At 41.0% G+C, this 243793-nt stretch overlaps 24 protein-coding genes and 1 non-coding gene across 36 annotated transcripts; 16 read left to right on the top strand and 9 right to left on the bottom strand.

Moving 5' to 3' along the window:
• Nucleotides 1–3050: 3050 nt before the first annotated feature.
• On the top strand, nt 3051–4567 carry LOC114443056 (signal-regulatory protein beta-2-like). Its single transcript, XM_028416962.1, has 5 exons — nt 3051–3105; nt 3230–3556; nt 3641–3997; nt 4073–4152; nt 4448–4567. Exons 1-5 carry the CDS (start codon nt 3057–3059, stop codon nt 4565–4567), a joined length of 933 nt encoding a protein of 310 aa, XP_028272763.1. The 5' UTR covers nt 3051–3056.
• Nucleotides 4568–7709: 3142 nt separating this feature from the next.
• On the top strand, nt 7710–9602 carry LOC114443023 (uncharacterized). 3 transcript variants are annotated; one of them, XM_028416933.1, is made up of 6 exons: nt 7710–7918; nt 8028–8336; nt 8418–8729; nt 8844–8981; nt 9082–9140; nt 9216–9602. In XM_028416933.1, exons 1-6 carry the CDS (start codon nt 7876–7878, stop codon nt 9348–9350), a joined length of 996 nt encoding a protein of 331 aa, XP_028272734.1. In that variant the 5' UTR covers nt 7710–7875; the 3' UTR covers nt 9351–9602. The 3 variants fall into 3 exon arrangements, with proteins under 3 accessions (XP_028272734.1, XP_028272732.1, XP_028272731.1); XM_028416931.1 differs by having other exon boundaries at nt 8028–8729; nt 8847–8981; XM_028416930.1 differs by having other exon boundaries at nt 8028–8729.
• A 2645-nt stretch (nt 9603–12247) lies between these two features.
• Nucleotides 12248–15836, top strand: LOC114443025 (uncharacterized). The gene is made up of 6 exons (XM_028416935.1): nt 12248–12316; nt 12408–12737; nt 12981–13319; nt 13405–13518; nt 13821–13870; nt 13954–15836. The coding sequence occupies exons 1-6, from the start codon at nt 12274–12276 to the stop codon at nt 14080–14082; spliced, it is 1005 nt and encodes a 334-aa protein (XP_028272736.1). The 5' UTR covers nt 12248–12273; the 3' UTR covers nt 14083–15836.
• A 3961-nt stretch (nt 15837–19797) lies between these two features.
• On the bottom strand, nt 19798–22637 carry LOC114443024 (uncharacterized). Its single transcript, XM_028416934.1, has 6 exons — nt 22556–22637; nt 22118–22456; nt 21477–21821; nt 20926–21039; nt 20459–20523; nt 19798–20123 (listed from the first exon to the last, which is right to left on the bottom strand). The coding sequence occupies exons 1-6, from the start codon at nt 22596–22598 to the stop codon at nt 19989–19991; spliced, it is 1041 nt and encodes a 346-aa protein (XP_028272735.1). The 5' UTR covers nt 22599–22637; the 3' UTR covers nt 19798–19988.
• Nucleotides 22638–26025: 3388 nt separating this feature from the next.
• Nucleotides 26026–33837, top strand: LOC114442502 (integrin alpha-6-like). The gene is made up of 25 exons (XM_028416094.1): nt 26026–26290; nt 26365–26486; nt 26580–26659; nt 26737–27001; nt 27096–27215; nt 27325–27538; nt 28081–28277; nt 28361–28449; nt 28537–28658; nt 28757–28846; nt 28926–28990; nt 29855–29994; nt 30072–30218; nt 30751–30872; nt 30947–31103; nt 31216–31299; nt 31370–31449; nt 31533–31607; nt 31677–31779; nt 31854–32030; nt 32119–32220; nt 32326–32436; nt 32880–32981; nt 33077–33202; nt 33539–33837. Exons 1-25 carry the CDS (start codon nt 26115–26117, stop codon nt 33623–33625), a joined length of 3153 nt encoding a protein of 1050 aa, XP_028271895.1. The 5' UTR covers nt 26026–26114; the 3' UTR covers nt 33626–33837.
• A 2057-nt stretch (nt 33838–35894) lies between these two features.
• stag3 (STAG3 cohesin complex component) lies at nt 35895–58044 on the top strand. Its single transcript, XM_028416096.1, has 35 exons — nt 35895–36000; nt 37668–37816; nt 38498–38588; nt 39203–39373; nt 45493–45601; nt 45795–45891; nt 46149–46370; nt 47097–47193; nt 47523–47599; nt 47923–48127; nt 48381–48532; nt 48755–48952; nt 49327–49425; nt 49943–50022; nt 50295–50399; nt 50639–50735; nt 50975–51080; nt 51243–51346; nt 51504–51596; nt 51685–51777; nt 51852–52052; nt 52251–52321; nt 52401–52488; nt 52646–52726; nt 53653–53745; nt 54119–54278; nt 54676–54809; nt 55214–55315; nt 55435–55568; nt 55757–55879; nt 56163–56341; nt 56504–56690; nt 57075–57161; nt 57280–57358; nt 57785–58044. Exons 5-35 carry the CDS (start codon nt 45573–45575, stop codon nt 57833–57835), a joined length of 3624 nt encoding a protein of 1207 aa, XP_028271897.1. The 5' UTR covers nt 35895–36000; nt 37668–37816; nt 38498–38588; nt 39203–39373; nt 45493–45572; the 3' UTR covers nt 57836–58044.
• On the bottom strand, nt 35937–43912 carry gpc2 (glypican 2). Its single transcript, XM_028416095.1, has 11 exons — nt 43735–43912; nt 41991–42149; nt 40814–40948; nt 39831–40006; nt 39658–39738; nt 39182–39347; nt 38436–38566; nt 37665–37811; nt 36991–37127; nt 36381–36553; nt 35937–36214 (listed from the first exon to the last, which is right to left on the bottom strand). The coding sequence occupies exons 1-11, from the start codon at nt 43910–43912 to the stop codon at nt 35937–35939; spliced, it is 1761 nt and encodes a 586-aa protein (XP_028271896.1).
• A 608-nt stretch (nt 58045–58652) lies between the features above and the next one.
• mcm7 (minichromosome maintenance complex component 7) lies at nt 58653–66181 on the top strand. Of its 2 annotated transcripts, none has more exons than XM_028416038.1 (15): nt 58653–58683; nt 60806–60885; nt 61184–61348; nt 61492–61616; nt 61701–61881; nt 61963–62100; nt 62181–62330; nt 62454–62571; nt 62669–62800; nt 62983–63066; nt 63348–63559; nt 63641–63906; nt 64035–64203; nt 65079–65188; nt 65564–66181. In XM_028416038.1, exons 1-15 carry the CDS (start codon nt 58653–58655, stop codon nt 65787–65789), a joined length of 2187 nt encoding a protein of 728 aa, XP_028271839.1. In that variant the 3' UTR covers nt 65790–66181. The 2 variants fall into 2 exon arrangements, with proteins under 2 accessions (XP_028271839.1, XP_028271840.1); XM_028416039.1 differs by lacking the exon at nt 58653–58683 and adding an exon at nt 60103–60208 and having other exon boundaries at nt 65564–65789.
• A 1424-nt stretch (nt 66182–67605) lies between these two features.
• Nucleotides 67606–69766, top strand: and4 (actinodin4). The gene is made up of 6 exons (XM_028416961.1): nt 67606–67707; nt 67856–67913; nt 67993–68037; nt 68138–68298; nt 68999–69537; nt 69685–69766. The coding sequence occupies exons 2-6, from the start codon at nt 67865–67867 to the stop codon at nt 69764–69766; spliced, it is 876 nt and encodes a 291-aa protein (XP_028272762.1). The 5' UTR covers nt 67606–67707; nt 67856–67864.
• Nucleotides 69767–70340: 574 nt separating this feature from the next.
• On the bottom strand, nt 70341–73708 carry cops6 (COP9 signalosome subunit 6). The gene is made up of 10 exons (XM_028416300.1): nt 73633–73708; nt 72854–72979; nt 72631–72762; nt 72210–72298; nt 71893–71955; nt 71764–71811; nt 71547–71661; nt 71173–71265; nt 70882–70982; nt 70341–70793 (listed from the first exon to the last, which is right to left on the bottom strand). Exons 1-10 carry the CDS (start codon nt 73673–73675, stop codon nt 70653–70655), a joined length of 951 nt encoding a protein of 316 aa, XP_028272101.1. The 5' UTR covers nt 73676–73708; the 3' UTR covers nt 70341–70652.
• A 169-nt stretch (nt 73709–73877) lies between these two features.
• On the top strand, nt 73878–76419 carry LOC114442656 (F-box/LRR-repeat protein 12). The gene is made up of 3 exons (XM_028416413.1): nt 73878–74094; nt 74233–74308; nt 74926–76419. The coding sequence occupies exons 1-3, from the start codon at nt 73994–73996 to the stop codon at nt 75955–75957; spliced, it is 1209 nt and encodes a 402-aa protein (XP_028272214.1). The 5' UTR covers nt 73878–73993; the 3' UTR covers nt 75958–76419.
• Nucleotides 76420–85415: 8996 nt separating this feature from the next.
• Nucleotides 85416–93262, top strand: tmem255a (transmembrane protein 255A). 4 transcript variants are annotated; one of them, XM_028416366.1, is made up of 10 exons: nt 85416–85800; nt 87256–87398; nt 87898–87960; nt 88683–88772; nt 90263–90322; nt 90460–90548; nt 90723–90794; nt 91087–91249; nt 91338–91484; nt 91961–93262. In XM_028416366.1, the coding sequence occupies exons 1-10, from the start codon at nt 85737–85739 to the stop codon at nt 92102–92104; spliced, it is 1035 nt and encodes a 344-aa protein (XP_028272167.1). In that variant the 5' UTR covers nt 85416–85736; the 3' UTR covers nt 92105–93262. The 4 variants fall into 4 exon arrangements, with proteins under 4 accessions (XP_028272167.1, XP_028272166.1, XP_028272169.1 ...); XM_028416365.1 differs by having other exon boundaries at nt 91081–91249; XM_028416368.1 differs by lacking the exon at nt 90723–90794.
• Nucleotides 93263–94121: 859 nt separating this feature from the next.
• zbtb33 (zinc finger and BTB domain containing 33) lies at nt 94122–98398 on the bottom strand. Of its 2 annotated transcripts, none has more exons than XM_028416364.1 (2): nt 98095–98226; nt 94122–97304 (listed from the first exon to the last, which is right to left on the bottom strand). In XM_028416364.1, the coding sequence occupies exon 2, from the start codon at nt 97300–97302 to the stop codon at nt 95443–95445; it is 1860 nt and encodes a 619-aa protein (XP_028272165.1). In that variant the 5' UTR covers nt 97303–97304; nt 98095–98226; the 3' UTR covers nt 94122–95442. The 2 variants fall into 2 exon arrangements, with proteins under 2 accessions (XP_028272165.1, XP_028272164.1); XM_028416363.1 differs by having other exon boundaries at nt 94175–97304; nt 98211–98398.
• Nucleotides 98399–98781: 383 nt separating this feature from the next.
• On the top strand, nt 98782–101901 carry nkap (NFKB activating protein). The gene is made up of 8 exons (XM_028416242.1): nt 98782–99365; nt 99662–99742; nt 100155–100219; nt 100295–100393; nt 100482–100524; nt 100610–100804; nt 100992–101141; nt 101360–101901. The coding sequence occupies exons 1-8, from the start codon at nt 98914–98916 to the stop codon at nt 101532–101534; spliced, it is 1260 nt and encodes a 419-aa protein (XP_028272043.1). The 5' UTR covers nt 98782–98913; the 3' UTR covers nt 101535–101901.
• A 148-nt stretch (nt 101902–102049) lies between these two features.
• On the bottom strand, nt 102050–103250 carry ndufa1 (NADH:ubiquinone oxidoreductase subunit A1). Its single transcript, XM_028416535.1, has 3 exons — nt 103022–103250; nt 102841–102930; nt 102050–102205 (listed from the first exon to the last, which is right to left on the bottom strand). The coding sequence occupies exons 1-3, from the start codon at nt 103121–103123 to the stop codon at nt 102185–102187; spliced, it is 213 nt and encodes a 70-aa protein (XP_028272336.1). The 5' UTR covers nt 103124–103250; the 3' UTR covers nt 102050–102184.
• A 403-nt stretch (nt 103251–103653) lies between these two features.
• On the top strand, nt 103654–106914 carry upf3b (UPF3B regulator of nonsense mediated mRNA decay). Its single transcript, XM_028417028.1, has 10 exons — nt 103654–103905; nt 104124–104230; nt 104325–104431; nt 104528–104626; nt 104827–104937; nt 105031–105074; nt 105156–105344; nt 105416–105567; nt 105647–105941; nt 106023–106914. The coding sequence occupies exons 1-10, from the start codon at nt 103801–103803 to the stop codon at nt 106158–106160; spliced, it is 1347 nt and encodes a 448-aa protein (XP_028272829.1). The 5' UTR covers nt 103654–103800; the 3' UTR covers nt 106161–106914.
• A 256-nt stretch (nt 106915–107170) lies between these two features.
• rpl39 (ribosomal protein L39) lies at nt 107171–109639 on the top strand. The gene is made up of 3 exons (XM_028416807.1): nt 107171–107271; nt 107583–107686; nt 109415–109639. Exons 1-3 carry the CDS (start codon nt 107269–107271, stop codon nt 109461–109463), a joined length of 156 nt encoding a protein of 51 aa, XP_028272608.1. The 5' UTR covers nt 107171–107268; the 3' UTR covers nt 109464–109639.
• Nucleotides 109640–109809: 170 nt separating this feature from the next.
• On the bottom strand, nt 109810–111565 carry sowahd (sosondowah ankyrin repeat domain family d). The gene is made up of 2 exons (XM_028416806.1): nt 111414–111565; nt 109810–111242 (listed from the first exon to the last, which is right to left on the bottom strand). The coding sequence occupies exon 2, from the start codon at nt 111119–111121 to the stop codon at nt 110165–110167; it is 957 nt and encodes a 318-aa protein (XP_028272607.1). The 5' UTR covers nt 111122–111242; nt 111414–111565; the 3' UTR covers nt 109810–110164.
• Nucleotides 111566–111723: 158 nt separating this feature from the next.
• pttg1 (PTTG1 regulator of sister chromatid separation, securin) lies at nt 111724–113822 on the bottom strand. Its single transcript, XM_028416603.1, has 6 exons — nt 113659–113822; nt 113205–113292; nt 112977–113119; nt 112795–112876; nt 112440–112601; nt 111724–111852 (listed from the first exon to the last, which is right to left on the bottom strand). The coding sequence occupies exons 2-6, from the start codon at nt 113284–113286 to the stop codon at nt 111770–111772; spliced, it is 552 nt and encodes a 183-aa protein (XP_028272404.1). The 5' UTR covers nt 113287–113292; nt 113659–113822; the 3' UTR covers nt 111724–111769.
• A 606-nt stretch (nt 113823–114428) lies between these two features.
• septin6 (septin 6) lies at nt 114429–128741 on the top strand. 4 transcript variants are annotated; one of them, XM_028415639.1, is made up of 11 exons: nt 114429–114519; nt 116222–116336; nt 117309–117504; nt 118309–118495; nt 119784–119945; nt 120529–120625; nt 121697–121865; nt 122076–122208; nt 122317–122507; nt 123611–123657; nt 125106–126577. In XM_028415639.1, the coding sequence occupies exons 1-10, from the start codon at nt 114490–114492 to the stop codon at nt 123612–123614; spliced, it is 1284 nt and encodes a 427-aa protein (XP_028271440.1). In that variant the 5' UTR covers nt 114429–114489; the 3' UTR covers nt 123615–123657; nt 125106–126577. The 4 variants fall into 4 exon arrangements, with proteins under 4 accessions (XP_028271440.1, XP_028271439.1, XP_028271438.1 ...); XM_028415638.1 differs by lacking the exons at nt 123611–123657; nt 125106–126577 and adding an exon at nt 127606–128741; XM_028415637.1 differs by lacking the exons at nt 123611–123657; nt 125106–126577 and adding an exon at nt 126843–127599.
• A 389-nt stretch (nt 128742–129130) lies between these two features.
• nkrf (NFKB repressing factor) lies at nt 129131–132791 on the top strand. Its single transcript, XM_028416918.1, has 3 exons — nt 129131–129489; nt 129816–129943; nt 130392–132791. Exons 2-3 carry the CDS (start codon nt 129838–129840, stop codon nt 132638–132640), a joined length of 2355 nt encoding a protein of 784 aa, XP_028272719.1. The 5' UTR covers nt 129131–129489; nt 129816–129837; the 3' UTR covers nt 132641–132791.
• A 530-nt stretch (nt 132792–133321) lies between these two features.
• On the bottom strand, nt 133322–136376 carry LOC114442164 (ubiquitin-conjugating enzyme E2 A). The gene is made up of 6 exons (XM_028415493.1): nt 136191–136376; nt 135185–135265; nt 135042–135067; nt 134682–134771; nt 134509–134597; nt 133322–134367 (listed from the first exon to the last, which is right to left on the bottom strand). Exons 1-6 carry the CDS (start codon nt 136232–136234, stop codon nt 134239–134241), a joined length of 459 nt encoding a protein of 152 aa, XP_028271294.1. The 5' UTR covers nt 136235–136376; the 3' UTR covers nt 133322–134238.
• A 658-nt stretch (nt 136377–137034) lies between these two features.
• On the top strand, nt 137035–137106 carry trnae-uuc (transfer RNA glutamic acid (anticodon UUC)). The gene has a single exon. It is a non-coding gene; the product is annotated as a tRNA-Glu (tRNA).
• A 172-nt stretch (nt 137107–137278) lies between these two features.
• elf1 (E74-like ETS transcription factor 1) lies at nt 137279–173000 on the top strand. 2 transcript variants are annotated; one of them, XM_028415492.1, is made up of 9 exons: nt 137279–138004; nt 162474–162799; nt 166299–166473; nt 166946–167044; nt 167158–167319; nt 167460–167543; nt 168231–168423; nt 168599–168937; nt 170121–173000. In XM_028415492.1, exons 2-9 carry the CDS (start codon nt 162728–162730, stop codon nt 170920–170922), a joined length of 1926 nt encoding a protein of 641 aa, XP_028271293.1. In that variant the 5' UTR covers nt 137279–138004; nt 162474–162727; the 3' UTR covers nt 170923–173000. The 2 variants fall into 2 exon arrangements, with proteins under 2 accessions (XP_028271293.1, XP_028271292.1); XM_028415491.1 differs by lacking the exon at nt 137279–138004 and adding an exon at nt 148154–148381.
• A 3693-nt stretch (nt 173001–176693) lies between these two features.
• On the bottom strand, nt 176694–227165 carry tnmd (tenomodulin). The gene is made up of 7 exons (XM_028416441.1): nt 227073–227165; nt 223941–224075; nt 197530–197670; nt 190196–190303; nt 185184–185343; nt 183342–183436; nt 176694–179284 (listed from the first exon to the last, which is right to left on the bottom strand). Exons 1-7 carry the CDS (start codon nt 227118–227120, stop codon nt 179075–179077), a joined length of 897 nt encoding a protein of 298 aa, XP_028272242.1. The 5' UTR covers nt 227121–227165; the 3' UTR covers nt 176694–179074.
• Nucleotides 227166–243793: the final 16628 nt, after the last annotated feature.

Here is a 243793-nt window from a genome sequence, read left to right as displayed (position 1 = left end):
CTCTTCACTGGCTCCCAGTGGACTCAAGAATACACTTCAAGATCCTTCTTCTAACCTACAAGGCTCTTCATGGACTTGCTCCATTGTATCTGCAGGACCTGATTGTACCATATGTTCCTATCAGATCTCTGAGTGCAGGTTTACTAGTAGTTCCTAGGATTCATAGAAGTAGAATGGGAGGACGAGCTTTCAGCTATCAGGCACCGCTATTATGGAACCAGTTACCAATCTGGGTCCGAGAGGCAGACACTGCCTCCACCTTTAAGACTAGACTTAAAACTTTTCTGTTTAGTAAGGCGTACAGTTAGCCTTAGACCTAGTGTGTAGCACAGCTATGCTGCTCTAGGCCTACGTTGTCGGGGGGCACAAACATGATCCACTGAGCAGTTTCCCTCTCACCCTCTAACCTCTCCTTTTCTCTCCTTAGTCTGGCTCACACTGGTCTCAAGACCTGGATGATGACCTGCAGTCCGGCCCGTGAAGTCTCTCTTGCTCTACGTTGTCGGGGGGCACAAACACGATCCTCTGAACACCCTCTGACCTCTCCTCCACTCTCCTTAGTCTGGATCAGACTGGGTAATATCGTCTCATAATCTGTGTTTACTGTCTTCCTTGTAGTTCTGTGCCTCGCTCTCGCTCTCTCTCTTTGCAGGTCTCAAGACCTGCATACTGACCTGCAGTCTCTCCTGTGCTCATCGACTTCACTAGCCCCTGCTGCTCATCTTTACTATCAAATTACTATTCCTACTTATGGACCGACGATATATATATAGATATCTATTGCAATATAATCACTGTTTCATCTTGCTGTCATGTTTGCTCTGTACTGTATCATGTTTGTATCATGTTTGCTCCTCTCTCTCTCTCTCTCTCTTTCTCCTTCATCCTCTCTCTCCCTCTCTCTCTCTCTCTCTCCCTCATCCTCTCTGACTAGCAGCAGGACTGGTTCCCCCTTAAGTTGACGGGTCCTGCTCAAGGTTTCTTCCTCTTAAAGGGAGTTTTTCCTTGCCACAGTGCTCTTAGGGGGGTTCCTGTGAAGCGCTTTGAGACAATGTCTGATTGTAATATGCGCTATATAAATAAAACTGAATTGAAACTGAATTGGAATATGTTGAGAACAAATGATCAATGTAAATCATGGAGGTCTGGATTTCGAACCATAATTAAAAATTAAAAGTGGAAAATCACATTACAGGCTGCTCTAGTGGATGGAACGAGACATGATGTGCCAGATGTGCTCAATTGGATTCAGATCTGGGGAACAGGCAGGCCAGTCCATAGCATCAATGCCTTCATTATGCAGGAACTGCTGATACACTTCAGCCACATGAGGCCTAGCATTGTCATGTATCAGAAGGAACCCAGGGCCCACTGCACCAGCATATGGTCTCACAATGGGTCTGAGGATCTCATACTGACCCACCACCAAACCGGTCATGCTGGAGGATGTTGCAGGCAGCAGAACATTCTCCACGGCATCTCCAGACTCTGTCATGTCTGTCACATGTGCTCAGTGTGAACCTGCTCTTACTCATGAAGAGCACAGGGCTCCAATGTGGAATCTGCCAGTCTTGGTGTTCTCTGGCAAATGCAAATCACCCTGCATGGTGTTGGGCCGCAAGCACAAGCCCCACTTGTGGACATTGGGCCCTTATACCACCCTCATGGGGTCTGTTTCTGACAGTTTGAGCAGAAACATGCATATTAGTGGTCATGTTGCAGGGCTCTGGCAGTGCTCCACCTGTTCCTCCTTGCACAAAGGAGGAGGTAGCGGTCCTGCTGCTGGGTTGTTGCCCTCCTATGGCCCCCTCCACGTCTCCTGGTGTACTGGCCTGTCTCCTGGTATCTCCTCCATGCTCTGGACACGGTGCTGACAGACACAGCAAACCTTCTTGCCACAGCTCTCATTGATGTGCCATCCTGGATGAGCTGCACTACCTGAGCAACTTGTGTGGGTTGTAGACCCCACCGCATGCTACCTCTAGGGCTGAGAGCACTGACAAAATGCAAAAGTGAGAAAAACATCAGCCAGAAAGAATGAGAACAGAGAAATGGTCTGTGGTAAGCACCTGCAGAACCTCTGCTTTATAGGGGCTGTCTCAGCAGACAGGGAGTCAGGCACCTCTCCTGTGGAACCAGTTTCCAAATCGGGTTTGCGAGGCAGACATCATCCCTGCATTTAGTCTAACCCATAGTCAACATTGGTCAACATTAGTCTAACTCATAGTCTCTTAAGGATTTCAGTTATACTTACAGACATTTTGTAAGTTTGGCTCAAGCCATAGCTAGAACACGCTCGACTAAACCTTAGCCATTGTCTAAGTATGCTGTTGTAGGCTTACACTGCTGGGAGACCACACACCCTAACTACTACTTGCTAACATGCTAACTGCTACTTGGTAGCTTATCCAAGATACTCAGCTGCTTGGATTCAGCAACTTGTTAGTCATGACAGCTGCCGTTCTTTAACAAAAACAATTACCTGATGTTCCTGGTTACTACCGGGTATTTATCCAAATAACAAGAGTATAATTCCTTCTGGGGCTGTTGAGTTGCAGCTTCAGGTGATGAGAATGAAGTCAATGAAGGCTGCACACAGTTAACGATTTAAAGCCACTTTCAATGACTAAAATGTGTAGTTGTTGGCTTCTATTTCTCCAATTGCAGTCCCTTCTTTCTCTTCTTCTGTGCATGATTTACTGAAGGTAAAACAACATTTCCTTGCTTCACCATAGTTACTCCATAGTTTCCTTTATTGACTGTAAAAGAAATGTTGTGTTTGTTATAAAAGTGGTTCATTTCTGTCTTCTCTGTGTAACTTACACAATTCACCGCAAAACATGAAACAACATCTTGCTGCTGTTAGTGTTGTCTCATGTCTTCAGGTTGGAAAGATGGTTGATATTATTTCCACTGTGGTAGTGCAGTGAAACTCTAACATGACGGTCGACCAATCAGGTTGCTCTAAAATTGTTCCCTCCCATTTGAGGTGAGTATATTAAGACAAATCATCCTTTGCTTTAATTTGAGTCAGTCGCTTGTGGATCAATCAGAAAATGCTGATCATATTGTGTTTAGTGCTGATGCTCAGAGCTGTATGTACATGTAAGTATCACAGAAACTTACTGCAGAAATATTATCTTGTTCCTACAGTAGTTTAACATGGATTTATTTCTCTGGATTTCTTGTAGATGTGATTTGTTAATGAGTGTTTGCTCTGTCTGCATAGATGGTCTTCATTTTGAGGCAAAGACAGTTGACATTGGACAAAATGTGACTCTAGCATGTTCCCGTCCTCCATCTAAGCAAGGAACATCTTTGTACTGGATCAGACTCATTTCTGGAAGCTGGCCCGAAGTCTTAGGAGAAACATATGACTTTGATTATGATGGTGTAAATGAGACTCCTCACATGACAACAAAACAAGAACCTGGAACTTTTATTCTGAAAATTAAAAAAGCTGAGCTAACTGACACCGGTGTGTACTACTGTATGAAAGTGAATAGTGTACAGCTTAACATGGAATTTGTAACTGGATCATTTCTGAGAGTTAAAGGTGAGTAAAGATGTTTATTTATTATCAGTCAATATTTAATTCACTCTTTTAAAAAAGTGACTAAAACATGTTTTGTTTCCTCAGAACCTGAACCTGACATCACTGAAGTCATTCAGGTTCCTCTGTCTGATCCGGTCCATCCAGGAGACTCTGTGGCTCTGCAGTGTTCAGTCCTCTTTGACTCTCAGAATAAAACATGTCCTGCAGATCACAGAGTGTTCTGGTTCAGAGCTGGATCAGGTGAATCTCATCCCAGTTTACTTTATTCTGATAGAAACAGTGCTGATAAATGTGAGAGTAGTCCTGCAGCACGCTCCACACACAGATGTTTCTACAGCTTCTCCAAGAACGTCAGCTCCTCAGATGCTGGGACTTACTACTGTGCTGTGGCAGCATGTGGAGAGATCACTTTTGGAAATGGGACAAGACTGGACATTGAAGGTCACTGTTGAATGTTGAAACGTAATTTTAACATACAGTTCAGGCTATAATTAATTTGGGTCTTGTATTTTTCAGATCTCAGCATGTGGGATCTGCAGAAGGCCAACACAGCTCTCTTTGTGTCTTGTGCTGCTTTGGCTGCAAGTCTGATTGTTGTAACTTTCCTCATTTACATCATCAGGGGGAAAAGTTGTGACTGCTGCAAAGGTGATGCAAGTTTTATTTTTTAATTCTCTCATACAATATTTTTTAAAAATGACCAGATTTTACTATTTTAATTTGTGAATGAAATGAAGCAGCCGCATATATAATGATGAATGTCACTGTGAACAGATGCTGCAACAGCCTGTGCTGATCAGCAGAGTCAGCAGGTACACTATCAATTCTCAATTTAATGAAAGTCTCACATTTTTCTTAATGTTCATCCACAAATGTAATGTTCTTCCTCAGAGAACTGAGGAGTCGTTGGTTTATTCTGTGGCGACCTTCACCAAGAAGAAAGGAAAAAGAAAGGAGAACACACGACCAGCAGGGGAAGAGACCGTCTACAGCAGAGCCAGGCAGCTATAGAATTACTCAAATCTATTCTTTTTACTTTTAAATGCTTTTTAATAATTTTTGGCAGTGCTGTAGTATCTAAGGGGGGGGGCGGAATATTTCATTTTCAGTATCTTTTTTTGTTTTATTTTGTACTTGTGGGTGTAGTTATTGTGTAGCTTTTATCTCAGCTATAGGTGGTGGTCACCGTTTATTTTTTGGTTTTATTTTTTTCTATCTTATTTTTGTCTTAATAGACAGTTTTAGGAATATTAAATTCTATTTTAACAAATAGAAGTTGATGTCGCACTATGAAATACAACAACAACAGTGGCACAGTGGTATAGCAGGGTTGTCTAGTAACCGGAAGGTTAGTGGTTCGATCCCAACTTCCTAGTCACTGTTGTGTGTTCTTGGGCAACACTTCACCCTAGTCTGTGGCGCGCCTTGCTAGTCATTGTATGACACTGCTTGGCAGCAGCCATAAAGAGTTTCCCTCTGGGATTAATACAGTATCTAAAATAAAAAAAAAAAAACATTTTTAATCAAATTTCACATAAAACCGAGCATCTAGTGGTGTACAGCTTTTAGTTTAATTTTTTTAAACTGCAACTTTTGAAGAACACAATTCTGTTTAAAAATGCTTATAAGCTACAAGCCATCAATTTGCACTAAACTAACATTGTATTAATTAGAATTTATTTTCATTTTTCAATCTTAAAGTTTTTCTTTGAAAACAAAAGCAAACCAACCTGTTACTTTGCAAACTGAATTGGTGTTCAGGCCCTGACTATTTGTAGAATTGGTCGGCAGTGTAGATTTGTGCTGAGCATTTAAGGGTCAGTTGTAAAAGTGTGAGAAACATTAGAACTACAACAACATGTAACCATTTCTATAGCTAGAGAATAAAGTCTGTTTTGTTTTTTTTTGTTTGTTTGTTTTTTTGTGCAAATAGAGAATATACGCTGCCTAAAGCTTAAGGGCCTTAACTTGCTTTACTCCTTGAGCACACTTGTCTTTTTATTGTCTCTTTATTTTGACACTTTGATTTGCCTTAGCACCAGAATCACATCTGGAAACTCTGAAAAAAGGCCGTGTTACCTTTTACAGCGGGCAGAAACAACAACAGGTGGCTTCAGGCCTCCAGCTTTACAGGAAATAAACATGTTCACAGCCTGGTTCAATCAACAGGTGGGAGCCATCACAGACGTAGCTGTCTGTTGAGGCTCCACCTCTTTCACCATTCTCTCTTCTTTCTTCTTTCTTCTTCTCTTGTTAGTGAGACAGTCAGGCGGTGCCAGGGCGGTGATTAGCCACCACACAAACCACTCTTCAGGAAACCTGCTGGTGGCCTCATACAGTCTGACTGGTTTTACATGCCTGAATCACACTCAAATACTTTTTTCACATGCTCACAAAGTCAGAGACACAGAAACTAGCACAAAGACAGAGAGTAGCTTTAAAGACACACTACAGCTGTGGTGGGACATTTCTCCACCCTTTGACCAACTTCACTGGAGCTGTAACTCAGAAATGAAATGACTGAGATCTTCAACCAGAGAGAAGTGAAAGCTAATTTTAGTTTAACACAATGGACTTACTCATTAATAATAATACTCATTAATGCAAATATCTATTATTTAATCTATGTAAAAACATAGATAGATAGATACCCTAACTCTAAACGTACTAATTATAATATTTTGGAGATTAATTCACTAGTATTTACTGATTGTCCTTTATTGTGCAAGGCTGTCAGATCTTCAGAACTTAGTCTTTGTCTATCAACATCTACCACAAAACCCACTGAAGTCCCGTGTTTGTGTGTGTGTGTGTGTGTACCTCCTATCTGTAACAGGGTAAGTTGTTATGATGGTAATATTGAACTTTTAGCCTTACTGGCATCATAAAATCCAAAAAACTGCCACGTGAGAGCAGCTTCCTGAGTTTAAGTAGAGACTGACACAGGAAGAAAAGCCCCTTTGTGTTCACACCTTCTTTGAACGCTCGACCACAGCCAAGTTTCCATGCATCATTTGTTTGTCAGCCTTAAGAATGTATGTATACGTTACACATACAAAAAAAGGCAGAGAGGACAAAGAAGGACACAAAGTTCCAACCAGTAATATATTCATTCATAATCTTAAATTACATGTCCCAGTTGTTCTGAATACTTGAGTGTGTGTGCAGCTACAGGACACATAGCGCTGTTAACTGTATGATTTCCTGAGGGTGAAGAAGGTTCCTGGTTGGAAAAGAATTGTGGTTTTATGCAATCAGGTTGTTTTGCATTAAGATCACCTTTAAGTTTTGGTTTGTGGCCAACAATATGTTGACCCACATGAAGGCCACAAACCAAGATCTCCCACTCTGACAAAGGTTGCTGCAGCTTAAAGATGTCTGCTTCCAGTGACGTTGTGTGCAGTCTTACAGTAGCCTTTTGAGGGCAGGTTCATTAGAAATGTCCAGCCTCTCTGTGAGTATAATGCAGCATAGTCTGCTGTTCTTATCCTCAGTTTAATCTAAAACTCACTGAAAATACACTTGTTGAGTTTCTCTTTGATTTTATGTGGTAAAGAACTTAGCAGGTGTAACATCTAGCACAAATCAGGAATAATCAGACACTGAAGGATCTGATTACTGATGCTTCCCCTTTTTGCTGACGGTGTGGTCATATTCAGATCACCCCAGGCATGTACCAGAACAGCATACAGCCAGTAGTGAGCCTGACCATGTCTGAGGCCAGGGTGCTCTGCGCAAAGAGGGTTTATCACCCTTCCTGGTTGGGGGTGAGTTGCTACCAAGAGTTATCTTGTGACATTGTGGAGAAGCTTATCCTGAGTATTGTGCCATGGCTAGGAAACATTTCATGTCTAAAATAGGCTGTTTAATCTGAAGCCCACTCAAGGTAACAAAAGATGATCAAAGTCTCATAAATGCATAAGTTGCATTTGGTCACATCTCCTTTAACTTCTCATAAATTGAGTTCTAACTTATATCTTTGAAGTATTTTAACACTCAGACACAGCCTTTAAATTGGCTAACATTGGTCTGTTTCGTTGCCTGGCGAAAGTGATGTTGTGTTTAGTCTAAGTTTCACTTACAGAAACCCACAGTGAGACTAAAATATGACATGACAAAGGCTTACAGCTGGTGTTGTTTCGTGTGTTCTGGTTGGAAAGATGGTTGATTCTTTCCACTGTGGTAGTACAGCGAAACACAGCAACAAGCCAATCAGGTTGCTCTAAACACGTTTCCACCCACTAGATGTGATTACATTTAGATGAATCATTTTTTTATACACTTCATATCACAGCTGTCACAACAGGAATCACCAGAAAATGCTGCTGATAATTTGTTCGCTGTTGATGTTCAGAGCAGGAGGTGAATACATTTAAAAAGATCTGATTTATTTAACATTTAATCATGTTTAGAGATTGATTACAAGAAGGCTGACATGATTTTGTCATTGATCTTTGATTTTTTTTTACAGATTGCACAGAAAATCAGATCTTTAAGACACAAACTGTTCGTGTTGGAGACGATGTGAAACTGACTTGTCCCCTCAGTGGTTTGGGAACCTTCTATTGGTTAAGAGTTGTTTCTGAAAATGTTCCTGAAATCTTAGGGAAAACATCTAGCTTAAATCACTTTAATAACCGCATCAGCACTGAAAAAGAGACTGGAGTATTTGTTCTGTACATTGAAAGAGCAGAACAAAGTGACGCAGGAGTCTACTTCTGCATGAAAACATCCACACAAGACTTAACATTTATAAATAGAACACACCTTAAAATTGAAGGTAAAAAAACTGCATGTGCCTCATTTTCCATTAGGTGGGACATATTTTATATAAACAATGGATTGTTTTTCCATTGCTCAGGATCAGGACCTGCACTCACTGCAGCCCCTCCATCAGATCCAGTCCGTCCTGAAGACACAGTGACTCTGCAGTGTTCAGTCCTCCACGACTCTGAGAACAAAACATGTCCAGCAGATAACGGCGTGTTCTGTTTCAGCGCTGACTCACATTTAAATTACACTGAAGGTGGAGATGAACATGAAAACAACTCGACAACAAAGAAATGTTTCTACAGCTACTTCAGAAACTTCAGCTCCTCAGACGCTCGGACGTATAACTGCACCGTGACCACATGTAAAGAGACTGTGTCTGGCAACAAACCCAGTGCTGAAGGTAACTGAACCATGTTTAATTACGGTCATGTATTTATCTTAGTATTCTGTAAAGCAGATCCAACAACACATGATTCTTTTAATAACTTTCATTATTTGTTCCTTTTTATGTCAGCAGGAAGCCCGTGTGATTCAAAAGACAGAACTATTCTCTGCCTGTTAAGTGCAGCTTTGGCTTTCAGTTTGATTCTTATCGCCATTCTCCTTTATTCAATCAAGAAACTCAAGGAAAAATCATACATGTATTGTGGTGGTAAGCAAAATCAGTCCTTCACTGACTTTTCACACATGACAGCAACATTTAGAATGACTGTAATGATGTGTTTTTTTTGGGGGGGGGGTTTATAAAACAGCTGTTGCTCTGCAAACTAATACACCAGAAGCCACTAGAGGTGATCAGGAGAATCAGCAGGTAATTATAAAGATGTTATGTCTGGATGTTTAACTACTGACATATGAAGCTTCAACATTATGTCGGTGTCCACAGACAGATGAGGACTTGCTGGTTTATTCTACAGCGATCTTCAGCAGTAGAAACACCAGCAAATCAGGGACAAAGGAAGCAAGACCTGCAGAAGAAGAGAGCATCTACACTGATGTCAAAACCCTTGGGCTGGATTAATGTTGGACTTTGGATTTCTTTTGGATAAGCTACAAAATATTAATCCTTGACAGGTTGTTTATATTTTATTCATGCTTAGTTTAAGATAATAGATCTAGAGGTGTAGACATCTGTGCATGGTTAGTGTTGTTAGCTGTGAGATTTTCTCTCATTCTATACTGATACACACTTTTATCTGTTCTGCTCATCCTCTGTATAATTTGAGCTTCATTAGCCAGATGTAGTGCTCATACTTTTATCTAAATGTAATATCTTTATTTATTTTTAATTGTGGATGTTAGAAATGTAGTTGCTATTTGAGAGGACTCCAGATTTATACTGGAATTGTGTCACCTGACAAAAAGCAGCAACGAAATGTCTACTTTTGTCATGAGCCTGGGTTTTGGCTCCTTGTCATGTGATCATATTGTTTATTTTGTTATTTAGTTTTCAGTGTATTTCCTCTTTCTCTGCTCCTCCTCAGTCCTTCCCTCCCTCATTCTGTTCCTCCTCCCTCCTGTTCTCTGCTCCTCAGTCCTTCCCTCTCTCCTTCTGTTCCTCCTTCCTGATTAGTACCTGCTCCTCCCTAATTGTGTTTACCTGTGTCGTCTCTCCTCTTTTTAAGCCCTGTGCTTTCCCTTTGTCTTTGTCAGTTCTTCCCTTGTGAACCCCATGTGAACCCCTTGTGAATTCTGCCTTCCACTGTCTCGTCGTCCTCCTTCTTCCTCCGTGTTTCCTTGTCCTCCCATCTTCCTCAGGTTTGGTTTTGTTTCTTTTGTGTTTATTTGTACTTTAGTTTTTTGCATTTTGACTGGCACTGTTTTGCAGTAGCCCTCCTTTTGTTCTCCCGCTTCTCTGGTCTTTGTTGTAGTTAGCTTGGAATGAAGCTCCTTTTGTTGAACATTATTTTTGTCTGCGTCTGGGTCCTGTTAAAATCTACACCTCACATAACAACTTTTCAGTGTCATTTCTTTATAAATGTGTCAGTTATATTAGTGTTTGTGTCATTGTGTAATTTACTCTTTTATCTGTATCTTATCCTCATTGTCAGGCCAAGGTAAAGAACCGAAAGGATACTGCAATATTTTCAAATAATAGTATGGAAAATATTTAATAATAATGAAAATATTAAAACAATATTTACACCATTTTTATCAGTTATTTGATTTTTTTTACATAGGTTTCTCATCAATATAATATCCCGTATTTCTTAAAAGTCTTCCTTTATAATATAAATATAATGGACAATTCACGACGTAATCATGAATTCACTTTTATGTAAAATGTTGCATTTTTAAGACAACCCTGACATTTTATCCTTGTTGATGCATGACAGATAGATGCAACATAAAAAGAGCAGCAACTGAAAGTAGGCTGAGGTTTGGATGCTGTCCGTAACAATGGTGAAGTCTGACTGAATGTCAGAGAGCGAAGACTTCGTTGTGTGATGGTGACACTTGTACGAGAAAGGAAGGACTTGTGGTTAAAGATAAAAAAGCACAAGCAGAACACGAATGCAAGCCGACCCCTTTTTAAGAAAACAACAGTAGCCTTTATCAGACGTTCTGTCACAAAGGTCAGAGCACAAAAACACAACAAATCTGATCACTGAGAACGGAGGGTTTCCTGGAATACAAATAGCTGTTGATCACTGGATGATACTTTGTAGTTTTTGTTTAGACTGAGTGACCCTGTAGCATTTGATTTGCACTTACAGTGAGAACTGATATGTTCCACACATCCAGTATAACAGCTTTTTGCCTTCTGAATATGTCACTGCTAAAGTGAAAGAATAAGTTCAGACTTGAGAAAAAAAACATCAAAGAGATCAAAAGGTTCCAAACAGTTCACAACCAGACCAGCCGACGTAAGATGAGAAAACCTCTGTAAAGAAACTAGCACTGACATTTCAGAGAAGACAGTCACTAGAGTCCTGCACATGGATGAACTCCCAGGAAGCAGATCAAGAAAAAGACACATCCAAGCCAGACAGAGTGTGTGTGCTAGAGACAACCTGAAGAAAGGTGAAGCCTGGTGAAACAAAACTAGAGCTCTTTGTTTGAAGGAGCAGCAAATAACCCAAAAAACATGGTTCCCATAGTCAAACACGGTGGTGGCGCTATAATGCTATGGGGTATCTTGTCAGGGTGGAAGGACTCATGAAAAAAGCTGAATATCCTGAAAAGAAAACCTAAAGCCTAGCATCTTGGCTCGCCCCTGGCAACCCCACTTTCCATTTACCTTCAGAGACGCTTAGCTTCTGAGGAAATTACGAGTTTCTGCATTTATCCAATGAACATGTGGTCTCACTGCATTGAAAAAAGAGCATCAGACAATCAGCATCCAGCTATGCTGTGCACTCAGAATTATCAGAGAATACAAAAAATGTGTTGTTGTTGTTGTTGCATAAACAGAGTGATAAAAACTCTTGAAGGTAAACACATTCTAGGATGCTTTTAGTTTTAACATGATGTCAACCCCAACTGAATGTGAATTCAACAGTGCATATTTGACCATTTATTGTGTGAAATGTTAGAGGAAGCTCAGCTTCCCTCGTTGTCTCAGCGTAATCCCCACTGGAATATACTGGAACCTGTGCTGTAATTACAAATTAGCTGTTTTTTTGTTTTGTTTACTTACTCAAAGTGTGATCAAAACATTGTAGAAGCTGCATTTTTGTTTCAGTACACAAAAACATTAGAATTAAAAACCAAGGAGCAAAGGACAGCTAAGGCTGGTTTGAGCAACATACAACCTACATGAACTCTTAGAAGGTGTTGTAATATTCTCCACCTCAAAGACTTGGACGTGTACACCGTAAAAGGAAGTGCACTTTTAAATCTTTGTAACCAATCAGATGCTTTTGCTAATGTGATATAGAGACCACCAGCTCCTCCTCTCAGTAAAAACACCACTGAATCCTCCGACAAGAGTCAATGTCAAGATGGTTGTCTTCTGGATCATACTGCTTGTTCTTCATGGAGGGCGTGAGTGCTGTCTAACTCTCTCTGTGTCTGTCTTTACATGATTTCCTGCATCAAAGTGACCTTTTCTTCTGTATGTTTTCTTTTCATTCAGATTCTTTGATTTCAGTGATCCAAGTTCAGCCTGGTGAACCTGTGACTTTAACATGTGCTCTACCAAAGTCTGAGATCACACGTGAAGAAGTTTACTGGTACAAGCAGACTGTTGGGGAGACACTGAGAGTAATTGTGAGTCTGAAGAAACCTTTACCTCTAAAGTTTGCACCAGAGTTTTCTAACTTAAGATGGAAAGCTGAAAAGGATCAGGAATTTTTCAACCTGACCATTATGGAAATGAAGCCGGAGGATGAAGGAATGTATCACTGTGCAATAACAGTGTGGCTGGAGAGTGTTAAGTGGACCGGGACATATTTGTTAATGAAAGGTAATACTGAGATCTTTTCAAATGTTGCAAAATGCCTCAGTTACTGATTTGAAATTCAACATATATGTTAAAGTATTAAGTATTAAGAAACATGTTGTCATTGCATGAGGAGGCACATATACTGTAATATATTTTAATTTATTTTTGTTCAATTTCTTTCTTTTGATTTTTATATTCTCACTTTATCTTACTTAACCACATAAATGAAGTTTGCTTAGTTGATTATTGTCTTTTATTTTACAGGACACAGTCGGACATCAAACTACACTGTTGTTCAGCGTCCAGCAGCATCTGGTCCAGGACTCTCAGACACTCTGCAGTGTTCCATCCTCTCTGACTCTCAGAACAAATCCTGTTCAGGAGATCTCAGCATGTTCTGGTTCCGATCTCATAAATCTCATCCAGACATCATCTTCACTGATGGACACAGACAAGATGAATGTGAGGAGAGATCTGACTCTCAGAAGAGATGTGTTTACCACTTCTCTAAGAACATCAGCTCCTCTGATTCTGGGACCTACTACTGTGCTTTGGCTACATGTGGGGAGATTTTGTTTGGACGTGGAACTAAACCAGACCTGGGTATGATTTTGTGTTCAGTACTGGAAGTTAAAATACTGACGGCACACCAGAACCAACTCTGATGTGTTTTTCTCTTCATTTGTAGAACAAACAGGACCTAATGCGCTGCTGATAATAATCTGCCTGGTCATCTCTGTAACTGTAAATATTGTTTTCATCTGTAACCAATTGATGAGAGCAGCTTGTACAAAGAATAAAGGTAGGTGCTGTTTATTGAATTTGCTGATTTGATTTGAGTGCCACTTTGTGTATACAAACCAGGACACAGTTCATAAAAATTACGTTTTTACAGACATATTTTCAATTAAAGGTGTGTTTTGTTTTTTCTGATGCATTACAAAAATATATATGTGCATTTCCTATTATTTTCAACAAAATGTATGTTATGCTTCAGTGAACTGAAGTCATTTTGTCACCATGCAGAGCTAAACAATATGATATTTACTTTACCTGCCAGTAAACATGCCAGATTGATACATAATATTACTTTTTTTCATCTAGGGAGAGAAAGCACCACTTCACAAGAAAAACCTGACAACATGAGTCAATTTGTGTGTGATCATCATAAATTATAATTTACTTTACTTTCATAGAAGAGAAAGAAAGAGTAATGACTATTTTGTTCACCACACAGACTAAAGATGAAAGTGATCTGAACTACGCTGCGCTGCAATTCTCTGGAGATAAAACTTCAAGTGGACGGAAAAAGAAAGAGCTGAAGACCAAAGAACGTGTGTATTCTGATGTCAGAGGATCACTGTGACACTTTCCACAGTACAGCCTGTCATGACCCTGTGTTTTGTTTTCCTGGTTTTAGTTTCTGTTTTACCTTGTGCTCACTTATTGTTATTATCCTGGTAGTTGTAGGCTTGTGTTTTGTCTCGCTGGGTTTTTGTTTAGCTCTTGAGTCTTTGTCCTTGTGGTGTTCGCCTTGTCTTGTGCTTCCTGTTTTACTTTGACAGTCCTGTCCTCCTTGTGTCTTGTCTTGTGCTTCTCTTCCTGTGGTTTCCCTTCTTGTGTGATTACCTGCCCTAATGTGTGCCACCTGTGTCTAGTTGTCTTCCCTGGTCCCATGTATTTAGTCTGGGTCTTCCCCGCACCGGGTGCTAGTTCGTCTTGTCTCTGTGGAGGGTTTGTTCTGGTCCTCGGCTCTTCTGAGGGTTTGCCCCTGCCTCGACTCCAGGTTTCTTGCCATGCCATGTTATGATCTCGTTTGGCCCTATGCCCTGTCTTTTGGTTTTGTCTTACCTTATGTCTTGTTTGATTTCTAGTCAGGTTTAGTTTCCTTTTGTTTTACTCGCCACGTTTGCCTCCATGCTAAGTTAGACCTTTTGTTATGGACCCTTTGTCTTGCTACCTTTAGTTTCCACGTTGAGTGTGATTTTTAGTTAACTTTTGCCTTTGCCCTTCTAGCCTTGAATTAAAGACTGTTTTACACACGTACCCTGACACGGCCTTTATTATGAAAGTATATTTTTAATCCTGAGGACCAGCACATGTATGACCCTTTTATAGCCTGTGCTATGGGGCTGTACCTTTTGTAGACCACTCAGTCTGTTTAAACGGCAGGTTGTGTTTTTTACTGCCCGAGCACTAAGTGGTGCAAAGACCCTATTGTAATCGTTATATTTATTATTTGCACCGAAAACGAGCCTTTTTTCACCCCTTTGCCACAAAAACTCACAACACTTTGCACACTCGTCAGGTCTGGCAAAAAATAAAAGTTGATATTGTATAGTCGTTGCAAATGGGCAGGACAAAATGGCTCTACAGCGCCCCCCTGAAATTTTCAACACCCCCCTCACTTTTGGCTTAGTTTGACGTAGGTGCATGAGTATTAGTACACGTTTATCATACCGAGAGGCACCAAAAAGTCTCTCGACACCCGGACTTCAACCCAACAGGACGCCTGCCATCTTGGTTAGAGTTGGCGATTTACACCATTGGAGTGTGGATGAACTCCTGGTTTCATCTTTTCTCCAACAGTCGATAAGTATCAGAAGAAATGTGACGCATACCTGTGAGTGTTGCCCGATTGCCCTGATCTGTCAAGTCTCATTGTTGACCTTTGACCTTTTATATATCACTTCTATGGTAATTTTGATAACGTATGATTTCTTGAGTTATGGGTGAAAATGTGGCTACAAATTAGAATCATTTATTGTAAATAAAATACAAATGTTTGTAGAAATTTGAGTCATGGACTCCATAAAAATGTTGCATTTAGCCTCGAATGCCTAACCTAAAACACACAGCTGTTAAGATCAAATATTTATATATAATATATGTTATTGTTAAATAAACAGTGAAAATGTTAGGATTTGGTTATTTATGGTTTGGGTTATTCTCTTTTTTTGTAATTTAATTCTTAGTTTTCTGGTTGTTTTCGGGTTTTCTAGTGTTCCTTGTGTTGTTACTTTGGTTCTGTCCTGTTTCCTGCTTTATTTTGAAAGTCCTTTCTCCCTTGTGTTTGTCTGTGTGTTTTACTTCCCCTGTGTTCCCGCCTCTGTGATTGTTTGCCCTGCCCTAATGCGTTTCACCTGTGTCTTGTTCCTTTGTCTATTTAACCCTCATGCATTGTTCGCAAACACTACCCTAATGTGTTGTTCGGGGACAAAAACGTCCCCTAACTTTAACGGTTTTAAAAATATATTAGATAAATATTTTTTTGAAATTTTTTTGCATAGACCTTTTAATTAACTTCAGTTCTAATCAACAGTAGTGAAAAAATCATTTTCCCCCAGGATTTTAACCCTTTAATCACCAATTTTATAAGGGGTGGTGCTGAAAATTGAAAAAAAAAAACACAAAATGGCTCATTTTTAATAGAAAAGGTGAATGTGGACTGGATTCTTTTGAACCTTTATTACAGTCTTGGTCATGTCAAACATCAGTAAAAAAATTGACTTGATTGCATTATTAGTTTTTGCACAGCACTGGATTTTCTTTTTTTCTCCCTAATGTGTTGTTCGGGGACAAAAACGTCCCCTAACTTTAACGGTTTTAAAAATATATTAGATAAATATATTTTTGAATTTTTTTTGCATAGACCTTTTCATTAACTTCAGTTCTAATCAACAGTAGTGAAAAAATCATTTTCCCCCAGGATTTTAACCCTTTAATCACCAATTTTATAAGGGGTGGTGCTGAAAATTGAAAAAAAAACACACAAAATGGCTCATTTTTAATAGAAAAGGTGAATGTGGACTGGATTCTTTTGAACCTTTATTACAGTCTTGGTCATGTCAAACATCAGTAAAAAATTGACTTTATTGCATTATTAGTTTTTGCACAGCACTGGATTTTCTTTTTTTCTCCCATTTTGTCCCATAGACTTACATTATAAACACACTTTTTTTGACTGCACAGCCATGGCACTACATAATCATGCATTCTTGATTGTTGGTGGTTTACCCTGTTGGTAGGAGGTAAAATTTGTGATTTTTACAGTTAACAACTTAATTACCATATTAACCCTTTACCTGCAGGCCTGTGCTCATGTAGTGTAGTTTCTGGCTTGTATATGGAGTTATAGGGAGTATTTTAGCACATAATTGTGTGTCTACACACTGTGTGTGTATGTTAGAGAGGAAGAGAGCCATTTGCACACTGATCTTGTTGTCTGTGAGTACACACAACCACAGAGTCTTCATAGTAAACAAAAACAAAGAAAGTGTTGCTATGCACGTGTGGCCCTTTGATGTCTACAGGTGCAGACTAAACAAAACAAAAAGGCAAGTGGTCTTACATGTGACCTTGTGGTCATTTGATGGTGAGAAGAGCAGAAAGCAACATGAAGAGAGGATTCACTTGTGCACAATCTCTGGAAATGATTGTGCAGCCTGGCTCTATGAAGGGCCAGGCTGTGAAGCTGTGAAGGCTGCACCGTCACCGTCAAGTAGATCCGTCACTTGTTCACAAGCGAATCCTTCATTCGTTCACAAGTGAATCCTTCACTCATGCACAGGTGAATCCTCTCTTCATGCTGCTTGCTGCTCTTGTCACCATTAAATGACCAGGAGGATGCATGCAAGTCCACTAGTGTTTTTGTTTTGTTTAGTCTGAACCTCTCAGCATCAAAGGGCCCGGCACTTACTTTTAGGGCTGCAACAAATTTACTTTACTTTACTTTACTAAACTACTTTTAATACTAATTTTAGTAGGGGACTAAACTGTAGATTAGATTTGGTTAGTCAATGATTATTTATTATGTTATCAAGTTATCTATCTATGGTGTCTATTTAGTAACATGCACATGTACGTATGGTCGTGTGGAGCGCAACACACCATGGAAAAGGGGCACTTAGACCTCACTTAGACTAATTCAGTGATCTCAACTGAGACACTAACCTAAAAGTAAAGTCACTCTACTGGAGGACGTGTTTTCCGAAAGCTAAAAAAAAAAAAACAAAACAGCTATTTTACCCATCCACAACTTCAGACGCCAGAACTCCTGGATGTTTTCATTTTACATGCTTATGCATTGCCGTTGTACGTCTGAATTAGGTACACTTCACTTACTTAGTAACTTTATTTTCCTGACTTTCCTTCCCTGACAGTGTGCAAATGGCTCTCTTCCTCTCTAACATACACACACAGTGTGTAGACACACAATTATGTGCTAAAATACTCCCTATAACTCCATATACAAGCCAGAAACTACAGTACATGAGCACAGGCCTGCAGGTAAAGGGTTAATATGGTAATTAAGTTGTTAACTGTAAAAATCACAAATGTTACCTCCTACCAACAGGGTAAACCACCAACAATCAAGAATGCATGATTATTTAGTGCCATGGCTGTGCAGTCAAAAAAAGTGTGTTTATAATGTAAGTCTATGGGACAAAATGGGAGAAAAAAAGAAAATCCAGTGCTGTGCAAAAACTAATAATGCAATAAAGTCAATTTTTTTACTGATGTTTGACATGACCAAGACTGTAATAAAGGTTCAAAAGAATCCAGTCCACATTCACCTTTTCTATTAAAAATGAGCCATTTTGTGTGTTTTTTTTTTCAATTTTCAGCACCACCCCTTATAAAATTGGTGATTAAAGGGTTAAAATCCTGGGGGAAAATGATTTTTTCACTACTGTTGATTAGAACTGAAGTTAATGAAAAGGTCTATGCAAAAAAAATTCAAAAATATATTTATCTAATATATTTTTAAAACCGTTAAAGTTAGGGGACGTTTTTGTCCCCGAACAACACATTAGGGAGAAAAAAAGAAAATCCAGTGCTGTGCAAAAACTAATAATGCAATCAAGTCAATTTTTTTACTGATGTTTGACATGACCAAGACTGTAATAAAGGTTCAAAAGAATCCAGTCCACATTCACCTTTTCTATTAAAAATGAGCCATTTTGTGTTTTTTTTTTCAATTTTCAGCACCACCCCTTATAAAATTGGTGATTAAAGGGTTAAAATCCTGGGGGAAAATGATTTTTTCACTACTGTTGATTAGAACTGAAGTTAATTAAAAGGTCTATGCAAAAAAATTTCAAAAAAATATTTATCTAATATATTTTTAAAACCGTTAAAGTTAGGGGACGTTTTTGTCCCCGAACAACACATTAGGGGGTAAAATTTGCCCACAGTGTACCGTTGACCTATGAAAAATTTTAAAATCATATTAACAAAATTTATGTAAAATTAAGCTTATTGAGGAAAAATGATTCAATTTGTCCACATATTGACAAAGTTATGGCCAAAATAAACAGAAAAATTTCTCTCAGAGGACAAAAATGTCCCGAACAACGCATGAGGGTTAAGTCCTGTGTTCCTCTTTGTGCCAGATTGTCTTGTCACCTTCAGTTTCTCCTGAGTTGCCTTATGTTTTTTGGAATATTTCTAAGTTGGGTTTTTCTTAGGTTAGTTTGGTATTTTTGGGGAGTTTTGTTTTGTTTTTTGCGATGTCATGTGCTATGCTGAATCCTGCCTGCGCCTGAGTCCTACTTCAACCCTTCCTGACAGATAAAGACTTATTCATGAAGGTAAACACATTCTAGGATCCTTTTAATTTTAAGATAATGTCAATTCGAATTGAATGTAATTTCAACAATGACCATTTATTGTGTGAAATGCTGTCTCAGCGTAATCCCCACAGGAATATACTGGAACCTGTGCTGTAATTAAAAATAAGCTGGTTTTTTGTTTTGCTGACTCAAAGAAAGAGAGAGTTTGGTGAGGACAGTGTCTACTCTCAGGTTATATATTCACAGAGGAAGTGATGATGCTGAGTATCTCCTGAAATATTAAAAGAAAACGGCAGCATGTTTGTGATTTGTTTTTCTTTAGCTCAGTATCGGCTTTTTAATTGATTGCGTTGTTGGTGACAACGTTCTTTTGCCTCATTTTAAGCATTTCATTGCTCAGATGATCCCGCTGCCAATACTGTGCATATGACAAATAAACCTCTTTGAATCTTTGAATCCTTTGAACATTTATTCTGTCTACCAGAACAGGCAAGTTCATGGTCCCGTACAAAGGTGATATTTCCCAAAAATATGTTAAAAAAAAATATTCTCAGAATACACTGTTTAAATTCTTCTTGTTTATATAAATTTTAAAAATGTATTACAATAAAGATAACAAATACAAATAAAAACAAAGCAGTGATTAGTCACCAGATTTACATGAGATGAGATGTTCCTTGGTCATGGGTGCAGCTCTTTACTGGCAGTCTTTCATGTCAGAATACAAACACTCAGAGTTGCAACCATGTGTCTCCCTCCTATCCTTCCATTTATTAGCTTTTCTTGATTGGAAATCCAGCGCCACATAGTTAATTCCTGCCGCTTCACCTTCCTGTAAAAAAGCAATAATGGAGATTGATTATTTATTGATTTACCTCTGACACTGTTGTTCTTCACTTTACAAGAGGTCTTCTGCTTATTGTTGTCACTTAATCCACTCATTTCAACAAAGAAACTGGGTAGGGATTAATTTAAGCTCCTCTCAAGCATAACTATACGTAGCTGTGTGAAATCATAACTGCACCAAATGCCTGAAATGAACCTATAATCTTCTGATAGTTTAATTTCAAAGGCTTGTTATATAATAGCAATATGAAGCTAACTCATCATATCTTCACTTTCAATCGGCTCTTTATTACTTGTCAGTTATTTAGAGATGATATTTACCCGATCACTTTGTTGAAGCTCAGCTGCTCGGTCTTGCTCAACAAAGTTAGAAGTGGTTACTTCTCCTGCCCAGAAAAGCAACACAATATTAGACGTAAACCTGTTGTGTATTTAATGTCTGTAAGCTCAGAGTAGTCTGGGCAGGGATGGTTTCAGTTCCTGGCTTCAGTTGTAGTCGAGCTTCATTCTGCATTCTGAGATGCACGGTTGTGAAATGGTGGTGATCAGAGTTATGTTTCTATCAGCTGTAACATCTCACTGTTCACTTCTGATCACTGTTTTCAGCAGGGCTATAAACTCTAAAATCTCACGGCCAATGGACATAACTTAGCTCTAACTTTTGTTTCTCAAGTCAAAGCAGCAGTACATCAAACCTGCATTCTTTCCAATACACATAAATTAACCCTGCTCCTCACACGAATTGGATCATAACTTGTAGGTGTGCAGGTGTTTATGAGTCGACCTACCTGTGCAACAGGGACAAACTGGCTTTTTTTGCATGATGGTGAGAAGAAGACAGAAATTCACAAGCACAGACACGGCCAGCAGTGTCAGCACAATAACAATGGGGCAGAAAGTTTCTGAAAAAGAAAAGAAAACAACACAAAGAGACAGGTCAGAGCCATTGTTTGCATGACTGCTCATTTGCTGAGAGTAAAATCAGCTTGGACAACAACAGCATTATGAGCAGTTCATTTTAAATGGTGATGTTCAAATAACAATTTCACACAAACAAAAAAAATCTATGCTATACTGGTAACAATAGAACATGTAGTGGCCTCAATGTGACAGAGGAAATTGTGAGAAAACAAACGAACAAAAAGAACAAAAAGAGGAAGAAAAAAGACGAGTTCCACGGCAGCTTGACTTCCACTGAGAAAGGATCAGTTCATGTAAGCCTGTGAAAAGCATTAATTATAGTTCATAAAGCCAGAAGATTAGATAAATTGTAGATCATCTCATCATTTAAAGTAATGCAACAAATAGCATAGAAGCTGATAATAGAAGATTTACGTACTTGTGGCCACTGTGGTTCCTTCACCAAGCAGGATCTGTCCACATGTGACCACAGCACAGTAGTATGTCCCAGTATCAGCAGAGCCTCTTATAGTTTTGGGTAGACGGTAGTCACATCTCCTGTCCTCTTGTTCTTCACCACTGCTCCTGTCAGTGTAAATGATGCCTGGATAAGATCCAGATCCCGCTCTGAACCAGTACACGCTGTGATTACCCGGACACTGATCTGTGTTTTCTTTGTTCCCAGAGAAAAGTGAACACTGCAGGTTCACCGTGTCGCCCAACGGCACAGACTTCATGTTTGGACTTTGTTTCACGTAGACAGATTTCTGCTTAGTTTTAGGATCTGTGTGGGTCACAAATGGTAAGACAGAGGCCCACAAAGTAAGGAATAAAAGTCATGTCAGGCATACAGAAGGGAGAACTTACATAATCTTTGAGCTGGCAATGATGTTCAAAAAATTTCAACTTTACTCATCCTTACTCTCAAAATGTAAATAAATAAATCATATCATGATAATATTGTAGTACTGATTAATTAATATGTTTTTACCTGGCACCAATATTTAACATTGACATAATTTAAACATAATCGTAAAAACACATATACATATCAAGTACAAAGAAACAGATCTACTTTACCATTTACAGCCAAAACTGTGACGTTCCTGATCATTATTTCGTAAGACGATCCTGTTTGACAAAAGTACACAGCTTCATCTTCTTTGCTTACATTTGTTATGGTGAGGGAATACACATTACCCACTTTTTCCACCATAAATTTTCGTTTGTCAAAAGATTTTTCAAGTGTTACTCTGTCAAAACTTCCTCTAACAATACTTCCAGCCATGTATCCAAAATCCATCTTAAACCAGTAAAACATTCCGTACTCAATTCCCAAACATGTCAGAGTCAAATTATCTCCATGTTCAGCCACAGTCAGAGAGGTCTGGTGATCGAACTCAGAGGTCTGAACCAGAGCTAAAAAAAAAAAGAGAAGAAGAGTTAAAAACATAAAACAGTCTGACACATTATGTAAAACGTTGCTTATAGTGGTTTTTACCAAAGCGACAAACTCACACAGTGTACTCAGAAGAATCAAAGCAACCAGAGTTCCAGCCATCGTAGCAGCTACTGTACATCACCCAACCCCTGCACAACTGCACTCAAATGGAAGATTTAGTCACAAGGTGACTAAATGCTACAAAGTGGAAATCACAGTGATTGGCTGAAACCTGGAAAACACACTTCCTGTGCAGTTTAGCAAGCGGTGACCCATTTTCATTGAATATTCAGTAGGTTACTTACACTGATCTGAATAAATACAGTATTTGAAAGAATGTTTTCAAAAACAATGCAACAACACAAATATATATAATATTTATAACAAATGGCTATAAATATATACATTTTTTAAGTGTAGTTGGCTATGACAAAAGAATTATTGTAGAATTTACAATACAGCAATGAGATCCAGAGGCACGGTGGAACTGTTGCATTAAGCTCAGATAAGCAAACATTCATGGCTTTTACTCACTCAGTTAAGTCAGACTGGTGGATTTGCTTTGAGCACATAGAAGATGGACTGACATGTGATCTTACAAAACACGAAAGAAGTTAAAATGTTTCATGACTTATGCTGCAAAATTCATCCTCTGGAAAAACAAATATAAATTGACCTTTGGATCACTTTTCCATCGATCCATGTTTTTTAATTTGTACTCAGTATGGACTAACACCTGCAAACAAAGCTTTAGCACTGTCAGTGTGAAGTTACAAAGAACTCTTAGCATTGATGTATGTCGTTCAGCATTCATGGCCTACAAAGCAGAATGTTTATTTTTTGTACGTTTTGTTCTCGAAAAATGACGTGAAAACACTTCTGCTAACCAGCCTTGCACCTTGATGATAAAAGCTCACCATGGGCGTGTGTGTTGGTGGCCCGTAACACTTTAGTGCGAGCGCTTTGTCTGATCTCAGGAAATAGTACAGATGAGACACAGCCTGCATGTTAGAGCTGACATGCAGATACATGTCCGGCTGTTTTTCAACTGGAAGTCAGGAGTATTTCACTGATTTGACATGTAAAAAGTATATTTTCGAAAACATATACAAAGAAAAAGTAATGTCCTCTAAAGTCAACAAGAGCAGCTGGGTGAGGATCTGTATGTTTATAATGCCCACAGTGGAATGTACATATGAAATAAGTGTTGGACTTGTGCATGAGCGATGAAAATAAGCAGGCCGTGGATGGAAATTTTAACCTCAGACTGACGTGACCAAAATAGACTGAATTACGAAAGATTTTTTTTTTGTTCATTTCACTTTGGTACGTGTATGTAACTGCCTGTGAAAGCCACATGTGGCATCTGAGCTGTGAGATGCAGCTTGCGGCTGGCCATTTCTCTGTTTCTAACAGACCACCATGCATGTTTACTCGGAAGGTGCATGACTTTGGTATAAACAGGATGTGTAGGTAATGCTCATAAGCCTCTGCAGGCTAAATTTAGCAGAATCAACTGATACATTTCTGCCCTTCCTTCCTGTAAATGGACATGTTTAGAACAAATAAATGCACAAGAATACCTATTATTTAACATTCAGTTCATATTTTAACCCTGTTTACATCTAAAACTAAAACGTTCAGTTTAAAGCTGATGCTGAGTTGCAGACCACCAGACGTTTTGATGTGTGTGTGATTGAACTGATAATGAACATCACCCGGCTGGTTTCTACTGATGAGATAAAAGCTGAATGAGAGCAAAAACCAAGGTGGACGATCAGTCTGTGACACACACATAAGGTGTGGGAGGCTCCAACGCCTCAGCCTACTTATTGCAATTAAGTAACAATAGAGTGCAGGTGTAAGTGGGTGGACTGCACCTAAATGGATATCTCATGGTCTGAGATGGAATTCATAAAGCTGTCATGCCATTAAATATACACAACTTTAGGCTCAAAACGACTCATGTGAATCTGGCTATAGGTGGCATGGCAGTGCAGTGGTAAGACTGGTTTTTGTTGGGCCATTGTGTGTGTGGAGTTTGCACGTTCTCCCCTTGCCTGCATGTTTTTTTTTTCTGGCTTCTTCCGACATACCAAAGACATGCATGTTAGGTTTACTGAGGCCTGTTGTTTGTCTCTCCATATTGGCCCTGCCATAGTCTGGTGGTCCTGTCCAAGGGGAACCCCACCTCTCAGCTCCAGCCCCATAGGACAAAGCAGGCTCGGATAATGGATGGATGGGTAAATCTGGCCTCCGGTGGCTACTCAAGGAACTGCAGTTTTTGTCATTTTCCGTTTGACTTCATCTATGCATCCATCTTCTGAACCCGTTCTGTCCTGTAGTACAGAGTCACATGTGGCTGGAGCCTATCACATCTATCGAGAGGTGGGGTACACCCAGGACGGGTGACCAGTCCAGGGTGTACGGGCAATTTAGGATCACCTATTAATCCAACAGGATAATTCAAAATCTTAAGACTTGAAATGCTCAGTGAAGTTGACCTGCAGGTGGAAATACATGAGTGTGAATAAGCTGCTCTAGTTCTCAAAAGAAAAGGGTTTACAACACACATTTACAGAAAAAACCACCACCTGTGGATTCACACCTCGGACCAGGCAACCACACTGCTGCTGAAGTTTCCATGCCTCAGTGTATGCTTCTCACTGCTTGTGTGAAACATCAATCGAAGGATGTTATGTAAGTCACACATTTTAAAAATGGAACAGAAGGACTCGAATCCTGTTTGTTTCTAGCTTCCATTACAGAAGGTGAACACACAGTGAATGCAGCACAGTGGGAAATATGAGCTCAAACTAAAACTGACATCTATCAAAGAACTTTAAAGCAGCCCCTGCAGTTTGAAGTCTGCCACAAATACAACTGCAAGCAACATATAATGGCAGTTGCTATTATTGGCTGATTACCTAAGCGGCATGACTTTGTTTAGCTCCTGTTACAATGATTCAGCAGTATACGTCTGTAGACCATTGGTGACAAATGAAGTGGTGCCATCTGGTGGTGGCAGTTCCTGTGACTCTAATGTGAGGTGTGTGTGTGTGTGCTAAATGAGCAGCAGGCGATATGTAATTGTTTCAGCTGTGATTAAAAATATGTATAAAATATAAAAATTATTTATATGTATTTTATTTCTGTCTTTTAAAATGTTACACATTATTAGATAAATAGAATGAAAGTGCATAAGGATCTGCACATTAGACTGCCTCTCATCCAATGACTGCTGGGATTCGATCCCGCCCACCACCAACATGGCTTTCAGTTGTGAATAAGTAGCACTGTGTGGGTGAACATGAGTTCATAAGGCCCCAGTGAATCACTCAGAAGGGTAAACATCTCAGGTGTATTTATTACTTTCTGCAGAGCCAGTGAAAAGCAGAAAATGACCTCATTCAATCAGTCAACATGCTCTTTCCAGGTGTGTCTCACAGGTGGCTTTCATGAAAAAGAATACTTGGTACACATTAACTAATGTTATCAACCATAAAAGTTCAACTGTGCAGACTTCTTCCTGTGGAGACACCTTTTTTTGCCACCACACCCTGTCTATGTGTCTGTAGTGAGACGCTGAGCACACGGCTTCAGAAAGTACTCTTTACTTTTTAAAAATACAAAATCATGGCAAAAGCTTGGTGTGTGATATTTGTAGGGTTTGTATGGAATTTTCAGAGCTTTCATGTTGCAGCTTTCAACCTGGACACCCAAAATGTTCTGCAGAGAAAAGGAGATCCAGGCAGCCTGTTTGGATTTTCTGTTGCCTTCCACCAGCAGCTGAACCCCGCCAGAAGGAACCTGTGAGTAAGAGAAGCTGATTAGTGACGCATTTTTAATTATATCCAGTCTGAAAGTCTTGATTTTTTTTCTTTAGATTGCTGGTAGGAGCTCCACGTGGGAAACATCAGAATCAAGTAAACGTTACGGGCGTTGTTTACCAGTGTGATCTGACTACTGCATCTGAGCGCTGTCAGCCCATTCAGTTTGATAATGGAGGTTGGTTGACATCAGTCTACATGGATACATGAATAACATGCAGACAACATTAATATATTTTTGATAATGTATCCCTTTGCTTTATTTAAACAGAGTTCTCTGACAGTAAAGGCATAAACAACCAGTGGATGGGTGTTAGAGTCGCAAGCCAAGGCCCTGGAAAAAATATAATGGCGAGTAACTGAGTCCAACTTTTAAATAAACAAAAATAAATCAACAGTTTCTTTTAAATCATCATTCCCTTTTTCAGGCTTGTGCTCATCGATACCTGCAGTTCAGCTCAGTCCCTTATGTCCCTCGCCTGCTGACGGGTCAGTGTTACCTGTTAGGAGACAACCTGCAGGTCGGGAAGGACACCAGTAGGTGGCGCCGGGTAGTCTGTGATAGCCAACACCTGACTACACGGCCAAACAACCAAGACTGGTTTGCATATTGCCAACAGGGTCATGGAGCATCTTTTGCCAAGGATAACTCATCCTTGATATTTGGAGCACCGGGAGCTTATACTTGGAAAGGTACAAAACTCACCTGCTCTTAAAACAATATTAAAGTGTTGCATGGCTTAAAAATAGAATATTTCGTATAATTTTCATATAATGCTGCTCACAGGAATCGTACGAATGGAGCCCTTAGACGACTTGGACTTCTCCAGTGAAAATCCTCGTGAGACTGGAGATTTAGACCAATTTGACTCCAAGCTCATTCCTCTGGCTACAAACAGCTACCTGGGTGAGTTTCTTGACTATTTTGTTGTTGAACCCTGAATTTAATTCTAAAATGAAGAGTCCCTGACATAGTGTAACCTTCCTGTCAACATCCTTATACTCTCATTATCAAGGTTTCTCCACTGACTCAGGGATGGCCCTCATCAGAAAGGGTGAGCTGACAATCGTATCAGGAGCGCCTCGAGGAGGTTACAGCGGTCAGGTGGCCTTTATGAAGGCAGACCCAGCTTCGCTGAGGAATTTGTCTGTGGAGCTGGTCCTCTCTGGGCCTGGCCTGGCCTCTTCCTATGGCTACGATGTGGCAGTGGTTGATCTGAACGGTGATGGGTCAGTTTACCTGAAACTCTGTAATACTTCTTGAAGATATTCCTGAGGTCTGACTTGATCTCAGAAATAATGTTTACATATTTAACCCTCAGGCATCACTCTAAATTACTACCCTTTTGTGTCATTCGTGGACAAAAATGTCCACTTCCAAAAAACTGCTATAAAAAACAGATTCATATTTTTTTCTTACTTTTTTCTGCATAAATATGTTAAACAACTTCAGCCCTGTTCAAAACTACCAAATATTAAATGATTTTGAAGAATTTAAAACCCTTTAAATGCCAGTTTGATTACTTGATGTCACAGTAATTTTTTATGAAGAAAACACAAAAAATGAGTTATTTTCCACAAAACAAAAGTTAGGTGGCTGAGGCATTATTTTTAAATCGGTCATGGATATGTCAAAGATTAGCCCAAATATTGAGTTTGATGCATTATTAGTTTTTGTGTAGCAGCAGTTTTAAAATTTACTACCCTTTTGTATCATTCATGGACATCAAGAAGTGAAGGTTTTAAGAACTGTGTATTTTGTGTATGTTTAGATGGGACGACCTTGCTGTAGGAGCCCCACAGTTCTTTAGCAAAGATGGCGTTGTTGGAGGAGCAGTTTATGTCTACATTAACAACAAGGGAAACAACTGGGAGAAGATTGTTCCCGTCCAGCTTTTGGGAAAGAAAGACTCCATGTTTGGTCATGCAGTGGAAAATATAGGAGATGTCAATCAAGATGGTTATGGAGGTGACTTTTTTTATAATATAAATTTTGCAAAAATGTCAGTTAGAGAGTAATAAGAAAGATTTCGTGTTCATCTTTGCTGACAGATATTGCCGTTGGGGCACCGTATGATGGCTCTGGTCAGGTGTACCTTTACTATGGCTCACCAAAGGGAATCAACAAGAAACCAGCACAGGTGAGTTTGTCATGCTGGTTTTTAACAGTTCAAATTTAAAATATTTTTAAAGCTGCAAAACCAGATCCTGAAATCTTCTATTGTCAGGTACTTTCATCCAAGGGAGCGAAGCTGTTTGGATATTCTCTGACTGGAAACCTGGATGTGGATGACAATCAGTACCCTGATTTGGCTGTCGGATCTCTCTCAGACTCGGTTTTTGTTTTTAGGTGGTGTGACAGTTTGATCACTGAAAGACAAAGAATGATACGAATACTGACCAGCAGTTACAAATGTGAAATCTGTGAATGTATGCCCTCTGTTGCAGAGCCAGGCCGGTGGTCACTGTCAGAACCTCTTTTCAAATGACACCAAACAAAATAGACATCACAAAGGAAGGATGTGACAAACGGACCTGGTATGTTAACTGTGAATTATAACTATAACAGCAGGATGGCTGTGTTTTTAATCCAGTTTGTCATTGCACAAATTTGAAGTTATTTTACAGGTGAGGCATGTTTTACCTACACAGCACATCCATCATCATTCAACTCCAAACTGAGTAAGTTTTGTTATATAACTTATAAGTTATGTTAAAGTTTCAGTACGTTAAACTGGGGATGGACTACACAATTTATATCCCGGTTTTAACCACAAGTAGGCACCAGTCTGCAATAGTTGGGGTCAGTCGTCATGTGTAGTCGGACCAGACCTCAGTGACCGTCATTTAAACATGTTTGAAATTTCCGGGCCGAGTCTGGTCGTTTGAACTAAGCACCGACCTGACCTGACTGCAAACACGTGTTGTCAACAGCCAATGAAAAAAGAGGGTAGGAGCCTGCGTCACAAGGTGACAGGAAGTAGCGGGAATGTCAAAACAACGATCGACGTCTTTGTGCTTTTTGCGGATAGCTGCAAAGACAACAGCAGCAGTGAGCTGACTGCCGTCAGTTTGTTTACAGTTTGTCTTCTTCTTCTTCTTCTTCTTCTTCTTCTTCTTCTTTTGTTTCTTCCTTCTTCTTCGTCATTGAGTTTGTTGGCGGTTAGCAAACAACAAATTGGACAATTGTTTTATGGAAACAGTAGAGGGCAGCAATACGCTGTAGAAGCGTCTATTCTGCCATAAACCAAAGAAGAAGAACAACAAATTTTCCGCATTACCGCCACCAGCTGGTGTGTTTGTGTGTAAACTGCCGCCACCACGAGAGTTTGCTGCGCTCAGCTGGCTTTAGTTGGTTTGATAAATCCTGTAGTCTGTCATCCCTCATCAGGAGCAGTTGTTAAACGTGTGACCCCAAAAATCTGCTGAAAGTAGTCTGTTAATGTGAACTTCTAGTCCTTTGAAAATCTGTTGAGACGGGAAAAGTCGTGTAGTGGGTCCCCAGTCTAACACGCACGTTGTTGACTAAGCTGTGTTTCCTTACAGTGCTCATCTACACATTTGAGGCTGATGCTGAGAGGAACAACTCAAGATCCAGAGTCGACTTTCTGGGTTCATCCTCTGATAAAGTGGAGCTGCGTGGACAAGGAAAACAAACCTGTACCAACATTAGGCTCCGACTTCTGGTACTGTGTCTGCCTCCTGCTTAATGCTGCACAAACAATTTTACATGTAAAATACACTAATTCAATACTTCTTCCAGCGGGACATCCAGGACAAACTGCACAGCATCCCCATCTCTGTCACCGTGTCTCTGTTGAGCTCTAAACAGACAACCAGCCTGAGTACAGATGTGCAGAACAGCCCACCTGTTCTAAACCTCTACCACCAGACGACCACAGTCTCAGAGGTATGCACTGTGTGAATGGGTGGATGATCAGCTTGACAGTGGATAAACACCATCTGTCTGTTGTGTGTGAAACAATAAATTGGATGTTGTGATTTGAGCGTGTTAGTTTGGTTGACAAAGATCTCAGGCTTTACCAAAGCTTGACTCATGTATCTTTTTCTTTTTTGAATTTAAAGAAGGCAGTGAGAGCAGGGAAGACCATATTTTATATCTTTGTAGGTGTCAGAAGTCTTTGAGCTTTCCTGTCGGTTGTTGTTGTCTTTGATTGTAGGTCAGATTGTAGGTAGCTACACTGCTCCTCCTGTTTTTATAAATTTGTCTCTCTCTTTTCTCAACCTGAATGACAACCTGAAGATGTGATAGTAGCTATGAGTTTACAAATACTACTTGGGCTTTCGGAGCTCCTGTAGCAGGCTTCTACCTGCTAGAGCGCCAGAAATATTTAGTAGAATTATTAGAAATAATATTTCAGAGATAGGTTTGTGTGACCGGCAAAACCTACTTGTCCAGTTTCTGCTTCTGTTTACCACAGATCACCTTGATCCAAAGAGACTGCGGCAGTGACAACATTTGCCAGAGTAACCTGCAGTTACAGTACAAGTTTTGTTCTAAAACAACACAACATGGTCAACATGTTTTCACATCACTGGCCAGGTAAATATTCAAACACTTTTAATAACTAACCTCCTCAACCCAGACCAGATTCTCATCTTTGGTGCCATCTGTAGAGAGGACGGTGTTCCAGTTATCACTCCCTCTGATGAAGAAATAGCTTTGGAGATCACTGTGACGAACAGAGGCGGCGATGAGGCACACCAGAGCCACTCGGTCATTATGCTCCCTGAAACGCTGCACTACTCATCTATTGTCTCTGCTACATCAGGAGTGAGTAACAAAAAAAAAACAGTTTGGTATATATAAAAATAAAAAATGGATTTTCTGTCATTTCTGCATCTTTAAATAACATTTGGATGTGTGTGTTTGTGTGTATCTAAAGGAAACACAGTTGAGTTGTACAGCCAATGACAAAGGGAGTCTAATAGACTGTGAACTGGGAAACCCTCTCCACAGGAATGCTGAGGTGAGTAGATTCCTCTGTGTGTGTTTGCGTCACAGTTTGCGTTGAATGATGGCGATCTTGTTCCTTTCAGGTGACATTTTATGTCTTACTCACAACATCCAGCATCTCACTGAGTTCAAAACACGTCAACGTCAGCCTGCTGCTTAAAACGTGAGTGAAAACTGGCACCACTTATTGATCAGTGGGCTGTAAATGATAATAAATAAACATTTTGTGTTGTGGCTGTGATGCAGGACGAGTGTGCAGGACATACAGCCAGTTGAGGCGTTTGCCAAAGTGGTGTTTGAGCTGGAGATGCAAGTATATGGGTATGTTCTGCTTGTACGGACAACAATAAAAATGATCATTTAAGGTAACTACATGTGTTTCTTCATCAGGCAAACCAAGCCTTCACAAGTGTCGCTTGATGGAAACATGGTGGGTGAAAGTGCCATAAAAACTTGGGATGAAATAGGAACCTCAGTTCAATATGAATTCAGGGTGAGGCGACTTTAACAGTGAGACACACTTATTTATTTGTATCTACATATTTAATCCACTTTTTGTTCTGACAGATATTAAACTTGGGTAAACCACTGAAATCTTTTGCAAATGCATCCCTAATCATTCATTGGCCGAAGGAGAACTCTGATGGAAAGTGGCTCCTCTATTTGACTCACATCAGCAGCAGAGGTGTGCAGTCTGTCCCCTGCTCACCTGTGAGAGAGATCGATCCGCTTAAAGATCAAAAGGTGATTGACAACTGTTTTTTTGACATTGTATGAAGTTTAAGCCATGCTTCTAATAAATAGCTCTAACCTGATGATATCTGATGTCAAGGGTTGGCACGCTCCATCAAGGAAAAGACGTGAAGCTAACCTTGAAGCTCTGTCTACGGATGGATTCCAGTTTCTACCAACAAGAAGAAAATACAAAACATTGGTAAAAACCTTTTCATCATTTTTAGGCTAAGAGGGAGACACTTTTATATCTGTGATCATTCTGCTAGATGCCACATCACATGTGGCCCGTTGTCCTCTCTTCCAGACCTGCTCAGACGGACTGAAGTGTGTGGAGATACACTGCCCCCTGCTGGGTCTGGACAGCAGTGCACTTGTGGTTTTGCATTCTCGACTATGGAACTCTACATTGGCAGAGGTACTTTTTTCTTTTTCTTTTAATAAGCTACATTGTTATAATATAACAGGAGATGAATCACTGAATGTTTTGTCAGATTTATGGCAGTACGTTTGAACTTCTCAGGTGGATCATTGAGCAGCTATAAAGCCAGCAAATAAAATAAAGTGCAGGCAAGTGATGTAGAAATATCTGATAATAGTGTCACTCAGCTCTTCAGGCCATGTAAGGAGAATTATACACACATTCATGGAAGGTGGTTAGTGCTAAATGAGGAAGTAAATAGAAATCAGTAGAATCTTTATTGTCATTGTACTCCATAGTATAACAAAATTGGGTAAATACATTTAAACTGTGTGTTAGAGTGACTAACACCAAACAAGAATCCACCATTATTGCAGGTTTATGATTTATTTCCTGGAGATATTTACACAGAAGTTTAACTTCACTTTTTTCTTATTCAGGATTACAGCCCTTTGAACTACCTTGACATTGTTGTGGATGCAACGCTAAGTCTAACAAACTCACTGGAGAATATTGGACTTAAAGAAAAGCCTGGGACAAAGGTGAGGATGTGGTTGAATTAGATGTGGTTGCTATTTTAAACACTTACTCTTTGGGCTCCCCGTCAGATGGTTGTGTGTCTGTGCATAAACTGCAGGTGAGGCTGACAGTGTTCTTTGAGAGAAAAGCTGAATTGCTGACCAAAGTGGCGTGGTGGATCATCTTTCTGACAGTCATTGCATTGCTGCTGTTGTTGGCACTTCTTGGATACTTGTTGTGGAAGGTAACAATGTGCTGGGCACATTAATACACTTACTCCATGTAAACATGTGTTAAACATTTTTCTTTGACTCCAACATGGTGCTGTCAGTTTAAATTTGTTGCTTGTTCAATTATGATGTCAAAAAATAAAAATAAATAAAGCCTTAGGACATACTTTAAACTTCGAAACTGGTTTGAGCACAAAATCTACAAAATAATAAAGTATGCATAATATAAAATCTAAAGATTTTTGAATATAAACTGTACTATGAGCCATTTATTGATTTTTTTATTTTAATGTGTTAGTAAACGCATTCCTTTATTGTCGTATTGATCTCTTGTGTTTTGTGTGTGACAGCGTGGGTGCCTCCACTGCCTCACTCACAACAAGAAGCTCCCACATGATGAAGATCCAAACACAGAGAGGGCTCCCCTTAAAGACTGAAAGGTGAACTCACTGGCGCCCCCTGGTGTCACAGAGGTTTGAACTATCCTGAACTGTTGATGATGTGACTTCTTGTGTTGTTATTAGCCACTAATACATGTCATTAGTGTTTTTATGTGGAACTTTCTATTACTCTGACATACACTGTAAATACAGATACAAGGAGACAGTTACTGTGTCTTTAAAAAAAAATAAAAGAAGCATCAACTTTTCTTCAGTTTTTTTTTAATGAAGCAGAAAATATCACTTGTTACCAAAAACCTGTTACAACAACATGAAAAAAAGTTGTGCTATACTTTCACCATGAAGGAATGTGTGAGTATTGGATGAGAGGTCGGACTAAAATTTAGTGAAGATATTTCATCCGACTAATCTGACTGCTGATCGTCGAAAGCACACATCGTTACAACACTGTTGCTTTGAAAATACTGTGAAACACTTTCTTTTTTTCCATTGGTGTTTGGTGCTATATAACACTGTGTGTGGTGAAGTCTTATGCATGGTCTTTCATTCTAAACTGACATATCCACCTCTGGTCTGCTGGCCTGAATCTGTCTTTCACTGAGTGTCATTGAAAACAGGCAAAAAGTGGATATGTTCCTCAGAATGAAACCCTTGACTAACATTTCTTTATATTTGTTTGTAAAATTGTCCATTTTACTTTAATTCTGTAACAACCAAGCAATTCCTCATTTACTTTCATCATCTGTCAGTTCAGCGTTTTGGAAATTGTGCTCTTTTGCTTTGTAGAAGGAGGAACATACGGCTGTTTAATTTAGCTTAGCATAAAAAAAAAATAAAAATCCAGGCCATTTATCAGCAATGACTGGTTTCCATAGGTAACAGCTCTCTCCAGGAAATAGCCTGGTACATTCACTAAGACTACAGCACTGTACAGCACTTACAGAGTATTTTTCTGTAGCTCATGACATATTTTAGGTAGTTGAAAAATGCAAATGTTCCCTGTCAGGAAATAATCTGCCACAAAATCTATGTAAAACAACACAGTTGTTGGTTTTACATGGATTTCTTTTTTTTTTTTTTTAAAGTGCTAGTATAAAACGTTTGTTGCCTTCAGGAAAAGCCAAGTTATTCCTCTCATTTATGTTGTGCTAAGCAAAGCTAATCAGCTGCTGCAGCAAGCAAAGCACATTTTACAAAATGTTGAACTGAGCATTTTCTTTCTGTCTGTGCATCATGACAACTCAGAATGAGTTGAGTTCTCTTGAGAACTCTTGAGTTCACTCACATTCAGAAAATTAACATTTGTCCTCCTGTATCCAGTCAATCTGACATCACTCATTGTTTTCATCATTCTTTTGTTGGTTTTAAGAAAGAATAAGTACAAAACCGCCCCGTTAAAATGTCCCCACATCCTCTCAATATGACCTCAGATCTTCAAACCAGAACACATAACAAACATAAAACCATCACAGAAACACACATTCACACTTCACAATCTCTGGTTAAGTCTAGAACTACAGCTGATGAGAGTTTTTTGTGTGATATTCGAAAATGATTGTTTTTACAAAAGTATTCATAAATACAAAGTTGATTTTTTTTTCCTTTTTTGTTTAACCAGAGAATGTAAAAACAGACTTCTTTCAGAAGATAAAACCTTTAACACTAAAAGGAAAATCAAATAAATTACAAATATTAATAATATATTACATTAAATAAAAGCAACTCAAATTAGTTTGAGCTTTTACATTCAAAATCAGCTCCTTGTTTGGTTTCAAGACTTTCTTTCTTCTTTTTTTACATTTCTGAGCCAAATTAAATCTCAAAATATGAAACAAAGGACAAAATAAACTACAGTCAGACTGAAGCCAAATTAATTAACAGAATTTTAAGAGAAAAGCAGCCAACAAATCGAATCAGCTGCTCACTGCAGTCACACACAGTCATTACTGGTATGACTAATCTCAACCTCACAGACCACTGAGCCATCAGCTCCAGCACCCCAAAAAAACTGCTAACTTAAAAAAACCCATTTGCTTCCATCCAAGACTTACAGCACAGCTCACCACTCCGCATCAGTCCAATCCGTCAAACGCCTCACCATTTGTGAGACGTTTGACCGACTGGTGTCAGATATTTATGTAGTTTTGTTTCTTTGTCTCTTTTGTTGCCTGGGGAGTAGGAAAAATATTCACCTATTTATTTAGTGCTGTAAACAGGTTTTTGATTATTGCTAAATTAGCCTGTTTTGTCTTTTTCTGCTGGTGTAACCAAATGGAATGATTTGTTTTTCTTCACAATGTGCTTCAAGACTCCAACATGACAGAAAATTCCTGACTGCAGTAACCAGCTATCTCCACATGGGGGCAACAGTAACCATGACTGGCATAGACAACAAAGGAACCAGGGAGAAGGTGAGCAGACCGGCTGCAGATGGGACCCGTCCATGGCCATTTTTTCTGTTCCACTTGGACCCGTTTCTGTCTCGGCCTCGGGGAGGTTTTGCGGGGTTAGACGCTGGGTTGCGTGGGGGTTTGCTGTAAGGCGGGGAGTACGGCCCATAACCTGGCCAATCATCATTGTACCTTTCAACATGATCTCCGCCCCCTGAGCTGCTGCCCTCCTCACCTGAAATACGGAAATGGTTTACAACAACCTTCTTCCCACGATGCACCCTTCTCTTCTGAGCTTATCAGCACACCTTCTTTCTAAATGCTAAGTCTAATTTCCCCCACCCAAGGTAATAGATAATCAAAATTATTCTGACTGGTGTGCGTATTTCGTGAGCACTTACTGTCCATGAAGTCCATGTCCTGTCCACTCTGAGCATGCCTCAGCTTGTTGGTCGCCACCCTCAGCTCCATGATCAGCTGCCGGGTCCTGACATCTGGACGGGCGATGTCCACCTCCACCTCTGGGTTGTTGATTTGGCTGACCAGACCATCACCAGTCACATCTGGGAGGTATCTAAGCATGAAGGCATTAATGTATATGATCACTTGTGAGTTCATTCTAGCAGTATACAGTTTAATAACACATGTCCATCTGCAGTGATTTAATCTGTTAAAGTGGGTGTACTTTTACATAATCCATTGCCTGCTGCAGCTGAAAGCAGACACCAAATCACCATTACGTCTCTTTGTCTCTCACACACATACAGACACACAGGACTCCAAGCCAGCCCTGACACTGTGACACTGTGTTTGTCTGTGTCTGTGTGTAAAAGAGCAACCAGACCCACACAGTGCTGGTAGCAAGAATTAAATAAACTCTCAGTTCCATCTGTTGCATCTTTCCACCTCTGCACCATCACTCACTCCCTTCTTCTTCCACCTATTCTGAACACACACAACTCTCCTCCCCCTCCTCCTCCTCCTCCTCCCCTTTGCTCTGATCTCTCTCACCTCCCCCGGGTCTGCCCGTTCCAGCAGCGGTCCTCATTAGTGACGTCGGCAGCCATCTTCTCATCGTTGCAGATGGTGTGTGGGAGGGACACCCAGAAGCCCCGCATGGGCCGCAGTCGCTCCTTCAGCTCAGTAACCTGCATGTAGGTGGAAGGAAATTGGCTATGAGTCAGACCTGCTTTTAAAGTATCCTTATTGGACATGGTTGGCTGGGGGAGGCAGCTGAGCTGATATTGAGCAAAATGAAAAACCTGACATGACATTGATTGTGGGTCAGGTCTGAAACAGAAAGTCTTTTGTGTTTTATAAATAGATATAAAAACCTCTTCTCCCTCTCCTCGCCTCTTGATTTCATATATTTTTTGACCACTTCAATATCACAGGACCCCTCTGGTCAAAGGGTTTCTGTCTGCTGCACTCTTATTTATTAGTAGCTTGTTCAAAACTTGGACTATATGTTTGTTTGTCTTTCTGCTATGCTGCCATGTCTAAACCCAGAAAACGGCAAAAATTCCAGCAAATTTCCTTAGTCTTTAATATCAGGACAACTTTTTCAGCTGTTGGGTTTTCTGCTTCTCTATTTGGTTCAGCTTGTGTTGTGTTTCACTCTTGCTGCTCTGCTTAAACATGAGCATAAAGAAGAACTGAGGAGTTTTTGGTTGTGTCTTTCTCACCAGTCGGTCCAGGTTGGTGCCAGCAGCAGTGGTGGGTTTCTCTTCCGGAGCGTAGGTGCGGAACGGCCTCCAGCTGCCCCCTCCCCCCGACTCTTTAGGCGAGCGTTTGGACCTTGCTGGCCTTGGGTTCCCACAACCTTGGAACACCTGAGGTAAAACAAAACAACACATGTGTAAACAGCTATGTCAGAAGGATGTAAAGTACCTGTTTTTGGCAGATATTCTTGCACAACCTTTGCTTAAAGCAGGAATACTTGGTTTGTAGGTGGAGCACTAAGGCAAATTCAATCTATTTTTAACAGCATTGTCAGACATTTGCTGTCCTTCCTCATCTTTGCAGGAAGACAATTCTGGATGCAGCAGCACTACACAGTTCGGGAGTGTCTTCAAGAATTGAATGATGATAACACCTCAAAAATAGATGTGAGAATAAAAGGATAAAAAGAGTGAAAGGGTTTTAAACTACCTAGCAAACATAAACCTAAAATGTTGCGACTACGTAAATAGACTCCATAAAGTAGCTGGGCTGTAAAAGGAAAAAGCCAAACCAGGAGGTTTTCTGCTTCTAACACGACGTGGGCGTCTCTCTGATGGATTCGCTCCTGGAATGTCTGCCATGTTTTAATCATAAAGTGAGGCTGTTATGCTATCCATGTATAATTCCTGTCATTTTTACTGTATTCTATGCCAAGAAGAATGAAGCTGAACAATAATCAAAATTATTGATGACAGTAGATGATTGTTATGCATCAGTTTTTCATGTGCTCTTACCTTACTAGAGATGCTGACACTGTTTTCCTGCATGTGCATGATGGCCTCTGACACCTTCACAGAGATAGAATCAGCTGCAAGCTCCATGTTGAATGGTCCCTCCAGCTTCTCAGAAACCTGGTACAGAGCATCTGAAGAAGGACGGAGCAGATGGTAGGGTGATAAAGTTTTCCATGACTCCAATCGCACAGTTCTCATTGTCCGGTTATACATGCTCTCTGTAGGTGGCCTATTGTAGACCCTGATCAATGTCAAAACAATGGCTCGCTGTGCCTGGAATCTCACTGGCTAACCAGCTGAAAGGGCTTGATTTACATCTGTTTAGGAGGAAGCTGTCATCATATAAAGAGAAGTGTGAAAAGAGAGAAGACTAGTGGTTGGAGCAAAGGGTACATAAGTGGGTTTGAGACATGGATGGAGTGATGAAAGGTGAGAGGAAGCAGTGCACATGAAAAGAAAAAAAATGGGGGAATGTATGGGTTTGATGAAAGGGGAAAGGAAACATGGGAAGACAGATCAATTGTGAAGGGGCAGAGAGGCATGAATGATTAATGGAGGAGGAATTCATTAGGGGAGAAGGAAGTGAAAGTAAATGAGTGACAGAGGCAGCAAAAAGGACTCCAGAATTATTATGATAATAAAAATATGCTAATGTTTATGGGAAAAACTAAAACATGCTGAACCTGACTTGTTTTTATTAACAACATGTTGGAATGTATTGTTCCAATGTCTCCTTCCTCACCCACCAATTAAATTGTTCCATTCAGTGTCCAGGTCAGCCTGATTGGCTAAACAGCCCTTCATCACGTTAAGGCACAGGGAGTGGCAGGGACGGAGGGAGGGCACGCCTCGACACAGCGGGCAGTACCACTGACGCATCAGACCGCGCACACACTCTGAATCTGCAGTCAGCTGATGGTACAGATAAGAAAAAAGAGGTCAGCATCACAACACTTCAGACCTTCACATTCTCTCTGTACTATTGAGCCTTTCATTCCTCATGTGATATGCTGACAAATTACTCTGATATTAGAATGAATAAATGTACCTTTTTGTAATTGTAAGGAATGATTGATAAGTTTATGACATAAAGCAGAAGGAGTTAATTTATTTCACAGCTATATGTCTAGCTCTCCTCCTTCTGGTCCACAAACCCACCTATCAACCCCTCAATATAATGATGAGTAGTGAGTAGAAGTGATGCTGAATAGGAACCACTTACCTTTGTTGCTTTGTTCACAATATCCCGACCAGCAGCCAAGCCCTGAGAAAGAGCTCTGGCTGCAATGAAAGCCCTTGACACCTGAATATACACCCAAGGAGAGCAGAATATGGCTTACTTGTTAGAACCCACTCATTCTAAGTAAGTAAAGCAAATAAATACTATATACACACTTGTACACGAAGTTTGCGAGGAACATCCCCAAATGGCTGCAGCTGTTCGGCATGTTTGCTGACACACTCCAGGTAGTCCTCACTGAACTGATACTGGGGGTTGACCAGTGAGAAGACCCGCTCCACCAGTCTGGACCAGAAGTCTGAGAGAACCTCTGTCAGGCTTACACTGCCGCCTGTGGACAAAAGAGTAAACCTCAGTACAGTTTAGCCAAATGGGAAAAAAAAGAACGGCAAGCCTCAGTTATGTTCTTCTGATGTCACACAGACGGCAACAGCTCAATCTAAAATTATTTTTTGCTTCCTATTTTGGCAAAATATGTCTGCAGTGCACTTTTTTCCCCCCTCATTTCTTCCTATACTTGGGTGCTTGTCAGTGTCTGGACAGAATGAGTACGGGACTTTCCAATCTGTAGTCTACTATACAGCCTCAAATTAGCCATACATGCTGTTTGGCAGACAAAGACAGGTTGACTAAGCAGCAACAGCCTGCAGATGGACTCGGCAGCGAGCACCTGTCATGCCAGAACGGAGCGATCCGGAACAGAAATAGAAACCGTCTGGCATCCGTGGGAATCCAATTCTCTTTCTATTTTTTTTTTTGTCCAATTCATCTTGGCATTTCAGTGCTTTTCAAAAGACAATGCTGCCTCTTTACTGCTGTCCAGGGCTGCTATGGATTTACCACAAGGGAGGTGGACTGATACAGTTAACTGTCAGTCCTGCAGCTCCTCACCAGGCTACTTGACTATATTTAGCCAGATTGTGACCAAACAGTTTCTTTTAGACTTTTCTCTGCAGATATTCCCACCTCATGGTGGTGCTAGAGGCTAATGTGGAGTTTTCTTCATGTTTTCATTGTGTTTGGATGGAGGGGCCATTGCTATTTCATGGTATGTGTCATGGACCACTAAAAGCAGCAGGACATCCACAATCTTAATCAGACGTATATAGGACAAATTATAACAGGAAGACAAACCAACCAGAATAATATCTGCGAAGCTCCACAAATAGCTCCTGGAAGACGTGTGAATTCTGAGTGAAGAGCCGGCCATAGGTCTTGGTAAACATCTGGTTCATGGACTTCTCTGAAAGGTCTATAAGCTCTCTGAAGAACTCTGGATAAAGACAGAGAAAGCAGACATTGCATATGAATCGATCAGCCACCTTTTACTATTAATATCTTAGCCAGGTTTGTGCGTAGGCACTCCTTCACCCCCTTCCCCTCCCGTTAGGACCAACAGCTCACATGGACACTTATATCAGATCCTGGTAAATGAGTGAAACTATTTAAAATCCATCTTTAAGACTCATAGGCAGTCTCCCACTCCTTTAAGCGTCTTTAGGTGACTCACATACATTTTATAAGAGCATGAGGAGGAAGAAAAACCTGACAGCAGTTCATGGCAGGTAGGAGGAGGAAGGCTACTGCAAACCTGCAGCCTCACACTACATGCAGAAATCCTCTCAGAGATTTCAGCTGCAGTAAAGGTGCAGTCCATAGATTTTACATTTGAAAGTTTGTCCTACCCAGCCTGTGAAATGCTGACGTCACATAGAGGTCATCGTGGTTAATCTAGCTTGAGCCAAAAGGTTACCAATCTCTAGTAATGTGGGAGAGGATGTTTACCTGGATGAAGGTCCAGCTGTGCTATGGCAACTGGGAATTTCTAGCTACAAGAAGTCAGATTCCTCTTCTGATGAGGAGGGATGTTGGACATGGATTTATAGACTTCCGTTTCTTTGGAGCACACGTTATATCAGAGACCAAAAGTTAGTATATTTGGGCCTTTGCTGCTTCAGCTGTGCCGTCTTTATTTCTAGACTCTTATGAGTTCCCCAATTTTATTACATTCTGATAAGAAAAGTGCTGAAACCTCATTATACAAAACAACCGGGCTGTCTGCAAAATATTTTCTGTGCTCTTTCAATTTTGTAGCTCAGATATTTGAACAGTGCTGTCGGAGGTTCTAAGCAAGTTTCTAATCAGCTGTCACTTATTGCTTTTTACTCGGGGTGAGACGAGGCGAAGCCCTGTGTAGTCTGTGTTCTCTTTTCTTTCACTATGACTTCAATTAGAATAATTAGACTACTTAATCATTTGAAACCAGATAATGTCCTCCTTTTAATACATGACTAACAAATGAGTCAGCTTCTCACCATCAAACCTGCGGTGTCTCTGGGTAAAGGTGGTCAGAAGGAACTGGCTGTTCTCTTCAACAGCTTTCAGGAAGTCCCTCTCGCTCTGCAGGGCCAGCGTCTCCTCCATCTGACTGGAGCAGCAGGTGTAGTCCTGAGGACAGAGCCGCAGGTGCTCACCTGGAGCAACGTGAACAGGAATTACAGAATCAGAATTACTTTATTAATCCCAGGAGGCCATTGCTTTTTAAAAAAAGTAGGAGAATAACACAGGTGTGGGGTGCATTTGTGGTCAAAATGTTATTATTAATACCTCAACAAAAATTAGGGCTTAATCTCAATCACATTAATTTGGACCATTATCAGGCAGGAGCAGATATTTTGAGTTAGAAAGTCAATTCCTTCACTCATGATTGTCTGTTGGAGGGTTGGGGGGGGGGGTGTCTTATCAAAGATGAAGGTGTGATTGAAAATTGTAATTTCCCTGCATTAATTATTTAGCTTCAATCTGTCTTTCTTTGTCAGCTCAGGTTGTGTCTTTGATATGTCTGAGGCAATGATATATGCAAACGACAACCAGAAGGAGGAGGAGGAGGAGGAAGAGGAGGGGGAGTTAACACACAGCACCCAAAATGTGGAAAAGCTTTGTTTCAGAAATGTTTTCAGCCAGCATGAATACTGCTGCTGTTAATACAGTCTATACAGTCCCATCACTTACTCCACCCTGGCTGATGTTCCTCTCTGCCTCTTTTGTTCTCTCTGTGTGTCTCACTATTAGCCCTCTCTCATCCCTCTATTTCCATTTCTAAACTGCCTCCCTTCATCCTCTTCCCTCTCCTGGCCATCTGCTCCCCTGGCCCACGGGACAGTGAGCCAAGACTTAGGCAGTGATAGCCCAACACACACACATACACACTCACAAAATCAATCAATCCTGCAGTTGTCTCACACACCACATGAAATAAATCCTCTGCAAACACACACATTTTATTTGCAATTACTTTTAATATTAGTCTGTCCGGGAGGAGTGCAGCATCTCTATCAGACACTTTGGTCCAACACATGGTCAGATATTTTAAGGATCTAAACGGCAAATTCTCCAACAGTTTGTACACATGATATCTTTTCATTCCAAAGATAAGATTATCACCACTGAACAGGGCCTGTGGGGTATATGCAGGGTATTAACAGTGGGCTAGTAGGCAAAGACTAATTAGGGGCGAGGTTCTTTGTTGCACCGGTGTATGCAATTTGCTCATCCCCTTAATCATCCTATTTAAAACCGCGCAGAGGGGAGGAGGGGGGGCGGTGTAATTTGTTTTAAACCACACTGCATTGTTTATCCTGAGGAAACGCTCAAGCCTGTGGTGGTCCAACACTGTCTCCCTGGGGCTTTTTAGTGAGTTTAGAGTCACCTTGTACTTTATGGTATTGATCACTTCTGATTGTGTGTGTGTGTGTGTCTGTTTATATTGTGGAACAAAACGTCCCTGTAATGTTCATAGAGGTGTCTGTGGTGCTGGGCAGTGAGTTTGCACTGACCTTAATGTGCATCATTTTTATTTTTATCCCTGCTGAGACTAACTAGAGCATGCTGACGCGTCTGCATTTACCTAACTGCACCGCAACCTCATTTTTTTTTTATTATTGTAAAATAATCCCCGTTTTCAGAGCAGATTAGTTTGCGGCTGCTCTGCATGAGTGAATTAAACTGTCTAAAGGTTTAATTCATCCCCACCGCGGGCTGTGGTGTGCAGAGACTTACCGGAGATTTGAGTCAGAGGAGCGGTGCCTGTGCTGTACCCCTTCTCCGCGTACACCTGCCGGGTGTCAGAGCAGCTCCTCCCCGCAGCAGCCACATGGCTCCGGGTCCCCGACAGGGCAGCGACCGTGCAGAGTAGCACCAGCAGCCGGTACCTGGATAAAGACAGCCGGGTTTCCATCCTTTACTCAGCGCAGGGCTCAACAGCAGAGGGTGGGATAGATGAAACCAGACTATGGGTGCAGCAGCGTATGAATGAATGAATGAATGAGGACTGGCCGGTTTAGATGCACGCAAAAGTCAAAAGAGTGTTTCCAGTCATAGTTTTCCCAGAGAAGTACAAAGAACATCCGGGCCGGGCTCTCGCATCACACATATGTTTCCATCGGCAGTGTCCAGTTAATTTGTCCCGCTGCTCATCTGGAGGGAGAGTGAATGAGGCACTCCCGGCCCGCAGCATCATCTGACACATAAAGTGCGTCAAATTCACAGGACGTAACGAAAGGGATGCCGGATTTCAAAATAAAAGTCCGATTGTAGCGACAAAAAAAAAATACATTACACGCAAATGAAACGGGATATTTCAGTTTCTGTTGGGGTATACTCCAGCCATGTTATCCAGATGTCTCTGGTCCTGGACAAGACATAGTAACCGGACCTGTCAAACTCATTAGGACTACATTCAGACCTCCAGGTTGAAACAACTCCAGTTAGATTGTGTTTCAATTCTGTTCAAATTTCAAATTTCTGTTTCATTTCAAATCTGATTCTGACAATCCTGATTTTTTGAATCAGACTTCATCATGTGGCCCAAAGTTTTTTTTTTTGCATGGTTTGCAACTTAAATTCTTGACTTGATTTTATTTTCCATGTGACAACAAAATACAGAAAATAGTTTTTATATATATCAAGTTATTCATTCTTGAAGTAAGGGAGCGTGGGTATTTTAATTTGAAGGTGTGGACCAGAAGCTGTTTTTGTAACTGGCTGGTTGACAGTGGTCAGAGCGTTTCAAGCACAGAACAATGGGGCGTGCAGGGGAGGACCAACAGGGGAGAGAAGGGTGAGGAGCCTGCGGTGGAGGGGCGGAGAACAGCTGAGCCAACCACCTCAGGGTGCTGAACTGGTTGAATACAGAGAGGTTACAGATATAACACTATGAACAGAAAAATAAACATATACATAATTAATTTTGTTAACTTCAATCTGATATAATTCAATAAGGTAATATTTCTATCAGAATTGACCTGGTAACCGTGTTTTAAGACTGACCAATGACTACCGAGTGACTTTCTGGATGAGCCTATCAGCTTCTGGTTCGGGAAGGCACTGACCAATTGGCTTCCAGAATGACGTCGTATAGTTATCGCGCCTTAGATTGTCCAACTATCAAACCAGGGAAAATTAGAGAAGTAAGGTAAGCTAAATCTCTATATGAACTGATAAACTGATTAATATTGGTTTTATAGGCTGGGAAAAGTGCCATTATTTTGCCAATGGTGGTTATTACTTAGTTTGAAGCTTTAGCTATGCAAAGGATTGACCTAGCTATTCCTCCTACGTCTGTTAGCAGCCCTTTCTTAGCTAGCATAGTGTCCCACACTCTTAAATTGCGTTAAATGTTTTATTGATTGAATACAAAAGTTAAAAATTATAATACTCTCAAAGGAACCGTCCATTTAGCTAGCTAGGTAATGCTAGGGTTAGCTAAGTTTAAGAAGTTGTGTAGCTAGCTTAAACTTGGTCTCCTCTTTCACACAGTTGCTGGACTGGTAAACGTGTCATCATCCATCGACTAACCAGCAATCCAAAAGTACCTTTGGAGCCTTCTTCCAGATAAAATGGAAAGTGGAAGTTCAATTTCAGACAGGTAAAGCCCATTATAACATTTACATGGTATCCTGACTGTTGTAAGCTAACTCTAAATGCTCAAAGAAGTTATACAATACTAGACATGTTTGTAGATTTAGGAGGGTCTAAATGTTGGCATGATACAAAATCTGACACCGCATTCTCATTAGCATAAAAATTGTCTCGATTTAATTGTTTTCCTTCTCTATTAGCATTGACAAGTTGGATTATACATCAGACTCTGGCAGTGACTATGAGGCTACAATGATAGCCAAGAAACGGAGAAAACAGACAGTACCTGTGGCTCAGGTAAATCTCTTCTTCCATGGAAATAGTTCCTTTCAATTAAACCTGTCAATGATCTTTTCAAGCAGTGGTAATTAAGAATAAATTGCATCATTGACACATGACACCATTTAGCTGTAGGAGATGAAAACAATAGTGTAATATCTGCAACACTGTTATAGATCTCTGGTGCCTTCAATTTATCTTGTCATGGTTACCACTAGCTCACTTGCCTACATCATTTCACTCTAAATCCCTAAATAAATCTCTTTCATCTCCAGCCACCCAAGAGACCCAGGCATAATGCAGCATTGAGGGGGATGTCCAGCCTTAGTAACAGCCCCATCCCCACTACTCCAGATCCATCCTTGCAGCAGCAGCAGCAGCAATCCTCCCAGGGGACATTCAGGCAGGTCTCTCCTAGACCTGTGAATGCTGGGATCCAGGGTATCAGTGCAAAGGATATCTATGATGCAGTCTTCTCTGGAAAAAGCGCCATGGTGGTGAGCAAGCCCCCAGCTGAAGAACGTGAGGGGAAGGGGGGAGGTAACACAGATAAACACATGAAGTAAGGGCGTCACTGAGGGAGGCATGTGTAATGAGAAGAGAGTAAAGCCTACAAAGAGAGGTTATTATGTGCTGTCAGTGGCTGACTGATGTGATCCTACAGAATTGCCTTTGATACGCAAAGGAGAGTTTTCATTGGATGAAGTAGGCAATGATCAACAGTACTCATCCATCCCAAGTGTTGTTGTGCTTTGGCCAGTTCCTTTTGAGTTAAGACTGCAAAAGACAGACCACACAGCAAACATAAGACTAAAATGTGGGGTGATCAGTAACAGAGTCTGCTCTTGCAGTTTGCATAACACAGTGCTGATGGGGGTTGTAGGAGAAAGTACACACATACAGATCATTCAGCAAAAATGTGTAGTTCAGTTTGCAGAGTTTGACCTTCACATTGCAGTTACACTATTTACAACAAATCTGCGGCTCAGAAGAAGTGTATTTTAATATATAATGTTGAGACGGTTGACAAAAATACTGATGCACAGAGTAGCAGGAGTGACCAACCAAGCCCATATATGATACCAAGAATAACACAAAGGGTCAGTGGTAAGGTTAAAGCTGAAATCCATAATGTTGTTGAAACGGTATGTTATTATATCCATCTGCTCTTGGAGCTGTGTGCAGCATTGTCATTGGCTGCTCTTTCCCCTCTCAATCCTAAGACGGTGGTGGATGAGTGGCTGTGCAGCTACAAACAGGGCCGAGAGGCGGGGCTGTTGGTGCTCATCAACTTCATTGTTCAGTCCTGTGGATGCAAAGGTCAGAGGTTAAGATGGAGACCAGGCGATGGGTCATAGAGAGTGGGAAGGGTCAATTTTTTGAGAGATTATCTTGCCAATTTCAGCTCAGACAATGATCAGTATTATTGATCTGCCAGTATGCTAACAATGCAGTATGTCTGTGCTGTGATAATCCTGCACTTATTGACATCGCAATATCAATGTTTTGTGAGATTGAAGAGAAAGTCAAAATCATACCATGTAAGTTATTTTTAGGTCAACTAAAAGAGCCAGTATCATTGTAATATCAGGTGGATATTCTGTTTTAATCCCTAGTGTGGAACTTAACGTTATGCTTTATTTATGCAGGTGTGGTGAGCCGAGAGATGTTTGACAGCATGCACAATGCAGACATTATCAGCACATTAACCAAGGAGTTCAATGAGGTGAGTGGAGCAAATATATTTATTTGCTTGAATTGTGTCCTTGGTATACACATTTCATGAATACAAAATGTAGTTCATACTGTAGCTTTTGTCTACTCCCCTGAGCCAATCCTGCTAAAACTCAAATAACCTCCAAGTCCTAAGAGATTATTATCCTTAGTATGATGGAACACGTTAATTACAATCTAATGCTGATAAATGAACACATTAATGAGTTAATCACTTTGGTTTTCTACTGATGTAATTCTCATTAGCCAAATAAACCATAGGCTTCTGCCTCTCCTTGTAGAATGTTGAAACTGTGTTGTATGGTCTTCCTCCAGGATTCCGTGAACTACCCTCTAAGCACTCCAGGCCCCCAGCTGAAGCGTGTTAAGGCTGGCCTGTGTGAGTTTGCGCGGGTTCTGGTCCGCTCCTGTCGGAATAGCTTCATATATGATGAATACCTCTTCCCCACCCTGCTGGCTCTGCTCACTGGCCTGTCTGACTCCCAGGTCCGAGCTTTTAGACACACCAGTACCCTGTTTGGTAAGTACATAGGTACAGTACAGGTGGATAAAACATAGATGTACACATCACACCTTAATTGTTCGATCAATGAAACTACTCTTTAGTTAGATAGGGATAGAGATACTGTTATCTAAAGAGTAGGGAAGTATGACATATCCTCTTGGTATGTGCTCTAAGTATTAATTCAGTAATTCTTCCTTCAATGTTGACAAATCAAATGATTCTGTCAGTATGACCTTGACTCTTCTGTTTGCATGTTTTGCTGTATTAGCCTTGAAGTTGTTGACGGGGTTGGTGGAAGTAGGTGTGATAGTGTATGTTCAGCTGCAGACCACCCAGCGGCAATGTGACATGGAGAAAAGCAAGAGGGAGCATGACAGAGCATCTGACAGACTGGAGGAGCTGCAGGCCACCATCAGTGAGGTGACACATGCAAACACGGAGCCACAAATACATACACTCATATTTTCAGTATTTTATGAACAACATTGGAATGCTGTTTGTGTTATTATTGTGTGCTGCATGTCTGTGGATACACAATAATATACCTAAATGGTAAAAGTACAGAAAATGTGATTTGAAGCACAGGGACTGTTTTGTTTGTGTGTGTTTGGATACATTATGATTTATATATGTATGTCATAGTTGCGAGAGAACAGAGAGGAGCTGTCCTCTCTGATGAACTCCACTTTCCGTGGTGTTTTCGTGCACCGCTACCGGGACCGACTGCCTGAGATCCGTGCAGTGTGTATTGAGGAGTTGGGTATTTGGATGAAATCCGACCCTGAGGGCTTTCTTAATGATGGATGTCTTAAATACATTGGGTGGACACTGCATGACAAGGTAAGTCACATGCACAGAACAAAATGATTGGCAACACATCACACAGTGTTAGTAGACTGTCATTCCTGTATTCACAGTGGGCAACATGATGTATCACAGAGGTAACAGTTCTCTGTCTGCAGCAATCCTCAGGGCAGCAATGGACTGCACTGACAAGCACAGGACTGTGCTTTCCAAATTGAGAAGCTTTTTATTTTGATATTCATGGTCTATGTGCTTTGACAGTTTCCCACATGGGACACTACAGTCAGTAAGACAGTGGAAGAATTACACAGTACACACACTTGCATGAAGAGAAAAAATTCCACTAGCATTAGTGTGTATGCATGTAACAGAAAGTGTGTTATTGTACTTTTTTTTTATTTCTCCCTCAGCAAAGTCCAGTGCGTCTGCAGTGTGTGCGTGCCCTGCAGGGTCTGTACCAAGAGAAGGAGTTCATTGGCCGCCTGGAGCTTTTCACCAACAGATTTAAAGTGAGGCATCCCCCTGGATTGGCCTCATTTTCTTTATCTTTTTCTCCCCCTTTCTGTCTGTCTGTCTGTCTCGGCATTTGTTTTAAATCTATTGTTTCAGCTTTTCATATTGTTTCCATTTTGTTGCTTGTCTTGTTTCTCCACCCAGTGTTTTGTGCCCCTTTTCAGTATTTCCTTGCCTCATATATTTTTTTTCCTCATTCCCTTTTGTTGTTATGGTCCCTTCCTTTGTCTGGGCATGTGTCTGGAGGAATTAATTGCTGCCAGTTACTGATGGTTAATAAGCTCTTCTCAAACACATGAAAACCCCTCCTAAGCCACATGTGCAGCAGCAGATAAATGGTATTTATGCCATGGCTTAGTGCCTAATCAGTAGGCTCATGTGTGCGCATGTATGTTTGTAGATACATCTATGAATGTCTGTGCATATTATTTTTGGCTCAGTATGTCTGTTGACATGATTGAATCCTATGTGTGTGCTGCTATCTGAATGTGTGTGTTGTGTGTCTGTGTTTAGAAAAGGATTCTCAGCATGGTGCTGGACAAGGACCCAGACGTGGCAGTGGAAGTGGTCAATCTGTTGCTGCTTCTCCAACAGTGAGGGTTTTTTCTGTCTCTGGTGGTTTCTATGTGGTACTCTCTGAAACATGCAGTGCCAGAATTTAATGTAGGAGACCTTTAAGACACAGTTTAAGTTTTGCTTGAATTAAGCTATGCATTTGGAGCTGTGTCCTTTTTCAGATCACAAAATAAGAAAGACTTACTAAATCCATGAAAAATGCAGCTCATTTAGAAAATCACTAAAGAGTTTTTGCTTTATTTAATACACATAATTGACCAGCATGTGCTTTTTGTGTGGACACTTGCAGGACAGAGGAAGGCCTCCAAGAGGAGGAGTGCAGTCACATCTATCCCCTGGTTTATGCTGAACACCGAGGCCTGGCATCTGCAGCTGGTACCTTTCTCTACAACAAGTACGCTTTCATCCCATTCTGTCAAACAAATGTTCAGAACTGAAACTGATGTCTCACTGATGCAGCTTTGTTTGTGTGACCCTGTGACAAACTCTGTGTCGTTGTTGTGTTGTTTGTTGTGCGATTACCTCATTGATGACATTCCTCACAGAATTGATGTAGCATATTTTCGTGGTTAATTTCTGTCATTGTTTTTGGTTCATGTAATAAATTGAAGTTATTTTTATCCATACTATCAGGCTGAAAAGCGTGATTGCCACTGCCAAGAAGGAGACGGATAAAAGTGACAATGCAGCCTTTCTTAAGATCCTCATCTCTTTCTACATCCAGAGTGAGGTACTGTAATATACTTTACTTCCCTCTCCCTATCTTACTAACATTTCTTTATGTCACATATGTAAAAATGATTCAAGTAATTTTTATGCTACCCTCCTAGTGACAGTCAAGGCAGATTTTAGGTGTTTTGAGTTATTCATACCTGCATATCTGTGCCAACGTGGCCATTGGCCAATCATTACCCATAAATTGTCAAACACACTGGTACTCGAGCATTTAAATCATTCACTCTTTAACAGTTCCATGAGCATGCAGCATACCTGGTGGACAGTCTGTGGGGTGCAGCAGGATCTGAGCTCAGAGACTGGGAAACTATGACAGGTTTCCTGCTGCAGGAGGCAGGAGGTAAATCTGTAAAAACAGTAGTGTTGGGGACAATACACCAAGAGTCTAAATCATAATGTATACAACTCATGTTTTTGCTTGGTTGTATTTGCTCCTCTGTCTTCTGTTCATTTATTTTGTTGTCTCAGTGACCTGCTCCTTCCTCTGCCTTTATGTTGGCAGGTCTGGTGTATGAGGAGGAGGGGGCTCTCATAGACCTGATGATGTGTGCCATGAGACAGGCAGCACAGACCACTCCCCCACATGGGAGAACTCAGGGCAAAAAGGTGGCTACACACAGACAAATGCATGAATATGATTTTTTTTGTTGTATTTTCCCTGGAGCAGTGCTGGCCTTTGCTTAAGTATGAAGTAATGAATAGATGAATGTATGTTTCTCTAATTCTAGACGGTAATTCTTTCCCTGCATTAATTTGGGATTAGATGCTGAGTGTGAAGGATAAAAACATCCAGAAACAAGACAAGAGACTCATCACCACACATTTCATCCCCTTACTGCCACTGCTGCTTGCCAAGGTAGAAAGCCTAGACTCACCAACCTACACATAGGCAGTATTTTTTAATTGTATTTCACATGATTTAATGCTGTTTTACTGGCCTGCAGTATTCAGCAGATGCAGAGAAGGTGTGCCTCCTCCTCAAAGCTCCCATGTACTTTGAGCTGGAAATGTATAGCAATGCTCAATGGCTGGAAAAGGTAGGAGGGCTAATAAAATTACTAGTTCTGAATGGACACATTATTCCCTCTTCATTGTTTCCTCTGTCTTCCAGCATCTGGACCTGTTGCTGTCCCAGGTATGTGGCATAGTGGAGAAGCACACAGAGGTCACCGTATTGGAGGCTTGTGCCCTCCTGGTTGGCTCCGTGTGCTCTGATCGCTACACCTTTTCCTCCCGTGCACGCCTGGCGGTCAGCCAGCTGCTGGACAGCCTTGCTGAATATTTCAGCACCTACCAAAGTGACCTGCTGCAGGTTAGAGAGTCAGTAAAGCAAATGTGTAATTGTATAAAATGCTTGCAAACAGTACATTCACAATAACAATGTTGAAAAATTATATTTTTTATAAAAGCAGGTCATTTAAATTACATTTTTGGTGTTATGTTTTTTTTTATAAAAATGCGGCTGTATCAGCCATTTGAAAGGTGTGTCCATGTGTGACTGTACACACAGGGTACTGCAGATGATGATGATGATTCATATAGTGCAATCTCTGCTTTGAAAAGGATTGCTGTCTTGAGCAGGTAACTCATAATATACATGAGATTAGTACTGACAACACAGAGGCATGTGACACTGTTTATGTATGTTCACGTTCTTCAGTGCTATGGACCCAACGGGGTGGAAGCTGTTTAACTCCTGTCTGGAAATGCTGAAAAGCAAGATAAACTCAGGATTGCTTGACAAGGAGGTTTGTGACAGTTTCATATGTTAGTTAGAGTATATTTGATGGATTCATGCCATCCGAGTGTCTCAAGAATACATTGTTTTGTAGGTATTGATCTATTGAATCTCAAATCTTTTTAAATAAGGTATATAGAAGTAAACATCTTTCTCTGTAATTCCAGCTCATGGTGCCAGCTCTGAAGTGTGCAGCCTTTCACCTGATGTGGGCTAAAGTGAATGCGACCAACTCCAAGCCAGCCGAGGTGCTCTTTTCTCTTTATAAAACTTTTTCTCCATCTGCTTTTTAATTAAACATTGTGAAGTAGTCTGACCTTGTTTCCGTCCTCAGCCTTACCTGCATGTGATAAGCCAGTCCACATGATTAATACTTTCATAAAGGCATTCACATCACAGCAGAGCCCACGGTGACCATGCTGGTAGCTTTCCTGTGTGTTTGGGGAGCTCTTCTTCTGTGTGATGTTCAACAATTCACCAGCTGCGAAGACAGCAGGCAATTACCGCAACAGTCTGTTAGAGTGCATCTGATCCCACAGTGACACTCGAATATTTATTTCCCAGGGTTCACACTTTTTCTTACTGTTTGTTTTTTTACGTATTTGTTGTCTCATTCTGTTTAATCTTTCTTCACTTTTTCGCTCCGTTCCCATGAGCCCGATTTTCTCTCAGTTTTATTTTCACACACCGAGCACGTCAATATTACTCATCCAGCCATTTGTGTGCTTTCCTTAACAGGCTTCCAGAAACGACACATACAAATCCCTTTTTAGTGTTCAGCTATTTTGATTCCTTGTCTGTTTTACGATTTGCTTCATCACTCTAATATTTATCCTCCTGTGAAATGCACTCAGAAGATACATTCATATCTAATTAAAGACATAACTGCAAACAAATACCAGTGTATTTTATACGTTAAGTAATCTTGTTGTGCATGTCACCAACTGCTTTGAAAACAGGGTGGCTCAGTTAACAGGAACAGACACATTTATTACTCAAACTCTTGTTTGAGTAATAAACATAAAATAGGTGTTGCCCTGTGACTATTTTAATAATGTTTTGTATTTTCTTGTAGATTGAGCATATGTTATTTGGTTAAAATACTAGAATACTTAAGAAACTCTCATTAGATGATGGTCTGTCTGTCTCTGTTTTTGTCCTCGCTTTCTCCCAGGCGGAGCTGATTCGCCTGAAGAAGGATGTGCGTTCCTTCTGCAGAATCAGTCAGACATGTCTGTCTTTGGACCAGGCTGAGATCAGGGATCAGGTAAGAGATACACTGATCATCACACCTTTTGAACATTGAGCCAAAATGTTCACAGATATGAAAGTTTTTTTAATTGTTAGTTCAAAACAAAGGGCCCAGATTAGATTGTGTGACATTAGAGAGTGCAGAAAAATTCAGAATCTGTGAGAATTTTCAGCCTAAATGTAACACCACAGCTGCTTATTCCTATATCTGCAGACAAACTCATTAGAATATGATTTTAAGTGACAGAATCTTCTGTCCAATGTGGCATACAATTCTGCTTTTTTTACTCAAATGTACAAAATACAAAATTTTCGTGGCTTATTTTATGTCGACAGCTGATTGATCATTCATCAGTCTTGACATATTTCTTTTTTTCTTCCATACACAGGCATTTGAGATGTTGTGTGACTTGCTGCTGTTGTACAGTGTGAATTCAGTGCGCTCTGAACCTGCTCTCCAAACACTGGTCCACCTGCCCTCTGATTCCTTGCGGTCTGAGATGGCTGCTTTCCTTCTGGACTACATCTTCTCTGACACTGAGGAGGCTGGTAAAAAACATTAAGCCTACTTTTAATAAGTATTGGCAGTTTTTTGTAGAAGCAGTGAGCATTGACGCAGGTGACTCAGCACTGTTAACAGACGTCATCCTGTTTTAGAAATATAAAGATTTTGTTTTTCTTGTCAATGTGTAATCGTTTGGAAACTGCTGTGCTGAAACCATGCCATAGCTCTCTCGGAGGGCTCCACCTTCGTCTGTGCCTGCAGATATAGTTTTTGATGTCTTGGATTTGAGAGTCTTCTTCTGTAAATAATCTTCTTTTCCATATTTTATGATGCTCTGCCAATCCCCATGAAAAAATAACAGTTTACCCAGAAGTTGTGTTGTGCCTTATTAACACCTGAATGCTTCCTCTAACTGTTGGTTTGTTTTTCTCGCCTCTCTAGAAGAGGATGAGGAAGAGGGGAAGATAACTCTTCTACAGAAGAAACGCAACCAACTAGCAGGCTACTGTAAGCTAGTCATCTACGGGGTGATAGACCTCACAGCTGCCACTGATGTCTTCAAGCATTATGACAAGGTGAAGGGGTCGTTACAATCCTACATTATAAGCACACAGTTATGATGTCTGCTGACTCACCATTGTGCGCACATGTAACGGAAAGGTGTTATGAGTTTAAATGATTCATATTTAAATTAAAAGTTTAACAGCTGGACTGACTCTTTGGAGGAATTAATTGTGTTTGGAATATGAGAAACAAGTTGATTGAAAAATGTAATGATGGAGTATGTGTAAGAGCGTGGAGGAGGGTGTGAATCTGTTTAAGAAGCAGCAAGGTGTTGAGAATGAGTCAGAGCGAACACCAGCTAAATGAAGCACAGAAGACTAGAACAGGATGGTTATTTTTACATTTAGCCAGAAAATTTAGCCAGTGCTGGTAATTAAATTAATGTGATTTTTTTTTCTGGTCTGGCCTTCTCCAGTGCTTTAAAGACTTCGGAGACATTATTAAAGAGACTGTGAGCAAGACCAAACTTATCAACCCCATACTGAGTGCCAAAACCATCTGTCTGAGTCTGCAGCAGGTGTGTCACTTTACCAGCTTGTTATTGTTATTCTGATGATTATAGAAGATTGTATTGACACTGTCCATATCTGTAGAAAACGTAGATGCATGTTAAAAGTGGCATCTTTATGTGTTCAGTTATACTCAGAGATGCTCACGGAGGACCGCAGCAAGCGGAATCTCACTGAGATCAGAGACTTGGCCAAGAGACTCGCCATGAGCTTTGGCGTTGATCTCCATCGTGCCCGCAAACCGGTGGTGGCCCTGCACATGTCAGTAACACATATTTATCCTGACAAACATACACAGATCACTCCTGTCATGACCAGTGTTAATTTTGAAATGATAACCATTATAATAGCATTTTAGAGGCAGTAATGGCTTTTTGGATTTGATAAAAATATTATGATCAATGCAGATTCTGTGTGAAAGCTTTTTTGATTGTTGTGTTTGTCGTCAGGGATGGTATACGTTTTGCATTTCGAGATGTACAGGATGGAGAGGAGCCGTATCCAAATATCCCCTTCTTGCAGGTCCTTAGTGAATTCAGTTTCAAGTTGTTGCCAAAGGACCGCGCCCAGTTGTAAGAAGTAAAAACACACAAACTCACATAGACATGTTTACTATCATCCTGGAACCTGCAACAATTATTAAGAATGGCAGTTTAATTGTCAAAAAGCACCGAACATGTAAAGTACTGAAGCAGCGATTTTGCCGAAAATACAGTTTTTATGGTTGTCAATAATTGGTTCATTATTCATGGTATTAATTTAACTTTGATTCCTCATTATTAATTTGAAGCCGATAAAACTGAACCTAAAACATTAACAAAGGTTTGTTTGGTCTTTGTCTTCATCCCCTCCTAGAGCTGAGTTGCTGAAATCAGAGTGTCCCAGTGCTGCCCTCTCCTGGCCAGCAGTCAGAATGTATCAGCGGTCATTAGAGACTCGCTCCACAGCCAAGTCCAGAGAGCAGGAGGAGAGAGATGATACAGTCTCCTTACAAGCAACTCCTGTAGCCAAACGCAGGAGGACTACTGCTAAAGGTGATAGACATAGTAATACACCAAACAGTAAATCCTGGGCTTAGAGCAATCAAACTGCTACTGAAGGTTAAATTAATTAGGTTTTCACTGGCAAGAGTGAAAAGGTTTTCCATTTCCAGTAATAGAAAACAAAGAAAAACTGGTGACTTCTGCCTCTTCCAGGTTCAGTGCTGAGCAGTGTCAAAGGATTAGAGCTGGAAAGCAGCAGTCTCCACAGCCTACACACACCGGTCCTCACCTCCACTGTCCAGAAACAGCCAGACAAGGCTCCAGGAAAATCCACAACTACAGAGTCTGATATTGGCAGTGGCATAACTGAGCTGGGGTCAGAGGATGAGTTTTCCTCAGGGTACGTCTTATCTTCAGCACCTTTGCAGTATCTAATATCACTATTTCAGAGATTTGGAATTTACCTGCAGGCACCTGCCAAATGCTGGAAATGGCCACAGGTCAACTCATTTCTGTCAGTGTGCAGACGGTCTCTGTTGAATATGATGTGCTGTGCATGTAGTCAAATGTGTATTAGCTTTAGAATAAACCTGCCAATAGGACTGGTAAAAGGAAAACAATTGAGACTAAAGCTTCTTTAGTCAGGCTTTGTGTTATTAAATAAAGTTTCAACAATGAATCCTACATGAGGTTCACTGGCTGCTTTGAACAATTGAGCAGCTTCTTAGAATATATGTCCTGTGAGACATAAAGACAGATGACTGCTCCTCCTGTCACTCTTCAGGTTACAGATGAGAAAAGTGAAGGCCACCAAACGACGCCAGGTGCTCCCAACTACAGAGCAGCAAGACCTGACCTCCCACCTCAGTTTGTAAGAGCGATCTTAAAAAAGCATATTTTTGATTATTTGTTTTTATATTGTGAAACATAATGTTATCCCAGAATAATAACAGAATTTATCTCTGTGTGTGTTTACGTATGGTACCTAGGCTTTCTCTGATCGAGGATGTGTCAGAAAGAGAGGAGCCGCACATTGAAGATTATGAAAGTGACTCTTCATATAGTCTGGTAAAAACAATAAAAGTTGAAATGTTGGTCATACCGGTTTCAAACAAATTACATATGAATTTACATCAGATGTGCTGTTATTACAATTAACATGTCTACTTTAAATGTCTTTAATATTTTAAACGTTTGCAGTAGTAAACATATTTATTAAATATAATGAGTTTATTTAGCACACGCTCTTCTGTATGAGTACATTATACTTGTGATTTGTGGAGCTGCTGCAGTCTCATTAAAGGATATGGCAGCAATTAGAGTGCTGCTACCGTATGATGAATACAGTATCAATGTTTGTTAATGTTGTGTCTCCTCCTGATTAGATTAAGTTATCTGAAGTACTGGTGTGAATTTTAAACAGTGTTTCTAGTGGTAAATTAAAAATTAAGTAACATGTAAGATCCTAACCGGCTCCCACTTTTTGATTTGCAGCCTTCAACACGACACACCTCTCTCAGCATCATGGATGAGCTGTTTGACTGAGGAGAGGTCTGGATTCTCACAGCAGTCCATGAAAAAACACATTTTGCTGTTTCTGTGCATCTGTTTCAGTCTTCAGAGGCAATAATTAGAGCCATCTGTTTATCTGAATGCTCCTTTTGTTGAGTTCACCTTTCAGATCTGTTTAGGTCATGAATTCAGGGGACAAAAGCTGTTCTAATTACAGATTAGGAATGTTAGTGTTAGGAAAATATGGCAATGTTAAAAAATACATTTGTTTGAAAGATACATTTGTCAGAAAGATAAAAACCTCCTACGTTCTGTTTTTTGAATTTGGTTTCTTACAGTTGTTGACAACAAATTTTGTCTGTTTGTTATATTGATGTTTATTAAATATGTTTAAGTCAGCAAGTTAACACTTGATGTTTTGTGATTAATGATGCTGCAGAGTTATTTGTCCTTATTGAATGTATCCCAGCCTGATTTCTATGTGCACCATGTTTACTCTGTTTACACTTACATGTGTGTAAGATCCAATGGTAACATTTCGCGCCATTCCTAACAAACAAGCCGGAAGTTGGTGCGGTCAGGTGACATCAAGTCGGCAACAACTTTCGCGCCACCACGAAACACCGCCTCTCGGCGCGTAAAGAAGCGACGTGATTGGTTACGCTAGACGTCAGACTCGCGCCACTTCTTGCAACGCGACCGGGAGAAGCACGGGCTGTAAGTGAATGAACTCCAGTCTCCAGTGATAGTAAGGAGATCAAACCGCGTATTTAAACCTTTTCCCTGGCTCGTCGGCGCCGTAAAAACCTTGGAGACAAGTTATTTGACCTGAAGTCGGACGTCTGCAGCCATGGCTCGTAAAGATTATGCAGCGGAGAAAGGTAATGGTTCACAACAACGGCATGGCAGCAACAGGTCGTCTGGAGAAGCTGCAGGGGTTTTAGTCAGTGTGTTCTCTGTGATATTATGTGAAAACGTAATGAGTGGAGTGTGTTTTGTTAAAATGCGGATTTTGTGTATATAACAGTGATGCATCGTGTTCAGTCAGTCAGGAGATCAGTTCATATTCGCATTAACTCAGACAACAGTGCTGGAAACTAATACTGCAAGTGTGTGCGCTATAATATTTCTGCCTAATGGAGGACTGCTGTTCATAAAGTTACATTACTTTTTATGGGATCTGTCGGTAACTAGTGGAGCACGGTCTGTGAGTCTGTGACTGCTCGGTGACCCGGATGGATCCTTTAAACAAAGGAGCAGGCGCCACTCTGAGCGCATGTCCCAACAAAAGTTACTGAAGAACTCTTGGCAAAGTTTCTACAAGAAACATCACGATATTATCAACCGAAACAGAAAGCTGACATCACATGCTAGTTTCCGACATTTTAATTGTAGAAACATGAGTTCGTATTAAACTAAAAGTTTGAACATCCTGTTGGCAAAAGTTAGTGAAGCTGAAACATGACGGATAAGAGGATGGCCCCTGTTGTGTGAATGTAGCATTAATTGTGTGAAGTGTCGCAGCTTTTTACTAAAGTCTATCGCAGTGTGTATTATCGGACATATCACTGATACTTAATTCCACAGATTAACATCTCTATTGCACATGTGGAGCAGTTAATTTGGGCGTTTTAACTGTCTTTAACCCGGGATACTGTTCCGCTCTACATCCACTAGCTGCGCTGCGTTAGCATGCTAGCCAAAGAGCTAGCTCTCTTTTTAGTTAACAAGTCAACGCGCCATTTAACGTCTTTAATCGCCTGAATGTGTGAATAAAACCACAGCTAGCACATCGGTTGCGAACTTGGTGGCTTGTTATAACACAATTAGAAATGCAGACGTGCTTTAGTGTGGTTAAAATACGTTTTGTACACAAACTTTATGGCGTAAATTTCACTGAACGAGCAGCGCGTTGAAAGATGTGCAGTAGGGAAAACTAAATCATAGCATGGGGAGTGTGGTGGTTATTTGCAACTGTGATCATTCTTATGCATAAATATGTGCATGCAACTGTTTATTTTTGTGTTTGGACTTAACTTTATTATAGTAAACATAAAATTAGTATGTAACTCCACATTTAAGTTTTAAAATTGAGTGCACCAGGCTGCAGAAAACCTTACGTTATTACCGTCTTTTCACCGCTTTGAGATAAATGTTAAAACATTAGCTGGTGGTTTGTGTGTCGCTGTCTATTCAGCACAACACTGCTAACCTAGGCTAACGTTAGAAGATGGCTGGCCGTGGGTTTTCGATAACAACAGCCCGGACTATTCCTCACAGCGGAGGCATCGCGGAGGGATACCGGAGTGACGGGGCACAAAAGCCATGTGCTGCTTTGTTTACAATAACATCCTCGAACAGAGAAATAATAAAGCGGAGCTGCGCGTTTTCTGCTGCTGCGTCAAAGTAAGTGGAGTCTTTTAGTTACCATGCTAACACTAGTTTCCGTCCCCGTGGCGTGGAATTAAATATTGTTAGTAGTTGTGGCTCTTCCGAGAAGTGGGGGGGATATTTCCCAAAAAAAAAATGGACACTGAACTGAGCGCGCCTGTTGTTGTTGTATTTACATTCGTACCTTGGTGCTATCCGCTGCGTAGCTCCAGTTTTCTCACTGCAAAACTACAATAACGGGTGTATCCGTGCAGGAACTGGCTTCCTGTGGTAGACCAGTCGCAGTTTGGGCTTTACTGTAGGCAATAGTGACTCATCGAGATTACAGGATGCCATGTTACTCAACAAAGGGGGTCGTCGCAGGACAACAAATTAGCTCTCAGTGTGTCGGCCCCACTGCTGGTAGTGCTATCAACACTTTCATCATCTGCTTAACTTTAAAAGAATAAAATCATTAATAAAGAAAAAGGTGATTCTTAGTAAACAATGATTTCTTTGTGTGTATGTGTGTGTGTTGCTAACAAACAATCTCCACCTAGTGTCTGCTGGATGTGGCCTGGTGTTTTGCTGCTGCAATATAGTGCTGAAAGTGTTTTTGTTGATGTTTTGCAGACAAATGCAAAAGATTCCTGCAGGAGTTTTACACAGAGGATGACAATGGGAAGAAGGCGTTTAAATATGGAGCCCAACTTGTAAGTATAGTAAACACTTGATTAAAAAAGAGCTTGGGTTTTAGAGTTAATTCTAATTTTTATTATATTGTTTTGAGATAACACATACTGAAGGAGGAAATGAAGAGCCGGTAATGAACCAAAAATTATAAAGCAATGCCAGTCTGTCTGTTCTGATTTTTAGAAGTCGCTTGAATCCCTTTAGATGATTGTTTGCCCGCAGCCTGTCTTGAGAAACTGTTATTAAGAAGTGGTATCTGCAGACAAGGTCGTTGAATTGTTTTGGGGGGCTCGTCTAATTAGCTGTCTGTGTGTCCAGGTGGCGCTGGCCCACAGGGAGCAGGTGCCTCTCTTTGTGGAGCTGGATGATGTGGCTGAAGAAGACCCTGAGCTGGTGGAGAGCATCTGTGAGAACGCCAAACGCTACACGGGCCTGTTCGCTGACGCCGTCCATGAGCTGCTGCCTGAGTACAAAGAAAGAGATGTAAGTAGATCTGAATGGTGTGAAGTGTTTTTTGTTTTTTTTTGTAAGTGTATTTAAATGCTGTAGTTAACAATATCTATTTGTATATCTGAATGTTAATAATTAGGTTATTAAATAACTCTAATTGAATGTTTTCTCTTTAGACTGTGGCCAAAGATTCTCTGGATGTGTACATTGAGCACAGACTGATGATGGAACAAAGAGGAAGAGACCCTGCAGATACCAGAGACCCTCGCAACCAGTACCCACCTGAACTCATGAGGAGATTGTAAGCCAGACTCATGGTTCTTTTTTTATTACTTAATGTCATTTTTATGCATGTATGCTTATCTAACTTGCCCTCTGTCCATAGTGAGCTGTACTTCAAACATCCCAGCACCTCTAAGCCCAAAGTGGTGCGTGATATTCGAGCCGACAGCATTGGTCATCTGGTTACAGTTCGTGGCATTGTCACTCGTGCAACTGAGGTCAAACCAATGATGGCTGTGGCGACGTACACCTGTGACCAGTGTGGTGCAGAGACCTATCAACCAGTAAGAATGGATTTAATCTTCTCGTTGTTTCGATCCTGCAGCATGATGTCTGTCTTCATGTGTCTTTTCCTTGTCTTCTAGATCCAGTCTCCCTCCTTCATGCCCCTCATCATGTGCCCCAGTCAAGAGTGTGTTACCAACAAATCTGGAGGTCGACTCTACCTGCAGACCAGAGGCTCCAAATTTGTCAAATTCCAGGAGTTGCGTATTCAGGAACACGTAAGGAACCACACACAAAACGCTAACAACAAAAAAACATTGTTTCTTTTTGCTCATAAGTTTTGTCTTGTGTTGCACAGAGTGACCAAGTCCCTGTTGGAAATATTCCAAGAAGCATGACGGTGTACGCACGTGGTGAAAATACACGTCTTGCCCAGCCTGGAGACCACGTAGCCATCACAGGAGTCTTCCTCCCGCTGCTGCGCACAGGCTTCAGCCAGGCTGTTCAGGTAAAGTCAAAACTGCTCACCAGATATTTAAAACACTGAGCTTCAGCCTCTAAATAAAGACATTAATGTATATTTTAGGCTTCTAGTTTTTTCTGTCACATCCTAAATTGACTTGTTTTTCAGGGACTTCTGTCAGAAACTTACCTGGAGGCTCACAGCATCATTCTCATGAACAAGACGGAGGATGATGAGCTGGGGAATGCAGAGCTGAATGAGGAGGAGCTGCGCAGCATCACAGGAGGTCAGGATCTGTTGAGCCGGATATTAATTACCGGGGGTGTCAATGCAGACACTGCTGTCGCTTTTACAGAAACTGATGAGATGATGTTCTGTTACAGATGAAGGATTTTATGAGAAACTAGCAGGCTCCATAGCACCAGAGATTTATGGCCATGAAGATGTTAAGAAGGCTCTCCTGCTCCTGCTGGTTGGAGGAGTAGAGCAGGCTCCCAAAGGCATGAAAATTAGAGGTGAGCACAAATGCAGTGCCTTTCATCTGTAATGCATTCTTATTTTTTGTAAACAAAACTTTCAGGAGAGAACATTTTATAATGAATTTTGCATCTATCGCCCGGCCTAATTAGAACGTGTGGCTGTTTCTGTTGTAATAACTGCAGCACTCTTCTCTCTGTTTTGTTTCCTCTCCCTCAAGGCAACATAAATATCTGCCTGATGGGAGACCCAGGAGTCGCCAAGTCCCAGCTGCTGTCCTACATTGACCGTCTGGCTCCTCGAAGTGAGTCCCGTTTATTGAAGTTCTGTAGCTAGTTTAATATTTTATCTAGTAAGGCATTGTCTTCCATTAGCCTTTAAACTGTCAAATATTAACTTTTTAATGTGGTGCCTAACCAGAGGACTTTGCTGTTATGCTGGGTTTTGACCATTTAACATTACTGAGAATGTGCCTTTTTTGTAAACAACACTGACATACTGTTTGAACTTAATTTCTTGCTTCTACTTAAAGTAAAATAACAAAATAAATGCTGCCAAAATTGATGTTCCCTCTCCCGTTTTCAGGCCAGTACACGACAGGCCGCGGGTCGTCCGGTGTTGGTCTGACTGCAGCTGTGATGCGTGACCCCCTCACTGGGGAAATGACCCTAGAAGGTGGAGCCTTGGTGCTAGCCGACCTGGGTATCTGCTGCATCGATGAGTTTGATAAGATGGCTGATGCTGACAGAACAGCCATCCATGAGGTGATGGAGCAGCAGACCATCTCCATTGCTAAGGTAATAATACGGTAATAATTCGACATAAAATCTAATGGCTGTACCGCTACCCACTAACCTTTAATCTCTCCTCACCTCCAGGCTGGTATCATGACCTCCCTGAACGCCCGTTGTTCTATTCTGGCAGCAGCTAACCCTGCCTATGGCCGCTACAACCCCCGGAAGAGCATTGAGCAGAATATTCAGCTGCCGGCTGCTCTGCTCTCCCGTTTCGACCTCCTCTGGCTCATCCAGGATAAACCAGATGCTGATGCTGACCTCCGTTTGGCTCAGCATATCACTTATGTCCACCAGCACTGCCGCCAGCCACCCACTCACTTCAGCCCTATAGACATGAAGCTGATGAGGTGATCATTTTATGGCAAAATGAAAAATGATTACTTTATCAGAATATCTCATATAATGAATTAAAAAAAAGGGAAAATTGAAATTTGAAACCTACGCCTAACTAAATTATAATATGCATTTCCTTCAGGCGTTACATTGCCATGTGTAAGAAGCGGCAGCCTGTGGTGCCCGAGTCGCTGGCTGATTACATCACTGCTGCTTATGTGGAAATGAGGAAAGAGGCTCGAGTGGGCAAAGACACCACCTTCACCTCAGCTCGAACCCTCCTGTCCATCCTCCGTCTGTCCACTGCCCTGGTGAGATATACATATCCACTCATGGCATTTTGTCTGTCATTTTGTAAGGTATAAATGACATTCATGTTTGAATTAGTTTTAAGCTGTGTGTTTGTCATTGGTCTACTGTGTGATAAAGTGCTTACAGTGCAGGTAGTTATGATAACCTGGCCTACTGCAGTGTGAGCACTTCTTTCCCACGCTGGACAGATAACTGCAGTCTGTATCCAGTCCTCATTCCCCGTTGCTGAACATGGACCCTGCCTCTGGTTGTCAAAAGTGCTGTTTGTGCAGGTAGCAATCATCCACCTACTGCAAAACCAGCACTTCAGGTGAACAGGTGGGCAATGTGCTGCACGCAGACATCCACAAGAGGGCACAGTACTGCTGCAATCAGGCTTGTGTGGAGAAGAGTGTTGACAGCACATTTAAATTGCATTTTTTTTCCTGTTCACTCATTTGAAACACACACAACTTACACATTAATAACTGCAAAGCAGCTGCTTTAATGTTTCTCCCTGATCCTGGCCAGCTTTGCAGGGTGGGCATTCAGCCTGTGTGCGTTCAGTGCAGCTGTGCAAACCCATGCAAAACTGACCATGGGCAGGACAGTCATCTGTATGTTCTCATACCAACTCATCTTTGATATATCGGAGTCCTTTTAAGTCATCTTCCATATGTGGTGTTTGGATTTGGACCTCTAGAGAGACTAGCTGGTGTTGAGAGGCGGAGACTTGGGCAATTGCCGGCAATCCCAGAGGGCATTGCACTTGTCTCGGTCTGACAGTGCCGGCACAGCGCAGCCACCGTTGAGATGGAATTTGTGGGGCATTTGATTTACTGATTAACTTGATCTATCATAACATCGTCTCCCCCTTTTCATTGCTCATCTTCAGGCTCGACTTCACATGATGGACACTGTGGAGAAGGAGGATGTCAATGAAGCCATGAGGCTGATGGAAATGTCAAAGGACTCACTGCAAACGGACAAGTCCAGCAACACAAGGTTAGCGATGAACTATGACCTATAACGTCTTAATTAGAGCAGTCGGGTCAGACTTCGGGTAACATGAGTGACCGGATGTCGTCCGACCCCCTTTATGAGTTTCTCATATATCTGTAAGAGTAGCCGTGTCCTGGAGGAAGCTGTAAAACTCTGCTGGTTTTTTTTATGGACCTCTGTTCACACGGCAGGCACTAAGAGTAGTGACGTGTGCACGCTCCTTACATGTCGGTGCTTTAACACTTCCCTAAGGCTTTTAAAAAGAAGAAGGTGGAGATCAAACACTCTTATGCGGTATACATTTCAGCCCCTGGAATGTTGACTTCTTTTGCAGTATCCATCCTTTGTCTTAAAGTCTTTCTACCTCCTTCACTGTAGGACCCAGCGCCCAGCTGATGTCATCTTCTCCCTGGTGCGTGAGCTCGCCACAGAGGGCGTGGCAGGCCGCGGCGGATCAGGTGGGGTGGTTCGCATGGCTGAAGCAGAGCAGCGCTGCGTCTCCCGTGGCTTCACACCTGCCCAGTTTGAGGAGGCCTTGGAGGAGTATGAGGAGCTCAATGTGTGGCAGGTCAACCAGGCACGCACCCGCATCACCTTCGTCTGAACGACCCGGGACACTTTTTTCATGCTTGCTTTATTTCAGTCACCTGAGGGGGAAAAAACAGTTTCTACAGACTTAAGCTTATGTTTTTTTGCTCCTGAAGTGTTTTTGACACAAGTCAAATGAGGACAACCTTTTAAGGGTGGCTGTTTGACCAATGTTCCTGTTGGAGACCCATGGCTTTTTTTTAATGTTAAGATTCCTATTAACCAGTAAATTGCTTGTAAATATGTATGTCAGAGTTCTGTAGTATTTTCTGCAGTTTAGTGCTTAAAGCAGTTCATGTCAAACTTTCCTGTACATTTTAAGATGTGTAATGCAAATCACATGATATAAAATAATGTTGAGCCTTACCCTGTGACATAGTTCTAATAAATTGATGGTTCAATACAAAACCTGTGTGTTTGACTCCTGTGTCTGAACATCTGGTTTGAAAGCCTCTCGCAAAACAGCCCAACACACAGGCTGCAACTAACAATTATTTTCATGTACCGTAGTCTAGTCTGTAAGAAGTTGCCCATAACTTGAGTTGTCTGACTTTTTCAAACCCTAAAATAATACATGAACAACCAAAGTACTCGGTGTGTGAAAATATTTAGGAAGTAGGAACTTTAATGTGCAAGAAAAATAACCAAACAACAGGTGACTGATGAGGGGAAAGAACAAGCATACTGCATATGTCTGGATACTCTCATTCAGATCATGTTATGTTCCAAGTGTTTAAATCCAGATAACTGGACTCGTGGATTTTTGGGGAGATGTTTCACCACCAAGTGGCATCCTCAGCTCTGAGCTCTGGTCGCCTCCATTTAAACTCTTGAAACTTTTGAACCACACCCATTGCTTTGTCTCTCTCACTGTTATCCCTAAAACAGAATGTTTTAAAATAAATCATGGGAATTTACTTTTTTTTCCTGTTGGTTGTGTGTGTTTTATAAGGCACTGTGGCTTCCAAAGAAGGAAGTGAAACCTGTGATATCAACCATAATTGCATGATGGTCCACAGCTGTGTTAGAGGTGTGTCAGCAGTTCATCCATTCAAGCTACCAAAGCCTGCAGTATCTGGACTCCTTCATATTTGTTGGGTTAGCAGTAAATGTAAAAGATGGTCCAAACAAACATGTGTGCCATGAGCTGCCAACTGTGCAGAAAGGGGTGAGTGTGTGTAATTTATTTATATCTTTAACAAAATAAATGTGTTTGTTTCCGTGCTCTCAGGTCATTAACAACACTGTCTGTGTGACCACCATCTATCACCACATCTACCACTGTTTTAGATTGGTGGGGGGAAACAACAGCTTTCATGTTGGATAGAAACTCAATGCACCAACTGACAAACATGCATTAAGTTAAAGGCCGGCTCTGTGTCTTTAGTATGACAGCATTCTATAGGCATGCGGTCTGATTTAAACTTTAAATAGAGGACGTGCCAGGACACAAAGAAGGCAGCTTCTCTGTTGATAACTGTCCTCCCAGGCACAGAAAGCAGGTGTTTCATGAGCAGAAATAAGCACCTTTAGGAGCTGAAAACTCATTATACATGCACATAGGTTGTCATCAATGATTTTTTTACTGCTTTCTTTGGCAGAGAGATTGTGTTAGTAGGCAGCATTTTTCTTCACAGTTGCAGTTGTCCCAGCAGGTGATGCTTTTCCTCCCAGACTTAACGGGGAGTTTCCATTTGAAGTCTGCTCTCTTTATGACTTTGCCCGCTCAAGTCTGGGGGGCTTTTTATTCTTAATTGGCGCCAAAGGCCTCACATTAGACCATATTAAAAGGGGAGGTGGAGACAGGATTGTGGCGTCTGAGTGTTGGTGGAGTCTCATTGGACAGGAGGAAACGTCACAGGATGACTGACGTGGAGATTTGTATTTATCCCCCTCGTCCCTGTTAGACCAGAGAAGACGGCCTCCTGAGCCAGGTGAGAGGAACAGGGTGGGACATTTTGTCTGGTGTTAAGATGTTGATTTCTTTTTCATGTTTTGTGTAAATAAATTTAACAATTTCTTATTTGTGAAAATTGTCATTCTGTATCCCTAAATGATGACACATCTGCTCTTCTCTTGCAGGATTTCAAAATGATTTCTTCTCTGGCAGCAGCACTCTGCTGCCTCGTGCTCCTCCCAGGTCAGTTGTCTGTTTTTAACCTTTTAATAGGAAAATTACACAAATCAGCACCCAACACAAATCTTGTCCTGTTTTCCAGGCCTGCTGGAGGCCAAGTCTTTGTTGAATGCCATCAAGCAGGAGGGTAAATGCACATTTTAAATGACTTTTTAATATAATTGTTCACCTTTTTGCAGCTTTTCATCCTCTGGATTATTTTAAAAATATATATATATATTTTACAGAGATGGTCCCTGTCAGTGAAGTCAGTATCGACTCTGCGAAAGCAAATGGTTTCCTGGCTCAGTCCAGACCAAAGCGCAGTGCAGACCCCAGGTGGTACAGAGGAAACCCAGACTTCCAGTCCTACTACAGATACTACAGCAGCATTGGACACACTGAGGGGGTAAGACACAGACTTCACATCTTTTGTCACACATGATGTTCATATTTCCTGAAGCATCGCGTGGAGTATAAAAACTAAATGCTGACATCAGCTTTCTTTATTTGTGCAAACACGAGCAGTCGTCCTAATTGGCTGCAGCTGTCCCAGGGATTCTGAGGACATGTAGGCTACAGTAAGCCTAGTCCAGTGTTTTCTTTTTTTAAAGTGATACCAGGCTGTTTTTGTAATTATCTTGATGTGGCTGTTAAAATTTAAGTCTAATTCAATGATGACTTTTATCATAATTAAGGCTACCAAGTGTTGAGTGTTGATTCTGGTTTGTAAAACATTTTTTTGTTTGAAGAACTTATATCAGACTAAAACTGATGTAGTCATGTAGATATGCATGTCCCCTGTATAATGATCTTTTTATGGGTCTAATCTGTGCTAGTACGACCAAAATGGAGCCTCGGGGAACTCCACATTGATGTGTAACACTTAGTAATATGTGTCCGTTAACCAGGCTGAAACAAGTTAAACACTGTACCAGAAAATCTTGTCTCTTTTTCCAGATGTCAAACGTGTTGTACGTGTGTCAAATGTTGCAGTGAGATCTGACTGTAGCAGGACTGAGAGTTTGCTGTTTGTGTGAGCACACTGTTTCTTTTCTGTCTTTATCCTTCTTTTTCTGACTCAAGCTTTTCTGTTTTCTACTTCTCAGCTCTATGAGATCGACAAACTACGGATGCTCTATCAGCAGATGAGGTACCTGGAGCACACCTATGGTCCCAACGCCTCCTATTTCCAGAGCAAACTGGGAGTGCCCATGATCATGTGTGACCCAGCCACAGATAAGAAGTGCAAACTCGCCCCTCCTCCTCCACCTATGAAAGGGGTTCCAAAATCCACAGCGGCGCCTCCTCCTCTTGCTCCAGCCATTTCCCAGGCTGATGTGCTGTACCTGTGTAACAGGAAGGACCCCCTCTGCAAGCCTCACATCGTCTACATGCCCACTGGTGCTGTGCCTGTGCTCTGTGACCCTCGTTACCACCCCCACTGCACCCCTCAGAAGGCCCCACCAGCGCCCGTGGCAGTGCCCCAACCTCCTCCTCCTCCTCCTGCACCAAAGAAGTCTGCCCCACCTCCACCTCCACCAGCCATCCGCACCTTTAAGGGCATGGAGTATGACTGCGATCCCTACTGGGACCCTGATTGCTTGATCGACCACCCACCCAGGCCTGTGAAGGGGAAGATTGTGCTGCCACCACCACCACCACCACCCCCTCCTGTGGAGGAGGAGAAGGAGGAACCTGTGGAGGAGCCAGCCCCTCCTGCACCCATTGAGAAGAAACACACCATCTACCCGTATCCTTACCCTTACTACTACGCCATGCCCTACGACCCCAGAGATGATCTGTATGACCAGGCCCGCTTCCAGTACCCACAGCCTGCAGATGCTGCTGATGAGCCTGCAGAGGACGGTCAGTGAAACACTGGAGCAAAGGTGTCTCTCAGACTTTGATTGAAAACATCTGTTGCACAGTTTGGTGGAAAAGATTGAAAGATTGATGGCTTTGATAATTTGTATTTATCATCAGCAAGTAACAAAGTTTTCAACACATTTGACGCAAATAATTTTGTATGAATAATAAAATGTGAAAAAAAAATCAGATTTCTATGAGTTTGACTCTGATTGTGCTTTAAATGGTGCAGTATGAGAAATGAAAGGGTTTGCTCCTCCCAGTGCCACATGGCAGGTAAAAAAAAAAAAAAACAGGCTTGTAAAGCACCAACCTGTGGGGCAGGGGTCATTATGTCTGGTTCCGCTGTACATTTAATACACAAATAAATGCTGACTCCTGTTATACACCTCAAACCCTGCAGCAGTGAGTCCTATGTCTGTCCAAAACCTCCAAAGGTAATCAAACAGCAGGAACACTACTTCAAAAGACCAGCTAAGCGCTAACACTCCTCCCAATAAAACTAGAGCTACACCGCTGCACACAAGCTGTGCATTAACTATGATAAGTGCCCTGTTATAAGCTCACAAAGAAGAAGAGTGAAAGAGTGAAGAGTGAAAAAAAATCAGCAGATCATTTATTACATACAGAAACATTAAACAATGAAACAAACCAGGGAAATTAAAACATACAGTGGATTCATTTCTGTGCATACCCAAGAAAAGATGTTTGTACATATCTCCTGCAGACTGATGTGGTTGAGTGCTTTTGGATACACACTTGTGTTTGAAACTGTTGCACTGGTTTGAAAAGCTACTGTTGGTATAAGAATTGTTTTTAGCTAATCCAAATACAAACCAATCAAAAACGAAAATACAGAACAAGAGGAAAAATAAACTGCAGTGTTTTGCCAGCTCAAAAGAAGAGTCCTCTCATCCTCCGGCCGATGCCCTGTCTGTCGTACAGGACGTTGAACTTGTTGATGAACTGGTTCATTGTGTTGCAAGTCTTGGTGATGGTGCCTAAGTAAGCCATGAGGCCGACGTCATTACATTGCTGGAGAAAAAAAATCATAATGATGAGTTCGTAATGAAAACATCAACATGTATTGTTGGTATGTGGAGGCGCAATGAAGTTTGCTTACATCATAGAAATCAGTTTTGAATTTTAAAGTGCTGAGGACTGGCAGTCTGTGGCACAAAGCGTTCGCTTCTCGAAGGATCTCGTGGTTAAATGGCACCTCTCCTGTGACACATGCCAGAGAGAAAACAATGCTGTCAAGAAACTACTAGCTGTCATTTATGGAGGCGTGTTTAGAGCAGCCGTTCTTAATGGTGGACAGGATACATTTTAGTCAAGAACAGCTGCTTTCCTGATGTATTTCTACATTCTTTGGGTTCACTGCCTCATAAAATCACCCGTCTTATCCTCTCACCTGCTTCCACGGCTTTGACGTACTCTAGAATGATCTTCACTCTGCTGTGGAGCATCTTTATCGCACTGTGCTGGGCTATGAGGTGTTCAGCAACTGAAATGAGACAAAATAACAGAGTTTAATACTGTTGGGTAATTGTTAATGACAAAGTCTGCTATCTAACAGCTCACAGGATTCTTAACCATCTTCTTGTGAGCATACACTTTTGTTTAGTTTATAACTTAACTGATTTGTTTTACTTGAATTTGGGGTGTGTGTATATTCACTGTATGCTGCTGTTTATTTTCCAGTTTTATTACTATGTAAAGATAAGTAGTTAGAACACTGTGTGCTTATTTAGGACACTGGCAATCATGTGCCAGAGTCTCTCTTACCTGTTGAGTTTTCTCCTGTGCCAGTGGCTGTCATTCGAGCTACATGGTCAACACCAATTCTCTCTGCTTCCTCTGTAGCCAGAGTGTATGTCAGCTCAGCAAACAACATAGTAGCCTGGGGGAAAAACATATCAGATAGAACTTAAATAAGCATCTGTGGGAAACCAGGTTACTGCTGCAGGTAATATTTTGTAGTAGAATTAGAAATAAATGCTACCTCTCCGCTGATGATGTCAATGACGGATTCATAAACGCTAATGGGAAGCTGATGGAGAAAGGGAAACTTGTTTTAGAGCATGGTTGTTATACTTTCACATTCTGAAAGTGAAACGACAAATGAACTCACATCTGTGTGTTTGGTCATTGGGTTGAGCTTGAGGAAGAGCGGGCTCTCAATGATCTCACACACCTGGCAAGGAACAAAGTTAGCAATATAAATGATTCTCCTAAAATATAGCTAACCAGAGAGCATGGCGTGAAATTTTAAAAGTCTAAAATGAGTAAACCAAATCTATCTAGCCATAAATAATTACTAAATTAGGTCACATTACAAGAAGCTTTCGTTGTTTTTACAGTAAATGTAAAGTACCTTGTGCGTTCACAGGGATTACTGGTGGCTTTGCACCGCCACTTACCACTAGGTGAGCTGCAGTGTTTACCTACCTGCTTGTGAATGTGGATATCAGACTGGTCTGGGGGACCACCTGTGGTGTACCAGCCCAAAAACTCCATGTCTTTAAAGACCTGTTTGACTGAGAGACACAAGAATATTTAGTACCTGACATTATTTACGAGTGTAAATAAACAGATCTTTTTGCACTCTAAATTCTACAGGTGACCAATCTGTGATCATAACTGTTTACAGTTTACATATATAGCTGCACATCTGCAATCCAATCTTCTCTGTTTTACTGTTTGGATAATGGAAACAGACTGCCACCTGTTGGTACAGAGAACTATTTCCTCTATCAATATCGTCATCTTTCTGAAACTGTATATTCTACAGGATGCCTGCCATGTCACAGGCTGGACAATATTTTATGAAAGAAATACTGGTGTATTCTTGTCTTTTGACACTGCTTACATTGTTCCTCCTTGGTGTAGTAGTACTCCTTGTCAATGTGCACTTTGTCATCTATGGTGTGAGACATCAGTTCAAAGGAGTTCATCACCTCTATGTTTCTACCCTCCTGTTTCCCAATCAGAGCTCCAATCACTGAGAAAGAACACAATTAACAGTTTGTCTAAATGACTGAGATAAAGCGTCAGTACAGCGTCAGCTCTGTGTCATGTGTGTTTATACTCACCCTGCATTGGCCGGCCCTCCTGCGAGCGGATGCGTATCCAGTGGTCAGATATGTTGAGAATAACCAGAGGGTGTAAGGCCACAGAAACGCTCCCAGTGACCCCTGAGGCCATAACACTGGGGCTGGCTGTAGTCAAGCAGACACACACAAACATTAGAATTAACAGAAGAAGAGCAACTACAATGTACAATTTGGCAAAATCAAATAAACCAAAAATGTAATCCAGACATCTGAGAAATTAGACCAGTTAGTGTTGTGTGGATAGATAACAACCAAATTTAAATTATAAACTTAATCTGAATTCTCTTCCTGTATTTGACAGTTGTTCAAAGGCTTGCTATTTACAAAAAAAAACACAATTGCTGCATACAGATATGTTTTTTTATTGTAAACATCGAGACAGGCCGACGTGTCGGTTCATTTCATGATCTAAAGCCAGCCCAAATTCAGGATTGTTGTTGTTGTTGTAGACGACATGATTTTCCTCAAACCTGTACGCGCTGATAGATTTAGTTTACATTACAAATACAAACTTCATAAAGGCACCAGAGGAGAAAACTCACTCAAACATCCACAGTATTGAATGTATTGACAGCTTTACAGCAGAGCCGTGTACGTTAACCCGCTTATGTCAGCAAGCTACATAACTACTGTCTTTAACATCATAAAGTCATCACGTATGGCTTCCCATAGTACAAATATACAAAACATGTCGCATTCTGCACACAGTTAAACGCTGCTATCAGCTCGATATAAAGAGATAAGTGATAAATACTCGCCTGCCCCATCCACTTCCATTCCTCCACCATTGCTGGTCGCCATCTTGTCCTGTAAACCGCGCAGGCGCCGTGGACTGTTCACCTAACGAACGTTAGGGGGCAATAGCGCTTCATCACGTTGTTAAACAAATTAGCTTCACTGCATATTTATTACCATTTATTCTCGATCGCGTGTACAAAGAGACATGTTCTGACAGACACACTATGTTCAGCGTTTAAAAGGATATTTGGTTTTATTCGCCTTTTTTCCCGCTAGGTCCTACAGTCAGTGGGCAGCTGTTTCCTGGGGATCCTGATTTAGACGCAACCCGTGTGCACCGAGATATTCGTCCGTGTCCGGGGTTTGAGTTTTGTTTACAAAATGGATGAATTTAAAGCCTGTAACCTGGATTACTTTCCCGAAAACATTTTAATTGATGTGTTGTCGTACTTAAGCGTACGAGAGCTTGTCAGAGCTGGGAGGTAAGGGAGCTGTAACTTTACTGTTAGCATTTTAGTAGTTATTCGTGCTGTAAAACAAAACTCTGTGCCAGATTTTCCTTTGTTAGCATTCCTGTCACATGATTGTGTTATTTGTTGTTTTTTCCACGGTGATTTTAGAGTGTGTAAGAGATGGAAACGCCTTGTTAAAGACCAAAGACTTTGGAGAGTTGTCGATCTGACTGCTTGGAAAGGGGTAAGAATGTTAATGGCAATGTGACTTTACCCCTTCCTTCTTTTCAGTTGTCTTTTTACACAGAGAATAGTGGATATCTATATGATTAATTTAATTTAATAATCTACCAAGTATGACAAATATCTCATCTTAATCAAAACGATGCGTACCATTAAAAAACACAGCGCGAAATCTTACGTAATTATCAACATATGGTTTGACTTTTCACACACATAGTCTTTCACCGTATTAAAAAAAATCCCTGACATACAATACATACATCTTTTATTCAGTTTCTTCCTCTACTATTAGCTGTTGCCATTGTTTAGGTTGAACTTATGTTTAACTAAAGCATTAAAAACTCATCATAATCACTTTGCACTAGATTTACCTGTTAAAAGTATATTGATCTGTTTTTGATCTGTTTGTCTACAATGGTTATATTGTGTTGTGTTTCATTTTAATGCATCGTGTAAAACGCCTGTGTGTATGAAACGTGCTCTACGAATAAACAGTGAGCATCTTGTTATTACATAATGCTTGTGTGTCTGCTCAGTTATTGACAGAAACTGTTTCTCTTTTGCCTCCCATCTCCTACTCCCAACGCACATACTCATGGACCGTCCACTGTGTGTTAGGTGACATCCCGCATCCTTTGGGTCCTGCTTCGTCAGTACCTGGGTTGCGGATTAAGGTGCCTTCGGTTGCGGGGTTTGCTGCTCTCTGCCAGAGGCGGCACCTTTCTCTCTGAGTCTTGGCTCAAAGCTTTGTCCACAAAATGCCCACGCCTGAGTAAGCTCTATCTCCTGCATGCAGACCTAAGAAGCCTGCCTAATTGCCAGATCCTGCCTCGAACTTTGCAGGTGCTGGAGTTGCGCGGTTGCGAGCTGCCTCGAGGTTTTTTCAGCCAGAGTTTGCCTACTTCACCTGCTGCTGGGACATCCAGTGCTGGATCTCAACAACAAGGGAAGGATCAAAAAGGAAAGAGGCCCAGCTCTCCTTCAGGCATTGGTATTGAAAGGTTAGTCTTTAACAACGTGCCCTCTTTCACAGACCAGCACCTGCAGAGTCTGACATCATGGGAGAGGCTCAGTCGATTAGAGTTACGTGACACTTTTCGTATAACAGCAAATGGCCTTAGAAGCTCTGCTGCCAAAGATGGCCCCTGTGGTGTGGAAGGGCTCTCCAGGCTGAAGTTTCTGGAGATAGGAATTACAGGACGACAGGGCTACCAGTTACAGATGGCCTCCCTTGGGCTGGGAGCAGGATGGCTTGGACTGGAGGAGCTGAGCCTTGGCGGTAAGGAGGTGGGGCCAGGTTTGCTCTGTGCCAGCCGTCTGAAGGACCTGAAACGTCTGTGCCTGTGGGCCTGCACGCTCAGTGAGGTGCAGGTGGTCCGGAGCTGCAGGATGCTCCGTGGACTCCGCCAGCTGGAATTCTTGGATGTGATCTTCCAGCCTCGACAGAGTCCAGCAGTGGTAGAAGGAGAGGTTGGTGGTGAAGAAGAGCGAGGCAATGAGGAGGCTGCAGGTGAAGACAGCAACACTGATGAGAACAAGACACAGGATGCGAACAATCCTTTTCCAAGTCTGCGTCGCTCGCTGGCTGTTCTACTGCCATCCTGCACGCTAGTGTTCACCAACTGCTCTGTTCAGATTAATGCAGAATGAACAAGGCCTTCACTGCTGCTGTATACAAAACTCATAGATGAAATTCACCTTTCACACTGGGTTATGTAGTTTTTTAAAATGCAATAGTGATATATAAATGAAGTTTTTATTGTTGTCATGCTTACAGGTATTGTCTAGACTGGGTGGGCTGCTTTGAAGACAAAAGGATTCAGAATACTACACAGTCAGAAATAAATAAATATAATAAACAAAAAACATGTCAGAGATTGGGGGGAAAAAAATCTTTTAGAACAAAGGTAACAACAACTACTGAAACTGAACAACCACCTAATTTTTTATCATCTGTACTCAAGAATACTGCATTTCAGGGATTTGTCGATGTATTAAGTGAAAAATGGACATTTATGTACAAAACACAGAAAATCAGACATCCTTCCATTCTTGATCTCATGTAATTTCCTCAACATTAAAAGGTTTGGCTTCTAGAGCAACAAAGTGTAACAGAGCAATATATTTGTATGTCCTTTATTTTGGTTTTGACGGAATATTCTTGAATAAATTTAAAAGAAACTTTTAATTGAGATACATATTATGTATTCTTATCATCAGCATAGAAACTATACATAAATAAATGACTGTATTGATAGAAGAAAAGGTTTTGGATACACTTTTAAACTAAGAAGAGAAAGAGAAAACTATGAGGAACTGTCACTTCTAGGCTTAAAACAGCTGTCAAAAACAGGCACAGAGAACTGAAGCATAAGCAAACCAATGATCCACCTGCTTCCTGTTGCTATACCACTTCTGAATGTATATGTTATATGTTATGTTGTTACCAGCAGGTGTTATACTGAGAAAATTGCTGGGTTCAAAAGTAACCCAACCTTCTCGTGCAGTGGCCTTTTTTTATCAAAGATTCAAAGAGGTTTATTTGTCATATGCAGTTTCGACAGCGCAGTCATCGGAACAATGCCATGCTTTAAACAAGGCAGACAGGCAACTCCAAGTAATCTAAAGTAGTACTAATAGAAACAAGAGAAACAAAGGTCTCTTAATAAATTAAGAGGGGAACAAGGACGGCTCTGGCCCTTGTAGAGGGCTTCAGGGCTTAACCCAGGTGCTGGCTTCTACTCTGTAACCCAGAATTCTGAACTGTTTTTTTGAACCAACCTAGTGAGTCTTACCTGCACACTGGGCTATTTCCTGGTTATTTTGCCATACAAATGCATGCTATACAAAAATGGCAAGTTTATATGTGCATCTAATGACCTTTGACCCTTTAACCAGTTCATCTCAAGGTCCAACTTTTTAAGAAATCAATTGAAGTCCAATATCTGGAATGATGAAGCAGATGGCCGACTTCTCAAATGTCTAGAAACTCTTCTTGTCCATGGTCTGAAATTCAAACAAAACAATACCGAAAATAATAATAAGATGATGTCTGTGGCATTCAAAGTGCACCTAATACACAGCAGTAATCTTGTCTAGTTATGTGTGGCTTTGTAACTGTATCATAGTTAAGAACCGAATTTTTTTTGCATATAGATAAAGTTAGATCAATATTAAATTTACCTTCTGTCCTTTTTTAGTAGCATTATCTGAATATAAATTATATATAATAAAGATGAACTGACCAGCCTCATTGATTGTTGTCAACTCAGTTCAGTTACATACCAAAACAAATTGTTAAAATTTAGAATTATATATTCCTGCCTCTTTCAGAATAAAAAAGACTCCCATTCAAAAAATGTGACAACTTTTGAAATATTAAAAAGCCTTCCAGCCAATATGATGTCATTTGCCACATATTTTTTCTTAACATTGTCGTGGTGATCCATCCAGCAAAGTAATATAATAAATAAAAAGATATTATACCACAAACATCGGTAAGTAAAGAGGTTTTGCTGATGTGACAGGTCTGTCTTCGAATCACTAACTGGCAGTTTGGAGGAAGCTCGGATGTTAAGACACACTGCTGCACTGGAGCTGCATGCTCCTTGTTTTGATTTTAGATATTAATCAATGTTATTTTCTCATTCTTTGTAAATGTAAATCACTCAGAGGTCAGTTCACTGTAAGTATGCCGTGTCCCTTGGTAACTTTATCAGGTAAAATACAGTTTATTTTTAACAATACTATCAAATTTTAATGCACATTATGTCATGTAAGTTTTGAGTTAAACGTGTACAGTGAGTTAGAAGTCACCTTGCTAGCCAGGCTAACTAGCTAACATGGAACACCAGCATTAATATAAATGACATCCACATGGGCATTAAAGAAGTCAGAAAAACTGTAATACACAACAACAAACAGAACTAATCACTCATCCGATCATTTATTAACACTTAATGTTGAGAATCTAAAAAAGTGTGTTTGTAGATTCATTGATTAACATCTCTACTAGATATGAGAGCTGCTTTCTATCCTAATTTTGCCCAAAAAGTCCGCCGATGTTGTACAGAGGCCACAGTGTTTACTGGATACCACCGGGGCAGCCAGCGACAGTGATGACAAGCAGCTAAACATGCTATCACTGGTCACTCTAAATTACAGAACACGGATGGTTGTTATAGAGACAGAAGTTTCTAGTTGAATTTGACTTTATATATAAAAAAGAAAGCTAAGATATCTTTTTTTCATTACCCTCCAGCCTCAGACTGCAGTCATCAAGCACAGAGACAGCAGCGAGGAGACCCTGGAACCGATGCAGAGTAACACAGTTAGTGCCTTTAGTTTTTCTGGCGGCAAATACCGCAGCCTAGTGTTTGGTGTTTGAAACTGCAGCCACTCATATTGTAGCACAAAGGTCTGTGGTCAGTTTTAGTGAAGAAATACTGTTTGTATAGGAACTTTTCTCTTATAGCACCAAGGTCTTTTTCTTATCAGTGCATTATTTGTTATTATGTGTTTTCCTTTTTGTTGGAGGACTGTAATAGTTCATGGTTCTGTATATTTGTTTTTCTTTGCAGTTATTGCTGACCTGGCTGATACTGACTGGCACCTGATGAGGTCTGTGAGTATGACCCGATCATCGAAGAGTTTTAAATCTGGTTTCTGTGGCACGTATTTCCCTGTTAGTGTGCTGATAGTGTTTAATGTTGTGTGCCAGAGAAGTGAAAATATTGTCAGACATTCAGGCCTGTTATGACGGTTGATATCAGTAGTGCGAGGCTGTAACATTTCAGAGGGCTCTCATGGTGTTTGTTCTATTTCTTACTGCAGCTGAAGCCTCACATTAATGGAGCGTTCACCTCTCACTCAGTGGTTTAAGTTAGTGCTGTGGTCTGATCGACTCCAGCTATGGAGACAAAGGTCATGCTGCTCAGGTCAGTTTACACAGTTCACACCTGACTCAGAGTAGATGTGACCACCAAGAGATGGACGTGTGTTTTTGCACATGCATGAAAATGAAACATGTGAAAATAATATAATATAATATAATCCTAATTCCTGTATGTGCTCTGTGTGTGTTCTCAGTGAAAGCCTTTTCTGGGAATTATACAGCATACTTCCTCATGTACTTATGTATAATTTATAAATGTTTAACCTTATCCTAAAGGGATGACTTACTGTTAAATAACAAAGGGTATAAGAAGTGAGCTGCTCTGAGAGACCTTGAGCATTCCTTCAGAGACTTATGTCTGTATATGTGACTGCTCCTTCTTGCAGCAATAAAAGCACTTACTTAAATACTTGTTAAATACCATGTGTCCTTCTTGCAAGAATAAAAGCACTTGAGTGATTAACAGTTGGTTTTCCTGGGTTTATTCTTAACAGAAACTGGTCCTTCGAGTGTCGGTGCCTAATACGCCTTCACTTCTAGTAGCTGCCTGACACTGCTTACGGGGGGAGTCTGGGACACCCTACTGAAAGTCCTCGACCCTGCCCCTTCATTGGAGCAGTTTGGTTGTGCTGACTGGATACTTGAACCAGCGCACTCTTGTGCACCGGTGAGCATAGTTTTTCCTCTTTGTTTTGCTACTAACAATAACAAAACAAAAACACTAAAACAACTTTTAAAAAAGGAGGAGAGAGTGTTGAGGACTCACACTTGATTTAAAATGTGCACAAGAGGATAAATATCCATTCATATATTTATCCATTCATCATCAATAATACATCATGATGTATTATTGAGTGTCTAATATAACTTATGTGTTAGCCAGTTTAAGTGTGTTTCTATAAATACTGTTAAACACCCGGATCGGCGCAAGACGGCAGGGACACTACCAGTGAGTCAGAAATGAAAAACTGTTTTTGAAACAGCAACCACCAGAAAACAGCTTGATGCAGAAAGATGTGAGACAAGACTGATTATCGGCACGAATTGGCGACGACTGAGGGAGCAGAAGCGGCTACAGAGTGCTGCTGTGGTGGCCGCATTTCTTCTGGACGGGTAGGCTGATTGTGTGAGTTTTTGTTTTTACAATATTTGATTATTTTCCATCACTGCGTAGCCAGTTTAACCAGCATTTAGTTACTTGTTGAGCTGAATGTTTTGCCAGTAGGAGAAGAGCGGAGATGTTGACGCTGTCAGCTATCACCAGGCTAAGTTTGCTAACATGATGCTAACATGATGCTAACATGATGCAGTAACTGCCACATTTGTTGTTTATAGTTGTCATGACGATGGAATGAGTTCCAGGTTGCCATGCTACAACACTCGTCTTCAGTAAACATGTTATGCATGTTCTTTGATTAGGAGGTGTGACTTCAGGGTAAGCTGGAGAGAAGGAGGCAGGTGTGTATTTTCAAATTCTGCTGTTTCTTACGGAGTTTTCAAGATCTCCTACCCTACCTTTTAAATATACTCCATGTTTGTGCCACAGTCGGTGCAATAGAGTTGGAGACCTTTGTGGATCTACCGAGGACTCCAGCAATTTCCATAACCGAGCCAGAACACAACTGTTAATAGATTTCAAGATCTGGCGTCTACAATGGAAAGGCCTAGTGCACCAAAGCGAAGTGGTCGCCGACAGTCAGTCAGTCAGTCAAATCCTTCTGCAAAGGAAGGAAGAGCAAATGACCAGCCACGCAGGCACACTTCACAAAGCAACACAGCGGTGGACGCTGGTCTGTCCAGGACACCAGGATGGAAGGAAGCGGGTCTCCCCCCTGTATACTGTATTCTACTACTGTCAACAAATAAATGGTATGACAGGGAGGATCGACATGGATATGAAGTACACAGGCAGAGAGTGAAGTCTGCCAAAGCAACAGTGGACGCCAGGCCACCCAAAGCGTTTGAGGTCGGCCAAAGCTGGAAAGAACAAAAAAGGGGTCCTTCACCTGTATACTGTCATCGCCTCACCACGACAAACAAGTGGTATGACAAAGAGGATCGACAGGGATTCCAGGTACACAGGAACAGAGTGGTGTCGGCTAAATCAGCTGAATACACCAAACCGTCCAAAGCATTCCAGATCCTTCAGAAGCAGAAGAAGAAATGAAAGAAGCTTTGTCCTGTACCAACTAAAGCTGGATCCATACTCCACGACAAGAGAACTCGCTCCTCTCTGCCGACGTTACGCCCACAAAATTGTCATTTTTGCAGCTCTCGCGGACACATGGCCCGGGAAGAACTTTTTCTCTCTCAGTGGTGTGAGAGAACAATTGTGTGATTGGTCGGAATTTATTGTGGGCGTGATGAATGTGGAGAAGCGCAAGAGCTTCTTCAGGTGCGCAGAACACGCAGACAGAAGGAGGAAGCACAGCGACGATGGACAGTTTAGATGAGCAGCTGGCAAACAGCTCCTGGAAGCACAGAGGAGAGTGTCTGTCCAAAAGGTGGCGATAAAAACTAATCCCAGTATTGATCACGGCGTTACAGTGGCTCGATGTGCACGTTAAACACCGGGAGACGGGTGTATTATTGCAGACAGTCATCCACACGTTCACAGAGTTAAACTCACACAGACCAGAGGTCCGCAGAGTCTGATCTTCTATCTATTGTCATGCTGTACGCCCTCTTCCCTGAACAATATCAGCTCGTGCATTTTCAACCTTTTGTGTGTGACGTGTGCTGCGTGGGAGGACCGTATGCACGCACACTTCTTGCGGAGTATGGTACCTCCGTTTTTTTTTACTCTTACCACCCGTGGAGCGAGGAGCGAGTTCTCTGTTCTCGTGGAGTATGGAACAAGCTTAATACCAAACTGGTACGACATGACGGCTGAAGACACCACCAGCAACATAACAGAACTCTACCTCAGTATATACATAAATATACTGAAACACACACACACACACACACACAAGCTACTGTTTAGAAATTATACACTCTAAACATGTGTGTTTTTATGAATAAAGAACATATTTTTTTAAATATAGGTGCTTCTGTTTTGTGTTTCTTCAAACACATTACATCTTCACCAACATGTATAAAATGAAGCGTGCAATCCTGTTGAGTTATGGTCAGATTGTTCATTTTTGGTTGAGGTAGAAATGTCTATGTTGATTCAATGTTTAATCACAGTCAGCATTTAAATGGGTGAAAAAAATGTTGCTGGATCAGCATTGAATAAATGTTTTTCTGGAACTCTTACGGCTCTCAGTCAGTTGGCGGGATATCATTCTCCTTCTGTCTATGTGCTGCACAGACAAATTGGTAAGTATACAATTTATTTATAATCTTAAAAAAATTCTGGCTGTCATCATTTAACCAAATGTTGACTTTAGGAACATTTAGTTAAGTGTCTGTAGGCTGTGACTTGCTAACAGCTATCATGCTAGCTAACATTAGTCAGCAGTATTAAGCTAGTCGTTTTGGTGACTGCCCAACCTAACTGTAACTTGGCGAATATATAATTTGTGTTGTATTAATATTCACTCTTTGATCCCCGTTTCCCTGTTTTGTTTTTAAACAAAGGGTTTCTTATAGTCGGGGTTTAGACTTTCACAGTTAGCCTTGTTCTTTTTAGTAGCTCACCTCCCGCAGATGTCTTCCTGTCAGCAGCGCCATTCATTCATTTATTCATTCGTGGATTACTTATCAATATATTTATAAATGATTGTCGTCATGGAGTTATCAGGATTTAATGACAAATCTTTACCTCAGACAGTTGAGGTGGCACCCACATTTGCCAGCCCTTTGTCATTCTCTTAAAAGTCTCCCTGTGGTTCAACAACAGACACACGTCAGGCCCATATCGTGGTCTAAACCAATCAGAGACAGTGAAGGGCGGTACCTTGTGTGTGTATGTTTGAAAATGTGTCTGCTGCAGTCAGACCGAGGCCGTCTGCCCGAAATCCTGAAGAAGAGAGCTGATCCTGTGTTCCATACTTCCACAAGTACAGAGAAATCTGTTTGTGTTCCCGAGGTGACGAGAACAAGAACAAAGTTCGTTTTGGCCGCAGAACTCCTCATGCGGCCCTCTCACTGCACCGCGCGCACACAGGCAGACAGGTATTAAAGACGTTTTGCTGCAGAACAGCAGAAACCGCAGTTTAGGTGAACATGTAGCGGAGGAGCAGGGTTTGTTGCTGCTATGCGGGTTTTGCTAATTTGCTGTTTACCTGAATGAGTGATGATAACAAGCCGGTCGTGTTCAGGGAGGGGGCGTGACTTGCTCGTAGCACTATCAGAGACTGAACAACAGGTCTGATGGACAGTGTTATCTGACCTGTATGGTTCCATCCATGAAGGCTGATTAACTCTGACTGACAGCAGCTGGTTTTAAGGAGTTATAATACATGGTTAAAGGTAGGGTAGGAGATTTCCTTCTGATGTACTTTTTGTTAAATTAGTGTAACTTCTCTTTACAATCCGATAGCAACCAATTAGTTTGTCAGTTTCAAGAATATTAATCATCTGTGGAAGCTATAAAACGCTAAAAACATCAGCCAATCCTACGAGGCACACCTGCGCGGAGTATTGGCTGGTTGTCACTCTCTTCCTGCTCTGCGCGCATCAGAGAGGTACGTGCATGATGGCTGAAGTCACAGACTGGTTGGGAGGCGTGGCTTCGGGGTGAACTCCGAGAGAAAGGGGCGTGTGTTTACTTTCAAAATCTGGCTGACTCTCACTGTGTCTTTTCTGGACTGGAAACCACTATCACAACCTTCAAGGCTATAATGGTGAGTTCACATTAAATTCTATAGTTTCTGGTATGAGGTAGTGATGCTCTAATCCAGTATGAAATCTCTATTACTGCTATGAATTCTCACTTGTACCAACATTGTTGTTATTTTATCTTTTCTGTATGCATTCCCATTTGCAGTGTGGCCACCCTTTTAAAAAGCTTTAGGTTTTCAAGGGTTTTCACATTCAAGGGCCCAAAATGTCTGGAATTGTAGGTGTGGATGGATTAAATTTGTTTTTCATGAGATTTTGTGTGTGACTGACAAAAATTGTGAAGATAACTGACCTACAAGTTTAGAATGACACCCGACATAGCACTAAAAATTCTCTCTCTAATCTATTAAGGTTTCCTGTTTGTCATTAGTCGGAGGGACCAGCTCAGACGACATGATACATCAGCTACAACTGGAAAGGACAGAAGTGGCCCTTCAAGGACATCCTGTTGCAGGACTGCATGTTTGGTGAGCCAGCAGACCTTTATGTTATATATATATATATATATATACTAGAAAAGGGCATTTCCTGAAGAAAATGCAAGTTTGATTGCTGCAGCTGAAGCATTGCTTTGAATGCTGATATGAAGGATTGCTCTGAATTGCTGGAGAATCAGAGCAATTCAGAGCTTTAATTAGAAAGTTCTGAATACAAGTTTGATAGAGCAGCATCTAATGAGCGTTTTAAGACTAAAATGGAGTCTGTAGCTTAAAATTTGTAGGAGATACATTTGGCAGATGACACCGAAATTGCTTAATACAAGTTTTTTGAAAAAAACTTGTTGAATGGCTGAAATCGGTCAATGTATGCTGAAGATACGCTGCGCCAAAAAACGTACTGAAGAATAAAAAAGAAGAAGAAAGAGGGTGAATAACAAGAGTTTGATTGCCGTTGCAGAGAGTGAAGTCTGCCAAAGCAACAGTGGACGCCAGCCCACCCAAAGCGTTTAAGGTCGCCCGAAGCTGGAAAGAACAAAAAAGGGGTCCTTCACCTGTATACTGTCATCGCCTCACAACGACAAACAAGTGGTATGACAAAGAGGTACAAGGTACACAGGAAGAAAGTGGAGGCTGCTAAATCAGCTGAAGACACCAAACCATCCAAAGCATTCCAGATCCTTCAGAAACAGAAGAAGAAATGACTGAAACACACACACACACACACACACACACACACACACACACACACACACACACACACACACAAAGAAATAAAGAAAATTGTATAAAACAGCTACTGTTTAGAACATGTGTTTCTAAACATGTGTGTTTTTATGAATAAAGAACATATTTTCTAAATATAGCTGCTTCTCTTTTGTGTTCCCCCCACTGAGCCTTGGGTGCCACCCTGGCCAACTCAAGTGCCACCCAAGTGAAACACGCCTGGACACGCCACTGGCTGTGCGAGGACTTGTTTTTTGGAGTGTGTGAGTGACATGCGCACACACAACCACCAGCAGCAGCACCACCACCGACCGACCTGCTGTCTGACACCGACGCAACGTGAGGACACAGACCGAGAGAGAGGTCTCAGCAGCCGCGGGGATGTAAATAAGACTGAGTGGGACAGAAGGACGGACGGCTGCTGCCAGAGAATGTCCCAGCAAGTGAACGCACCGTCTGCGTTAGCTCCGGGTTTAGCTCTCAGATTGTTATCGCACCACACCGTGTCGTGATCGGTGTGTGTGTGTGTGTTTTAATTTGGAAGAGGATCGGGCTGCGGTGATCATCCTCCAGGAGCCAGCATGCCTCCTCCTCCACCTCAGAGCCTACAGTCCAGCAGGCTGACTCTCTCTGAAACAAGCATGGGTAGGTGTGTGTGTGTGTGTGTGTGTGTGCAAGGTCAACGTCCAGTCTGCAGCAGGTTTTATCAATTAAATAACACTAATTGTTTAAAGTTGCGCCTGCGAACCGTGTAATACAATTCACAATATGTACGAGGATTCATTTGTGTTAAAAACACTAAGATGACACCATGATGTTTTTTTTTTGTTTTTTTTTTTTTGTAAGACAACCAGACAGAGAGCGCGGATATGTTTTCTGGTCCAGGCCGCAGCGCGTCACTGCAGGTGCGGCAGCGTTGAGTAACCACAGCAGCCGAGATGTTTGGCTCTGATGGCCGCTGCTGCACACACATTTCCTGGCAGGAGGATGATCGGCTGCTGCCATAGGAACAAAAAAAGCAAACAAATCAATAAACATGCATGTACAGGAACACATAGTTCTCATAGTTTAGTGCATTAGTATATTATTGAATGCTTTGGAAAGTCAGGCTGCACAATTTATGAGTTTATTATATGACTTTGATCAAGCATGGGAGAGGAATTCATTTATACTCCTGTCACACAAATATCTATTATTATCAGAGCAATCCTACTTCAACATGAGCTACAGTGTAACCCTGTCTGTACACAAATGTGTCAAAACAGGCTCTAAATACTAAAAATATATCTGTTTTTTATTGTAACAGTCATATAAAAAGTCATATAATGGCTTTTTTTCCCAGTTACCACAGAGCAATGATGCGAATCACCGGAAATGTGGTCTCATCAATGAGCCCTGTGTATTGTAATATAACTCCAAGATCTGCAAACACATTAATGTATGTTTGGGTCATTATTCTAAGAGGCTGTGTCCTTCAGTTCAAGGCACCACTGTGGCAAAATGTCACTGAAGTCTTATGTTTTAGTTAGAAATGGAAAGAGAGAGAGAGTGTGTGTGTGTTTTTTTTTATTGGATGTCAAGGTTGGAGCATCAGTATTCAGCAGCCATCATGTCTGTCTTTGGTCTCTGCCTGTAGCCAATTTGTTTAAATACTAAAAAAATTAATGTTGTAATTTTGTTGTTGAGACTCAGTTTGACTCTTTAAATATCAAACCATGTGTGGTTATAAGGATTAAATTTTTTTATTCATATTTTTCAGCTATAATATGGAGCATCATGTCTGATATGATCATTATAATCAATACTCTCCCTGTATGTGACTGTTTCCAAGCCAGTGATGATAGTGTTTAACAATATATTTTCTTCTTTGTATTAAGTTAAAGTCACAGTTTATCCTGTAGAAATTTGTTGACAAAAGCAGTTTCCTGTGAGACAGAAATGAGCATTATTGGTCACCAGTCTCATTAACGTACTTATCATTATGTCAGTGCTGTTGCCGGATTGCATTTGCAGGCTCATCTCCTAATTAAATCACCTTACTGGCCATGTCGCACAGTTTGAAACTCACAATAATTGAGAATTATTTGTTTGCACTTGTAGGTTCCTTTAAGAGGCGGAAAAGGAAATCCATAATCGTGACAGTGATGCTTCTTATTGTGTCCGTGCTCATCCTCGTCTTTGGCCTGGCGGCGACTACAAGGACGCAGAACATCACCGTGGGCGGCTACTACTCGGGAGTCATTGTGAGTGCACATGAACATGTGTGTGTGTGTGTGTGTCAGTGACAGGCTCAGCAGGCCTCATCAGAGTTCATAATGAGTGAAGTTAGAGTGTTTTCCAGTGAGCGATTCTCGCTCCTGGAAAACACTGATGAACCTCCTTATGGAAGGTCTCTGAGGGGTAAGTTTTCCCCACATTCATTATTCATTATTGCTGTCATTAGATGCTGAGTGAGGTAAAGAGTCTTGGTGGATACATTGGTTTTCTTCACAGTACTCTGCTTGTAACATTCTGCCTTACACTGAACGTGGCACAGCAGATTCTTCATGCTTGAAGTCATTAATATATATAGAAATACACACATATATGATGAAGTGCAGCACAAGACAAGACGCACCTCATGAATTTATGATCATGATCAAATCATCATAAATTAATTAAGCAGCATCAGAGATTGATGATACAAAGCTTTATAAATAAATTAGATAAATGTCCCAACAGCTCTCCCTTCTTCCTTTGCAGCTTGGCTTCGGCTCTTTTCTGGGAATTATTGGCGCTCATTTGATAGAGAACAAGAGACAGATGGTAAGAGGATTTATATTACCTCTGTGCATTGAGATCACTTTCAGAGCTTGGTGTCTCCTTGTTTCCACAGTTACAAAACACTGTTATTAAACTGTGTATATCAGTCCCAGTTACCTTACAAGAGCCTATACGGCTTGATTATGATGTTAATGTGACAATGGCAGAGGCAGACCTAGTCCAAGTCGAGAGAGTCCCACATGGCCTGAAGAGTTTCATGTTGTGTATCGGAGCAAGTATCCTGGACTGTGGGGACGGGCGGGGCTGGGGAAGGATACGGCCAGAAATAGAAATGGGGTGTAAGTGGAGGAGGACAGATGTCTGCTCTGGAATGTGGGGAAGGAAACTGCAGATGAGAGGAGCAGGTGGGAGGTGCCAGGCAGGGTCCGCCGGAGCTGAAATGAAGAATGAGTTTGTGCCATGACACCTTTTCCTATAACGCAGCAGAGTTTGGATGCCTGGAGTTCCAGTCAGTGAGTGTGGCTGATATCACTGACTGGGCTCCGGCATGTTTTACGCCACACACGCTTGTTTATCCCCATAAAAAGTTATGTTACCTAGAAATTGTGCTGACAGTATTCACACTTAGAGTAAAGACTAATGGCTGACTTCAGACATCCATGTTCCCTCTGGATGCTCAGTGTGTTGCCTCCTTCCTGTGAGGTGGGGTGGTTGTGAAACATATCGGAGTGATGAAGCCGATGTTCCTCTTCCTCTCTCTGCAGTTAGTGGCATCTATTGTCTTCATCAGCTTCGGAGTGGTGGCTGCCTTCTGCTGCGCCATTGTTGATGGAGTTTTTGCAGCGAGGCACATCGTAAGTATCACTGAAGCTTCTGCTTTGGTAACAAAGGCTATAAATTATAAATATGGGTGACACCTCCGCTTATAAAAAGCTTATTAATCAATGCTAGCCCCCATTATAGCTCGATAAGCCCTGTCTGCATGGGAAGTATGGTGAAACTGATGCCCTTCTGCAAGGGCATGGCTCACATATGGCAGACGGAGGCAGCTGCTTCACCCTCCTCAGTCAGACACAAATACATTTTGCAGTAGAGGAAGATTATTCGGCATGACGCAAAGTACATATTAGAATAAATAACCACTAATGCACTCTTAAAACGATTATGCTGACATAAGTTATGGCCGAGGGAAAACGGAGATCACCATTAGCAGGTTTTGATTTGCCAGTGGTGTCAGTGAAATGGAACTTTGCTCCTCAAACACCGTTTTGTGCAGCAGACTAAAAGACGCACTCTGTAGAATGAAGGAAATACTGTCTGGGACTATTAATATGATGCAGTCACATTGTTCTGGACGTCACATTTATCTGAATAGTTTAGTATAGTTCAGGATTTCATCTCTCAAACCGAGTCACATTCATGGTGCACAGGCCACAATAGGGACTTGATGAGATAGCAACAGGCTAGAGCAGTGAATGCACACTAATCATAGGCAGCTGAGGAGGCCATTACACTATGTGTCAAGGCAGCTGGATGTGCTTCCACACTGGAGCCATAAATCCATGAAGAGTCTCACGCTCCTGGACATCATATACTAAAATCTTAGATAGAATAGAATAGAATAGAATAGAATAGAATAGAATAGAATAGAATAGACAATGGACACAAGGATGAACCGATGGCTGTGAAAGGTCAAAGGAGACTGTGGCCACAGCTGAGGAACTGATGCACTGATTATGACAGCTTTTCACACTAGTCGAATGGGGCCAAATGATGGGGTGATGAGATGTTTTTTATACCCAAAAGGTCAGAGGTCACTTTGGCTTTAAAGTCTTTACATATCAGTCTGAAGATAACAATCTGACCTCCCATCCTAACGGCACTGCTCTGCTGACAGTGTAAATAAGCCATGTGAATAGAACAGAATTGGAGTGAATCAGGCTTTTCCAAAAATTTAGTTTCAGGCCAGGACTGGTTTCCTTGTCACTGACAAATGAAGCTTTTAAACAATCAAGAGGACGGGAGGGCGATGAGACACAGGTGGGTCTTATTAGGAGTAATCACACAGGTGGGAGACTCACAAGGCCAAGAAGTGATATCTGAATTGAGACCACAGATGGAGGAACAGGGAAAAAAGACATTTGCTGAATAACAGTATGAATGAGTATAATATTGAGCATGAGATTTAAAGTTTCTGGGCCATGTGTGCATATGATTATCATTTGCCACAAGCTTGTGCCTGTAGAGCAGCGGCGGAGGCCCCATTTTGGCTCATATGCTCACCTGCTTCATTTTCGGTGTTTATTTTAATTTGATATTTACAAATGTGTATTTCTTGCTGCAGGACCTCAGGCCTCTGTACGCTGGCCGCTGTCAGTATCACTCCAGTGAGACTGCATCTGACGTAAGGAACATATTTCACTCCCTGTTCATTTAAATATATAACATCACATGCTGAATTCCTCTCTGAGAGTGTACGGTGATGACAAATGAAGGGACAGGCTCAAAGAGAAGGGACATGAAATGATTTTTGACCTCCAGGTGACCTGTCCAACATCCTCACGCATGACATGTAACCTGCGTGTGAAGAGCAACACCTGTTACTGCTGTGACCTCTACAACTGTGGGAAGTGAGTATGCTGAGAGGTGTCGACCGCCTGACTTTGCAGCTAACCTGCTTTGCAGTGTTGCTTTGATTGCTTGCTGTATTGATGTGTGCCATTTTTTGTGGCAGATTTTTTTGCACTGCACCGTTGATTGTATCAGAACAAGAACGTTTCTTTTCTTTTTGACCTTTGTTTCAGAGAACATCCTCTTATGGGACTTCAGAATAAAGATGTTTTGAAAAAGTTTAGGAAATCATCCATGATTTGGAAGTAGGTCCTTCTTCTCCAGACCAATAAAATGGCCTTTACTGATCATCTGTTTTTTTTTCCCATGTAGATATTAAGTTTTTAATAGAACCATGTAAGTGTGTCAAAGGAGTTATGTCCACTGCATGTCCTGTTTGTGTCTGACCAAACATTCATCCATCTCAGTGTCCCAACAGCAACTTTAAATGGTTCAGTCAAACTGCTGTGTGTCCTCCTGTTGTGATTGAGAAACGCTGTCAGTGACGTTTGTGGCTTGACTGTCGAATGCTTCCCTCTGTTCCACCCACTGGCCCAGCCGTGTCGAAGTGATCGGAGGCTACCATGAATACACGGATGTGAAAAGTTGCCAGGACGTGGTGCATCTCTACCACCTTTTGTGGTCCGCCACGATCCTCAACATTGTGGCCCTTTTCCTGGGTATCATCACTGCTGCTGTGCTGGGAGGCTTCAAGGACATGGTACAAACACACACAACACTGCAAACCAAATCTCTTTAGACATGTAAATGTTTCATTATGTTTGAATATGCTGCACCTCTTCTGTCAGACACCCGCTCCCGCCTCTGAGAGTACATCTGAACCAGAGGCCATCACCGCTCCAGTCCCTGCAGAGCCGCCTCCGCCCACCACTTCTCTCAACTCCTATTACAACACTGCCCCCTGCCTGCCGCCTTACACTGCCTACGACCTGCAGGTACAGACCCACTTCAGTTTGTTGACCTGCATCCTAAAAACCATTCACTGTTGACAATTTAAGTTTCTTTATTCAAAATGCTAGATATCGAGTTGCATTATTAGAAGCCCCAGCTTAAAAAAAATCATAAAACTTATAGTACTACTTCACAGAAATTTCATCATAATGTTATGTAGTAGACTTTACAAGCTATAATACAACAAGCAGTAATTCTGTTTTTCCTTTTTAACATGGAGGGTTGTTGCAATTGTTACTGGAACTGAAGTAACTCACATGTTTGCTGAAGACAAATTTCCGCTGCAGATGCACAGCAGCAGGAAGGGTGTGTGTGGTCGGGTGTCACGCAGTGCTATAGTGTATTTTTAGTCAACTACAGAGCCCTTTGAAGGCAAAACCTAAAATGAACGATTCATTATTGCCGCTAATATTCAGTAGTCAAAATATCATCCTAAGAAATGTGTTTCTGTCCCCTGCAGGGCTCCTACATGTTCCCTGATTCCTCAGGCCTGTCTGATGACTCTCAATCTGGGGCCAGCCACCTGTGGCCCACCATGATCCCTCCACGCTACTCCCCGCCTCACAACCATCCCAACGAGAAGCCCCCACCATACAGCCCGTAGAATATAAGGCCACCACAAGAGCACGCCTGGAACATTAGCAGGTGGCGTAAGAAGCTGAGCTGAGAGTGGTTTCATTGTGCAGTCCTTCTGGGCTTTTCTTCACTGTGCTGAAGAAAAGAAGGTCGAGAAGAAAGATGGCCACGGAGCACACTAACTTTGAGTTTAGGCCAACACTAGGGAGCAAGTGTCTCCCAGGGCACCGCTCACACTCTGGCCTGCACTGTGTGTGTTTGTGTGCACACGAGAGAGAGAGAGAGAGAGAGAGAGAGAGAGGGGCAACCTGCTCAGAGCCAGGACTGTTTACACATCTATCTGCCTTAATGCAAACAGACTTCAGCGCTGCAGCACCCCTGTCACCTGGACTTACTTGGTAGAAAAACTCTCCTCCAGTTCATGCGTTCCATTTACTTTTGTCTACAAAATGTAAATGCTTCCTGCTTCAAGTGGCACAGAAGACACTGCTCCTTCCTGTGAGGATCTGGACAGATTAGCACTACTACAAACCCCCGTGTGAGATTACTGCCACGCTAGATGAAAGCTTTTCATGTCTTCCCAAATCTGAATCAGCTAGAAAACCCAGCAGTCATTTCTTACAGGCAGCAGTGGAGGTATTACATGCTCATAATGTATGTACAGCAGTATGATATACAGTTAGTTCAGGTAGGCCTAAGGTATACAAACAGAACATGATATCTATTTATTAAATCTTGACTTTGTGTTCAAGAATATCCTGATCAGTGTGTGGTGATGTGTTAACAAAGCTATACTTCCTACAGTAGTTATCAATGTTAACACGTACAAACCTATTTATTATATTTCCACTAAATAATGCAAAGCAGGTAAGCACTAGGTACGTCTCTCTCTCTGTAAGTAGCACTAATATCACACCTAAGAGCTGAATGTGTCATCTCTGCTGGGAGTATACGTTAGCATGGCTGCGTGGACAGTCAGTGCTGGATTCACTGATGGGAGGAGGCAGGACGTACAGGTCCAGGACTTGACAAGAGAAGGAACACGGAATGTAAATCTATAAGAATCAATTGTTGGCTTTGATCACTGCGTTTTATAATTTAAACACATTGTTAGGAGCTGATGATAAAGTGTCAGCTTCTGTTTGTCTTGCCATTAAAACTTGTTTTGTGTAGCTCATATAGTGCAGGATGGTTCTGTGAGTGGCGGTGTTGATCGAAATCTGGCGATATTTTTACATTTAGGCTTGAGTTGATCATTCTGGCTTCGGACAAACAAGGGTTAGGTACATTGTCATGACACTGGGTGGGGAAAAAATACTGTCACTTTTCTCATTTTTATGTTTACAGTCAGTGCTCTGAACTCTTATGATGACCACGTTGGCATCTCCCCCGCCAGTTAACACTCAGCTCATAGCTCTGCCGGACCTTATGGTGCTGCATAAATGTAGATTAAAGTGCCTTGCCCAAGGACACACGACAACAATGACTGGGGAGGAGTTGGGGTCGAACAACCAACCTTCAGGTTATTGGACAACCCTGCTCTACCAATAACCGGAAGGTTGGTGGTTCGAGCCCAACTCCTCCCTAGTCATTGTTGTTGTGTGTCTTTGTTCAAGGTACTTTACCCGCACTTCCTCCAGTGCACTCACTGGTGTGAGGCGCTCCTTGCTGGGCAGCCTTAAGCAATTTCCCTGATGGAATCATTAAGTATTTCAAAATCAAAAAAATCAAAAATGTTGCTTTAGCTGAGTCACAGCAGAATTATTGGAACAAATAAATCAACATTTCAAGTTTTCATCATCAAATATTAAATTAGTGCAAACAAAAAACAGGTGCTGGCAAGAAAAAAACAAAACAAAAATTGCTGCATCTTTGTGCAAAAAATGTAACAGAAACAGCACCCGAAGATGTTTACGATCGAAATGTTGCACATTTTAGATCTTTGTTGCCGCTTTTTGTACCTCAATCAGAGACCGTCAATAAAATAGAGGTTTCTATGCTGGTTAGAAAAGAAAAAGTATCATTTATTTACCATCAGAGATCCATTACTATAACCCAATTTAATTCATCTGAAATATCAAAAGTAAAAAAAAAAAGGATATAACAGAAATATAAACGTCACATAGAAGATGTTATTTATTTAATATAAAGACAAAACCTGCATGATGAAACTGAGTGAAATAACACAAAATATGTGTTAGCTCTACTTGTACTAACCAATACCATACTACTAATCTCTGACACAATGGAAAAACACAGAAGAAAAAGTAGGGAATACTACAAAACAAATGCTTTCTGCCTAATTTAAGTCTAAGTGCCATATGTGCTAAATGCATGAATAATCCTCAGTTAATCCCTATCTTACCATTTTTATGCAAAATCTCTAGGCTATTTCATGTCACCAGGCAGATTTTGGTATTAAAAAAATGAAATAAAAAAATATAGTACAAATGTATGAAAATAAAACAGAAGGTGTTAAATTGACCAAACAGGCTTTTCAAGCCACTGTGAAATTAAATAGTCACTCCCACATGACCCAAATGTGGTAATGCCAAAAAAAAAACACATAATAAAACAAAAACAACTCATCATACTTAACATTCTCTTGCACATAATTACATTTTTTAATAGGGAACTGGTTTGATCAGTTGTAAAACTGACTGAAATTCATGACTGTTTATTTATTAAGGGGTTCTGTTGTTTTATATAGAACTGTTCTGTTCTGATCCCTGACCAAAGGGAAAAAAAGGGTCACCTGGTTACAGGCAAACTCATCAGCTGAGCTTTAAGTCTTAAATAGGTAACCCCATTTCCACTTTTTGAGAGGCCTCTGTTGGCCGTTTAATATCATTAGGAATAATGGCCTACATGTTAAAAGCAGTGCTGAAAGAGACGACATGAGACTCTGACTCTTGTCGGTGTGTTGATTTTTGCTTCTGACTTTTCAGAATATTATTATTATTTTAACCCCCTTCTTGTTTCAAGGAGAATTTTCCCATTCATGCATGGATTTTTTTTTTCATGATTTCACTGCATGTGAACCTTATTTAATCTTTTGGCTGTCATCATTTCAAATGATATGAATGATCAAGATTATTGCAGAGTAACGTGAGTGAGGATACGATCACATTACACTGTTATTAAGTCCAATCTACCTGTTTACTTTAACTAACTTACCATTGTGGATGCAACTAGAGGGCATCATCACAATATTACTATGACTACAATTACTAATTAAACTCAACAATTTAATGTGACCGTACCCTCTGCTGTCACCATCAGGAGTTAAAAAAAAAATATTGTTGACATTGAAGCTATGAGGAAAAGGGGCACCTAAAAGGCACAGATAACAACAGCAGTTGTTGCTCAGTATGTTTCTGGAGTAACAAATTCAAAGTCTGTGCCTCCCTGTGGAGGAGCATTCATGGCTGCTGCTCCAGGTGGGCGGTGGCTGTCGGGTGCCATGTGAGAATCAGGCTCCACGAAGATGTCATCCCAGTTCAACATCCTGCTTTGGGTGGAAGAGTGGACAGCCTCACCAACAGTGGTGACATGCTGCACGCTGCCATCCTCAGATATGACGGGCACTCCTGGCCCATCAGTAATCCAAGAGTAAGACTTCATCTGCACTGATTTACATGGCAGCAGGCGGTACAGGTTGTTTTCACCGTCGTCTTTCTCTTTCCTTCCACAGGGATCCTGATTGTGGGCTTGCTTGCAGTGACCAGATAGTAATTGGTAGTTGATGAACATTTCATTGCACATCAAGCACTGGTACCTCCTCTCTCCTGTGTGGTGGATTTCATGTTTAGTTCTGTACTCTGCCAGTGCAAAGACCTTGTTGCAGTAGCGACACGGGTACTTTTTCTCCCATGAGTGAGTATTGAAGTGGCGGCGCAGGCTCGGCAGACACACATAGGGACGTTTACATACAATGCACACGTAGAAAGTCTTCCCATCCATGATCAGCTCGTAGTGATCTTCGAGCTCTGTTTTGGTCTTCTTCTTGTTTGGTCCGCCCTTGACAGACAGAGGTGTTTTATCAAAAGGTTTCAGGGGTGTTGCCATTAAGGATCTCTTTCCTTTACTGGCTTTAGAGCCTCCTTCTCCGGGATCCTCCTTCACTGGGACAATGTCATAAGTATTTTCTCCAATATTAGCATACACTTTACAGCCTGATGATATGGAATCAATCTCTGTGGCTGTATTAATTGTCACTGTCTTTTTTGCTGCTGCAGTAGTTTTGGGAATGTTGGTTTGAACTGTTGAGCTTCCGGATACATCTATGAGTCTTATTTTGAAATCCCCTGTTTGAGCTGAAGTAGACACTTGTTTCCTATGGACCCCCATTATGTCAATGTTTTCTGAGGACTGAGAGGCACTGGACAGCTCAGGGGTGAAACTGCTTGACCTGGCTGGTGTTGTGGGAGCACTCCCTGAGGAAACTCTGGCGGGGGAAGAGGAGTGATTGGAGCTACTGTCTGGACTGCACAGAGGACTGCTGGAGTTAGGGCAACTGATGCTAGGAGGCTTTGCAACATACGCTTTCAACGGGCTTGTGGCATTTTTGTCATTTTTAGCAAGCGCATGATTTGATTCTATATTTTGGTTTGATGTGACTTTTTCTGAATCAGCTTTATCCACATCAATGATTTCACCAGAGCTGGCTTTCTGCTTAGCATCTGTCTGTGAGACAAACATAACATCACTGTCTGAGTCATCCTCATTACCCGCAGACCTGTTTGTCTGATTGAATTCCTCTGCAGATATGGAGAAGGACTCTGTGATTATTGGCATCAGTTCTGTGGATGTGTCGTTTTTGTTTTCCGTCTCTTTGGACAAACCTGGCAAACCCTTGACTTGTGACAACGGTGAACCCAAGTTTGCAATGAACTTGACTCCCAGTATCTGTCCAGCATTTATGAGCTCCTCCAACATATCAGAACGGACACGAACAATTTTGGAAGTGTAAATGTAGTTGAGAATCTCCTCGAAGATTTCAGGCCTGATGAAGTTCAGCTCGATCACTTGTCCAGCTACACTGAATAGCTGGTGGAAATACGTACTCGAGGCAGACAGGATCGTCTTGTGCGCTCTGAATTTCCTGTCCTGTATGATGATGGTGACGTCACAAAACAATCCATGATTCCGCTGATCATTCATGGACTTCAGCACAGCTGTTGAATACTGTGTGTCAGTTGCTGAGATGAGCTTTAGATTTGGCATGTCTAAAAAGACAGAGAAAACAATGACAACAAATTAGAATTAGACTCTACATATGCAGTGAGAAAATATTTATCTTTGATGAGCTATAACTTAATTATAACATTAACAACAAACTGCTGTATCTGGTCGGTAACCCTTAGTATATCCCCACTAGCATGCAATAAATCCTCTAATCATATTCAATGTTATAAAATACAACAACATCAGAAACTACAGTGTCTAAAAATGTCCATAAAGTTTATTCAAAATGTTTAACTACATCAGTATTTCTCTGCATTAGCCTAAACCAGTTGTCCGTGTACTATACAGTCACCAGTATAATTGCTAAATTATTATTTTTTTTAATATTTGTAGTATTTTATCAACATTTGATACACTGATGACAGGAAAACAAATGAAAATGTCCGAGTTTGTTCACAAACAGCTATTAGGGATGAGGGTTATACCTGAGGTAAACAAAAACAATAGTGATACCTTAGCTGACATTAGCCAAAACGGTGGTCTACCCAAGCAGTACAGGCTGTAGAACCACATTTAGTTAAATTAAACTTGTCAGCAGTCTTCTTATATTTATGACCAATAAAGCGTTTAACACAATATTTATCCAGATGCTGGATAAGAAAGCTAACCTTGGCTATGTTTCCTTCCCTCTTCCTCATTATTGAAAGGGAGCAGCGCGGCCTCCTGTTTAGCATCTTATTAGCATGCTAGCAAGTGTGCAACACTACAATGAATAAACGCTAATCTGAACGCTTATAATCTGTAACAACACCACACATTTACCAGTTTTACCTGCAACAACAACAGCCAAGACGACACAGGCTCCCTGATACGTAGCTTATTGATTAACTTAGCCGCCTACAAACAATGGCTAACAACAGACAGCCTGAGCTGCCAGCTGCGCTCACCGCTTCACGTTCCAGCTTCACTATTCATCAGCCACAAGGAGTCGCCGTCGTGTAGGACTGACAGCCACAGAATGACACCACTACAAGACAGGTAACGTATAACAGGCTGGCTTCATGCTAGCCTAAAAATCTGAATGAAACCGTGCGTGGAAGCAGTTACAGCTGAAAACTGTTTACTTTTTCCATGCAGGGTTTAGCGACGAGATAACTTCCGGTTCATCAACCTCGCCTTCAAAATAAAAGCTGAAGCTATGAATAGTTTTAAACATTTATTTAGAACCTAATTTCTCACTTTTACACATTTGTGTATGTTATAGTTTTTCCATGGTCAGCTGTTATACCACGTATGTTTGGCGTAATGTCATTTCATATTTGATTTTTTATATAATGCACTTCTGTAGCATAGCAACTCTACCGCTGCTTTGAGTCTTACTATTACTTTGATCTGATCTATTACTTTGATCTGATAAACGCTGTTACTACAAATCATTTCGCTTAAATAGTAATAAATGCAAGAGGCGGAACTTTGTGTGGTATGTTAACCGGAACACTGGTTTCTGTTTGGTGACGGACTTCCTGTTATTAGACGCTCTACCTGCGTACTACTGAAGGCAGACGAGTTCTCGGCGCAGATTTAAGATTTATGTTTCTGTCTTTTTACTTTGTCCAGTAGTTTTGCTTCAGTGCACAGTGATCAGAGGGTATGACTCTGTCCGATCGGTCGAGCTCTGACGGCGGCGAAGAGCCTCGGAGTCCTCGGGCCCGGAGACCTCGGACCCGCTCCCGCAGTCGCAACCGGAGCAAGAGCGGAGATCGAAGCTTGTCTCCCGACAGTTTCGGGCCCAAACTCCCCAGGCCGCGCAACCGGGAGAGGGAACGCGAGGAACGGGAGCGTCGATTCAAAGAGGCGAGAAACATCCGACGTTTCCGCATTGGAAGCCCCCGTCGAAGCCGCTCCCGGTCAAGATCAAGATCCAGATCGAGATCCAGATCCAGAACCAGGGAGGTCCACAACCATAGCGCCAATACCAACCACAACCACTGGTCTGAACCGAAAGACGCCCCTGGAAGACACGGCACATTTAAAGATGATTATTATTACGAGCAGCAGAGGGACGATGCCCAGAGACAAAGACAGGAGGCTTTCATTGCCAGGTAAGAAAACACGTCCACCAAGCTAGTGGGTCCACAAAACACAGGGGGTGGGGTCAAACTCCCACACAGCTAATAACCAAGCACACAATTGTACCCATGACAAAAAAACAACAACAACAGAGAACTGAATCAAGTAGTAATCAAGTAAACAACTAAATAATGTATCTCAGACTCACCGTCCTCTGGAGATGGAGAGACCCTCTATAAACAGATGGACAGGCCTGTTTTAAATTGCTGATGATTTAAATGCTGTTTGTCATGTATTCAACCTGTAACATGTTCTTTCTTTTTTCCAGACGTCTGCAAGAAAGAGAGAGGATTGGAGAGCTAGGCTGTCCTGAAGTTTGGGGATATTCACCGAGAGTGAAAGAACCAGAGTAAGTCAACAGCTAGATACTGTATGAGAAGCGACCTTTATTTGTCTGTTCTTGTTCAGCTGCAAAGAGACTGTGCTTAGACATAGACAAACTTTATTGTCATTCAAATACACAGCCAGTGTATACAGAGATAAATTTAGTTGCATCGGCTCAACATATATATATGCATCAGAGTCAAATAATATTTAGGTGAGTAGTGGATGCAATAGTGTATATTTAGTGTATATAACCACAGTATTGTGCAAAACAGTCTATATCGGTAAATACTGAGCAGTTAATTAGCCAGTATGTGCAAGATATTACAGAGTAATATATGACATTCTATAAAGTGCAACAACCAGTGATCTTAACGTGTTAAGACTAGTAAAAGGACAGGGATCAAACATGAAGTTCTGTCTTTTCTCTCCTTCAGCTCTGATGAGTTCACACCAGTTGAAGAAGACGAGAAAAACAGCAGTTCAGAATCCAGCTCAGAAGGTATGCAAAGATATGCTAAATTATGGTAATAGTAAGATGTTTGGATTTACAAGGTCTCCTGTCTGTCAATAATAGAAGAAAAGAAGAAGAAAAAGAAGAAGAAGAAAAAGAAGTCCAAGAAAAGAAAGAACAAAAAGCATTCAGAGGACAGTGACCTGGAGTCAGATTCTGATGGTGAGACAATCACATCTTAATCCCATTCATTCAAGACTTGTCAGCAATGGCAGTTTTTTTTTACCAGCATCCTGCTTTTGTCTTTCAGAAGAAGAAATGAAGAAGAAGAAAAAGAAGAAGAAGAGCAAAAAGTAGGTTCTTATATGCAGCTATCTGCTCTCTGCCTTTACACAGGGGAGTGTTTTTAAATGCATTAATATCTTTTTTTCCTAAAAGGTCCAAGAAGTCCAAGAAGAAGAAGGCGAAGAAAAGCCGCAAGGAGTCCAGTGAGTCCAGCAGTGAGGAGTCAGAGGAAGAGGAGGAGGAAGATCCCAGTGGGGTTATGTGGGTGGAGAAAACCTGCATAGATGAACACTTGGTTGGCCCTGAAGCTCCGCTCACTCATATGTCCCAGGATGACCGTCCCTTAGAGTGAGTCTCCTTGTTTATTTTTGTGTTTGCACTATTTACCTAAACAGAGAAGACGCAGTATGTGCAAATACATCTGTGTAGGTCGGAGTTAAAAAAAGACAGTTTTGGATCAGTTTAAGTGGTAAATTTACATACTTACAGTACAAGTAATTGTAATTCTAACAGGGTTGTTTTTGTCTTTCTCCAGTTTTGGTCATGCCCTGTTGCCAGGTGAAGGTGCTGCTATGGCAGAGTATGTGAAAGCTGGAAAACGTATCCCAAGGAGAGGAGAGATCGGCCTCACCAGCGACGAGATTGCAAACTTTGAGAAGTCTGGATACGTTATGAGCGGTAGCAGGTACACAAAGTTTATAAACCAGGCTGCTGACTGTCCCTTTAGCCATCATCTGATTCATATCACAGCAGTCAAATATGTATTTCATGTACCAATTTACATGATTTTGGGCAAAAAAAGTACTTTGTTCGATGGTCCCAATTCTTCTAACACAGACTCCTGTATTCTTTTATCCAAACATTCATTTCTGTAATGCTCACACACTTTAATTCGTCCTGCAGACATCGTCGTATGGAGGCTGTGCGTCTGAGAAAGGAAAACCAGATCTACAGCGCAGACGAAAAGAGAGCTCTGGCTTCCTTCAACCAAGAGGAGAGGAGGAAGAGGGAGAGCAAGATCCTGTCCAGTTTCAGGGAGATGGTGTACAGAAAGACCAAAGGCAAGGAGGAGAAGTAATTTCTTCATCTCACACTTCCTGCCATTGGACACCTTTACTGTGTGTGGTCTAATGTTTTATTTCTGGGAGGATACCTGTATTTTGTTTCAGTGAAATGTACAGTGGGAAGGGATTCAAGTTGTAAAGAAAGTACCGAGTTTGAGTTTATTTTATTCTCTATAGTTCATTCTTTTTCTCTTGTAAATATAAGAAATGTAATAGATTCAATTTAGAGGAATTTCTCAACTTGGTTGAGGTGACTAAATTGAAGCTCGGAAACACTGAAACAGAGCAATGCTTTCAAACGTGTCAGCCTAAATGTCTGTCCATGTTTCTTCTGCTTTAGTCTGCATACTACACTGAATGAATAAACTGTAAGTTTACCATCTTGTGTTATTACACGTCTCATTTTGTCAAACATATTAAACTGATGATAGAAAAGAAAACATGTTGTGCAGTTTTAAGACCAGCAAGACTCACAGCACCAAGTTTACCAAAGAAACATGAGTAAAACATGAGTAAAAGACCCAAAACATTTCAGTGTTAAACAGTTTATTTTAAACCAGGGACAAAAACCACCTTAAACAACTGAAAAACTATTAATTGATAAATATAATCTTTCAATGTACAACAAAGAACTTTATCCTTGTCTTGGTCTCCATGTTCTTCATCAGTGAATGTTCTCCAGGCCCTAGTGACAAACAGAGAAAAGAAGATAAAACTTTATTAATCCCGAAGGAAATTCTTGTGCCAGAGGGTATCAAGTTACATTAAATACAGTAAAGTACAGAGTATAAGTGTCTCTAAAATCCAAATCAGAGTACAGTAAGCAGTATGATCACTGCAACACCAGCCTGTTATGGATTAGCTTTTCTTTTATTAGTAAATGAGTTTTTGGTCTTGTCTTTTTTCTGCCCTTTCCAAAATGACCGGTTATTATCTGAGTTTGACTGTGACATCAACTGTAACAAGACAATCTACATGATAAGAGGACTGAGGGCGTTTTATGAAGGTAGGCAGTGACTGGGCCCTGTGGATGTTACTTTAACACACCTAAATCCTAGGATGAGTGCAGAGACGTGTGCCCTGCCATACTGCAGAAACGGTTAAGGAATGATTTAAGGAATATTATACACAGTGCATGCCCCAAATTGCAACCTACTATGGATCTATGTCTAACATCTTAGTACCACAGGACACTTTCAGATGTGGAGTGGAACATGATAAAGGAGACACAGCACTGTTCTAATGCTGTGGCTGACCAGTGATATTGACCAGATTGACAAGACAGAAAAAGAATATTATTGTTATTGTTACACGCTTTACCTTTGAGTCATAGTAGCGTCCCGTCCCCCCAACTCGCTTGTCTCTCTCCATCATGTACCACTGCCAAGGAACACGAGCGATTCTCTTCTCCTGCAGGAAAACAAGTTTTTTTTTTAAATAAAGCATTTTAAAACATAAAAACACTTCACGTTTGCTCCAGGTTCGCCGTGGCAGCCTTTACCTTTCCTCCGTTGGTGAACTTGTGAACATTTGCGGTCACAATACCGGGAATGATGAGACAAACGGTCATTAAGCCGAGACCGGGAAGAATTTCATACCACATGGTGACGACGTTTTACCTGCCAGACGAAATAAACAATTCTAAGGACAACTAGGTTGTCCAAAACCCCACCGGAGAACGTATATTTTGCTAAGAAGCTAACAAAATGTCGACCGTCCTCACGACCTATGTCCCTCTACCGGAATTACAAATTCAAATTTTCATATTAAAAGCCTCATGCGTCAAGACGATACGATACAACCATTATAGACTGTAAAAAGCGTAAGCTGCATGCTTAGAATACAGTTATGACAGAATATTTATTAACAACTAACGATCGGTGTAATGATTCTTTAAAAAAATTATTCCAAACTTGAAATTACAAGCTTTTATTTTGAAAGGCAGTGGAAGAGCGGAAGCTCCTTTTTGCTGAATTTCCGTAAACATATAAACGCATAAATTCTTCTAAGAAAAACACATAAAAGGAAAAATGAAAGATAAACTTACGATTGAATGAAAAACAAAAACAATTTAAATTTAAAAATCAAAACAACGAAGCTCGGTTATTTTGATTTACAGCGCCCCCTCCCTGTGGTAAAGACAAACTACATGTTCAACCGTCAGAGAGGAAGTTACGGCTAGTTGGTTTGATGCTAGGCGGTGCTAACTTGCTAAAAAAAAGTAAACAAGTCTGTTAAGTGTGATGAGATTCAACAGCGGTACAAAGTAGATATTCAGCCATGAAGGAAGACAAAGAAAACACTCGACCGAAGGAGAGGAAAGTGGAGATAAAATGTGAAGCTGGAGAAAAGACGTCCAAAGAAAAGAAGGAGGCCATGACAAAGGTACAGATTGCTAGCTGCGTTAGCTCGTGTTATAAACATTGCATTATGAATATTATTAGCTGTAAAATACCACATTTGTTTGTAGTTGCTTTGCAACGGTCTACTGTAACTTAATTGACGTCACACAAACTCACAAGACTAACCCCAGCTTTTAAGTCAGCATTAGCAAATTGTTGTCTACTTTTGGCCGTAAAAAACTTCAAACTATCTTTTACCAGATTGTGATCAGACGGTTACCACCAAGTCTGACCAAAGAGGAGCTGGAGGAGCAGCTGCAGCCTCTTCCAGAGGTGGACTACCTGGAGTTTTTCTCTAACGACACCAGGTGAATGAACCTGTAACGAACTATCATAGTTAAAAAAAATACACAACTGTTATCTCTAATGGTGATATCTGACCCCAGTATTTTGTCTTTTCAGCCTTTACCCTCACCTCTTTGCAAGAGCCTACATCAATTTCAAAAATCAAGAGGATATTGTCCTCTTCAGAGACAGATTTGATGGATATGTTTTCATTGACAACAGAGGTATAAAAGGCATGAAAGTGGTGATAAATATACATTTATTCAAGTGTACATTAGGCTTCACGCTTGTCTACATGTTGTTTTCATCATGTCCAACAGGTCAGGAGTACCCTGCCATCGTGGAGTTTGCACCTTTTCAAAAGACTGCCAAGAAAAGAAGCAAGAAAAAGGATGCGAAATGTGGCACAATAACTGAAGGTAAAAGTTACTTTTGGTGGTGGATCTTCTTTTGCTTTTATACCACTATGCACCTGGCAAACAAACTTCAGTCTATATGTGCCATTTTCCCTCATGTATCCAAAAAAAATGCTTTACTTGAATTAAGTACAGCATATGATGATGCAGAGCAAAAGTATCACTGCGATTAACAGCATTTGTTTCCTGTGTTTTTTTTTCAGATCCTGATTACAAGAAGTTCCTTGAATATTATAATGGCGATGAGGAGAAATTCACATCTACGCCTGAGACTCTGTTGGAAGAGATTGAGGCAAAATCAAAGGAACTTGTGGGTATGTTAACAGTCGCTTCAGTTAAAAAGGGGCATGTGACACAGACACACTGCATTGAGTGTAATATTAATGTATTTTTTCTTTTTCCTGAAGGTAAAAAGACAACTCCCCTGTTGGATTTTCTGAAGAACAAACAGGTAAATAAGTAGAATAGTGGTGATCTACGTTAAGTCGCAGGATGGAATCTGGCTTCACATGTTCCCTTTTAATGCTTTCAGAGACTGAGAGAGGAAAAGAAAGAGGAGAGAAGAAGGAGGGAGCTGGAGCGCAAGCGTCTGCGGGATGAGGAGCGTCGTAAATGGAGGGAGGAGGAGAGGAGGAAGCGCAAAGAGGCCGAGAAGATGAAAAGACTTGAGAAGCCACTGGAGAAAGACAAGGACCAAGTTAAAGAAGAACCAAAAATTAAGGTAAATGTGCTGCAATGTTATTTAAAATGCCATTATACATTTTAATGTTAACTTTTCTTTCACCTGTGTAGCTCCTGAAAAAGCCAGACAGAGGTGAAGATGGGATGTCTGACAAGCCCAAGGAAAAGCCAAAGAAACCAGATAAGCCAAATAAAGAGGACAGATCTGTTGGTGATCAGAGGAGGCGTCAGAACTTTGAGAGCAAAGACGAACGTGGAAAAAAGTTAGTTGCTTCAGTCATTTCTTCTCATATTGCTTACTTTGAACAGAAGACATAAACAGGAGTTGTGCTTTACACACAGAGGGGACGAAGAGGGGCGTAAGGAGTTCAGGGAGCGGGATGCAGATCGAGACAGAGACCGTGAGCGGTTGCAGAAGGAGCGTGTTAAGCGGCAGGACGAGAATCGGCGAAGGAGAAGAGAGCGGCAGGATGGAGAGAATTCCTACAGGAAGCAGGACGATGAGGTCAAGCGAGAAAAAGCCTTGGAGAAGAAGAAAGGTGAACACATGACCGACTCTCACTCTGAGAGGCCGGAGAAGGTTGTTAAAGACAACAAGAAGGATGATATTAGTAAAAGAGAGCGGCTAAGAAACAAGGTAATGACTCTTAAATCATTTTGTTCTTTTTCTTCCAACTGTATTTAAGCATTTCTAAAAAGTGTTCTTTCTTTGCATCAGGACCGCCCTGCTATTCAGCTATACCAGCCAGGAGCCAGGAGCCGCAATCGAGCTCCAGGTGGAGGAACCGAGTCCAACTCCGTTGACAAAAAGCCAGACCATGAGACTAAAAAAGTGTCTGAGAAAGGAGATGACTGAGCTTGATTTCTACATATGGCAATTTAAGTTTAGCGAGGAGAGGGGAGACAGGCCTGTGGAGCTCAGAGCAGCTGTGTGGCATCTCAGGTCCAGATGGGCACTTCAGTCCAACTAGGGCTGCATTCGGCTCTTCCAGTCTCAGAGGCAGAGGTATGATTGTGGAGCCTGTTAGTGCCTGAAGTTTTATTTGTTAGCAGAAGTGACCGTAATGAAGCCAGAGCTTTCTGGGACCATGTGAACTCAAAGTGGCCTTACTTCAATATTGTTGTTCATCTAAACCTAAACAGCTGCTTCCTAATACATGTCTACATTGCCAAACTTTACAGTAAAATGTTCACCCTGTCTAGAAAAGAGGGTTTTGCTGTAGCATTTTCAATTTCAGGTGTACTCAGCTTATTCTGACTGGGGAGCCAAGCAATCAACAAAATACCTGAAGCTAACATACTGAAAGACATTATCTGTAATCTATCTGGTCTGGGCATCGTGTGCTTTGTTCATTTATCCTTACAGTGATGGAGTAAATATGCTCACTTCTGACTGCCATGTGACAGCTATGCCTGCATGGAGACTTGAGACCAGTCAAATAATCAGTGATCTACCTGTGGCCTTTCCCCTTCTTTTCTAATCTGAAACTCCTCTTTAACATTCATCTGTGATACATTAAACTGAATGCAGCATGGACACATATCAGTACTAGTGATGCTAACATACACTTGCCACGTTTGACTGGAAATAAAAGTTCTTTGTCAAAGAGTATGTGACTTTTTGTCTTTTGTGAAACAGCGATGGTATTGAAGCATAGTGTGCTTTATGTAAAGTCATTATATTTTTACCTGATTAAACTTTGTATTGTTTCTGTTAATAATATCCCCCTTTATAATGTTGTGAATCATGCTAAAATTCAATTTTATACTTTTCTGAAAATCTACATTATAATTTGAACGTGTCCTTTGTTCAATGTCTTAATGGGAAAAAAAATCTACCACTTGGTGTCGCTGTTCGCAAAACATAGGACTTGTTTCGTGGACGCTGATTGGTTAAAAACTGCTGCGTCACTTCCTTCGGTCTCTTCTACCACGGCCATAGTGGGAAAAGGACTGTGGACAAAATGGTAAATATAATATCCTTAAACATCTTTGTCAGGAGGGCTTGTAGAAACACGCCAAAGTTGTAACTGACTAGTAAACATCTTAATGGCGCATTAAAAGTTGATATGTGGTGTGAATACTCAAATATGAGCTGATGAAGTCTGATAAACGATGCTAGCCGGTACGTTCTATGCATTGCTACTCGTGTTAGCATCTAGCTCTCATCGCTTGAGCTATGTCTCTGCTTTAAACATGTAAATGTACACATGCAGTGCTAATCTGGAACGGTAAATCACTGATGGCCTGACGTTTCGGTGCTTTGAATTGTTTCTAGTCGTCCCACAAGACTTTCAGGATCAAGCGCTTCCTCGCCAAGAAGCAGAAACAGAACAGGCCGATTCCTCAGTGGATTAGAATGAAGACCGGCAACAAAATCAGGTGAGATTCTGCTTTTTTTTCCTGCACGTTCTGCTTATTTTTGCTGTTAATTCAAAGTATGCAACCTAAACATATGTGCAAAATGAATAGAAGCCACTGTTATCACTTCCGTTTGCCAAGTTATTAAGGGCATCTTAACTTACACTGATTATTTCTACCAGTATTTTTAACATTGGCGACTGCTCTAATGTTTAAGTAATGTAAAATGTTTACAGGTACTGAGATCAGAAAGGTTGTTTATAAGCAGCTTACAGTATATGACAACCCAGCAGACATCAGTGTGACTTGTATCATAGGGAAAGGAAGTGTTGTGCAGCCTTTCCTCTGTTACACTTGATCTATATGCCTGTTCATGAATGGCAGTCTCTTTAGTGTCTTATTCAAAGATGCAATTTAAAGGACTAGTTGTTCATCCAAACATTTTATTATTACCAATACTTACTTTGTTTTATTTTGGAGCATGGCTAAAATGTAAGCATCCGTTAATGGTTTGTACTATCTCTTAAGTGCTGCATTTCCATTCTGATCTCTGTTATCATTAAGTGTTTAGATGCCTGACTAATGCAGGAACTTCACGTTGTGTAAAGCAGGTCTGCAATTGCAGCTCTCCTTTGCTGTAGAGTGCTGTCATTAACCCTGCTGAGAGCATGTGGCTGCTGCAGAGCTCATACTCCTGCTCACTGTGCTGGTGATGAGGAAGCTCTGTAGCCAAACAGTACAGCTGGATAGACTGTTGGCTCAAGCTAATGTAAAGACTCTAAATTGCCTTCCTTGGAAGTGGTCTGTTTATGTAATCACAAGTTAGGGATAAGTCCTGATTTATTTAGAAGTTTGTAGTGAGGCAACTGGACTTGTAGAGTTTTATCAGTTCTAACTTGTTTTGGTGGGAAAACAGCTTGATATGTGGACACGTATCAACCTGTTTCACCTCAAAAAACAAGTTGGAAGTGATGAAACTGCTTGGATGAGCAGTGAAACGTCTTAAAGAATACTCCAAGTCCAGTTGCCTCGCTTCAACCTTCTGAATGAAAATGACCTGGATGAGAGTCTTCATCAAGTCCTCTGATTTAGTGCCCAGAGAGAGCGATAATGGCTCTAATTGTCTTTTTGATGAGAGAATATAAGTGGACTTCAAAGCATTTCAGAAAACCTTTAGTAATAGAATATTAATTCTGTTGCATTATGTACATATTGTTCATACACATTGTGGTCAGTTGGAGTTTACATATATATTTTTAACTAAACCCTTGAACCTGCCCCAAAGTTTAACGTTTCCTGAATATGTTGGCTAGAACTACAGACTTTCCATTCATGTTTACTTAAGAATGAAACTCCACAAATTACATTTTTCACAGTCACAAAATTGCTAGCATTGTCAGTAAAACACTGGATTAAGGGTTAAAAAGCTGCACTGCAAACGGTTGCTGCTTTTTGGTAGATTTATTGTGCATTATTGGCTTTAAAAACAAATGACTGCTGACAACAGGCCTTTTTTCATGGGAGGTATTTTCTCTAGTCTTAGCAGGAAAAGCAAAGGTGGGGTGCACTGTGTGGCTCCTTTACAGTTAGTGATCCATTAAGTCATTACAATGGGCTGCTCAGTACTAGAGTGTTGTCTTTCTTGCTTTGAGCCAAAATGTCTGCTGTGAACAATGTTGGCAAACTGGAATATCATTGGTGGTCGTTCAGTTTAACATGACAGATGTCTATCTTTTCGTTTCACTTTAGGTACAACTCCAAGAGGAGACACTGGAGGAGGACCAAGCTTGGCCTGTAAACATGAGGGTCTGCAGATCCCAGCATCCCTCCTTCCCAACATCTGCCGGGACCCCCAGCTGCTGGGCCTGAGCACAGGGAGGGAGCCATGTTATCTGGAGCAGCAGTTGTTTTGTACAGATACTCTGGTTATGCTCATGTTTGACAATAAAAGATCAGTGATCAAACTTAAAAGGTGCAGCTGTGCAGCTGTTTTCTTTTTTTCCCCCCACTTGAACAGGAAGCAAAGAGTTTCATTTATAGTCTGAATGTTTTCTGAAGCAAAGCAAACATTAGGCAGGGAGGAGCTATGCTGACAGAGCACTGCACTCACACTGAAGGGTGTTCAGAAGGCAAACACTGAAGAATTAGTTTCTTGGATTGTATTTATTTTTAGATCTAGCTAAAGCACAGCTTTGCTGCAAGACGGAGTGTTTACATTTGTGTTGAAACTGAGGGGAGAAGTGGCCACATTCAATTACAAATATGAGAAAAAAATATTAGCAATGTTTTTAATCAGTTAAGTGACATTCAACAGAACAAAATGATTTCACCAGGTAATGAATTACAAGTAGCATGAGTTTGTAATGTTTAGCTTGGAGGGTTAAGTATTGAGGGGGAAAAGACTTGTATTTGTGTCTAATATACCCGTCACAACCACTTAGAGAAGATGTTATTGTAGTGTATTGTGAAAAAGAAGGCAAGTTCTTGGGTAATAAACGCTCAAGTTTTGCTTCCAAGAAATGGGAAAGAAGGAAGCAGCTTTCTGAAAGAGCCAAATCTCCAGCTGCCACCCCTCTTAGTCCGGTCAAAGTAGTTTTCTTCTTCTGCCACTGCACCATCCACCTCCTCACAAAAGTTCATTGCGCCGGCGCAGTTGTTGTTGACGTTCTTGTTGGCGTTTTGCGCACACTCTTTGTTGTGCTCGTCATCCCAAGTCCCCAGCAGCTCCTTCATCTCCAGCGGGGCGTCTCCCTTCAGATACTGCCAGGGTCTCTTGCCGTTGTAGTCCATAGCATCCACGTTGGCACCGAAAGCTCCCACCAGCAGCTTGATGACCATGTACTGTCCGTGCATGCTGGCGACGTGCAGCGGGGTGAGCCCTCCACTCCCCCGCAGGTTCACGTTAACAGGAATGTCTTTACTTTCCGCGTACCGTAAAAGTTTGATCAGTATTTCGTCCTGTCCTCTCTTAGCCAGCCAGTGCAGGACAGAGTAGCCGCTGATGAAATCCCTTCGGGTTAACAGATGGGGGTCCACTGATATGAATTCCAGTATGGTCTCATAGCTTCCCTCCACTGCTGACAGCATCCATGCGTGCTCCATCGGGTACAAAGCCCAGTCTGTGTCCTGGTCGGAGGACACACTGAGGGTCTGTGAGGACAGAACGCTGCTGAAGCTGCTGTGCGATGGATCATTCAGAAGCAGCTCCTTCAGGTATTTTTTACGCATAGCGGGAGTGAGGGAGCCTCTCTCCGGTGCCTCCTTCTGAAAGCCGTCACTGACTTCCAGCTGCCTCTGCAGCCTCGACCTACGCTGGAAAGCACTGGGCATGACCTGCATGCCATAACGAGACAGTCGCTCCACAACGCTGCCCTGTCTGGACGTCCTGTCCCCGTGGGCGTCGGTATTGCTGACAGCTGGTTCAAATCCAGCATCATCCGATCTGCGCTCGTACATGTTGGCGAGCTTCCTCTGAAGGCAAAGTTCAAGATGACTTCCTCTTATTAAGACAACACCCCGACTGTATCTGTGAAAAAGGAACTAGGAAACATTTCCTTTGCTCTGTCGGACCCTCAGCCTGTATCATAAAGGAAACAATTTATTTACAATCTTCAACTATACAACCAGTCTCAGGATTATCATTTTGTAAGCGCGTCAAACCTCTAAATTGTGTCCAAGAATCTAGCTTATAAATAGCAATGAATGTTCCACCATCTAATGTTAGTGCAGCTGCGCCAACCCAACTCACCTGTTCTGTCCAGAGCCCATGCGTACTCCCGTATAAAAGCGCATTTAACGGATCTACCGATCAATGAGCTTCAGTCAATGTGCACCGCTAACTGTCCGTCAAACGCTGAGCTACAGTCAAGCTGAAACTCTTCCTTTTGTAAGAGGAACCGAGACAAAGTTCATTATAATCTCGGGCAAAACCAATGGCGAGTATCCCTCACATGTGACCACTGATGGGTTTCAAAAAGCAGGAAGTAACACACTGTACACTCCCGAGACCCGCTGTCTGCCACAAATTGTTTTTAACGTGGTGGGAATAAGAGAGAGCATTGACAGGAAAAAAACTTTATTTCAATTAAAACAAAAATAAAAACATTAAAAGTCAGTAACAGGTTCTGGAGGGAGTTCAATAGTCAGCTCATCAAGCGTTTGAAGGAAGGCGTCCAGCTCGGAACAGTCTGTAAACAGGAGATACAGCAGAGTTAATGATACAGGTGCATAATCATACCTGTACCTGAATGATACTGGGAGGTTCCAACTTGTGCAAAGGCTACAATTACACACACCGACACTGATGGAGGGCTGCATGTGGCAGTTTAACAAAAACATGATCAAACTAAAGCTGCCAAAGCATTTACTTCCCACACATTTTATTTTCACCAGCTGCACCAACTAATTGTAAACAGGTGAACTTAGTCAGAAGCTTCAGACAGACTCCATTCTGTCTGAATTAGCAGAAACAAACCACGATGATGCACTAAGTGAAGGAACTACAACCAGCTACCAAAAGAGCAGAGACATGGAACAGGCAGATATGAAGGACTCAGCACTACCTGGCATTTTTACACCATATAGAAATTCTGCTAGTTATGAAAAAGCTACATGGTCATACTAAATAGTTGAATATAATTACCTAGTCACTCCATTGCTACCTTTAATTAAACAATAACCAATTAAGCATTAGTCTTCCATCCATCACCTGAGCTGCAGCCCATCCCAGCATCCGTCTTAATGAGTACAAATGCAACTCTTGAAAGCTCCATACCTGAATGCTTTGGCATCTTAACAGGTGACAGGATTGGGAGTAGGTTCATCTCTTCCAGGTCGTCCTCCCATAGATGAGGAGCAGGTGGGAAACAGGCCAGCCCAGGTAGAGCACAGCCACTGAGAGGAATCAAGTCCTCAGGTACACTGTACTTCTCAAACTCTGGAAAATACATCAAAACTCTTGTTAAAATATGAACACAGGAAAAAAGAACTTCTCAATTAGTATGCTGCAGTAGGATTTAAGGTGGAATGCATCATTGTTGAACATCCAAGTATAAAGTGAATCTTGATATAGACCAATTGCTCTAAAAAGCTGTTACTTTCAACACATTACATTGAAAATAAGAAGTTACCTAATGGGTCATATGGAATAAACTTCTCAATTTCTGGATACTCCTCCACTTTGGTTGAAGGTGCAGGTTCGACTTTGACTTCCTGTGAAAAAAAAACAAAACAAAAAAACATTAAATAGTTAGAAAACAAGTCACATTCCAGCCTGACATTTAGTTATTGGTTCTGTGTGTTCAAATACAACCTGTGGCTTCAGGACTTTCTTCTCATGAGCATTAAAGGCTGGGGTTAGGACATTTTGTTTATTAACTGTACCAAAAGCCTTACGGCCAGAAGGCAGAGGAGTGTGTACAGTTTTGGGAATCATAGGAGACTTCAGCAGTTTCTCTGGTGGGATGAAAAGTAAAAGGTTAATGTTGACTGCTACACACATCTGCATTAGTGCTAGAAAATAAGGTTTGTTCTTCCATACCTGGAGCTGACTGAAGCCTCTGTCGCATCTTCAGTGTAGGTGCAAGATGAACATTTTCTCTGTCTGCAAAGACGTTTGCCATCGTAATCTGAAAAGACAAGCTGCCATTAGCTACTGAGACATATTGCAGTTTGTAACATCATGAATGACAGACTCAACACACACTACACAATACACATAAAACACAGTAAACTGCAATACAAAGATAATGGCCAGAATTATACGCTAATACGTGGCTACATGCGGCTACAAAACATGAGTTTAGGAGAACTTATCATTGACAAGCTTACCCAACGCTTAAAAAACATTAACAATAACAGCTAGCTAACCTGTCCGTGTTTGGCAGTTTTTCTGTTAGTTTTAATACACATACAACTTTAAAACCGTGCCGAATGTATACTAGCTTGCAAGTTAGCATACTCCCAACACATCAGCTCTTCGATAGTAAACTTACTGGTAGTAGGTAGGACAGCTAGAGTGCAACAAGTCGACACAACGTTTCCCTTCGTGTTGAAGTTAATATCGCCTCAGTCAGTCACGGCAGACACGGACAGTCGCTACTTACTCTCAAAGCATAAAGTTGTTATGAAATGTAAACAGCCTGTGACCGCGACTCGTTTTAAATTCACTGCGTCCATCCTATTGGTCGCCGCGGAACACGTGACTCGAGTGGGCGTACGCTCTCAAACTGTCACGTTTTTATGCATAAAACTATTTATATCAACACCTAACGAGTTACAGTACAAATAACTAAATATATCCTAACACCTATATAGAAATATTATTATCGATAAGTGCTATGATCAGCCATACTTTCTCTATTCAGACTGTCGTCTGTATAGCACACGTTCCTTTATTTGTGCATGTGTTTTTTAAAGTCATATGAAGGCCAGTTAAATTTGACTTTTTAACGACTTTTCTCCTTTTCTTGTGGTTTACTACAAGCTGCTCGCTCCGGTTTTAACTGTAGGTTGTAATGTTCATTGACTGGGGACGGAACCATGAAGGTGTGTTGTAGGGGGAGCCCAGATGTTTCTGTGCATTTAAATCATAATCATATCAAATAAATTGTACAAAATACATATACGTATGCCTTGTTTTCAGAGTTTACATAACTAATAAAGGTGCCGTGTGAGTACAGATATCACAATATGATAACATAGTCCGACCTGTGTAGTGGTACATTCCCACTAGGCCATCTTTCGGTGGAACGTCAGCGGTGCAGCTTCCTTTGCTGAACACAGAGAGCAGAGGTTTCGTCCTCCGGCTAACAGCTACAACAACCATGGCGTCAACCGAGATAGCAAGGCAAGCGGTAAGTAGCCTGTTTTATTATGAGATGCCCTCATCACTAGCAGCGCGCTTATCTCATACGTTTTATGTTTTCATAAATACAATTATAGCGTCTCAATGAAGATGTATTTTGTAGTAAAATTTAAGCTAGTCACCACCCACTTTACGACGCGTTCACTAGCTATCCCATCCCAAATTCAGTGTACCGTTGCTAAAGTCGATCAATTACAATTACAGAAATTTGATTATGCGTTCCTAAATACCTTACGGCAATCAGTTCAAGTAAGGGCCTACACATTTCAGTTGTAGCTTTCCTTTAACGTGATTATTTTAGCATTTTATTTTTAAAATGCAAACAGCTAATGGTTTCCTGTGTCGGAATCGTTAGCTAAATCACATTGTGAAGAAATCGTCGGTGTGTGTATTAACATATTTTAAATTCAACGCAGGAGGTTGTGTTTTTAGCTCATAACCGATTATAGAGCCATCGGTAGGCCATTCATTCTTAACGCCCCCATTTCAGCACAGCTACGTTGCCTATTTCCGTTGTGTTATTTCATATTAAGTCCCGTTAACTTTCAGCCGGGCGTTGTCTGCATAGAATAAAAATATGGCTATGAGAGATTCTTGCTGGTTTTTGTAGGCATGCAGTTTGAAAAGTGTTGGTTAAGTTTGCCTGGTTTTTGTTCAGGATGGCAAAAAGGAAGCCATTAAAACCCAGAGGGAATTCTTAGAATAGCAAGGTTTCTGCAGTTTGACATCCCTTTGCGGCCCAGTGAATGAAAACCCACTGTGTGTAACTTGGCTGTGATTGTCATGAAAAGCAGGAATGATTTCAGGAATGTTGCACTTGCAGCTGTAGAGAGAGAGAGAGAGAGGGAGAGAGTTGGTTCAATCACATTACAATCAGTTTTCTGAGCGCTCCCTCAGCTGTTTAAACCCACATTCAACTATCCAAATAACCCACAACTGTTTAGCGCCATTGGCTTGCTTGGTTATTTTAAATTGACCTGCACACAGAATGTTTTTCTGTCAAAGACTTTCCCACATTGGAAAGCAACACTGTGTTATGTCAAGCCACATAATGGGTGGTTGTCTGAGGTTACGTTGGTTGAGAGCTCTAGCTTTTTGCCATATAATCTAAATTCTTTGCTTTCCTGCACCTCATCATGTAGGCTATTGCAATGAGATTCACAGTGATTGAGAAGCTCACCGGCCACACGCCCACACACACATGTAACAACCCTGCCTTTACACCTAGGTGTAAAGGCACGAGTCTAACTCTGGTCTAGAGATAGACTTGTGTGATGGTAGTGAATGGAGTTTTAATTTGCCAAAGAATGAAATTTTAAGGTTCAAGTCTTAGTGCTATGAAGAAAACTAATTATATTATTTAAGCCTTTTTTAATCACTTTATAATTGTATTTTTATTATCAAAACTCTTTGTTATTTCTACATTTATATTCACATGAACAGCAATACCTCTCCATATAAGTGCATTGTGGTTTCAAAGCGTCTCGACTGTGGAAAGAAAGTTACAGCTCAGGAAACAGGAAGTGAGCTACGCTGCACCTGAGACCTGAAGTCGGTCTCAAAGATGAACATTAACAAATGTGGTAGAATGCCTGTAATTTTACTGTTACTTGGTGGCAACAGGGAGTAGTGCTTTAATGTGGCTTATGCGTGATTGATATGCATTGATTCTTTTTGGGTTTTTTTTTTAGGGTGAAGGCGCTCGTGCTGTCCCTCTGTCTGGCCATGTTGGCTTTGACAGCATGCCTGACCAGCTGGTCAACAAGTCTGTCAACCATGGGTTCTGCTTCAACATCCTCTGTGTTGGTGAGTATGTCATGCATGAACATTCTATCTATCCCCAGGCGATAAGACAATGTATTAGCCCCAGTGATGTAAGATAAATAGCAGCTCAGCAGTATTTGACAGGCTGGGATTTCTTTGGTCCAGATTTGATTACCATGATGAGTAAGATGCACTCCTTCTTAAGGCAACCAGTCAAGTCACATCTGCATCATTAGGTGTTGGATGTATTCACTTACAACAGCTGAGTTGACAATTTATTGGCATCTTGCTCAGATAATGTTGTCTTATACAGTACAGCACAGTGCAAAAGCATTGTGAAGACTATTTTATTTAGTTATTTTTTATGGTTGTAGCCTGTGGTGGTGTGTGCTAGATGCTAGATGTATTTATAGATTAGAGAGATATTTGGCTTTTTGCACATTAGCCTGTCCTTTCATTTCCTGTTTGCCTTCAGTGTCTTCAGAAAGAGGCCAGATTGCTGAGCCATATTTGCTCAGAAACACAGTGTCCGTTTATGGGATTTTTATAGGAGAAATTAGAATTTAGGAGCACAGTAAGATGTCCTAAAAAAAACAGTGAACATGCTTAGACTTGGGTCAGGCTGTTATGAATAAAAATAGATACTTATAGAGGGAGCGCTGTATCTGAGTCATCTAACAGCCTGCAACAGTAGAATGATGTCAAGTACATCACATAGCAGCTACTTCTGCTGTTTTTGCAGCTGTTGGCATTTAGAAAATGTGTTTTGTTTGAAGCATTTTCAGTGTCTGTCTTTTAATCTACTTTGGCTTTATTAGACATAACAGAAGAGAAACTTAAACCTTGATACATCAAAGAGCAGACAAATCATAGCTATTGAGTTTTTGATGGTTTGTAGGTATGCTGGGTAAAATAATTGACACTGCCATGTGAGAGTAGGTGGACAGTTTAGTTTGAGTGATATTGCAAAATTAAGATCCATGTCATATACTGCATTTTCTCTGTTTTGTGTAGGTGAGACTGGTCTGGGCAAGTCCACTCTGATGGACACACTGTTTAACACCAAGTTTGAGGGGGAACCCACTCAGCACAACCAGCCGGGAGTCACACTCAAGTCCAACACCTATGAACTCCAGGAGAGTAATGTGCGCCTCAAACTCACTGTTGTCAACACTGTGGGCTTCGGAGACCAGATTAATAAAGAGGACAGGTAAAGCAGTCTGAAGACAGTCACATTTTTTAGAGAGGGGAGGGTCTGATCCTAGCAAAATGGGTGTGTGTTTGGGACCAGTATTGCAGATCAGAAATCCCTGGTTAATTGTGCACCTTCCTTACCAGTTAAAAGATCTTGTTATTCAGTCCTTATTCTTTTTCCACAGTCCAATGTACATGCTGTCCTACCTGACACCAGTATGATACCACACCCCCAGCGCTTGTCAGGATATTTAAGCTGCAGTATACAGCCACATGATTTTGTTACAAAATGTACTCTCAAGTGTACTTTGTACCCAAAAGTGTAACTTCTAACTCGTGAGTTTGGTTGAGTGAGAGGATGAAACCATATGAAGCTCTCTGTAATGGGATCGCTGCGGTTGTTTCCACGTATTTCACTGTTCAGATTAGTCACAGAGGAAGTAGCATGACCTTACTGCATTTTACAAAAGCACAGACACATGATCCTGTGAGCTGCTGCAAGCACAGTATCATTCAGTATGTACACAAGCTGTGTTTTTATAGCACATTCTTATCGCTACATTAAAAAGTAACAACAGTGGATTTCAACTGCAGACATTTTTGCAGCAAGGGTAGCAAGATCAAAGTTTCTGTGCATATAACAAGCTAACTGAAGCAACAGAAAGTACTTCCTCTGGACAGCTACTGTTACAGTGAAAGTAGAAAGTCTAATATTTAGAACGTAGCCAGTCTCTACTCACATGTGGCTTTTTCATCTTGTGAGGTGAGTCTGCTGAGTGCTCAGATGATCAAATATTTTCTCTGTCCTGCCTTATGACAGCTACAAGTCCATTGTGGAGTTCATTGATGCCCAGTTTGAAGCATATCTACAGGAGGAGCTAAAAATCAAGCGTACGCTACACAGCTACCACGACACCCGCATCCACGCCTGCCTGTACTTCATCGCTCCAACAGGACACTCGCTCAAATCGCTTGACCTGGTGACCATGAAAAAACTTGATAGCAAGGTGAGCTTTGCTTTGATGAATTAAGCTGTTATCATCCACCAGATGCTGTTTAATGTCCCAAGGCTTTGACTGGAGTATTTTTGTGTTTAGATGTGTTTTTAAGTAACACACCAAATCCACTCGGTATTCTGGATTATTTATTCCTAGTGTTATGGTTTATGATTGTAATATAGAAGCATCTTATAGCTTATATGCACTATGGCAGAATGTTAAAAATAGCAGTGTTTCCTGAAGCTTTTCATAGATACACTGAAGTGAAAACCTTTTGCACTGTTTGGATTTGATTTGTCTACTCTAACCATGGCCCATGAAGCTTTTTCTGGGTCATTTGTGTGAGTAGCTAATTGGCTCTAGTGTTGTTTCTGCATCGGTGTAGGTCAGCTGTGAAATGCAGTCTGCTGCCTTGGCTTTCCCCAGTAGCTTATTTACATGGATCTCCTAGCTTTTGTACAAAGAGGCAGCTTAGTGTTTGCCAGAGCAGCTGTGCCCTGCAGCAAATGCTCACAACAGCATGATCCAGAGCAGGGCTTCCTCTGTTTTCACATTCACCTAGGGGGTGCATTCAAACAGTGTTCTGCTGAAGTGTCCTTGAGCAAGACATTAAATCCACACCAGGCTAGAAGCAAAGTATTTTTATTCACATGACCCAGAACCTCTCTTGGTATTAGTTACAGGGGGCCCAAATCAGGAGAACAAATAATTTGGGATTGTGTGGGCAACGTGGAACTGGGAAAAAAAGTTGTGTGGGAGTGAAGTTCCTTTTTTTCCACCAGCCAGTTGTAAGAGTGTGAGAGTGATCCCTCACTGTTTAGATAACATGGATGGGGTAAATGTTGTAGAAATAATTTGACTGACTGTTCATACCATGTTTGGAGAGCTTTTAAGTGTTCTGGACCTGAAGATGGAACGCTGCTGCTGCTCTCTTTGCTGCATTGACTATTTTTATCTCTGCACTTAAGAATGTGTAATTGTCTCCAACATACAAAAGCATGGTTTGCAGAGCTCCTTTGTTTGTGAAATTGTGTATTCATTTTCTACTACAACTAGAGTTTTAAAGCGTATAAGTTAAGTCGAAATCAGATTAACTGCAACATGTTTGCAAACTTTCTGTCAAATTATAAAAATACATCAGTGCTTCATCTAATTTTGGACTCCAGGAACTGAGATGTTGAAAGATGCTTGAAAGACTGCTCATAGCTGTTCCATATTTAGCTGCATATCCGAAGTGTTTCTCTGCACCTTGTCATTGTTACAGCCTACATTGTCTCACCTCATTTCTCAACTGCAGGTCAATATTATTCCAATCATTGCCAAGTCGGATGCCATCTCCAAAAGCGAGCTGGCCAAGTTCAAAATTAAAATCACCAGTGAGCTGGTCAGCAATGGAGTACAGATCTACCAGTTCCCCACTGATGATGAATCTGTGGCAGAGATCAACTCCACCATGAATGTAAGTCTCATGATCTGGCTTATGTACTGCTTAATTTATGTCAGGGATGAGGTCTACACAAAACATTTCTTCATTATTTTTATTAGCTTAACACCATGTGATGTCAAATCAAGAAAGGCATCATCTGTGTCTGCTCGGGAATCAGGAAGCTGCCTCACACAGGGAGGAGCATGCTCAGTCAGCTCACTCTGCAGGAAGTCAGCAGTGTGGGAAAGGGCCTGTGTCTACTGACAGATGATTCAAGCCTCACTGTTTATGAGTCCTTATCTATGAAAGTGCCTTAACTTTCCCTAACTGATTCAATTAAACTGTTGCCTCTGGACCGTTGTTGTACACTGTGACCACAGTTCTGTTTATATAAAAGGTCATACATCTGCTGCTCAGAAATGCTCATGGTATCTGTAAAAACAAGTCTCTCAAGTTCAGGTTAAAAATAACACATTTTCTCAGTGTTCTTGACAACTTGTCATTATCAATGTGTAGTAAGCTGCAGCAAGAAGGAAGTGCTGAAACAAATGTCCAATTTTGTTGATGAAATTGATGAGTACCCACAGACCTCACACGCCTCTGCTCTTCTTTACAGAGCCATTTGCCGTTTGCTGTGGTAGGGAGCACAGAGGAAGTGAAGATTGGGAACAAGATGGTGAAGGCTCGGCAGTACCCCTGGGGGACGGTGCAGGGTAAGACCAAGTTACATCCTGCACAGGAAATGAGAGCACGCTCCATCTCGTCAGAGCTGTGCTGCTCCTCCCTCCCTTTTTATTTATTTTTTGTCAGCTGCCACAAACTTGCCAATAACCAAGTTATATAACCCCATTTCGCTGTAGCACCATGTCTTTCTTTCGTACTGTATATCACAGCTGCAGCCGCTTTTAGCTCTTTCAGAAAGTTTGTCAGTAATGATGCTTCAATTGATCTGTTGTTGAGGTCTTGATCAGTCAATAGTAGAGAGTGTTTAATGTATTGCAGAGACAATATCAATACTTTTAGCTCAGAGCAGTGACTAAGGTGTGATATGCTTTTAATCTCTTTGTCACAGCCTCAGTAATGCAGTTAGTAGTGAAGTGTAAATGCAATATTCACTCTATAATCACAGAAAAGATTGCTTTAGAATTTACCTTCGTAATTTAAGTTAGTCTGTTGTTTAACAGGTCTCACTTAAAATGTATTGTTCAGTGGATTTGCTTAAATTTCCAATGAACAGTGAGGAGTAGTAGTCTTTTCTACATTACAGAATAAGAATAAACAGAATAAAAGAGAATAAATTTGACTACAGTTTCCAGGTTGTTTAGAATTAATGGATATGAACATCCTCATCATCCCCAAAGCTAAGAATCCACCCTCTCACCCTCATTGTTTCATTTAAAATTCATTGTGCTGGTGTGCCGCCCAAACAGTGAAAAATGTCTCACCGCCCTAATGTGTGTGGACTGCACTCACTGTATAATATTTCTGACCCAAGGCTTTGTCTGACATCTGAGTCTGTGTAGTCCATACTGGCCGCAGGCATGCATGTGTACTCACATGATGTCACATGGTTGGTGGAGGCGTGGTGCTCAGTTTAGTCCAGCGACAAAATCAATACGAACACACAGGACATGGACACTATTCTGCTTTGTGTTGTCATTGTGTAGACAAATAGCTCCCGCATTTCTACTTTTGTTGCCAGACTATTTTTCATATGAAATGAGATACCTTTGGGTGTGTTGGGCGAAACATGCATGAGTCAATGTGATCTGTGTCTCTCACAGTGGAAAATGAAAATCACTGTGACTTTGTCAAACTGCGAGAGATGCTGATCAGAGTGAACATGGAGGACCTGCGAGAGCAGACTCATACTCGTCATTATGAGCTCTACCGCCGCTGCAAACTGGAGGAGATGGGCTTTAAGGACACAGACCCTGACAGCAAGCCGTTCAGGTAGAAGACACAGGCCTGCTGGATTTAACATTCAACTTTCTTTTCCTCTTCCTTGCTGCCTACTTTGACTTATTTTTACTTCCAGATTTCTTCTGTATTTTTTGTTCGATTTATTTGCAAGATATATTTTTTAGGCTTTGTCTGTTGTGTGCTACACTGAATATTTTGTGTAATGTTTCTGTCAATACTTATTGAATTTTTCTCTGTCAGCCTGCAAGAGACATATGAAGCCAAGAGGAACGAGTTCATGGGCGAGCTGCAGAAGAAGGAAGAAGAAATGAGACAGATGTTCGTCCAAAGAGTTAAAGAGAAAGAGGCCGAGCTCAAAGAAGCAGAGAAAGAGGTAAATCTGAGTTGGTCCACTGTTGTCTCTTTAAAGCACATTACTGCTTTTGTCCTGACTCACAGAGAATGGGTGTTTGTTTTTTGTTTTTTTTTTTGTCACTGCTAGCTGCATGAGAAGTTTGACCGTTTGAAAAAGCTTCATCAGGATGAAAAAAAGAAGCTTGAGGAAAAGAAGAAAACTCTGGATGATGAGCTCAACACATTCAAACAGAAAAAGACTGCCGCAGAGCTCTTGCAGAACCAAGCCCAACAGGCAGGGGGCTCCACCACACTCAAGAGGGACAAAGAGAGGAAAAAGTAAGTATTGCTCTCTTTACTCTCACACCACCGATGGAGTAGACCACCATGGCTGTATGACCATTGGAAAGTTTTTTTCACATCTGTGTGTGTGTTTTATTGTTTTTTTTCTCCTCAAGCACCCAGTGAGTTCTCCATCACCACTCAATAGTAATCCACCTGAGAATTACATAACTAGAAGCATACAGTAGATAGAGGAGAGTCCTGAATGTAGTCTGTTGGATTTCCCCACTGCTCTGTATTTGTTTGCGAGCAGTGAGATAAATGCGCCACTTCATCCTCCATGTAATGAGAGAGATTATAGTTAGCACTAAATTCCATACAAACAGAGCTGACCAGAGTTCATAACTCATCACCAATGTGGAAGAAGATAAGGGAGAGACCAGTGAAAATGACAAGCAGTCCTCATCTAAATAGTTGAAAGGCAGCCAGCAGAGTTTGATAAGTGAATTCCAGTGAGAAATCATCATACTCAAATTAAGTGTCCCTGCTGGCTCAACGAGAAATAAAATCCCCCAGGCATGTGTGCAAGAAGCTTTTTTACAATACTGATGCGATTTACAGTTAACTGGTCAATACTCTTCAGTTTTCCTCATCATTTTATTGGTATATTTAATATTGTTGTTGTTTATACCAAGAGGCTGTTCTGTTCCGTGTGTAGGGCCAGATGTATGTCTGCTATTGATAGTGTTAGTGCCTTCATGTTCAATCTAAAGTCTGCTTATGTGTTGACGCTGATGTGACTCTGTGCCTCTCAGAAAAGGAAGGCAACACTTGCACTGAGGAGGTTCTTGTCGCTTTCTTCCCCATTAATGTATTTTCTTCACAGCCTCTACTTCGTCCACTTCTTGTTCTTCTTTTTTTTTAAGCTCCACCTAGATTATTTTTCTTCCAGAAGAGTCAGCTGTGCAGCTAAAGCTTTGTCTGTGTTACTGATTTAAACATCTCTGTAAAGGCACTCGGAAGTGTCAACAGGAGTTCTAATTATCCATGTTCTCTTCAGGCCCCAGGAAGCACAGTTATTTACCACTGCTTGTTGTGTAGATGTGAATGTCTCCTGTGAGTGCATGTGTCACATTTGTTGCATCCATAATGTTTTCCAGTTAATTCCTCCCACACTTGCTGCATGCTGCATGAAGCACCTTTTCTGGTAAGACACCCGTAAAGCACCAAATGATCAAAAGTACAATAATTACATTGACATTTCATTGTTGGTGGTTCAGTGAATATTACTTTAAATTAGATTTCATTATTATCAAATTAATTTGTTACATCATGCAATCTGATTTAAAAAAATGTTGCTTTAAGTTAAAAAATAATGACTTCTCAAATTAGATAAACATTGATTAAATGCTCTGCATTGAAATACATAACATTTAAAATGGTGATAAAGAAAAAACACTTTCCTCTTTATTCTCAACATCAGCTTTTCAGAGTTTATAGAAGTTGTAAAACATGCACATAACCGGTACATTTGAATCTAGTTTATTCAGTAAATTCATCTTTGAATTGAATTGAATTGAATTTTGTTTGTTTTTCCAAAGTTCTGAGGGTCAATCTGGATATTTTCTTACATTTTTAGACATTTCTTACTTTTTTTTTCTTTAAAAAATTAACTATTCATTATTAATACGTCCTAAATGCCTTCTAAATCTCCAAATTAGAATTCAAACCATAATCAGATTACCTCTGAAAGCTGTTAAATACAGTCCAAACAGCTTTAATTTAATTCAGTTATTAGTTATTTAAACATAAGACACAGTCTGATGAATGTGTAATTCAGACAGTTGAGTGTTGCAGGCTTGCAGTTTTTCACTGGGAACATCTGTGCTGATCATATCCTTGAGCTGGCAGTGTTTACTGTGCCTGTGCCAGCTTCTAAATCAACCAGTTTATTAGATCTCCACACACCCATTTGATGTACTGCTCCATCTGCCTTGCTAAATCCACAACAGGCTCTTTTTATCCCCCCCCCCCTTCTTCTTCTTCTGGTCCTCCCGAGTCCTTTCCCTTCCTGGCCCTGCCATCAGACAAAGAGGCATTCATGGCTGAACTAAAGAGGGACTGAAACTAACAGGTCACAGCAGAGCAACAAACAGCCTCAGGGTCCATCTCTGTTTGTAGAGATGACATATTTGGTTGATCTCTGAGCCATATGACGATGACCCCCCCAATCCAACCCCTCCTTCTTGAGTAGATACAAAAGCTGAATCCACAGAGAGGGATGTTGCTGAGACTCAACCTCTGGGGAGAGTAGAAGTGAATAAAGACATCTGTCTTGCAATCTGTAAACTCCTTAAGCATCTTGGGACTATTGAAATAGATGAAAACAACATGCTGTTTGGTGAACAAGCCATAGAGGAAGACAGTCAGACTCTTTGTTAAAAACTCGGGTGGGACAGAATCCTACAAAAAAAAAGGTTTAATTTGGAGGACTGAAAGTAGCTTCACATGTACACTCAAACTGTGTGAGTTGCCTTGAATGCATGTTTTCCTTTGAATGCCACCTGGTTGGGTCACTAATGTTAATGCGATGTCACCGATGTGAAACTATGTGTGTAGATGAAAGCAATAACGGCCCTTCTCTCTTATTTCCAGCTAAGGATCCCTGTAGAAAAAAGTGCTCCCTTGTGGCCATCCTGCTGTGAATGAGTTTCTACCTTCCCCCTCATCATCCTTTTACAGTACCACTTCCTCACCCTCCTCTCTCACACCCAAACTCCCCCATAATTCAACCCTCCACATGCCTCCTCCCCCACCCACCCACCCCCCCGCTCTGCGGAAGATGCTGGGCATTGCTAGCAGTTTGACATCACTTTTGTTTTGCTGAATGATGCTTGTCAATGAGGGTTGTACAAGTGATTATTCAGCTTGTCTTTTTTTATGCAAATTTTACAAAATGCATTCCATACTTGTTCTGTATTCAGAGATTCTTTGCATGATGTGAGCTTTGTTTTTTTTAATATTAACATACATGACTACTGTAGTAATGGGCAGATATGTGTTGAGGCTAAAGAGAAACATGCATCAAACTGTGGGACCAGATTATGGAAAAAGAATATTTGGGACTTCTGAGGATTTAGCTGTCATTGATATAAGAATGGAATAAATTAATGTTGTATTAAACCAATCCACTTCCAGAATAAAGGGCACCAATCAGCATAGAAATTTTACAGATTACATTATGTGACAGCAGTCTGTGAAGTAGCAGAAAAAACATTCTTCTCAGCTACTCTGATAGAAGAATGTAATAAAAAGGTTTTCTGCTTTGTCTTGAGCGTCCACAGTTTAGATATCGTGTGCAGGTTTTTAATACTTAAAGCTTCTTTCTTAGATTTTCTATCAACAATCAAATACACAATTTGCTGTGATTACACATGTAGTAATGGATTTTTAAACGAATGTAGGTAGATTTAAATATTTCTAATGAATCTCAACAATCGTGTTAATTTTGACACCACTTTGATGGCTATATTTTTTTCTTCACAATAAAAGTCTGTGTGTTTTTCCTAATTGAATGATTTTAAAGTAGCTTAAAAGCAGCTTTGGTGTGGTCAGAGGGTTAGTATTATAAACATTACAATCATGTCTCAGTCCTTGTGGGGAAAGGCAGACCATGTTAATAATGCCGTATTTTAAAAACAACATAAAAAGCTGACCTATGCCAGCCAATAAAAATTGGATCTAAAGGAGTAATTACATGTTCAAAAAGAGATGAAAGTGAAGCGTCCCTTTGTTGATGTTGTTTCACTTTAGCCTGATGCATGAGTAGATGTGAGCCTAATCTCTTTTGCCACCTCTCCCATACCTCATTCATTGTCATGTGTTACTTTTGTAATAGCTTTCACATTTGCACTTTGTTTTATACCCAAATGTGATGTTTATATATTAATGTTGTCAGTGCAATTGTAACGTTCTTTTTTTATTCTCCTTGTTATTATGAAGGCACATTGAACAGTCAGTCATCATGATGTCCATTGTCCTGCAGGGACCAGTGTTGTTTGTATCAGTGTTGATGACACATAAAAGAGAATTCTCAAAAGAAAATAAAGGCCATTTTTTTCACCAAATATTACAACTGTGGCCATAATCATTGTGTATGACAATAATTGATGTAAATTAGGAGCTGAAAATAACCAAAGAGGGTTTGTTTGGGTTGTTGTCTGGGTTTTAAATGGTTTTAATGCTGCTTTTATTTCTCCAACAAGACAGAAAATGCTGCCTAAACACACTTGATTCCACATGGTACCAGGGTTACAGTGCATCAGTAGAAAAGTGATTCCCTCCTTCTAATCCTCAGCTCATTGGTCTGTGTGGTGTCACTTTCCTTTGCAGTAATCCCTGGCTCTGCACTGAGTAGGTCTTCAGCCCTCGAGCTTTGCTAAGGGAGCGACCTTTGTGGGTACTGAGTACCTCACATGTGACCAGAGGCTTTGTGGACCCCCTTCATTCAGGGTTTCTTAATCATTACCTGCTCTGCTATAATATGGGGCTATAAAATGAGTTAACGTGTATGTGCTTTGCTGCTCTTTTAACCTCACCTTGATTGAATTCTTGATTTGTTGCTTCTGCTGATGCTCATCTATGTCCTGTTATGTCTTTTTGTTTGCTGTGACTAACCTTTTCCACTTGACTGAGGTGACATGCACACTTGCTTATTTCTTTGTTATAGGTGGATATTTTACAATTTTTGTGCACCTAATTGGACCACAGGAAACGATCATGTGGAATTATCATACAGATATTTTATAAATCACTGTATGGACATTGTGGTGTGGGCACAATATAATCTCATGTTTTCTTTTTTCTTCATTGTTTCAATGATTACAGTCACAGGGATAATGTAAGAGGATTCGGGCCTCTGGTGTACATTTTTAAGAGATTTTAAGGAAAAAAATAATTTCTTTGTCAGACAGATTGTTCAGAATTCTACATTTTAAAAAAATAAATGTTATTTTGATTTTATTTTGATACTGGAAAAAGGCAGATCAGTGGCCCTAATCCTCTTTCTGGATATCCTACTAGTACTTTTTTGTGATTGTTTCTGCTTTTTGCACCTTTTCTAACTGCTTGCTCTCTTTCCCCTTTGTCTCTGTAGCTTCTTTTAATCTGTCTTGACCACCTGAAGAGGGGATTGCAACTTCAGCAAGAAACTAAGCACCCTTTACCTCTTCCTGTTTTTCTCGCTGTATTTACCTTTTTATTCTCCTCATCGCATCTCCTTTTGTTGAATATGGCCTTATGTGGACTCACATGGTATTTCTGACCACCTATAATGAGGCTTTGAACGCAGGCAGGTCGGGAACTGGGCACAGTTTCCGTCTGCTGTTATGTCTTAATGTACATAGAGAGAGGGACTCTTGTAGTTAACAGAAGTCATCAGGTGGGGGTTTCACACATTTACACACAGGACGCACAGGTGAAATCATTGCTGCACTATGCACTCATCGTTCCAATAGGTTTCTAAATAAGAAGTGCACATTAGAAATGTCAAGGCTTGCTGACTAAAAACACAAATCAAGGACAGAAGCACTTATTGCACTATGTGAGATACATCATGAAGTTCGGTATAAGTTCAGTTTGAAATGTAAATCACCTACTTCCTGTTTTCTGAGCATCAAAACTAGAGTCATAGTCATGCAAAAGCCAAAGCAATGTCTGTGGTGCCCATGTTTACATGTCACTGCTGAATACCATGGAGGTCACATGTCATGGCCTTTTTATTACACGTTGTGCTTTAATATTCACCAGCCTATTCTATATTTTGCATGAAGCTTTTGTTTTTTTTAATTTTGTTTTATTACTGCTGTGAACTTTGACCTGCTTGTTTTTAATTCCCTAATTAACAGTTTTGCAGTCTGTTTTCTTCAAAATGGTGCAAATTATTATTGTATATTTGCTCTGTCCTATTATTTCAGCTCCCACATTGCCAAATATTAGATGGAGTGGAACTGAGTCCCAGATAGGAGTGTTATTAAAAATAATACTCATGCAGTTATATAATTTATAAGGATATATTTTGTGTATTGAAGTGGAGACTTGTTGTTTATTACCTATGATCTTTGGACGTGACTGAGTGTGAAGTAACATTTTGGTGTCAGGAATTGCCATACATTTTTCTAGTGTCAGTCATCACCTCTTGTAGTCAGAACCTTTCCCACACTACAGATTATTCAGTATCTTACTTTAGTTTGGTTCCATTGATGTACATTTTGAATAAAAATATGATCCAAACATGTCGCCTTTGTCTTTTTATTTGCAGAATTATTCATTTATTTGACATTAATGCTATATGTAAGGTGAGAAATTGATGTATTATCAACTTCTAAAATATTTACTTTATTAAATATACGTTTTTTTTTAAACTGTGTTGTGGATCTCCGTGGATAATATAAATTATTGTCTGTAAAATGTGTGTTTTATGTTGTGTATTATTTATCTAATATTGTATTGTTGACAAACCTTTGCAGCAAAACACATTTAAACCAAAGACATCATACTAGAGGGGGGGGAAAGTAAATAAATATGAAACAACCTTATATTTTGTTGAGCGCATGGCCTAAGCATGGACCTGCTCTGACGTCAGCAGCCTGACCGCTGCAAAGCATTCTGGTCCAGTGCGATGACAAACGCCATATTTTACTGTAGGTAGACGAGAAAATGGTTCCTTCTTAGTACTTGAATGGGTATCTTTGGCTCTCCATGGGTTTCGTGCAGCGTGTGACACTAATTGCTTTAGAAAAGACTCAGGTGTTGTTGTCGGTGAACGCGGAAGCTGTAGGTGACGAGACTGTCGCTGTTGAAGTGTCGCTTCATCAGTTAGCGTGTTAGCTGCCTAGCCAATGCTAGCGGGTGGCCACCGGACGCTAGCTAAATGAAGCTAGCATGATATAAATAGTGGGCTAATCATACATATACATGCGGTTTTTCCTGTTCAGCTAAAAGACGGAGGTATACGTCAGACCAAAGGCTAAACCTTAAGGTAAGAATATACAATAGCTGATAGATCGGGAAGTTTAACACTGGTAAATGTCATGCTTTGCTTGTTAATTGTGTTTGAGAGATGGATCCTATCGGCCTACTGCGTCACTCTGTTTAGGCTTGTTGTGTGTAGAACAGTGTTTCTGCTTTTAACACAGTTACCATCAATTCTTATATTGCACAGTACAGTGATTTATCCAAGGTCGTACTTTGTGTTTCAGCCACTTGGCTGCTTGTTAGGTGATGTTGTGATGCCTCCAGAACACAGCATGGAGAGGATTAACGGATTGTGTTTATGTTTGTATATTGATGATTGCAATGAAACAGGTATGGCCTGGATTTGATTTGGATGGTGGTGGTGGTGATGGCAGAAGGGACCGACTTTGGCGAAATGCCCTCCTCTGACCCAAGTCCAAATTTTGAAGCAAAAAAGAGATCTACTTCTTCGGATGGCAGTGAGTGTTGTTTTGAGTTGTGTAGCAGGTGTTTTTGTGTTCTGTAAAGTCATTTAGTGGTTTGACTTTAATATGCATCAAAACATTTACATTGTATACAGCTTTATTAACATTTAAATAAATAGATATATCATAAAAGTATGGTCTGTGCGACATGTGTTATGATCAGAGGGTGGAATCAAGCCTCTTATCAGACATCCACATCTGTCAGATATGTCTTTTGAGAAAGTATAAAAACAAACAGGGAAAAGTGAACAGAACAGAAGAAAGTTTGATGACAGTTTGTGCCATGTGTAACCCTGACCTTACTTGAATCTAATCATTATTATCTGGCATCATAAGCAGTAAAATCTGTGCTGAATTCACACCTTCAAACCAGTTTCATGTGACACAAATCTTGTCTTGCCTAACAGAGATGATAATTAATCTGCCTCTTTGTGTTCTGCAGGAGACGAGCCCATGAGGAAAATGCCGGTGACAAAATTTGGTTCCAGACCTCGATTTGAGCCAGTGCATTTTGTCAGTGGTGGAAGCAGTGGAGGAACTGGCGCCGATGAGAAAGAGAACGATAAGGAGCGCAGGCGGAGTGAGTTTTCTGGTGCGAGACAAGGAGACTCTGAACACTCCTCTTGGAGTGACACCAGCAGAGCGCAGGGCTCCTCCTCCTTGAGGCCTGCTTTTGACAGAGTGCCATTGTACACCTCTGACTTTTGGGGTTCTCATAGGGACAGAGATAGAGACAGAGATATTTCTTCAGGTAGTACTAGTGGGTTGGGTTATGGAGGCCGTGGGTCGTCTTCTAACTTCATGGTAAAAGTAGAGCAGGACTACACAGCCAAGTATGAAGCCCACTCTTCTCGAACTTCAGACTCTTACCCTCATACCCACAGATACAATGGATATGGGGGAGGAAGCAGATCAGGCTGGGATTCAGGACGACAGGGTTTGGGCTACGGCTATCAGGACAGGCCATCATCAAGTAAGCCGTTCAGCAGAGTCTACAACAGCCCCGGCAGCAGCAGTCCCAATGTTACCCAGTCTGGCTTTTCATTGCAACCTCTTCCTGTGTCTCAGTCCACATTAGATGAGAAACAAAGGCTAATAGCCAGTGTAGCATCTGCATTGGCTGTTGCTTTTAGGGACCCTATGTTCATGACTGGAAGTGAGTCACCAAACTATAATTTCATGTTGAGCCGCAGTATCCAGGCCTGCAAAACCAACCCTGAGTATATTTATGTCAACCTGAAGGATATTCCTCACGCTGACCTACCGAAGAACAGGAAAGTACCGACAGATGGTTACGCCTGTGAACTGAGATGTCAGGGTGTGTACCTTGCTACTGGATATTCTGGAAGTAAAAATGGTGCGAGGGACCGGGCCTCCGAGCAGGCTGTGAAACTTTTTATGAAACCTGTTGAAGTTCGTGTTGTGCAGCGTAAATACAAACACTCCATGGTCAACGATATGGTTGTGTGCCAGATGCTCAGCTCGACACCTGCGTTTTTACCAGCACTTCGCAACCCAGAAGATAAACCAACACCAAGCTCTAAGGGCCAGTATGAGCCTGACATGCGTAAGCACTGGACAGAGTTTGTTGTTACAGACAACGCACACGATGCCATCTGCATTCTTAACAACTCGGCTGCTTTCAATCGCATGAAAATAGACTATAAATTCGACCTCCTTCCACATAATGGAATGTGGTTGTGCAGTGTTTTCGTGCAGGATGAGCTGGTGGCACAGGCAACTGGCTCTAAAAAGAACTCAAAGCATGCAGCGGCAGAAAAGGCAGTGAGGAAGCTTCGCATGAATCAGGAACAACGAGAACTGCAGCAGCAGCAACAACAACTGCAACAACAATCACAAAACTCAAGAGGGAATAATCTATCAGATAGTGGGCGCTGTGGACAGAAATTTGTCAATAAGAAGCAGCTAAATGAGTTGGTTATCCTGGAAAACTCCGACAATGCCATCTGTATCATCAATGACACTGCTCAGTTTAATAAAGTGACAGCTGATTACAAGTTCACATTTCTGCCTGATCACCGTTGGAAGTGTGAAGTTTATCTGGAAGGACAGTATGTTGCAGCAGGAATCGGACCAAAGAAAATGGTAAAACACATTGCAGCAAAAGAGGCTTTGGCCACCTTGAGACAGACGCAGGCTGTGGTCAAATCCAACCTCAGAAGGGAGGGTCACAACGATGCCATATCCCGTTCTCAGATCCTGGCCCGTTCTGGTGAAGAGGCCATAAAGCAGGAGATTAAGGAAGACAACATTGGAAACCAGCTTCTCCGGAAGATGGGCTGGAAAGGAGGTGGTCTTGGCCGAGATGGAGAAGGCATTGCAGAACCAATTAAAGTGAAGGAGCAGTTCTCAAGAGAAGGTTTAGGTATGGACACGGATAAAACTGGAAATCAGCTTACCAAGCGTGATATTGAGGACATCATTCGTAACTATGCCAGTTCAGACCGCCAGGATGACCTTCGCTTCTCCAATGACTTAACCAATGATGAACGCAAGCAGATTCATCAGATATCGCAGAAATATGGACTACGGAGCAAGTCCTATGGACAGGGATGGCAGCGGTTCCTCGTCGTCAGCCGCAAAGTGCACAAAGACCAGCTGATTGATCAGCTTTTACAGGAAGGACAGGTGGGGCGATATGAGCTTGTGAAACCTCAGGCCTCACACTAATTTGCATGCAGACAAAAATGGGAAAACAGACCATTTCTCATTAGCTTGGACTTGAAAGCAAATCACAGTCAAGTATACCTGATGTGACAGTTGTGATACTTGCTTGTGACAAATTTGCCACATACATAAATAAATGAAGATCTTTCAGGTATCACTTGTGGTTTCTGCATTCCTTCACCATTTAGCTTTAGCAGGAGCTGTAGGATGGTTCTTTAAATCTTGTCTTCTGTCTCCTGCCATTCCACTCGTCTGAGCCTGTAGTCAGTACTCTCTGTGGTGTCATGCCCTCATTAAGCCTCAGATATTTTAATCATTTCTAACTTTAAAAAAAAGCAATTCATGCTTCATGTTTTCTTGAAAAATCTTGATTAATATGCAGCTTCTCACTGTTTGTTAATACTGTTGAATCATTGAAGATGGGTATGAAAGTGACATCATCATCAAACTGTAGCATATATGCTCACATCAGTCTCACTGTGGTGATATTACTGTATCCAGCAATACCATGGTCAGCAAAGTTTCACATAGAAACTGTTCAGGTGTCATCTTTGTTACCGGTGTTGCATTGTGTGAGTACAATTAATGTCTGCTTGTCCTCACAGCTGTAATAACTGAATAAATTAAACTGACAACCATCAACAGGCTGAACTCAATTCAGTGAGTTAAACAGCAACAAACAAAGGTGATGAATATTTATTTTATTTACAAGAAAATGTACAGTTTGTTACATGGGTTACCAGTGCAAAGTTTTATATTCTGAAAAAGACACCATTCTGTTTAAAACAGTAAAATCAGCTTTAAGTGATAGCTGATTTGCAAGATTGTAAAATAGCATAGAAATGTTCTCAAAACAGCTTTTTAAATGTCTGTGAATTCAAGTTAAGTGCCTGGAAAAGGTACCAAATATCTCGTTTTCTGTTGAAGAGGGACATAAATGTTTACCGATAACTAGATTTCCGTTAAATCAAAGGCATGGCTTTACAAGAAAAGCTGAGAGAAAGTGACAAAGGCATCTGTTATTAGAGGGATGAATGTCCATGCCAGGTTAATTTTCTATCCCTCTGAAAGGCTTTCAATTGGCAGAAACAAACCAAAAAGAAGTGAGCCCACTGAAACGGAAGGGAAAAAAAAAAAAAAACACCCATGAACAGCTTTGTAAATATGAACTGCTGGTATCTACACAGCAAACCACACAGCAAGCACAAGTAATTCACTGTCACCATTTCATCCAACCTGTTTACATCATGTTTGAGTAAACGGGTCGAAAAGTGACAACTGGGAGACTGGCTATTTACTTTTTTTTAAAAAAAAGAAAATAGTTGGGGCGTGTAGCAAGTAACCCAGATATAACAAGGTACATTAACTTTTAACAAACATACGCTTTTTGCCCAACAATAGCATTCAGCAGGAGTGAATGCCACAACACAACAGCATACAAACTTAGCAACAGTTAGGGGACAAATATACTGAAGGGTCTTAATATGTGTCATTTTTATTTCTGTGAGATCTGTTTTTTAAATTTTTATTTATTTTTTTTTAAATCTGTGGTTTCTTGATTATGGGCTGGACACTGTTCATATTTCCAACCATAACAGGGGTCAACAGTCACGCCAACTCTGTTCTACGATAGCAGAAACCCTCTTCTCGTACTCCCGTTTGTTTTCCTGGTAGAGCTGGGCCGCCTGGCTGTTGGCAGGACTGTTTGGGTTTGGCTCATCCAGTAAAGACTTTAAAAACACAAAGGACATCACTTATAGTGGCATAATAGTCGTTTACATCTACAAAACACTTGATTGTTTACAAAGAATGTGGATAGTTTTTCCTTCCTTATTTTGATGATGGTGATGTGTTTTATAGTGTCAGCTTACCTGTATAGAAGTTAAGATTGAAGAGACATCATAGGTTGGACTCCAGCGATTCTGAAGTATATCTAAGCATATGCTTCCATCTGCATACACTACAAAAGAACATGTAAAATTTTAAAGTTTGAAAGACAATTAGATTCCCTGGGATAATTCCTGTAACTGAAATGATTACGTACCATTTGGATGAAACATTTTGGAGACAAATCGCACTGTTGGAGGTTTATTTGGATATTCCTCTGTAAATTCAATGGTAAGTTTGAAGGTTCCTAAAATAAAAAGTTGGGATAGAGTTTGAATTAAATTACATGAACCCGAACCTGTGCATTACAGTAATCTAGTCATAGTTAAGATGAAACACCTGTTGATCTGAGATAAACTCATATATAATACAGTGGTGCGTGAGTCCATTAACTTGTAACCTGACCAATTGATATAATTCTCAAATATATAACTCACTAATTATTCACAGACTAATGTCATGACAGGGCTGGGAAAATAATATTATTTGGATAGAAACAGGTTTAAATAGAACTTACCATCTTCAAAAGGTGTTCCCTCTGGTCTAAAAGAGAAGTAAAAATACTTTTTTAATGACTATCCACCTTCACAGACATACCGTACACGTATTAAACACTTGTTATTTGTCTGTTGAGACATTTAAAAACAAAAGTTAACATACCCAAAAATGACAGCGTTCCACACCATGATATTGTTTTCTGATGGGGCTCCACTAACTCCAGCAGGAGGATCCTCTTGCAGCCTGACAGATACAGTAAGAAACACAGTGACAACACTATTACAATTTGAGTCCCACTGTTCAAAACAGCTGACAGCGAGGCTCTGCTGGGAGAAAGATGTAAACACAAGCTCTAAGCTGTACCTCCAACTGTATACTAAAGGAAGTGTGAGAGTTTGTGTATATACCATAGCCAACCAAACAAACCAGGACTGACAGCTAGATTGTATTATCAGCACACAATACATACTATATATAATAATCTGTCAACATCAACAACTGTGTAATATTGTGCATTAGGAAAATGCAGAGGTCTGTCATTCCTACAAGAAAAAAGAAAATAAGAGACCGTGTGCCATGAGTGTCTGCAGGTTTTTAGTGACTGCATGGCAGATGGTTGCTGATCCTGGGGCTTATGTAAATTATCTATCATGGCCCGGGGGTAGGAGCTTGACCAGTGCGTCTTTGGTACAGTGTACATAACACATTTAAGTACCTGTTTCACCAGGCTGCTAAAGGGCCATCTGGCCACTGACTTTAACTTTATTTCTCATGTGAATAAAGGCGCCATTAACAGCGTACAATCCTTAATCTTAATGTAGTACGATACCTGACCTAAGCACTGGCAATAAATTGCACAACCTAAACGATACTACCCCGGTCTGCCTTGCTAACACTGGTGTCAGCGCCCTATACCACCGACGTTAAGAATCATCGTTACTTGTCAGTAGCTTTTCTTGCCAATAATGACCAAGCTCACCAGCCTGTACAGGCACCAAAGACAAAAACGCGAGTACGATTAATCATTTTATATATATTTATAGTAATATGTAATGTAAAGTTTAGTGATCTAGATTAGATTGCCGTTTGCCAGGCAATTGCTAACAGGCTAAGCTCGGGTTGCTAACATTAGCTATAGCTACTTGTGTGCTGTTTTCCTTTCGCTTACCGTTTAAAATCTCTCATTAAACGTCGTCTTGCTGGAGTTGACATCCTGTTTACACGGAAACCTAAACACCTGGTAAATAAGTACGATGCCCCCAATGTAAGGAAATATCTTATTTAAACGGTACAGTGTTTCAATTCCTGGCTGGCTAGCCAACGATTGCTAGTTTGTCAAATATTTGGCTGCCTCTCTGAGTCTAAGGGCGCTACCACTTACACTAGAACGAGGACATTGTCATAGGCTGCCCATAAGGTAATGAAGCACATATTCACAAATTCACTAATTAACAGTATACATGATGAAATTATAAACTCAAAATATACCCACTACGAATATATTAGCTTTCGGTCGTTGTACATATGTAGCTAGATTATATTCAAGAAAAATGAACAACCCTTTCTAAACACTTGAATCATTCCAGTGCATACGGCTACGTCATATAGCACCCATATCGAGTTTGATCTGAAGGCAGTAATGATTCATTTAAAAACATGGAATGCCTCAATGTGTGATTTAAAAAAAAATTCTTTTAATTTCTTATTCAATTCGATACACACTCTGTTAAGCGATTCAGGTACAACAAGGGACAGTAACTCAATTTTCAACGCTATTTACAGTACTGATATATGATCACTAGATGGCGACTAAATACCAAGTGTCGTTTGGTCGAATTATACGGCACAGACACCAAAAGTAGCAAGTTTCCGTTATTGTCCTAGAAGTTACGTATCATATCAACAATAACGGTTTTAAAGTACGATCGAAGAAATGCAGCGTGGAGAAAAGGTCACAAAATGTTGTCTATCTTATACGACAAGAAGGATTCGGTCCGTGTGCGGTGCATGTGTCCCATATGGTCTAGCGGTTAGGATTCCTGGTTTTCACCCAGGCGGCCCGGGTTCGACTCCCGGTATGGGAACATAGCATTTTTGTCCATAACCAAGGTTTAAAGAGAGAAACTATACATTGACCCACACACAATATTTACACATGTACTATTTTATTTATTTTCGTAAGTGTTTTATGCAGAGTATTTAACGCAAACATGACAACACGTGCTTAAGATTTCTAGAGAATGTAGACCCCGCCCGCTGAGGAGATATCGTCAATGTTCTCATCTCTCGGAGGCTTGGACATTCCCGGAAGATACACAGTCATTTCCACTCCAATCTTCCCGTGGTAACGCTGAACTTAGTGTAGTGCAGCTAAAGTAAGCTTAAGCTAAACTCCACCGCTAGCTTGTACAGCTGACATGTTGTCTTAGTTTGAGTAAACCTTTTTCTGAAGCAGTTAATTGCTGCGAAGTCACACCTGTGACTAAAAACTCATGTCAGTTGCGCAAAATTAGCTTTTTTCTTTGCGGTAGATAACACACGCATCTAAGGATTAAGACTTTAATATTTACTGGTTGCGATGCACTTTTAAAAACAATGGGGTGTGATCAAAGTTTTTTGTCCATAACGTCGCCTTTGAGCTCACCATCGATGCTTTAAAAAAAAAAATACAACAACAAAAAAAACCTGCCCCCGACTCCTCGCAGAAACTTTGGTGCAGGGCCAATCATTTCCCAGGAAAATGTGACTGCTAGGAATTCCCCACGCATCAGCCCCTGCCGGAGAAAACCACGACCTTGTGTCAGGAAGCACACGAAAGCAGCAGGAGGGTAAGCTGACCGGTGACTCTGCGATGATGTAGCTACAGCCTCTGTGTAGTCTCCAGCTCACACCAGGGATCATCATGTTTTTCTAACGCCGACGTGTTTCACTGCGTGTATAAATCCACGGAATAATGCTGTGCTGATGACAACTTTTATCAGGGTAAGTGGACTGTGGCAGTCTTATGTTCTTTCTTTGCTTTCTTGTATGAGTGAGGTTATAATTGTGTCTGAAATAATGAGAACTTTTAGCTGTTAATGTTCTTATGTACATGGTGAAAAGTTCACTATCAGATTACAGGGACATGACTGGGCTCATATGATGTTAGTAGTAGTAGTAGTAGTAGCTGCTGCAGGCTTTCTATTGCCTACCACTGTATAGATTTCTGTGACTCCCCCTTTTGTGTCAGTCAGCTGGCATGTGACTACACTCAGTGTGTGTGTGTGTGTGCTGGAAATTTGCCAATTTGTACACATAGCAGCTACAAATTGCTATAAAAGTACCAGTGTATTTTAGTTTTTAGACATTCATTATGAGAAATTTTAGTTTTTAACCCCCAGGTCAGTGCCTCAAATTTACAAGAGGAGTGAGTCTAGAAAATGTGGAAAATGTGACTGTGTGTGTGTGTAACTGGCTCCTCAGAGAAATGTCCATATTGGTACAAAATCTGGCTCTGGCTCTAGAATGTATCAGTATTACTGAGGCTCATTCTTAAACATTAAATTAAAATTATACACTTATAGAAGCACTACATGCACTTTTTGTAATCAGAAAATTCCGAATTTGACGGGTACTTTCAGAGGCTTTGAAAGAATGTGAAAAACTCTTAGCAGCCATATATGATGCAGAGGAGCTGAGAGTACTGACTAACATGGGAGTCAGAGTCCCATGTGCTTATTGAGTTATCTTGGAGGACAAAATGAATGATTGTTTATGGATTTTGGATCTGCTATCCTTGACGGAACATTGTTTGATCGACCCTGTTCTGTGGTGAGTCTAAATGTTTGCCAGATGTTTACATTTTTGGTCTGAGATGCTTGCATCATGGGACAGACAAACGCGGTCTCATTGGTTGCCAGAGGTTGCTCCCTTGGAGCAGGCGACTGTGACGCAGAGGGAAGGAGAGAGAGCTACAAGCTTTTAGTTCATCAATCCCACTAGAGACGGGACCAGCTGGACCCACCAGCCCGTCACCCACCCTCTCTCTCTCTCTCTCTCTCTCTCTCTCTCTCTCTCCCTCCCCTCCTTTTCAGTTTTCCCATGGTGGGAAAACACACGGGCAGAGGCTTGGGGATAATTGGAAACTTCAGTCCACTGAAAGCAATTATCCAGAACAAGACTTTCCAGATATACTCCAGTGTGGAGTCGTCTTGTTTGTTTCAAAGCATGTGCCCTTGTTTTAGGAACATCCTGCCATGCTGCCTCCCACACATTAGCCTCTGCTTTGATAGCCTTATGTTGCACAGACTTTGAGTGATGGTGTGACCATGTGGTGGAGAACTAGCCTTGTTATCATGTGACAGTGATGTCAGCATCAGCAGTCTAAGCAGCTGAGGATTGTGATGTTGTCCTAAGACAACAACGGAGAGCTGTTTGTGCTCCCTTCAGTGATGAAGCACCCCTCACACATCAGATACTTCTTCTTCTTCTTCTTCTTGCCTAAGATGTACCCGCCTGCCTTAATGGGCTTCTGTATATTGATTTGGCTACACAAAAAGAAGAACTGGGCTTTTATCCTATTTAGAAAGCAGCACTCCAATTTCACAAAAGCTTTCAGAGTGGCCTTGCTAGAGACAAGAGTGGCTTTTTTTAAGTTGTGTGGTAATATTTAAAAATTGTTCAACCTTCCTGTTACAGTGTTTAGACACAGCAGAGCATTATAGTGTATAGTGTTTTTACCTTGGACTTCAGTGCATTTAAAAACACGTGACTTAATTTGCACACTCAAAACGTGTATGACAGACATTGTCTGAGGCAGTACGTGATGACCTTTTCTGTCTTTGGTGTAAATTAGTGCCATTAAGTGCATTAGAAATAACCACAAGATGGCAATGTTCATATGCGTTGACTAAACATACAGTCATATGAGATGGCTGGAACCTTAAATGACTTGCAGAAATGCAGGAAGTGACATGTGAAAAGAGAAATAAAACTGTCAACTTCCCCTTTTTGGCATGTAGAAAAAATACCCTCCATGTTGTCCTGTCTTCTGTTGAGGGTGTGCAGGGGAACTGCTGTTTTGTAAAGTTCCTTAATTGTACGCTGCTCTTTAAACACTCCAACCTTTTGACACCTGACTATCACCTTGTCAGACATGTTTGATTGTTAAGCAGAGGCAGTAAACTGCTGCTGCTGCTGCTGCTGCTGGTGGACATGACGTCAGAGAGAAAGGAGAGAAGGGAAATTCCACCTGTAACCTCCTCCTGCTCTCACGCTCTCTGTCTCAGAGGCATGTGACTAAGACGAGTCATTATGCCTTAGGTTCTCCATGAATCCCTATGTTGTAATGATGTCATACAGTCACATCTATTTTTAGCATGTAGCGTCTAGTTGTGATAGTGTTAAAGGTGCAAAATGTTGATTTGCTCATTATAAGAGCCATCAGTTGTATGATTTACTATTCATTTAAACATCGTAGCACTGTGGCATGTTTTATGTCACCATTCAGACTCATTCAGGTAAAATGAGAGACAGAAATTCATGTTTAAAACATGCTAAAAACGGGATATTTTGCTTAAAATGCTAAAAACAGAAGGAAACAGCCAGCCTGGATGTGTCCACATATATCTGTAAAACCTCATATTTTCATTTTACACTAATGTTTCTTCTAAATTAAACCCTGGTAGATGAATTTAAACCTATTTATATCTATTCCTTACTTGTCTTTACTCCATGCTAAGCTAAACACCTTCTGCCTATACTTTTATATACCACATTTCCATTCTAAACCCATTACTGAAGTTATATAATATTCTGTCTGCATCTGCTGTTGGACATATTTCTTCCAAAATAGGGTCCTGAGGGGTCCATTGAGAGGAGCAGAGCTTGACCTTCCTTTGTAAGCTACAGCTAACACATAGAATAACAAGGGGAATTTCTAGCTTCACCAAAGATAAAATATTATATATATACTTCTTTCTGGAGCTTCAGTAAGGTTTTAGGAGCAGCTGTTTCCCTCTGTTCCTTCTGTCTGTGTTGTGCTAAACTACGGTAGGTTGTTGGCTTTGGCAGCATGTTGACATCATGAGATTAGTTAACCACATTACCCTGATATTTTTATGGTGCCCGCCGAGCTCCGAGTAGGCACACAGTGCAGTGAGCTGTATCACTGATGTATGTGTAATTACATTAAGGTGTGGCTTTGTTTGTGCTGTTGGAGCTTACTGTAGTTTGACTGCAGAAAGTAGTTCCTTCCAAAAATAGAAACTGTCTTTGTCTGCAACTTTGGTACATAATGATATTTCAGTCTATCATTTTTCATGTCTCTAAGAGCTAATGAGGTAGTAGTGAGTGGCTCACAGAGGGCTTTCATGAGTCAGCTCAGCCGGCGTGGCTCGGATTCAAACAGCTTTGCCAGAAGAAGCCAAATGATCTCTCCCCATTCAGCTTTCAACAAATGTAACTAATACAAGCAGAGAATTTACAGTGAGCCCTGGCAGCTCATTACATCTGCTGAAAGGGAGATGTCGGTCTGTCCTTTTGGGTTTGCTTTTGTTCTTTTGGGTTAATTTCAGAATGATGGTCAGTTCTGTAGCTTGTTGAATTATTTAACTGCATGCAGCCACTAGGTATTATAAACAAGGCCCTGAGTGACAGCGCAACATGTTCTAAGGGTCCTATGGCATTTTATTAATCATGAGCTTAAGATGAACTGGGTAAAAAAAAAAAAAAAAAAAACTTTCCTGGGCATACATAGCACCAAACAAGCTTTTAGCACCAAATTAGCTTGTGATTATTTAGGACTAGGTTCTGTGAGAGACGGGTTATGTGTGTTATGCAGCCTTGAAGCCTCCCTGCTGGTGTCTGTCTGGTATCTGAAATATTCCACAGAGGTGTGATGATAATGTGGATTGTTGGCCTGTTGTTTAATATTTAATGAGATGCAGTACAATACTTGTGTTGCTTGGGGATCACTCCCATTGCTGCTACTCCATCTACTCCTTGTATATAAAAACTAGACGGTGTATTGTAAAATATTTATTTCACCTCTGGTGACTCCACCTATACTTTGTACAGTGGGGTGCATGTTACGAACCTATTTTACAGGAATATTTCAACATGGTTTCATATATAAAGGGACTGTATGCAGCAATTACAAGCAATTTCTTTACAAGCAGTATGCAGCAACAGCTAACATTAGGTTTCCTGCTAACAAGCTACATGTTGATGATGTAATGGAACAAAGCTGTGTAGCTTATAGGCTAAATAAAGGCTCTCTGGGAAGAATTGTCTGATCTAAATTCAAGTTTATAGTGTTTATACAAATAGTCAGGTCTACAGTAAATAGGTTATTTGCTGCAATGCATATAAGATATCATCTGCTAAATCCCAAAATATCAAAGTTAAAAATAGATTTGCTTTATTTTCAGTCTTTTCTCTGTCTTCAAAATCACTTTAAAGATACTCCTGTCCATATATGCTGGGCTAAAGCTAACACACTCAAAGAATGAATGCAGAAAGAAGGTGGGGGCCCTGGTGTTGTTTCCATAAGTCATTTGCAAGCGTGTGCATGGTTCATGTTACAGCTTAGTGTGAATAAAGTCAAGTAAACTGAACACTGCTAGAGGCCTGTGATCTTTGCATTTCTTCTCTACTCAGAGGTGCTAATGAGTCACTCGCATCCAGTGAGCTGTACGGATTCGCAACTCTTTGTTAGGTCTGTGTATCTACAGTTATGCTTGGTCAGCACAGTGAATCACCTTAGATCCTGGCTCAGCTCAGGAGGGGCCCCGTCCGAGCATGATAATGTTTGCATGGCGCTATGAGCTGTCAACTTGTGCAAAATAAATTGTTACAAAGTCTGACCTCAACCAGCTGGCACACTTTTAAGCTTAAATAGTTCCAATATTTGCATATCACCTTCACTGAAATTCACACCTGACAGATGTTTTTAAGTGTTCTCCCAAAATGATAATTTGTTGTCCATCTCAGTGGGGTTAATTATAAATCCTGGCTGCCCTCTTGTTTACCTCATTCTGTCTCTCCTGCGGGGTGCACCTCTGTCCTGTTAGCTGGCATCTGACAGCTTTGACTGAAATCAACCCAGTTCTGCAGCCATCAGATGACCTCCAAGCTACACAAATTATTCTGTGTGTCCTCCAAAGGCTCCTATATCTCACCCTGAGAAGGATCATGTTTTGTAAAAAAATGTTTGAAATGTGAGTGCATGTCTGTGTTGAGGGGGGGACATGTTGTGAGAAAGGCGGTGAGGTTTTTTTTATAGTGGAGATTATGTTTGGCTGCCCAGTGCCCACCTTGATTGTTTGCTGCTGCTGGGTCAGGACGTTTAGGACCCAGTTGGAGGTTCCAGTGTCCCACAGCGATTTCACCAGGTTTGGAAGAAAGGTTGCATTAAATAGCGAACTGAAGTCCATTAAGGGTTTTTTCTCTTTAGGTGTGACAGTGTGAGGTGGACTGTAGTAGAGACCTCTGTGGCTCCATTGTTACTGTAGGGTGTCCAGGTTGGCAGCGAGACAGTTCTTAATGTGCTAATGTCATCTTTCAGTTGCTCTGCTCAGTTCTTTACAACACATCACTGTGGCTTTTAGGTGGACAATAAGAGACGTTTAAAATCATTTAATTAGTTATCTTGTTCCTCTCCTTTTTGGGCATGTCAGACGCTGATGCAACAAACTGCTGTGCTCTGCCTTTAATGGGGACATACCACAGAAAATGGGGGGCTTTGAGGTCTGCTCCTGTTGTGGTTAGTCTCTGTCATGCAGAGCGAGCACATGAGAGTAACCAGTGACCCTCTTTTCATTCTTTATACTGCAAAGGAAAGGTGTGTCCTTTTAGATAGTCCACATGGTCACATGCCTCTGCACTGATCACACATCAAGGCATTTTTTCTCTCTCTCTCTCTGCTCTAGTTAATACAAAACCCTTGTATAGGTATGAAGCAAGAACTCAATGTGCTGTGTGAAACTGGCTTTTTTGGTGTGTTTTTATATCGTGGGTTGAATTCAATTTTGTCCCACTGACATGTCTTGAAGCAACAACAATTTAAACATTCTCCCTGGATAGGGATGTGATTTGTTGTGCAAATGTGGGCGAGTTTGTCTTCAGTATTACAAAAGATAATTGGAAGCATGGTACATTCTAAAGAGAGAATAAAATAACATTTTTTTTCCTTGATGTATTCAAGGAAAGTACACAACAACACATTATGCACATGCCATTCACGAGGCTTGTCAATATTTGTTGCTGCTTTTCTCATACATCTTAGAACTGAAGCTATTCTTTTCTTATGTAAGGTTTGTTTGTACAGAATCTTTCACTGATAAAAGTCCCAAAGTGATTCACAGCAATAAAAGTAAGCAGCATTAAGCAACTTTAAGAACAGTGAAACACAACACAGCAGTTACATTTCATTTAAAAATGGACTGGATGACTGAGCTGTTACTGAAAGCGTTGAGTTGAAAGCAAAGGTTTGCATACTTTGGTCACTCACAGATAGGTAATAGTGTAACAGTGGATTGTTTTTCTGAATAAATTCAATTTAATTATTGTCTAGATAGTAGTGCAGTTTTAGCACCGTTACCTCACAGCAAGAAGGTTCCTGGTTTAAACCTGCTGGCCGGCTGGGGCCGTTTTGTTTTGTGTGGTGTTTGCAGTGTGCGGGTTTGTTTCTCTGTATGTTAACCCTGCGATAGACTGACGATCCATCCAGACTGCACCCTGCCTCGCACCCATTGACTGCTGGGATCGGCTCCAGCTCGTCCTCTCATGACCCTGTTGAGGACAAAGCAGGTTAAGAAAATAGATGGATGGATTTATTGCCTTTTTTTTTTTTTTAGAAAATTGGTCAAAAGCATGAAATCTTAGTTTTGGCTTCACTTGCTGAATTTCTGCTGAGTGTGAATTATTATATTATAATTATTGTTGATTAAATGCAGCACAGGCCCATTAATTTCACAGCAGAAAATACAACAGATTCAGCGATATTTAGAGCCTTTTTCTTTTTTAAAAATGTTGGAGTTTGTCAAAAGATTCAAATCTACACGCATTAAAACTGGAGTAACACTTGATGTTGTGTAGATGCATCTGTGTGTTGTTGATGCTGTGTTTGCTGATGTTTACATGGTTGTCCTGGATTTTAGCAGTGCTGCAGTGCATTAGCCTTAGCAGTTTATATCAGGAGAAGTGATGAGTTTCCTCTGTGGCCTGATGTTTGTGGACAGTGTTTCCAAAGGCGGGTGATAAATGGAACTTGTTTGGTATGACTTTCCCTAACAGCAAGGCTATCAATTTGCCGTGAAGCAAACAGCTGCTCTCAGCTCAAAGCTAAACTGAACTGAATGAAGGCCAGGAAGAATGAATGTGATCATCACACTACATGGATATTGAGAGGGTGAATTTTTGTGCCAGACAAACCCTGTTGGAGTGAATTTAATGGGCTATTTTGCTTTAGATATTAAAAGAAAATGCTTTTACTCCATTTAAGTAAAAAGTCTAAGTTTTGTTTAATCATTTGACATTTGCCCCTAAAGACTACATAGGTCCTTTCAGTGGAACATGTATATACACTCAACAAAAATATAAACGCAACACTTTTGTTTTTGCTCCCATGTTTCATGAGATGGACTTGAAGATCTAAACTTCATTCCAGATACACAATATTACCATTCCTCTCAAACATTGTTCACAAATCTGTCTAAATGTGTGATAGTGAGCAGTTCTGCTTTGCTGAGATAATCCATCCCACCTCACAGGTGTGCCACATCAAGATGCTGATCTGACATCATGATTAGTGCACAGGTGTACCTTAAACTGCCCACAATAAAAGGCCACCCTGAAATGTGCAGTTTTGTCTCACAGCAAAATTCCACAGATGCCACAAGCATTGAGGGAGCGTGCAATTGGCATGCTGACAGCAGGAATGTCAACCAGATCTGTTGCTCGTGCATTGAATGTTCATTTCTCCACCATAAGCCGTCTCCAAAGGCGTTTCAGAGAATATGGCAGTACATCCAACCGGCCTCACAACCGCAGACCACGAGTAACCACACCAGCCCAGGACCTCCACATCCAGCAGGTTCACCTCCGAGATCGTCTGAGACCAGCCACTCAGACAGCTGCTGAAACAATTGGTTTGCATAACCAAACAATTTCTGCACAAACTGTCAGAAACCGTCTCAGGGAAGCTCAACTGCATGCTCGTCGTCCTCATCGGGGTCTTAACCTGACTCCAGATCGTCGCCGTAACAGACTTGAGTGGGCAAATGCTCACATTCGATGGCGTCTTGCACGTTGGAGAGGTGTTCTCTTCACGGATGAATCTCGGTTTACATTGTTCAGGGCAGATGGCAGACAGCGTGTGTGGCGTCGTGTGGGTGAGCGCTTTGCTGATGTCAATGTTGTGGATCGAGTGGCCCATGGTGGTGGTGGGGTCATGGTATGGGCAGGCATCTGTTATGGACGAAGAACACAGGTGCATTTTATTGATGGCATTTTGAATGCACAGAGATACCGTGATGAGATCCTGAGGCCCATTGTTGTGCCATACATCCATGAACATCACCTCATGTTTCAGCAAGATAATGCACGGCCCCATGTTGCAAGGATCTGTACACAATTCTTGGAAGCTGAAAATGTCCCAGTTCTTGCATGGCCAGCATACTCACCGGACATGTCACCCATTGAACATGTTTGGGATGTGCTTGACCGGCGTATACGACAGCGTGCACCAGTTCCCACTAATATCCAGCAACTTCGCACAGCCATTGAAGAGGAGTGGACCAACATTCCACAGGCCACAATAGACAATCTGATAAACTCTATGCGAAGAAGATGTGTTGCACTGCATGAGGCAAATGGTGGTCACACCAGATACTGACTGGTTCTGAGTCCCCAGACCGCCAATAAAGCAGAAACAAAATGCACATTTCAGGGTGGCCTTTTATTGTGGGCAGTTTGAGGTACACCTGTGCACTAATCATGATGTCAGATCAGCATCTTGATGTGGCACACCTGTGAGGTGGGATGGATTATCTCAGCAAAGCAGAAGTGCTCACTATCACACATTTAGACAGATTTGTGAACAATGTTTGAGAGGAATGGTAATATTGTGTATCTGGAATGAAGTTTAGATCTTCAAGTCCATCTCATGAAACATGGGAGCAAAAACAAAAGTGTTGCGTTTATATTTTTGTTGAGTGTATATTGGTGCACAGTGTGTGAAGACAGAGTGCTCAACACTCACCACAGACCACCACTTCCTGTTTGTTTGAGTCTCATTTCTGATAATCTTATCAAGCTCTATGTACTAAACACTAAAATGTGTGTCGTCAAATGTGTTACTAACTGATCTGATGGGTCAAACTTACTGACATTTGTGCTACGAGTTCTCAGTTGTTCAAGCTCATCTTCATGTGATGATTCTTCATTACAGGAGCTTGTCTGTGGTCATGATCTCTTAATCTTTAAGAGGACGAGGAGGAGGAGGAGGGGGAGGAGGAGAGAAAAATGTTGGTCCTCTGTCATGAAGCACTTGCTCATACTTAAATGCCGTCGACTTAAGAGTTGCATTTCTTGGTACCTCCCACTTGTAGAAAATTGTTTTATGATGCTTTCAACTGTAGAGAGAACAACTCCTCCACAATTCAGCAGCCTAACTGTCTCCCTGACGTTGCTAATAGACCCACAATTCACTGTAACTGTTTTAATGGGACACAAAGAGATGTGAACTTTACTTCTGACCTGCCACACAGATCTTTTATCACCATGCCTGGCCCATATTGTATGGTCAAAGTCTAAAGTAAGAGCATACCTGTTCAATTGTTTACTTACTCCTTCAGCACTCCTCCGCCTCTGCAGGAGAAACCCGTCTATCGTCTTTCTTGCTGTTTAAGGTGTGGCCCTCTGGTTGATCCTCTCTGATGTCCCCTCCCCCCCGGCTGGAGCCCCATCCAATCCCTGCCATAAGCAGAGCTCACCTGAAAGGATTTGCATTTTGGGCCGATACTCATCGCTGATTGGCCAGGTGAAGGCACCCTGCCTCAGGGCGCCCCTACCAATGGCGACAGCGCTGTGTGACTCATAGGGAGAGGACAAGTTGCTTCACTACACTTCTCCTTTTTCTGTTTCAAATAGCAGCCATTGCATTGTCTCCCCCCCGCCCCCCCCCCCTCCAGTTTTGTTTTGCCGCTGTGAGAAAGAGGTGTGGGGCAGGCCAGTGCACTTCTTCAGGCACCAGCCTCCGTACACGTCTTGGATTAATTCACCTTTCGTGGCGTGTTTTTCTCATGATTTTCACTGGCTGCTGAGGCACTTGCTCGATGGTTATTATGGACCTTGTCACCCGAACCCTGTGTCTTTGAGGTTAGTGATGAATATTTTCTCTACACACTTTTCGTCTGTTTTGTTACAGTAAAAAAAAAAGTACAGAAACTAGTTTAAGTATCGTCCTCCATGTTTGCATAGATATCGGGTTGACGTACATGTAAATTTGGAAGCTGTGTTTGTGAGTTTGTGAGACTAAGTCTGCTTAATCGTCACTTTTATATCATTGCATCAACACACTTGTCATATAAAGATTTTCTAAGGCCTCAACAAGCCATTCCAGTTTCACAGATCTATTGGTACATGTTTTCCCCCAGCTAACCTCTTCTAGGCCTGTTTCTACTTCACATCACTGAGCAGAAATCGGCATTCATTATACTATAATTACTGGAAATTGGTTACCCCATTTTCCTCAAACCCTTTTGGCATTTGATTGTGTCAATTTAAGAGCTGGTAAGAAAGATCACAAACTGATAAGTTACTCTTCTTTTACAAGTTGTTGCCTTATAAGGTGTGTTAAAACAAGGGCGGGAACAGTATTTTGCAAGCCCCTTTTGACCAAGCCCACATGTATTTTTCGTGGTGTAGTAATCAGTAATTACACACTGTGTTGATTTTGGTCAGAGTTTGCCATCTGAATCTTTGTTGGTTGAAACTCGAACTTCTACATTAGTAAAGCAGCTGTGGTTTTACTGCCTGAAGTCAGTCATGCATTGCTTAATGCATCAAAATCTTCAGTTGATCAGAAGAGAATGTTGCTGATCTTGTAATGTGTAGATGCCCAGAAGGTTTCAGCACAGAGGGATGGTTTGCTTCCTCTTTTCTGCATGTATAAGCTGACGTTCCATAATGTTTTTTTTGTCTGTCTCTATCAACCCATTTGTTCTGCTTAATGTTGTTGAGTATCTGTTTCTAAAAGTTGCTCAGTGCAGCAGAGATAAAAGCGCACTTCCTGTTTTACCAGAATCTGCTCTGCACTTTGTGGACCACATACAACATTGTGCACATACTACATCTCTGAACATGGCTACAGGCTGACTCTCTCTTCAAATGTACTGCAGATTCATGCAACCTACAACCAGTGCAGTTTCAACAGGCCTTTTTTATGTTTGCAAAATACCTGAGCTTGTGATTGTTTCATCAGTTTGGCATTTAGGATTGATCATATTGATGTAATGTGAGTTAACAGTTGGGGCCCATTAAAGGCAACCTGTTATTTCATAGATAGCTATTTTACTTTAGGCTCTGTTATTGAAGTATTTATACCTGCTGTAGCTTTAACAACATGACACAGTCAGTGAATGGCTTTGTTGTTGAGCAGGTATGAGTTTGCATTTGACCTAACTTCACCATCGTTCTCTGTGCCCACCCTGATTTGGATTGTAAATGAGGCCCTGGCGTCTGTGGCTGCTGTTTAGTTGCGACTTCATTAAAAGGACAGGAGGAGTGCGGGTGTCAGGCGGGGGATTCATTCAGTGTGAAGTTAACAAGTCTTAGCCTGTAATTAGATCATTAGACTTAGGCAAGATGACTGAGGCATTGCCAGAGAAGGGCACAACCAGGCTAGGAGCAGGAGGAGGGGTTTAGTTTATTACTACATCCAGAGCACACTGATGTAAAAATGGAGGGTTTCGTCGGTGTCATGTTACAGGTACATGCTTTGAAGAGAATAAACACAGGCCAACTGTATACAGTCAGGTACACACTGTCTGTTCAGCATTGAGTAGAATAAACAGATTCCAGTCTCACGTGGTCAGATACAAATTGTTCTTTAGAAGCACTAGCACTAGATTTATTTCTTTACATGCATGTCACAGCAGTAATGATTATTCATGAGACATCGTCTGGTGCCATCTTTAGTTCATTGGAATATTTTCATGTTGTGGTGGAAATAATTATCTATAGAATGCTTTAAATGTCACATTAGCATTCAGCCCTCTTCGGGAAATGACCACCGCTTTAACCTCATGTTCTGGTGAACTGTCCTGTCTCATGAGGCGTCTGCGAACAGCTGCTTCACTCATTGTGAAACTAGAGGATACACTTTCTTTATAGCTACATGAACTTTGCTGGAAAAAGATCAATGTGACAAAGCATAGTCAGTGTAGTTAAGCTGTTTTCATGTTGGTAACGGATGGTTTCGCATCATGTTTCAGATTTTTGCCATTTTGAGTTCCAATCTTTTTTCTTTGAATGAATGTAGAACCTTAAAGGTTGGAGAAGTAGACGTGTGACAGAAGTTTAAACTTAGTGAAGAGCTGGGAAAATCAGGGTGGGGAAAGTTAATGTGTAACTTTCTCTTCTGCTCTCAACAGCTACTGTGCCACTGAGCAAGGCACAGCTCTATATGTTCTGCAGGCCAGTTCTGTGTTAATGCACTGCACAAGAAGGCCTCGCAGATTTTATACATATATATTTGATACGATTGAGCAACGGTCTCTCCATGTTGCAACTGTCTCTGCTCAGAGCGTGCTGGGACAGGTTGCCTGTTGTTCTGGAGTACAAGTAGAACCAGAGATGCGATCATCACCTCTGACCACAGAGCCTTTTCTATAGACCTATTTCCTGATAACTAAGAAGGAGGTTATGTAATTGTGGAATTTTTTTTGCGATTTCTAAGATCTGTCTACTCTCTGCTAGATGATGATCTGTTGTTTTCACATATTTCTCATATTTTGTCAATGACACACACACAAGTTAACCTACATTTATCACATTAACACTACATTAAATGTACCATGGGCTGTGAAAGACGTGAGCTGCCAGCCCAACATTTTTTGGTCCTAGAAGGAGTGAGCAGGTGAACGAGGCTGATAACACCCACCTGGCTGTAAGAGGTGAAAGACAGGAGTGCCAGGTTGTCGGACAAATAGGGGGAAGGAGAAATGATATGTGGAATATCAGGTCACACCTTTGATAAGTCGTCTGCTTATGTAATGTACTATGCTGGTCAGGGCACAGATTCTGTCTCATAACATGGCTGCTGAGTCACGCCAGTTCTTCAAGCTCAGTGCTGGAAAGAATTACAAACTTTTTCCACTAGAATTTCTGAAGAAAGTTTGTCTTGATCTGATTGACTTTTTTTAAATAAAAAAAAACCCTTACAAAATGAGGAGCTTTTAGGATGAATTGCTATATTGTTTGCAAATTCATATATTATAGTGAAAAGTTATTATTATTTATATGTTCAACAATGGAACCACTTCTGTCATCCTCATTCCCAAGTTTATGGCATTCACACACTTTGTTTACCTGGATTATCTTCACAAATCATTTTTAAAGCCTTAACACAACAGTTGAAGTAAAAAGCTGATGTTAAACTGTAACAAAATAAACACCTCGGTCATCTGACTTAAGCATCACTACCATAAAGTATGATGCACTTGACCCATTTAGCTACTTGTTAGCCACCACCTTTGTTAATGTAGCTTCAGGTGTCAGCCCATAAACTCTAGACAAGGGAAGCAGAAGTACAAAAATGCTACATCTTGTTTTAGTACTCATGTATTTATGCTCATTTTATACTTGCAAGCTAACATTTGACCTATTAGATGGAACCCTGGACACTGTGCAGTGTGTTCACATCACTTGGCTCTGGATAGTCTTTTAGATTACGTAGTTTGTTGATTAGTTAAGGGTGAGGTTAGTGTGATTACCAAGGAAGGGAGATACATACATACATACACACAGGGCTACATATAACAGGGCTATAATATATAAACTATAATGCATATTTAAAAGTTGATGATGTAAGTTGTTTATCTTTGGTCATGCTGGGGTTAAATCCAGAGAGCGCCTGTAGATTGTCCAAAATAAAAAATAAAAAACTAGCATTTTTAGCATTAGCAGCTGCATAATTATTATGACATACTGAGGATTTTCTACGTTGAGCCACTTTGGCATAGATGCATCATAAAACAAAACGTTTTCTCTGTAGAAGTTGCTCACAGAGATTGTGTGGGTGGAAGCTGTTTTGAGCTACAATTTTATTTTGTAATAGATAAACGCAGCAGGCAGAACATCATAAAAATGTTCCATTACAGCATTGTGTGCTGCTTTGCCTTTATTTGAATACCGTAATTTGTGACTAAATGAATAAACACACAACTGTGATGCATTTATGTCTTTCCTGACAGCTATAAACTGCTAGCATTTTATATATATATATAGATATATATAATGCAAGCCTGAAAACACATTCATGCTGCAGTGTTTTTCTTTCTAATTATATGGGTTCCTCCCTGCATGAGGTAACATCATGCAAAAAAATAGACTCTCCTGTGTGAGATGCATGTGAACATAAAACTCCCCGGTGTTAATTTAAACATTACATTGACTTTAATGCAGTGTCAGTTGGTACAAAGAGGCATCCTGACCCAGGCACAGAGGGAAATTGATTCCCCACATGGTTTCTTTTAGAGGCTTTGCTCCCAGACACCCAGCTGCAGTGGTGTCTGTGTCTGAAGGCTTCAACAGCAGGCTCTTGGATGGAAAACTAGCCACGCCCATAATGACTCCAGCACTCAAATGATGTGCTGAACTCCTCTATGAGTGGAAAGGTCTAAAGTTGGTTTGTTTGTTTTTTTTTTTTTTAGGTCAAAAACAGTGCCTCCTTTCCCTCTGATACTTGGCTTTTATTAGTGAACTCCTAAAAGGCCACAAAAAAAGGCTTTAGTCACACTTATGCGCATGATGGTGCCATTTTTGAGGTTATGATGGACGGTCTTTATGTGTCCACACGTTCAGGGCTTCTTAAAGAAACTACATTATAATTTCAGACCAGTCTGACATGAGTTACATCCTATGTATTTGGTCTGCAAACATGAAAAGCATTCGTTTTGGACATTGTAAGTTTTCAGGGCATGCATGTAACAGAGTTGTTTATTTAGACTATGTAACCTGTGTAACATGAATAATAGCCTGTGTTGTTTATTTGCTGGTTAAACTGCTGCCTAACGAGTTGCCTCCTTTGCTGTATTGCTGTGACTGCAGATAGCCTGTTAGCATGGCTAGAGTAATATCTAACTTGTAGACTGCAAAACTGCTATTTCTGATTACAGACATGTTCTGTGTTAATTCATAAGTTTTTAACTGTAACTTGATGCTGTGGAAAATGGAAGGGAAAATTGTTCTTTGTCCCTTTTGCCAGACAAAACATCACCATCAGAGTGTTTACTGTGCTTTCCTGTGCTCAGTCTACTTAGAGTTGCACTGTTGTGTAAAGCCCCCTTTCACTTGCATTGTGTAAGATAATGATTAAATCCAAATTATTAATTTACTCACTTACTGTGTGGCGATGGAATATCATATACATTTAGCTTAACATCATGTATTCTGTATATTTTATACTACTCAAAATTTCAAATGTAACCTTTGAGGTGTCACTTTGATTGTTAGGGATTACTTTTATGTTTATTTCTGCGTGCCAGGATTCAGATGCAAATCCACTCTATTGTCTGTGTGTACTTATTTTGCTGCCATGTGCCCTCACAAACACACTGAGCTGCATGAGGCCCACCCGCTCTTTCTTGTACCACAGAGTCTACTTTACAAGCCCTCTCCCTGTGCGTGTTCCTAAGCAACAGCCGCTCCTTGTTTACCTTTGCGTTTTTGCATTGTGATCCTCATCAGTACAACATAACCCCAGCCCCCCCCCCCCTCGGGAGGCTGATTGTGTCTTGACTCAAAGCAGTATAGAAGCATAGGTTAACATTTATATGAGCCTGTCATGTTTGTACAGTATATACCTTCCTGAGAGAGCAATAGTTTTAGAGCCATTTATATTAAAGCTACAATGTGCCATACTGATTAAACCCGTATGCAATTATTACAGATCCCTGATATGGTTAAACAATAACAGCATGTGTATATTTTGTTATACAACGCTATTGAGCATATCTTTCTCTTTAACCGGGTAGTTTATTGTCCTCATCTCCTGCACCGTCCTCCTTCCTCATCACCTGACTGCCATAAACAAGTGTATTTCATAAAGCTTTCTCAAATATTGACCTGCCTGAACAGACTGTCCTTCTGCTTCCTGCACAGATCACACACACTTCTTCAAAGAGGTGAAACAAACCTTTTCATTAGTGCTTGTTACAGCTGGGATCTGTTGGTATTAGTAAGTAATCCTAAATTTAACGCTGTTTGTGTTGAAGAAAACAAGATGACAAGTGTCAGATGCAATGTTGTAATACCTGAACCATGCAATTCAAATATTCATCATGACTTCACAAGTGGCGTAGACGTGTTTGTTCATCGCATAGCTTAGCATATCTATTTGTTTCTCCTGTTGAAAGTATGCAGCTGACATCTGAAAATGCAGTGACTCTGCACTTCTGCACTGAGATCCAGGGATGAGGCACACATTCATCGGCTTTAAGATTAGATAGAAACATTGGCCAGTGATACCCAACACCACACTGACCCACTATCCAATTGTATGAAATCAGATAAGTGCGCTTTAAGGGGCTAAGCTGTCTCAGTGTGAGCGGTCCTATCTGTGAGACTTCATGGGGGATCAGATGGGAAGAGGTGATTAAGTTCTTATTGGCTGTTCAATAAAAATCTTCAAAACAGCTTTGCTAACGGAGCATTTGTTTCACAGTGTACAGAGAAATCAAGATAAATGTAGTGTCAGCAAAGCCACTGTTTTGTCTGTGTGCTCAATATGAAGCTGAAGCCAGCTCTAAGCTTTACTTATCTCAAGAATAAAGGGACAATGCAACCTAAAATCATCTATTCAGGTCGCCATTTTTCTCTTTATGCATTTGAGGTTTCTGCGTTCTTTCCAGAATGGCAAAACAGGATGACACGCAGCTTGAGGTGTGTTTCATGTTGCATGCTGCCTTCTGTGCAGTGATGTCGCCATTGTTGCTGGGTGTAGAAACTACTTCCTACACGAAACTACTCACACAAGAGTGGCAGATTTGCTTGAGTAACTGGGTCAAGATTTCTGAAGACATGTCTATTTATCGTGCACATGTTGGTGACTCCTTGATTACCACTATCCAAATCTAAAAAGGTAACTAGCTCTGCAGGGTCATAGGATAAATGTGAATGATTTTTAGGTGAACATTTTACGACTGTTATAAATAAAAAATGTATAGAAAGAAAATGGGGCCTAAAGTAATTTATCTTTGAAAATGGTTTCTCCTTTCTTTAAATTTCATGTTACCTTCTACAAAAAAATAAAAAAAAGTTCATTACCCACTGACTTAAACCAAAAGTATCTGATAAGACTTAGAAACATGAGACCATCTCTGGCTTTATTCTATCTGTAGGTGTGTTTCTTGCTGCACATTACTGCATGCTTGGCTGTGGGTGGACACATCAGCCTGCTTGTGTCCAGACCTGTTTGGTATGCAGCCTCCTTTAAAACAGCCGGGTCCCCGTTCAGCCTTGACTCAGACTCGGAGCTCTGAGATTTCTGTGCTGCACTATAACACGTACCTAGTAGTGCCCTGCTAGGCAGTGTGTGGAAAGTATTTTGGCAAAGTTCATAAAGTATGTAAGCTTCAAATGGAATTTCTCCCTTTGAGATAATGAGGTGTTGAGGGTTGTTACATAACTTGAAGGCAGCCATCAGGGTGAAATTGGTATGGTGCTTTTTTAGTTTAAGAAAAGAATGAGAAATGCCACCATCCTTCACCTTGTTTTTTTTATTTAAGCTTTGTTGATGCTGCTGGTATGATGTCCTCTGCCAGCATTACTGTGCTGTGACATGTCAGAATTGGTATGAAAGTACACGTCAGAGATGTTTCTAGAATCACTTCAGTTTGAATTCATTTTTTTTTTTTCTGAGAATTTATTTCCCATTTTCTAATACTGTGTTTTCCTCCTGTGCACGTCTTATGCTTGTGTGAGACTTGCTTACTGTATAAGATGAAGAGAATTCAGCCTCTCCAGTCTAGTCATGCTTCAAATGGCTCAGGCACAGGAGCCAAAACAACAGCAGAGTTGTGGAGTCAGGATGAAACATTTCAAATATTTCAACAAGAAAAGAATCTGCAGGGCAGTCAGATACAAGCGACACACACGCACAGACTTGTATGTTTTTTTTCATCATCGCTTTTTTTTATTGTGATATTGAATTCGTGGAATTGAGACACTGGAGAGGCAGCAACAAACTGCATGTCAAGATTATGATGGATCCCATCAAACGCTCTTCTGGCGGACGTGATGTAATGAAATGACAAGTTGTGTTTGTGCAGCGTAGATCGGGGTATTTATTGAAGTTACATAACATGGAGTATAAGTAAAATAATAAAAAAAAGAATTTCCGATTTTCTGACTTTTGTAAAAATACAAAATGAGAGACTGCATCAAAAGTGAAGTTTGTGAAAGCACCACATGGTCGGCATACCAGCTGTGAGTGAGGCCTCTGTAGACCAAATTTGAAAGGGATGTGAGTCCACACAGCAGAGGTTAGACTAATTATATGACCTTGGCTGGTCTTGTTAGTACAGGCCAAGTTAAATAATTATGAGCCCTGCATTGGGTAGGATTGGTTTCTGACGGCCTGGATCTCTTTCTGCTTTGATATGCTAAGCTCACACACTAATAGAAGCTCTTATAATCAATCCTTTAGTTTATTGGCAAACACAGAAAACATATCAGTTGCAGACTTTACATTTTTGTGACAGATTACTCAAGCTGGACTTTTAACAAAAGTTCTGCCACTTTTGCCTTTAATGGTTATGTTGAAAACATGGCACATGTAGATATCAAATGAGCGCATAGCACATCAAACTGTGAGGTTTTAGGGTGCAGTTGTATTTTAGCTTTGCTGCAATTTCCTGTTCTGTTTTCACAACTTCAGTGGCTCTTCCTATGTGTGACATGTGGCTTGTTTCCACATAACAGAAATAGGCTGCTGGTGATAGTCTATACCAAAGAGCTGCATCTTTTCATTTAAACACATTTCTCTGTGGCAAAACATTGTTCTGGATTTATTACACATCTGGTAAAGCACTAACAGATGTGTAATACTTTTTGTTTGATTTATTGTGCTTTAGATTTGTTTGATTTGTAAACATATACATTGAACAGAATATGTTCACATTTTAGGCTTCACGGTTGTGTTTCTCAGTAGCATGTGTGATGCTGCAGTTGCACACGCTGTGCACTTGTGTATTCCGACCTATAACTGAATGAGTGTGTGGCAGGAACTTTGTAGTTTGTTCTGAGAATTCATGTAAAACCAACCTGTGGAGCCGAGGAAGGGATGTGTCTGTGTAGAGGGGTGGGGGTTAGTAATGCTGTCTGCTTTTGCATGCCTTGTGTCAGCACTGTGGGAAAGAGATGTCTGCAAATGGCAGGTGTGGCTTTGAGAGCCCTGTTTCTGATCCTATTGAGTTCACCATCACAGCTCTGAGTGTGGCAAAGGTCAAAAGATGAGAGAGAAACCGCTGGGTTAACATATTTTAGATTAGATTTCTTATATGTTGTACTGTTCTTCTTCTTCTTCTTCTGTGACATGTAGTTATGTCTAATTATAACATCTGTTTCTGTGTGTTTTGTGTCACTGGCAGATTCTACTTACTACATTATTAATAGGAGTGCTACCTGTGTAAGAATACTCATCTACAAGAGTACTAGTATGTTAGAGAAGGAAGGAGGGGGAGTTGAGAACTTTCCGCACTTACACAGAGGAAGAAATGTTCTTTAGAATGTGGTTTAACAGACAGGAAGCAGCAGAAACCCACTGCTCAGTGACGCTGTTCCTGTTAGAGCAAAATTCACAGGTCAGTTTGTGGGTGTGTTTTTTTTTCTAACCTGTTGTAAAATGTGTCAATGCTATTTCTAAGAAGGTCCAGTATGCTGTGATGTGATAAAGCACATGTTGGATGACTATGTATGTATGGTGGGAGAACATAGTGCAGAAAGGAAACATGTCTTTTATGTACTGGAATGAGAAAATGACCAAAGCAGAAGTCTCTGGGGAGATTTGTGTGCTGTTGTCTCCAGGGACATTACTAAACTGGCATCCCTGATTTCCAGAGTGCAGAGTTATCCTGCTAAAGCCATAAAAAGACCAATATTATAGTGTGTTTGTTGGCACAAACAGCTGTTGTCACTGGAAGGCACGGGTCCTTCTTCTCCAGCCTGAAGCCTGAGTGGAAAAGTACAAGGTTCGGAGGAGATGAGATTAAATTCCATTCTCTTTCTGAATGCCTGTGCTCGAGGTGACATTTTTTTCTTTCAGTCTTCATTTGGCCCTGGCACGGCACAGCCAAGTGCCTCTCAGTGCAGCACAGACACAGTGAGCGCTGGCTCGGATGCATTGCAGTCTCTTTCTGATGCCTTGTGCTATGCAGCTGCATGCTGTCAGACAGAGTCTGTACCTGCCTGGTTCTGCCATTTTATCACCACGCTGCGCTAAAAGCGCTCCGTTATTCAGCTCAATGAAGTTGAGTTAGAGTTTAAAGCATGGTGAGACATGCTGTATTGTGCAATGCTAGTCATGAGTACTTTAATAAAAAATAAATCAGCTTGTTGTCGCTACACTTTTCTTTAGGTTGTGTTTTTACGTTGCTGCTGTGTTTGGGCAGCTTTTCTTGGCACTAAAAGTGTTATTGTTAAATACTGGTGGTTAGTTTAATGACTTGGTTAAACAAAGGAGAACTGCTGTCCAGGATCCCCTGATGCCCACATGGGCTATCACAAAGCTTCAGGAACGAGCTGCAGCCATCATATCACTGAGTCATTTCCTTTACAGGAACCCAGAGGATCCTGCAAAAACACCACACTGACAGCCTTTTAATAACACAGTGGTGGCAAAACCAGGCATTTTCCGCCATATTGCACATCTGTATTTCACTGTGCAGCTGATTCTTGAAAATTAAACTTTTTCCATACTCTCATTCTGTTAACATTGAATATGCTCAGTAAGTGCATTGATTTATTTCAGCGTCTACCTGTGTGGGGAAAAAGTTTTCAAATACCAGGAATGCCAGCCATCTTAATACTCCCTCAATATACTGCTGAACAGTCATGTCACCTGTGTGTGTTTTTGTTTTGTTTTTTGTAACCTGAGCTGAAATAGCCGATAAGTAAAGTTTGTCTTCTCCTTTTCTTGCATCTCACAATGTTTGCACTCACCACATGCAGGGTGAGTCATTGCATAGTCATTCAATTGGCTTAAATTACCTCCTTTCATGGTCAACAATGAGCTCAGCTGAAGAGACTAAAGCGGGGGAAGTAGGGCCTTCTGGGAATGCTCCATTTGTTCATGAATCCTGACTCTAATTGGTTGTTATTGCGACTGGCAGTCACCATGCTGTAGGGGTGGAGTAGGCCAGTGTTTGCTTCATGCTCCTCCTCTGTCTGCTCCACACCAGGCTGCCGTATAGAACAGACAGTCGTAATCACAAGAGGGGAGTTGACTGATGGGAAAAATCCCATCACTGTGCTCACATGACAGGGGCTATGTTATCAGTTAATGACCCTTATTGTTGTTCTTGGGCTTTTTTTATTTCTAGTTAAAGACAGCTGAAAGCAATAATAGTCCCCAAACCTTATTTATTGGCTCAATGTTCAGTTTTATCACAGTTTGAAAGGCACTCTTTGCACAAGCTGTTCAGAGATTTTCTTAAAGCTGCCCTCTTCTGTGTTTTTTGGATCAAAATGGGTGACTGTGTGCTAATTATAACAACCTAATAATTTCATTTTGGAGTGTGTTTACAACTTGTTCCTCTGATGTGGCCAAAAAATAATAATAATGCTAAATAAAAATGTTTATTTGCATATTTTTCTAACATGTAGCACATGTGGATGAAACTGAGGACTTCATGCTGTAGAAGACACACCTGGTTACCGCACTAAAATACTCAAGTCTGTCCAAAGAAGGCCCCACCCAGAGCGAGTCAGAGGCAAGTCTATTTGCTCTGTGGTCTATTATGCATTGACTAAGATCCCAGTAAAAAAAAAATCCCTCCTTCACTGTTCTCCTCCTTCTCCCTCCTTCATGACGTAGTCAGTGCAGTTACAGCCAAGCCCCTGTGCTGGGACAAGGCAGCTGTTGTCATGTGCTCTGGGATAATGCACAGGCTGCGTCTGACTAATGGCTGACTCTCTTGTATCCCTGTCTGCTGTTAACACCATGCCAACTGGGCCATCCAGATCAATGAAGCACTGACAGGAGGGATGCAGAAAATACACACGTGCGTCCACTGACACAGTCTGATGCACTGTAGACTGAATACACCAGAAAAACACTGACACATGAATCAGAACTAGTTAAGAGATGCTTTTTTTATTTTACTTTCTTTACTCCTGCTGATTCTATCACAGACGTCTGATAACTGGTTAATGAGTGGGTACTGAATAATAGATGGTCACTTAGTTTGTGTTGTGAATAAAAGCTGAAATGTTCACACGGACAGGCTGAAATGTCCAGAATGCAAACTAAAACCACAAAAAATAGGAACCAGGATCTCAAAAACATCTGTTCAGCCCCTTTTTCACACAAGTACACCAAGACCCACTAACACAAAGTGTTTGTGTGCAGTTGACAAGAGTACAATCCTCTTTTACATCGAATAACTTTCCAGGAATCCAGTCATCAAGTGATGTACCTCAGCTACAAATTTAACTTGTCTCCATTCATGTACTGTAGCACAGTGCAGTAAAAAGGATGCAGGATTGGAGCATGATGTGTCAGGGTAGGGAAGTGTTCACACATCATACAGGCTAACATCTGCTGAAATGTGTGTGTGCTCCATTTGAAACTGCAGATGCATTTTCTTTCTTTGGTTTGTCTGATTTGCCCAGATCCATGCACAAACATGCCATGTAAACCAGGACATGGAGCATCAGACAGATGGCGGCAGCATCCAGCACTGGCAGAGGTGGGCATGGACGCTGCCCCACCAAGTCAGCTAGAGGGACTGACCCAAGTGAAATACTACAGCCTTCAGCCTCCTTTAGTTTCCCTGTCTCTCTGCTCTCTTCTGCCTGTGTGATGCGTTCTAGATGAGGCCCACATTTTACTATTCTGTTTGGATGCGTAGCACACACACATATCGCAACATTTCTTTGTCCCCTGTGCCCCACAAACTGAAGTTCTTCTCTAACACCTCCTCCTCTCCTGTTACACCCCCTTCGAAATAAAACCGGGCCTGGTATGCAACTTCGTCAGTCACACAGGCATTTCAAAGCAAATAAGCTCCACCCTGCAGCAGTGGGAAAAGCAGGAATAGTGGATTGGCCAAAACACTGCCATCTTACTGCTCTGCTCCTGACAGCTCTTTGGTCTCTGGGAAAAAAAATGGAGGGTGTGGCCCCTTATCACCCTTATTCTTTAACTCAGCATCAGCCCCTCTCTGCCCTTCATCCCTGAAACCTGCCTCTGGGTATCAGGTTGTTGGGACACACCTAAACATACATACACACTAACGGGTACAAGAACACCATCCCTCCCCCACTGCCTGTGATCACAGTATCTCCCTGAGGGTCAGCACAGAGGGGCTTCCAGAGCATCATCAGATGAGTGATCTTTTGCCTGAGTGTGTGCGTGTGTGTGAGGAGGGAAGATTCACTCAGACTCATCTCCTCTCCACCCGCTCATATGATCATAATATCAGCCCTCTAAAACCTTATGATCTAGCATAGTGTGCTGAGGGTTGTCTCACTTCCAAGGACAGAGAGAGTTATGAAATAAGAGGTGATTTAATCTGAACGAACTTTGCACTGAGATCTTCTCGACCACAGGTTTTGGCTGCAGCTGTTATGGATAAGATGGGTATTTTATGTAACTTTATAGGAGGAAAGCAAAATGAAAGTGTATACCATGTGCAAGAAATACCATTATACTGAAACCTGGTGCATGCCAGTGATTGTTGTTTAGCTAGTGGTTGTCACACAGGGAGGCGGGAACAAGCCTGTGATCTGATGTTTCCATGAAAGTTGTGGCTTTACAGCGGAAAGATCAAAACCACAACATAGCCCAGATAACTCTGTCCTAGCTGAAACTGTGTAGGCCTAAACATGGTTAGGCCTCATTATCACTTAGGGTACTCTCTGCTGGTACCTACCTGCACTGTCTCTCAGTGAAATTAAACTGATTTAATATGGCTGCTGACCTTATCCCCCATCTCTCTCTCTTTCTCTCTCCCCCTCTCTCTGCTAGGTGTAGATGCTCCAGGCGCAGCGGGGCCCAGCCTCTGTGTCAGAGAGAGACGAGGCTGCTCCCACCTGGGCCACAGATCTGTTCTGAAACCCCGGCTGTGGTTTCTCTCTCTGAGCACTATAACCATCCATATTAGACAGGACAACAGAGGAACCATTTTGTGAGCTGAAGCCGTGTCTCCGAGCTGGAGCAGTCATAGCTGGGAAATTTTAGGCTGCTCCTTACCCTCTGAACTCCAGAGGAACTCCACTGCTATGACGACTGCCGTGCAGCCCAGTGAACTGGTGTTTGAATTTGCAAGCAACGGGATGGACGAAATCAATCAGGTATCAAACACACTGCAAAATCACTGTGAAACCACATCCTAAACTTTTTGAATGCAAGTGGGCCCACAGTCCTTCATGTTTTATAATTCGACTAAAAGATCCTTGGTTGTATGGTCACACATCTATAGAGCCTTGTTCGATGTTGGTAACAGCTTTCAAAATGAGCAACACTGGTGTGAACTCATTTGGTTACTGGGGTTAGATTAACTCTTATGACTGGGAGGAGGATGGAGCAGAGAGGTCTGGGAAGAGAAGTGTAAGCTGCTGGAAGCACAGAAATGGAAAGATTGAAAAACTTTCAGCGAGGTTAGGGTGCGTGGGAGGGAACAGGTGGGGCTTGAATGTGAGTGTGTTTGTGGCACAAAGGTTACCCTGTGTGTGTGTGTGAGAGAGAGAGAGAGAGAGAGAGAGAATCTGTGCCTGGGCGTCTTTTCATTGCCCCTGGTAAGGTAAGCAGTTATCTTATCCCCACACCCGTGTCTGAATCCTGTGGAGCCGGCCTGGTTGTAAGTGTAGACACCTGTGTGTTTTGGTGTACTGGTATCTGTATGTGTGTATCTAGAGTGACAAGTTGTCACTGGATCCCTGAATAGCCCCGGTTCAGGCCTAACCTGACAGACCAGTTACAACGCTGCTTGGAAGGGATGGGATAATTCCTCTAAAAGGTCTTGTATTGTTGCAGCGCTACAGTTTTGTTCCTTGCTGCACCCACTCAGCCTGTTAAACAAGCAGTTTGCCCCTATTTACCAGGTCATAATAATGTCCCCTTAACAGGAACAACAGACTGTTGTGCTTCTGCTTCAGCAGTGGCCATTTGGTTTCTGCCGGCTGTTTTAAAGATTTATTCAGGCCACAGTAAAGCTGTTGGAGCTGAGTGAAATCTTGGAGTAGGTTCTGTAATGATTAGCCTTGCTATATTGGGTTTTAAGTCAATAAGTGGCTCCCTAATGTGTATCATGTAATGATGGCAGGATGATACTCAGCACAGACAAGTCCTAATCCTACTATGCAGCTCTGTTTTCCTAATCTTACACAGAAAGGAAAGAAACAGCTTATACATTTTTACTTTTAAATCTTCAGTAACAGCAAACAAAGTGATATTTAGGGTTGTGTACAGACAGTTGGACTCCATTGTGGCTGGGCAGGTAAAGCAGAACAGTGTGGGGGGTGGGGGGTGGGGGGGCAGCCTGCGCAGATGCTGTTGCTTTGAAAGTCAGAATGGGGAACTCAGAAATGCAAATGTGCCTGATTTTTATCACTCCAGTTTCCCTGCTAGAAAAACTATTCAAGTCAACAAAGAGGAAGAGGCAGTTAAAATGCTTGTTATGTTCAGTATAATTTGTGTTGTTGCATGTCAGATTCCTGTTCCACCCTCTCACAGTTTTATGTTTTTAAACATCAGTTTCTCTCATTTGGAGGTTTTGTGTGACTTTGTAACCTGCTTGTCAAATCCTCACATAGTTTACATGACAATACAAGACTAGTCTGAAAGGGTTCACAGCAAAAACAGACTCCATTTAACATCAAAACAACAACGGAGACGCCAGCTTCACGTGTCTCTTGCTCTGTCAGCAGCACACTGTGTGGGATTCAGGGAAGCAGGCGGAGGGACATGATGCTTTTTCAGGAGCTCAGTAGACCAATAGTAAAAATGCCTTTGTCTACCAACACACACACACTTGACTCTCACTCAAGGACAGCAAACATTGTTTAGGACCAGCCGAAGATATGTGGTAGCCTCACTGTCTAGCTGTCTGATAATATGTCTACCAAAGAGTCAGATTAATTGGAAACATCTAGTGTTCAGTAAGCTACTGATAACGTCTGTAGTCAAAGCAGAACCAAGGGTTTTTATTAGCCTCGGGGTGCCTCATGATTTTGCTGCTGCAATGACACAAGTTTTATGTTTTTCATCTTCAACGTTATGATAGACGTCACATGGAGCCATCTTGCTTTAGACTTGTACATTATTTACAACATGTACAGCTTTTAATAAACAGTTTGTGGGTTAATACCGTTGCTGCCGCTGTTGCTGCTTTAGGCCTTACCATTAAACAGTGTGTCCAAAAAAAATGGGCCGGTCTGTTAGTTTTCTGGTTAAAGTGTAGCCGAAATGGGTTTTTGGCCGTGTATTCAAATGTTTCCCTTTCCCAGCCCCCCCAGCTCCAGGCCTGGACACCTGGTATGCCCCTGAGGTCCAAAGCAACAATGGACACTTGTGTGAAGGGACAGATAAGCCTTTATTCACGTTCTTCCTCATATATCTTTTTGTCTGTCGAGTTCCCCCTTTAACCAGGTCATCATTAAATAAATGGGATTTTGATTGCTCTACAATGTTGGATTGGAATTTAAATTATTCGCAGCAGCATATTACAAATAGTTCAGTTTTTCATTGACTGTTTTTTTGTGGTTTTGTGAGACAGGTAGCACTGATATAAATGGGCTTCTTTAAATGACCTCATCTTTTAACTTCAAAAACAAATTTTAAATGTGGAATTCACTTCCCCTGTGCCTGGTGGGAATAATCAATACTGCTAAGTTAAACATTAGTCAGAACTGTTATTAAAACACATTAAGAGGCCACTCTCCAAGCTGTTGTTTTAGCCATTTGGTACCGAGATAGAAAAATAGAGTGATTTCAGTACATTTTTGAAGTGTAGTCTACTGCCATCTGCTGGTGGTTAGTGTACACCTGCATGTTTTACCTGAGGTGTTTTTTTCATGCTGGTTAAGTATTTTTGATTTCATTCAGTGGCCTCTCACAGTGTTTGTTTGTCATGCACTTTGAAATACAGCTGTCAGTTTTAGAGGACCTTATGGCTCACCTCTACAAAGTACTGAATTAGTCTTCACGTCCCTCCCTCCACACAAACCAGCTGCACAGTGTAGCACTCTTCACACGATCTGTGCTTGAGGAGCTACCGAGTACGTTGGGCTTCTCAGCTGTTGCTCAATGGTTTGGCCTGCACTCTGGTAATTCCCCTCTGTCCCCGCGCTCCTTCCTGCATCCGGCTGTGCCATGACTAAAATGAGATGGCGAGGTTAGAATTCCCAAAGCAGGTTTAGGACATGATGAAAGGGGTGCTTGCCTGCAATTCATGACTGAACCATTAACATTCATTTGGGCTTTTATAATTTCTCAGCATAAGATTAACTTCTCAGGAGAAGTAGGCCAGATCAAACAGCTGGTTCCTGTCTTCTTCAACAGGTCCCCACGGACCTCTGCATCAGAAATGAGCTCTCCTCCATGCCATGCGCCTCCACATTATCTAAAATTGAGAATGAACCTGCATTTTATTTGCAAGGCGATAAAAATGAAAGATGAAATTGGTTTATAACATGAATCATGAGGTTTTTATACTCCTTTTATGCATATAGGAGAAATTAATGTTTTTACTGCATATACACACGTATATGTATGCACAAAGACCGTCACTTCTTTTCCTTACAGTGTTACAACTTCTTTCTTTCTCTGTGTTTGTGTGTCCTCTCTGTTCAGCTGGATGACCCCTCAGTGTTCCCTGCTGTGATCGTTGAGCAGGTGCCTGCAGCCGATCTGTTGCAAGTCTATTCAGGCCTCGACTCCGATGAGGTGACCAACGGCATCATGGTCGATACCACTCTCCATGTGGTGGAGGAGCCCTCCATTTTGGTTGGAGGAGTGGACCTTTCAGGTAGTGACTATACGTTATTTAAAAAGAGCTGTGTACACTTAGCAGACCAATTTGTGACATGATTGACACAAATGTCGAAGTGTAGTTGCTTGAATGGCCCTTTAAATTGACCAGGTTTACAGAAATGTTTGCAGCCCCCCCCCCCCTCAAAAAAAAATTATATGTTATAATTCCTTGTTAATGATAATTGAACCTTGGGTTCCACACATTTAAATTATGCAAAATGAGATGTATGTGGACCTTTGGTTGCTATCTTAGATTGTGATTGGCTGACCCACCTCACCTCCTTTTTAGTTACACTGCTATCTCAGACAAAACATGTCTGATTGTGCAAACTATTTCTGGCACAATTCTTGGTAGCCATTCAGCCGTGTCTGACAAAGACCCCAGACGTACCAAAATGCAACAATTTACAAAGTATTTACAAAGGATTTCATGTTGATGAATGTGTTTGTTGTCATCTGGTGGACAGAAACAACAGGCGCCGAGGACAGAATGGAGACAAACGAAGCTGCAGCCGCTCTTCTCAACATGGAGTCTCCAAACAACATTTTGGATGAGAAGCGTATGAGTACGTTTGTTTGTTATTCTGCTATTTCCAAAATAGTGACAAATGTTTCAGTTTTGATCATATTTAGAGGGTGGTTTGTTTTGCTGCTACACATCTCCCTCGCTTATGTACAGTTCATACCTACGGCCCTCTGCTGGAGTCAGACCTGACATACACCCCGCTGAGGCCTGACCAGATGGACAGCGTTGCCCTTGATGTGTCCCTTGATGAGGACACGTCATCTATGGATGAGATTCCTCAAAAGTGTCCCTTAAAGCCTCAGAAAAAAACCAAAGGTACGGCTTTTTTCCCCTCTGCCTCCTTGTTTGACCACGGAGAAACAATCTCTCATGAAAAATTCAGTGCAGTAGGTAATTAGATGATTTGACTGTGGCCTTCCACCTTACACCACTCTACCCCTCAATTTGAATCATAGTGCGGAAGCCGCGGGCGGTGCGTTCCTGCTCCCCTATCACCACCCCTAACCTGCCACTCAAAAAGAAGAGCAAAGAGGGCAAAGGTAAGCCTCACTAACTAGTCCACTTTTCTTTAATGAGCCAATAAAAATCAAGGTCTCCTTTCCTCTTGTGTATGCTCTGTTTCCTCCTGTGGAGTGTGCAAACAGCAGTCCTCAACCTCTGCAGTCCGGCGGGGTTGAATCTGGGCAAGTTAATGGATGAGGGGATCTCAGAGTGCTGTGTTTCACAGGGAAACAGAAGTGATTGCAGGCTGGAGGGCACATTGATGCTCTACCGATAGAAGCAGACAAGTGCTGCTCGATGTGGACCCTCATTGCACCATACAGTGTGACACAAAAGAGGAGGGGGCTGGGGATGGCAGGTTCAGCTGCACACATATACATCACCCTGTCATGGTGTCTGGGATTCAAGTGACTACCGGGAGCGATGCTGTTTTTAACCACTTCTGGCCAAAGCATCTCACAAATTAGAGTAATCTACTCCAAGGCTCGGTATAATTAATTTCCTTCTGAAGCACACACACACAGGAACACACACACACACACAGGAACACACACACACAGTGGCTGTGAGAAAGGAGCAGTTTTGCCTGTAACCTCACTGCTTCTATATATGACTTGAATCGCTTATGAATTATAGATGACCATAGCACAGCTCTGAGGCCTCACCATGAATGTCTGATGCAGCTGATTAATAAAGACTTGAATTGTTTTTCCTTAAATTTGCAGGTAACACCATCTACCTGTGGGAATTCCTCCTGGCTTTACTGCAGGATAAAAACACTTGTCCCAAATACATCAAGTGGACGCAGCGGGAGAAAGGCATCTTCAAGCTGGTGGACTCCAAAGCTGTTTCCAAGCTGTGGGGCAAACACAAGAACAAGCCCGACATGAACTATGAGACCATGGGAAGAGCTCTCAGGTACCACTCAGTGACATTGTTATGTCATTTAGCTGTGAACCCTGAAGACACTATTCTGCTGATATGTCCATAATACACTGGAATGACAGTTTAAAATTTTATGAGGCTGGTAAAACCTGAATTATAGTGATGTCTGTAATGTGTTGAACAGCTCCTAATCTATGCTCTCCTCTAGGTACTACTATCAGAGAGGCATCCTGGCTAAAGTGGAGGGGCAGCGGCTGGTCTATCAGTTTAAGGAGATGCCCCCTGATCTGGTGGTTATTGAGGATGAAGACGGCTCTGACACTTGCGCAGGCTACGGCAACCAGAGATCTTCCAACGGGCGGTCTGTGGTTCGTGGGTCCAAAGGACATGGAAGGTCTCACCATGTCCCATTGAAACAGATGAAAAAAGAGCCCATTGATGAATGTCTGTACCAGGAAGCTAACGGTGGACAGGCAGAGCAGCTCCTTCAGTCTGTTCATATGTTGCAAGGAAACCAGGGGTTAAGTGGCCAAGATGCAGCTATGAGGTAGGAGAGAGAAACACTCAGACCACTTTGGATGGAAAGCTAAATAAAGGATATTTATGTTTTAATATGTTACAGCAGGTGCTAGAAAATATCACTCGGCTTTATGATGTGTCAGAGCTGAGCTAGACGGATGGATGCGTTGGTGTGGTGTCTTATGTTGGCAGATAAGTGCCACAAAATTGAAGTAAAGGATATATTGGAGATCAGAAAGAGTGTCATTAATACACCAGAACACACAGACAGGTTTACTTTTCAATTAGCCAACATCCAGCTCGCTTCTCCACTGAAGATTATTTGCGTTCTTGTCAGGACTTAGATGCGAAGATTGACACCGTTCGATGAATATGTAGCTACAGCCAACAGCTGGTTGCCTGGCAACCTCGGCACGATGACAAGACTCCAGGAAGTCTCTGTACCCAGCACAGAAATATCCCCATGTAAATCACCGAGTATGTTTTTTTTACACTTAGGTTTTGGTGTTGGATATACAAATAAGACAGGTTTAGAGCTGCAGGCTGTGGAAATAGTCATGATAGCTTTTTTTCCACCTGTGAATTTTATTGATGTACTTATCGGGTGGGCTGCAAGGAATCGATATTTAAATCCTAAAATAAAATTTATAGCTGAAGTATTAACATACTTGTCCTTGCACCCTAACCCAAACATGTTAATGGCTGCAAAATTCCATCTTTTAAAACCTTTTATGCTAAAAAGTAAATCCTCTCCTCAGAATGTGGGGTGGAGGTTTAATAACGCATCCTTTGGGATAAAGATGGGAACAGCCAGCAGGATAGCTTTGCAGTAAATACCGTCTTTGTAGAGTTTATAATGTTTCCGTTAATGCCAGGCTAAGGTTTCACTACCTTGTGTTTTTATAGACTGCCATTTGTGTTGTTGTGCTGTTACTGAGTCCACTGCCTGTGCTATCCATTTATTATCACTCATCTGACATTTTGTGAGCCCAACATCGTCTGCAGTTAGAAAGTGAGAACGGTGTAATATCATTTGTTACATTAGCTCAGCTGTTTAGGATCACACTGTAGCTGTGTGCTTTTCTCAGTAGGGGTCCATTAAAAATAAACCTTGTCTATATTTGCAAAGATACAAAGTGAATATTGAATTACAACAGCACTCACAAGGAAGATACAGAAACCTGAGCGAATATATTCCTTTTGCCTTTCAGGACCATCACTGCTCCTGCATCAGTTCCCAGTTTCCTGACATCTTCCAGCTCTCTGCAGTCTGTTCCTCTCACCACAGTTCTGACCAACGGGGACTCCAGCCACTCTTCCCCTCCTCGGGTCATTCTCCACGCCATGCCCTCCACGACAGCAGGGGGTAAAGATGTGCTCACCATCCAGACGGCCTCTCTAGCAGGTGGTGCCGGCAGCCTGCAGGACGGCCTCCCACAGCAGCTCCTGGTCACCAGTCTGGGCTCCTGTGCCATTTCTTCTTCCTCCACCTGCACTTCCCCTCCAGGAGTCATTAGTTCCACCGCCTCGACCCTCAATAGTCTCCCCCGTCTTGTCACCATCAATACCACCTGTGGGCAGACCATGGTGGCACAGCAGCCTGGCACCGTAATTGCCACCGTGCTCAAATCCAGTGACCTCTCTGGGCTGCAGGTTAAAGAGGAGATGCTGGACCCCAGCTATTTTCAGTCGATGGTGAACAGTGATCCATCACTGGCAGCACATACATTTGAGAAAGAAGACATGGAGGTAGGGGAGGCAGAGTTGCAGTATAGGACTGTGATCATTGATACCAGCCTGGGCCAGGAGGCTGCAAGTGAAACTACATTTAATGGACATTCCTCTCAGAGCAGCAGTCCAAGCGAGGGCCTGACCCCTGTGGAGGAGCTGGAAGTGCGTGGGGAGATGTCCCTGCAGCCTGAGCAGGGAATCAAAGGCCTGCAGGAGCTGCCACTGTGTGTCCAACTGCCTGCAAACTTTATCCAGATAAAAACAGAGCCTGCAGAGGCTTAGGGGCTGCTGGAGGACTCTTCCAGACAAGCTGAACCAAAAACAGCTATTGAATCCATTTTGACCACAGACCTGAGATTTTCCTTTCCCACCACAAAAATCAGGCGTGAGTGATCCGGCAGCATGTTGCTCCTAAAGGTTGGTCAGTTCAGCCTCAGGATTTATTGTTTACTCACATATTTTGTGACCATGTGCCTAATTTAAAAAAAAATCAAGGGAGTGTTTTGATTTTAAGAAGTCAATTTTCAGATTCTTTGGACAATCTTCTGTAGACATGAACCCCAACAAACACAGACAGACAACACAAACATAAAATGCCTCTAGGAGAGCAGCCATTGGTCAATACCAGGGATCTGTGTCTACCAAATGTGCCAGTTAGTTGTTTTTACTTTACATCTCAATGGACTAAGTGAATGCAGCAAACCAAAACCCAAGGACTGGATGCCAAACAGTGTGGTGAAGTGAGAACGTGTGCTTTCTGTGACCGGAGTCACACACCTGTACAAGGCTCCGTTTCCATGCCGGAGGGGGTGTCGTGTCATGGTGACCAATCTGCTGAGAAAACACACGGCTCAGAGTTTAATTGAAGAGTGCCTTACGGAAGATTAAACAGCTAAAGACTGTTGGAAAGATCTGCAAAAAAAAAAAAAGATGAAGAATGGACTAAATGGCTTTTCAGACTTTCAGACCTTCAGGAACTTATTACTCATTTATTTTCATATAAACAAAATAGGTATGCTTTCACTCTCTATTACCCCTGGCCTTAAAACACTGTGTTACTATGGAAATGGGCATTTTTTTCTGTCCACCAAGGACAGTGTAACATCAAAACTGTTTGTATAGAGCTGCAGACCGGGGGCACAGCAAGATAGGGAGGCACAAATGGAGAGAAAGAATACGCAGGATGAAACAGATTTTATCAGCCTCTGTCTTTTGAGGCTGCAAGGTTTAAAATCCTGCTTATATGAAATGGAATATATATATATATATATGAATCTATATATATATAAATACAAATTAATTTACAATTGAGATTCATTTTTAAGGCCACAGCAAATTTATTTATATTATGAATTCCTAAATTCTGTATAAAAAAAAGAGGCACATTTGTTTTCTATTTACATGTTAACCTGAGGGAAAATACAAACAAATATAAACCGAGAAGCTTATTTGGTAGGTTTTTGTTTGTTTGTTTATTTGTTTTTTTTTGTAAGGCCAACATTTTTCAATTGTATAGCACTCCATATAATCAGCTTTGGCATTTCCTTGAGTTATGGACTCGAGTGCTCAGTGCAGCATCATTATTTCTCTGTTATATTCTGTTATTGTGGACATCCTCTGTTGTGTGTCAGATTTTAAATATGTACTGAATGTGCTTTTCGTTCCTCCTTTTCAGTGGACATACCTCTTTGCCTTTCCGAGTCTGAAATACCAGTGCTGTTCTTCTGTTTTTCTCCTCTCTTGTCTTCGCTCCTCCTCTTCCTCCTGATCTTGGGCTAGTCAAGTCTGTGCCTTCTTTATTTGTTGTCCCAGTTTGTTAAGAACCTCTCAGGCCCAGCCATTTGATTGGCCACCTACGGCCCTGCTAGGGATGAAGCCATATTGATCCTGAGTGGTATCACGACTAAATTGGTTGTGTTTTCCAGCTGGACTGTAGCTGCAGAGTGAGGACGTTAAGACATACCGACCTCCATCTGCACCGGCACCTGAGGGCAGGGGTTAAAAGTGACTTTATAACAACCCCCCCCCATCTAACATCAGCCAAAGGGCCTGCAAAGACAATCTGAATGTATGCTTATTTTTGACAATCAGTAGTTACACTGGGTTACATTTGCATTAAAGTCTGCCAGTCTTTCAGTGAGGAATTGCTGCTTTGTTTTTTTTTTTTTTTGTTTTTTTCTATATCCCTGTATCTACCCTGCCTTTTCCACTGCTGTCTGTGAAATGGCGAGGTATGTCCACTGCGTAGAGCTTGTTGTTTCTCTTGTCTTGGGTTGTCAAAGGCTTCCTTTATGCTGAATATAGAATAGATTTTTAAGAAAAGACGTGAATATGCTAATTAAAAACAAAATCTGACTATACCCTCTTTGTTGTTTTGTTGTGGGCAGAGTGGGTGGCATAGATAAAATGTCATACAAGGCTGTTTTTTTTTTGAAAAGTTAAACAGAAAAAAACAAATTAATCTCAGACACAACAGAAACAAATGGCTCACAAGGGGTCACCAAGTCCATTTATTTCTGTTGTCGAGATAATGAAACTGTCTCTGCCTTGAGAACTGAAAGTTGTATAGCTGGACTGTTGCGGTTTTGGCGGACACTTGATCACATGGCATTTGAGGAGAAAGAAAAAGCTACTGTATGAAACTGGATTGGAGCCATTAGTAGGCCAGACACTGATTGGACTGTACTTAAGAGCACTGCTTCTGCAGTTGCTGTGGGTGGATGAATACATTAGCATGTGACATGCCCAGAGCTGAAGACAGCCAAGTCTGTCACCACAGCTTGCAATAGTGAAGATGGTGTGTATGCATTCTCTGAAAGAAAGGGTTACACTGACTTGGGTTGATTCTTTAAGAGCATGTGTGTGTGTTGGGGAGGGGCTGCATTGACTTGGGTGTGTGTGTGTGTGTTCAGGGTTGAGGAAGCTGTCTGGCAGCAGGGTTTGCCTACTGTGCCTTGCTCGGTCTACACCCACATGCACAGCTGTGTACTGCACAGTCCAATCTTGCCATAGGGTTAAGACAAACACACAAAGGAATACACACACACATAAGAAAACAAGGCTAGGGGTTCAGCCACAGCCACTGCTACAACCTTTTTTTATTGTTCTTGAGCATTTTGCAGTTGACAAAATGGTTTAAAATTAGAATAAAATCATTCAGTAACAAACAATCCTTCATAAAACGGTTTGCTTTTTCTATTGAGTGGCTCTTTTGAACATTCTGCCATATGCTGAAGCAAAGGTTCTTATGGATTACTAAAATAATGAAAGTCTACTAGCCGCTGTTATGTCTGTGCTATTCCTTTGGTTAGTGAGTCAGAGACCCTGAAGACGGAGTGAGATCCGGGTCCTGGGAGAGGAGGACTATTTCTGTGTCGCCTGCAGCCACTGACACAGCGCGAGTGTTTACTGCTGTGCCATGCTGCCTCTCACAGTGGGAGCGGTTGAAGGATGACGGCTGACATTATTGTGCCTCCAGCCTGTAGCAGGAACAGTACAGGGAGAGCTTATTTAACCATCAGGTCACCAGACTGACTGCAACATTACAAAGAAAAGCATTTGATGACTGCAGTCTCATGGCCACTGTAGCTTCATGCAGCGTGTTAACTTGATAACCTGCAGCTAATATTCAATTTAAATGAAGCGCTTTAAAATATGAGGTTCGTAGATGCATGAGTGGATGTATTTAAGGGCAGCGGGTTCAGCATGGATTTAAAATGTAGAAAAGAAAAGATGGTGAAAATACATCCCCTCTTTAGATATTGCAGCAGTGCACCTTCTTGTACACAAGATGGCACTGGTAATACATGTGTTCTCTGCATAGTCTAAGCCCCAGTCTGGGTTTCAGAGAGCTCTTCCTTCAGGTCACCAATCTAAATACAGACACTCCTCATACATTGGGTTTTTCTTTTACTCTCCTCCGCCCTGGAATAGCAACTCGTGGATCCAAACAAATGATTATTTAAAATGAAAAATAAGCAGCTGGGAGTGAAGTTTTCAAGCAGTTTTGATAAGTAACAAAAAGAGTTAATTCATTTGTGAGCTTCAATGCAAGTAGCCGTTCTTCAGGCCACATAGAGGGAGAAGAAAAATCCTTTGAACTGTGATAACCTGGTAAACGTTCAGTATCTCTGTTTATCCTGCAGAGCAGTCGATCTTGTTTCCTCTCCTCATCAAAACAGCGATAAAGAAGTGCTGGAGGGGGGTTATCTCTATAAAATGCATGAGAAAAATAGTGCAATGCCTAATTTGAAATGGTCTTTAACGCTGGTTTATGAGGGAAGATTTCACTGTCACACACTCACATCCAGCATAGACGGTACTGAACAACAACTTACATTGTAGACATGTAAATTAACTCATTAAGTATTTTTAAATAAATCCTTATGCTCACAATAACATCAGACTTTATGTTAGTCGTAAAATGTAAACACACATTCATGAAGCTGCATTTATACATCATATCATATCATTTAGGATTTACTGTTTTTATGTCTTTCTACACATGATCATAACCATATGCAGGATGTCCTTTATGTCCCACATATAAGCCGGCATGTTCTTCTACCACTGGGAAACACAAATACTTGTGCATCACATAATCAGGATACAAGTGTGCAAACACTCATCATATGTATATATATCTGGGTATCTGCACTGTTTTTTTTTAGCAGGTAACAAGTAGCAGCCATGATGTAGCAGGAAAAAAGGGTATTTAGGATACATTCTGCCCCTTTTTGGAGGGTTAATGTCAAGGAAAAAATGTGTTTTAATTGCCAAACCAGCATCACCAGAGTGTGCCACATTCATTCACAGTGTTACATATCCACAGTTCTCACTCCAAGTAATCTAATCTAAGGGAATATGTTAGAGCGTTGTCAGCTGGACTCTGATGTATTCTTTGCTGTCCTTACCGTAGCTTCACTATCACCACCATCCTGCTGCCTTTCTGTCTCCTCCACCATAGTTTTTTTTTTAATTGTAAGACGTCTGTACTTTAAAGTTTGACTTTCATGGTTAATATTGGACTTTTGTCCCAACAGGCATGAGAAGCTCTCAGGGAGCTAGCTGTAATATCTGTATCAGGCTCTCCAGTCAGGGTGAACCATCCCATTCAGAGCGACTCTCAGGGCTTCCATGGCAATTTACTCTCACGACTACACAAAAGAGTCCTCGGAGACCTTGCTAGATGGACAACTAACAGCATCATATGAAAAATAACACTTTATACTATTTCCCAACATTGTGAGTGCAAAAGCTCTACAACAAGTACGACAGCAGCAGCAGCAGCAGCAGCAGTGACAGTAGAAACAGCATGCTCAATGGATCCATTTTAATAAACACTTGACTATTTGATGTGATAAGCGGGAAATAGTGAGAAATGAATTATATAAACACTGATTTTATGAACTTTTCAGAACTGCCTCGGGGGCTTTGCAGTACACTTGTCAGTTTATTTGAAGTATGTTTGCAATTATTGCATTTGTTAACTCACGCCAGTATTTTTCACTTGACATGTTGCTCTGGGCCATTGACATTATTGATTTAAAAATAACAATATGGTTTGCAGCCTGAACTCCAGTTATGAGTGTATTCATAAAACATTTACATGCAATATGTTTTTTTTTTTTTGGTACAAAATCCATTTCACTGCCAATTATTATTGATATCATTGACATTATTATCATACTGAGCCAACATGAGTCAACATCCATATTTACTTAGTAGGCGAGATACTTTGATATTAGTGTAAACAAAGCAACATTAATATGCATCAGAGACACGACAGTACTGGGTTATAAAACAGAAACAATAAAGGCATATATATATATATATATATATATATATATATATATTTATGTGTTTAAGTGTTTCTGCTAATGGGGACTGGGACTAATGGAGAAGAAAGAGATGTCTGTCTGTGTATTCTATGGATTTGCATGATACAAACACAGACAACACCCTGGGGTATCAAGAGTCTTTCAAGGAAATAACATAGTTTCACATGATAGGACAACTGAGACTTTTCATACAATGAAATTTTAATTGGGGGAAAAAAAACAAGGAAAGTAACAGAAATAGACAGAAGACTTCAAAGTTAAACCAGCACAACATGAGTGCTCCATTTTTTTTTGTCTCTGTTTAACTTCTGAATATCTCACATGTTGTGAATACACTTGGGCCTTTATGCACCTTGTTATTGTGATGACAGAACATCAATTACAAATGCCTATCTGGCTTGCTTATCTGTTAGCCGCAGATGAGAGTAATTTCAGCTCGACACACTGAGATGCAGCGTTACAGATTAAAATCGCCTCGGCAAAGAAGAAGAGTGTTTGAACAGTAGCACTATCTAAAGCATTTTGCAGATTGCAACAACAGTGAAAACAATGGCAGATGACACATCGGTAAGTACATCTCCACAAACAGCTGAGGACTGTGCATCTTTAATTATAGTAAAACAGACAAACACACTGTAACATGGATTCAGCTGGGAAACTCAAGGCAGCTTCTGTTTCTGGACTCAACTGTTATTCTTAGCATTTAGCCCTTAAATCGAGAGTCGAGGAAATACTGTGTAATTTAAGCAAGCCTGTGTTGTCATACCATTTAAATGGCTGTGATCATTTATCACTCTCATACATATGACTGTCACCCATAGGTGTTCTGAGGAGCAGCCGCTGTCCGCTCAGCAAACCCATAAAACAGTGGAACATATGGTAAGTAGGCAAGTTTGATTTGAGATGGCTGTAAAGTCAGACATTTTAATATGGACTCACATTTAAAGGTCACCCACCAGTGGCCATTTAAGGAACTGCAGTTCTCAGCCACAGATGTTGTTGCTTGCTTACCAGGCCTTATAACAACCTGCAAATGGGTGCAGTGATGGGTAACAAAAACACATGTCTGTTCTCTAGGCACCAAAACAACTATTTGCATTAAAAAATTCATCATTTCTCAAAATCCTTAATACACACTTTTTCATGTTTTCATACCACTGCATCACTTACTTCACTTTCTTCTTACCACCAAACATTATGACATGATAACGCACCTTCTGGGTGTCCTTGTCAGCCCATATGTATGGGAATGGCAATGATTACAGCACTCAAATAGTATGGTCACAACAAGACTTTGAATTTTAGTTCCGTGGCACAAGTAACATATGTGGAATAATAGCAGTAAAATAAGAGTTTGGCTCTCTGTAATCCAAATCAAACTCATCACTCCCCTTCTGTAGCACACTGTGTTTTCCTCCCTTCTGTATTTGTGTGTGTGTGTGTGTTTTGGCATTTGTTGTATTTCTGGATTTGGACTGTGTTTCCCTTAATGGTTGTGCCTTCACTCTTCTATGTGTTTTGTCCTTTGGGGCCGCTGCAGTGTGGGGGTATGGGAAGGACTTTTATCTGCTAGTTATGTAAGCAATAAAACAACAACAGATAACAACAAAAAATAGCAGAGATATACAGACACCAAGCAGTTTATATTGGGAGCACCTGTGCAATCTATATCCAATACAAGAGCTCTGCTATAAATTCGGATTTTACGAAGCTTGTACAGTTTCAGTTTCTGTTGACATTGTCAGATTGGTGATCATTCTACTTCACAGAGGTCACAGTGGGAGCTGGGCTAAAAAAAGCTCCTATTATTATTTAAATTGTTTATGTGTGACAAAAATATTAGGAAGTTTTCCACACAATAAGTGGACATGTCACAATTCTGCCAACAATCACTGTGTAAGCTTTTTATTAGGTGGCTTCAGATTGCACTGGTTGTTCCTAATTTGGGTGTGCTGGGTGTGCTGAAATGTTAAGCCAGGTCTTTTGATCTGGACCAAAATAAAAATTTAAACTTTAGTCACATCATTTTTTTCCCCATCAAAACATACTAACAAAGTCAAATTTTGATTGGAAAGCTCTTTACTTTTTGGTCAATTCTGAGGTCTTCTGTTCATATTTTGGTCCACACTAATGTTCCCATGGCAGCATTTGCAGCTTGTTTTGATAGTACTGGACCTGCCTAGTGTAAATTTAGCCTAAAATGTTTTTTTTACATACAGTATGCTGTTCTATATTAAAAGCTTTGTACACGTTCATACATTATAGCACCAGCTAAACTGTGTTTAACCCATAAAGTAAAAGATATGAAAATTGAGGACACACCATGCTGGATCTGACTAGTTTCCTAAACTACAGTAAATTGCGCTCATTGAACAGGATCAAATAGCAAAGAGACCAAATGAGAGAAAATTAGGCAGCTGTAAATAACCAATGCCTTTTAAAAAAGAAACATGATGCTTCAAATGCCATTTAGCCTGCCTCATACTCGGTGGTAGAGCTAACTAATAATTGTGTGCTTGTGTCTCACAAGTGAATATTTATCAAAAGGTGAATTTGCACCTACAAAATAATAAACACTTTGATCCTCAGACGCCTCAGATCCTTCCCAGCATACGTGCGATCCACCAGTTGCACGGCATGACAACCTGACAGATAACCCGGCCTCCTTGGTAGTAGTACGGCCAGGGGTTGAAGCCACCCAGGGGCTCGAAATAGCGCCGGCAGTAGCGGTAACCACGGCGACAGTGCTGGCAGCAGTAGCCGCGGTCATCCAGACGGTTATCCAGCTCGATTCCAACATCTCTCTGCAGAGGACACGGGAATGGGCAGGGTTACAATCACACACATGACAAATGCCAGTCCTCTGGAGGCAAGGGCAGGAGAAGAGGAAGAGGAGGGGATGACAGGAATTGATGAGGCTGCTTTGGTTGTAGGTCAGCAGAATATATGTAAAAACCAAACAAGAGTGAAATGACTGAAATTGATGCCTGTGAAAATGTTAAATCGTGCCATGCTTGATGATTGTGACAAAAAGACAGTGGTGAGAGTGAGCGGGCTTGATTTGAGCTCCAGAAGCATTAAACATTATATAATACCCTTGACCTTTCTATTATATCACAAGAAGCACGGCTGGCAGCTGCACAATGCCCTGTCTCTGAATCTGGCATTCACAACCTCTCTACTAGTGCTATCTCCAGTCAAAGGGACTCCAACGTGGGAAGTTACCAGCATAATTACACTATTTCTTTCATCTCTGACCTCTTAACTCCCTCGACCAAAGCACACACTCCACACTAAAATGGCTGCCCTCCCCCGACAGAGCATTCAAATTAGAGCTGCTCACGTCTTGGCGCCCTCCCCCTGACCTTGACTTTAAGTGCATGGCACATTCCTAAAGCAATTAGCAGAGTAATGATCGCCTAACAAGGATTCTTTCATTTGCTCTCGCTGGCTGCCTCTGAATTTATAGAGGGGCCAAATGAAACCCAAACGAAAGGTAAATTGGGTAGAATTAATGGCCCTTGGATTTTTCCATTGTGCTGGTTGGTTCATGCCCTCGTAGACTCGTGGGGGCCGTGAGTGCCATGCCTTTGATCAAGAGCAACTCCAAATGGGGTTGGGAGAAGTGCCACTTAACTCACGGTATGAGTTGAGGCAGCAACTGCCCTCAGTATGCATTTGACCACATTTCAATCTCTTTTAGTAAATGAATCCTTGGAGACAATCCGGCGCTGTCTCGTTAAACTGCTCCGATCCCAGAGTCGAACGGCCTACCCTGACTTCACTTTCAGAACCAACCAGTATCTTCCTGCAAGCATGTGCAGTGACTCAGCTACATGCCACAGTGCAGAACAAAACACATCCACTGTTGGGAATAGAAAATGTGTGGGAATTGTTTAAGAGGACAGGACCCACAGGAAAACATGGCGGAGTCCCTCTAGTCCCTGACCACATTAAGTCTGGGAATTAAGTCAGTGAGTCAATCACAAGGGTTTTTACACTGTTTTCTTTCTGGTGGCTACAATAAATTCACCAAACACATGACCTATAAAAAGCATGCACTTTGTAGAAAGCTTAAAATGACACACTGGTGAAACATATTTAAAACACACAGAACGGGTGCCACAGATGATATCTGGGAGAGGCGGGGTTTGATTTATTACTATGGCAGGCACAGGTAGGCTTTTAATGATTTATTGTTTCAGTCAGGTTTCAGGTCATCAGCTTCCAGGCAACAATCTGTTATAGAAGCAACACGAAAGCTGTCAATGGACCAACGATAATCTTATCTGCTCCTCACAGCCCAAAACTGGGGTGTTTATGAAATGCAGAGCCCCAGCTCTGGAAAATGAAGAAAATATTTTATTCAAATGACACTGGTGTTTATCAAAAACAAACAGCCAATGGGCAGCATTGTACCTTAAAGACAATTAATCAGAGCTATCCTTTTAAAACGGAGGGTACATATTAATCAATCCGGCTTTGAGTTGCTTGTGAAAAGCTGCGGTGATAAGAATGGTTCACCTTGGGAAATCTGAGGCAGTCACTCACAAACGAGCAGCATTAATGAAGAGTAAAAGCCATTACCCCCTTGCTGCATCTGATTTCATCACACACTCAGGCTCACATGCAAACACAGACACACACACACAGAGAGAGAAGGAGGCACCTCTGTGCATAATATGAGTGGCAGCAGTGGATGTGAATGAGTCTGCAGAGTAGAAAACTGCGTCAGTCATTCAATAAGATGTAACGAATCAAAGCACGACTCCTCTAATCTCCACACTTGTTGGTATTATTTCACCCACGCTGATCAGTGCTCTTCATGAGCTTGAAGCACATGCATGGATGTGTTATTAAATCTGGTAGCAGAGCTCATCACATTCATTCTGGGATCAAGCAGCACAGATAACATTTCTGTTTCATTCGCTGCTTTGTGTTTGAAAAGATTTGTATTTTTTTTTTAAATGTAAACACACAGGATAGGGCCACATATGAAATGCTTTGCTGCATGTCCTAATCTGAGATGGTGATCTCGCTCTGCTCTACAGTACAGTGAGGTGGAATGACAATGAAATTGGATATAATTGAATAAGCAGATAGTCATGTATTTCAGTAAACTCTGCTGGTTTACCAAAGTGATAAGGAGCTTTAGCATCAGTGTAAGGCTTCCTCTGGGGGGCACAAACAGTTCCTACATTCACTGATTTGAATTCCTTCAGCAGTTTTTTTTGCCCTTTGTTATGCCATGGAGCCTGACCCTGAACGTGCCATGCAGAAGTTTGTAAGGATGGTGCAAGTTTGGCAGCTTATAAAAACACCCGCGCACAGGCACAAAAAAATATGTTTACATGTGGACGTATGAGTGTGTGTGTGTGTTTGGTCAATTCATATTTGAAGCTCATCCTTGTTATATGGGTCAAGGACAGTCGTGCAATCCCAGCAGGCTTGTCAGATGGCAGTTATTCAGTTTGAAATTTCTAGGGCCACCTCAGCTGCACGCCGCATTCTGACATGGCAGCCGTGGCAAAGTTCAGCATCATATATCTGTCAGCCTTTGTTAAGACTCAAAGGATTATTCTGCCTTTTGAACGTGTGCTGTGCTTAAATTCAGAAATGCATATGAAGTAAATGTGTGTTTTTTTTCGTGTATGTGTATGTTAGAGAGAGAGGAAAGCGAAGGAGTAGCAGACTGTGTGTGCAGGCTGGCTCTTGTTTTGTGTGCATTTACATGAGTCCTGCTTTGGAGAAAAATAATTTTGTGGCTTGGCTAACACATGTGGCGTCCCACTGGCACGAGCGCGAGTTCAGAGTCCCAATTACAGACTGCTGCCTGCCCTGTGATTGGCCACAAAGGCCTTTGTTATCACTGGAACCACAAACAGCAACTGAGCATGCTGCTGGAATGGATAGCAATAGGATGCATTACTCAGCTGATAGATGCAGAACGTTTCAAAAGGAGAGCCGAGTTTTTCATCCCCTCGTATGCTTTAATTGCATAGCTCTGCATCTTCTGCCACAGACAATGAGGGAAGAAGACGGTGGGGTGGGGGGGAGTAGGTGTGTGTGTGTCTGGGATTGAAGAGTTGAGCAGGAGGTGTTACTGGGATGGGCCTGATAAATGTCAGCATTATAGGACGTCTCATTTCTCTGCGTGTCTCTCACCATTTCTCCGGGCTCTGTGGAGGGAGCCTGACTCATTATCCTTGAGTTTAGCTTTAGGGGCTATTCACCTGTAACTGCTGAATGCTGTTGAATATCCTCACTGCTTTGTACGTTCCCAATATCTTTAGTGTGCAATGGCAGTGCATAATTCCTGTACAATATACTAAGCAATATAATTTCCCCTTAGAGTCAAGGATAATTAATCATACAGTATTGAGTGCTTTACATGCAGTGCACCAAAATATGACACTTGGCCCCTGCATTCATTTCATAAGCTTTGATAATTAAAGCATTATTAATAAATTTAACTTATCTGCGCAGCTATGAGTGACCTTGAGAGTGCTTCTTTGTACAGTGCTCTCCACCGCCTCAGAAAAAAAAAGGACGTGAAAAAAGGCACTAACTAGCGCTGTAAGGCACAACTTGCTGCCTTTGAAAGGCTGGATATTCCTCTCAATTAATGGAGAGACATTAAGGGAGTCTTCAATGAACTGGCCTTACTTAAACAGATATATAGAGCAATTGCTATGCCCTCTGGTGCACAAAGTCAGTTTTAACATCAATTAGTGTGCGATTTATATGCAGAAAGAGTGGAGACAGAGCTGGAGCTGATTGAAGTGGCTTTACTGTATCTCGTGGTGTGGTCCCCGGGTGACGTGGCAGGCAGAGAGAGAGAGACAGACAGCTCCCACTTACATAGTCATTTACAGGAACGTGGTCCAGGACATCGCGGGCAAAACGTTGACCTGTGACTTCGGCGTCGGGCGTGTCCACGTTTTCATCTTCAGCGTCTGAGAGACAGAGGAGATGGAGAGGTTGGGTATTTGCCACAGCTTTTCTGTTGTTTGAAGTAGAATGAGTAGATTTATTTTAGCCTCAAACATTCTGTTTTCCCAGCAGCTCGATGTAAATTACAAACGTTCAGGAGAAATATGATGGAACTCATTCTATCAAACAGTGGTGTTAATACTGTTGCGATACTAACACACAGTTCCTGCGGTAATTTATAGAACCAAAGTATCTTTATGAAAAATCCTAAAAAAACATGTTGATGAAGATTCTCAGTCATCCAGGTCATCATACGTAGAGAAGATTGAAGCAAGGCGTCTGGACTTGTAGAGTTTTCTAGAAGACGTTTTGCTGCTCATCCAAGCAGCTTCATCAAAAAAAACACAAATCTGTGTGAACAAAGAAACCAAATGTAACAGAATACATGTCTGTCACACGTTTCATAGAGTAATATTTGAACTATGTCTGATTGCTGCAGCATATTGTAGACATATTACATTCTGCACACACTGCACAAATACATACATATATTTATATGTGCCAAACTGACATGATTTTCTTTGCTTTACATGACATTGACGTCATCTTTTGAAATTTTTGTGACAAACTTTTTTTGGTTCACTCTCTTTTTGGTCTCTACCAGCTAATAAAATGAACTATCCGACCTTTTAGCTGAGAAGTGCTGCTTGTTGTCTTGTGTGCTGTTGAACTGGAAGCACGGGATCAACAAGTGTGAACCAAAACAACAAAAAATTGCAGGCCACACTGCTAAATAATGAGCTGAAACTCACCAGGGGAGCTTCAGATTTAAGTCCATGACCAAAACAATGTCTTTCTTACATTTGCTATTTGATGTGGTGTGATGGATTTCTAAGAAAGCAAGATGACATGTTTTTAAAAAGCTGTTTTTCAGCTAAAAGTTAGATATTTATATGACATCATGTATGTTTAAATTGCAAAACATGGCACCAGAAGAAGAAATTCCACCAGTTTAAGCATCTGATTATTAACATGGGTTTCACTTATGGGCTGGTCTTGGGTTTATAGAGTCTTATGGGAGCAGTGGAAGTAATACAAACATATTACATTTTGATTAGCCAAAAAACTAATGGGAGGGGCCTACAAATTTAGGAATTCGCATTGCATTGGATGCAACATAGGAATTAGCCACCTGGTATATGATGAGCCTTTTTTTATCATTTACAGGCAATTGCTGGTATCGCATTGGACACCTAGCGGTGGACCCCTGGTGCAGTTTCTTCTTGTTCGTTCTTGCATTTGCATTTTTCAGGTCCAAAACGCAGTATATTTCTTTGTAGCCATGTCGAAAATAAACTCTGGGCAAAGCTTTTGTAGTTCGACAGATGTTTACGCATGGCTTTTGTACGCGACCTGGATTCGCTAGCTGCATTTGCGTTCAGACCATAGCCAGATTTCAGCGAATATGGAGAGGTGGCTCTACCTCTCGGAGGTGGATCTAGCTAGACCTAGTAAGGCCTATATATCTGTTTAAGTAAGGCCAGTTCATCGAAGTGCTGTTCAGATTGAGAAAAAAATCAGCCAGAATCCCGCTCTAGTCAGATTGACTACACGAGTCTGAACGGGGTCTAACAGAGTGGCCTTGGCTGGCTGCTCATATGGTTGGGAAATGGTGCTGTCTCTGTGGATCTGCACATGGCCTGTGGGGATGCCCTCCAGCGAGAGTGTTAATAGTCTGCATTTAGAGGCAGCGATGCCCCCTGCTCTCACCGCTCAGGGGGGAGGGATGGATCCAGTGGATGGGCAGCTTTTGGCAAATCTCCCAGATCTTGGAGTCGAGGAGGAAGGCCGGGTTAACGATGGGCTCCTCAGCAGGAACCCACACTTGGGAGTCTTCCACCTTCATTTCAGTAGCTTCAGACTCAGCCACCTGCCAGAAAACACCACACACACAAACACACACAGTCATATTATATACGTTATATAGCATGCCAGAGCCTGCAGAATGTCTGGGCCCCACACAAAGTACAATCTTACATTCACACCCCCCACCCCCGCGAACCACACAGCAGCTTCAGCCTGGTTGTTTTTATCTGTCACCTTTCTGTCTGCTGAGAGGACAGCAACTTCCTGACTTCTGACTCCTGCTGCCCTGACTCCCTCCTCCTCCTTCTCTCTCTCTTTCAGTCCTCCACTTGAGCCTCCGGCATGCTCTTTCTATTATACATCATTGAAATTCACAGACAGTGATGATTTGACTTTTAAATGACTTTAGAAGTGGTCTTCATTACTCTGAGTGTGGCTGCAATATCGTTTAAAGTGACAGACACAATAAAGCTCTGCATTCTCCTTCTCCCCACCCCCACGTCCCTCCCCTTTCTCCCTCCCCTTTCGCCACAATGCTTCGCTTACCACCCTGCACTATCAGCGGGCTTAATTTGTTGATACTGTAGCTCATGAGCTGTAAAGTAAACTATTATTGCTTAATGATAGGGACTACATGTCAGTGTTGTCTAATAGAGACGTATGAAGGGGATTTGGTAACGCTCTCCCCTAACAGTGCAGGATATTTATTTTCTTCATGTATATGTAAATACACACGCAAACAAACCCCTCTTCCCATTCCCTTGTTAATTAGCAGCCCAGAACAGAAAAACAGTTCACTTGACAAATGTTTTTACAAGGTGATTTTCTTCCAGTCTAAAGCTTAATTGCACATTAGTTAAGCTTGATGTAGAATCCTGGGGCTATAGTGGGAGCAAGATTCATTTATATTGGGTCATGCCCCCTCCCTCATGTTCGCCTCTGTCGCCCTCGCTTGAATTAGAATTTCACTTTCTATTGCTGCTTCTTGTTTGTCACTGAATGACACAGTTGTGACCTGCAGAGATGAAAAAAAGACTTTCTGTCACATCAAAGATTGTTTGGGGGGGTAGGTGTTCAGCCAAGCTTTTGACACTCTTTGCTTCACTTTTAAGCGCTGGCCAGCAGACTAATGATGACTCGGTGGACTGGTGTAGCAGGGCAGTAGTGGTAAGGCTGAGGAAGTGCTCTGACATTGGGCTGGTGCGCTGCTCACCGTTCCTGCGGCTGCAGAAATTAAAATCAAACTCAAGGAACACAAACAGCACTCTCTAATTGGACCTCTTAACCACTGAAGCCAAGTGAGTCTTCTCTGGAAAGTAAATGGAGGTCACGACACGGGGCTCACAACATGACTTTGACTTCACAGTTGAGAAACGACTCCAATAACTTGCAGGAGAAAGCGCCCTGGGGGGAAGTGGTAAAGGTCAGCATTTTAGCATGGGGCAGGGATTTTCTAAATGCCAGTTGACAAGCACAAAGACAACATGATTACAGTCCACCACTTTATTCTCACTTTTCTATTTCGCTATTGACAAATGATATATTATTAGGACACAAGCAACTTTTTATCAAGTATTGGACCTTGGGAATGATGGTAATTTGTTTTGTTCGGCACGCTCCCGCTCTATGTATGCTTTTCGCCTACAGTGCACAACTTAATTACACACCAGTTGTGCTGTAGTTAATGAATTTACCCTCTCCTGCCACCGTGTCCCAAGGGGGGGAAACACTGTCAACATGACACATTGTTTAACGTGGTGTTATGTTTGCCAGAGATCAACAAAGATTTTCTCACCATACCCAGGAGCTTTCACATGCTGCACCTAACACAAGTCAGGTTTTTCATGGAGTGTACCAGGTGGTGAATTTTAGTTGACAACCATATTTAGGAATTGTACAGTGACTGCGCTGGTACCTGGACAAAGAGTGAATGAATAAATCCCTGAAACACACAGCCAAAATAAATTCATATCCAGGAATTGATTGGATTTGCTAAAGGCACATTTTTATATTTATCATGTTTTGGTGAATTTTGACACTAATAGATGAAAAGAAATGTTTTGGTAGTGAATTAAGAGAACAAACAGCCCAGAACACATCAGACTCTTTCCAACCCTTTTACTTAACTGACAGTATCCTACAAGTGGTGATACTTCACCTGGAGGACGATGTATGGCTTTCATTAGATGCACAGACACTTCAGCTCTTTAGGTGATAATGCAGTGAAGTCAACAGCTACCTCGGTCCTTATGACCTAATGAGGTCCATTAGGACAATGGCCCAATGCATGGCTGCTGAATTCTAGAGAGAGAGAGCCTGGACGATGACTTGAAAGGTTTGATGACTGTCACCACATGGAAGATGATTGACAAGATCCAAGATATGATCTCTACATTGCCATAGAGCAGAGCAACTCCCAGAAAGGTGTCTCGCCACCACCATTAGACTACTACCTCGTCCCCAAAATGAAGAAGGAGCTTACTTCACATTATCACTGCCGTGGATCATTTTCTGGAGGTCAGGGACCTTAAGGATCCATATGCTGTACATCTGCTGGACTAAGTGTGTGTAAATCCCAAAAGGAAAATAAATGTGCCAGATGTCTGGACAGGCCAGTCCTCTGTCACGAAGGACCACAAGCATATCAGTAGTTAATTAACTGCAGCAGTCAAGTGAGTAGTCAATACCTCACTGAGTTTCTCAAGCACTGTGTCTAGACATGTGTTACTGAATACATCAGTATAGGAAGATTTTGCTACAGTCTCTCTGGCCACCCTGCCATTCACTGAGCTCATGCAGATAAATAAGAGACAAACAATCTGCACTGTGTGCTGACAGGACTTTGGTGTATTCACATCCTCTGCAGCGGTGTGGCTTCTGAGCGAGCTGTTTTTCTCTTTGCAGTTGGTGTCTGAGTGGGAGGTTTTGGGTTGCTGGGTGAGCTTTGGTCATCCATATTAAGTGGCTGTTTAATGGAGCAAGAACCATCCATTGACAATGTTACAGGAATGTGAAAGAGGTGGAAGGCGAGTTCTGTGTCAGACTGGGGGAACTGGAATGAAGCTCAGGGATTACTCCCTCAGATGTTTCATAGAGAAGGCAAATTGAAAAGGGAAGGAAAAATCTTGGCAAACAATTCATGTTTGTCACCTGGTTCTCCCTCACAGGGGCTGCATTTCCTTATCAGCTGCTTGCAGTTTTTCTGCAATTTTTTCTATTGTTTTCCACCTCAGCTCTAAAGCCTGCCGTGGTTGCTCTGAGCCCTTTTTCCTAAAAGCCTGTGGCAGGGTTAAGCTAGGAACCATTAGTGCTCAGCTTTAACCCCTGTGAGCTTCCTGTGTTTCACCACCTGAGGAGGAACTTCTGCTGATCTTTTGCAGGGTCACACGTGGGCGTACTCTCGCTGAGGACGGGTCACAGGCCGCTCTCTAATGTGAGGACAGACTTTGGTGAGGCCAAGACAAGGTCACCGTTTATTACCCAAATATGCCCCCTGGCATTTACTGTATTTCTGTTGTGTAATACGCCGCTTTTGTGCGTTTAAACCATCATCTGCTGCAGTATTAGTAGCTTTAGACTGGAGTTAATGATAGAAGTAGAGAATTAATTTGTATCACTCTTGTCATAAGTTTCCTAAAGCTTTAGACATTATAAATGAAAAAAATTGTTTATATTTACATTTGTCATACCCCAGAAATCACAATTTTATCTTTTTGGTAACATACAATTTGCTATTGCCCTCATTATTTTTGTTTTATACCGTGTGTTTTTAGGGTTTCAAATGTTGGTTCAGTTGAGTCGAGGCTCCTTGCGTGTGTATTTACTCGCTATCTCTTCAGGCAGGTTGTAACGGTTTTTGACTGTGATTATAGAACAATCTAATCCACAGCTTTAGAACACCTTTTGAAACATTAGTTTATTAAGTGTTTCTGTAACTGTTGGTATGAGCCTAAGTCACTTTGCTGGCCTCAGATGATTCACTTTGGAGCTGTGAATTAAGCCAATTAGGCTTCACAGTGCACAAAAGAAGACAGAGATGGCATGGACATATGGTGCTGCCTGGGCAATTAGTATCTGTAAACGTGGATCAGACATTTTGCAGATGAGAAGACTAAAAAAAAAGAAAAGAAAAAACAAAACAGTGTTTGTAACAGCTTGTGTTCTTAAAGTAAAAACTGAGACTGGGCTGACAATTGGCTTATTCTGTTTTTAAAATGAAGCTGTAAGTGTGGAGTAACAGATATTTGCCAGCTACTTCTTCTCAGCTACAATGTGAAATGTAAATGAGAGCATGCTGGTGGTGGAGACATTTGAGAGAAGGATTTTCTCTTTGAACACCAAGCATTGAACAGTGAATTGCACTGTGACACTGAAAAAAAAATGGGAATTTTGATTGACTGAATTTCTTCCAGTCCGTTTTCAGAAGTTCACATACAACTGTACGAACCCAGAGAAGTAAAATGAATCACTATAAACTTCGAGAAGGAGTCTTGTGAATTTTACAAAGAAAACATCTTTTAAAAATACCATTTTAATGGTTTACCTTTCACTCAGATCTCTCTTGCACCCTTCCCCTTTAGGCTATTTGGGTAGAGCCTTTGGAGGAGATGATTAAAAATTAATATTGGCTCAAGATTGACAGCAAACACCATTTGATGTGAGCCACAAAGAGGCTTTCTGGTGGTTTCAGAGGCACCACAAACCTCGGTTTATTCTTCAGTGAGTGGGATGGGGGAGGTAGGATGAGATGGACAGGCTGAGGATTGTGTGGTGCCCACAGTGCTCTACTCTGGTTATCTTCCTATAATATGCATGACAGGCTCTGCAGGACTACAGAGAGCCTGAGGTACAGACAGAAGAGAGAGAGAGAGAGAGAAAGAGAGAGAGAGAGAGAGAGAGAAAGAGAGGAGCCATACCAGCATCTCCGTGTCCTCAGTATCCACCTCTGCCACTGCAGGTAGTTTCTTAGTTTGGGTCCTGATGTAGCACCTCTGATGTTCGGCAAACCGGATCCCAGTGATTCCCTTTGAAAAAGAAAAAGAAACGAAGGGATACTCAGGAATTCAGATGTATGTATCATTCATCAGCTTTCTGTGATGTGGATATCCCATAAGAGCCAGGGCGATCGTTTCAAAACGCTCAGCTTTTTGCTGCTAATCAAAGCAGTTAAAAAGTTAAAACCTAATGAGTGAGAAGAGGTGTGTTTTGATCTTTTTTTTTCTTTTATCATGCTGTAAAATTGATGACTTCTTGGCCTTGGCAACACAGCTGTATGCTTTCAAGCTGAATGAAGTAAAAAGGTTCCACTAAGGCTATATAATACTTCATAGTAGGATATATTGCACAGGAGAGCCAAGCGACATTGTTGAGAATGAAGTGTTTTCTACAGAGAGTGCCCCCATTGAATTAGCCAGTCATAGGTCTCTGTCACTCTCTTAATCTGCGCAGTCAAGTGTGGAGTCACTCTCTCCAGCTCCACTGATGATCCTCCACCATGTGGACTGTGGCTCTTTTTAGCCTGACACACACAGAGCCTCAATAGACAAGAAAGATCTGTTAATTCTCTCTTACTGCTATTGTGTGTTAATCTAAGATATTCAGCCGGAATAAGTCTGGAAGACGTTCAGTAGATCAGATTGTATCCAATTTATTTTTCTGCAGAGCAGAGCTGCTCATTCAGCATACTGTATTAGAACAGATGGAAGGATCTACATCTGCCATGGCTCCTTTAAAATTGTATCAAGTGAAAATTGTATGAGCGGTACCATGAAAATGGACTTGATTCAATCTAAATTTAATTACAGCAACACGGTGATTGCTATGACATCTCCTTTGAATTGGCTAACTTGACCATGTGGGTGCTATTTCCATGATTTCTGTGCTGCTGTCATCCTGAGAACCAGATACCAGCTGCACAAGACATAATGCAAAGTGATGGCTGTCATAATCTACCGCATGTAATTTCATCTGTGTGGAAAAAGGATGGGGCAATAATAGTCTCAAGCACAAAAGCATGATGTTTATGCCGGGCTTTATTGTGATGAGTCTCTGTTTAATTTGAGTCTACTGTGCTGGATGAGCTGCAGCAGAAGAGGAGAGGGCTGATGCTGTGATGAGATACAATGATTACTGGGCTTGGTCAACCAGAAAATGAAGAAAGACACATTAACACAGGGATGAGAAATGGAAAAGCAATGTCATTTTAACAATGCTGAAATATCCACTCGGTGTATCCATATGCAACATGCACATCTGAGTCTTTTCAGGAGAACAGACAACATGCAGCTGCATTCATTATTCAGTTTGTAGAGATAATGTCACGTCAGCAGGTATTAGTTTGGTTGATGCTTCGATGCGACCCACAAAATTATCTTCATTTAAGGGACATCTATTACTTGTGATGTATTAAACCTACGGTCCGAGTCGTTTTTGTTGAGACAATAAAGCAAATTGACATGTCTGTATGATAATGTGTAAGACTGTCATCCAGGAGTCTGGGGTTCAAGTCCCCCTGACACTGCAAGCTGTTTAGTTTTCACCTGTTGTTTAGTTTTGGCATAAAAACCTACTAGTTAACGTTAGGCATTAAAAATAGAGTAAGGGGGTAGATACATCTTTAAACACATTTGAATGTCAAACCGCTCCCACTGTGGGTCATCAGTTTCAGCTACCATTGGGACGAGTCCTCAGCCCCATTAAGACGAAGAGGTTCGGCTGGTGAAATATGACTGAAACATGGACCTCATGTTACATTTTCCTGGTGAGGATGGGCTCTGCACTGGGTGTACCCCGCCTCTCACCTGTAGAGAGCTGGGATAGGCTCCAGCCGCCCTGTGACCCTGCACTGCAGGACAAAGTGGGTTCAGATGATGGATGTATGGATGGATGGATGGGCTCTGCAAAGCACTTAGTGACAGTTTTGTCCACTAGTCATGAGGCTGGTGGTTCAATCCCGAGCCCTGGCTTCATGCTGATGTGTCCTCGGGCTCCCAGTGGTCGCACCACTGGTGTGTGAAAGTGTAAATGTGAATAATGTGAAGGGAAGGTAGAAAAGTGCTACATAGAAAACAGACCATTTACCTTTAATAATAATGCTTAGAATTTTGTAACATTGCCAGTTTTAAAATATTTAAGAAATGTTAAAATGGTGGAAATGAGGAACATAATGTGAAGAAACAGCAGCTGTGACATGTGACAAGTTAACATGCTAACCAGCTAGCCACAAACCTCTAGATTGGAAGTGGAGTCAAGCAGCCCTCAGTCCTCAACATGAGAGGAGGATGAAGGAGCACTGGCCAGACAAATACTTCAACATATAACAAGGAAAGCAACTGATGTTTGTGTCTATTATAGAAATCATTCAACAGCAGCTAAGCTAAATGAACAGCACCCTGCAGTAAAATTGCCAGTACGTGTCTGCTCCTACGCTGATTTAATCACCCTTTCAGCCAAAAACACAAATATGTATGTTGGTTTTTGTATTTTACCAAAAAATGTACAAACCAGTTACGATTTTTTTTCTCATATAAATCCAATAAATGTGACTTTTTACACAACAAAACTGTGTGTTCACTTCCTTTTCAGGTGTGTCCATCTGTTTCTGATGGATGGTCAAGCTCACAATATGTGGACATCACAGTCAATCATGTTATGTTACCGTGGGCTATCCCCACCATCATTATTAGTTTTCCTGCAGTCATGAATTTCAGAAAATGCTCCAAAGAAATTTTGGACAGGTGAGTGCTGGAGGCGAGTTTTTGATGCTGCTGTTGTATTTACTGGGGAAAGAGGAGGCAGTGCAGCGTGCAGCAGGAGAAAGAAAGGTTAGATTCTTCTTCTTCTTCTTCTTTTTTTTTAGATTCCCCTTTGACCGACATATTCTCATGGCTAAAGGCTATCTGAAAGACAGACAGCACTGACTGTATGAAACACAACAAATACAGTACAAACCTACAATACAGCATGCATCAAAGGGGCACATTGGAAAGATTTACTGAGTGGAATTGTGTTTATTTTGTTCATTTCATCATGTACATGCTTTCTAATCATTTGACTTTTGAACAGCTTATGTTCCTAGTCTGTCATGTTTTATTTGAATGTAAGTCCTCTTTTATTTTGAAATCTAATCATGTGTCCCGATGAGCTTCCTGTCTTCCTGTTTTTTTTTGCCCACACCTGTGCTTCATTATCCAATCAGCTCTGCCAGGAGACCTTGCTTTTTCTCTCATGCGTCCTTTTTAGAGGCCTATGTGTGGCTGCTTTACCTGCAGTAACTGATTTCTTTTCTTACTCTCAGCCTGCTTCTCTGATTGATACCCCCATCACTGTATCTTTTTTTGGGATTTTTTCACCTCCTCCCTGTCAACAAGTTTGCCTTTCCAGTAAGTGTTTTGGATGCTTGCTCATTCCTGGCTTTTGTCTGCTCCCTTTGGATTTGTTTTCCTACAGTATGTTAACTGATCACCTGTGTATGACCCCCAGCTTTTTTTAAAAATGCACTTTGATTTTGAGCTGTTACCTGGTCTCCAGCGGTCTCCACGTTTGAGTTGAATTTCTCATTTTTTTCTTTACTTGTTCTTCTTCTCCATTTTTTTTAAGCTTTTCCACCACTTCCTACTTTTTTGAGTGTTTGTGGAGCTTTCCTCGACTGTACTAGTTTGGAATTCTTTTTCAACTGTCCAGGGGTGCAGTGTATAGTTAAAGTGAGAGAGGGTATCTAAAGTGTATAGGTCAGCATAGGAACTGTTGCCATCACAGAAAGCATACATTGTGTATTTAATATACTCAAGGTGCCTCCTTGTAAATTTGATCTGCACACAAAATAAAAACACTCTTGTGTGTGTGTGTGGGGTTGCACTACCAACAGGAATTTAAAAAAAAAAAAAAAGTTTGTAAGAATAAAAAGATAAAATTGGAAAAACAACTGTTAAATCAGCCATGCAAACCATGCAGAAACGTTTTGTTTGGAAGTGCCCTTCATTAACAATGGTGGCTTGCTGCCACATATCTTACATTAACTGGAAAGGACTGGGTGCTTTAATAATTTTAATAGGTTTGCCAGCCATTGTGCTTTGTTTTTTTGTCTCTACCACACAAGTTGTTGTGTTTGGACCACCAAAGATTTAACTGATAAAATTCATGCTGTGTTTGTACATAACAGGAGCATCTGAAATGAGGTGCTGGTGTTGACTAGAAATGAAAGGGGTTAACTACATTTGAAAGCTGAAACACAACATTAACATAATAAATGCTATTACTTTCAGACTGGCTGCTCTCACCAGCTGTTTCTTCCAGCATCTGTGGTGATTTATGGATGCTGGCTACCTCGAACTTCAGGCTAGGAGCCATTTTGAAGGTAAGACTGATAACTTCTAAGCTTTGAATTCAAGCAGAGCCAAAACTGGCAATAGACATTTGCTGAAAGGCTGCAGCAGTTTAATTTGAGAGTTATGTCTGTGTTGCCTTACTAGGAAGGGCAGGAGGTAAATGAAAAACACTGCCTGCCATTCACAGTGAGAGGCTGCGAGTCCTCTGGATTCCTCTCTCAGCCCAAAGACATACAGGTTAAACTGCCAACAGATGTAATGGTGCATGTGATAGTGTTATTTTTAATGTATGACTCCTCGCCTGCTAAAGATAAACCTGGTACAGACAACAGATGAATAAAGGGAAGGTTGTTGATATATGAGGGACAGAGTATTGGAAACATCTGTACATAAATCTTTGGGTATCGCATATGTGCGCCACACAATCAGGATATATTCACATCAGTCTGTGCTGGGCTGCTGTGAAGTCTGCTTCAGGGCATACCAGAGCTCACTGCTTGATGGCTTTATGCTGACTTCTTGAACTCTTAAAACAGTCAGCAGGTCTGCATTGCTGCAGGCATGGCTTGAAGGGAATGGCCTTATATTTACACTTTTAATCGTAAAATTATGAAGGTATAATAGGTGAAGTAGGAAACCGATAGAAAAGATGCATCTAAGTGTCAGCGAGGAGTCGGCCATCTCTTTAAAGAAACGGCAATGTGCCTGAATTTGAGCTATATAAGAAAAAGGACATTAGAGGAAACGCTCAGACTGGTTTTTAATCCTATATTCTAAGTGCGAGCATAGGAGTACATTTTGTTTCTTGTTGCTGTTTGGTTGTAGGAAACTTTTTGGCTTTCTTTGTCCCAGAGGATGTTTTGGCCAGAGCCAAAAGTAAAATCATTCATCAATAAGAATGGGTTATAAATGTCAATTCAAGATCTTTCAAGAGTAAAAATGTATCGGCTGAACAAGTGGAAACTTAAACCAACTACAACTTTATAGCAAAAGTTTGTGTTTTTTAATTTATACTCGCTGCATCATTAGTTATGCAGTGGTGTGACCTCTTTATGTAGCATCACCTCTACTTACATGTCACTATATGGTCCAGACTTAGGGCTTCACTGTGCTATTGGACCTGTGTTAGAGATTCACAGAACCAAGTCTGCTTATTGTGGCTATTTGTTGCCAGCTGGAGGCAGAATTGTGTACCAACCAGGACTATAGGTTACTGCTGTGGATCCTCTGCTGTTTCCCTGTTGCATGAGATGTTGTTTCGTCAATGCTTCTTTGTTGCAGTTTTTCCTAATTAAGCAAACCTTTGCCCACCAGCACTCAGTCCGCTCATGCCGTTGTGTTGGACTGCTCATGTGCATCTCATCAGCCTCTCTGTTATATTCCCATTTTTCTTCATGCTGGTTTGATACATTAGTCTTTTAGTCCTTATCTTCAGTCTTTTACCTGTTTATCAAAAAATACCTCTTTTAGAACAGTTGTGCATATTGCATAACAAGATCTTTACCATTAATCTAAATGTTATACCAGCTTGTCTTCTGTGCGATAGCCATAATATTTCACACTTTACCGAACTTGTCAAATTTGTTGCTTTTAAAAAAAATAAAAATAAAAAAACATATCCTTGGTGTGCAGTTAATATTTATCCACACATTAGTGCTTTGTCTCTCGTGCTTTTCTTCAGTCTGTTTTTACAGACACCACATGGTCAGTCCCTCTCAGGATGTCTTTTTCTCTATTTTATTTCCTTTCTCTCCTGTGTTAAAATAAGTCTGGTGGTCTGCAGCTCTGGCATAATCCCCTCATTTTCCATTCCTCACACAGCCCTCAGGCTTGATGGAGGTTGTTTTAAAGGTGGTTTTGGTCTGTAATAAGGTGATATACGTGTGTGTGTGCGTTTTATTAACCAAATCAATTCTAACATCAGCACACAAGTATAACCTTTTGTAAATTCTTTCTTGAGTTCCCTTTTTTGTCACAATAAGGTTTGAATTACCCTGCTCACTCGCTTGTTATTTAGTCTTCCGCAGTGCAGCACTGAATCAACCAGATCTCCTCAGGGGGATGTGCTTCACTAACAGGAAGTGGAACAAGCAACAGGCATGTTTATGCATGTGTGTGGGACATTGTGCTTGCTGAGGTAGAGACTGAGTGCAGCTATCTGGTGTTGTGTGGTTTTCTATCATATAGCTGTTTTTCATAGATTCACAAAGCCCATTTTAACAGAAACAATAACTCAGTGTAGGTTTTTTTTTGTTTTGTTTTGTTAGAATAAGGTGTATCCTGTAACATTTCAGCTCCGCAACCCAACATTTCACAGTAAATAATGGTTGTGAGAGTCGGAGCATTCATTACCCAGTCAAGCAGCACGCTTCTTTCTCTGAGGTGCAGCATGTGTAACCTCCTGCACACTCGAGCAGGATTTAGGAATGAAAGGTAAGTTAATGAGTTCTGCTGGAGACAAAATTGCAACTGAAAAAGGTGTGAGAAACAAATAGAGACTGCTTCTTAATGGGGTTTGTCTCTGAGAAGTTGCTGTATAGAATAACCTGAAAGAGTGCGAGTATGACTGATTCCACTCCCCCGTGTTGCCGTGCGAGCACTTAAACACATAAATCTTCACTTGTGTCCCTGCTTACTAAAAATTGTTGAATGTAGTGCATCTTTTAATCCCTCAGTGAGAATCATATCATTAGTGTTTCTGAAATGTTTGGCACACCTTTCCCTTTTCAATATGTGACAAAAGAGGAGGAATAACTGAAGAGGGAAAATATGATAAAAGAAAGGAAGTGTTGTCAATTGTCTCTTTGAAAAGGGCAGGATGTGAACATTGTAATCCTGCTCTGCTGGAGCAAAGACACAATTATAGTATCAGTTTTTCATCAAAAGAAGAAAAGCTTACATGGCCTCGGCTGACCTTTACTCACATTTTTGAAGTCGTGCACTTCAAGAACCTCCTCGCTCCCGTTTCCCATTCTGAAGATCTCAATGCGGCGACCTGGGTCAATCTCCATCACGCTGTCAGTCTCTACGCCATCCAGCAGGGCTTTGTACTGATGGTCATACACCTGAAACACCAGCACACATGTCATTATGGTGTTTTATTATGCAATGAACCATAATTCATGGAAACGGGAACAAGAATTCTGAATTTTTTTTTTAATGCCCATCACATTTTTCTGCCAATATCTTAGTTTTTTTTCTTCTTCCCCCAATTAGTCAAACAGACCAGGTGTTTTTTTTCATTGACAGCTGTTTCCCTCGGGGGAAGAAAACAATGTTGTTGTTGTTATGTTGGTGATGAGAGCATTGCATATTGGATTAAGAATTGGAACATCATTTTCCAGTGCCAAAACCAGAAAAAATGGAGACAGAATAATTGCCACAAATATTGTGTGATCGACATGTCTATATGAGCTGTTAAACACAAATAACAATTCACAGCTGACATGAAAACAAAGTCAGCCTGACATAAAATGGAGGTAAAAAACTGTTAAAAATGATTTTAGACAAACTGTCAGACCAGTTAACTCAAGTTATAATGCAGCTGAAAACTGCAGTTTCCTCAATGGCCACTTCAAGCAAAAGTGAGTGAGTCACTACAGACCACCCTGTCAAAATGACCAGCTACTATTGTATTGTAAGTTTTAAAGTGATAGATTTGAGTGACATGTAGGTGCCATCAGAGGATGTTGGCATAAACAGTATAGGACTGTGGAGTTACTGTGACATCACTCGTAGGTTTCTGAAGCTATTTTGAGTCTCAGTGGAGGCTCCAACTGTTGCCCTCGCAGCAGAGTCGCAGTTTTCCTAAACTCCAACTACAGACAAAAGGTGAAGTACAAGAGGAGCTGAGGGAGACGTGCAGTCGAGAAAGCAGGAAGCGGTTACTCCCACAGTTCTGAGTAGTTTTAGGTTCTTATATAATTGGAAAAAATAATTAAATCATGAAAGGAAATGTCCATCCAGACCAAAACTATTTTGTTACAAACTGTAAACATTTATTTGTCCTTTAAAGTTGGCAATTTTACATGGGGGTCTGAGGATTGATTCGCTCTCTAAGCCGGCCCCTACAGGCTGTGGGGGTTAACTGCAGTTTTTAACACTTCAGCAAGGGCTTTATGTCTCAGTCCTGGATGTTGGTGTTGGATGTTAGCTGTCTGTTCCAGGGTGAGTAGGAAAAAGCTTTTTTTAAAGCTTTAACTACTCGCTGTTTACATCTGTCCAACCTTTTGTCCGTTCTTTGTTTTGCGACTATAGTACTTCTTGTATCTGTGTTTGTTACAAGCTTTCTGGCTTTTGAGATTGTTTAGTTGCATAAACATCAGTGATGAGTCACTTTAACAATTAAAACAAACTGTCAAACAAGACAATGTATTGATGGGCGATTGCCTGAAGCAAGTAAAAATAAAGATGATTTAAACGTGGCGTACAGTTAAAGCTTTCTCTTCAGTGTTGCCTTAAAGCAGTGTTGTTTATCACAACTGCTTGCTTATGTACTGTTCTTGGACACGCATGGATAGCTCTTAAAATTCCCTGTCTGAAAAATGATTCATGCCCACCAGCTGAAAATATGCTATTAATATTTATGTGAGGGTTGTGTTATGATGAGAAATATATTGCTGAGTTCATCTTCATCTGTCTCAGTGGCAAATCAGAGCCTCGCCAATGAGACGCATGATTAATGAATACACTCGGATGGGAGTCCATCAGGATTTATAACCCCCCCTCCCCCCCATCACAACCATCTGAATGTCCTCTAACGCAAAATTAGCCTTCACTTTATATTCTCTCATGTTCAGACTCTAACATGTTGTGCTTCCCCTATCTCATATGGACATTTAAATAATACACAGCATCACATACAGGAAAGACTTTTTTTCTGGAGGGTGAACAATGCGATAATGATCAAATGGGATATAATTCTTAATAGACGACCACTGTTAGAATGGCACCAGCCTATAAATCTCCATTAACATGGGTCACAGTAGCCTTGAATCCAAAGAGAAGTAGAACTTAAAATTGTCAGGAGAAGCCAAATTAAGATGGGCTTGAAATTTAAGTGTCAATTGAGCAGTTATGGATAAAATTGGGGCTATTAAACAGTCAGAAAGTCCGTGTGGAGAATTAAAGATGTATTTGAGAATTTCTTTTATATTAACATAAAGGTGGAATGGGGGAATAGATTCTAGAGGCTTATTGATTTATACTAAAACAGTGAATTACATTTTCAGCAGGCTATCTTTTTTGATGAAAATCCAGCAGTGAGAATCTCCCCACCGCACCAGGCTGAAATAGATAATAATGTATTACAACAGTTTGACTTCAACTGGTTCAATAGCCAAAGTCGCTGCTGTGCACAATAATTGGCATTCTGAAAATAGAAATGAATAGCTTCTGTATGGCCTCTTTGATACTTATAGATGCTTCAGTACATTTGGAAACATGCAGCATGAATTATGCTGCAATACAGCAGAGGACCTTGGAGCACAACACAATACTTTACCTCCATGGTGATCATTTATAATTAGTCTTTCAGCTTTATTATCATTTATTTTTCAAAATATGCAAAAAATGAGGTTTAAAGACAACTTTTTTTTCTTGTAATTTCTCGTTTTAGTTTCCATAGAAAACTGTCACTTGGTGGAAAAACTCTTAAAAAAATAAATAAGTAAATAAACGGACTGAAAGTTAATTAGGCTTCCCATATGACACTGAACAGGCGGATATAAGGCCAGCACATAGGGAAAGCTCCAATTTATGTTGCACTCTGTACAAGGACTCAGAAAGGCTATACTATGTGACTTCTGTGGTCACAAAGACGGTTAATATTTGATTTTTTTTATAATGCTACAGTCAGCAGTATTTGGGCGATGTATTGTTGACCGAATGTGTTGCTAAAAACATGACATTACAATACAAAGGAAGAAAATGGTTTATTAACTTTTAACACTGTTATTAGTTCTATATTTCCTTAAGATAAATAAATCTCATAACATGCATATTGATTAAATGCTACAAGTGCCCTTTTTTTAATATAAGCCATTAATCATGGATGTTGACATGAGTTATTACTACGTAATTAAAATGGTGAAATGGGACAAAAACGGCCGTAGAAGAATGTTGACCAAATAAATTAACATTTAACCAACGCTCAACTTTCTTCCAAAAACTATGTTGTGCAAGTACAACATGTTGACTCTTAGCCTGTCTTCTAATTGCCACGGTTTCAGAAGAAACTGTCTTTGTTGATGAATCTGCCCATTCTTTGAAACAGTGCACAGCTCTCTGAAATCGCACTTCATGATTTCTGGAATTTGACATTTTCCAAATTTAAAAGCGTTTCCTGTCAACATGTGAAGTTTCCAACTGTGGCTATAAGCATCAGCCTCTAATCTGAAGTTGAGCATCTACTCCCTGTTGTCTCACCAGCGTTGCAACATCAGAAAGTAGCTGAAGTGCAGAAACAACTTCCAGTTACTTTACAAGAAAGCCGGGCAGAAACAACAATGCGGTGACGTCTTTGGATGTTAGTGTTGTTTTTCAATACAGAGCAGTGTGTTTGAACTATGAAAGGTTACACAGCAAACAACCCGTGGCACTGTCGTGAGATGCACATTGATTACAAAAGGAACATCACTGTGAACTAAACCTTGTTATTTATTTGAAAAGCTGCCTTCCCGAATATAGGATATTTCTCTAAAACAGCTGGTCTTTTCTCACATCACAAGATGCCTCAGTCAGTTGTACAGTAGCCTACCAGATAAAGAATTCAGATCTCCACAGCTAGAAAAACATTCAGACTCAGGAGCGCGAGGCGATCTGTGTGGAAGCCTTCACAGACAATGCCTTGTTTATTTCCTCTGTTCAAGGTTTCTGTCTGAAGTGGTTCTTAACAACCTCAACCTAGATGGTTTCAAACACAGACTGGGAGTGAAAGGAGTGAATGAGAAGCGGCAGGCACAGGCAGAGCTGCAGGTTGTTTGTGTGAATGGATTCTGGTTTGGCACCTGAGGACATTAAGCAAAGGTCACGTAGATGTTGTTACAGGTGAGTGGGTCGCAGTTGGCGGTGTTTGTGTGTCTGTGTGTGGGAGGGGGGAATGCGTGCATATGTGCAGCTATGAAGGAGGCAGTCATGGGGATGAGAGATGAGCTGATGACAATATGTCCTCTTAGTTGTCCTTGAGGGTTAGAAGATAGAGGCTCCAGTCAGGCAGAACTGGATGCCTGTCACTCATGGTGAGGGGGTGATGGCGATGGAGTCGTGGGGGTGGGGGGTGGCGGAAAGGTGGCGCAGGGGCTGCACAGGGTCTCCTGGGAGCCATACAGGCAGCCCAGTGATAGATCGAGGTGGGCAGCAGCTTAGACGGTCACACTGGCGAACATTGTGTCCTTTCGGTTTTAGTCCTTTTAAAGTCCTTGCTGGTTTCAAAACACAAAGAGACCTGTGGCATATATATGGCATATTTAATTGATTATTCCTATATTACAAAATCACAAAAAAATCTGATTAAACTGTATCTTAAGGAGGACAATGTGAGGACACTGGACATGCTCACATTTGACTAAACATAAAATGTTTGCAGTGTCACCAGGAAGCTGAATAACTTTATCTGCCAGCTTGTCCTCACCAGGAATATATAATAAAAGGTCAATACTTTCAGGCCATTAAAGTGACCTGTTTGCACATATCTGGGTCCCTCCTGCAGCCATATGAATCTTGAGCTGTTTGGCACAGGAGTTGTTACCATGGTAACCTAGAAAATGGCTTCTTGTTGGTTGGTGAGCGTCTACTTTAACCCAAACTGCAATCTTTTCCTAAACTGAATGTAAAATGTACGAGGACACACATCAACTTGGTATTCCTATATTTTGTGTGCTTGGTGTTCTGTCAGCATTGTCAATGGAACAGTGTAGTGTTTTTTAGTAAATCTAAATTACCACTCTGAGTTTTAATCTGTAGTATCCATTGTTTAAATTACAGACTACAGGTGTAGAAGGTCAGGCAAAGACATGTTACTGTAAAAGACATTGTTAGCCGTTAGACAGCACTGAAGTGAGACTCTGCGCATACACACACATGGCAGCGGACAAATGGACATAAATACACGGTTAATATAACAGAAGTTTCTGAGCACAGCTCTGAAAACACAGATCAGTTAAAGTCTGTGGCGGACAGCAGGAATGACTTCCTGTACTGTTCCTTAGAGCAGCGGGGCTGCAGGAGCCTGTTGCTGAAGCTGCTTCTCAGTTTGTCCACAGTGTTGTGGAGAGGGTGGGAGGGATTGTCCGTGATTGTCAGCAGTTTTGACACCATTCTGTCCCTAACCACTTCCTCCAAGTTGCCAGGTTTAAAGGTTTTTTGTCCAGTCTGTTGGCGCTCTGTGTTTTAATGCCAGCTCCTGAGCACACCACAACAAAGATGGTGCTCACCATGACAGACTAGTAGAACATGTGGAGCATCCTCAGGAAGTAAAGTCTACTCACGCCCTTCTTGTAAACGGCCTCAGTGTTCATAGACCGCAGTTTGTCCAGTTGGACACCCAGGAACTTGTAACTTGTCACCCCAACCTTGGGCTGATATGTAAACTGTAGTGGGTCTTGGAATGCGCTCACTAGGTCTGAGGTGTGAGAGCAGCAGCCGCTCCTTGACCTTCATAACATGGGAGGTTAGTGCTATTGGCCTGTAAACACTCGGTGCCACAGAATGGTTCTTCTTTGGCACCGGGACCAGGCAGGATGTCTTCCATAGCACTGGAATTCTCGGGAACAGTTCTTCAGCACTTGTGGACTGATGCCATCAGGTCCATCAGCCTTTCCCTGATTGAGCCTCTCCAGCTTTCTTCTCACCTGACTGGATATAATAGATAATGGAGGTGCGAAGAAGTCCAGTGGTCTTTGGCCCCGTTCACACTGGAGAAAGTCAATCCAGCTAGAGTGGGATTGAATCCGGATAACTTTTAAGTTGGATATATTCTTTGTTTGTTCCAAAGTGGCACATCGTAAAATTCAGAGTACATTCAGGCCCAGGTAGGTCAGCGTGCGCGAATGTGTTCTGCAGTCTTATGTGTTGTACTTTGCCTTGCTGCCTAGCCTTGCCTTGATATCCACTATTCTGCCATTAGGACATACGGTTATTTCCTAATGGCATAGTGAATATAATTCGGGAATATGCACCATAAACACTTTATGGCCATCTCCTGTCTCTGTGAGACAGAGTCCTTTAGTACTAAATAAGCAGTAGCTCTGTAGAGCAGCCGCTAAAACGTCAAAATAATACTCTCCATCACAGAAATTCATGTACCCGGTAGTACAATGTGTATCTACTGGCAGATTGTGCCTTGCCTGGAATACAATGGCAATATGGTTTGCCTACTCAACAGCCACTTTAAACCCGGGCTGAATGGACACTTAAAACATGCATTTGATGATTTTTTTGGTGAAGCTGATATTTAAGTATTCTTCTGGAATTTGTTCTTGACTCTCAGTGAAATTGTCTTACTGATAATACACACAAGTCTCTCTGAAGCAGTTGTATTTGTTTGTGTTATGTCAAGCAGTTCAGACATTATTGCAGAATATGCAGCTTTTTCTCTGTACCTACAGACACCACTATTTCAAAGGAGGAGGTATTATAGTTTGGCAATATTTTGAACTCACACTAAAAGATTTAAGAGACAAAAAAATGAGAAAACTTCACTGTAACAGTGTTTATCTGTCTGTAAGGATTCATCTGACTTTTTTTCTTTTACTGCAGAGCTTCAACTCAAAACAGCTGGGCGTGGAAAAGCACAGACAGTTGATCACCTCAGCTTTCTTGCCAGTGATGCAGAGGAAGCTTTCTTCCTCTCACAGCTTCCCTTGTCTCTGCTGCTGGCTCTTTGTCCTGCAGCAGCCTGCACCACACTTATTTTTCAGAGCTCTTCACACAGGCAGTCACACAAGAACTACTAATGTTTCTGGTTGATCTCCACTTTGCAGTGTTGCGTTATTTTTCTCAGAATTAAAATGGAACATCTCAGTTTAACACATTGAATATATCCACTGCACTCTTTAACCTTCTACGAATAACAATAAACACAGCTACTGCCAGAATCATTAAGCCTCTCCTATAAATAATGACAAAGATGTGCGCACACACACTAGTTGAAACTTCAGCTATGTGTGCAATACTAGAACATTACAGTTACAGAAGCAGACCTGGGAGACTGCTTAGAGATATACAGCACATTAAGCTGAGAGAAAAGTGGTAGCAAGCTCCTATGGAAATATTACTTCAACTGAATGCAGCTGGTATAGAGTTCCTACCCAGAAACAGCAGATGGCCTTCACACATGTGAACACATGCTTTCAGACACTGTGTGGTATGCATATTTATGGATTGGCTTTCTCTTGCAAGGTGATTTTAACAGGTTTATTTATAAAATTGTGAAATGCTGGAAGAGAGAGAAAAAGAGAGAGAGAGAGAGAGGGATTTGATTGTGTGGTGTCTTGAGACCATGGGGATTATACTTGTGGACACTGATTACCAAGCCTGTCAACTCCCAAGGTCTGGAGAATTTGGATAAATGAAGTAGGAATGCTCTCCATCTGCCAAACACATGCAGGCTGCTGTTTGGTGATGCCTGCTGAATACAGGCAGCAGCTTCTGGACCGGCTCCAGCGTGGAAAAGTCAATTTAGAAAATACTGGTCAGTCACTAATGCGTCATCAACTTAGTCCGTACAGGGTAAAATGAGCCTGTTGGCAGTGAATAGCATTAATCTCACTGAAGACAACCTGACAAGGAGCACAATACAGCAACATGCTGCAAGCCACAGGAAAAAAAAACCCAAAACAAACAAAAACAGTGGGCCATGCAGCAGCCATTTTATAATCACTCTGCACATTGTTTTTATTGCTTTGCTGGTTAACACATTTATCTTCACGGATAATGGAAAAAAAACTGCCCATTACTGATCTGATTGTTTAGATGAGGCCACATTACCTTTTCTTGTAGGTGATGTATAATTTCCTTCAGTGGCTGTTTTAGTTTTAGAGAACATTAAAAACGTTTAAAAATGCCAAAGCCTTAAAGCTGCAACAAGCTTCTATGCTATTTTCTTGACTTCAGGGCTGAGTTAGCTCCTGCCCAGCTGGAGATGATGTAAAATCCTCTTATTTTGAAGATGTTCCAAACAGGGGTTCACCATTTGACCCTTTCCAATTCAAAATGTATAGTTCCTCAGAGCTGCTGTACCTTTAATTATTTCTCTCCTAATTGAAGGTTGAGATGAGTTTGTCCTTTGCTGGCCTTAAACTAACTGCACACAGACCTGTGGAACTGATATCTAATATACATATATTTGACATAATGAGCCTGTTATATATGAAGGACTTCATATAGACACACAGACAGCTGGGCTGTGTGAGGAAGGATACTTAAACTCAAATGAGTCTCTGTGTTTTTATTATCTTGAACAGCTAATAGACAGCTCCTGTTATGAACACATAAATGCCAACAAACTGACACTAATAGTCCCTGTGACAGTACAATGACCAATGATGCCAGAGCTGTGCAGGTGAACTGATCTAATTAATGCTGCTGAGTAGCCGATGTGTGTCAGACTTTTCAGACTCTTGTTAAAGAAAGTCCTTCATGTTCTTCAACTCTTTGGTCCTTCACACTGTATGTTAATGCCATAAATCTGGCTGGATATTTGCAATAAGTGCAGCATGCTATCTATCCCTATTTAGGAATAAAAATATTGTGCAGCCTCCCTCTATCCCTGCACAGCAATGTTTTTGGTGTGCTTATTACCACAGTCTGGGATTAAAAAAAAAAAAAAAAAAAAAAAAATTACCCCTGCTATGAAAAAACAGCTTCACATAGAGGGATTGATGCAAATGAGAGCCCCCCCCCCACATCATATTCCTCCGTCCTTGGGATTGACCTTGCACTGATATCCAAAATTCAGCTGATGGCTTCTTTGCAAAGCTCTACTTCAGAGCCATATCAGTTGTGACATCAATCAATGACTCCTCAAACTCAATTGGCATTCCTGTCAACTTTGTCCCTGCAGGAGGATTTCTAATCCACTCCTCTGTACCAGATATTGGATGATTTTTTTTTCTTTTTCCCGTTTATTTATTTATTTTAGGAAAATACTACTGAGAAGAGCTCTGACAACATGTAGCTGGGCAACAGACTTGGGAAGCCATTTCTAATTGGTGAGACGCATAAAGTCCCAAGATGCTGACACTGAAAAACAGCAGAGAAGGAATCACAGGAAGAGAAGCCAGAAACAGCAACAACAACAAAAAAACATGGTAATCAGAGTATGACTTTACTCTGACCTTATCTGTAGTGTCCAAAGTGGCAAAAGGTATTTTCTATGACCCCCATGAGGCCCTAACCCCCAGCTTATCATATGATACAAAATAAAGCAACAGTTAAGCTGTTTGAAGTTTCACTTTTTGACTGATACTTCTGTCCTCCAAATAATCAGGCTCAACTTTGACCAATGGCAGTTTATTGATTAAGCTTCCTGCACAAAACTGGCAACTATTGTGCTGAACAGACAATAGATACTCATCTTCAGCTGGCATGTGTTAGAATATGTACATGACAGACTGAATCATAGCCACATCAATGGTTAACCTGACATCTTGAGTCAGATCGTATCTGCTAGAATTACATGGAGGCTTAAAGTTGTGTATAATAAAAGGCAGTGTGTGCTTTGAGTGACAGGTGTGTACCTTTACATGTCACCTGCTGTCTGCCCAAGCTGCATACCTGCTTCCCTGCTTTTTTTAATGCGGCCTAGTTTCAACCTGCTCTGTTTGGTGTGTTGTCCATCTAGTCTTATCAGTTGCCATGTGACAGAAGTCACTCTTAAGACTTTAAATATGTGGCCAGTGCATCATTGACATTTTGTGAAATGTAAAGACCTGCTGGCTGGGTGAGGCTGGACAGACACCTCAGCACAGGTGTGTACTTTGTCTCCTTTCTGAAAGCTGTTTCAGTAATTTATTGCTGGCTCTGACACAACTCTGATGTTTGATTTATGATGTAATTCCTTTTGGAAGACACATTTTGTTCTCGGAGATGAAATGTAATATTTGTTGCTGCCTTATTAGTTTGTGTTATTGGACAGGTAATGTTATGTAGGAGCTCTCCCTCTGTGGACAGTCGAGTCCTTATTTGCTCGCAGCATACTGTATGTACGATGTCTCAGCTTTGGTTGAATAACAGATGATCGTTTTTACTGTATCTCTCCGTCAGTTATTCCTTCCAACATGAAAGTTTCTGGATTTCACTTTCATGTTAGAAGGAATAGCTTCACAGACGGTACGTTTGTGGACGTTGAGTTGGGAGTACTATGCTGCAGAAGTGTCAGGTGTGAACTGAGCTAGTGGTTGAATGTTTGTTCTCCCGGTATGTGCATCTGGAGAAAGGCCTAATGTCAGTTACACTCTACTGAAAAGTGTCAGTGGTGGTTTCTCTAAGCTTCGCAAGTGTTTGCTTAGTTGTTGTCAATGTGTTGTGAAACTAGGTCACACAAAACAAAAACAGCTCTAGGATTTGTCCACATTTTTTTAAGGTCCAAAACAAGTGTTTATTTAATTCTCTCTTTATTCTTTATATTTAAGTCTGTAAAATATGCTTAACATTCAAAAACAGCCACCCCACTGGGCTCACTGGAAGCAAATTCAGAGGAATGTCATCCTCCAATTATAAAACCCAAGGCTTGTAGTCTGGACTTCAGTCTGGAAGCCGTATGCTCGTGCCCAGGCAGTGTGTAATGAAAGGACACAAAATTAGAGTCTGGCTCTAAATATAAACATTTGTAAGGCAGTGAAACAGTTCTGCATTGTAATTAGCACAGAGCCTTCTGTGGTTTGTTTTGGAGGTAAAGAGCTGCATGTGAGTAATTAAGAAACGGGGGCCTCCGTTTTATCTTCAGGAAGTTCTATCAATAGCAGCAACATGGATGTTTAAATTCAGATCAGCTGAACTTTGAACATCCCTCTCCAGTCTGACATTTATTTTGATCTCACTGTAATTTCTGGTGCTGCTGCTGCGTTAAAATCTTCTTGGATGCCAAACAAAAATCACAATTAGTGAGTATGTGGAGTGTGTAGCATTAAATGGAAAGCAAAAAGTAGGTTGGCGTGAGGTTAAAGAGCTTTTGGGAATTCACCCAAGCAATTACTCCAAGCATCAATTTTGATGTTAAAAATCTTTTACAGCTGCCAATGCCAAAGGCCAGTTAAGCAAAATGCTAAGGTCATTAGCCTTTCAAAGAATAAGCTACAACATGTCACGATGCAAAAGCTTAATGGAGCCATCTTTCTTAAAGCGCATTAAGACTGTTAAAAACAAACAGCTACTCACTCATACCTCCCTTCTGAGCCCATTTCGTTGTGTGATATATTTTTCCATTTCAGCAGATAACTTGCCAACACAGACTGCACGATGCCACTCTCAGATATCTCCAGCAGAGCTACTTTGGTGTTTAATCACAGAAACATGTGTAACCGCTGAAAACACAAGTGATAAAGGTTAGATTTTGGAGTCGGTCTCTCGGGAGCAGAGAGCAAAAGCTGCTTTCTAGTGTCGCACTGATGTTCAATAATCACACAAATCCACTGAAGAAGAAGAAAAGGTATAAAACCCCTCACTGGCAGAAATCTCAATAGACCAGAATGTAATGTAGCTGCAGGTTAATAGAAAGTGCATCATAAAGATGCTCCTGAAGTGCATTAAACTTCACAAAATGATGATGCTTAGCAGGATCTGAGGTCGGGTTACAACCTTTAGGGGAAAAAAAACATTTTTATAATATTGAAAATCCTTGAGTAAAAATTAAAGTTGGATATTAGACTCCTGAAATGAAAGGGGGAATTCTTCCATTTTTATTTTTTCTAAGTGTAATGTCCCCATCCGATCATGTGATTGGAAAACGGACCAGATTACATTGTTTCAGACTCGATTGGAATCAGACGTTACCTCCCTATCAGGACTCGGATATATATGTATTGGGGCTGTCAACGTTAGCGCGTTTCCGCGGATTAATCCAGTATAGTGCTGCACAGGATGGCTCTCTGGCTTGTAGCGTAGGAGTGTGATTGTTGGTTTGGGTGCGAGAGGCCCTGGGTTCAATTCAATCCAGTAACATTTCTATGCCCCTTGACAGCACGAAGGCACAGGACATCACAGCCAAGATGGCACCAATGAGTGACCTGCCATTCGGCTTTGTAGAGAATTCTAAACGTATCGGATCAGGACTCGGTATCGGCAGATACTCAAAATCAAATGACTCAGACTCTGGGGCAAAAAAACCTGATCGGGACATCCCTATAATATATAAGTCTACAACTACACATGTACCTTGCTGGATGAAAGTTTTTAAGTTTTCTGCCAGGCTAACAATGTCCTCCTGCCTCTATTTATTATTCAAAGCTAGCCCGTTAGCTCTATATTTAATTCACAAACAAAACACTGTTTAAATTGAACTCTCAAAATCTAGCAAATAAACATATTTTCCCCAAACATTGAGCTGCTCCTTCAAAGAGCCTTAGAGAAATGCCACAAACACACTGAGACTCATTTCCCAGCTGTCCTCTGTTGATTCAGTGTGGAGACGGCTAGACGTTAGAAATATTTTCTTTACCCCCCCACCACCACCACCACAATTTTAGGTTGGGGGGAAAAAAGAATGAATGAATTATACTTAAAAAAAATAGTCATCACATAAAGAAGTTCCAGGAGCACCTTTTTTGTCAGGAATAATGGAGCATGGAGAGATCTGGGGACTTGTGGAATATATGGAGCCTATTTGTGCAGTAACTCAAGTGGAATTTTGGCAGAAGTCTCAGACTATCTCAGTACTTCTCCTACTTTATTTTCATCGCTGATATCACTTCAACGCTGAGCCTCTGAATCTTGAACACAGCCTACCTCTTGCTCCTCTTGCTCCTGTCAGCCTACTCATACCTGAAAGGGGTGTAATGACCCACTTTCTCTCCTCGTCCCAGAGCGACTCTGACGCTTACCACGTTTGACCACCTTGCCGTGGTCGACTACAGTCTGCAGCTGCTGTTAATTTACAGGAGCACTGTGCAGCCTGTTTTCAGCTCTGAAGCATATATGACTAATCACACCAGTCATTTTAAACAACTTGAGCTCTCTCTGGCAATAAATCACTGTGATGCGTGCTACTGTGCTCATAATAGAGCCGCATTCAGGAGGGAGGTGAGCAGGGGGGGTGGACTTTGGGAGCTATTCAAACTATTGGTCAACACGCTATTGTGAAGCTAACTCGGGGACTGGGACATATTGTTGTTTGTTTCCATGATCTCAATAAAAAATCAAGGTGAAAACAACAAAGGGTTTTTTTTTTTTCTCAGCTCGGGGAATTTGATCTTTCTTTGGACTTTTCCCTCTGAAGGTGCACATTTTTAATCATCTTTTTGCAGTTATTAAATCCATAACACACCATTTACCAACATGTCAGAGGTTTTACAGGACACAAAGCTGCGTTCAAGCCAATGCTACAAAAAAACCCAACCCAAGGCTGGACATAAAATGTTACTAACATTTAACCAGCGTTTGATCTGCTTTGAACTTTTCTTTTCTTTTTTTTTTAAGTTTTAGCCAAACTCCAGATAAAGTAGGAGAGGAAATACAAGCTTTTTTCTTCACCTCAGTAACATAAAGAAAAACCTCTCCCAAAATGTCCTTTTTTATCTCCACCTGCCAACTGTAAGGGAGAACAGAGAGACTTCACACAGCCTTTAAAGATGGTGTTAAACCACCTTTTTTTAGGGACATGACAAATGATGTAACATTCCAAGAGTCAACATGAGATAGATATGGCCCCCGCAGTATCAACAACCAGGAAAGAAAAAAAGTATTCTAAAATGAAATGAAGTTAAAAAACACAAAGGCCTCTGCTATGGATGTGTCACACCGTTTCTGTTCTTTTTTTTCCTCTCGTCATTGTTCGCTGTTGCATCTTCTCCCCTTTTATGCCTCTCCCTGCCAAGTAACCACCGTGCCGAGCTGAAGAACAATCTGCTCCTTGTCAACAGTGCTGAATGAATCCTGTTGCTTATTGTTGAGGTGAACACATTATTTGAATATGACCAATCTCCTGTAATAAAAGGGGCTGTCGTGGTTTATGAAATATTCATCAAAAGTATCCCCTGGAGACTTGCATGCATTCAGATGCATATCTCAGAATCTGAAACAGACGTGTGATTGCAAATGGGAAGCGTTCTGAACTTTTAAGGCAGACAGTCACAAGAGGAGTGACCTCTAACAGCGGATATGTCTCCTTGTCGCTCCGCTTGTTTTCAGCCATTCCACCTCCTAATAAATCAACAAGAGCACGCTCTGGGATCCAGCAGCTAAGTGGCATTTAAGAAACAGCTTGCGAGAGCTGTAAGGCTGCAATTTTGATCACTTAGACGCTAGGCAATAATTTGGCCAGATGAACATCATTAACAGTAGCCTCAAAGTTTTTAACCCACTTAAGCCACCAAAGGAGGAAAAAACAAAAAAAAAAGTTAGAGTAGCATTTTATGAAAAGTCAATGAAGGCAGAACTTCCTATTCAGAAAGGGCAAAAAATACTTTCCATTTAGTCAGGTTCACTCCATATTGAGGTTGACACATTTAAATTCACTGGCAATCTGCCAGCTGATGACAATGCTTTGCTATTTATCTGTGTGTCAACTCATGCATTAAAAAATAGTGCACAGAAGGCAATAAAAGCCAGTGTGATTTCAGCACTCTGCAAAAGTGCCGCCTTACAGGTTCTGCTACCAAAAAAACAACAACATAAATTTTTAGCAGACATCCACGGTTTAGTCAGGATGATCAAAGTTGGAATCACAAAAACAAGAGTGTGACCACCTCTGTTCTGTTTTGATTACAACACAGCTGATATCCCCAGAATCTCCCCACCACTACTTCATCTCTGCCCCTGTAACGTATAGAACAAACCGGCTCTGCCTATAACAAGGTGGACGTGTAAGAACGATCCCTAACAAAGCTGCTGGGAGACATACAGCCTCATAATTGTTCAAACATTGTTTACACCATGCTTCTGCCTTGAAGACACAATAAAAGAGGGAGTGATTGTCCTATGCAGAGACACTGGGCTATCACACTGGGACTATGGATACTGATGAGAAGCTCTTGGTCTGTTGCCATGGCCCCTGTGTGGGTTGCATGTCAGTGCTGGTCTGCCCTTCTTTTTAATAACACTGAAAAATACTTTGAAGACCCACGGGGGACCACAACACATTATGCTCCCAATGGTGTGGGTTTGTGATTTTTACAGCTACAAGAGGGGGAAAAAACAGCTCAGGAGCATCATCATTTAACTCATTTTTTTCTTCCCAGTACAATCTATTATCAAACCTGCATTGTGGTCAGCCACTGATGAAACACATGCAAATGAAGCACTTTGAAAGAGCAAATTAAATCCTTTTAGGATTTTTTTTCTCACTTGGGAGGGGGAAATTAAAAGAGCTTGTTCTGCTTACAGGGAACAGCCAATGTGATGTGTTTTTTTTTCTTTTCTTAAGCATGTGGGGTAAGAGGGCTGCTTAGCTTTGAGCGCCACAACCTGCCTCACCATGAAAAGGACAGTTGGGTGATTCTAACTACTGGAGTTAAGCCTGCTCGTACTTCTCCTTTGACCGGTAGCCAGTGTCAACGCCATTATTATTGGCAGCTGGGCTAAAGTATTGGAAAGAGAAGACACTTATTGACAATATGCTTACGGCTTTTCTGAAGAGTTTTTGCAATAATTAAAGCTGACAACTTTTTAACAACAGATTTGTTGTGTTTGTGTAATGAAGTGGGTGTAAGTTGTGAAGCAGGGCACACACTTCCCTACTGTTTTAGCCCACTGTGATGCTGGATAACTCTCTGCCTGTTTTCCTTCGGAAAGTTAGCCTTCTATTTTTAGTCATCTTTTATATCTTAGCCTGTATGTCGCCTGTGTTTTTGGCTCATGACCCTCCTCACTACATATTCATTTTCTTTGGCTTGTTGCAGAGAATCTGGGTGCCTCTGATCTGGACTCATAAATTTTGTCCATGTGTGTAAGTGGAAAACAAATGTTTGCACATAAATTATCACTTTGCTTAGATTATGAAACTTCAGTTGTCATGGCCAAATGCTTAATAATCACCATAATGATTGAGGTGTGTGTTGTAGTTTCTAGGTTATATTTCATGATGCAGTTTGCTTGAACAAGCAGACGCATGATTTGTCTAAAAAAACATTTCCGTGTGAATACTGTAATAACCTGTACGATAACTTGAGAGACAAACGATCTCGATCAGCTTTAAAACAACACAGATTACTCCTCCACGCCATAATTCAAGTTTTAAAGCGTTTTTTACTTAAAACGTTTCCCTGTACAATGAAATTCTGACTTTGCTATACTTATGAATGCTACTATAAATGTGATAAAAATGAAAATATAAACCTCAATTTTCAGTCATGGTGTTTTGTTCAGTCAAACATTTTGACAGACTGTGTCAGTCTCTGCTTAACGTGTGTGAAAGCAGAGTGATTTGAAATATTGGATTTTAACTTTGTTCTAGCCTGAAAGGCAGCCGACATCTGTGAGATCTCAGAACTATTTAGATGAAAAGGGTTCAGCTTTTCTTCCATATGACCAAAGGGCAGAGGAACAGAGAGGGTGCTGCGATCATAAGTGGGGCTATGCGCTAAGTAATCAAGTCTGAATTCTGCTCACACACCAAAGCTGTCGAGAGCCAAGGTAGCAGTATTTTACAACATGCTGCTGCAAACATGTGCGTTTTGATGACTATTTTCTGCACAAAATAAGATAAAACCTGCTCCATTGTGACCACTGCATTGAGTGTAGATGTTAACTACAGTTTAAGACACTGGACTGTCACATTTTTAAAGACGAGCGGGGGAACACATGGAGAGATTTAGGTAAAAAGAATGAGCCACAGACAAGATAAGATGAAAACGGGTCAATATACAGCAGGAAGGAGGACAGGAGATTACCTGCCAGAGCATCGGTGACCTTTTGGATTCATCTTTACACAGGTCTAAATGACAGACAGGGCACTTGTGGAATGTGTGTGTGTGTCTAAAATCACATTTCTACACATTGTGAACATGTGAATTACTTGAAATTATTAAAGTAACAAATTCCATTATGAGCCCATTAAAATGACTGTACCCACTGTACAGTCCTTTTCACAGTGTTAAATCAAAAAGCCACATGTGACCTTAGGTGTTAGGATGTTCAAACTCCAGCTCTGACAGAGAGCGTAAAAATCTGTTTCACAGCAGGAATGAATTTTGATATTAATATTTAGTGTATGACAGCTATGTTGTTAATTAAACCCTGCAACATTTCACCCAGGCTATTATTTGTTCCTGCCAGACCGCTAATGAGCCCCACATTATCTCAGCAAGAGACAAAAGCCCAGAGGACACTCTGTACTTTAAGGAGCCTCAGACCCCCGGTGTAACCCGTTAGAGAAACACTTCCAAAACAACACGTCAGTGTAGATGAACTAAAAAAAAAAAAAAAAAAACGTTCCTTCTCTTCCAATATTAAACACGAATTAGTCACCTGCCATTTCACGTTGTAGCGGCTCATGCAGGTCAGTGGGTCAGCTCTGCTGCCACCAGGAAGCGGATCTTGACAGGCTTTATCACCATCAGCTGACAAAGTGAAGTACATTTTCTGAGCAAATGAGACACAGCAGCAGAGCAGCAGCAGCTGTCATCCATCATGCTTGTGGTGATGATTTCTGGACAACTGCACATCCAGTAGGGCTTTAAATTTTAAGTGGCCATCAAAAATGACCCGACATAAAGGAAATACTGTGTATAGAGTGGTTGTCCAATACTGCTACTATACTGTAATTAACATTATCTGGAGGCAGAAGAGGTTTTATGCCCCCTTAATGTAGGAAAAGCATTGACTCGTCAGTCAACCTGTAACAATGCAGAAGCTGGTAACGAGTTTGAATTTGTAATTTATAAGATCACGGTCTGTTTATTTTCAAGCATTTTCCCTCCGTGCTCTCTGTTGTACAAATGAAAAATACATGTTAAACTTTGCCCAGACTTTTAAGACACAACACACATTACACTGCCGATATGCTGACGAGGAGTTTGAGGGAAAGATTGGCTTCTTCATTCCCTGGATTTGACTGGCGTGTATACCTAATGAGCTTCACTGTCAAAGATCTGCTCATCTTGTACTTTACATGTCATTTTAGTTTCTGAATAAATCTTGCCAACCTGAATCTTCATATCCCGGCTACTGTCAAATCAATCCGTTTCTACTGTTCCAAAATTATTTATTATTCATAGATCTTTTTTAAATCAGATAATTGTGACTTTACATATGAAATGAAGGTAACTAGCATAGTTCTGATTGAAGGTTCATTAGTGTCACCAACAGCACTGAAAGACTGAAGAGTAAAATCTAAATGACACAAATGTCAGTAAAAGAAACAACATTTTGACATAAGCGAGGGGGATAAAATAAGAATGTTTGTGATAAAGATGGCAATTAAATTAAATATTAATAGTTTAATACTGGTTATGTCTATATAGAATAATAATATTCTATTAACTTTATTTATTCAGCTTAGCTGTATTTATTCTCATAAATGATGAAATGTTAAAATAGACACTAGTAGTGCTTTATTTTTTGTTATATATATATATTTAATAAAGTAATAAAGCACTATACTAGTATCATATATATTGAGCAACTAAAACCCAAATGAAACGGTCATGTAGGCAGAAATCAGTTAAATCTGTTTTCGAAAGCACATATTTCAGCCCAAACCACAATGCTTCTCTGTAACTAACCACATCTTTACTACTGAACAGAAAAAAAATATGTTTGTAGGCAGAGTTAAATGTTAATGTTTGATGTTTTGAGTCGCTGACTCATTTTTATTAGCATGAAACATATACATGTTCTATGGAACATAAAACATTGAATCCAGAGCTTAACCATTTCATTTCTCTTCGTAGCTGATGAGGTGGAAACAAACTGTTTGAAGTTGAAGCAGTATTGGCATTAATCCCAGTAGGTTAATCTACCAGCCCACTGCTATATTAGCATATTATTTTTGATTGTGTGTCACTCTATGTGACTTATGGCTCCATAGCATGTGGAATGAATATCTAATCATTAAGCAGGCTCATTACAGCTTTTAAAACAGAGGCGCCTGGTTTACTTTGCTCGTTTCCTGTGTTAACACTTGAAGTTTGACTGGATGAAAGCTCTTCTTTTAAAAGTCGATTATTTTGCTGATTAAATACATTGCAGTTAAAAAAAGGGGGGGGGGGGCGCTAAACAGGCTTGGATGTCATTAAAATTAGCGACATTATAGCTGCCATGAGTTCTCATTTTCTCACATTTGAAAAAGACTAATCAGCTGAGCTTATTTAACATAAAGACTGAGGACCAGTTGGAGACCTGCAAAGATTATTTAGCTGCAGCGTCTCTCCTCACATATTGAGCACAGTGGCTGACTAATGGGGCAAAGTCAATGCAACCTTTTAATTGCCGACAGATATATAGCAGTGCAGGCTGACACTTTTTAGATTAACTCATTCCAAAAAAAAATAAAAATAAATCCTGATTCATCAGTGTGTGTATAGGAACTTCACAGATCTGCAGGCTTGAATGTGTTGAGAAGGGGGCAGATAAACAGAGTATTTCCAGTCTGCTGTTCACTTCTCTGCTCCAGCACTGTGAATGCACGTCGGGGCTATAAGCGAAGCAGGCTTACTGGGAGAGTGAAAGTGGATGTGAAAGCTCAATCACATTCTAAATTGTACAACAGAGCAGAGAGTCTACTTGGCAGTCACACCAGTGAGATGGGGAGGAGGGAGAAACAGTGTCAGGAAGAAAAAAAGAAGGCAGTGCATTTATGTCTGTTTACCCACCACACCGTACATACAACATGCTGCATGAGCTGGCAAAATGCAAAAAAAAGAAAAAAAAGCACAGGCAATTAGGATGCTGATCCTTCCTATGCCCATATCATCCAAGCTCCTAAAAATGAAATCACAAACACACTAAAATGCAGTATGACACAATAAATAACTCCCGGTGGGCTTAGCAGTGCTGTCATGCTCTCTCTGTGGCAGTCACATCCCAGAAGAAGGCAATGTGCCACAACCGCCACGAAGCCTTCCTACCTCAGGCACTCCACTGGCAACAATTTAAAAACAACTCTCTTCTGTTTGTCTCGGCCCGCAACTCCCTTCCACCTCTCGCCTCTTTCCCCCAAGTAGAAGGCATAATGCATCATCTTAGGAGGGAGCCCGTAGCGGCCTAATTTAACAGCCAGGGAGAAACTCCAGTGGACACTAGCCTGTTAATGAATGAATGAATGAGCCTGACGTGTAAAATCAGAAAAGATTACAGACTGAGGGGGCAGGCCTCCCAAAAGGTCCAGCTAAACCAGCTGTTTAGATGAGCCCTGAGCATCCACAGAATAAGAATTCCTTCACAGACAGAGTAAACAAATTCCACACACTCATGAGCGTGCAGAGAAGTTTGCATTGTCTTGTTATATTGTTAAAAAAAGAAGTGAAGAAAAGAAGCGTCTGTGTGACAGGAAGACAGAATCGTATCATGATCAAATCTTGTGTCTCCCTCCCTCGTTGCATGTTGACATCTGGACACCGAGGAGACTGTTGGGTATACACAGCCTACGAGCAATAAATAAACAAAGGGGGACACAGCCTTGAAAAGCCATACACCTGTGACCAGTGGAAAAGCAGCAGGCACAGCAGTGTTCATTAAAGAAGCGGGGCCTGACAGTGAGGCCTTTAAGAGGCCATCAGGAGCGACAACTCAGCAGCTACCTTGGGACCAGCGAGGGAAAGGCATCAAGGTGAGCAATGCAATTTTAGCTTGAATAATGGAGCACTTTCCTCAGGTTTGACATTCATGTATTTCTCAGGCAGCTGTGAGCTATTCAAGGTTCCCCTGAAAAAAAAAACTGGTTTACAATGTTCACAATTACTGTGCGCCTTGCTGCTGGTCTGCAGGTAATCTCACTCAAAGTGCCTCATGGATTTAAAAAATAATAATAACATAAATCTAATGAATTAGATTTAGATTTGAGATGTGGTACAGATAGTTCCAGGGAATCATTTTTTAAAATTAATTTCATTAAGCCAAATTATGCTCCCTTTTCTTTTGGATTCAGCAGCCAGATTTCATTTTCACAGAGTTGCTGATGTAAACTGGTAATAACAGAGGATTAATTTACAAGGAGGCAAAATCCCCCAGTGAGTCTCACGGCCCAGAACAATAATGAGCACATAGTAAACAGAAAATTTGCCGTAAGCCAAAAGAGAATGCAGAAGCACCTAATCTACACAATGAAACACACACACACTGATGCATAAACAATCACACATATGCAAACACAACCACGCCCTCCCTTCTTCTCTCTTACACACACACACTCAGAGGCAGATGAGATGATGGCAAAGTGTCTTCCCCAGGCCTCTGTAACAACATATGTTTGCAGGTAATTAAAAGAACTTCCCAAGCGGTTATCATGTCATATTGAAATACAATGCACAGAGCAAATTACCTTTCTGTGGTTATTTATACAAAGCCAGGTGCATGAGGTCGTGTTGCTTTGGTGAACTGTGAAAACAGGCAGGAAGTGTTGGCGTCTGCAGTTGTGCTGTGGTTTTGATTTTTAATTACAATAAGGTCACAGCGCTGTGCAGTATGTGATATGGTGTGTGTGGCTTAATTGTTATTAATACAGTTATACAAACTACTGATTGAACACGCTTTATCCAGTTGCAACAGATTTTTGTGTTTTTTTTTTACAAGAGCAGAACAAATTTTTCAATCAGTGTTTTAGTAATAAGATCTGAGGTGGCTTGTTATCTTCAAAGCTGTAGTTTCTCAGGTTTGTCAGTTTTAATTTGTTTCACTTTGCTTTGAAAATGTCCAAAAAAAGCAGAAGTATTAAAAAAATACCTTATTTAACAGCGCTTTCTAAGCGAGGTTGGAACATTTAATGTGCTGCCTTCATGATTTTCATTTTTTTAAAAAGACATCTGTGAAAAGATGTGATTTGAACATCTAGTTTGCTCCTCTCACAACAGAATTGGTTAAAGAGCTGGGTCGTGGTGTTTCCTGTTCTTCTGTTTCAGTAAGTTTATAGTTTTTTATAAAACTTTGCTTGTGCTGTGTTGTTTACTGATATTGTGCATTATGTTGTGTTTTTCCGGGTTGTTGGTAGTGTTTTTCCTTCTATAATGTGTTTAAAGGTAGGGTAGGAGATTTCATTCTGATGCACTTTTTGTTAAATGAGTGTAACTTCTCTTTACAATCCAATAGCAACCAATTAGTTCGGCAGTTTCGCATTAAAACGAAGAATATTAATCATCTGTGGAAGCTATAAAACGCTAAAAACATCAGCCAATCCTCCGGGTGGACACTGCGCGGAGTATTGCCTGGTTGTCACTCTCTTCCTGCTCTGCATGCACCAGAGAGGTACGTGCATGATGGCTAAAGTCACAGACAGCAGCTCTTCAGGTAATGCGCGTCCATGTGATTGGAGGCGTGGCTTCGGGGTGAGCTTCGAGAGAAAGGGGCTTGTGTTTACTTTCGAACTCTGGCAGACTCTCACTGAGTTTTCAAAATCTCCTACCCTACCTTTAACGGGACGTTATTCACCAAAAAGACCTGAAAACCCAGAATTGTTGCTGTCTTTGTGCCTATGGCCAGCTGTTTGTAGTAGTGAGCTGATGAGCTAACATGAAGCTAAATGCACATATCACTGCTAGGTAACACAGTATAGGCATAATATAAACTGTGATTAAGTATGCTCGTACTTTGTGCTTTGATTATAGATTCCTATAATCAGACACAAGATTGTTTTGTGTCCATCGCCATGCTGACAAAGTCTGTATCTCCCTCATCTCCAGGGGCCGTATTCACAAGAATCCCCGCAGTTTATCTTAGCCTAAAAATCTTAGTAAGGACTCTTAGCTTAAAAGTGATTTAAGAACATTCTCAGAGCGTCTCTGAGGAAGGAGCAGACTGAAAGTTTGATCTCAGTGAGGAGGGATGGTTGACCCTGTTGCTAATTGTGACACATTGTTTTAGGAGCTGTGATTGGTTGACAGAAAAAACATGAGAATACATTCCTAATAATATAATCAGCAAAGAATGGACAGTGAAATCTGAAATGATGATGTGATCATAAACACAAATGGCTTGGACAAGTGAGAAGTGTGAAAAGCTATTACTACCTAGCTACTTAGGTCTAATCTGATTGGCTGATGTGAGGTTGGAGCTTGCTGTGCATAAACGAGAATCTGCTAATAAGTGTGAAGGCTGTTTGCACGTATTTTGAACAAACTTTACTTGAAACATAACAACATATTCCCTTAAAACCTAATAGATTATTATCAAGAGGTGGGCCACCCCCTAAACAGCTGTCCCAGGCACGGGCGTTGATTTATGTGTCTGCTGGTGGGTGCTCACCATGCTTGCATGACTCATAGGTATTTTACACACACACGTCGGTGGATGATGTTGGCATTTTTATCACAATTTTGTCCATTTTTGTTGGCTAAATCAACCACTATGCTAGTTTTATCAGCAATTTGCCGTCCAGGCTTTTTGGCAGTTTATCTGACATCACAATGCAATGTGTTGATAGGTGGTGGGGGAGTGGTCATCAGCAAATCAATGACAGGTGTAGGCTGGCACATGTGGGTGCTCTGCAATCCCTGTGGACAGATAGGTCTATGGGCATGATTTCTGTGTAGGCTTATCATTGATGTTAAACAAATAACTAAAAAAAGTCACAATTCTTTCACATCTGTTGCATTTTAATAGCTCACTGTCATTCATAGTTTCGAGAACGTTTTCTACTCTCTGTCCTCTCCATTTAAGGAACTCTTAAGCCACTTAAAAGTCCTCCTCTCTACTCTTAAGAGGTTTTCACCTTAAGACCTCTTTTAAGGGCTAAGATGTTTTGTGGATTACCTTTATCTGTACTAGGATTTAGTCTTGAAGAGGAAATTCTCAGAAAATGTCAAAATTCTGATTATTTTTTTTTCAGAATTTCAGCACTAGGGAAAAGTCTTAGCACTAAGAATCTTTGTGAAATCTTTGTAATGCAGACAGAAAAGTAGAACCCAAATGGAGCTGTGGTCGCAGTCAGGCATCTGCCTGTGACTCTTAAGTTGTCATGCCCTTAATAAAAAGGGAACCAAAAGTGTTATTAGAACAGGTTTTTACTCACATTTGGACATTTTAACGTGGGAATCTAATGATTTCAACCCCTTTTGACACTTTTGCTTCATATAACAGCCCCTGGGTGTTTGCTGCTACAGAATTATTTACACCCTATTTACACATACATGTTTAATCAACACTTCATCCATGAGGTCGTTATTGGCAGGTAATATTAAAGAACCTACACTGGGATCAGGGCCAAGCCACACGTAACTACACACTGAGACATAAAAACATTTACTGGTGCAGCTTTAATGAATCTTAAAGTGCATACACAGTGCATACCTAGACTTTGATTTGAGCATGTTCCCTCCATGCAGCCAGGAACTATAGAAATAATTTAGCATGCATGCAGTATGCATGTCTCCATATCAACCAGATGTTAGAAGACTCAAAGAGAAGTTCTGTACTAAAGTTGAATTTCTCAATTTATCACCACCTCCCACCATCCATACATATAAACACACACACACACTATTTTCTAAAATAGATTTCATACACTCCCCTTGGCTTCAGATGCTTTGCTCTACTGCCCAGACTCTATACATGTAGCTGCCAGACGCTGCTCAGGATTAGCTGGTGAATCAAAGTGTCCTGCTGTGTAGCACCTCACCACCAACCAAGGTGCTGAATGCCACACTGATGCAGGAGAACGCATCCATGCATCCACCCACTGTATCCATCCACCCGTTTACCTGGAGTCATAGTTTCTCTCTACAGAAACATACCAGAGTTTTACAGCGTGTGAAGGAGCTTCCTTCCCAGCTGACAGACAGGTGATTCTTTTGAAGTGGATCCATCTTAGTCCCTGATGTGGAGGCCAGTCAATGAGCCTCTCCCTCTAGACCCTATTAAAGCAAAACCCAGGGTCTGCAGGTTTGATATTCATCGTCTGGGCAACCTCTGCCATCAACACGTTTTGTGCCACGTGAGAAAGATCAGAGCTTATTAAAGTGGAAATAATGACTGCTCTACCTCCGGCATGAAATATTTAGCAAGGACAAAGGAGATGGCTAAAAGGTGATTCATATCTATGTTGAAAGGAAAGAACACGGACAATACTGTCAGGAAGTGCAGATGAACCTTGGTTAACCTGAGCTGAGAAGGCACTGTCAGCATTTGAAACATGTACCTGAATGGGAGCAGACATATAAGAAGAGTGTGCTTATTAGCTGTAACAAAGATGTTGGTATGTTGGCAAGCAACACTCATGCACTGCTTTTCCCTTTTGTTTACCTCATGGCATTTACAGAGCTCAGAAAGCAGGCGTATGAATTCAGGTTGGAGAATTATATGAGCTCATTTTTAACCATCATTCCATTTTAATCATTTTCTCCCATTCCCATCTGAGCTCAGTATGTATAGACCCTCCAATTTCTAGATGTGAAATTATTGATGTATTTTTCTTTCTAGCTTGGGTAAATTAGCTTTTTTTTAGCCCTATGGGAAAATCAAGGGAAAAGGAGGAGAGCAAAAAATGTTCTTCATCAAGTGTGATTGAATTGGATTTTACAAGATGAATTGCCAGGACAAGAGGTTACCCCAATTACATTGCCGAGACGTTTCAGTGCTGCTGCAACCACTCTGGTCAGCAACAATTAGGGTCAGCTGTGAGATATCAGGGTCCGTCATTATAAAGAGGTGTTTACAATCAGTAATTTACAGAAAGTAGATAAATGCAATAGGCCAACATTTGCAACAGTAAAAAGTTGTTTGTGGCCAAGAATTCATGAAATCACACATCTGAAAGCCAAAACGTGAGTGGGACAAAACTCAGCTCTCTGTTTTATAGCCCACACATCTTTTAATCTTGTGGAACACAATAACAGACCGCAGAGATTGCCTCTGGCTCTTTGTGTGGCCGGCCATTTTCCTCTTGTGTATTTTTTTTCTTTGATGTAACCTGTATGAGTTGCTGATGTGGAAACTCAGGGTGTCTTTCATCTGTCTCTCTTGAAGACTACACTTACCACAGATGGTGGCAATAAGGCTGATGACTGGCATGCATTGAGGTGATATTTATTCTTACCTTCCCCAGACTGGGACCCCACAAGTACATCAGGCTGAAAACACACAGAGCCAGAACCAGAAAGACCAGAGCTAGGGCCAGAGCCACTCGCTGGTAGGTGTGGTACTTGGACTTCTTCTCTTTAACACCTTCAACCTGCAAACAGAAAATATTTATGTATACACATTTGACCCAAACACTCCAACATCACAGCAAAAACATTTATAGTTTGTTACATCAGACATAAGCAGCTATCTTTAAAGCTGAGAAATGTAAGAAGTGCCAAAAACTGCAGTTCCTTAAGTGACCACTTGAGGCTGGCTTCAAAATAACCCCCATGGTAAACTAAAACCAGCTCCACTTTGGCCATAGTTGGAGGTAGGCAAACCAGGGCACTACCAAGGTGGCAACAAATGTTTCTGACACCAGTTTCAAAGCCGTGTTTTGTCAGATGGCAGCAAAAAGTTTCTTCATTTAATCTATAGTCTGATGCTCCAAACATGCCACCAGAAAACCTACACCTACACTCATAGACTCTGGGTGGGCTTACAGTACATTACACAGAACTAGTAGATGGTGTTTTTTGTTTTTTAAGATGTGGCACATCTATGTTCCTGGTAATCCGAAGGAGACCCGGGGGTGATTTGATTTTGATTGTACTCTGGATTGTCAATTTTTGATTGTACTGTAGCAGCGGACTGCAGACTGAAGACTGAAGACAGTTGTTTTCTTGTTTTTTGGACCAGTGACAGGGGCTTTAGTTATCAGTAACCACCACTTTATTGAAATAACTTGTGTTAGCTTGCTTGCAGTGTAGCTGCACATACTAAAATCATACCCCTTCATATCTGATTATAGAGATTTGAGTACTAGTGGTGATTGAAACTGAATCCAGTTAGATTATTGTCATTGCTGTCACATTTTTGGCTTCTCTGAAGCATTTGAACAAGACAGCACAGTTAGAGAAGAACAAGGGACCAGTTTATTACTTTATGGTAGACAATGTGATTATTTAGTCGCGTTTTCTCGACATGTGACAATACTGTTGAAACTATAGTCCCACTAAAGGCTTTGACCTATTATACGCAAATACATTTTGTGAAAGAAGCAGTTATTTATTTAGGTGTTGTACTTCTGTGTATACTATGTCTGTCTCAGCTTATAATCAGCAGTGCATTTAACCTATAAAGATACAGCGCATTCTGCAGAGCGTATCTACCAATGAGGCTACTGATGACATACGTGTGCAGCCCTATCCTCAGGAAGAACAAACTGCTACAAGTGTCAGAGAAAGGTTACAATTATTAAACTTTTTTTTCCAAATTAAAACTCTGTCTGCTGTAGTCAATTCCCAAAGCTTAAGGCCACAAATTAATAAAGACAGGCTTTTGTTCCAGCAGAGCTCCAGCAGGGAGAAAATGAAAGCTACTCATTCACACTGGACCACTTTTGAAGGTCTCGGAGGACAACAGAAAAGCAGATATGTAAAAAAAAAAATGAACTGACTTCAATTAGCAAAATTGGTGTTGCTTATCTTCAGGTCTTTTTAAAATGATGATAACGCAGCTTTGGTTTTCTAATGTGGCTGAGTTTTTTTTAATACAGTAGTGAAGCAGCAGTAGTTTGGACAGCACTTGAACATAATGGCTTTTTGTCTCATAGGTTAGATTAGTTATATGACTTTTTTTAAAAATATTTGGACTTGTCTGCTGTTAAAATAATTATGCATAGTAGTCCCATGTGATTTTTGTTACTTTAAAAATACATTATGTAGGTGTCATGACTAACAGGCATGAATATGATTTAGTGATGAAGGCGCATGAATGGATTGAATTTCTGGTTGGTAAATGCATTAGTGTTGCAACATAGAGGGAAGGACAGAGGATGCAATAGTCGAAAAAATCTTATACCTCTAATACCTCTGCACAACGATTCTTCATTTGATATATTAGACAGTAGTGTGAGTAATATGAGGCACGTCAAAGCATTGTGCATTCCTATGGCATGATAAAAACAGAAGGCTACCTTCAGAGAACCAGAGATTCCTTGCACTCCAAGAGAGAGACAAGGAAAAAAAGGTGGCTGAAATCCTCTCCTCTCCTGTGGCAGGTTGCATAAGCAGTGGAAACTTAACTAGAGGACAAACCTCTCTCTGCCTGTGCTTTGAATATCCAATAGTCAAAGGAAGAAGGTGGGATTGAGACAGGCAGACAGACAGACGGAAATAAAGGCAGGGATGGAGACAGGGTGAGCAGTCTGAGTGCACAGCAGCCGCCAACTAGTGTTTAAAGGTTTAGGAGTTCAGAATCAGCCAGGCAATTCCTCCTGAGCTTTGTGAGGAAGAGTGCCTGGAGCCCCCTGCTGTTATCATGCAAAGACGGAGCACTTTCCTGAGAAAACAACAGAAAAAACCACACAGAGGTAGACTACATAACCAACGAGCAGAGGTTTATCACACCAGGCCACACTTGTATAAGAATTTGAATTCCTGTGGAATCTCTTCTGAAAATATGAAGCCACAGGTGATTTCTCATCCCATCACTTATTACAATGTACCCAAGATGAGCAACTTTTGGATGAGCAGAAAAAGAGTTAAATGTTTATTGCATATCTTCATAAAAAAGAAAACTACAATAACATTGTGCTATGAAGGTATTTACCCCTTTGCTGTATTTTTCACAAGGTCTGCAACAAATTAAATATGTGAGAAAGATAGCAGAGCCCCAGAATTCCTCCTCTCCTCATCTTCAATAATAAAGTCTTGGTGTATATTTGTATGCTACTTTCATTTGAGGAGCAAGGATATTGTAGATATAAAGCAAATAAAAGTGGTCCAGGTGAGACTACATATAAGAGTGGAAATAAAGAAAGGAAGCCAAGGTGAAAAGCCAAAAAAGCCTTTAGATGGAAAAATTTTAATATTCTGTGGAAAACTCTGATCAGATCACTCAGCAAAGGATCAAGTTACTCCGTTTCCTTTTTTTGTTAAAGTTCCGATATTTTTAACTTGCATCTTTTTATGAAAACCTGCAGTTAATTCAATAAGCTGCAATTCTACACCATTTTTTAAAAGTACATTTTTTTTAAATTTTAACTATTATATGTGCTATTGTTACTCTCTCTATAAAAGAACAATAAGAAAAATTGACTCACATCTTTCCACAGAATCTGTTGACTGCTGGATTGATTGCTTGCCTCCATGATGCAAGACCACAGGAAGAATCTTTCCGATCCTCCTAGCTGAGGGAAAATACTAACCCTGTGCAAGGCAAAGCTTCATTCCATTGCTGTAATTTGGGAGTGAGCTGAAGGGGAGGGAAGTTTGGGATGGAGTGGAATTACTGAGACATTTGTGATTCCCATTAAAAAGCAAGACAGATGTCTCTCCTGCCTGCCTGCTCCCATTTCCAGAGGTGGAAAACCACAAGAAGCATCAGGCAAAGACAAACATTTTGTTGTAAAACTCACATGTTAAACTTTGATGAAAATACTGCGGTGTCAAATAATTTTTGCCCCGAGGACATGAAATTTGTATATGCTACATAATGTGTGTGCACAGAGATGTGTTGATGCCTTCTTGCAGGTTCAATTTATATTTTCTGTATTATTTCCTCAGAAGCAGTTCAAGTGCTTTCTTTCTGCTGTTGCTCTGCAGTCATGAGTCTGCACACTCGACAAAAAGCAGCTTTAGTAAACAAGAGCTGAGATGGCTGAATAGCAGCATAACAAAAGAATCAACCTTATGAAATGAAAATAATTTGCACTTGTGCACATACAGAAAGAGAACAGGAATGAAAGGAGGGCTGCTTTCTGAAGACTAAAGTTTAAGTCGGCTCCACACGTGCTTTAAGAGAGAAATATTCACCCACCACCACTCACTGTGTCTCTGTCTCCACCGAGTCAGTCTGATTGGTTTTCAGGCTAATGCGATAAAAGTCCAAATGAGAAATTTGCACCAAGAAGGCATGACATCATATCAAAATCATCTGTGTCTTACGTTGCACAGAACTTTTTGTAACATGGAGCAACTGGTGGTGGTGTCCAGGAAAGACGGTCCGACAGCCAATCTACACGATTACCTGCTGGATACATGACCTCAGCGTGCAGGTAGGGAGTCAGTGCTAAAAACCAGACCGTGGTTAGTTGGTTGGACTCTTACACTGTGGAGAGAGCATCTGTAACATCACTCATAGGTTTCCAAAGAGCTGTTTTATGTCTTTGTGGGTGGCGCTAACTGTCGCCATTTAAAATTCCAGGCAAAGAGGTGGAGTGAGAGTGGAGCTGAGGTGGGCGGGCAACCGCAGAAGCAGGAAGCCTTCGCTGGGAAGGATTAATTTCAAACTTAATATGAATAAAAATAATTAGTTATATAAAAACACCATCCATGCAGTCAGGAAAGGGGACCAAAACCTGTTTTTGTGCCAGGCTGTAAGCTTGTTACATTTTGTACTAACGACATTTGAGTTTAGAAGTCTGCAGGGATTGACTCATTTTTGGAGCCAGCCCCTGGAGGCTGTGCTGGGAACTACAGTTTGCGAGACCCAGAGAGTTACCACTTGGCTGGACTGCATCTGAGTATGGGGCAGTAATTTAAAGCCTGCTGCAGTGCTGCCGTGGTGCTGCTGACGCGTTACTTGACAGACTTGCCTTGTTTTGTGCGGACAGAGATGCCTTGCTTCGACAGGTTGTAGATATTTGTCATCGCTGTTGATGTGTTTCTGCATATGATGATCTAAACTTGGTAGTTTTTATTTGTTTACATGCTTCTTTGTACAAACAGAAGCTTTGTTATGGAAAGTTGCTCAAATGTTTTTTTTCTTTTAATCCAATTAGTAGTAAACTCGTTTTAAGGGCTCACAAGGGACTGGTTAAATAACACACACAATAACTGTCACCCTCAGAACTTTATATAGCTCCTGGCAGCCTTAACAGCACTATCTGATGGTGCCCGGTGCACAGCAGCATTAATAGTTTTTGAAAATGTCACTGTGTCTCAGGTCGATTGCACCTTTTTTTTTTCTTTTCCTCTGGTCAGAACATTGGTGGAAAAGTTAACCTTGTTTTGCTTGTTTTAAATTCAGTTTTAGGTGAGCAATGACTTTTGCACAACAGTGGAGTTGGTTTTAGCTCCCTCTCATTGTGTAAGTCGAGGTTCGTTTCCTGTCTCTGTACAGATGCAATACACTCTGCAATGAATCATCTGTACTGGAGGCAGCAAAGACTGAAGATTATGATGATGACATAGGGAGGATTAGACCCAGGATGTGCTGCAGGACTGGCATGATACATCATGGTGCTCTGCTGTTTGCTGTAGAATTAAATTCTCAGGTGTAAACAAACATGTGAAACAACTGAAAACATATGAATCACCTTTGTAATCTTGTCTACAGCTATGAAAGCTGAAATATTGGAAAGCGGAAAAAGCCCTGATTTCCTTCAGTGCCAGCGCTGTTGCAGTTATAGGTCAGTTACGTTTAAAATTGGGCATATGCCTCTCCTGCACATATTCATACAACCACAGGAGGGCCAACGCTTCCTAAACAGCAGTCATTTCAGTAACCTTAAAAATCAACCACTATTGTTCTCTTGTTCATGAACTCAACCAGCCAGAGCTCAACACAATAGAACCAGTACCTCTGTCTGCATGTAAAAAAAAAAAGGAGAAATAAGCAGATGGTTGAGAAAGGAGTGCAGCCATCTATGTTAAACTGAAGGAAACGTGATCTTTAATCATCTGATGCAGTCTTGAAATCTGTCTCTAAGCAGTAACACCACCATTCACACCTTGGTTCATGTGAGTTTCAGGTCATTAATGAGCCATTAGTCATGTACGTTTAGAGGGAGTAACCACCCACAGATGGACCAAAATAAAATTCTGTAACTTTTCAACAGCCAGGCAGAGCTGAAAGGGCCTCTTAGATAAGAGGTGAAATGCCTTCAACCAGAAAAGAAGTGATTCTACTGAAGTGCTCAGGGTTTTGTGCCACAGACGTTTGGTTAAGGTTAACCTGGCCTTCTGCTTTATAATGTACCTGCTGCCTCATGAAAATGCAGAATCATCTAACAGGTGTGATTCTTATCCATCTGCAGGGATGAGAGAGTTCCTGTTGCTTAAATTTTATACCAGAGGTTACATGGGAGGCTGTACACAGAAGTTTTTTTCCTCCTTACTAAACTTTATGGGAATTGTTATGCAGCCATGTGCAGCGCAGCAAAAGCTCGATCAACAGCACACCTATGATTTGCCTTCTTCTGCAAAACCACTCGTCAGTCTGTGTTCATGTCATCTAAGATGGCACACAAAGCAAATCTTAAAATGCGTGATAAAGTGTTTTAAAGTAATTCCAGTTTATTAAAACCACCATTTCACAACCTAAAAGTTCCACTTCACACTCGATTTACAGGAGTGAAAAAACGCCGGCTCAGTCAATACCAGCTGAGGTGGAACATTCCGGGTAAAATTGGTCAACCTGCAAGCCTTTTAGTGTGGCAGGCAACATTTGAGCACATATTAAGTCTGTCAGATCTGATAGCTGTGGGACCTCGTCAGCTTTTTCCCATTGATATAAATCTTCACAATTACTGTGACATTTTGCTTGGGTAAATCAAGTGGCGGGTCTTTCAGGAATCTTGTTGTGTCAGCAGCAGTGTTGAGCATCCTGGGACCCTCATTCCCCTGATAGCATTCAGTGCCAGGGCTGGGGCTTTGACACCCACAGAATAGAATAAACAGCAATTTAGTTTGGAGTGTATACCAGATACTCACAGATTAGAGCAGAGGTTGATGGGAGCAGCCTTAGCAAACCAGGAGGAATCACAAAATAAACATTTACTCTAACCCTCTTCATGCTTCGGTCCCGATAGCTTGGATAGCTTGAATTTTTTTTCTTTTGTATTTGTCACTTTTGCAAACACAGATTGAGCGCTGTGTGAGCGAGGCCCATTACAAATCCAACACACCAAGCTGGATTCTGTGAGTTTTAATCTTTATAAAAAAATGAAACGTTTTCCATGAAACAACAGTGGTTCTGCTCTAAAATGACTTGTACTTCAAGCGGGCGCTGCCTCTACTATGTTTTTTTCTCTATTTTTTTAGTGGCCATCTGGAAAAAAGATGTTTCTTGTTTGCTTTCTCTCTTTTTTTTTTGTTAAGCCAGCCTCTAAAGCCTCGTAGAGCTTCTGTCACTCCGAGAGAAAGCTGCGTTGGAAACCCACACATTTCACACGTGCGCATCCACATTCATTAACAGCTAAAGAGACAGCTAAGAGAGAGAAGAAAGATTTAAAAATATGTGTAAGGGAGATATAGAAATATAGAAAAAATAAAATACAGAAAATGTGTCACACAGACACCTCTGTAGATCGAAAGGGTCTGCGCAGGTCAAAAGTGACACATAATCCTATTTGATTTGATTATCCGCCGCCTGCCTCCATGTGGCTGTACGCCTCAGTCTGTCATTACAGGGGAGAAGAGGTGGGGCAGAATGGGTTCATCATAAACAGACAGTCATGCACCCTGTCTTAGTCTAGACGAAAAATCTGAGAGCCTCCATCCGTCATCTTTCAGGATTCTTCTCATGCTTCAGTGACTGCAGGAAGGAAGTGTACCTCTGCACAGGAAGCTTCCACTGTGCTCTGGTTCCCAGGAGTCACTTGGCTCTTCAGCAGACTCTAGCAGCGGCCTGACACACCAGGCTGATACACTACTGAAAGTCTTGTGTGAAAAATACATAGTAAAGCCCAGTAGCAACATTCACAGGCGAAGCTTTGAAGCTGCTTCTGGAAATATGTCAGTTTTTACTTTTAGGTACAGTAGACTTGTATTATTTATTGATAAGTTCAAATCTATGCAAATTTGAAACAAGCTTTATTCAGGAAACAATCAGTGTGTCAGAGGTTGTTTGTAACTTAACAGGTTAAATTCATACTAAAGTATTTCCAACAAGAGCAATCTTATCTAAACTGATCAAGCTGAAGTCTTCTTGACTTTTTTTTTAGGTTGAACCCTTTCTCTGTTTCAAATTCTGCCTGGGCCTCTGACATCAGTGGCTGGTGGAAGGAAGAGAGTCTGCCATCAACACCTCTAACTCTGTAACTACTTTTACTCTTGTTAGACTAAGGACAGACTAAAACCTATGTTGACCCCTTTGCCCAGCCACTGATTCAAAGTGGAAAAGCCTCATGTCCTATGGGGGACCATGAACCCACAGCTTCCTGTGGGAAAGTGTGGAGCAAATGTAGCACTGCCAACCAACCCTCCATCTACATCATGTATGTCAGCCCTACGACCAGATTATATCATCTTTGGTTAACACAACAACTTTATGCCGAGAATGTTGTGTCATAGTTGTCATTGCTTTAGTTTATTTCATGTGCCGTTCTCAGTATATATGTATATATATATATCCTATATGTCTGCTATACTCTGAGAGCCAGTTAAACTCTTCCCTGTGCCTAGTTGTCTAACAGCTTTATTGACTGCAGGAAAGTGTAAAACTGAAACAACAAATATAACTGATTCCTGCTATGTTTTGTTGACAATAATAATTCTTTAACAGTCAGAAAGCATTTTATGACCTTCTCATTTAAAGAATATAAAGAAAATATTATTTATACAGTCGCGTGACCAATTAACTTAAAATCATAAACTAAAAAATCAACAGCAATTGTAAAAATCTCCAAGTACATTTGCTCTAAACCCACATCCACACAGATTTCTCAGCAATCGCAGCCATAATGAATTACTCATATCAAATGTGAAAAGGCAGTTGACAATGAACATTATATCTGTCATATTCATCACTCCTCAGGTGTTTATGACTTTCCCACGTTAACATCCTGCAGCTGGTTCTTCTTTTAAGCTTCAGGCCTCAGACAGTGAATGCAGTGGGAGGTCAGGCTGGAGGCCTGTGCTGTCAACATATTGTGTCTCCTTCTACTTTAGGCTCTTATCTTTAGGGGGCTCATCTGTTTCCACTGAACTCTATTCTCTGCTTCCGCTTCCTCACACACCAACGTCATGTCCTCTCTTAGCACATCCATATGCCTCCTCCTCCTCCTCAGAATAGAATAGAATAGAATAGAATAGAAATACTTCATTTATACCAAGCTGGGAAATTATACTACCAATATAACTACTATCCCTCCTCTGCACATGTCCAAATCATCTCAATCTGGCCTCTCCATCTCTGTTCACTCAGAACAGCCACCCTGAGCTGGGTGGCTGTTCTGATGCACTTGTTCCTGATCTTGTTCAACCTCTTGTTCTTTTCTGCTCCAGATAGATTCCAGCCTTCTATTAAATTTCAATTTTGACAATTTCTTCAACCTTTTAAGTAAAATTCAGCTCAGATTTAAGCTTCTGAAGCAATTCACAGCTAATCCTTCAGCATGCAGCAATCAAACACATGTTCTTCTGAAAATGCTTTTTCTATTTCTATTATTATTATTATTATTATTATTATTACTATTATTATTGTTGTTGTTGTTTCCAATAGATGACTCAGAAAATGAAAAACTCAACAAAAACAAAACAAATGTTGGTTTTATACATATTTTACATATGGTATAGTCACTATCAGAATTATGAACAAAGGAACTATAAACAGGAGTTGGAGGATCATTATGCACCACCTGTAAGGAGTTTATTTGACATACTGTGAAACTAGGTGAATAGGAATGTGGATTATAGTGCTGCAAATCTTCCCCAGGTTTATACATTCATTTCCCAAATCTCACCTTGAGAGTAAAGCTACTTGCTGAGGGATTTTCTCAATTTCTTGCTTGATGGGACAGGTGTATTTACTTACATAATTGTATTCCTCATCCAATTTCTAATGCGATTAAATATTAATACAAATCTGAGTTTGAAGAGAAGCAGATCTGGGAAAATATTATTATCTAGACAGCAATATTGTGAAATTGTTCTTCTTGCTTTGCAACTTTTTCAATCACCCATAAATGGAACAGAAGCAGCGAAAAAGAAAATATTCTGCTTCTTAGGGTGCATTGAAAATTGTATTTCAATAAATAAAGCGCTTGGAGTGAAAGATAAAAATAGGCGCAGGTATTTTTCACTGTGATGATCTTGAATCATCTTGGCTGAGCTTTGTTTAGTTAGTAGCAGAGCTCTCTGGGGGAACATTGAGTGGTGTAGTCAAAGTGGAACTCTCCTGAATGAGCTTTGAGCTTCAAGTCCCCAATATCCCAGCATGTGTGCCGCAGAGTCAGACAATGGAGCCAAACACAAGTCATAGCCAAATCGTAATTACCTCTGCACCCTGCAGAAGCAGACCAATTGACTCCTCTAGATGAATGACAACAGGTAAAGGGCAGTGATTAGCCGCAGGCCTCGGAAGCTTTGTTTGGTGCAGAGGGAGAGGAAATTCTCTATGTAGGGCGAGATATGCTTCACTTATTACACTTCTATTATTTTCTGGACTTATTATGAGAACAATTCTGCTTAAGACTGGGAACTTTGCTTCTCACAGTTGGCTAACAGTGCACAGAGAGTCCAGCACTTCCTAATATGAACGTGTAGTTTAGTGCCACGATCACATCTCATGATTAAATATGTGCTGAAAATACCTTTTAATATATCTAATTGTACTACATTTTAATTTAATTAGTCCTTTGACATTAATAAAAGAGAGGATTAGGCATGAAAACATCCTTTAAATAAATGATGATCATGTCTGGACTGAATCTGACATTCAACACACACCACTGGATTCTTTTTTTCAAAAAAGAAAACTTGTCACAGACTTTTAATATAAATTTCACTTTTATGTCTTAATTTAGCCTCAACTGACAGCTGAAATTTAGCGTTGTTAAAAAAAACTCTAATTTATAAGTTGATAAACTGGTGAGAGACTAAGCCTAATTACTGACAAACACCTAAGTGATAAAAAATGTTCAAAAGTGATTAAAGGGAGTGGAAAATACTGCTGGAACTAAATGAGATCTGGAAATATTTATTACATCCAATAATAAATGAATAAATAAATCAGCTGCTAATTTTTGTACCTGATGATGTGTTTGGAAACAAAAGAGTAATCGATATATAATGGCTATTAATTAAAATTAAAATATCTTCTTTGCTGCTGCTGAGACCTTTAAACCAAAACTTGTTTTGAATAGTTTTTCCATCATTTTCCTGTTTAAATCAGTGTGGGACTATTTTCTTGTTAGTCATTAAATATTAATAAAATTAATTACAATCAATTGGAGTGTAATGATTCATTCTGTGCGTGGCACCATCAATTATAAATTATGCTGATTCAACTGCATCCATCTAGTAAAACAAAGAAACTAAATGAATCCCTTCAGTAACGATCAATATGAAATTATTCAAACTCAAACATTCATGACTCCTTGCATTAGTCAGTGTTATAGTTCCTCCATTTTTAATGAATTGTAGGTTGGCAGTAGCGGTTTCTCCTTTTAGAAACACTCACTGAAAGCAGCTGTTTTTTACTGTATGAGGTGTGATTGATTGATCAGCAGCTGGCCTGGGGTGAACTACGATGAGTTATACAGCTCTCATTGCATTCATGTATAGTTCAGATTTGGGTTTAAAATTTCAAAATCAGCCCTAATACTTCCTCCATCTGAAAGTCTTATCACCAGCGGAGGTTTATGAGGACACAGTGACATCACTGGAGGAGGGTGCTCCTTCTCACAGGCTGAATTTAGTCCGTCGTCGCCAGAATAATCTAACCTGAAGTCGATATTTCAGTTCTTGAACCTGGAATGTTAATAAGGAATGTTTGTTAAATGTTTTTAATGTTATGAATTGATAGTTTTAAGATGATCTTTACTTTTTTCCTTAGCCCGTTTGTTTAAAGAACTTGCCCAGAGGTGTGCAATAGGACTTTATTAGATCGAGAAGGATTTGAAAGTGTTGAGCAGAGATCGTATTAACTTCCAGGGCACATTCTATTAATTGCAGCTCTTGCGCACAGACGTATGAGAAGTTTTTCCTCGAGCAACAGCCTACTTCATGTAAACATGACTAGCCAATCATAGTGAAGTACGTAAATATTTCTCAAGCACTGCCATTCCACGGCTGTATTCTGAATGTCATGAAAACATTGCAAACAAAGTGGTAAAAACTTCCATTTCTGTGGAGCCTTCAGAGCCTTATGTAGGTCTGTTACTAACTCTTTTCATGTTACTACTGAGCTCTCGAAAAGCAAGTGAAATGAAGAATTTATCAGAGTGTTGTTTGTTGCGTTGTTTTAAATCTAATTTAACTTCATTTTTAAGAAGAGACTGAGAGTACATTAAGTCTTAAAGGTAGGGTAGGAGATTTTGAAAACTCAGTGAGGGTCAGCCTTTCAAAAGTAAACACACGCCCCCTTTCTCTCGGAGCTCAACTTGAAGCCACGCCTCCCAATCACATGGACGTGCATTACCTGAAGACGAGCTGCGGTCTGTGACTTCAGCCATCATGCATGTACCTCTGTGGTGCAGAGGTACATGCATACCTCTGCACCACAGAGCAGGAAGAGAGTGACAACCAGCCAATACTCCGCGCAGGGTCGTCCAGGAGGATTGGCTGATGTTTTTAGCGTTTTATAGCTTCCACAGATGATTCATATTCTTCGTTTTAATGTGAAACTGCTGAACTAATTGGTTGCTATCGGATTGTAAAGAGAAGTTACACTAATTTAACAAAAAGTGCATCAGAATGAAATCTCCTACCCTACCTTTAAATATGTTTACATTCTTTTCAAATGTCCATGGTACTTGACACATGTTTGCAACGTTGCACAAAATAGTGAATTAAAAGTGTTGAGGAAGATTCTTTGGCCTTAGTAGTCTTTCTTTTTCTTTAGGGCTATAGAATAGTTTGGTTCTACCTGTCTCGGTTTGGGTGTACACACATGTCCGTGTGTGTGTGTATGCTCATTGGCCGCTGTGCGCCCACATTCAAACATGGCAATGAGAGAAAGAAAGATGACTCTCGTGGAAAGAATCAATGAAATGATTGTAGTACATTAACACAGAGCTGGTTATTAAGAGTAAGGGAGTATCCCACTACCATGTCCACCAAACCTCTGAAATACAGTGGTGCGAGGTGACTACATGTATGATCCACAAACATTATTGATCACCTCTTGTAGGTCTGTATTGATTGTTTACATCTTGTTTCTTTTCCCCCCAAAAGGTCAGAAATCAGTTAAACAATTACCAGAGCTTCATTTTTCAGGCAATACAACATTCCTGCTGCCATTATAAGAATACTAAAATGTATTGCTTTAACAACAGCCCATACTGTAATGCATTAGGGTGAAATAAAATAATGGATGTTACATTATTGTGTCTGCCCTGAGCTTTAATATGAGTAGGTTTACATCAATACACTAAGAGTTGTGTGGGAGATGAAGCCCTTTTAATGTAAGGTTTCAAGCTCACAGTAGACATATGCACAACAGTATATTTCATATTTGTTTGCGGTCGATGACTGCTTGAAGTGTTTGACCCTCAGACATAAGCTGATGCTTTATATTTTCCTTGCTGATGCTCTCCGAGGCTTTCAGTACCACCACCTTCAGCTTCTGCTTGTTCTGGGGTCTATTCTTTACAGGAAGAAAAAAAATGCACAATCAGTAGGATTTGACTCACATTTGATGATATAGCTCTTCAGTCTGAAAAGCAGTGTTGTTGTTAGGCAAGGTTGTGGCTCAGACTGAGACTGCCTAGTGTTTGGATGTATACAGTATTTCATTCATCCGGTTTCCACACAATTAATCCAAGGATATTTGCTTCAAAACTGCACAATGTAGCAAATGGCCAGTCTTTTTCACATATAAAGATATAGATATATATAGGTAGATGAAACTGATGACACAAATACAAATGCTAACAGTCGCACAATACTTGGTGTCTCTGTCATGTTCCACTGTAAATGTATTTATGCTTTGTTTAAATTAGCAGTGTTTATTCTTTAGTCTTTATCATCACAAATCATCACTGATAAATAATTGGTTATTATCAATATTTGTCTATTTCATAAATGTTCAAATTTAGCTACGTTTTTTTTTTTACCAAGCATTTTTATTTTAAATATAAAAAAGAAATTTGAGAATAATAGAAAAACAGCATTTCATCCTCCCCCTCCTCCTCAGCCTTGTTTTTGCAATGTAACAATATATTGTGACGCATTATAATGTGTTGGATTTGGTGAGAGTGGCATAAACTGATGTGATTCAGCTGGCATGATGTGTGACAGTGAACAGTAAAGCACTGAAGTACACAAGGATTAAATCATCTTTGAAAATCTCTTCTGCTGATATCACCATTACACCTGTTGCACTGTGCAAAAACTGTGATCCTACATCGTGTGTTCAGAAGATGCAGTAATATCTGTGATAATGTTATTTATCACAGATCTCACATAATTATACAATGAAGTGAATGTTAGCAATCTGCTGCAAATCTGTTATCATTCACTTTTTTCATTCCTCTTTTCAGATAATACAGGCAGAGAGTGTACACACACATGATGCTTTAATTGGATTGTAACATGAATCTATCACTACATGCAATCTTAATCCCCTACAGAGGACCCATTTGGATCTCTGGTGGTAAAAGTAAACTACTGTTAGCTAAATGATGCTAAAGATCCCCTGGAAACAAAATGTTCAAACAGGTGAACAGCACACAGAACATTAAGCCCTGCAGGGTTTAAGAAAGCAGGATAAGTAGCAGTGGAGAGAGCGCCTGCAAAGGGGCTCCATGGGAAGATGGAAGTGGTTTCCTAAGCAACTGTGTGGAACTGCAGAGGTCCTATTGAAAACTGGACTATTATGATTAACCCCCACAATCTCCAAAAACCGCTTTGTCTTGTGCAGTTAAGTACATATTAACAAGCACATTGGCAGCATTACTGCATATTAAAATGAAGGAAGTTCACTCATCTGTTTATTCACTTAATTCTTCAGTAAGTTACATTTCCTTTAAAATGTCCTTTAAAGAGGAGAACTTAGTAAACAAGGGATCAGAAGACAGAAACAACATCCATGTTACAGTTAAAGTGACCTTTAAGTGGGCTGTCGTTAATAAGTGAACTTAAAGCTCAATGTTGAATCAGGCCACTTGTGGTAGACTGACATAAGAAGAGTAAACAACAGAGGAAATGATGGATGAACAGTTCTGGCTCTGTTGATGAAGATGTGACTTCTCACTGCAGAATTCAAAGAGAAATGCATAAGGAGTGTGAGAATGTGCTATCTCGTGTGAACTCCATTAATTATCATGAAAAAAAAAAAGCCATGATCATATTCAATGTTGCGTTGTATTGCCATTACTTTTTAAGGTTGGGAGCTCTGTGCTGTTATATTGCTTTTTAAAAAACTTTTGACTCTAGCTCTGTTTCTGGCCACAAGCTGCAGTTGTTCTGTGACAGTTTATGAGAGCATCTGTTGAATGATTCCCTGAAACTTTGATCGAAAGCATCTGCATGAACTCTGACTTGTCTAGTAAAGCACTTGGAATTTATATGGAAGATAACAGGTTTTACCCAGAAACAGACCCTTCATCTGTAATATTTTACTCGCATACCTCCAACCTATACCACCAATGTTCTTTGTCGAGTCTGAGGTAGTAAATCTCTTGGTTTCCTTTAAAGTAATAACCATATTTTATTTATAAATGTGTTAATAAATGCCATGCCTCCCCTAAAATAAAATAAATAGAAAGCAATGCAAGACAAATCGACGACAAACCTTCATTATGTTTGTGCTTGTGTGCGGTGAGACGAAATAGACCCATTCATCACACATTAATTATCATGATTTGCTTCTACAGACAATGTATTTTGGAGGCCACAGACTTTTCAAATGGACCTTTACTTTCCGAGAACCTTAATTCAAGGCAGAGCTTTAAATTATTTTAATGCAGCAATTTTTCTCAGGTTTTCATCATTTGAAGCCCCAGACGGCACAAAACTATATTTTAATTTACCGGAGCGGGATAATTCACTTTTTAAATTACACACACGGTTTAAAATGAAATAATGACGCTTCGTGTATTTATATTTCGACAACCAAGGTTAGGCAAGACACTTAAGGGTGACACCAGCAAAGAGAGAAGAAGATAAAACTACATCTTGTTATAGTCGTTTATTTAATTTAATCTGCGGTGTTAAAACTTTAACAAAGACTGTAATGATTAAGAGAGGAGAATTTAAGAGATAGCTCGAGTTAACCCTCCCTTATTGTCAACTGATTGTAGAATATCAAGTCTTAACTGAAGTTTTAATGCACATTGATTATGAATATTTGATTAAAATGACCTCAGTGTTATTGCTAGAAGGTAATGAAAGATTTGCTGCAGCAGAGCGGATGAAGAAAAAAAAGAATATCTACAACTTTAACTGCTCCACTAAGCTATAATACAATGCAATGCATGTTCATATGAAGTCATGCAATTAGCTGAAATAATCATCATTTGCTATGTGCTCATTAAGGACACATAACATTCATCTGACTGTGAGGAAAATAATACATCACTTTCTTGAAACTCTGCCATTGGTTATTTTGTGGAAAGTATTTTATTTTTTAAACAAACTTTACTTTGAAAATGCTTAATTTAATGGATGAGTTACTGTTTGTTATGAGACAGTGTGACGAGGCGCGCGCTCCTCGTCATACTGTCTCATAACAAACAGTAACTCTTCTTTCTCCTCTCTTTTGTGTGCATACTGCTCTTGTTTCATGTTATCCTATCTAGGACATTCAACAATTACAATAATTACAATTTTGTAATATATTTTATGCCATATCCAGCAGCAAGAGAAAACAATATAACTTACAGTGTCAGGGGAGTTGAACCTCAAACTCCTGAGCGAAGGTCTATTAGGCTGGATACCTAGCCACCACCCCCCACTCACCTCCTTACTTGGTCTACATCCATAAGTTTGTTAGCAGGAATGTGACCACGAGTTGTATGTGGCGGGTGTGTAACTAAATGTGGTGTTTCTTCATGGTTTTGGTCATGTGAGGGGTGTCAACATGTGGAAACAGTTGGAAAATGAAGCCTGGCGCACTCTAAAGCCACTGTCTGAAGAGAAACAACAGACCTATACCATTAGAGATATCTCATGTAGACACAAATACTTGATGATGTGTTTTATTTATATAAATGTAAATATTTATTAAACACATTCTAACACAAAACAAAAGTTATTAGCAAATCAAAATGTCTGCCTTGAAAGCTTGTTGAATGTCTGCAGCTTTTTTTCGCCTTCTGGCAGAAAAAGCATTGTTAGTCATCTAATCCTCCTCCTCAGCTGGTCAAGTTCCCGACTGACACTCGTCACTCCTAATGATAAAAGATCTGGCCTGAGGCTGCAGCACTCTGCATCCATAAAGCACACAGTGGAGAAAAAACCCTGATGCTCGTGTTCAGACTTTCTTTCTTCCTTTCTTTTCTTTTCAAAAGGTCTCTATGCTGGATGTGAAGCTCCGATATTAACTCTAGGCTCTTCCTTATTGTAGTTGTTGCTATGACGTCCCTGATCGTCAGCTGACGCCTCGCCGCCTGCAGCAGATTGTATAGGACCATAAAAAAAAAATCTCACAGAAAAGCCAATTTCAGACCAAGGTGTTGATGCTTGTATGCACAGAATAATAATGAATAGACACACACACACACAGGCGTCGGAAGAAACACCGTGCTGCAGTAGCAGGTAGTGCATTACTGGTAAAGCAGTTAATTTCAGTGCTGCAGTGCTTCAAAGACAGAGTGGGAACATGGGAGATGGAACACTCTACCAATTTATCAGTGAATTTAATCTAATGGAACTAAACTGATTAAGCTATATTTCATGCAAAGAGACAAAACGATTTACTTTATAACATTTCCACATTGAATCACCTAATGTATAATTTTAATCAACTCATATGTATTCTCTCTTTAAAATGTCTTCATTCAGCTTTAATAGGACCTATAATTGCTGTGTAATTACTTTGTGTATGATATAATTAGACCATGATTAGCACGATATTGGTGATATTTTTATTGGACCTCTTTTTTTTTTTCTTTTGGCCCACCATTTTCTCAGACACTCCTTCTAGTGTGTTAAGTGGCATGTCCAAACTCAAGCCAATTAAAGCTCGACCTGCTTTGTGTTTCCTCACCTTTTATCCTGTCAATACCAACTAGCTCTTAGAGTTTTTTGTTTGTTTATAACAGACCAATAAAGGAGCCAAAACACTCTGAAAGCTGAAGGTGAAGCAGATGTAATTAAACAGGGATGACCAGGAAAATGAAGCTGAGGCGAGCAGGTTTCTTTAAGTGGCCATCACTGTCTTCCAGGGCTTACAGTATACTTCACTCTCATCCATTACCTTGTCAGAAACTTTGTATGGAAATTGACTCATCTTGTGACTCTCAGTCCTTCCACAGTAGAATACTCTCCTGAGACCTTGTGTTGTACCTGGATATGCTCTTTTAAATATTTTTTTCTGCGAGCACAAGTAAGCCATCATGTCAGACAAATAATGAAAGCGGACATTATGAGTCACACATAGTTTCTGATACACATTTTTAAATATATATTTTTTATATGTACACACAAAAAGGAGATTGTGGCCTTAGCTATCAAAAAGGAGTGATTATATGGAAAGTTTGAACTTAACCCCTGAGATATTTGTGTTGTGATTTGAATAGTAAGTCAGAAACGTGTTAGGCTTTGGCCTTGACTGCTGAGCGAATTGTGTAAATGTATGTTGGAAAAAAATAAATCTGCCCATAAAATGGACTCTTTCTACATTCAGCCCGTCCTCATCGGAAAAAACATCCACAGAAGTGAAATATTAAAATGACTGCTCTGCTGGGGTCATAATAATATAGGGCATGTAAACTGAATTTTACTGTTGCTAAAAGGTGTGTTTTAACCATCAGACCTTCATCACAAGCATAACATTTTGTTGTTGGGATGGGATGAAAATGACAGTGGCAGAAGAGAACAATAATCACAATTTTAACCTAAACCTTACTCCGTTTTTTCTTTTTAATAATGATAACCATCTATTTTTAATGACAGTAAAAATTAAAAGGATACACCAACCTTATGTTTTGAAGTTGAGATAAGTTAGGGCTCATTTTGTGGACTTTGGGCAGGTACATCAGCTCATCAGTAGATTTGTTGTTCTGGTGATCAGGTGTAAACACAATTGCGTGGCATTCATGTGTGAGGACGTGTCTCTCTTTGACCATAAATGTATCCATCACCCAATGTGCGTAATGTATGCCAATACTTTGCATTAAGCATTTTGAACTAGTGCAGCTGACAACTTTAACACAGCCTGCATGTTTTTCTATACATTTTGTCTGAGTCAAGGCCAACAAAAATAATGATGGAAATTTAAAGAAGTATTGAGCAGCAGAAACATTTTCATATTCCTAGAGGTACCATCATTAGCTGCTATACTCTTTGCTCAGTGTTTACTCTCTGTGGTGCAGCTGGAACAAATTACAGTAATTGATTGGATGCACAGAGATGGACTGAGCATTGAGCTGTCCACTTTTCTGACTGATCCCCTTGTTACGGTTCTTTTTCTTCCTTCCTCCCTCCCTCCCTCCCTCCCTCCCTCCCTCTCAGAATATTTCTGTCTCTTCACAGAGGCCGTCCTAACGTATGACCATTGTCTAGAGGTCAGTGTTGATGTCCGAGTCATGTGGAGGTAGCACGTCATGCAGGGCGCTGCAGGCTTCAGGGAGTAATCACAAGCCTCCAGCTTCCCCCATCAACATTCTTTGCTGCCCTTAGGCCAACAAACCAGATTTTTCATGTCAGCTGGCATGCACCTTCAACTCATAAGTAGCTGTTTGACTTTCACAAGTCTCGCATCATCCGAGCATGC

Source organism: Parambassis ranga, chromosome 10 (assembly GCF_900634625.1).
Source record: "Parambassis ranga chromosome 10, fParRan2.1, whole genome shotgun sequence".
Lineage (NCBI taxonomy): Eukaryota > Metazoa > Chordata > Actinopteri > Ambassidae > Parambassis > Parambassis ranga.
The sequence above is the reverse complement of the archived record's forward strand: the minus strand, read 5'-3'. Positions and strand labels throughout refer to the sequence as shown.

What these genes read in the sequence shown, in the direction of transcription:
- LOC114443056 (XM_028416962.1), top strand. Translation starts at nt 3,057, where the DNA reads ATGCTGATCATATTGTGTTTAGTGCTGATGCTCAGAGCTGTATGTACA. An exon ending in GCTCAGAGCTGTATGTACAT is followed by an intron (nt 3,106 to 3,229) that starts GTAAGTATCACA and finishes CTGTCTGCATAG; the next exon opens with ATGGTCTTCATTTTGAGGCA. An exon ending in GACAAGACTGGACATTGAAG is followed by an intron (nt 3,998 to 4,072) that starts GTCACTGTTGAA and finishes TGTATTTTTCAG; the next exon opens with ATCTCAGCATGTGGGATCTG.
- LOC114443023 (XM_028416930.1), top strand. Translation starts at nt 7,876, where the DNA reads ATGCTGCTGATAATTTGTTCGCTGTTGATGTTCAGAGCAGGAG. An exon ending in GTTGATGTTCAGAGCAGGAG is followed by an intron (nt 7,919 to 8,027) that starts GTGAATACATTT and finishes TTTTTTTTACAG; the next exon opens with ATTGCACAGAAAATCAGATC. An exon ending in CAACAAACCCAGTGCTGAAG is followed by an intron (nt 8,730 to 8,843) that starts GTAACTGAACCA and finishes TTTTTATGTCAG; the next exon opens with CAGGAAGCCCGTGTGATTCA.
- LOC114443025 (XM_028416935.1), top strand. Translation starts at nt 12,274, where the DNA reads ATGGTTGTCTTCTGGATCATACTGCTTGTTCTTCATGGAGGGC. An exon ending in GCTTGTTCTTCATGGAGGGC is followed by an intron (nt 12,317 to 12,407) that starts GTGAGTGCTGTC and finishes CTTTTCATTCAG; the next exon opens with ATTCTTTGATTTCAGTGATC. An exon ending in CTGACAACATGAGTCAATTT is followed by an intron (nt 13,871 to 13,953) that starts GTGTGTGATCAT and finishes TTCACCACACAG; the next exon opens with ACTAAAGATGAAAGTGATCT.
- LOC114443024 (XM_028416934.1), bottom strand. Translation starts at nt 22,598, where the DNA reads ATGGCTGGAACTCTGGTTGCTTTGATTCTTCTGAGTACACTGT. An exon ending in GATTCTTCTGAGTACACTGT is followed by an intron (nt 22,457 to 22,555) that starts GTGAGTTTGTCG and finishes TTTTTTTTTTAG; the next exon opens with CTCTGGTTCAGACCTCTGAG. An exon ending in AGTTTGTCCCTGTTGCACAG is followed by an intron (nt 20,524 to 20,925) that starts GTAGGTCGACTC and finishes TTTTCTGGGCAG; the next exon opens with GAGAAGTAACCACTTCTAAC.
- LOC114442502 (XM_028416094.1), top strand. Translation starts at nt 26,115, where the DNA reads ATGGCAAAAGCTTGGTGTGTGATATTTGTAGGGTTTGTATGGAATTTT. An exon ending in ATCATTCAACTCCAAACTGA is followed by an intron (nt 28,991 to 29,854) that starts GTAAGTTTTGTT and finishes GTTTCCTTACAG; the next exon opens with TGCTCATCTACACATTTGAG. An exon ending in GTTTTCACATCACTGGCCAG is followed by an intron (nt 30,873 to 30,946) that starts GTAAATATTCAA and finishes TGCCATCTGTAG; the next exon opens with AGAGGACGGTGTTCCAGTTA.
- gpc2 (XM_028416095.1), bottom strand. Translation starts at nt 43,912, where the DNA reads ATGGAAACCCGGCTGTCTTTATCCAGGTACCGGCTGCTGGTGCTACTC. An exon ending in CTCGCAAACTTCGTGTACAA is followed by an intron (nt 39,739 to 39,830) that starts GTGTGTATATAG and finishes GTGTATATTCAG; the next exon opens with GTGTCAAGGGCTTTCATTGC. An exon ending in GTGTCAGCATCTCTAGTAAG is followed by an intron (nt 37,812 to 38,435) that starts GTAAGAGCACAT and finishes GTTTTACCTCAG; the next exon opens with GTGTTCCAAGGTTGTGGGAA.
- stag3 (XM_028416096.1), top strand. Translation starts at nt 45,573, where the DNA reads ATGGAAAGTGGAAGTTCAATTTCAGACAG. An exon ending in AGACAGTACCTGTGGCTCAG is followed by an intron (nt 45,892 to 46,148) that starts GTAAATCTCTTC and finishes TTTCATCTCCAG; the next exon opens with CCACCCAAGAGACCCAGGCA. An exon ending in TAACCAAGGAGTTCAATGAG is followed by an intron (nt 47,600 to 47,922) that starts GTGAGTGGAGCA and finishes GTCTTCCTCCAG; the next exon opens with GATTCCGTGAACTACCCTCT.
- mcm7 (XM_028416038.1), top strand. Translation starts at nt 58,653, where the DNA reads ATGGCTCGTAAAGATTATGCAGCGGAGAAAG. An exon ending in GTGCAGAGACCTATCAACCA is followed by an intron (nt 61,882 to 61,962) that starts GTAAGAATGGAT and finishes CTTGTCTTCTAG; the next exon opens with ATCCAGTCTCCCTCCTTCAT. An exon ending in ATAGACATGAAGCTGATGAG is followed by an intron (nt 63,907 to 64,034) that starts GTGATCATTTTA and finishes CATTTCCTTCAG; the next exon opens with GCGTTACATTGCCATGTGTA.
- and4 (XM_028416961.1), top strand. Translation starts at nt 67,865, where the DNA reads ATGATTTCTTCTCTGGCAGCAGCACTCTGCTGCCTCGTGCTCCTCCCA. An exon ending in GCATTGGACACACTGAGGGG is followed by an intron (nt 68,299 to 68,998) that starts GTAAGACACAGA and finishes TCTACTTCTCAG; the next exon opens with CTCTATGAGATCGACAAACT. An exon ending in GTGAAGGGGAAGATTGTGCT is followed by an intron (nt 69,538 to 69,684) that starts GCCACCACCACC and finishes CTACGACCCCAG; the next exon opens with AGATGATCTGTATGACCAGG.
- cops6 (XM_028416300.1), bottom strand. Translation starts at nt 73,675, where the DNA reads ATGGCGACCAGCAATGGTGGAGGAATGGAAGTGGATGGGGCAG. An exon ending in CACAGGAGAAAACTCAACAG is followed by an intron (nt 71,266 to 71,546) that starts GTAAGAGAGACT and finishes GTCTCATTTCAG; the next exon opens with TTGCTGAACACCTCATAGCC. An exon ending in TCAAAACTGATTTCTATGAT is followed by an intron (nt 70,794 to 70,881) that starts GTAAGCAAACTT and finishes TTTTTTCTCCAG; the next exon opens with CAATGTAATGACGTCGGCCT.
- LOC114442656 (XM_028416413.1), top strand. Translation starts at nt 73,994, where the DNA reads ATGGATGAATTTAAAGCCTGTAACCTGGATTACTTTCCCGAAAACATT. An exon ending in GAGCTTGTCAGAGCTGGGAG is followed by an intron (nt 74,095 to 74,232) that starts GTAAGGGAGCTG and finishes CGGTGATTTTAG; the next exon opens with AGTGTGTAAGAGATGGAAAC. An exon ending in ATCTGACTGCTTGGAAAGGG is followed by an intron (nt 74,309 to 74,925) that starts GTAAGAATGTTA and finishes ACTGTGTGTTAG; the next exon opens with GTGACATCCCGCATCCTTTG.
- tmem255a (XM_028416365.1), top strand. Translation starts at nt 85,737, where the DNA reads ATGCCTCCTCCTCCACCTCAGAGCCTACAGTCCAGCAGGCTGACTCTC. An exon ending in TCTCTCTGAAACAAGCATGG is followed by an intron (nt 85,801 to 87,255) that starts GTAGGTGTGTGT and finishes TTGCACTTGTAG; the next exon opens with GTTCCTTTAAGAGGCGGAAA. An exon ending in TTTTTGCAGCGAGGCACATC is followed by an intron (nt 88,773 to 90,262) that starts GTAAGTATCACT and finishes TTCTTGCTGCAG; the next exon opens with GACCTCAGGCCTCTGTACGC.
- zbtb33 (XM_028416363.1), bottom strand. Translation starts at nt 97,302, where the DNA reads ATGCCAAATCTAAAGCTCATCTCAGCAACTGACACACAGTATTCAACA.
- nkap (XM_028416242.1), top strand. Translation starts at nt 98,914, where the DNA reads ATGACTCTGTCCGATCGGTCGAGCTCTGACGGCGGCGAAGAGCCTCGG. An exon ending in CCGAGAGTGAAAGAACCAGA is followed by an intron (nt 99,743 to 100,154) that starts GTAAGTCAACAG and finishes TCTCTCCTTCAG; the next exon opens with CTCTGATGAGTTCACACCAG. An exon ending in CCTGGAGTCAGATTCTGATG is followed by an intron (nt 100,394 to 100,481) that starts GTGAGACAATCA and finishes TTTGTCTTTCAG; the next exon opens with AAGAAGAAATGAAGAAGAAG.
- ndufa1 (XM_028416535.1), bottom strand. Translation starts at nt 103,123, where the DNA reads ATGTGGTATGAAATTCTTCCCGGTCTCGGCTTAATGACCGTTTGTCTC. An exon ending in AGTTCACCAACGGAGGAAAG is followed by an intron (nt 102,931 to 103,021) that starts GTAAAGGCTGCC and finishes GTTTTCCTGCAG; the next exon opens with GAGAAGAGAATCGCTCGTGT. An exon ending in GACGCTACTATGACTCAAAG is followed by an intron (nt 102,206 to 102,840) that starts GTAAAGCGTGTA and finishes GTTTGTCACTAG; the next exon opens with GGCCTGGAGAACATTCACTG.
- upf3b (XM_028417028.1), top strand. Translation starts at nt 103,801, where the DNA reads ATGAAGGAAGACAAAGAAAACACTCGACCGAAGGAGAGGAAAGTGGAG. An exon ending in AGAAGGAGGCCATGACAAAG is followed by an intron (nt 103,906 to 104,123) that starts GTACAGATTGCT and finishes ATCTTTTACCAG; the next exon opens with ATTGTGATCAGACGGTTACC. An exon ending in ATTTTCTGAAGAACAAACAG is followed by an intron (nt 105,075 to 105,155) that starts GTAAATAAGTAG and finishes TAATGCTTTCAG; the next exon opens with AGACTGAGAGAGGAAAAGAA.
- rpl39 (XM_028416807.1), top strand. An exon ending in AAGACCGGCAACAAAATCAG is followed by an intron (nt 107,687 to 109,414) that starts GTGAGATTCTGC and finishes GTTTCACTTTAG; the next exon opens with GTACAACTCCAAGAGGAGAC.
- sowahd (XM_028416806.1), bottom strand. Translation starts at nt 111,121, where the DNA reads ATGTACGAGCGCAGATCGGATGATGCTGGATTTGAACCAGCTGTCAGC.
- pttg1 (XM_028416603.1), bottom strand. Translation starts at nt 113,286, where the DNA reads ATGGCAAACGTCTTTGCAGACAGAGAAAATGTTCATCTTGCACCTACA. An exon ending in GAGGCTTCAGTCAGCTCCAG is followed by an intron (nt 113,120 to 113,204) that starts GTATGGAAGAAC and finishes TCATCCCACCAG; the next exon opens with AGAAACTGCTGAAGTCTCCT. An exon ending in AGAAAGTCCTGAAGCCACAG is followed by an intron (nt 112,877 to 112,976) that starts GTTGTATTTGAA and finishes TTTTTTTCACAG; the next exon opens with GAAGTCAAAGTCGAACCTGC.
- septin6 (XM_028415637.1), top strand. Translation starts at nt 114,490, where the DNA reads ATGGCGTCAACCGAGATAGCAAGGCAAGCG. An exon ending in CCGAGATAGCAAGGCAAGCG is followed by an intron (nt 114,520 to 116,221) that starts GTAAGTAGCCTG and finishes TTTTTTTTTTAG; the next exon opens with GGTGAAGGCGCTCGTGCTGT. An exon ending in CCCCTGGGGGACGGTGCAGG is followed by an intron (nt 120,626 to 121,696) that starts GTAAGACCAAGT and finishes TGTCTCTCACAG; the next exon opens with TGGAAAATGAAAATCACTGT.
- nkrf (XM_028416918.1), top strand. Translation starts at nt 129,838, where the DNA reads ATGGTGGTGGTGGTGATGGCAGAAGGGACCGACTTTGGCGAAATGCCC. An exon ending in ATCTACTTCTTCGGATGGCA is followed by an intron (nt 129,944 to 130,391) that starts GTGAGTGTTGTT and finishes TGTGTTCTGCAG; the next exon opens with GAGACGAGCCCATGAGGAAA.
- LOC114442164 (XM_028415493.1), bottom strand. Translation starts at nt 136,234, where the DNA reads ATGTCAACTCCAGCAAGACGACGTTTAATGAGAGATTTTAAACG. An exon ending in GGGAACACCTTTTGAAGATG is followed by an intron (nt 134,772 to 135,041) that starts GTAAGTTCTATT and finishes TTTTTATTTTAG; the next exon opens with GAACCTTCAAACTTACCATT. An exon ending in CAAAATGTTTCATCCAAATG is followed by an intron (nt 134,598 to 134,681) that starts GTACGTAATCAT and finishes GTTCTTTTGTAG; the next exon opens with TGTATGCAGATGGAAGCATA.
- elf1 (XM_028415492.1), top strand. Translation starts at nt 162,728, where the DNA reads ATGACGACTGCCGTGCAGCCCAGTGAACTGGTGTTTGAATTTGCAAGC. An exon ending in TTTGGATGAGAAGCGTATGA is followed by an intron (nt 167,045 to 167,157) that starts GTACGTTTGTTT and finishes GCTTATGTACAG; the next exon opens with TTCATACCTACGGCCCTCTG. An exon ending in ACCATGGGAAGAGCTCTCAG is followed by an intron (nt 168,424 to 168,598) that starts GTACCACTCAGT and finishes GCTCTCCTCTAG; the next exon opens with GTACTACTATCAGAGAGGCA.
- tnmd (XM_028416441.1), bottom strand. Translation starts at nt 227,120, where the DNA reads ATGGAGGCAAGCAATCAATCCAGCAGTCAACAGATTCTGTGGAAAGAT. An exon ending in GGGGTCCCAGTCTGGGGAAG is followed by an intron (nt 197,671 to 223,940) that starts GTAAGAATAAAT and finishes CTGGTGTTTCAG; the next exon opens with GTGTATGACCATCAGTACAA. An exon ending in CTGAGGACACGGAGATGCTG is followed by an intron (nt 185,344 to 190,195) that starts GTATGGCTCCTC and finishes GTTTTCTGGCAG; the next exon opens with GTGGCTGAGTCTGAAGCTAC.